Raw genomic sequence first — 288,358 nt, forward strand, 5'->3', positions numbered from 1 at the left:
TTACCCTGATGGATTTTATTCTATGGAAGGAAAGACAGATATTAGACAAATAATTATTTACCATTTTAACCATCTAAAATGTACAATTCAGTAGCATTAAGTATATTTACAATGTTGTACAACCATTACCATTATCTAATTCCAGAACTTACTCATCATGCTAAACAGAAATCCTGTGCCCACCATGCAGTACTTCCGCATTGTTCCCTGGCAACCAGTAATCTGCATTGTCTCTACGGTTTGCCTATTCTGGAGACTTCATATGAATGGAATCACAAAATATGTGGGCTTTGTGTCTGGAGTCTTTCATTTAGCATATGTGTTCAAGGGCTATGCATGTTATACCATGTATCAGTACTTCATTCACATTTGCATGAATAATATTCCATTGTCAGGAAGTACAACATTTTGTTTATCCATTCATCAGGTGTTGGACATTTGGGTTGTTTCCAATTAGAGCTAATATGGATATTCACATACACGTTTTTGCTTGAACACATTTTCAGTTCTTTTGGAATTGAATTGCTGGGTCACATGCTAACTCTGTTTAACTTATTGAGGAACTGCCAAACTGTTTTCCACAGTGGCTGAATCACTTTATATTTCCATCAGCAATATATGAAGGTTCTGATTTCTCCACTTCCTCATTGGTACTTGTTATTGCCATCTTTTCTACTAAAGACATCTTAGTGTGTGAGAGGTGGCATGTTATTATAGCCTTGACCTCCACTACCCAATGGCTAATGACACTGAACATCTTTTCATGTGTTTATTGACAATTATCTTCTTTGGAGAATGTCTATCCAAGTCCTTTACCCATTTTTAAATTGAGTATTTTTTACAATTGGGTTGTAAAAATTCTTTACATATTCTGGATACTATGCCATTACCAGATATATGATTTGCAAATATTTTCTTACATTATTTGGGCTGTCCTTTGCTTTCTTGATTGTGTCCTTTGATGTATAAGTTTTTAATTTTTACTTTATCTATTTTTGTTGTTGCTTGTCATTTAAATCATATTTAAGAAACAATGGTGAAATCCAAGGTCATGAATATCTGTCTCTGTGTTTATTTGAAGAGTTTTATAGTTTTAGCACTTAAATTTAGGCATATGGTCCATTTTGAGTTGATTTTTGTATGTGGTGTTTGCTAAGGGTCCCACTTCATTCTTTTGTATGTGGCTTTCCAGTTGTCCAGCACCACATGTTAAAGAGACTGCTCTTTTCCCCCATTAAATGGTATGGGCACCCTTGTTGAAATTAACTGACCATAGAAGTATAAGTTTATTTCTGGACTCTCAATTCTATTCAATTTATCCCTGTCTATTCTTATGCCAGTACTACACTATTTTGGTTAGTGTAGCTTAGTAGTAAGTTTTTGCAATTGGGAAAAGTGGATCCTCCAACTTTGTTCTATTTCAAGATTGTTTGAGCTATTCTGGGCCCCTTGAAATTTCATATGAATGTTAGGATTGGCTTTTCCATTTTTGTAAAAAAAATAAACTCCACTGGGATTTCAATAAGGATGTATTTAATCTGAAGATAGTTTGGGGGAATATTGACATCTTAACAATATTAGCTTGCCAATCCATGAACACAGGCTGTCTTTCCACTTATTCAGGTCTTCTTTAATTTCTTCAGTATGTAGCAGGAAGTGACATTTAGGTTGACTAAATTGTGCAGTGAGAAGAAGGGAGGGACCTCTGATGACATTTGGGCTAACAGTTCAGGCATCTGACATAGTGGCTGGTGATACTCTATGGTGGGAAACAAGGGCAGAGAATGCAAGGAAGAGGCATTGTTTAATTTAGTTTAGATGTATTGAGATGTTTAATTCAGCTTAGATATATTTAATTTAGAGTGCCTATGAGATATTTAACTCAGTGGATTAGCAATTTTACTTCAAAACCCCCTTACTTCAGCAAGAGTGGATGTTTTGTATTAAACATGATGATTCAAAGATGAGAGCTCTTTTTCAGATTTCTTTGTCATCAAATAAAATGTTTGATACAGTTTTTTTATTGTGTATTTTATTGCATAAGGTGATTTCTGCCATATCAACAGGCTAATATACTCACATATTTACATTAGGTGATTAGAGTATGATTTAAAACCAATGAATTGTTCTTAAATATTACCATAAGAAAAAAATCTTTTCTTTGAGTTTTAACATAGAATACAGTTCAGGTTTCCGTACCTTTGGATAATATTTGCCCCTTTATACTTACCAAATAATTTTGCTTTTAAATATTCTGTAATTAATGGTACAAGTACAGTATACCTTTAATCAAGTACAGAAATATTTGCCTCCATACTTTATTCCTATTTCTTTCATGCCCCTTTCCCAACACACTGCCCTCCACATGCAACATTTGTTAGTGCCTATGACAGGCAACACTCAGCTCCTTGTCAGCTCATGTAGGGGGTGAACAGATTAAAATTAATGTTGTGATGACCTAGTGCTTAGGTCACTGCATCACTAGCAAAGGTTAATTTTGCATATTTATTAATATATTATTGGATATTAGTAAGTAAAATGTTTATAAAAGGACATATTGCAAATCATTCACCAACCTGTAATGAGTGTCTTTAACTACATGAATAAACCTCAAGGTTTTTAAAAAATGAAACTAAAGTGAATATGTAGCATGAACTTATGGCAAAATATCAAAGTGCTAATAATTAAACAAGACCTAAATCAGGGCACTATCCTACATTACTGTAGTCATACTGAATAGTGACTGTATGTTGGGTTGGCCAAAAAGTTTGTTGTGTTTTTTCTGTACAATGGCTCTAGTAGTGCTTAGTTGTCTTTAACTTCATTCAAAACAATTTTGTTAGATTGTATTGTGACAACTGTTGGATCAGTGTTCATTTAAAAAGAAAATTTATCAAAATCGGTGAATTTTTGTACAGCCATTTTAACACTGAAGATGGAAGAACATATGCAACATTTTTGTCATATTATGCTTTATTGTTTCAAGAAAGGCAAAAATGCAACTGAAATGCAAAAAAAAAAAAAAAAGATTTGTGCAGTGTGTGGAGAAGGTGCTGTGACTGATCGAATGTGTCAAAAGTGGTTTGTGAAGTTTTTTGGTACTATTGACATTTTGGCCAAGTAATTTTTTGCTGTGTTGCTGTTTTATGCATTGGAAGATGTTTAGCAGCACCCTTGGCCTCTACCCACCAGAAGCCAATAGTGGGAAGTAGCTGGCATACTGAAAATATCCAAATCAGTGATGTTATTGGTGAAAATGAAAAATGTGTCTTTAGTTTACAGAAAAAACTAAATGGGTTTCTTTGCCAACCCAATAAAATAAGAAATTGTTTATATTATATGCATACTATTAATGACATAACTTTTTTAATTAAATAGCAAGAATACAAATAGGTAATATCAGTAAAACAGAGTAGTGTTCATGTTTTTAATTCAAAGCCAATGAACAGAAAAGGTAAGAGATTTAGATTTTAGGGGAAATAAGGAAATGTCACTGGACTTCTCACTCTACAGAACAAAGAGCTGCAACAGGCAAAAAAATAAATAAATAAAATGGCAATTAAATTGATTGTAGTACTTTAATGTTCTAAAGAAAACTTATTAAAATACAGATTTTTTTTAAAAAAATCTTACATTCTTGACAGATATAGCATCACCTACCTTTCTAAAAATTGTAGCAGTAAACACAATTGTAGAAAATGTATGTTAATTAGTGGTACAATATTGTAGATTTAAAATTCCTGACACACTGCTACTATCTGCTGCTTTGAACTCAGATTGCGGCCTGGAATTTATGTCAGGTTGGCTCCAAAATGAAACATTGGATTCCAGACCAGTATTGGTAAACTGCGCCTGTTTTGGCACAACTTGTCTAGCCAAGAAAGTATAGATCACAAAGAAAAATTTAACCAACCAATTATTTGAGATACCAAGAAAAGAAAGGAAATCAGTTTTTTTAAAAACACTTATCCCTCTTTTTATAAGCTTCTTTATTTACTCCGGATAGTTAACATGACAGTGTTCAATAGTGAAGTAAGCAGATTTTACACTCACTATTACTGTATGGATAGAAGAGCCATATGAATTTTTGGTTTTAAAAGTCATCTCCGACCACTGCAATATGGTACATGAGAACAGAGATTCAGAGGCACAAAGTTAATAAATACATTTAACATTGTCAAGCATTCAAAAGATAAATGCAATCATATAGAAAAAAAAATCAGTTTGTAATTTTGACCTTTCCCAAGGATGTGAAGTATCTTTCATGTGTCAGAAATCTCTATAGCAAAGATTCCTATGAGAGAGAAAAAAATTGTGTAGATTAATATTTTTAACTCACCAATTTTACCAAGTATAAAAAGTATATTCTAAGAAATAATTAAAATTTTATTTTCCCAGCTTCTGTGAAGGAAAACAGATACAATGCATATATTTTTTTTGCTTAGCTTTTACAAACTGTGATGTACCCATATCTTGGAATAATATTCAACAATAAAAGTATTAGGCTATTATTACATACAGCTTAAATGGATCTTATGGACATTGTGCTACATGAGAAAAAGTCATTCTCAGAAAGTTTCATAGTGTTTATGATCCTATCTATATGATGTTCTCAAAATGACAGAATCATAGAGATGGAGAAAAATGAGCATTTGCCAGGGGTGGGGTGGCCTATGACTAAAAGGATTATCACCAGGGAGTGAGTTCCGTGGTGCTGATGGAACAATTCAGTGTCTTGACTGTGGTGGTGAATTACGTGTGGTATGTTAAAAAAAATGCACACATACACAAATGATTGCATGCAAAAACAGAGAAAAATGAATAAGGCCTATAGATTAATTGTATTGCACCAATGTTAATCTTGTGGTTTGTAAAATATTGCCATTGATAAACTGGGGGAAGGATATGTGGAACTCTGTAAGTATTTTTGCAACTACCTGCAAGACTGTTATTCTTTCCAAATAAAACGTAAAATAAAACAAAAAAGGCACACCCATACAATGGAATACTATTCTGTGATTAAAAGGAACATGCAACAACATCTGATGCATACAACCACCCCAGGAAATCTCAAATATATTATGCTGAGTGAAAGTCAGCCATTAGAGGATACATACGATATGATTCCATTTATATGACAACCTGGAAAAGGCAAAACTATAAGGACAGGAAACAGACCAGTGGCTGGAGGAAAGCAAATTAAGTACATTTATTATTTCTAGATAATAGGGGGCAGTCAAAGAATACCATTTAAAACTAACAGCGAAAGTTAAGTGAGGAGATCCAAGACAGCAGTGGAATAGGTGAAAGCTACACTCACCTCCTCCCGGGACCAAGCTGGAATTACAACTAAAATATAGAACAATCAACCTGAATAACCAATGGAAGACTAGCTGAACAGAAGTCTTATAACCAAGGATTTACAGGAGAGGCCACACTGAGAATGGTAAGAAAGGCGGAAACATGAGGAGGGCTGGCACCACTCCCACAGACAGCAGCTGAGATTCTGGGTGGATATCTCACCAGCAAAGGCTCCCCCCTGAGGAGTACGGGGTCTCAAACCCAGGCTCCTCAGCCCAGGCACCAGAACCAAGAAGAGGAGCCCACATAACATCTAGCTGTGAAAATCAACAGGGTTCTATCCTCCAGGGAGAGATGGGAGTCTGTGACAGATCAAGGTGCCCTCTTACATGGCCAATACACAAAATCTTATTCACAGCCACTCACCCTGTGCTCTAGCAGAGGGAGGGCAGAGCAGACTAGAATCCTATGAAAAGAGACTAGGGAGAGAACTGAAGAACCAGACACCAGGACCCACATGCTGAGTACCTTTCACACACCACAAATGTTATCTTTCTTGGGTGGAGCACTTCCCTCTTTATGGCATCAGCAGGGGAAATGAAATAGCACCCATATCTGGATTCCCTGTTGCCCCACCCTGTGGAGCTCTTGCCCTGCTAATAAGTCAGCTTCCTGAGCTGTGGTATAATGTTCCAAGAAGACTCAGGGGATGTCAATGACTGAGTTGTGTGGCTTCAGAGCAAGGCCATTCCACACACTATCCCCATTAATACCCCATTGACATCAATGGATAGATCTTCTGGACAGAAAATCAACAAGGAAACTGTGGCCTTAAATGACACAATGGACCAATAGATTTAATTGATATTTTCAGAGCATTTCACCTGAAAGCACCAGAATATACATTCTTTTGAAGGGCACATGAACATTTTCTAGGATAGAACACATGTTAGGACACACACAAAAAAACCCTCAATAAATTTAAGAATATTAAAATCATATCAAGCATCTATTTCTGACCATACTGCTATACAACTAAAAATCAATCACAAGAAAAAAAAAACTGAAAAAAAACACAAAGACATGGAGGCTAATAAAATGTTACTAAACAATGAATGGGTCAACAATGAATACAAGGAAGAAATCAAAAGATACCTTGAAGCAATGAAAATGAAAACAAAACAACCGAAAATCTATGAAACACAGTGAAGCAGTCCTAAGAGAGAAATTCATAGCATTACAGGCCTACATCAAGAAACAAGAAAAATCTCAAATAATCTAACTTCGCATTAAAAAGAACTTGAAAAAAGAACAATAAATAAAGCCCAAAGTGAGTAAAAGAAAGGAATAAAGATCAGAGCAGAAATAAAGTCCAAAAAAACAAAGAAAAAAATACAAAAGACCAATGATAAACAAGATTGGAAAACCTTTAACAAGACTCATCAAGAAAAAAAAGAAAGAGGACCCAAATAATACAACCAGAAATGAAAGAGAAATAACAACAAACACCAAAGAAATACAAAGGATTGTAAGGAAATATTATGATTCCAAACAAGTTGGATAATCTGGATGAAATAGATAAATTCCTAACAACATACTATCTTCCAAAACTAAATCAGGAAGAATCAGAGAATCTGGATAATGGGTTTACAACTAGTGAAATTGAAGCATTCATCAAAAAACTTCCAATAAAAAATTCTCTAGACAACATGGCTGCTCAGGGGAATTTTACCATTAAAAGAATTAACGGAGAGAACCAAGATGGTGGCGTAGGTAGACACACTGCACCTCCTCGCACAACCAGAACTGACAGAAAATCGAACAGCAAGGAAGTCCGACACCAAGGAAATAAAAAATAAACATTCATCCAGACCAGTAGGAGGGGTGGAGACAGGCAGCCAGGGTGGAGAGGACTCGCGTTGCCGTGGTGGGACCGAGACTGGCGGAGTGTGGGACGGACGGGGCGGGCAGTCGGACCACTGGCAGACCCTGTGGCCCCACATTTGCGCACGATAAACTGAGAGGGCCGAACTCAGAGTGGCGGAGAACGGGGCAGGCAGAGCGGCGGATAGTACCCCGAGGCCCCACACTCGCACACAGATAGACGGGGAAGAACTGCGGGGAGCGAAGCAGACCACGCAACCCAGGGCTCCAGCGCAGGGAAATAAAGCCTCAGACCTCTGATTGAAAGCACCTGTGGGGGTTGGGGCGGCAGCAGGAGAGACTCCCAGCCTCACGGGAGAGGTCTGTTGGAGAGACCGCGGGGGCCTAGAGTGTACACAGGCCCACCCACTTGGAAGCCAGTCCCAGAGGGGCCCAGTTTGATTGTGGGTAGCGGCATGAAAGATTGAAATCCGGAGGAGAGTGAAGCAGCCCCATTGCTCCCTCTCGGCCCCTCCCCGACGTACAGCATCACAGTACAGCCACCGGCATTAACCTGCCCTGGGAACACCTAAGGCTCCGCCCCTTAAAGTAACAGTCTAGCCAAGACAAAAAAAAAAGGTCCAAATGACAGAACACTTCAAAGCTCCAGAAAAAATACGACTAAGTGAGGAAGAGATAGCCAACCTATCGGATGCACAGTTCAAAACACTGGTTATTAAGACGCTCACAGAATTGGTTGAATTGGTTCGAAAACTAGATGAAAAAATGAAGCCTATGCTAAGAGAAACAAAGGAAAATGTACAGGGAACCAATAATGATAGAAAGGAAACTGGGACTCAAATCAACGGTGTGGACCAGAAGGAAGAAAGAAACATCCAACCAGAAAAGAATGAAGAAACCAGAATTCAAAAAAATGAGGAGAGGCTTAGGAACTTCCAGGACAGCTTGAAACGTTCCAACATCCGAATTATAGGGGTGCCAGAAGGAGAAGAGGAAGAACCAAAAATTGAAAACTTATTTGAACAAATAATGAAGGAGAACTTCCCCAGTCTGGCAAAGAAAATAGACTTCCAGGAAGTCCAGGAAGCTCAGAGAGTCCAAAGAAGCTGGACCCAAGGAGGAACACACCAAGGCACATCATCATTACATTAGCCAAGATGAAACAGAAGGAGAGAATCTTAGAAGCAGCAAGAGAAAAGGACACAGTTGCCTACAAAGGAGTTCCCATAAGACTGTCAGCTGATTTCTTAAAAGAGACCTTACAGGCAAGAAGGGGCTGACAAGAAGTATTCCAAGTCATGAAAGGCAAGGACCTACATCCAAGATGACTCTATCCAGCAAAGCTATCATTTAGAATGGAAGGGCAGATAAAGTGCTTGCCAGATAAGGTCAAGTTAAAGGAGTTCATTATCACCAAGCCATTATTATATGAAATGTTAAAGGGAGTTACCTAAGAAAAAGAAGATAAAAAATAGGAACAGTAAAAATGACAGCAAACTCACAGTTATTAACAACCACACCTAAAACCAAAACAAAAGCAAACTAAACAAACAACTAGAACAGGAACAGAACCACAGAAATGGAGATCACATGGAAAGTTATCAATAGGAGATTGGGAGGGGGAGAGAGGGGGGAAAGGTACAGAGAATAAATAGCATAAATGATAGGCGGAAAATAGACAGGGGGAGGGTAAGAATAGTGTAGGAAATGTAGAAGCCAAAGAATTTATATGTATGACCCATGGACATGAACTATAGGGGGGGAATATGGGAGGGAGGGGGTGAGCAGTATGGAGTGGAGTGAAGGTGGGGAAATGGGACAACTGTAATAGCATAATCAATAGATATATTTTTAAATTTTTTTTTAAGAAAAAAATGTCCATACTTTCCAGAGCAATCTATAGATTCAGTGTAATTTCAATCAAGATACCAATGGCATATTTCACAGAACTAGAATAAATATTTCAAATATTTAAATGGAACCACAAAAGACCCTTATTAAGCAAAACAATCTTGAGAAAGAACAACAAAGCTGCAGTTATCACCATACCTAATATCAAACTATACTACAAGGCCATAGTACTCAAATAGCATGGTACTGGCATAAAAACAGATTATAGATCAATGGAAAAGAATAAAAAGACACCTTTATTCCTGGTGAAGAAACAAAGCTGCACCTGTATGGTCAATTAATATTTGACAAAAAAGGCAAGAACATACAATGGGGTAAATACAGTCTATTCAGTAAATGGTTTGGGGAAAATTGGACAGATAAGTTCAAACACCCTCCCAAAAAACTAGACTACCTTCTTACACCACACACAAGAATAAACTCAAAGTGGATTAAAGACAAATGTAAAGACTTGAAATCATAAAAATCCTAGAAGAAAATAGGCAGTAAAACCTCAGACATTTCTTGTAGCAATATTTTTTTCTGATATATCTCTTCCCGGCAGGGGAAACAATAGAAAAAATAAACACATGGGACAATCAAACTAAAAAGTTGTACACAGCAGAGAAAGTCATCAACAAAATGAAAAAATGATGCATTAAATGGGAGAACATTTTCAGCAATGATATATCTGATGAGGGATTAATATACAAAATTTATAAGGAACTCATACAATTCAACATCAAAAATACAGTTGAATTTAAAAATGGACAAAGGATTTGAATAGACACTTCTCCAAAGAGGAAAGCAGACATATTAAAAGATGCTCAATGTCACTAACATCAGAGAAATACAAATTGAAACCACAATGAGATGTTACCTGATACATGTCAGAATGGCTATCATCAATAAATCAACAAACAGCAAATGCTGGTGAGGATGTGGAGAAAAAGGAACCCTCATATACTACTGGTATGAATGCAGATTGGTGCAACCACTGTGGAAGACAGTATGGAGTTTCCTCAAAAAAATTAAAAATGGACCTGTCTTATGACCTAATGATTCCACTTCTAGAAATATATCCAAAGAAACCCGAAATACTAATTCAAAAGAATATATGCACCCCTGTGCCCATTACAGTCTTATTTAAAATATCCTAGATTTGGAAGGAGCCCAAATGTCCATCAGTGGATGAGTGGATAAAAAAGCTGTAGTAAGGAGCTCCAGTTGCGCAATCGGTTAGCGCGCGGGTACTTATAAAAAGCTGTAGTAAATTTACACAATGGAATACTACTACCCTTTATGACAACATGGATAGATCTGGAGAGCATTATGCTAAGTGAAATAAGCCAGTAAGAGAAGGACAAGTACAATGTGCTTTCACTCATATGTGGAATCTAATGAACAAAATGAACTAACAAAATGGAAACAGACTCATAAACAGAGAACAGACTGACAGCTGTCAGAGGGTAAGGGAGTTATCAAGTTGAGTGAAAAAAGTCAAGTGATTAAGCCAGAAAAAAAACTCTCATAGACATAGATAATAGTATGATTATTAAGGGAGGGAAAGGGGGTTGGAGGATGCATAAGAGGGTGTGGGCCGATGAGAAGGAGATGTGGTGATGGAAGGAGACTTGATGTTGGGTGGTGAACACACAAAACAATGTACAGATGATGTATTATAAAATTGTACACCTGAAATCTATATAATTTTATTCCAATGTCATTCCAATAAATTCAATAAAAGAAAAAAAGGATTAAGGGTACCACTGGAAGTATTAGTAGAAAGGTAATGGCTATAATAAAACACACACCTTCCTGAATATAAAGAGAAATGTTTAAAAGCAGAGAAGAATAAACATATTGAGAAAGAAATGCAGTAAATATCACATAATACACACAATTATCATCAGATGATATGACAAAGTTAAGACCAAATTTAATAATCATCTCAATAATGGGAAGGAGCTTAACTTACCTATTATTTCAGAAAAGAATTTCAAATGGCTCAAAAAACAGAACTCAAATCCATACTATATATAAGAGGATACTTAAAATGAAGTGATTAAAAAAAGCTAAAGATGAAGAGTTGGACAAAGATTTACCAAGCAAATGAAGACAATAAAGAAAAAGGAGTTCAAACTATCATGTAAGACAAAGTAGATGCCAAGCCTACCGTCTCCAAAAAATTAAATGTGTTAGAAAGGAACACTTCATAAAAGGAGAACATTCCACAATGAAGATATGACAGTTCAGAATATCTATGCAACCAATAAAGCCACAAAACAGCTATATAAAATAAAACTTATAGAAAACAAGAAGAAACAAAAACATACTAATAATAGATTTTTAAAATATTCCTAGAAGACTTCTGGCCAACATGGAGGCCTAAGTAAATATGCTTTGCTTCCTTGCACAACCAAAAGAACGACAACTAATTTAAAAACAGAAAACAACCAGACCTGCCAGAAAATCAAACAGGAAGCCAGGAAGAGAGGACATGCGGCAAGTCAGCAGCTGGTGGGCCAGGTGGGCAAGATAGCAGCTGGCAATCTGGGAGGTCCCATATTCACCTGTGGATAAGCCAAGAGGAACAACTGGGAAGCAAGACAGACCATACAGCACCAGGAAAATAAGACTCAAAACCTCTGGCGGTAAAATCTCTGGGGTGACTTCCAGCCAAGATGAAAGCATAGGTAGATATACTTTGCCTCCTCACATAAGCAAACAACAAATTTAAAAACAAAAAACAATCAGAACTGCCAGAAAATTGAATTGTAAGAGAATCTAACAACCAAGGAGTTAAAGAAGAAACATTCATTCAGACTGGTAGGAGGGGCAGAATTGGCCAGCCAAGGCAGAGAGGATGCATGGCAAGGCAGTGGTTGGTGGACCGGGCAGTCCCACATTTGCATGCAGATAAACTGGGAGGAACAAATGGGGAGTAAGACAGACCACACAACCCATGGTTCCAGCGCAGGAAAAGAAAGCCTTAAACCCACTGACTGATAAAACCTGTGGGGGTTGTAGCAGCAAGAAAAACTCCCATCCTCACAGGAGAATTCGTTGGAGAGACCAACAGGATCCTAGAATGTATACAAACCCACCCACCTGAGAATCAGCACCAAAGAGCCTAATTAGCTGGTGGGTAATGAGGGGAATGACTGAAAAACGGCTAAGAGCCGAGCAAGAGGCATTGATCCCTCTCTGACCCCTCTACCACGTATAGCACCACAAGGCAGACACTTGGGTTGCTCCACCCTGGTGAATACTTAAGGCTCTGCCCCTTACAACATAACAGGTGCACCAAGACAAAGAAAGATGGCCCAAATGAAAGAACAGATCAAAGCTCCAGAAAAATAACTGAGAGATGAGGTAGCCAACCTATCAGATGCAGAGTGCAAAACACTGGTAATCAGGATGCTCACAGAAATGATTGAGTATGGCCACAAAATAAAGTCAAGAAGGGGCTGGAAAGAAGTATTCAAAGTCATGAAAAGCAAGGACAGGTAGCCAAGATTACTCTAAATGATAGCAAAGCTGTAATTTAGAATGGAAGGGCAGATAAAGTGCTTCCCAGATAAGGTCAAGTTAAAGGAGCTCATCAAAACCAAGTCCTTATTATATGAAATGTTAAAGGGACTTACCTAAGAACAAGAAGATCAAAACTATGAACAATAAAATGACAATAAATTCACAAATATCAACAACTGATCCTAACAAAACAAAAACAAAAATATTCTAAGCAAATGGAACAGGAACAGATTCAGGGAAATGGAGATCACATGGAGGGTTATCAGTGGGGAGGTGGCGTGGGGAGAATGGGGGAAAAGGTAGGTACAAAATAGACATGGGGAGGTTAAGAATGGTATAGGAAATGGAGAAACCAAAGAACTTATATGTATGATCCATGGACATGAACTAAGGGAGTTGGGGGAATTGCTGGTGGGAGGGAGGTGCAGGGAGGAGGGGGATTAAGGGGAGAAAATAATTAGAGAACTGTAATAGCATAATCAATAAAATATATTAAAAAAATTTTCTTAGTAAAACATCAAGTGGACAAAAATTAAGCAACAATATAAAAGAGCTAAATAAAAATTAAAAAGTAAATATTTTGATATATATACTCTATACACTGAGAAGAAAGACTGTATCTTCTTAAGTGCACAGAAATTGATCATGTAATAAACTATGAAGAACATATCAGCAGTTTCCATAAAATAGAAACATTACAAACAATATTCTCTAATCACAATGCAATAATACTAGAAATTTAAAATAAAACCAAAACACAGACTTCTGGCCAAGATGGAGGCATAGATAGATATACTTTGCCTCCTCACACAACCAAAAGAAGGAAAATAACAAATTTAAAAACAAAAAATAACTACGCTGCCAGAAAATTGAACTGTATGGAAGTCTGACAACAAAGGAGTTAAAGAAGAAACATTCATTCAGACTGGTAGGAGGGGCAAAAACAGGCAGCCAGGATCGAGAGGATCGAGGGCCATAAAGGCAGTGGCTGTCATACTGGGTGGTCCCATATTTGCATACAGATAAACCTGGAGGAACAATTGAGGAGTGAGACAGACAGCACAACCCAGGGTTCCAGAGTGGGGAAATAAAGCTTCAAAACATCTGACTGTAAAAACCTGAGAGGATTGTGGCAGCGGGAGAAACTCCCAGCCTCAAAGGAGAGTTCGTTGGAGAGACCCACAGCGTCCTAGAATGTACACAAACCCAGTGACCTGAGAATCAACATCAGAAGGGCCCAATTTGTTTGTGGGTAGCCAGGGAAGCAACTGAATGCCAGCCAAGAAACAAGCATACAGCATCACAACGCGGCCACATGGGTTGCCCTGCCCTGGTGAGTACCTAAGGCTCCACCCCTTACAACATAACATGCACACTGAAATAAAAACAAACATGGCCCAAATGAAAGAACAGATCAAAACTCCAGAAAAAGAACTAAGAGATGAGGAGACAGCCAACCTGTCAGATGAAAAGTTCAAAACACTGGTAATCAGGATGCTCACAGACATGATAGAGTATGGTTGCAAAGTAGAGGAAAAAGTGAAGGCTATGCAATGTGAAATAAAGAAAAATATACGGGGAACCAACAGTGAAGGGAAGGAAACTGGGACTCAAATCAATGGTTTGGACCAGAAGGAAGAAATAAACATTCAACCTGAACAGAATGAAGAAATAGGAATTCGAAAAAATGAGGAGGCTTAGGAACCTCTGGAACAACTTTAAATGTTCCAACATCTGAATCACAGGGGTGTCAGAAGGAGAAGAGGAAGAGCAAGAAATTGAAAACTTAGTTGAAAAACTAATGAAGGAGGACTTCCCCAATCTGGCAAAGGAAATAGACTTTCAGGAACTCCAGGAAGCAGAGTGTCCCAAAGAAATTGGACCCAAGGAAGCACACACCAAGGCAGATCATTGTTACATTACCCAAGATCAAAGATAAGGAGAGAATCTTAAACGCAATAAGAGAAAAGGAGACAGTTACCTACAAAGGAGTTCCCATAAGACTAGCAGCTGATTTCTCAAAACAAATCTTACAGGCAAGAAGGGGCTAGAAAGTATTCCAAGTCATGAAAGGCAAGGACCTACACCCCAGATTACTCTATCCAGCAAAGCTATCATTTAGAATGGAAGGGCAGATAAAGTGCTTGCTAGATAAGGTCAAGTTCAAGGAGTTCATCACCAAGCCCTTAATATATGAAATGTTAAAGGGACTTATCTAAGAAAAAGCTAAAAAATATGAACAGTAAAATAATAACAAACAACTATCAATAACTGAACCTAAAAAAAAGAAAGTAAGCAACTAACTAGAACAGGAACAGAATCACAGAAATGGACATGATATGCAGGTTTATCAGTGGGGAGGGAGAGGAGGGAGAATGGGGGAAAATGTACAGGGAATAAGAAGCATAAATGGTAGGTACAAAATGGACAGGGGGAGGTTAAGAATAGTATAGGAAATGGAGAAGCCAAAGAACTTATATGTATGACCCATGGACATGAACTAAGGGAGTTGGGAGAATTGCTGGTGGGAGGGGGGTGCAGGGAGGAGGGGCATTAAGGGTAGAAAATAATTAGAAAACTTTAATAGCATAATCAATAAAATGTATTAAAAAATAATAAAATGAAACTAAAACACAAATATAGCCCTTTTCAGTGGAGTGGTGGGACAGAAAGTATACAAGAAACAGTGACAATTTGAGTATTTTGTAGAATTTTACAGAATTTTGACTTTTGAAAGCATAATAACTTACATACTCAGTAATTATTAAGTTAAATCAAGGAAAAAACTAGGAATGGAAAAAATGAAAAGTGAAAGCAAATTGAAACAAAAAATCTAATATTATTTCAAATGTATACATACAATAAACACAGAGAAATAAAAAATAGTCCTCATAATTTGTGAACACAATATTTAATTACATACCTACAAGACTTGGGCTTAAGGGCCAACTTTATTTTATATGGGGATAGGAAGGAAAGTTGTAAACCGATCCTGGACCTCTTTAAAAAGTTGGTCTGCTTATTTTAGTGACATAGGTGAGAAATTTTGAAACATTTTTGAGGCGTTTTGGGATTGAGCAAATTAGTAACTATGCTGATGTCAGGTGTATGTATTGATACTGAGTTAGTGTTCCCACTGTAGCAGGTAGGACATACAAATACAGAATGGAAAGAAGAAGGCAAGGAAGAAATCTACAAGGATGGTTTGGACCTGGAATTACTGCCTGTTTGGTAAAAATGTAGAGAGGGAGCATGTGTAAGGTTATGAGCCTGTGAGACAGCACATGTATTGTGCCATAAACACATAAGAAGAAAATGGGGTAAAATTTTCACATAGTGAGTATGGGTAAAAGGTATAAAGATGTCCTTTGTATTACTTTATTTTTATATTTGTTACTTCTTGTAAGTTTGAAATTATTTCCAAAGAAAAATACTTTTATTAAATTTGTAACATATAGGAATATATCTAAAATGTTGCCTCTAAAAAATTAGCTTTCCTAGAGCATAGGTATTTTTGGTTCTATAAAAATTAAGCAATATTTTATTAATCAAAGTTAATAAACTTAAATAATTTATTAATTCAACTTAAAAATGATGTAGAAATAAAAAAATCAGGTTTCAAAAATTTATGTAAACAAAATAGATTTTTCACTTTAGAATATTTATATAAAACTAATTATCAAAATGCTTTATGTGAACATATCTATATATCCAATCATGTTTAAATAGCACTGTTAATGATCCACTGTCACTGAGTTTCCTTACACCCTCAAATATTCACTGTATATATTGCTACATGGTCCCACAGAGGATCCTTAAAACACTCACTCTTCTAGTGATCGATCTAGGCCTCGGTCAGGAGATCGATGGTGAGCACGTTCTGGAGAATGACATTTTGTATTTGGCTTTATTGTAGAGCTCAAATGATAAGCATTACTTGAGTAATTCTGGCGGCGAAGTTCTTGCACAGCCCTCTCCCTAAAGTAAAATAGTTTAAAAGTGACATTTTTAAACTATATCCAGTGACATTATTGACACTGTGGTAAAACCAAAGTTCAATTCCTACTTTAAAACTTAACCATGCACCCCAATGTTCATAGCAGCACAATTTACAATAGCCAAGTATTGGAAGCAACCTAAGTGCCCATCAGCAAATGAGTGGATCAAAAAATTATGGTACAGTTACACAATGGAATTCTACGCAGCAGAGAGAAAGAAAGAGCTTATACCCTTTGCAATGGAATGGATGGAACTGGAGAGCATTATGCTAAGTGAAACAAGCCAGACGGTGAGGGACAAATACCATATGATCTCACCTGTAACTGGAACATAATCAACAAAAGAAAAAAGCAAACAAAATATAACCAGAGACATTGAAATTAAGAACAATGTAACAATAGCCACAGGGGAGTGGGGAGGGGATAGTGGGGAGAGGGGTCTATAGGAGCTACTATAAAGGACACAAGGACAAAATTAAGGGGGAGGGTAGAGGTGGGGGAGGAAGGTGGGACTGGCTGGGGTGGGGTAGAGGGAAGGGGAGAAAATGCAGACAATTGTAACTGAATAAAAATAAATTAATTAATTTAAAAAAAAACCCTTAAACCATCATGAATCAAAATCTGTTGCTATCTGAGAAACAGTGCTTCCCAGGCTAAATACTGCACAGAGATCATCTTACCTTTCAAAGCGCTCTGTCCCTAGTTGTCTTTTGGTAATGTCTAAATCAGCTTCCAGTTGTGTTACGACATTCCTGAACTGGGCTACATCTCTACTCTGGATGGCCCTGTGTAAAAGAATATGAGAGTGACAGTTGATTAAACTTAAAATATGTCTAGGACTCCTGGGATACACTGAACCATGTTGGCAATGTTTTCTCAGCTGGACTCCATCCAAATTCTGATTTTTATGGATGTATATGCCAATTTTAGATGTAGTAAATGTACAAAGCAGCCTACTTGAAAAGCTTAAGCTGTGCCAGTCACATTCAATTACTTAAACCTTCTCTGGGTCAGTTTCCCTGTGTTTACATGAAGTAATATTATCTACTGTCTGTATATATTATACATTTACTGTAAATTATTTTTATAAAAGAACTTTGAAGTATTATATGCAAAGTAATAGTGTAACCAAATAATCAAAACTCACATGCTCTAGCACCATGATTAATATAGTCTGTTATATATATACATTAAGTCAAGCAAGTGCTTTACATATACTTACAATTAAATCTGATATACCTGTACACACTCTCTTCAATTTAACAGGATCTTCTTTAAGGCTAAGTAATGCCACAAAACCCCTGTAGCAATGCATACTATCATAAGGAAGATAATGATTGAGATTAATGCTGCTTGTAGAGAACATTCTATTTTCTTTGTTGGTTTCAGGGACTGCATTATAGGCTGCTGAAATCTAAACTTAAGAGACTAAGAACACAAAAGTTTATCATGTTTACCAGGTCTAAGTGATAGTACTTATTAGCCAGTCTAAACCAGAATGTACCCTTTAAGGTGGGAGTTTTGTTATAATTCACTAAGGCAGATTTCCACCTACCAGCTTGAGAAAGTGATCTTGCAGAATTGGTTAAAGGTATCACAAAAGCCTAGTTGTGGTGACTAAAAAAAATGACTCAGTTGACAGCTGACATAACCTGAAAAAAAGTTTCTGAAGAAACTGGCTTTGGCTTTGCAGACTTTGCTTAGTAAGAGGCTCCTATGAGTGGCTGATTCCTGAGATCATGATTCTTATCCTTCCCAGGTCCCAAGCTCAGACAGGGGGCAGAGTTGAGGCTGGATGAAAAAATGTTATAGATGAAAGAGATAAGAACAGAGGCTAAGGTAAATTTTTTTGTGAGAGGTGACCAAGCTAATAATAGAACATTCACTATCCAGGTGGGCCTTTTTACCTAGTCTTCCGGCTAAGGTCACGTAATAAGCTACTAATGGTGCTAGGGATTCTAAAAGAAGAAGCCCTCATGGACATGAACAATGAACAACAGGGTGGTGATTGCTGGGGGGAGGGGGAGTAGGGGGTGGTGGAGGACAGTATGGAGAGATAAATGGTGATAAATGGAGGCTTGACTTGGGGGGTGAATACACAATTCACCCCCCAAGAATACAGAGTAGAGACAATGTGTTGTAGAAATGTATAACTTTGTTAACCAGTGTCATCCCAATAAATTCAGTAAAAAATAAAGATAACGAATTAATAAATTAAAATAAATACATAAAATGAGAAGCAGCAAAAATCAATGCCCTAAGGGAAGTCTTTAGTATTCTGTGGATGCAGGAGTTCTTCCAGGTACCTAGTATGTACAATTATAGGTACATAAGGAAATACCGTGTGACAAACAGAAAGATTAGGTAGCAATACTACCTGAGTATACAAACAGAAAAATTCTTCTGGTTTCAGAAGTGTTTTATCTAGTGTGGTTATAATATTTCCAAAAGACAATGTTTTAGATCAGCCTAGACATCCAAAGCTCTATGGAAACAATCAACAGAGGTCGTAAAACTTAAATTTAAATCTATTTAGCTAAACAGATAATAGAAATAAATACTAAATCTTAGGCAAATTACAATATTTCTGGTCCTCAGTTTAATTAATGGCACATTATGGATGCTTAAATTATATAAATTCCAGCTTTAAAATTCAACTGCCTTATACAGTACTAAAAATTTAAGAAATATGACTTTCTTATATTGCTAACCAACTCACATTTTATTTTCTGCCAAACAAAGGTGTTCTTTAAGAAGCTGAATTTCAGATTCTTTTTCCTGAAGTGCTATCTGAGACTGATATTCTTTGTCTCGATTGGCCACCAGCAGAGCTTCTAGATTCTGCATGGAGATTCTCTCATTTGTCATCTGACTCCTGAGGAGTTCTATTTCAGAACGAGCAGAATCTAACTCATTCTCCATCTGTACAATAGGAAGATATCTATACTTATTCCCATTCATTCACTTTACTGATAGATCATCAGAAACTCATAAAATTTCTGTATTATGTTATAAACTAACAACCCCTTTTAATTCCTTGATTAGAAACATTATCCTTCCTACCAAATACACACACACAGACACACACACACAATATCACTTTCCCCAACCCTTTGATTACATCAGAAAATTCATCAGTAAGTAATGAGTTATTAATCCCATAATGCAAACAATTTCCAATTACAGCTTTGATATTTATTTATATATTTCTGCAAGATGGATATGGTGATATCTGTGACAATTGCTCTGTAATGAATTAGGCAAATTATAAACACCTAACTACATTGCAATACGTTGTTAAGGAAGATAAGGAAGGAGTCAGTACACATTCCCTCTCTTGCATAAATCCTTGGAAAGCTTCATTTTTTTTACGGTTATCTTGAACCTGGGATACACTTAGTAAGCCAAATGTTCCTTCAAAAGGAAGAAAACCAGACATTACTATTTAGAAAAATTATTCATAAAATTATCTCACGATATATATTATGTATGCATTTTAAAAAGGTAAATGTAAGGAGATAAAACTTTAAGAAAAAAGAATTCAATGAAAACAAAATTATTGGAGGAGAGGTAAGCAGATAGGGAAGACCCTGCTAGACTAGATATAATTAACATATGATGTCTGACCATACAAAAACATATTGATAGTCAATGTAAACTTAAAATTTACAAAAAACAGTTGGAGGAAAATAAACAGTATAAAATAAAGAGTTAATATCTTACTAATATAAGGAATTCATATAAATTGATGAGAAATGTAATCAGAAAATTTACAAAGTATAATTAATTAGTAAACATATAACAAATATACCCTTATGAATAATCAAAGACATATAAATAAAAACTAGATATAATGTCTAGTCCAGAGTGTCTTAACCTTGAAAACATTTACCTTTTGGATTTCTGGCCAAGATGGAGGCATAGACAGACTATGCTTTCCTTCCTCGCAGAACCAAAAGAAGGACAACAAATTTAAAAATAAAAAACAATAAGAACTGCCAGAAAATCCAACTGTTTGGAAGTCTGACAACCAAGGAGTTAAAGAAGAAATATTCATCCAGACTGGTAGGTGGGGCAGAGATGGGCAGCCTGGGGTGGAGAGGATGCATGGCAAGGCAACAAACCCAGTTGGCAAGGTGGACAGGGGATCCCATATTCACGTATGGATAAGCTGGGAGGAACAACTAGGAAGCCAGAAAGACAGCACAACCAACGACTCCAGTGTGAGGAAAATAAAGCCTCCAAACTTCTGGCTGTAAAAACCTATGGGGGTTGCAGTGGTGGGAGAAACTGCCAGCTTCACAGGAGAGTTCATTAGAGAGACCCATGGGGTCCTAGAATGTACACCAACCCATGCACCTGGAAATCAGCACCAGAAGGGCCCAATTTGCTTGTGGGTAGCCAGGGAAGTGACTGAAAGTGGGCAAGAGATGATCAAGCAGCACTACTTCCTATCTGTCTCCTCCTCCACATACAGTTCCACAACGCAGCCACATGTGTTGCCCTGCCCTGGAACACCTAAGGCTCCACCCCTTACAGTATAACAGGTGTACCCAGACAAGGAAAGAAGGCCCAAATGAAAGAACGGATCAAAACTCCAGAAAAAGAACTAAGTGATGAGGAGATAGCCAACCTATCAGAAGCAAAGTTCAAAACACTGGTAATCAGGATGCTCACAGACATGACAGAGTATGGTAGCAAAATAAAGGAAGAAGTGAAGGCTATACGAAGTGAAATAAAGGAAAATGCACAGGGAACCAACAGTGAAAGGAAGAAAACCAGGACTCAAATCAATGGTTTGGAACAGAAGGAAGAAATAAACATTCAACCTGAACAGAATGAAGAAACAAGAATTCAAAAAAATGAGGAAAGGCTTAGGAACCTCTGGGACAACTTTAAACATTCCAACATCCAAATCATAGGGGTGCCAGAAAGAGAAGAGGATGAGCAAGAAATTGAAAACTTATTTGAAAAAATAATGAAGGAGAACTTCCCTAATCTGGCAAAGGAAATAGATTTCCAGGAACTCTAGGAAGCTCAGAGAGTCCTAAAGAAGTTGGACCCAAGGAAGCACACATAAAGGCACATCATCATCACATTACCCAAGATCAAAGATAAGGAGAGAATCTTAAATGCAGCAAGAGAAAAGGAGACAGTTACCTACAAAGGAGTTCCCATAAGACTAGCAGCTGATTTCTCAAAACAAACCTTACAGGCAAGAAGGGGCTAGAAAGAAGTATTTGAGTCATGAAGGGACAAATACCATATGATCTCACCTTTAAGTGGAACATAATCAACAGAAGAAAAAAGCAAACAAAATATAACCAGAGACACTGAAGTTAAGAACAATCTAACAATAGCCAGGGGGGAGTGGGTAGGGGACAATGAGGAGAGGGGATTACAGGAACTACTATAAAGGACACATGGACAAAATCAAGGGGGAGGGTGGAGGTGGGGGAGGGAGGTGGGTTCGGTGGGGTGGAGGGATGGGGAGAAAAGGCATACAACTGTAATTGAATAACAATAAAAATTAAAAAAAAAAGAAAGGCAAGGAACTATATCCCAGATTACTCTATCCAGCAAAGCTATCATTTAGAATGGAAGGGCAGATAAAGTGCTTGCCAGATAAGGTCAAGTTCAAGGAGTTTGTCATCACCAAGCCCTTAATATATGAAATGTTAAAGGGACTTATCTAAGAAAAAGCTAAAAATTATGAACAGTAAAATAACAACAAACTCAAAACTATCAACAACTGAACCTAACAAAACAAAAATGAACTAAGCAAACTAGAACAGGAATAGAATCACAGAAATGGAGATCACATGGAGGGTTATCAGCGGTAAAGTACAGGGGGAGGGGAGAGAATGGGGGAAAAGATACAGGGAATAAGAAACATAATTGGTAGGTAACAAAATAGACAAGGGGAGGTTTGAGTAGTATAGGAAATGAAGAAGCCAAAGAGCTTATATGTATGACCCATGGACATGAACTATAGGGGTGCAATGGTGGTAGGAGGGGGATGCAGGGAAGAAGAAAATAAAGGGGAGAAAAAAAATGGGACAACTATAATAGCATAATCAATAAAATATAGTTAAAGAAATAAAGGACATAACAGAAAATGTTAAAAAAAAAAGGAAAAGAAAACATCAACCTTTTCAGCTGGATAATTATTTGGTGGAGGGAACTACCCTATCCTTTATAGAACGCTTAGCAGCATCCCTGGTCTCTACCCACTATAGGTCAGCAGCATCCCCCCCACCACAGAAGTGACAAAAATGTCTCCAGACATTGCTAAGTGTCCACTGGGGAGCAAAATCTCTTCCAGTTGAACCACTGTTCCAGTTTAACAAACTGGAAATTTTCTTAGTCTGTTTTTATTAACATTAAAATGGGTAATGGTAATTTCATACACTTTGATGGCAGGAATACAAAATGGGGCATCAGTATTTTTGATAAAAGCTTTTTATTGGAATATAATTCACTTTGGAATTATATTGGAATATAAATCAAGTTTCACTTTGATTCTGGAGACCTGGTCAGGCACTGGTGCACAAGGGAGTGTTCATGATGGGGACTGACCACAGGAAAATTTTATTGTGATTACTGAAAAACATGCCACACGTGGTTTCAGGTTTTTAATGGAGCAACTGAAAATATGATTGTGAAATATGTCATATTCATCAACATGCCTTTACTTAATTTATGAATTTTTCCACAGAAATTTTTAAAAACTTGAAAATAACATTTTTGATAATTTTTTTTTTATCACTTTATACCATTCAGTTTGTGACAGCTTTATAACCACAACCTCTCCCCCATCTCCCCACATAAAACTATGGGAAATTTTCTCAGAAAAATATTTAAAGATCCCAACTTAATTTCAGGCCACAAAAAGATAATTTACAGAAGATAGAGTGAGTACAATTAAGTAATCCAGTCGTACCAAGTGAGACTCTAAACTTTGTCTTGCCAGGGGACTTGATATAATTCATGTTAGCATGGAAAAAAACAGAATAAAAATGGAAATTTGGATTCACCTCATAAAAAAAGAAATGTCTCGAATTATTTTGCCTTTTTTTCAGTTGGGTTATTATTAAGTTATAAGAATTCTTTATACATATCCTGGACACAATTCTCTTTTAGAATATGTAATTTAAAAGTGTTTTCTTCCATTCTGTGCAATGCCTTTTTAACTATTTTGATGATATCATTTGCAGTATGAAAGTTTTTTCTTTATTTTGATGAAGTCCATTTTATTTATTTAATCTTTTGTTGCTTGTGCTTTCTATATGTATCTATGAAAGCATTACATGACCCAAAGTCACAAAAATTTACTTGTATGTTTTCTTCTTGAGATTTATAATTTTAGCTCTTACAAACAGGCCTATAATCTATTTAAGTTAATATCTGCATATGGTATGTGATAGGAATTCAACTTCATTCTGTTCCATGTAGATGTTCAGTTGCTCCAATACTGTTTGTTGAAAAAAAAAGTTCTTTACCCATTAAATTGTATTGGCACCAAATTTTTGAAAATCATTTGTCCACAAATATGAGTTTATTTCTAGACTCCCAATTCTGTTCATTCCATTGACCTATATGTCTCTTCTTACGTTAGTACTGTACTGTCTTGAATACTCAGTACCATAGTTTTGTAGTGAGTTTTGAAATTGGAAAGCTTTGGTCCTCTGACTTTGTTCTTCTTTGTCAAGACTGTTTCAAATATTCTACGTCACTGGCACTTCAATATTAACTTTATTTCATCTTGTCAATTTCTACAAAGGAGCCATGAGACTCTGATAGACAGTGTATTGAATTTGTAAATTAATTTGGGGTGGCGTTGCCATTTTAACACTTTAAGTCTTCTGATCAATAAATATGGGATATCTTTCCATTTACTTAGGTCTTCTTTAATTTCTGTTAAGAATGATCTTCAGTTTTGTTAAGTACAAATTTTACACTTCTTTTGTTAAATTTATTCCTAAGTATTTTATCCTCTCTTAATGCTATCTCTTTTTGTGTAATTCCATTTGATGGCTTTGCTTTCTTATTTTCATTTTTGCACTATTCATTGCTAATATAGAAATGTAATTGATTATTGTATATTGATTGATCTTGCATTCTGCAAACCTGATATTTATTACTTTTAATAGTTTTTTAGTAGATTTTAAAATTTTCTATAACCAAGATAATATATTCTGTAAGTAGAGATAGTTTTACTTCTTTACTCATCTGGGTGCCTTTTATTTCTTTTTCTTGCCTTATTTCTCCAGCTACAACCTTCAGTACAATGTTGACTAGAAGATATGAGGAGGGCATTTTTGTCTTGTTACTGACAAGAAACAGGAAAAGCATTTACTTGTCACCATTAAGTATGATGTTAGTTTTAGGTTTTTTGAAGATGTTTTATATCATGTTAAGTTCTCTTCTATTACTAGTTTATATATTTTTTAAATCATAAAATGGTGCTGAATTTAGTCAAATGCTTTCTCTGCATCTATTGAAATGATCATTGGTGTTTGTTCCTTATTGTAATGATATATTTCATTAACTGATTTTCAAGTATTGAACCAACTTTGCATTCCTGGAATAAGTCAACTTGATCATGGTATACAATTCATTTTATATGTTATTGGATTCCATTTTATAGTATTTTCTTGAGATGAAAGCAAGGACCTCCACCCATCAAAGGTATCATTTAAAAATAAAGAAGAAATAAAGAGCTTCCAAGACAAGAAAAAGATAAAGAAGTCCATTGTTCCCTCTCTAGCCTCTCCCCCACAGGCAGCGCATAGAGGAGCAAGAAGGGTTGCCAGGCCCTGGTGAATACCAAAGACCCCCGCCCCCTTACAACTTAGCAGGTGTGCCAAGAGAAAGAAATAGGGCCCAAATGAAAGAACAGAGCAAAACTTCAGAAACAGAGCTAAGCCATGAGGAGATAGCCAACCTATCTGATGGAGAATTTAAAGCCCTGGTAATCAAAATACTCACAGAACTGACTGAACTTGGTCAAGAAATGAAAAAACAAATGAAAGATACTCAAAATGAAATAAAGCAAAATATTCAGGGAACCAACAGTGACAGGAAGGAAACCAGGACTCAAAGCAATGACATGGAATAAAAGGAAGAAATAAACATCCAACCAGAACAGAATGAAGAAACAGGAATCCAAAAATGTGAAGAGAGACTTAGGAACCTCTGGGAAAATTTGAAATGTTCCAATATCCAAATTATAGGGGTGCCAGAAGGAGAAGAGGAAGATCAAGAAATTGAAAACTTATTTTTGAACAAATAATGAAGGAAAACTTCCCCAATCTGGTGAAGGAAATGGACTTCCAGGAAGTCCAGGAAACCCAGGTAGTCCCAAAGAAGTTGGACCCAAAGAGGAACACACCAAGGCACATCATCATCAACTTACCCAAGATTAAAGACAAAGTGAGAATCTTAAAAGCAGCAAGAGAAAAGGAGACAGTTACCTACAAAGGAGTGTTCATAAGGCTATCAGCTGATTTCTCAAAAGATACCTTACAGGCAAGAAGGGGCTGGCAAGAAGTATTCAAAGTCATCAAAGGCAAGGACCTACATCCAAGATTACTCTATCCAGCAAAGCTTTCATTTAAAATGGAAGGGCAGATAAAGTGCTTGCCAGATAAGGTCAAATTAAAGGAGTTCATCATCACCAAGCCATTATTATATGAAATGTTAAAGGAACTTATCTAAGAAAAAGAAGATAAAAATATGAACAGTAAAATGACAACAAACTCACAACTATCAACAAATGAACCTAAAAGAAAAGAAAAACAATGAAAACAAAAACTAAGCAAACAACTAGAACAGGAACAGAATCAGAGAAATGGACATTACACAGAGGGATTTCAGTGGGGAGGGTGAAGGGAGGAATGGGGGGAAGGTACAGGGAAGAAGAAGCATAATTGGTAGGCATAAAAGAGATTGGGAGAGATCAAAAATGGTATAGGAAACAGAGAACTCAGAGAACTTATATGTACAACCCATGGACATGAACTAAGGTGGGGAACGCTGGAGGGTTGGGGGATGCAAGGTGGACAGGGGATAAAGTGGAGAAATTGGAAAACTGTAATATCATAATCAATAAAATATTCTTTAAAATAATTTTAAGAATAATAAAATAAAACTTATATAAAAAAGGAAAAAGACTAGAATACCTAAGACAATTCTGAAGAAGCAGAATAAAGTGCACATAATATATCTACCTGATTTAATGATTTATTATTACCTATAGTAATCAAGACTTTGTGGTACCGGTGGAAAGACAGACAGATAGATCAATGTAAAAGAATAGAAATCCCAGAAAGAGACTTACTCAAATACATCCAACTGATTTTTCACAAAGGCACAAGATCAATTTAATGAAAGAGAGGTAGCTTTTTCAACAAAAGCTATTAGAGCAATTGACACCCTTAGGCATTAAATGAACCTCATGCTAAACCTCACATCATATGCCAAAATTAACTCAAAATGGATCATGAAATTAAATGTGAAACATAAAACTACAAAAATTTAAGAATAAAACCTACCAAAAATCTTTGGGACCTAGAGCTATGTAAAGAATTCTTAGGCTTAAAACCAAAAGGACAATCCATGAAAGGAAAATCGATAAATTGCACTTCATAGAAATTTAAAATTTTTGCTCTGAGAATAACTTTTGCTAAGAGACTGAAAACACAAGCTACTTAGTGAGAGAAAATATTTACAAACCACAAATCTGACAAAGGACTGGAATCTAGAATATATAAAGAACTCTCAATACTCAACATTAAAAAAGCAAACAATCCAATGAGAACATAGACATGAGACATAAAGAGACATTTCACTGAAGAAGATATATAGACAGCAAACAAACACACTAAAATGTTCAACTTCATTAGTCATTTTACTGAAGACGATATATAGATGGCAAACAAACACAAAAGATGCTCAACTTCATTAGTAATTAGAGAAATATGAATAGATGATACAGCGCTACACATCAGAATGGCTAAAATAAAAATTAGTGACACCACCAAATGCTGACAAGTAAGTGGGAAAACTGGATCACTCATATCATTTGTGGGAATGCAAAAGGGTACAGACACTTAGGAAAATAATTTGGCACTTTCCTAAAAAACTAATCACGCAACTATCATATGATATAAAAATTGCATTTCTGGGCATTTACAGAGAAATCAAGACTTATGTTCACACAAAACCCTTACACAAATGTTTACAACAGCTTTACTAATAAGACCCAAAAACTGGAAATGACCTAGATGTCCTTCAATGAATGAATGGTTAAATAAACTGTGTTACACCAATGGCATGCAATGGTACTCAACAATAAAAAGAAATGAATTTAATACAAGCAGCAAACTGTATAATCTCCAGATAATTATGCTGAGTAAAAAAAACCCAATCCAAGAAACTTACATACTATATGATTCTATTTATATACCATTCTTGAAGTGACAAGTTATAGAAATGGAGAACAAGTTTTAAGGAGTGGTTGGGGACAGGAGGAAAGTAGGTAGGACTACAAAAGGGAAATATGATGCATTCTGTGATGGAAAAGTTCCGTACCTTGCCTAAATCAAAGTCAACATCCTGGATGTGAAATTACACTATCGTTTTGCAAGGTGTTACCATTGGGAAGGCCAGGTAAACAATACACAGGATTTCTTTTTATTGTGCCTTATAATTGTATGTGAATCTATAATTACCTCAAAATCAAAAGTTAATTTTAAAAAAAGTAGTGTGGAGAAAAAGAAACCTTCATTCACTGCTGGTGGGAATGTAAACTGGTGCAGCCACTCTGGAAAACTGTATAGAGGTTCCTCAAAAACTAAGAATAGAATTACCATTTGGCCCAGCAATCCCTCTTCTGGGTATCTATCCCAAAATTTTCCAAATATTTATTCACAAAGATATATGCACCCCTATGATCAGTGCAGTATCATTCACGGTGGCCAAGACATGGAAACAACTGAAATGTCCTTAGATAGATAACTGGACAAAGAAGATGTACTATATACAGCAGAATACTACTTAGCCATTAAGAAAAGATGAAATATTGCCATTATGACAATATGGATGAATCTTGAGAATATCATGCTATGTGAAATAAGTCAGAAAAAGTCAAGAACTATATAATTTCACTCATATGTGGGATATAAAACTGAAAATAACAAATGAGCAAATAAGAAAAACAAACAAACAAAAACTCATAAACACAGAAAACAGTATGGTGGCTCCCAGGCGGAAGGGTTTGGGGGGATGGTAAAGAGTAAATGAGGTCAAATACACTGTGACAAGGGAAGGTTTGACTTCGGGTGATGTGCATACACTGCAATATATAAATACTGTATCAGAAGTGTATACTTGAAACCTACTTGATTTTATTAATCAATGTCACCCCAATAATTCTTTTAAGTATTTGTGCCTGTTATATGCATAGGACAGTTCAAGAAATACAAAGTCCTTGCCCTTGAAATCATAGCTTATTATGGGAATAAACATATATACATAACTAAATTTCAAGGCAAAAAATTTATGTCAAGTGTTTTAAAATAAAATGAGAAGTAGCCTGACCACTTAACAGCCATTATGAGAACAGCTATTATAAAAAAAAAAACTAAACTAAAAATTAACAAATGTTTCTGTTATCATAAGATGTATTATGTTTCTAATTTGAACACATTAATTTGAATATATTAAGTAAAAAGTGTTTTTAAAGAAAAAGTTATCAGTTGTAATCTCTCCTCTTTCATTTTTGATTTTCTTTATTTAGGTCCTTTCTCTTTTTTTCTTGATGAGTCTGGTTAAAAGCTTGTCAATTTTGTTTATCTTTTCAAAGAACCAGCTCCTGGATTTATTGATCCTTAGAATTATTCTTTTAGTCTCTATTTCATTTAATTCTGCTCTGATCTTGGTTATTTCCTTCCTTCTACTTGCTCTGGGCTTTGTTGTTATTTCTCCAGTTCTTGTAGATGTAGGGTTAGGTTATTTATTTAAAATGTTTCTATCTTTCTTAGGTAGGCCTTTATCGCTCTGAACTTCCCTCTCAAGACTGCCTTCACTGTGTCCCATAAATTTCGGACTATTGTGAGTTTATTTTCATTTGTTTTCAGAAACTTTTTGATTTCTTCCTTGATCTCATTATTAACCCATTCATTATTTAATATCATGCTTTTGAATCTCCATGAATTTGAGTGTTTTTGAGTTTTTTCCTTGAGATTGGTTTCTAGTTTCAGGCCCCTGTGGTTAGAGAAAATGCTTGATATGATTTCAATTTTCTTGAATTTTTTGAGGCTTGTTTTGTGTCCTCTCATATGGTCTATCTTTGAAAATGTTCCATGTGCATTTGAAAAGAATGTGTATTTTGCATCTGTCATAAATATGTTATTTAAATAAAATATTCTCCATTCTAAAGTATTTTAGTTAATTCACAAAAGTGTAGATTAAATTCCTGTGATGAAGGAATGTGAGGCCTTCCATTTCACATATCCACCAGAACTACTTTTCTATTTAAGGTTTCCAAAATATTGTCACAAGAAATAAATTCCAAAGTTTTGATTTATTTGCCTTTTTTGCCCAAATCTCTCAGAAATGGGGATCCTGAGAGACAGATAAATACTCACTTTTCAACTGTGAGTTTTCAGCCACCAAGGCAATGCAAAGTTGTATTTTTAATAATCATTTTGTCTCATTATTCTCTATATATTTCAATAGCATATGTCTCTGAGGTAAGGACATGGAGAGTAAAGAATGGAAATCCAAAATGAATGGTTCCTTTTGTCCTTTGGAGCATCATTTCACTGCAGCCTGCTCCCTGAGCTGAGCCCCATAGTACCCATATAAATTCACCTTTCAATCATTACTGTGGGTTAATGACACTGGGTAATAGCCAACCAGACATGCCAAACATACAACTGGACAATCACTTCGGATGCATTTTCCATGAACAGAAACTCTGTTCATGCTTATTAACTAACAAATCTGCATAACGCATAGCAAAGAGCATAGAACCTGCCTTGAAAGTAGCAATCTATCTCATTAATGTAATTTACAAGGACATTTGACCCATTCTTTTGTTGTAAAATCTAAAAATAAAAATACACTCCTACAATTTCTTCTGGCCAAGGTGGAGGTGGAGGTAGATACACTTTGCCTCCTGGCACAATGAAAAGAAGGACAACAAATTTAAAAGCAAAAAATAACCAGAACTGCCAGAAAATCAAACTGTATAGAAGCCCGACAACCAAGGAGTTAAAGAAGAATCATTCATTGAGACTGGTAGGAGGGGCAGAGACAGGCAGCTGCAGTGGAGAGGACTCCTGGCAAGGCAGCGCCTGGAGAATCCGGTGAGGTGGTGGCTGGCGGACCGGGTCCCACATTTATGTGTGGATAAACCAGGAAGAACAACTGAGGAGCGAGAGAGACAGCACAACCCATGGTTCCAGTACAGGGAAATAAAGCCTCAAAATCCCTGACTACAAAAACCTGTGGAGATTGCAACAGTGGGACAAACTCCCAGACTCACAGGAGAGCCCATTGGAGAGACCCAATGTACACAAGTGGGCTTGTGTACATTGTGGGAATGTACACAAGCCCACTCACCCAAGGAATCAGCACCAATTTGCTTCTGAGTAGTGGGGGAAGTGACTGAAAGCCAGCCCAGGGCTGAGCAAGTGGCATTGTTCCCTCTCAGGCCCCTCCCTCACAGACAGCACCACAACACAGTGAAGTGGGTTGCCCTGCCCCAGTGTATACCTAAGGCTCTGCCCCTTACTATGTAACAGATGCACCAATACAAAAAATGTGGCCCAAATGAAGGAACAGATCAAACTCCAGAAAAAATACAACTAAGCAATGAAGAGATAGCCAACCTATCAGAAGCAAAGTTCAAAACACTGGTAATCAGGATGTTCACAGAATTTGGTTAAGTATGGTTGCAAAATAAAGGAAGAAATAAAGGCTATACAAAGTGAAATAAAGGAAAATGCACAGGGAACCAACAGTGAAGGGAAGGAAACCAGGACTCAAATCAATAGTTTGGAGCAGAAGGAAGAAATAAACATTCAACCAGAACAGAATGAAGAAACAAGAATTCAAAAAATGAGGAGAGGCTTAGGAACCTCTGGGACAACTCTGAACATTCCAACATTTGAATCATAGGGGTGCCAGAAGGAGAAGGAGAAGAAGAAGAAATTGAAAACTTATTTGAAAAAATAATGGAGAACTTCTCCAATCTGGCAAAGGAAATAGACTTCCAGGAAGTCCAGGAAGCTCAGAGAGTCCTAAAGAAGGTGGACCCAAGGAAGCACGCACCAACCACATCATAATTAAATCACCCAAGATTAAAGATAAGGAGAGAATCTTAAAAGCAGCAAGAGAAAAGGAGCTAGTACAACATATCCTCCTAACAAAGAGTAGACTAACAAAACTAAAATTTCAATAGGATTTGATAATAACAAAAAGGTATATATGACCAAATTTTGGTGATTCTTAAATTATACTATGTAACTTGTATACATATCCTTTTAGGATCTGGGCTCCATCTATCTTTCCAGATGCATCTCCAGCCATGGCACCCATGCATGCTACACTGGCCTTGAAAATTACTTACTCTTCAATCAAGAAATCATTTTTACCTCCATACGTTCCCTGTTATTGTTCCCACTGAATGAACTGGCCTCATCTCTTCTGTGTTCATTGAGAACTCCTTATGAACTCCTCCCTGACAGTCACAGGCTGAATAGAAACTCCCTCTATAAAACCTTGAGTATATCTTATTAGTAAAACATTCATCCTAAATCATTTGTATGTCAGTACCTAAAGGTCCTTAAAAGCAGGAGCCTGTCTCTTTTGAACATTATATTCACAGTGGCAAGCATGATGTCAGGAACATGGCAGATGTAATTAACTAAATTACAGTTTAAAAGAACCCAATTAGTAAATGAATTTAGCTTAAAAGAATGTCATCAAAGTTATAATTTAGCTGGATAAAGCTCAATCCGTGATTCTTTGCTTATTGGTATGTAAATGTGTTTTATCATTCTTCTGGCCAAAGTAAATATAAATTAAATACTCAAAGGAAGATTTCTGTTATGTACTTGAATTGTTGGAACACAGCTGTCAAATTAATCTCTTGGACTTAAAAAGACAAAACTAAAAGTAAAAGACAGGGCTTGATGTAATATTTTATTTTAAAAAAGAATTTGTTTTTCTAAACCTTTAAAAATTTTATAGTAATAGAAATATTAAGAAAAAAACATTTTTAAATGTATTACATACCATTTCAATTTCTTGATCTTTAGCAACCAGCTGTCGATTAAGAAGTTCTTTGCTAGAATCAAGTTTTATACAGAGTTCCCTTGTGGAAGACAAGTCTGCAAGAGCAGACACTTTTTCAAACTGAACCTTCTGAAGCTCCTCTTCCATCTTTACAAGAGATTTATGTAAGGTAGAAATCTGGGACTTGTAAGACCTTTCTGCATTTAAGTGCTGCAAAAACAAAATTATTATTTTTTTTAACTTGGAAAGAAACTATGACATGGAACATAAAATGGGTCAAATCTATAGTTAGCAATACATGTAAAAAACTCTCTGGGAAACAATTTTGGGTTTCAAATGTCTATATATAAAATCCATGAGTAAGGTTGTCAAACAGTCATAGTTGGAAAACAACTTTTCCCACTTAAAACTCTCAGCTCCAAAGCTGGTTGAGATATATATATATACACATTTGGTCTATATCTGTCTATATTTTTCACAGTTACAATTACTCTAAAATATAAATATTATCATTTGCCTTTAACAACAAAGTGACAAACAAAACATAAGCCACTATTTCCCCCACTATACCCATTTTCCAATTCTTGAAAGGCATGTTGACATTGACCATAAAACTGTAAAATGAGGACTGGTGACTCTCTAGCACTTACTAATACCCGAGGGAAAAATACTCTAGGCGAGTATAAATTAATACATCTACTTTTTGAGTAATAAGAGTATGTTTTAAAAATGGTGAGATTCAAGTTATATAAATGCTTTCAAACCTTCAATATAATCACACCTTTTTTTTTCAGGAAAAAGAAAGTCTCATGTAAGTACACTGCCACCTACAGAGAAGTATTTGCTATTATGTGAAGATAATGGAACTGAGAGGCAAATAAGACATTTTCTGCTTTTCAACTTTCACAAGTACAAAGCACAAAAAAATTGCTCCTGGAATAAATTATTTGGCCACAACTCACTCTTAACTTTCTCCTTCCCTTCCTTCCTCACTCTATTTCTCACTCATTCTTTAAATAATCTTTTATCCATACATTTACCCACCCACCCATCTATCCATCTATTTTATATTTATTGACTATATTCTATGTTGCAGTCAATGTACCTAGATGCATACCCAAAGGTATGGAAAGTGGTCTCTGCTCTCATAAAACTTTCAACTATGGGGGAGTCATACATCAATCAAATAATCACACAGATGAATATGTTAATACATATTCAGCAAATACTTCTAGAGAGAAAAAAAAGTATAAAAAAGGAAAGTGACCTAAACTGAGAGTTAGGGAAGTCAGAAGGTTTTCCTGAGCAAATGACAGTTGAGCTGAATAAGATTTGAAAGGTGAATAGATATATACAGTATGTATTGGGGAGAGCATGTTTTCAAGTCAGGAATACCAAGTGCAAAGCTTTGGAGGGGGTGTGTCAGGGGAGAGAAAATGACAATGTCCAAGAAGAGAGAGAAGGTTAGTGTGGATGAAGTTCATATAACAGAGAAGAGTGATAGGGGCTGCAAATGAAAAGGTATACAGATCCATCCAAGCTGTCACAAAGGATAGGAGCTCCTTCTTTATTTCTGCTGCATAGTATTCCATCGTGAATATGTACCACTGTTTTTTGATCCACTCATTTACTGATGGGCACTTAGGTTATTTCTAGCACTTGGCTATTGTAATTGTGTAGCTATGAACACTGGAGTGCATAGGTTCTTTTGAAATGGTGTTTTAGGATTCTTAGAAGAGCATTATGCTAAGTGAAATTAGCCAGGCAGTGAAAGACAAATACCATATGATCACACCCATAAGTGGAACCTAATTAACAAAACAGACAAGCAAGCAAAATATAGCCAGAGACACTAAAATAAAGAACACACTGACAGTAACCAGAGAGGAGGGGGGAGAGGGATAATGGGGGATAATAGGAAAAGGGCCATCAAGGAACACGTATAAAAAACACATGGACAAAGCCAAAGGAGTAGGTTCAAGGGTGGGAGGCAGGGATGAGTGGGGTGAAAATGGGGACAACTGTACTTGAACAACAGTAAAAAAAGAAAAATATACAAATATCTTTATTATTTAAAAAAAGAAAAATTATCACGTGGCAAAAGCAAAGAGAAAACAAAGCCAGAGCAGGGAGCAAATGAACAAGCCTAAAGCTAAAAGTTGAGGGTAGAAAGAGCCACTAACAGTGAATGGCTTATGTTTCTTTTTTTTTTCCCACTGGACCTCCCTACCACTCCAGCCCTCCCCACCTCCTTCCCCTGTTTCCACATACCCACCTTGTGATTATCCATATGTCCTTTATCATTGTTCCTGTAAACCCTTCACCCTTTTCCCCCATTACCTCCTCCCCTCTCCCTCTGGTCACTGTCTCAATTTCAGTGTCTTTGATTATATTTTGCTTGCTTGTTCGTTTTGTTGATTAGGTTCCTGTTAAAAGTGAGATCATATGGTATTTGTCTTTCACTGCCTGGCTTCTTATTTCATAATGCTTATTAGCATAATGCTCTCCAGTTCCATTGATGCTGTCCCAAAGGGAAGGAACTCCTTTCTTTCTGCTGCATAGAATTCCATTGTGTAAATGTACCATAGGTTTTTGATCCATTCATTTACTGATGGGCACTTAGGTTGCTTCCAGCACTTGGCAGTTGTAAATTGTGCTGCTGAGTGTGTCGGCCATACCACCCTGAATGTGCCCAATCTCATCTGATCTCGGAAGCTAAGCAGGGTCAGGCCTGGTTAGTACGTGGCTGGGAAACTTATGTTTCAATATTCAGGCAAGGTTAGGAGACAAGAATTTAGGATTAATGGAGAGTTGGAACTGAGACCTTTATATTCTGGGACCCTTGAGAGAAGGCTCCAGGGAGGAAACAAATTTACTCAACCTCACAGAGATACAAACAAAAATTTATCTTGACCTAGTCTCTGGATAGGGAAAAAAATGTCTTCTGTGAGAAACTGAAACCTTATGTTTGACTTGACTCAATTTTGAAATCAGATTTTCATTACCCATCTTAAATTCTAAACATCAACTAAAGTTTTTCCTTTGTAGAAGCTCACCCATCGCCCTGGCCATGCAAGATTCCATAGGGGAAAAAAGTCCTTCTCATGAGGAACTTACAGTCAACAGAGGAGAAAACAAGCCAGCACAAGTGAGAGTCAGAGTAACATAACACACAGCAGGATCAGACTTCTAGGAGTTCAAATTATTGAACAAAGTATTTTAGGAGGTACAGAAAATATGCTTAAAAGTTTAAAGACATTAAAGAAATATTGAAAAGAATATATATATGAAAAATAATCAAACAGGACTTCTAGAAAGAAAGAAAAAGTATTCACAAAAATGAAAAATTAGTGAATGCATCAAAGAACAGACTAATACAGCTTAAGAGGGAAGAATGAACTAAAAGATCACAGCATAGAGAGATAAACATATGAAAACTATGATAAAAACAGTAATAAACATTTGGGTAGAAGATCCAAAAAGCATATTATAAAAGTTAAAGGAGACAGTAGAGTAAATTTAGAGGCAGTAAGAGTCAAAGAAATAACATCTGAGAATTTTCCAGACCAATAAAAGGCATGGTTACTCTGACTGAAAAAGTACAACAAAACCAAAACCCCACCCTCCAAAAAATAAATCCATACCTAGACATACAATAGTGAGACTACACACAAAGAGTGAACACCTTGAAAGGAACCAATGACAACAGACAGACTTATAAAGAATGAAAATTAGAATGAGAACACACTTCTCAACAACAAAAGAAAGACAATTATTTTAACATTATCAAGGAAAATAAACTCTCAACCTGGAATTCTGTACTCAGCTAAACTAATATACAAGAGTGAGGGTAAAATAAAGCGATTTTCAGACAAATATTGAGGAAATAAACTCACAGATCAAAGAAAGTTTGAAGAAAGGATTATGAATTTAGAAGGAAGAAACAATGGAAGAAGCAATGATGAAGAATTCTGTAAAAATGTGGGTGAATACAAATAAGCATTGACTGAAAAAATAAGAAACATAGCAATTTCTTTTTAAAACAACAGGGTGAAATTAAAATAGCTAAAACAATATCATAAAAGATTGGTGTACGAGTGTATGAGAGAGAGAACAAAAGAGTACACATGCACTAGTATGCAGGGTATCGTACTCAATTTTCAAATATTCCTAGAACCACACACTATTTAGGAGAAGGGTTGAGATACTAACAATAGACTTTGTTAAAAACACATATTTCAATTTTAACTGCTGAAAGATTAGACTGAGAATGTGTAACTTCCAAACCAATGAGCAGTAGGGGTATAAAATGTATAAAGAAAACAAACACATACAAGACATAAAAGAAAAGAAACACAAAAGAATCATGACAAGCACCAAGTAAAAAATAAGTCAGTAATAGTAAACCTAAATGTGCCAGTAATTCAACCAATACAGAGATTAATCTTTTTTTTATTGTTGTTCAAGTACAGTTGTTTCCATTTTCATCCCACCATACCCTTATGCTCCACCTATCCCCACCTCCCACCCTTGAACCTACCCCCTTTGGCTTTGTCCCTTGTACATGTTCCTTGATGACCCTTCCCTATTATCCCCTATTTTCCCTCTCCCCCTTCCTCTATGGTTACTGTCAGTTTGTTCTTTATTTCAATGTCTCTGGTTGTATTTTGCTTGTTTGTTTTGTTGATTAGGATCCACTTATAGGTGCAATCATATGGTATTTGTCTTTCACTGCCTGGCTTATTTCATTTAGCATAATGCTCTCCAGTTCCATCCATGCTGTCTCAAAGGGTAGGAGATGCTCAGCAATGCTAGCCATCAGAGATATGCAAATTAAAACCACAATGAGACACCACTTCACACCAGTCAGAATGGCCATCATAAACAAATCAACAAACAACAAGTGTTGGAGAGGTTGTAGAGAAAAGGGAACCCTAGTACATTGGTGGTGGGATTGCAGACTGGTGCAGCCACTATGAAAAACAGTATGAAATTTCCTGAGAAAACTAAAAATGGAACTGCATTTTGACCCAGCAATACCACTGCTGGAATTATACCCTAAGGATCCTGAAACACCAATTCAAAATAACCTGTGCACCCAAATGTTCATAGCAGCACAATTTACAATAGCCAAATGCTGGAAACAGCCTAAGTGCACATCAGCAAATGAGTGGATCAACAAACTATGGTACATTTACACAGTGGAATTCTATGCAGCAGAAAGAATGAAGAAGCTTCTACCTTTCACAAATAGATTAATCTTATTGGTTAACAGAAAAATATTCTCAGATTGAATTTTTAAAAAATCAAGCTACATAATTTTTATTAGAGACAAATAGTTAAAAAGGATTTTTAAAATTTACTTATTTATTTTTATTCAGTTACAATTGTCTGCATTTTCTCCCCTTCCCTCCACCCCACCCCAGTCAGTCCCACCTCCCTCCCCCACCTCTACCTTCCCCCTTGATTTTGTCCTTGTGTCCTTTATAGTAGCTCCTATAGACTCCTCTCCCCACTATCCCCTCCCCACTCCCCTGTGGCTATTGTTACAATGTTCTTAATTTCAATGTCTCTGGTTATATTTTGTTTGCTTTTTTCCTTTGTTGATTATGTTCCAGTTAAAGGTGAGATCATATAGTATTTGTCCCTCACCGCCTGGCTTATTTCACTTAGCATAATGCTCTCCAGTTCCATCCATGCCATTGCAAAGGGTTTTGAAAAGATATATGGTACTTCTGTTTCTAGCAATGATAGGGCTAACTGGGACTGAATTTATCCTCTTACTGTTAAAAACTAGAAAACTAGGAAAGAAAAAAGAGGAGTTGGGAGGGGGAGGAGGAAGGAGAGGGGGATGATGGGAGAGGAGGAGAAGGAAGAAGGAGGTTGGAGGAAGGAAGGAGGGAAGGAAGGAAGGAAGGGAGGGAGGGAGAGAGAATTGCTTCTAGTCATTGGACAACAGGCAGCAAGAGAAGGAAAACAAGGTGAGCCCTGTAATCATCCCAGCTTTCTGTCTGGAGACACTTTCCAGTCTCTGGTTCAGGCAAGGACCTTCAATGAGAGTATAGTTGTTTTGCAGAATTGCGGAGACAGAAATAACCATCTGAAAAATGTCAGGTAGAATTCCAGAAACAAGGGATCTACATAAAAAGGATACCAGAAATTTGCCTAGAAATCTCCTTGAGACTGTTTTGAATACTGAGCCATGAATACAAAGAGTGAAACTCCAAAGTATGAGAAAAAACAATGCGAGAGCTCTAAAGTAAACAATCCCACAGCTGATACACAGTTGGGGAAATATCAATGCTTGAACCTGTCAAAGTGACGAGTTGCTAATGAACAATCTAAGCTGGGTATTTAATAGAGAACTCTACCACACACCTTAATGGTAGGGCTAAACTAGCCTTATAGAAAAGGCTTCTTTATACTTGCCTTATTAACAAACTGACAGGAACCAGAGGGGAGGGGAGAGAGGGATAATGGGGGGTGAAAGGGGAAGGGTTGTCAAGGAACATATATAAAGGACACATGGACAAAGCCAAAGGGGGTTAGGATCGAGGGTGGGAGGTGAGGATAGGTGGGGTGAGGGGAGTGGTGGAGGACAAATGGAGACAACTGTACTTGAACAACAATAAAAATAAATAAATACTAAATTTTGTTAGATTGAATATTGGTGTAAGACATACATAGATCCATGTCTTAATCTACTATTTTGTAAAACTGGAGTTGAAATATTAAGCAAATTGTTTTTCATGTAAAAAACTTGTAAGCGGTTTGATTTTACCTTGTGAAGAAAATAAAAGTTTCATACCCCACCCCCTAAAAAAAAGCTTAAAAACAACCTTGAAAGTATCAGTTGATCTGGAAGTAATTTAACAGCCTGCCAGAACAAATCCAATACTCCTTTAAAAAAGGCAACAAAATCTAATGTTCAACAAAGTAAAATTCACAATGTCTAGCATCCAATTAAATAAATATCAGACATGTAAAGATGGATGAAAATGTGACCCACAAACAGGACAAAAATAAACTGATGTAAACAGATGCAAAAGTAACAAAAGATGATGGTATTAGCAGACAAAGGCTTTAAAATAGCTATCACCCAGACAAGAGGGAATAACAAGGTCTGAATTACCCTGTTGCCACAAACAGCCAGAAAAAAATGGACAACATATAGGAGGGAAAACCTGTTTTCAGACTTTGGACACCAGGTAGCACAGAACTATGGTCTCTGATGGAATGAAAACAAACAAGTTGAACCCCATGGTTGCCAGAGTATTTTGTTAAAGGTAAATTTAGGACCATAATGCAGGGAAAAGAACCAAAACACAGTCCAGTGATCTCACTGAGTTCAAAATAAAGATCAGAGCTAATGCAAGCTGAGGTGGCTAGACTTCATGAAGCACAACACCAGAGAGAACGGTGCTATTCAGAGGAGTTCCAGAAATCTGGACATGCACAGGTGAAACTCTAAGAGGCCAGGCAAAGACCAAATTTCTAGGAAAGAACAATTACCAGGAAAATTGTGAGCCAAACTATTCCCACCCGTCATACAAGGTCAGGAATCATTCAGATCTCATCAGCCAGAGTGAATATACTTTGACACTTCATTGAGTATACAACACATTCAGTAGAGACACAAAGAGAGTCACACCTTAGCAGGAGGGATAAATTAGCTCTAAAATCAAGACCATTCTTGAGCTATCCTAAAGAGCTTATAAACAATATTCAGGAACATAATGTGAATGTCAAGTAACTTGACAGTTTCACAGAATAAACCCAACACTGTTAAAATCCAGCTTTCCACAATGTCCACAATACAATTAGAATTTAGTAAGTAAACCCAGAAAAAGGAAAATGAGGTCCATAATCAAGGGAAAAGTAAGTCAATAGACACAGAAGCAAATGTGGCAGAAAAGATGGAATTAGCAAACAAGGACATTAAGACAGCTATTATAAATGCACTTGATATGCTCAAGGATTTAAAGGGAAAATAAAAATAAAGAGAAGTGAAAGACAGTCAAAAGAACCAAGTGGAATTTTTGGAGATGAAAATATAATCTATTAAATTAAAATTTCAATAAATGAATTAACAGATTAGGAATACCAAAAGAAAAGATCAGTAGATTTGAAAACACAAAAATAGCAACTATATTAATTAAGCAAAAAGAGAAAAAGCCTGGGGAAAATTTCCAGAGGCTTAATGGTCTATGGAACAATATCAAATAATCTAAAATACTTGGATTGAAATTCTAGAAGGAGAAGAGTGGAGGAGAAACAAAAAAATATTTAAAGAAATAATGACTAAATATTTTCTGGATTTGATGATATATATATTCTCAAGGAATCCTGAGCATTATAAACACAAGAATAACACCACCAATTAAAACTGAGCCAAGTCCAATTGCAGGAAACCAGTGATAAAGAGGAAAATCTTGAAAAGCAACCAGAGTAAAATAAGGAATATTATATTTAGAGAAAAAAAGATAAGCTTGACCTTAAATTTCTCTCCAGAAACTACATATCCAGAATACAATGAAACAATATGGCTAAAATTCTGCAAGACAAAATACCTACTAACTTAGAATCTTATATCTAGCAAAAATGTTGAACTGCAGGTGAAATAAACACTTTCTAAAACAAATTCTCTCCTGAGAAACTATGATGTCAAAAAAAACACTCCACAATAAACCAAATTGCACTAGTAGAAAAACTGTAAATGTCTAAAGGAAAATCTTCTAGGAAAAATATAATGGTAATAGATAAAAACTTGGACCCACTCAAAGGAATGAAGAAAAGCAGAAATAGTAAATATATGGGTGAATAAAAAAATTTCTCATTCACCTTATATTTTAATGTCTTTAATCATTTAAAGTAAAAATAATGCACCATGGGGTTTATGACATATGTAGAAGTAAAATGTAGGAACAGTAAAATGAAGGTGGAGAGAGAAAATAAAAGTGTACTATGAAGTAATTTATTATTTGAAGTAGATTGTAACAATTAAAAGATGCAGGAGAACCAAGATGGCGGTGTAGGTAGACACACTGGGCCTCCTCGCACAACCAGAACTGACAGAGAATCGAACAGCAAGGGGGACCAACACCAAGGAAATAGAAAAAAAACATTCATCCAGACCGGTAGGAGGGGCGGAGACGGGCACCGGGGTGGAGAGGACTCGAGTGGCTGTGGTGGGACTGAGACTGGTGGAGTGTGGGACAAATGGCGCAGGCAGTCCGAGCACTAGCAGACCCTGCGGCCCAACATTTGCACAGATAAACCCAGAGGGCCGGACTCAGAGTGGCGGAGAACGGGGCAGGCAGCGGCACCACATTCACCTACAGATAAACCGGAACGCGGGGAGCGAAGCAGACCTCGCAACCCAGGGCTCCAGCTCCGGGAAATAAAGCCTCAAAACTCTGATTGAAAACGCCCGTGGGGGTTGGGGCGGCAGCAGGAGAGACTCCCAGCCTCACAGGAGAGGTTGTTGGAGAGACCCACAGGGGCCTAGAGTGTGCACAGGCCCACTTACTCGGGAACCAGCACCAGAGGGGCCCAGTTTGATTGTGGGTAGCGGAGCGAAAGATTGAAAGCCGGAGGAGAGTGAGGCGAGCGCCATTGCTCCCGCTCGGCCCCTCCCCCACGTACAGAGTCACAGCTTAGCAACCAGTGCAACCCCGCTCAGGTGAAAGCCTAAGGCTCCGCCCCTTAAAGTAACAGACGCGCAAAGACAAAAAAAAAAAGGCCCAAATGACAGAACACTTCAAAGCTCCAGAAAAAATAAAACTGAGCGACGAAGAGATAGCCAACCTATCGGATGCACAGTTCAAAGCACTGGTTATCAATATGCTCACCAACTTGGTTGAATCTATTCAAAAAACAGATGAAAAAATGAAGCCTATGCTAAGAGAAACAAAGGAAAATGTACAGGGAACCAATAGTGATGAGAAGGAAACTGGGACTCAAATCAATGGTGTGGACCAGAAGGAAGAAACAAACATCCAACCAGAAAAGAATGAAGAAACAAGAACTTGGAAAAATGAGGAGAGGCTTAGGAACCTCCAGGACACCTTGAAACGTTCCAACATCCAAATTATAGGAGTGCCAGAAGGAGAAGAGGAAGAACAAAAAATTGAAAACTTATTTGAACAAATAATGAAGGAGAACTTCCCTAATCTGGCAAAGGAAATAGACTTCCGGGAAGTCCAGGAAGCTCAGAGAGTCCCAAAGAAGCTGGACCCAAGGAGGAACACGCCAAGGCACATCATCATTACATTACCCAAGATTAAATGCAAGGACCTACATCCAAGATTACTGTATCCAGCAAAGCTATCACTTAGAATGGAAGGGAAGATAAAGTGCTTCTCAGATAAGGTCAAGTTAAAGAAGTTCATCATCACCAAGCCCTTATTATATGAAATGTTAAAGGGAGTTACATAAGAAAAAGATCAAAAATAGGAACAGTAAAAATGACAGCAAACTCACAGTTATTAACGGCCACACATAAAACAAAAACGAGAGCAAACTAGGCAAACAACTAGAACATGAGGGTTGTCATTAAGGGAGTAGGAGGGGGAGAGGGGGGGAAAGGTACAGAGAATAAGTAGCATAGATGATAGGTGGAAAATAGACAGGGGGAGGGTAAAAATAGTGTAGGAAATGTAGAAGCCAAAGAACTTATAAGTATGACCTATGGACATGAACTATAGGGGGGTAATGTGGGAGGGAGGGGGGTGGGCAGGATGGAGTGGAGTGGGGGGGGGAAATGGGACAACTGTAATAGCATAATCAATAAATATATTAAAAAAAAGAAAGAGAAAAAAAAGATGCATGGTTTATACTCTAGAGTAATCAGGAAAAATGTATAGCTTATAAAGCCGTAATAGAGATAGAATGGAATACTAAAATTGCTCAATATAAACAAAGGCAGGAAAAGTTAAATATAGTACTACCACATGATCCAGCAATTCTATTTATGGGAATATATCCAAAGGAAATAAAAACTAACTCAAAAAGACATCTGCACACCCATGTTTATAGCAGCAGTATATATAATAGCTAAGACATGGAAACAATCTAAGAGACTATCAAAAGATGAATGGATAAAGAAGACATGGTACACATGGAACTTTTTCAAAGATAGACCACATGATAGGACACAAAGCAAGCCTCAACAAATTCAAGAAAATCGAAATCATATCAAGCATTTTCTCTGACCACAAGGGTCTGAAACTAGAAACCAACCCCAAAGGAAAAAACCCAAAACACTCAAAATCATGGAGACTGAATAGCATGCTATTAAACAATGAATGGGTCAAGAACGAGATTAGGGAAGAAATCAAGAACTTCCTGGAAACAAATGAAAACGAACTCACAACAACCCAAAACCTATGGGACACAGCAAAGGCAGTCCTGAGAGGGAAGTTCATAGCAAGACAGGCCTACCTTAAGAAGTTAGAAACAGTTCAAACAAACAACCTAACCCTATGCCTACAAGAACTGGAGGAACAACAACAAAGACAGCCCAGAGCAAGCAGAAGGGAGGAAATAACAAAGATCAGAGCAGAGTTAAATGACATAGAGACTAAAAGCACAATTGTAAGGATCAATGAATCCAGGAGCTGGTTCTTTGAAAATATAAACAAAATCGACAAGCCTTTAAGTAGGCTCATCAAGAAGAAAAGAGAGAGGATCCAAATAAACAGAATTAGAAATGAAAGAGGAGAGATTACAACTGATACCACAGAAATACAAAGGATTGTAAGAAATTACTACGAAGAACTGTATGCTAATAAATTTGAAAACCTCGATGAAATGGACACATTTCTAGAAAAATATAATCTTCTAAAACTGAATGAAGAAGAAGCAGAAAACCAGAACAGACCAATAACAGCAAAGGAAATTGAAGCAGTCATCAAAAAACTCCCATCACACAAAAGCCCTGGACCAGATGGTTTCACAGGAGATTTCTAAAAGCATTTAAGAAAGAGCTAACCCCTATCCTTCACAGACTATTCGAAAAAATCCAAACTGATGGAAGACTCCCAAACTCTTTTTATGAAGCCAACATCATCCTAATCCCAAAACCAGATAAAGACACAATGAAGAAAGAAAACTTCAGGCCAATATCGCTGATGAACATAGACGCTAAAATTCTCAACAAAATATTAGCAAACCGCATCCAGCAATATATTAAAAAGATCATCCACCATGACCAAGTGGGATTCATCCCAGGGATGCAAGGATGGTACAATATTCGCAAATCAATAAACATAATACATCACATCAACAACAGCAAAGACAAAAATCACATGATCATCTCAATAGATGAGGAAAAAGCGTTCGATAAGATACAGCACCCATTTCTGATAAAAACACTCAGCAAAGTGGGAATAAAGGGAGCCGTCCTCAACATAATAAAGGCCATATATGAGAGACCTACAGCCAACATCACACTCAACGGACAAAAACTTAAGAGCTTTCCCATTAAGATCAGGAACAACACAAGGATGCCCTCTCTCACCACTCCTATTCAACATAGTATTGGAAGTCCTAGCCACAGCAATCAGACAAGATAAAGCAATAAAAGGCATCCAAATTGGTAAGGAGGAAATGAAACTATCACTGTTTGCAGATGACATGATAGTGTACATGGAAAACCCTATAGACTCCACCAAAAAACTACTCGACCTAATAAATGAATTTGGCAAAACAGCTGGATACAGAGTCAATACCCAGAAATCAAAGGCATTCCTGTACACCAGCAACGAAACTGCAGAAACAGAAATCAGGAAAAAAATCCCATTCGATATAGCAACAAGAAAAATAAAGTACCTAGGAATAAACCTAACCAAGGAGGTAAAAGACCTGTACTCAGAAAACTACACAACACTGAAGAAAGAAATTAAGGAAGATACAAACAAATGGAAGCATGTACCATGTTCATGGATTGGAAGAATTAACATCATCAAAATGGCCATACTACCCAAAGCAATTTATAGATTCAATGCAATCCCTATTAGAGTACCCATGACATATTTCACAGATATAGAACAAACATTTCAGAAATTCATATGGAACCATAAACGACCCCAAATAGCTGCAGCAATTTTGAGAAAGAAGAACAAAGCAGGAGGGATCACAATACCTGATATCAAACTGTCTTACAAGGCCACGGTAATCAAAACAGCCTGGTACTGGCATAAAAACAGGCACATAGACCAATGGAACAGAACAGAGAGCCCAGAAATAAACTCAAGTCTATACAGTCAATTAATATTTGACAAAGGAGGCAGGAGCATAAAATGGAGCAAAAACAGCCTCTTCAACAGATGGTGTTGGGGGATCTGGACAGCTACGTGCAAAAAAATGAAACTCGATCACCAACTTACGCCATACACGAGAATAAACTCAAGATGGATAAAAGACTTAAATATAAGCCGTAACACCATAAAAGTCCTTGAGGAAAACACTGGCAGGAAAATCTCAGACATTCCACGCAGCAACATCCTCACAGACACATCCCCTAAAGCAAGGGACATAAAGGAAAGAATAAACAAATGGGACCTCATCAAAATAAAAAGCTTTTGCATGGCTAAAGAAAACAGTACCAAATTACAAAGAGAACCAACAGTATGGGAAAACTTATTTGCTAATGATACCTCAGACAAGGGCCTGATCTCCAAAATATACAAAGAACTCACACGACTCCACTCCAGGAAGACAAACAACACCAATTAAAAAATGGGCAAAGGACTTGAACAGACACTTCTCCAAGGAAGACATACAGAGGGCCCAGAGACATATGAAAAGATGCTCAACATCACTAGCCATCAGACAGATGCAAATCAAAACCACAATGAGGTATCATCTCACACCAGTCAGAGTGGCCAACATAAACAAATCCACAAACAAATGTTGGAGAGGATGCGGAGAAAAGGGAACCCTAGTGCACTGTTGTTGTGAATGCAGACTGGTGAGGCCACTGTGGAAAACACTATGGAATTTCCTCAGAAAACTAAAAATGGAACTGCCCTTTGACCCAGCAATTCTGCTGGGATTATACCCTAAGAACACTGAAACACCAATCCAAAAGAACCTGTGCACCCCAATGTTCATAGCAGCACAATTTACAATAGCCAAGTACTGGAAGCAACCGAAGTGCCCATCAGCAAACGAGTGGATCCAAAAACTATGGCATATTTACACAATGGAATTCTATGCAGCAGAGAGAAAGAAGGAGCTTATACCCTTTGCAACAGCATGGATGAAACTGGAGAGCATTATGCTAAGTGAAATAAGCCAGGAGGTGAGGGACAAATACCATATGATCTCACCTTTAACTGGAACATAATCAATAGAAGAAAAAAGCAAACAAAATATAACCAGAGACATTGAAGTTAAGAACAATCTAACAATAGCCTGGACGGGGGGAGGGGGGGTGGGGGCGGGGACAGTGGGAAGAGGTGATTACAGGAACTACTATAAAGGACACATGGACAAAACCAAGGGGGAGGGTGGAGGTGGGGGAGAGAGGTGGGTTCACCTGGGGTGGGGTGGAGGGATGGGGAGAAAAGGCATACAACTGTAATTGAATAACAATAAAAATTAAAAAAAAAAAAAGACATGGTACATATACATAATGGAATACTATTCAGCCATTAAAAATGAGGGAATCCTCCCTGGCTGGTGTGGCTCAGTGGACTGAGTGCCAGCCTTCAAACCAAAGGGTGGCTGGTTTGATTCCCAATCAAGGCATATGCCTGGGTTGCAGGCCAGCTCCCCAGCAAGGGACGCGCAAGAGGCAACCACAGATTGACGTTTCTCTCCCCCTCTTTCTCCCTTCCTTACCCTATCTCTAAAAATAAGTAAATAAAATCTTTTTAAATAATAAGGAAATCCTATCATTTCCAACAACATGGATGAACTGTGAAGGTACTATCCTAAATGGAATAAGTCAGAGAAAGACAATTACTATATGATTTCACTTATATGTGGAATCTAAAAACAAATATAAAAAACCCCCCAAAACTCACAGAAAAAGAGAACAGAGGCAAAAGGTGGGAGGAGGGGGAAGGTGGTGCAAAGGTACAAACTTACAAACTTCCAGGTATAACAGAAATAAAAACTTCACTTTTTGTTCTCTGTCCTCCACCATCATGGGTCGCATGTATGCTCCCAGGAAGAGCCTATCCTAGTCCCCTCTGCCCTACCACTGGAGCATCCCCAGCTGGCTGACACTGACATCTGACAACGTGAAGGCACAGATCTACAAACTGGCCAACAAGGGCCTGACACCCACACAAATCAGTGTGATCCTGAGAGACTCACATGTTGTTGCACAAGTATGTTTTGTGACAGGCAATAAAATCTTGAGCATGGTCAATTCCAAAGGACTTGCACCTAATCTTCCTGAGGATCTCTACCATTTAATTAAGAAAGCTATTGCTGTTTGAAAACATGTTGAGAGGACCAGAAAGGATAAGGATTCTAAATTCTGTCTGATTCTGATCAAGAGCTGTATTCACTAAACGAATCGTCCCTCTCAATTGGAAATATGAGACATCCACATTCAAATGTCTGTACTCAAGCAATAAACCATCGTTTAACTAGAAAAAAAGAACAGCTGGCCAAGATGGAGGCATAGGTAGATACACTTTGCCTGCTCGCACAACCAGAAGAAGGACAACAAATTTAAAAATGACAAACTGGAACTACCAGAAAAATCTAATTGTATGGAAGTCTGACAACCAAGGAGTTAAAGAAGAAACATTCATCCACACCAGTAGGAGGGGCCAAGAGGACTCACAGCAAGGCAGTGCCTGGAGGACTGAGGAGGGCAGTGCCTGGTGGACACGGCAGTCCCACATTTGCATGCAGATAAACTGAGAGGAATATCTAGGGAGTGAGACAGATGGAGCAACGAAGGGTTCCAGCGTGGGGAAATAAAGCCTCAAAACCTCTAACTGAAAAGACCTGTGGAGGTTGCAGTGGCAAGAGATATTCCCAGATTCCCAGGAGAGTTCATTGGACAGACCCACAGGGTCCTAGAATGTACATAAACCCACCCACCCCAGAATCAGCACCAGAAGGGCCCAATTTGCTTATGGGTACCAGAGGAAGTGACTGATAGCAGGCTGAGAGTTGAGCAAGCGACAGTGTTCCCTCTAAGACCCCTCCCCTACATACAGCACCACAACCACATAATCAAGGTGGGTTGCCCCACCCTGGCAAATACCTAAAGCTCCACCCCTCACTACTCAATAGGCATGCCCAGATTAAAAAAAAAAAAAATGGCCCAAATGAAAGAACAGATCGAAGGTCCAGAAAAAAAAAATCCAACTAAACAATGAAGAGATAGCCAACCTATCAGATGCACAGTTCAAAAGACTGGTAATCAGGATGTTCACAGAGTTGGTTGAGTATGGTGGCTAAATAGAGGAAGAAGAGAAGGTCATAAAAAGTGAAATAAAGGAAAATGCCCAGGGAACCAACAGTGATGGGAAGGAAACCGGGACTCAAATCAACAGTTTGGAGAAGGAAGAAATAAACATTCAACCAGAGCAGGATGAAGAAATAAGAAGTCAAAAAAATGAGAAGAGGCTTAAGAACCTCTGGGACAACTTTAAACATCTGAATCACAGGGGTGCTAGAAGGAGAAGAGGAAGAGCAAGAAATTGAAGATTTATTTGAACAAATAATGACGGAGAACTTCCCCAATCTGGCAAAGGAAATAGACTTCCAGGAAGTCCAGGAAGCTCAGAGAGTCCTAAAGAAGGTGGACCCAAGGAAGCACACACCAACCATATCATAATTAAATTACCCAAGATTAAAGATAAGGAAAGAATCTTAAAAGCAGCAAGACAAAAGGAGACAGTTACCTACAAAGAAGTTCCCGTAAGACTAGCAGCTGATTTCTCAAAACAAACCTTACAGACAAGGAGGGGCTGGAAAGAAGTATTCAAGTCATCAAAGGCAAGGACCTCCATCCAAGATGACTCTATCCAGCAAAGCTCTCATTTAGAATGGAAGGGCAGATAAAGTGCTTGCCAGATAAGGTCAAGTTAAAGGAGTTCATCATCACCAAGTCCTTATTATATGAAATGTTAAAGGGACTTAACTAAGAAAAAGAAGATAAAAAATATGAACAGTAAAATGACAACAAACACAACTATCAACAACCAAACCTAAAAAAACTAAAATGAAGTAAACAAACAACTAGAACAAGAACAGAATCACAGAAATGGAGATCACATGGAGGGTTATTAGCAGGGAGGTGGAGGGGGGAGAATGGATGAAAAGATACAAGGAATAAGAAGCATAAATGGTAGGTACAAAATAGACAAAGGGAGGTTAAGAATAGTATAGGAAATGGCCAAAGAACTTGTATGTACAACCATGGACATGAACCAAGCAAGGGGTTGGGGGATGGTGGTGAAAGTGGAGGGGTACAGGGTGGAGGGCAATAAAGGGGGGTAAATGGGACAACTGTAACAGCATAATTGATAAAAATCTATTTTACAAAAGAAAAAGAGAAAGAAAAACTAGGTATGTAATGTACAACATGATGACTATAGCTGGAGGGCATTGTTGTAAACAATAAAACAAACAGTAAGAAACTAGTGGAGCTTAACAGTGGAGTGAGGTCAGGAAGAAAGTTGCAAAGGCCCTGTCATCCCAGGATAACGGTAAACATTCATAAGGAAATCATCAACAAATGAAAACACAACCTACTGATTGGGAGAAGATATTAACTAATGATACATTGCAACCTCTTATCCCTTATGCAATGTATCATTAGTTAATATTTTCTCCCAATCAGTAGGTTGTATATAAAACTAATTCATACAACTTAACACCAAAAAACAATCCAATTTAAAAAAAGGACAAAGGGCTTGAATAGGCATTTCTCTGAAAAGGACACACAGATGACCAATAGACATATGAATAGATGTTCAATAACACTAATAATCAGAGAAATACAAATTAAAGCCACAATGAGATATCACCTCACACCTGTCAGAGTGGCTATTATTAATAAATCAACAAACAATAAGTGGTAGCAAGGACATGGAGAAAAGGGAACCCTTGTGAACTATTGGTAGAACTGCCAATTGTTTCAGCCGCGATAAAAAGGAGTGTGGATGTTCCTCAAAAAATTAAAAATGTAACTACCATATGACCCAGCAAACCCACTTCTGTGTATTTATCTGAAGAAATCCAAAACATTAATTTAAAAAGATATGTGCACCCCTATATTTATTGCAGCATCATTTACAATAGCCAAGTTATGGAAGCAGCCTAAGTATCCATCAATAGGTGAAAAGATAAAGATGCCATGCATATCTACAATGGAATATTACTCAGCCATAAAAAAGGATGAAATTATGCCATTTGAAAAAACATGGATGGACCCAGTGGGTATTATGCTAAATGAAATAAATCAGAGAGAAAGAAAAATATCATACGATTTCACTTACATGTGAAATCTAAAAATAAATGAACAAAACAGAAACAAACTCATAGATACAGACAAAAAAATGATGGTTGCTAGATGAGCAGGGTGTTGAGGAGATGTGTGAAAAAGGTGAAGGGATTAAGAAGTACAAGAAGTACAAATTGCCAGTTATAAAAATAGTTCAAGGATGTAAAGTTTAACATAAGAAATATAGTCAATAATATTGTAGTAAGTATGTACAACGTCAGAAGGGTACTAGAATTGTGGAGATCACTTTGTAAGGTATATAAATGTCTAATAACTGTGTTGTACATCTGAAACTAATATAATATTGTATGTCAAGTGTAATCAAAAAATAAATTAAAAAATGAACCTTGACCATCTTATATCATTCACAAATATTAATTCAAAATGTATCATAGATCTAAATATGAGAAGTACAATATTTCTAGGAGAAACAGAAGAAAGTCTGTGCACCTTGGTATATGCAAAGATTTATTAGATGGAACAAAGGAATACAAACTATAAAAGAAAACTGATAAAATGAACTTTATCAAAAATTTCAAACTTGTACTCTTAAAAAGACTTCATTAAGAAAACAAAAAGGCCGTGAAGAGGCTTTTCATTTTGATGAAATCCTGTTTGCTTATTCTTTCCTTTATGATCCTTGCTCTAGGGAACACATCAGTGAAAACACAGCTGTGTGGAATATCTGAGATTTTTCTTCTTATGTTCTCCTCTAGAACTTTGATGGCATGAAGATATATAGTTAAGTCTTTTATTCATCCTGAGTTTATTTTTGTATATGGTATAAGTTCGAGATTGAGTTTCATTTTTTTGCATGTAGCTGTCCAGATCTCCTGACACCATTTGTTGAAGAGGCTATTATTACTCCATTTTAAGCTTCTGCCCCCTTTATCAAATATTAATTGACCATAGTCTTGGGTTTATTTCTGGGCTCTCTATTCTGTTCCATTGGTCTATGTGTCTGTTCTTATGTCAATAACAGACTGTTTTGAATACCATGGGCTTTGTAATATAGTTTGATGTCAGGTATTGTGATCTCTCCTGCTTTGTTCTTCTTTCTCAAAACTGCTGCAGCTACTTGGGGTTGTTTATAGTTCTATATAAATTTTTGAAATGCTTTTTCTATATCTGTGAAATATGTCATTGATATTTTAATAGGGATTGCATTGAATCTATAAATTGCTTTGGGCAGTGGACATTTTGCTGATGTAATTCTTCCAACTGATGAACATGGTATCTGCTTCCATTTGTTTGTGTCTTCCTTAATTTTTTTCTTCAGTGTTGTGTAGTTTTCTGAGTACAGGTCTTTGACCTCCTTGGTTAGGTTTATTCCTAGGGACTTTATTTTTCTTGTTGCTATATCAAGTGGGATTTTTTCCCTGACTTCTGTTTCTGATGTTTTATTGTTGGTGTACAAGAATGCCTTTGATTTCTGAGTATTGACTTTGTATCCCACTGGTTTACCAAACTCACTTATTAGGTCGAGTAGTTTGTGGTAGAGTCTATAAGGTTTTCTATGTACACGATCATATCATCTGCAAACAGCAACAATTTTACTTCCTTCTTTTCAATTTGGGTGCCTTTTATTTCTTTTTCTTGTCTGATTGCTGTGGCTAGGACTTCCAACTATGTTGAATAGAAGTGGTGAGAGCGGACATCCTTGCCTTGTTCCTGATTTTAGTGGGAGAGGTTTTAGTTTGAGAGATGGGAAGATGGCGGTGAGATAGGTGGGAGTAGAGTCCACTTCCCCCTGCACACGGATGAAACACTGAAGAACAAAACGAACAGCCAACAGTACCCCAGTGTTTATGAAGAAAGGAGACCAAATAGTATAGAGGAGACTGAAAAAACAGATGGTAAGGGGGTTGCTTCAGGACCTAAAGGTCCCTAGGACCAGTGCAGGGACCAGGGTGAGTGCAGCCGAAGGCCTGGTGCCCGCTCGGCCTGCCGCAGGACTCATGGGAAAGAGCCAGGTTAATGGCTCTCTCTCCTACCAAACAAGGCTTGAGCAGCACCGAGAGAGAAGTGGTTGCTTGATAAGGACAAAGTGGTAAACCCATGGAGACTGTGGGCACTAGCTGGGGAGAGTTGGGCTGTGTTGATCCCTCACTCAGACAGTCCCTGGTATAGGTGGAGAGGTGGGCTGTGTGAGAGAACAGGCCCTTCCCTGTATGAAGTGGCAGGATTGAGCAGGAGGATTTTCTCAAAAAGAAAAAGTGAAAAAAAAAGAGACACTCGGGAGCAGTTTGGGGAATTCTCCTGCAGCAGCAGCTCCAGCCTCCTCTCTACTAGGCCACCTGGTGCTCCTGCAGGAGTGTGGAAGGCATCAAGCCCAAAACTGAGGCACTGGGGAGAGTGCATACCTCAGAGGGATCTAAGACCATATCCAAGGCACCAGAGAGAGTGTGCACCACCAAAGACCCCACGCACACACCCATAGTCCCAAGGAGGGTGCGTGCCTGAACCTGTGGGACTTGTGGGACCAGGGGCTGCTAGAGAGCTGAGCTGGAGGCTGGCTGAGTGCTGGTCAGAATGGAGAAGAGCTAAACTAAGCCCCCTGAGTCTCCTACAGTCAAACAGACTAGCAAAACTGCCTTGGCCAGTTTGAAGCCAGCAGGAAACATTTTTTTTTAGTAATTCCTTATTATTATTATTTTTTACTATTTTTTTCTTTCAACACCTTCTTCCTCTTTCCTTCTTTCTTGTTCTATTCCTTCTTTCTTTCCCTTTGTATCTCTTCTTCCTTCATTCTTCTTCTTTTTTTTTAATTCCCTCAAGTGAGACAACAAAACCTGGAACTGTGAAAATAACAGTTGGACCCAAAGAGGGGGCATCCCAACAGCTGAGACAGTGAAACAAATTTCACTTTGCTACTCCAGAGAACTTGCAAGTTATTGTATACTTGTATTATTATTCTTTTCATTATTCCTACATCACTCATCTTACTAGTATTTTTGTATTTCTCTTCTTTCTGATTAGTCTTCTTTGCTTGACTGGTTAATTTGCAGTTTGCCTGGTTTCCCCTTGTTCTCTCTTTCATAGTGTATAGTTAATTAACTGTCTTTCACTTCACTTGTGTTCCATTAGCACACAACTCTAGGACCTATACTCCCTATTCTAGTTATCCAGATCACATAGATTCTGTCATATGATTGTTGCTCCATTACTATTGTAAATAATAGCTGTTCCATAAATTTGTAAAAACTACACAGAACCCCTCCCAGACCTCAGCCCATTTCACTGTTTCCTGAACTTTATTACTGGTGTGGTTAACTCTATTCTCTCACACATTACACCTATTTTCTACACTTTACTCTTACTTTACCTCATAATCTGACCTCCCACAAGCTCACACCTTTCTAGATCAAACTCACAATCATTCCCCCCACACCCCACCCCCTCAACAAGAGTCTTATCTTCTTTCCACCCTTTCTAAAAAGTGGCTAGGTGAGTGAATTATCACGGCTAACACTATACATATCCAAAGGATCAACTATCTCTTCTCAAAGGGCTGGTACTTTAAATATCATAGAATACACTCCTGCTTTCTTAAACCATTTCGCCTTGCCCTCCAACCTATCACAAAAAAAGAGTAGGTAGAAGTTGTGAACACCAGGATACCTCCTGGAAGAGGAAACCCACCAACAAAGGAACCACCAACAGATAAGAACAGAAGAAGGTGAAGGAGGGAGTGGAAGTCACACTAACTCAACCCAGAACATATCTGGAAATACAATTAAATAGTGGAGAAATTACTCAGAACAAACAACTGAACAAGAGCAAGAGAAAAGCCTCAAAACCTTGTACATACAGAAAAACCACCTCCAACACAACCTGTCCATACCTGCACAACAGAAAACAAAATGTGGTAGAAAAACTGACCATTCAGATAACCAGCTGGTGGGAAGGACCCACCAAAGAAACACCCAACAACAACCAAAAACCAAAGACATACACAGAACCAACATAAACCACACCCCAAATCACTAAGCTCAGCAGATCAAAGAGACTGTACCACTGAATCTCACAGGTATTCTACCACAGAAGTTCAGACCATAAACCCAGGGGGTCAGAACAGAGCAACTTAAGAAGCAGAGGCTAACAGGAAGAGTCTCACAAACAATGGAAAAACAAAGAAACAATCCCCAAATGAAAGGAAAGGAGGAAGTCTCAGAAACAATGATAAATGAAAAAGAGGCAAGTCAACTATCAGATATTTAGTTCAAAGCATTGATTATAAGGAAGCTTAATGAGCTCACAGAGCATTACCAAAAACTACAGGGAAACTACAAAGAACTCACTGCAAATTATATCAACATGAAAAAGGAAATAGAAACTATTGACAAGGGCCAAGAGGAAATGAAGAATACAACTTCTGAACTGAAGAACACAGTAAAAGGAATCAAAAGGAGGCTCAATAAAGCAGAGGATCGGATCAGTGAACTGGAGGACAAGGTAGAAAAAAACACCCAGAAGGAGCAAGAAAAGGAAAGGAGGCTCAGAAAGAATGAAAGGGGTTAAGGGAAATGCAGAACATGAAACGTAATAATATCCGTATAATAGGGATACCAGAAAGAGAAGAGGAGGACCAAGGGATAGAAAACCTGATTGAAAAAGTAATGAGGGAAAATTTCCCTAATTTGAAGAGAAAAAGTCACACAAATACAGGAAACACAAAGAGTCCCAATCAAGAAGAAACCAAAGAGGCCCACTTCAAGACACATCATAATTAAAATGGCAAAATTCCAAGACAAAGAGAGAATCTTAAAAGCAGCAAGGGAGAAACAGGAAGTAACATACAAAGGAGCCCCAATAAGGTTAGCAGCTGACTTCTCAATGGAAACGCTCCAAGCCAGAAGAGAATGGCAAAAAATATTCCAAGTAATGAGAACCAGTGGCCTGCAACCAAGACTACTTTACCCAGCAAGGCTCTCAATCAAGATAGAAGGCCAAATAAGAAGCTCCTCAGACAAAAGAAGTCTAAAAGAATACACCTCCACCAAACCAGCTCTGCAAGACATGCTAAATGAACTGCTTTAAGGAAACAAAGGAAAAGAGAGAGAGAGAGAGAGGAACACAGGTACGAACAAATGGCAATGACTAACCACCTATCAATAATAACCTTAAATGAAAATGGATTAATGTTCCAATCAAAAGACATAGAATAGCTGAATGGATAAGAAAGTATGACCCACACATATACTGCCTACAAGAGACCCACCTCAGGACAAAAGACCTACACAGACTGAAAGTAAAGGGCTTGAAACAAATTTTCCAAGAAAATGGACAGGGAAAAAAAAGCAGGGGTAGCAATACTCATATCAGACAAAATAGACTTCAAAAAAAAAAAAGGGGGCCATAAAGAGAGACCCAGAAGGTCATTTCATAATATGCAAAGGAAGAATCCACCAAGAGGACATAAACATTGTAAATATATATGCACCCAACATAGGAGCACCCAAATACATAAAGAAAGTTTTGAAGGACTTCAAGAAAGATATTGACAGCAACACAGTTATAGTAGGGGATTTGAACAACCCACTGTCAAAGATGGACAGATCTTCCAAACAAAATATCAACAAAGATACTGTGGCACTGAACAATGCCCTAGATGAAATGGACTTAACTAATATATACAGACCCTTTCACCCCAAACAAGCAAAATACACATTCTTTTCAAATGCACATGGAACATTTTCAAAGATAGACCACATGATAGGACACAAAACAAGCCTCAACAAGTTCATGAAAATTGAAATCATATCAAGCATTTTCTCAGACCACAAGGGAGTGACACTAGAAACAAACCTCAAGGAAAAAACTCCAAAACACTAAAAAACATGGAGACTGAATAGCATGCTATTAAACAATGAATGGGTCTAGAAGGAGATCAAAGGGGAAATCAAAAAGTTTCTGGAAACAAACAAAAATAAACTCACAATAACCCAAAACCTATGGGGCATAGCAAAGGCAGTCCTGAGAGGGAGTTCATAGCGATACAGGCCTACCTAAAAAGAACAGAAACATTTCAAATAAACAACCTAACCCTACATCTACCAGAACTCGAGGAATAACAACAAAGACAACCCAGAGCAAGTACAAGGAAGGAAATAATCAAGATCAGAGCAGAATTAAATGACATAGAGACTAAAAGCACAATTGTAAAGATCAACGAATCCAGGAGCTGGTTCTTTGAAAAGATAAACAAAATCGACAAGCCCATAAGCAGGCTCATCAAGAAAAAAAGGAGCATCCAAATAAACACAATCAGAAATGAAAGAGGAGAGACTACAACTGATACCACAGAAACACAAAGGATTGTAAGAAATTACTATGAAGAACTATATGCCAAGAAATGTGAAAACCTAGATGAAATGGACAAATTTCTAGAAAAATATAACCTTCCAAAACTCAATGAGGAAGAAGCAGAAAGACTGAACAGACCAATAACAACTGATGAAATTGAAACAGTAATCAAAAAGCTTCCAACACACAAAAGGGCTGGAGCAGATGGTTTCACAGGAGAATTCTACAGAGCATTTAAGGGAGAACTAACCCCCATCCTCCAAAGATTATTTCAAAAAATTCAAGAAGATGGAAGGCTCCCAAACTCATTTTGTGAGGCCAACATCATCCTAATCCCAAAAACAGATAAAGACATAACAAAGAAAGAAAACTTCGGGCCAATATTGCTGATGAACATAGACACTAAACCCCTCAACAAAATATTGGCAAACCACATCCAGCAATACATTTAAAAGATCATACACCATGACCAAATAGGATTCATCCCAAGGATGCAAGGATGGTACAATATTCACAAATCATTAACATAATACACCACATAAACAAAAGCAAAGACAAAACCACATGATCATATCCATAGAAGAAGAAAAATCATTTGATAAGGTATAGCACCCACTTATGATAAAAACACTCAGCAAAGTGGGAATAGAGGGAGCATTCCTCAACATAATAAAGGCCATATATGAAAGACCTACAGCCAACATCATACTCAATGGACAAAAACTTAGAGCTTTCCCACTAAGATCAGGAACAAGACAAGGATGCCCTCTCTAACCACTCCTATTCAACATAGTATTGGAAGTCCTACCCACAGCAATCAGACAAGAAAAAGAAATAAAAGGCATCCAAACTGGAAAGGAGAGAGCAAAACTGTCACTGTTTGCAGATGACGTGATAGTATAAATAGAAAATCCTATAGACTCCACCAAAAAACTATTCAACCTAATAAGTGAATTTGGCAAAACAGCGGGATACAAAGTTAATATTCAGAAATCAAAGGCATTTTTGCACACCAACAATGAAATATCAGAAACAGAAATCAGGAAAAAAAATCCCATTTGATATAGCAACAAGAAAAATAAAGCACCTAGGAATAAACCTAACCAAGGGGGTTAAAGACCTATACTCAGAAAACTACACAACACTGAAGAAAGAAATCAAGGAAGACACAAACAAATGGAAGCATGTACCATGTTCATGGATTGGAAGAATTAACATCATCAAAACGGTCATACTACCCAAAGCAATTTATAGATTCAATGCAATCCCTATTAGAGTACCCATGACATATTTCACAGATATAGAACAAACATTTCAGAAACTTATGCGGAACCATAAATGACCCCAAATAGCTGCTGCAATTTTGAGAAAGAAGAACAAAGAAGGAGGGATCACAATACCCGATATCAAACTGTATTACAAGGACACTGTAATCAAATTAGCCTGTTACAGGCATAAATATAGACCATTGGGATTGATCAGAGCTTCCAGCCAAGATGGAGGCGTAGGTGGACACACTGTGCCTCCTCCCACAACCAAAAGAAGGACAACAACAATTTAAAAACAAAAAACAACCAGAAATGACAGAAAATCAAACCGTATGGAAGTCCAACAATCAAGGAGATAAAGAAGAAACATTCACCAGACCTGTAGGAGGGCTGGAGATGGGCAGCCAGGGCTGAGAGGACTCACAGCAAGGCCCAGCAAGGTGGCAGATTGTGGAACGGGGCAGGCCTGGCTGCACCTAGCAGAACCCACAAGGTGGAGGCTGACAGACCCTGTGGCCCCACATTCGTAAATAGATAAACCAGGAGGAACAGCAGAGGGAGAGAAGCAGACCTCACAACCCAGGGCTCCAGCTCCAGGAAATAAAGCCTCAAACCTCTGATTGAAAAGCCCTGTGGGGGTTGAAGCAGCAGCAGGAGAAACTCCCAGTCTCACAAGAGAGTGCGTTGGAGAGACCCACAGGGGCCTACAGTGTGCACAAGCCCACCCACTCGGGAATCAGCACCAGAGGGGCCCAATTTGATTGTGGGTAGCAGAGGCAGTGACTGAAATCTGGCAGAGAGTGGAGCAAGCGCCACTGCTCCCTCTCGGCCCCTCCCCCATGACAGCGTCACAGCGCAGCTACACTGGTTACCCTGCCCTTGTGAACACGTAGGGCTCCACCACTTACTACACAACAGGCATGCCAAGACAAAAAAAAAAAAAAAAAAAAATGGCCAAAAATGAAAGAACAGATCAAAGCTCCAGAAATAATACAGCTAAGCAACGAAGAGATAGCCAATCTGTCAGATGTACAGGTCAAAAGACTGGTAATCAGCATGCTCACATTGGTTGAATTGGTTGAATTTGGTCGCAAATTAGATGAAAAAATGAAGGCTATGCTAAGAGAAACAAAGGAAAATGTCCAGGGAACCAATAGTGATGGGAAGAAAACTGGGACTCAAATCAACACTGTGGACCAGAAGGAGGAAAGAAACATTCAACCAGAAAACAATGAAGAAACAAGAACTCAAAACATGAGGAGAGGCTTAGGAACCTCCAGGACATCTTTAAACGTTCCAACAACTGAATCATAGGGGTGCCAGAAGGAGAAGAGGAAGATCAAGAAATTGAAAACTTATTTGAACAAATAATGAAGGAGAACTTCCCCAATCTGGCAAAGGAAATAGACTTCCAAGAAGTCCAGGAGCCCAGGGAGTCCCAAAGAAGTTGGACCCAAGGAAGAACACACCAAGGCACATCATAATTACACTACCCAAGATTAAAAATAAGGAGAGACTCTTAGAAGCGCAAGAGAAAAGGACACAGTTACCTACAAAGGAGTTCCCATAAGACTGTCAGCTGATTTCTCAAAAGAGACCTTACAGGCAAGAAGGGACTGGAGAGAAGTATTCCAAGTCATCAAAGGCAAGGACCTACATCCAAGATTGCTCTATCCAGCAAAGCTCTCATTTAGAATGGAAGGGCAGATAAAGTGCTTGCCAGATAAGGTCAAGTTAAAGGAGTTCATCATCACCAAGCCCTTATTATGTGAAATCTTAAAGGGATTTATCTAAGAAAAAGAAGATAAAAATATGAACAGTAAAAATGACAGCAAACTCACGGTTGTTAACAACCACACCTAAAACAAAAACAAAAGCAAACTAAGCAAACAACTAGAACAGGAACAGAACTACAGAAATGGAGATCACCTGGAGGGTTATCAACAGGGGAGAGAGGGGGAAATGGTACAGGGAATAAGTAGCATAAATGGTAGGTAGAAAATAGACAGGGGGAGGGTAAGAATAGTATAGGAAATGTAGAAGCCAAAGAACTTATAAGTATGACCCATGGACATGAGCTAAAGGGGGGGAATGTGGGTGGGAGGGGGTGGGCAGGAGGGAGTTGAGTGAAGGGGGGGAAATGGGACAACTGTAATAGCATAATCAATAAATATATTTTAAAAAATAATTAAAAAATAGTCCAACTAAACAGAATAGAGAGCCCAGAAATAAACCCAAGTCTCTATGGTGAATTAATATTTGACAAAGGAGGCAGGAGCATAAAAAGGAGTAAAAATAGCCTCTTCCCCAAATGGTGCTGGGAGATCTGGACAGCTACATGCAAAAAAATGAAACTCAATCACCAACTTACACCATACACAAAAATAAGTTCAATGTGGATAAAAGACTTAAATAAAATTTGTGACACCATAAACGTCCTAGAGAAGAACATTGCCAGAAAAATCTCAGACATTCCATGCAGCAACATCCTCCCAGACACATCCCCTAAAGCAAGGGACATAAAGGAAAGAATAAACAAATGGGACCCCATCAAATTAAAAAGCTTCTGCATGGTTAAAGAAAACAGTATAAAATGAAGAGAACCAACAGTATGGGAAAACATATTTGCTAATGATACCTCAGACAAGGGCCTGATCTCCAAAATATATAAAGAACTCACACACCTCCACTCCAGGAAGACAAACAACCCATTTAAAAAATGGGCAAAGGACTTGAACAGACAATTCTCCAAGGAAGATATACAGAGGGCCCAGAGACATATGAAAAGATGCTCAACATCACTAGCCATCAGAGAGATGCAAATCAAAACCACAATGAGGTACCATCTCACATGAGTCAGAGTGGCCAACATAAACAGATCAACAAACAAATGTTGGAGAGGATGCAGAGAAAAGGGAACCCTAGTACAGTGTTGGTGGGAATGCAGACTGGTGTGGCCACTGTGGAAAACAGTATGGAGTTTCCTCAGAAGACTAAAAATGGAACTGCCTTTTGACCCAACAATTCCACTGCTGGGATTAGACTCTAAGAGCACTGAAACACCAATCCAAAAGAACCTATACACCCCAATGTTCACAGCAGCACAATTTACAATAGCCAAGTGCTGGAAGCAACCTAAGTGCCCATCAGCAAATGAGTGGATCAAAAAACTGTGCTACATTACATAATGGAATTCTACGCATCAGAGAGAAAGAAGGAGCTCCTACCCTTGGCAACAGCATGGATGCAACTGGAGAGCATTATGCTAAGTGAAATAAGCCAGGCAGTGAGGGATAAATACCATATGATCTCATCTTTAACTGGAACATAATCAACAAAAGAAAAAAGCAAACAAAATATAACCAAAGACATTGAAGTTAAGAACTATCTGACAATAGCCAGAGGGGACGGGGTAAGGGACAGTGGGGAGAAAGGTTTTCAGGAACTACTATAAAGGACACATGGACAAAACCAAGGGGGAGGGTGGAAGCTAGGGAGGGAGGTCGGTTTGGCTGGAGTGGGGTAGAGGGGTGGGGAGCAAATGCAGACAACTGTAATTGAACAATAAAATAATTTTAAAAATAATAATTGAACAAAAACCTTTTAGTTGGAATAAAAACATTACAAAAAATAAATCATTTATAAAAATCTCAGAAAAGAACAATAAAAAGAAAAGAAAAAGGGAAGTCTATAACTAGAAGAAAATATTTAAAAGTACACATCTGGCAAAGGAACATCTAGAGTAATCAAAAAATTCTCACAATTTAATAAAAAGAACCCTAATAAAAATATAGGCCACAGATGTGGATATTTCACAAAGGAAGATATATTAGTGTTCATACATATAATCACAGAATGTTGAAAGCTGCACAACATCATTAGTCATTAGAGCTATAGCATTAGAAATATACAGGTCGTTTTAGCCACTTAGGGACCATGAGGCACACCAGACCCCTCTTCTACCTGGGCTCTTCCAGAAGACTCTGAGACTCTTGCAGGCATGTTCTTCCCTAAGTATCCCAGTTGATGGGCACCTTGGGTTTCCATTAACCTGTGAAAGGTTAATGGAACCTCACCCATAACTGGGTGTTGAATTGATTTGAATATAAAATATGAGGTCTGTCCAAAGGTATCCAGCCATGTAATATGAAAATAGAGACATTTATTAAAGAAGATACAAGACATAAGAAACATTGTACATTGGACAATGACGCCTCAGTGCCCTTCAAAATAGGTAACTTGGGACCTCTTACAGTTCTCCCAATTGCTATCAGCTCTGTGTCGTATTTTCCTGAATCTCATTGAGAGTCTGAAATCTCTTTCCTTTCAAAGGTGATTTTAGTTTTGGGAAAAGACAGAAGTCTCAGGGCACCAAATCTGGGCTGTAGGGGGTCTGAGTCACCTGGGTGATTTGATATTTCACCAAAAAACTCTCCACGAGATGTGATCCTTGAGCCAGTGTGTTGTGATGAAGCTGTCAATCACCAGTTGCCCATACCTGCAGTTTTCTGAATCTTCTCAATGGTCTCTATAGAGGACTGTTCAAACTTAACACAAAATTTGATGCACATTTGTGGCTCTACTCACTCAGTCATTTTGAATGTAACAGCCACGTAGTACATATTCTCAATCAAAAGTGTCTACTGCTCCCACTGACTAGTACAGTGAAGTTGTCATTGTTCACGCATGCACATTCCAGTCCATTCTCCTTTGCTGCCAGGTTACATTGATGTTGCTCAAACCATTATTTTGTTTGGTTAGTTTTGTTATTTATTTATTTATTTATTTATAAATATATTTTATTGATTATGCTATTACAGTTGTCCCATTTCCCCCCCTTCACTCAACTCCCTCCTGCCCACCCCCTCCCACCCACATTCCCCCCCTTTAGCTCATGTCCATGGGTCATACTTATAAGTTCTTTGGCTTCTACATTTCCTATACTATTCTTACCCTCCCCCTGTCTATTTTCTACCTACCATTTATGCTACTTATTCCCTGTACCATTTCCCCCTCTCTCCCCTGTTGATAACCCTCCAGGTGATCTCCATTTCTGTAGTTCTGTTCCTGTTCTAGTTGTTTGCTTAGTTTGCTTTTGTTTTTGTTTTAGGTGTGGTTGTTAACAACCGTGAGTTTGCTGTCATTTTTACTGTTCATATTTTTATCTTCTTTTTCTTAGATAAATCCCTTTAAGATTTCACATAATAAGGGCTTGGTGATGATGAACTCCTTTAACTTGACCTTATCTGGCAAGCACTTTATCTGCCCTTCCATTCTAAATGAGAGCTTTGCTGGATAGAGCAATCTTGGATGTAGGTCCTTGCCTTTGATGACTTGGAATACTTCTCTCCAGTCCCTTCTTGCCTGTAAGGTCTCTTTTGAGAAATCAGCTGACAGTCTTATGGGAACTCCTTTGTAGGTAACTGTGTCCTTTTCTCTTGCGCTTCTAAGAGTCTCTCCTTATTTTTAATCTTGGGTAGTGTAATTATGATGTGCCTTGGTGTGTTCTTCCTTGGGTCCAACTTCTTTGGGACTCCCTGGGCTCCTGGACTTCTTGGAAGTCTATTTCCTTTGCCAGATTGGGGAAGTTCTCCTTCATTATTTGTTCAAATAAGTTTTCAATTTCTTGATCTTCCTCTTCTCCTTCTGGCACCCCTATGATTCAGTTGTTGGAACGTTTAAAGATGTCCTGGAGGTTCCTAAGCCTCTCCTCATGTTTTGAGTTCTTGTTTCTTCATTGTTTTCTGGTTGAATGTTTCTTTCCTCCTTCTGGTCCACAGTGTTGATTTGAGTCCCAGTTTTCTTCCCATCACTATTGGTTCCCTGGACATTTTCCTTTGTTTCTCTTAGCATAGCCTTCATTTTTTCATCTAATTTGCGACCAAATTCAACCAATTCAACCAATGTGAGCATGCTGATTACCAGTCTTTTGACCTGTACATCTGACAGATTGGCTATCTCTTCGTTGCTTAGCTGTATTATTTCTGGAGCTTTGATCTGTTCTTTCATTTTTGGCCATTTTTTTTTTTTTTGTCTTGGCATGCCTGTTGTGTAGTAAGTGGTGGAGCCCTACGTGTTCACAAGGGCAGGGTAACCAGTGTAGCTGCGCTGTGACGCTGTCATGGGGGAGGGGCCGAGAGGGAGCAGTGGCGCTTGCTCCACTCTCTGCCAGATTTCAGTCACTGCCTCTGCTACCCACAATCAAATTGGGCCCCTCTGGTGCTGATTCCCGAGTGGGTGGGCTTGTGCACACTGTAGGCCCCTGTGGGTCTCTGCAACGCACTCTCCTATGAAGCTGGGAGTTTCTCCTGCTGCTGCTTCAACCCTCACAGGTGTTTTTAATCAGAGGTTTTGAAGCTTTATTTCCCGGATCTGGAGCCCTGGGTTGCACAGTCTGTCTTGCTCCCCAGTTGTTCCTCCTGGTTTATCTGCACACCAATGAGGGACCACCCACTCCACCAGCCCCCACCTTGCTGGGTTCCCCAGCTACAGCCTTGCTGAGAGTCCTCTCTGCACGGCTGCCCATCTCCGCCCCTCTTACTGGTCTGGATGAATGTTTCTTCTTTAACTCCTTGGTTGTCAGACTTCCAAACAGTTCGATTTTCTGTCAGTTCTGGTTGTTTTTTTGTTTTTAAATTGCTGTTGTACTTCTTTTGGTTGTGCGAAGAGGCACAGTGTGTGTACCTATGCCTCTATCTTGGCCAGAAGTCCCTCAAACCATTCTTACATTAACAATGGCTGCTCTTATTCCATACAGACTAATGTACACACACACACACACACACACACACACACATACCCAGCAACAAGTGAATACATAGCTTTTCAAGCTTGTTTGGACTATTATCAAATATTGTGTACCCTGCCACCAACCAAGTCTTTATAGATACCAAAGAATTACTATGTTATTTCATTTGATCATAATATACAACAAAATTAAAATAAAAAATAGAATAATAAGCTCAAGTCTCTTGTACATGAAAAAAATTTTAAATAATTTTAGGGATCAAAACTAAATCATAATTGAATTAGATGATATTTAAAACTGAATGGCAATCACAGGATTACCTCAAAACTTGTAGGATACAGCCAAAGAAATATTTAGAGAGATATTTCCAGTCTTAAACATATATAAAAGAAGAAATGTGTTAAATCATGAAATGCAGTCAATTTATTCTAAAATTCATTTGAGAATTTAATAAGGGCAAAGTATAGTCAAAATAATTCGGGAGGAACATTAATCCTACTAGATATCAAAACTTAATAAAACTATAGAAGCTCCAAAAGTATATTGTTGGGAAGGAGAGAGATAAATTGACCAAAGGAATAGAATGCATGGAAACTTATTTTTATGACAAAATAGACTTACAACTCAGTGAAGAAAGGATGATATCCATCCACAGAAATATAAAATTGTATCTCTATTTTTAACTATATACAAAATCAATCTCAAGTATATGAAAGATCTAAATGTGAAGGGGAAAGTATCATATACTTTTAAAGAAAATATAAGAAAATATTTTTCTGGTCTTGGAATAGTAAAGGATTTCATAAAGAAAACAAAAAGCATAAACTATATGATAAAGGGTGACTAATTCCAACAGCACAAGAATTTAAAACTTCTGTTTATATTAAGCAAGCACAGTGAAAAGACAAGTGACAGATAAGAATATAACTGTTAATATCACTAAAGGACTATTATCAAGAATACATACATAATTCCTTTAAATCAATATGAAAAATATAAACAAAAAGATAGAAAAATAGGAGATTTTAAGAAAATTCATTCCAGAGAAGTTCCAGCCAAGATAGAGGTGTAGGTAGATATGCTTTACCTCCTCCCACAACCAAAGGAAGGAAACAAATTTAAAAACAAAAAACAACCAGAACTGCCAGAAAATCGAACTGTATGGAAGCCCAACAACCAAGGAGTTAATGAAGAAACATTCATCCAGACTGGTATGCCAAGACAAAGGAATACAGCCCAAATAAAAGAACAGATCAAAACTGCAGAAAAATAACTAAACGACAAGTGCTCACTTTGGCAAAACGTATACTAAATTTGGAATGATACAGGGTAGATTAGCATAGCCCCTGTGCAAGGATGACATGCAAACTCATGAAGTGTTCCATATTTTTATGGAACAGAATAGAGAGCCCAGAAATAAACCCAAGACTATGGTCAATTAATATTTGACTAAAGGGGCAGAAACATAAAATGGAGTAAAAAGAGCCTCTTCCACAAATGATGTTGGGAGATCTGGACAACTACATGCAAAAAAATGAAACATGACCACCAACTTACATCATACACAAAAATAAACTCAAGATGGATAAAAGACTTAAATATAAGTCACAACACCACAGAAGTCCTACAGGAGAACATAGGCAGGAAAATCTCAGATATTCCATGCAGCAATAATTTCACTGATATGTCCCCTAGAGCAAGGGACAAAAAGGAAAGAATAAACAAGTGGGGCCTCATCAAATTAAAGGCTTCTGCATGGCTAAAGAAAACAGCATTAAAATGAAAAAGGAACCAACCATATGGGGAAATATATTTGCCAATGATACCTCAGACAAGGGTTTGATCTCCAAAATATATAAAGAACTCACACATTTCCACACCAGGAAGACAAACAATCCAATTAAAAAATGGGCAAAGGACCTGAACAGACACTTCTCCAAGGAGGACATACAGAAGGCCTAGAGGCATATGAAAAGATGCTCAGCATCACTAGTCATCAGAGAGACACAAATTAAAACCACAATGGGATATCACTTCATACCAGTCAGAATGGCCAACATAAACAAATCAACAAACAACAGTGCTGGAGAAGTTGAGGAGAAAAGCTAACCCTAGTACATTGTTGGTGGGAATGCAGACTGTAGCCACTGTGAATAACGGTATGGAATTTCCTCAGAAAACTAAAAATGGAACTGCTATGGGGCAGGGGTGTGTGGTGGGGAATAATGGAGGTAACTATACTTGAACAACAATAAAAATTAAAAATAAACTAAATAAATAAATAAATAAATAAATAAATAAAATGGAACTGCCTTTTGATTTAGTGATTCCATTGGTTGGATTATATCTTAACAATCCTGAATCATCAATCAAAAGAACCTATGCACTCCAATGTTCATAGCAATGCAACTTCCAATAGCCACATGCTGGAAGCAACCTAAGTGCCCATCAGTAAAAAGTAGATCAAAAGACTGTGGTGCATTTACACAATGTAATACTGTGCAGCAGATAGAAAGAAGGAGCTTGTATCCTCACGACAGCATGGATGGAACTGGAGAGCATTATGCTAACTGAAATAAGCCAGGTTGTAAAAGACAAATATCATATGATCGCACCTATAAGTGGAACCTAATCAATAAAACAAACAAGAAAGCAAAATATGACCAGAGACACTGAAATTAAGAACAAAGTGACAGTAACCAGAAGGGAAGAGGAAGAGGAGAGGAGGGGGATAATAGAGGAGAAAAGAGGATGGGTCGTCAGGGAACATATATAAAGGACCTGTGGACAAACACAATAGGGGGCAAAGTAGGACTGAGTGTGGGAGGTGGGGGTGTGTGGGACAGGGAGAGTAATGGGGGGAAATGGGGACAAGCTTAATTGAACAACAATTAAAACAGAAAAGAACTAAGCAATGAGAAGATAGCCAACCTATTAGATGCAGAGTTTTAAACACTGGTAATCAGGATGCTCACAGAAATGACTGAGTACAGTAGCAAAGTAAAGGAAGAAGTGAAAACTATACAAACTGAAATAAAGCAAAATACACAGGGAACGAACAATGAAGGGAAGGAAACTGGGATCAAATCAATGATTTGGAACGAAAGAAAGAAAGAAACATTCAACCAGAACAGAATGAAGAAACAAAAATTCAAAAAAAAAAAAAAATGAAGAGAGGCTTAGGAATCTCTGAGACAACTTTACATACCCCAACATCCAAATCATAGGGGTGCCAGAAGGATAGGAGGAAGAGCAAGACATTAGAAACTTATTTTAAAAAATAATGAAAGAAAACTTCCCCAGTCTGGTGAAGGAAATAGACATACATGCCCAGTAACCCCAAAAAAGTTGGACTGAAAGAGGAACATGCCAAGACAGATCATAATTAAATTACCCAAGATTAAAGGCAAGGAGAGAATCTTAAAACCAGCAGGAGAAAAGGAGACAGTTGCCTACAATGGAGTTCCCATAAGACTATCAGCTGATTTCCCAAAAGAAACCTTGCAGGCAAGAAGGGGCCAGAAAGAAATATTCAAAAGCCATGAAAAAGAAGGACCTATACCCAAGATAACTCTATCATTTAGAATGGAAGATCTGTTAAATTGCTCCTCAGATAAGGTCAAGTTAAAGGAGTTCATTATCTCTAGACCCTTATTATATGAAATGTTATAAGGACTTATCTAAGAAAAAGAAGATCAGAAATATGAAGAGAAAAATGACAACAAAAATTATCAACAACTGAACCTAACAAAACAAAAACAAACTAAGCAAACACCTAGAACGGAAACAGAATCACTGAAATGGAGATCATGTGGAGGGTTATCAGCGAGGAGGGGGGAAATGGGGGAAAAGGTACAGGGAATAAGATGCATAATTGGTAGGTAGAAAATATACAGGGGGAGGTTAAGAATAGTACGGGAAATGGAGAAACCAAAGAACTTATATGTATGACCCATGGACATGAACTAAGTTGGGGGGCAATGCTGGAGGGAAGAGGTGTACTGGGCAGAGGAGGAGAAAGGGGAGAAAAAAGAATGGGACAACTGGAATAGTATGATCAATAAAATGTATTAAAATTTAAAAGAAAATAAAATTATTCACAAATAAATTAATTAATTGTGTGTTTATGTATTTAATTTATGGAAAGCAAACAAAACTCCTGAATATGATACAGATGTACTACAGGCACATTTTCCCAAACTTACCTGCTCCACCTCTCTATTGAGGGCGTCTACCTTTTCTTTTAATCTGTTACCCTCTGCCTCAGCAGTGATAAGTTCTAATTTAAGGGTATTGTTATCTGTCTCTGCTTGCCGGGCCTTATTTTCCCAGTTTTCAGCATCTTCATTAGCTTTTCGGAGTTGGTCCATCATTTGCCGGTTCTCAGATTCCTGAAAAGCAAATCTTAGGTATTACTTTAAAAGATGTAAAGTGTTCAACATATAATTAAACATTATTTGCCAGGTCACTGGGAATTTACTTGCCATGAGGATCATTTGTAACATAGGCTTGAGGAATCCTATCCACACTCTCAGTTTAGAAAAGTGGTGGTCCCATAATTAACAGAAGCGAGTAGGACCAGGATCTGCCCTGATTCCCAAGTCACACTCACCCATATAGTAAAGTGAGTTAGCTTATTCATCTTCAGGACAGGAACGAATATGCTCTTATAATTGCTTTTGTTCAAACAAAATCCTTCATGTCTTCCTTTCTGTATATATCTGCTGACTGACTAGTTGCCCACCTGGTTTCCGAGCTTCTGTTTTGGCCTATTCCTCACCACTTTTCTGAGTTGTACTTGCTGCAGAGCTCTGGCTGCTTGCATCTTAAACATCAACTTTTGATAATTATCTCTACTCGACACATTTCCTGTCTGATTCCTGCTTTTCTTTTTTTTAGAGATTTTATTTATTTATTTTTAGAGGTGGGAAGGGAGGGAGAAAGAAAAGGAGAGAAACATCAACGTGTCGTTGCCTCTCGTGCTCCCCCTACTAGGGACTTGGCTTGCAACCCAGGTATGTGCCCTAGACTGGGAATCAAACCAGCAACCCTTTGATTCACAGGCCAGCACTCAGTCCACTGAGCCACACAAGCCAGGACTGATTCCTGCTTTTCATGCAGAACCCCAGCCTTAATTTTCTCCATCATGGACTATTCTTTGATCTACTTTTGCTCACTATTCTAATAATTTGCCTGAAATGGCTCAGAAGTAAAATATCAAACTTATGCTTATAAACACTATTGATAAATACACACCCATTTATATACCAGGCATATAATGTAGAACCACATTTTTAAAACCTTAAAAGTTCTATCATTAAAAGTGACTAAAGTGGGATCTTATTTTTAGAGGAAATCAATCAGCTCCACAAGTAATATACTACATTGAGTAATCATTTTGAGGCTATATTTATAAACATATCTTGGTAGTATGGTTTGGCCAAGTCATTCTAAAGATAATTCATTATCTTGGTAATTAATTTAAAAGGCACTAAATTTCTTTCTCTCCTCCCTGTTAATAAGCAGTGCACTTCCCTATCAGAAACATTGGGCTAGATAGGAGGAAGATGGTGGAGGAGTGAATGGAAGACACATTGACCTCTTCCCAGGACCTACCTGGAATTACAACTAAATTCTGGAGAAATCACCTGGAACAAACAACTGAACAATGGTGGGAGAGAAGCCTTATAACCTCAGATAGACCAAAGAATCATCATCAGCACTAACTGGTACGAAGTGTAGTGGAGACTCAAGAAGGATGGCTGGGCACCCACAGGCAGCAGGGCCGGAGGAATAATTGAGCAACCGGTTGGATCTGCATGAGAAGTGTAGGATCTAAACTCTAAGTTGGGATCCCCAGCCTAGAGCCCCAGAGCCCAAAAAGTGCACAGACAACAAGCAGTGGAGAATTAGCAGCAGGGTTGCTCTCTGCCAGAGACAGATTGCTGGGGACGCAAAGAGCCATTTAAACGGCCAACACACAAATTTTCATTTGTAGCCACTTACCCTGGGCTCCGGCAAAGGTGGGGGTAGAGGGTACTGGAGACACCTGAGGAGAGACTGGGGACAGAAGCTTTGGGGACAGAACTGAGAGAGTGGATGCTGGGATCCTGGTGCTGAGTCATCCCTCATACAGCAGCAGCCATTGTTGCTCAGGGAGACCACTCCCCTGAGCAGCAGCAGCCTGAGGGAAAACAATAGCCTTGACCCCAGAGGGGACACTGCCCTAGTCCTATGATGCTTAAGCCTAACTGCTGAGTGCAGATTGACTAGATTAACAACTGAAGGAGACAGCCGCAGGCACTAGATCCCTTGACATCTCCAACTGGCTGCCTAAGGTCAGACAGGATCAACATCTGACATAACCAGAGGCGGATCCAGAAAGAAAAAAACAGTGGTAAATAGTAGAGGCCACCAAGAGAAATACACTGTGGCCTTCTCCATGATTTGCCATATTTTCTTTCCTGCATAGCATTTTAATATTCAACTCTTTCCAGCAGGTTTGTGCATATTAAATCACTAGATTATAAATTATACTATAGTTTATTTCAAGTCACATATTTTACCCATCCCTTCTCTTACCCCATTTTTACCTTCTTCTTTCCTGTCATTATTCTCATTTTAAACTTTGTTTTCTCTCTTGATACAACTTGTTTCCATTATACACTCTTACTATTTCTCCCCCATCCAGACACACAAAACCAATTTTCTTGTCAATGGTCTTCTTACATCCTTTTTCCCACTCTTAAAATACCCACGTTCTCTCTCCACCATTAGCTTTCAATTTCTCTCAGTCTTTGCTAGTTGTTTGTGGGTGGGGTAGTTGTTGTTGCATTTTTTTTCAATTTTATCTCTAGATCTTCACCAATTTTATATTTCAAATATCAAATTTTACTGGTCCTCTCTCCTATTCTTTTTTTCATTTCAAATTTCTAAATTTTCCCTGTCTTAGCCTGTTTTCTTTTCTTTCTTCTCCTTATTTTTATTTTTCTTTTCTCTCCTCTTTTCTTTTTCCTCTTCTCTCAAATTTTAATTTTCCATTCTTACCCTAGTTTTTGTTCCTCACTCTTAGTATTTCCTCTCCATCATTTCAAAACTACTTTCCATTCCTCTAGACATCTCTTAAGCTTTCTTTGTTTCTTTTTTCTCTTATACCCATATCATCTATATTAATTTTAGTTCATTTGTTGTTCATAGTGCTGTGGTGATCTTCCTCTCCAATTTGGCTCCTCTATTTTTATTATTTATTTACTTTTTTCCTTCCTTTTTTCTTTCTCTCTCTCACTTTATTTTATTTTAATTTCTGTTTAAACCTAATACTATACACTTCCCTTTTCATATTCCATTCCACATTCTTCATTCCCTTTTTTATTCATGATGTAAATTTTACTTTCTTTCCTCACACTGCTCAGTCTCCCAACTCTTATTAGTGCTCCTCCCTCTACCGTCTCAAAATAATTTTTCTTTCAGTGGGTCACCTCATATTCACTCTCCATTTTTATAATAGTCTTAATCTCTTTGCATCCTATTAATACTGGGTCATTTGCTGTTAATAGTGGGATTGCAGGGTGGGTGGGGAGTTATTTTTGTGGGTGTGGGTTTGTTGCCTGGGTTTTCTGATTTTGTTCTGGCAGTACCTACAAAACAGCTTACAATATGTGGTAGGCAGAGTGAACCTCAGTCAACAAGCTGCAGGGAAGGACCCACCAAAGAAAGACCCAAGAACAATCAAAACCAAATTATATCCAGAGAGCCAACAGAAATGGCAAAAAGAGCATCCCAAGAGCATCAAGTTAAGGAGAACAAGGAGACTGGACCACTGAATCTCACAGGTCTCCTACTATAGAGGTTCACACCACAAAGTCAGGAAGTCAAAACAGATCAATTTAAGAACTCAAAGGAAACAAGAAGGGTCTCACAAATAATGGGAAGACAAAGAAACAACCCCCAATGAAAAGGAAAGGAGGAATCCTCAGAAACAGTGGTAAATGAAATAGAGGCAAGTCAACTATCAGATATGGAGTTCAAAACAAGGAAGCCCAATGAGCTCACTGCGAATTCCCCAAAACTACAGGGAAACTATGAGGAACTGGCTGCAAACTATATTTGCATGAAAAGGGATATAGAAACAATCAAGAAGAGTCAAGAGGAAATGAAGAATACAATTTCAGAATTGAAAAACACAGTAGAAGATATCAAAAGCAGGCTAGATGAAGCAGAGGATTGAATCAGTGAGCTGGAGGACAAGGTAGAAAAAACTCCCAAAAAGAGCAAGAAAAGGAAAAAAGACTCATAAAGAACAAAGAGGGGTTAAGGGAACTGCAGGACTGACTACATGTAATGTAATAATATCTGTATAATACAGATACCAGAAGTAGAAGAAAAGGAGCAAGGAACAGACAACCTGTTTGAAAAAGTAATGGAAAAACTTCCCTAATTTGATGAGAGAAGAAGTCATATAACTCCAGGAGGCATAGAGGGTCCCAATGAAGAGTAACCCAAATAGGCCGACTCCAAGACATATCATAATTAAAATGGCAAAGATGAGGAGAGAACCTTAAAGGCAGCAAGGGAGAAACAGGAAGTAACATACAAGGGAGCCCTGATAAGGCTAGCAGCTGACTTCTCAATGGAAACACTACAAGCCAGAAGGGAATGGCAAGAAATATTCCAAGTAATGAAAAAGCAAAGGCCTACAACCAATGCTACTCTACCCAGCAAGGCTCTCAATTAAAGTAGAAGGTGAAATAAGGAGCTTCCTGGACAAAAGAAGTCTAAAAGAATACACCTCCACCAAACCAGCATTGCAAGAGATGCTAAAGGGACTACTTTAAAAAAAGGAAGAAAAAGATTGAGAGACAGAGGAACACAGGTACAAAGAGGACAAAATAGCAAATAACCTCAAATGCAAATGGCTTAAATGTTCCAATCAAAATACATAGGGTAGCTGAATGGATAAGGAAACATGACCTGCACATATGGTGCCTATAAGAGACCCATCTCAGAACAAAAGACCTACACCGGCTGAAAGTGAAGGGCTAGAAACAAATATTTCAAGCAAACAGACAGGGAAAAAAAGATGGGGTAGCAATACTTATATCTGATAGAATAAACTTCAAAACTAAGGGCATAAAAAGAGACCCAGAAGGACACCTCATAATACTCAAAGGAAGAATCCCTTTATTTCATCATGAAGAAATAAATATTGTAAACATATATACCCAACATAGGAGCACCCAAATATATAAGGAAAATTTGGAGGATTTCAGAAAGATACAGAGAGCAACACAATTATAGCAGAGGATTTTAACACCCCACTGTCAACAATGGATACATCTTCCAAACAAAATATCAACAAGGATATTGTGGAACTTAATGATACATAAAATTAAATGGACTTATATGATATATACAGAAACTTTCATCCCAAAGAAGCAAAATACACACTCTTTTCAAATTCACATGGAACATTTTCAAAGACAGGCCACATGATAGGACACAGAACAAGCCTCACAAATTTAAGAAAATAGAAAACACATCAAGCATTTTCTTGGAACCCAAGGGCTTGAAACTAGAAACTAATCGCAAGGAAAAAATTCAAAAAAATATCCAAACTCATGGAGACTGAATACAATGCTATTAAACAATGAATGCGTGAAGAATGAGATCAAGGAAGAAATCAAAAAGGTTCTGAAGAAAAGTGAAAATGAACACACAACAGTTCAAAACCTACGGGGCACAGCAAAAGCAGTCTTGAGAGGGAAGTTCATAGCAATGCAGCCTACCTAAAAAAAGATAGAAACATTTCAAATAAACAACCTAACCCTACATCTATAAAAACTGGAGGAACAACAACAAACAAAGCCCACAGCCAGTAGAAGGAAGGATATAATCAAGATCACAGCAGAATTAAATGACATAGAAACTAAAAGAACACTTCAAAGGATCAATAAATCCACGAGCTGGAAATTTGAAAAGATCAACAAAATCAACAAGCCTTTAATCAGATTCATCAAGGAAAAAAGAGAAAGGACCCAAATAAATAAAATCGGAAATAAAAGAGAAAATACTGCTACACACTATATGCCAAGAAATTTGAAAACTTGGGTGAAATGGACAAATTTATAAAAAAAAGATAATCTTCCAAATCTGAATCAGGAAAAACCAGAAAGCCTGAACAGACCAATAACTGCTGGTGAAATTGAAACAGTAATCAAAAAACTCCTAATGCACCAAATCCCTGGACTGAATGGTTTAACACTTCTACAAAACATTTAGGAAGAGCCAACCCCTATCTTCACAGACTATTCCAAAAAACCCCAAAAGAGGGCAGACTATCAAACTCTTTTTATCAGGCAACATTATCCTAATCCCAAATCCAGACAAAGACACAATAAAGAAAGAAAACTATAGTCCAATATCGCTGATGAACACAGATGCTAAATTCCTCAACAAAATATTGAAAACCACAACCAGCAACATATCAAAAATATCATACACCATGACCAAGTGAGATTCACCTCAGGGTTGCAAAGATGATATAATATTTGCAAATCGATAGAGGTAACATTTCATATAAACAAAAGGGAAGACAAAAATCACATGATCATATCAATAGATGTGGACAAAGCATTTGATAAAGTACTGCACCCATTATTGATAAAAAACACTCAGCAAAGTGTGAGTAGAGGGAGCATAACTAACATAATAAAGGCGATATATCAAAAACCTACAGCCAACATCGTACTTCACAGGCAAAAACTAAAAGCTTTCCCACTAAGATCAAGAATGACATAAGGATGTCACTATGGTCCGCTTTCACCTCTTCTATTCAACATAGGATGGGAAGTCCTAGCCACAGCAATCAGACAAGAAAAAGAAATAAAAGGCATCCAAACTGGAAAGGAGAAAGCAAAACTGTCACTGTTTGCAGATGACGTGATAGTATAAATAGAAAATCCTATAGACTCCACCAAAAAACTATTCAACCTAATAAGTGAATTTGGCAAAACAGCGGGATACAAAGTCAATATTCAGAAATCAAAGGCATTTTTGCACACCAACAATGAAATATCAGAAACAGAAATCAGGAAGAAAATCCCATTTGATATAGCAAAAAGAAAAATAAAGCACCTAGGAATAAACCTAACCAAGGGGGTTAAAGACCTATACTCAGAAAACTACACAACACTGAAGAAAGAAATCAAGGAAGACACAAATGGAAGCATGTACCATGCTCATGGATTGGAAGAATTAACATCATCAAAACGGTCATACTACCCAAAGCAATTTATAGATTCAATGCAATCCCTATTAGAGTACCCATGACATATTTCACAGATATAGAACAAACATTTCAGAAATTCATATGGAACCATAAATGACCCCGAATAGCTGCAGCATTTTGAGAAAGAAGAACAAAGCAGGAGGGATCACAATACCTGATATCAAACTGTCTTACAAGGCCACTGTAATCAAAACAGCCTGGTACTGGCATAAAAACAGGCACATAGACCAATGGAACAGAACAGAGAGCCCAGAAATAAACTCAAGTCTATACAGTCAATTAATATTTGACAAAGGAGGCAGGAGCATAAAATGGAGCAAAAACAGCCTCTTCAACAGATGGTGTTGGGGGATCTGGACAGCTACGTGCAAAAAAATGAAACTCGATCACCAACTTACGCCATACACGAGAATAAACTCAAGATGGATAAAAGACTTAAATATAAGCCGTAACACCATAAAAGTCCTTGAGGAAAACACTGGCAGGAAAATCTCAGACATTCCACGCAGCAACATCCTCACAGACACATCCCCTAAAGCAAGGGACATAAAGGAAAGAATAAACAAATGGGACCTCATCAAAATAAAAAGCTTTTGCATGGCTAAAGAAAACAGTACCAAATTACAAAGAGAACCAACAGTATGGGAAAACTTATTTGCTAATGATACCTCAGACAAGGGCCTGATCTCCAAAATATATAAAGAACTCACAAGACTCCACTCCAGGAAGACAAACAACACCAATTAAAAAATGGGCAAAGGACTTGAACAGACACTTCTCCAAGGAAGACATACAGAGGGCCCAGAGACATATGAAAAGATGCTCAACATCACTAGCCATCAGACAGATGCAAATCAAAACCACAATGAGGTATCATCTCACACCAGTCAGAGTGGCCAACATAAACAAATCCACAAACAAATGTTGGAGAGGATGCGGAGAAAAGGGAACCCTAGTGCACTGTTGTTGTGAATGCAGACTGGTGAGGCCACTGTGGAAAACACTATGGAATTTCCTCAGAAAACTAAAAATGGAACTGCCCTTTGACCCAGCAATTCTGCTGGGATTATACCCTAAGAACACTGAAACACCAATCCAAAAGAACCTGTGCACCCCAATGTTCATAGCAGCACAATTTACAATAGCCAAGTACTGGAAGCAACCGAAGTGCCCATCAGCAAACGAGTGGATCCAAAAACTATGGCATATTTACACAATGGAATTCTATGCAGCAGAGAGAAAGAAGGAGCTTATACCCTTTGCAACAGCATGGATGAAACTGGAGAGCATTATGCTAAGTGAATAAGCCAGGCGGTAAGGGACAGATACCATATGATCTCACCTTTAACTGGAACATAATCAATAGAAGAAAAAAGCAAACAAAATATAACCAGAGACATTGAAGTTAAGAACAATCTAACAATAGCCGGGGGGGAGGGTGGGGACAGTGGGAAGAGGGGATTACAGGAACTACTATAAAGGAGGCATGGACGGAACCAAGGGGGAGGGTAGAGGTGGGGGAGGGAGGTGGGTTCACCTGGGGTGGGGTGGAGGGATGGGGAGAAAAGGCATACAACTGTAATTGAATAACAATAAAAATTAAAAAAAAAAAAAAAGAAATCAAGGAAGACACAAACAAATGGAAACAGACACCACGTTCATGAGTTGGAAGAATTATGTCAGCAAAATGTCCATACTACCCAAAGCAATTTATAGATTCAATGCAATCCGTATTAAAATATCAATGACATACTTCAATGAGATATAGAGAAACATTTCGAAAATTTGTATGGAACCGTAAATGACCCCAAATAGCTGCAGCAATTTTGAGAAAGAAGAACAAAGCAGTAGAGATCACAATACCTGACATCAAAGTATATTACAAGGCCACAGTAATCAAAACAGTATGGTACTGGCATAAGAAGAGACACATAGAGATATTCTGTTCCAATGAACAGAACAGAGAGCCCAGAAATAAACCCAAGTCTCTGTGGTCAATTAATATTTGACAAAGGGGGCAAAAGCATAAAATGGAGTAGAAAGAGCCTCTTCCACAAATGGTGTTGGGAAGTCTGGACAGCTACATGCAAAAAAATGAAACTCGATCACCAGCTTACACCATACACAAAAATAAGTTCAAGGTGGATAAAAGACTTAAATATAAGCTGTGACACCATAAAAGTCCTAGAGGAAAACATTGGCAGGAAAATCTCAGATATCCCACGCAGCAATATTTTTATGGATATGTCCCCTAGAACAAGGGAAATAACAGACAGAATAAACAAATGGGACCTCATCAGATTAAAAAGCTTCTGCATGGCTAAAGAAAACAGTATTAAAATGAAAAGAGAACCAACTATATGGGAAAACGTATTTGCCAATGACACCTTGGACAAGGGTTTGATCTCCAAAATATATAAAGAACTCACACACCTCCACTCCAGGAAGACAAACAACCCAATTAAAAAATGGGCAAACGACCCAAACAGACACTTCTCCAAGGAGGACATACAGAGGGCCCAGAGGCATATGAAAAGATGCTCAGCATCACTAGCCATCAGAGAGATGCAAATTAAAACTGCAATGAGATACCACTTCACACTGGTGAGAGAGGCCATCATAAACAATTCAACAAACAAGTGTTGGAGAGGATATGGAGAAAAGGGAACCCTAGTGCACCATTGGTGGGAATGCAGACTGGTGCAGCCACTGTGAAAAACGGTATGGAATTTCCTCAGAAAACTAAAAATGAAACTGCCTTTTGACCCAGCAATTCCACTGCTGAGATTATACCCTAAGAGCCCTGAAACACCAATCCAAAAGAACCTATGCACCCCAATGTTCATAGCAGCACAATTTACAATAGCCAAGTGCTGGAAGCAACCTAAGTGCCCATCAGTAAATGAATGGATCAAAAAACTATGGTACATTTGCATAATGGAATACTACACAGCAGAAAGAAAAAGGAGCTCCTACCCTTCATGATAGCATGGATGGAACTGGAGAGCATTATGCTAACTAAAGAAAACCAGGTGGAGAAAGACAGATACATATGATCTCACCTATAAGTGGGACCTAATCAACAAAACAAACAAGCAAAATATAACCAGAGATATTAAAATAAAAGAACAAACTGACAGTAACCAGAGGGGAGAGGGACGGGGCATAATGTGGGAAAGAAGGGAAACAGTTGACAAGGAACATGTTTATAGGACCCATGGACAAAGCCAAAGTGGGGAAAGATTGAGGGTAGGAGGCGTGGGTGGGTGGGACAGGGGAAAGTGATGGTGGGGAATTGCAGCCAACTGTACTTGAACAACAATTTAAAAAAGAGAAACACTGGGCTAAATAAAATGACCAAATTTCAATAAGCAATGTCTCACTCTGTAAGGCTTTCAAATCAGATTTAAATTCACACAAACATAATTAATAATGAGTCTGGTTGAAATTCGGTTAATGTCACCATCTTTTGGCCTGACAGTGCCCTGACTAATGTGAAAACTCTTCGCAAAGCATTAGTTAACAAGTTAACAAGCCAAACTACTGTTCTATCTTTCAAAATTCAGATACTCTGAATGTGCCAGTAGGGATCTGATGTGTGTTTTCCATTATTGTACTAAAAACAGTAGTTGTGTACAGAGTATGTACTTGGGAGGTACCTGTTACAATATACAGAAACTAAATTTTACCCCCATCAATCTTTACCGTCTTCAACTTTCTGTAGCCCTTATTGTCTGTGCCATTCTCTTAAAACTGCCTTACAACTTTATGTAATTAGGTGTGGATATACAGTCTCCCAATAATACATGGATTCCTCAAAGATAGGAACCATTTTTATTCTTTTTTAAAGATTTTATTCATTTATATTCAGAAAGAAGAGAAGGGAAGGAGAAAGAGAGGGAGAGAAACAGTGATGTAACAGAATCATAGATTGGTTGCCTCTTGCTCACCCTCAACTGGGAACCTGGCTGGCAACCCAGGTATGTGCCTTGACAGGGAATCAAACCAGTGACCTTTTAGTTCTCAGGCCGGTACTCAATCCCCTGAGCCATACTATCCAGGGCAGCGACAATTTTTATATTAAATTTAGTTTTCTGACGAAGATAGGACTGTGGGGAACTGTTCCAAGAGCGGGAAATGTGGCTCAGCCCCCACTCGGAAAACCCAGTTGGGAGCAAGGTTGGCAGGCAGGACCCACGTCCATGGATAGGTTCTCCAGTGGGAAATCAGGCTTGCATTGCACCTAGGCTGCTATGAGACTTGCTCTTGCTAAAACTCCCTCACCCTGAATTGAGGCAGCAAATGTTTACTGAGTATCTTCATCTTCCTAAAGTCTGGGCTAAACCACCCAAGTATGGAGTGTGAGCAGCTTCCCCCTTGAGCTGTAACATCCTCCTCTTTGAAGTAATTAGCAGTGTCCTGTCCTTTGTCCTCCTTAAAAGGTAATCACCTGTGGTGAACATGTGCATAGTAAATGAGGATCACCCTGGATGTAATGTGCCCAGAAAAACAATAAAAGCCTGTCCAGGCAGGGGTCAGGGGCCCTCTCTTTAACTTGGAGAGCAGCCACGCAGCCCCTTTTTCTCCACAGGATTTCTGTAGTCCGTGTGTATGTGTATATTGCAACCACAACAACAGATCTTGCTGGCTGGTATCTGCATCATAGGACCAATTTTTAATGTTAAATTTTGTTTTGTGACTAGTAACACAGGTTAAAAGTTCAAGTGGTAAAAAAGAATTGCCATAAAACATCCTTCCTGCCCTCCAGCCACCCAGTGTCCCTTTCTTGTGGCAACCAAGAAACGATATTTTACTCTTTTTTGTATTTGTCAAAAGCAGCCAGAGCAGTGTGGAGCCCAAGATAGGCAACAACATAAAGAAAGTAAAACTGCTCTTCGGAATTCTCCAATTCCTCTTTTATTTTCATTTTTAAATTATTTTATTGTTGTCCAATTACAGTTGTCTACAATTACCCCCCCACTCCCCTCCAACCCAGCCAACCCATTTCCCTCCCTTGCTTCTGCCCCACTCCTTGGTTTTGTCCATGTGTCTTTTATAGTTGTTCCTGAAAACCCTTCTCCCCTTTATCCCCTTCCACCTCCCCTCTGGTTACTGTCAGATTGTTCTTTTATTTTAATATCTCTGGTTATATTTTGCTTGTTTGTTTTGTTGATTAGGTCCCACTTATAGGTGAGATCATATGTATCTGTCTTTCTCCACCTGGTTTTCTTTAGTTAGCATAATGCTCTCCAGTTCCATCCATGCTATCATGAAGGGTAGGAGCTCCTTTTTCTTTCTGCTGTGTAGTATTCCATTATGCAAATGTACCATAGTTTTTTGATCCATTCATTTACTGATGGGCACTTAGGTTGCTTCCAGCACTTGGCTATTGTAAATTGTGCTGCTATGAACATTGGGGTGCATAGGTTCTTTTGGATTGGTGTTTCAGGGCTCTTAGGGTATAATCTCAGCAGTGGAATTGCTGGGTCAAAAGGCAGTTTCATTTTTAGTTTTCTGAGGAAATTCCATACCGTTTTTCACAGTGGCTGCACCAGTCTGCATTCCCACCAATGGTGCACTAGGGTTCCCTTTTCTCCATATCCTCTCCAACACTTGTTTGTTGAATTGTTTATGATGGCCTCTCTCACCAGTGTGAAGTGGTATCTCATTGCAGTTTTAATTTGCATCTCTCTGATGGCTAGTGATGCTGAGCATCTTTTCATATGCCTCTGGGCCCTCTGTATGTCCTCCTTGGAGAAGTGTCTGTTTGGGTCGTTTGCCCATTTTTTAATTGGGTTGTTTGTCTTCCTGGAGTGGAGGTGTGTGAGTTCTTTATATATTTTGGAGATCAAACCCTTGTCCAAGGTGTCATTGGCAAATACGTTTTCCCATATAGTTGGTTCTCTTTTCATTTTAATACTGTTTTCTTTAGCCATGCAGAAGCTTTTTAATCTGATGAGGTCCCATTTGTTTATTCTGTCTGTTATTTCCCTTGTTCTAGGGGACATATCCATAAAAATATTGCTGCGTGGGATATCTGAGATTTTCCTGCCAATGTTTTCCTCTAGGACTTTTATGGTGTCACAGCTTATATTTAAGTCTTTTATCCACCTTGAACTTATTTTTGTGTATGGTGTAAGCTGGTGATCGAGTTTCATTTTTTTGCATGTAGCTGTCCAGACTTCCCAACACCATTTGTGGAAGAGGCTCTTTCTACTCCATTTTATGCTTTTGCCCCCTTTGTCAAATATTAATTGACCACAGAGACTTGGGTTTATTTCTGGGCTCTCTGTTCTGTTCATTGGAACAGAATATCTCTATGTGTCTCTTCTGATGCCAGTACCAGGCAATTTTTATTACAGTGGGATTCATACCAGGGATGCAAGGATGGTACAATATTTGTAAATCAGAAAACATAATACATCACATAAACAAAAGGAAAGACAAAAACCACATTATTATATCAATAGATGTGGAAAAAGCATTTGATAAAGTACAGCACCCATTTATGATAAAAACACTCAGCAAAGTGGGAATAGAGGGAGCATTCCTCAACATAATAAAGGCCATATATGAGAGACCTACAGCCAACATCATACTCAATGGGCAAAAACTTAAGAGCTTTCCCACGAAGATCAGGAACAAGACAAGGATGCCCACTTTTACTACTCCTATTCAACACAGTATTGGAAGTCCTAGCCACAGCAATCAGACAAGAAAAAGAAATAGAAGGCATCCAAATTGGAAAGGAGGAAGCAAAACTGTCACTGTTTGCAGATGACATGATAGTATAAATAGAAAACCCTATAGACTCCACCAAAAAACTACTCAACCTAATAAGTGAATTTGGCAAAACAGCGGGATACAAAGTCAATATTCAGAAATCAAAGGCATTTTTGCACACCAACAATGAAATATCAGAAACAGAAATCAGGAAAAAAATCCCATTTGATGTAGCAACAAGAAAAATAAAGTATCTAGGAATAAACCTAACCAAGGGGGTCAAAGACCTGTACTCAGAAAACTACACAACACTGAAGAAAGAAATTAAGGAAAACACAAACAAACAGAAGCATGTACCTTGCTCAGGGATTAGAAGAATTAACATCAGCAAAATGTCCATACTACCCAAAGCAATCTATAGATTCCATGCAATCTCTATTAAAGTGTCAATGATATATTTCACAGATACAGAACAAACATTTCAGAAATTTATATGGAACCATAAATGACCCCAAATAGCTGCAGCAATTTTGAGAAAGAAGAACAAAGTAGGAGGGATCACAATACCTGACAAACTGTATTACAAGTCCAATTCTCTCTTCAAGGTGTCTTTACTTCTTTCTGGTTCTACCTCCAACTCCTGTACTCTACCGTTCCTTATGGTGGTCTACTGCATTCATTACAACATCACCACCACAAAGCTAGCTGTCTCAGCTGGAATCCTTTGTGCTTCTTGACTGAATTATGAATACTGCCTCTAATTGTTCTCTCTCCTTCTGATTTTCTCAATCTTCTGATTTATTCTTCCAAACATCTCCAGAATAATCTTTCTAAAAGGCAGTTCTTCAAATAACTTCTGTGCTTGTGTTGTAATAAAAGTTTCCTGATAATAGCATTCAAACAAGTCCTGCTTACATCTCTATTATCACCCACCTATATACTCCAGTCTAGCTACAGGACCTACTATTTCCCCATGACATCTTTGCTTAAGTTGTCCCTGCTACCTGGAATGCCATTCTGTTTCCTTTCAGTTTTTTATCTCTGGCGCCTCTGCACCTAGCATAATGCATGTTGAATGGATGAGTGAATAAAGAATAACACTCGACAATTCTTACTGGACTACCAGTAGTTTGTTCTCCCACGGGGAAGGGGTAGTTGGATCCATGCAGCTATGTTGTGAAATGAGATCTTGTGAGAGAACTCATACTAGGCTGCTAAAAGCTAAGAGAAACTCGATGTGTGATTCTGAAAACACAACTCCAAAATCTAAAAGCCCCAATCCTTAATGGTGAAATCTCAGTTAATGCGACAGGTTACAGAGAAAAAGGGAAGTAATACTAATTGAAAGTTTACTGTGTTAAATATTGCTCCAGTATTTACTTACTTTATTCTGCCCTATTGCAGACTAGACTTAAATGGCTCGCTGTGCTAGACCTATCTGACTTACTTGGGTGTTCTTGCTAATTATAGAGGGGACACTGAGATTCAGAGAGGTTGAGTAGCCTACCTAAGTCCATGTCATTAGAAAGAAGAAGAGTCAGACCTATCTGATTCTGGAGCTTCTGTCCATTCATGATATAACATTGCTGGCATCTTAAAATCAAGAAGTGCAGGATAATGCCTACTTTTTCAATGTAAGCTTGCTGCTTTACTCTCTTAAAGCAAGGATTGCAATTAAGGAGTTCTTAGAACCTCTATTTCTCACCATCCTAAACAATCTAATGAATATCATAAATAAATGCTAAAGATATGTTTGTGGACTGATTTTAAATAATATTTTAAGGAAAACAGGTTTTTTTGAGCAGGGAGCTCCTATTAATGATTTCAGTCGTATATAGGTAACACTACAACCTATTATAATTCAACTATACTTTTTAATCAACCCAACTACACTATTTTAGATAATATTTTATTAAATGGACATATCTAATATCCTTGGTCAAGCTCTCTGTTTATTCTAGGATTGCCACACACATACCCAAATTTACTTTAATCATCTGATGTCACACCCATGCACCTGGTCAAATGGTTATTAACAGAAAAGTACAGAGGACAGCTATCTGCCTTCTGGTCCTAAAAAATAGGCTCACAACAGAGTGATCAATTCTGATCTGCTCCACAATCAAGTACAGCCTCATTTGTCAAAGGTTTATACTTGAAACCTCTACCATTTTCAAATATGAATGAGCCCAAATAGATTCTGGCCCCTAGTCCTTTATCCCGTTAGGAGGAGTCTATGTATCTAGAATGGCTGAGCAGGCAAACTAAAAGAGTAATATTCTTGATTACCTTTCTGGACATTGGTGATGTTCTAAATATATAGTTAACACATCATTACCAACACTAAAATACGCTATACATTAAAGGGAGACTTGATTCGGCCTCCCCATAAGTATAAGTGATCAATAACTTTAGTGAAAACACTTAGGTATCATGAGCAAAAATGTATACGTACTTCAGACTTTAATATATTCTTCAGCTTGTTAACCTCCAAATTAGTATCTTGGACCTTCTGTTTTATATCATTTAATTCATTGTGAGTATCATTCAATTGTTTAGACAGTGCCTATAAGAAAAAATAACTAGATTTGACTACAAAAAAAATTCTCTATGTCAAAACCATCATGGAACAACTTAAAAATATTATAACATGATAAGTAAAAGTTAATGTACCTAGTACATAAAGCTCATATAAAAATAGTGAGAAAATATGAGTCCAAACACTAAACTGGCAAAGAACTCAAACAGATAATTCACAAAAAGGAAGCACAAGTGGATAGTACTATAAAAAGTTTAAAGTTTACTAGTAATCAAAGAAATGCTAGTTAAGGCAATGAAATACTATTTTGCCAACCAAATTAGCAAAGATTTAAAGCTATTCTGTTATGATAAGGAATGGGGATTTCCATGTACCACTGGAGTAAACAAAACCTGCAAAAGTAAACCTGTGATCTGCTATCTGTTGATATATCAAGACATTTTTAAAATATTAATAAAAACAAGAAAGTCAAATGTGTTGTTTTTGTTGAAGGCAGGAGATGGATACATGCATATTCACTATATTTGAAAATATCCACCTAATTAAAAAAATTCCATAAGCTTTGATTCAATTTGGAATTAATTCTAACAAAATTTAAGGAAAAAGAATGTTCATTGGGGCATTATTTATTATAGTAACAATATTTATTCACATTAAGTAAATGATACAGTAAATAAAGCAACTACATAGTGGTACAACCACATAGAACATTATGCCTCTATGAGAAATGTTTGGAATTATTTTTAATAACAGAGGAAAATGTCCATCTATAGTGAAAAAAATCAGGATAAAACACTAAAAATACCTCACCCCAATTTGTTAAAAATTGTGGTATTGAGGGTGAAAATATTTTAAGGTTCCTGTCTTCCAAATCTTCTGTGACATAGGTTCTTAATCTGCAGGTCACAGAGGGATCCATCTTCTACCCTTGGGCCTATGACCCAAATGAAGAAAAACACTAGTCTTGAACATATGAAAATTGTTATTATACCATTTCTTCTAGTTATTAAAAATGCTTACAAAATTTAAACACAGCAAGGAAGGGCTTTTAATGCTATAGTAAGCTAACAAGATCATACAAAATATTTATCAAGTGATTATGCTGGACTCTCATAAGTGCTTTCTAGGCATATTATTGTTTATTTCCCATTTTTACAGATGATGAACTGAGGTTCAGAGAAGTTAAGTGATATTATCACACAGCCAAGCAGGGGAATATAACTCATGTGAGTTTTAAACACTCCATTCTACTGCCTTCTCATGTAGAAAAACCAAGATATAAAGGAGTATGTGGTTTTATCCCAGATACATAAAAGGTTCATGAAAAAGAATACATTTTTTAGAACTACATTGAAAATCAGTAAAAAATATGTTAATAGTGGCTAACTCTGGGTGGTAAAAATGAGAGTTTTTAATCTAGTTTTCACAAATGTAAGTTATATTTATCTTTTACCCATTTGCTGTAGCTACAAAGTACACAAAATTATAAATTCACATCTTTTTTACTGCTCTTCATTAACTTTTTAAAAATAAACTTTATTTTAGAATAGTTTTAGGTTTACAGAAAAGTTGTGAAAATAGTACAGAGAGTTCCCATATACCCTATATTCAGTTTCCTCATTTATTAACTTCTTATATTAGTATGGTATACGTATCAAAATTAAAGAACCAATATTTATACATTATTAACTAAGGTCCACATTTTATTTAGATTTCTTTAATTTACAATTTTATTTATTTATCTATTTAGAGAGAAATCAGCTTGTTGTTTCTCTTATGTATGCATTCATTGGTTGCTTCTTGTATGTGCCCTGACCAGAGATCGAACCTGCCACCTTGGTGTACTGGGACGACATTATAAGCAACTGAGCTACCCAGCCAGTTTCTTTCACTTTTATGTACTGTTCCTTTTCTGTTCCAGGATCCCATTACTCATTAACTTTTGAACACAGCACTTAACATCTCAGGCAATTTTGTATAATTAATAAAATGTTGCATCTTTATATCTATTTATATAAATAAATATTTAACATTTAAAGAATACAGGCTTTTATGATGCAAACTAAACATACAGAGAGTGATAGCAAAGTAGAGAAAATCATTTGGACTGAAAATTTTTCAGTGGGGAAGAAAGCTTCCAAATAGAATTCTTTTAATGGTCAAATTAAAATGAGAATTGGTCAATGGTCAAATGGGAAATGAGAACTGTGGAGAAAGTATATTGGCTTAGAGAGGAAGTAATTATAAAAGAAATTTTCCTGAAAAAAAATTACAGTACTTGTCTAAAAACGTAGCATAGTTCATACACTCATATGTAAAACAGAATAATAGTCCATCAAACGAACCTACCATTTTCTTAAGAGTTTCTGAGCTTTTTATCTTTCATTTGTTGAGTACTTCTAAGATCTAATACAAATCTATTATATCCCCTGCTCCCTCTTTTCCTCAATATTTAACAGTTTATGTCTGAAAATTTCATTTAGAAATTACGTGACATATTGTTTAATAAAGGTAAAAAAAAATGGCCGGTTCTAAAGCCTGAGCTTTTCTATAAAATGAAAAGAGAACTGAGCCTCAGAAGAAATACACATTTTCTTGGAGAAAAATATACTAGGAACAAATATACCTGGTTTTCTTGTTTAGCTTTAGAAAACTGTTCTTGGAGACTGTCATTCTCATGAGCCAAGATATCTCTTTCCCTGGCAATTTGAGCCAGCTCATCATTTGTTTCATCCAATTGCCGACGCATTCTGGAAATGTCTTGTTCACACATAATTAGCGCTTCAGTGGACTGTCTATTCCACAAATCAAATAGTACATAAGAAGAGACATTTTACCGAAACAGAATAACAAATTTTCACAAGAAAGATGGACAGTTAGCATAAAAATATTTGAAGTAGTTTAAAACACATTTAAATTTATAGGAATAAAGACTGCAAAGATAGTGCATAGGACTTTCTCTGTTGCTGACATTCCATTATGAAAAAAGGATGCTAAACATACATAATAGTCAATGATTAGCTAAGTATTTCAAAACTTCTGACATTCAAATATAGGAAAGCTTTCATCCTACCTCTAGCTGCCATTGCTTAGTCTCCTTTGCAGGTTCCTCTTCCTCTGCCCTCTCAAACTTAATAGTTCTGAGGGCTCAACTCTTAGCTTCCTGATTCTTCTTTATGCCTCTTTGCTCAGACAAATACTATTCATATCCATGGCTCCCAACCCCAACTCTAGATGACTCTGAAATCATTAATTCCAGCCTCGGCCTCTCCCTTACACTCCAGACTCTTACATTTAACTGCTTATGAGACATATTTACAAGAAGGCCTCTTCCAATTCAGAGGAAAATCATCTTTTTCCATACTTTCTACATGTCTGATATTCATCCCCAGCCAAAAACCTGGCATTTTCCTAGATTTATTTCCTCACAAACATGTCACCCCCTTTCCCCCAACTCCCCAACCCCAATTTATCATCATTCTTCAGCCTGGGTAATCTTTCTAATGCAAAAATCTCCTCAAAATTCTTTAATAATTTTGTATTTCCCAAAGGATAAAATAAAGACTCATTTGTCTATAACACAGGCCTCTGTGTTTAGCCTTTCCTCCCTTCACATCTCCTCTCACCCTTTAGGTTCCACCACTCACCTGCTTTTCATTCAAGAGGCTCTTCAACATTATCTGTGATTCTTTGCTCTCTTTCTACCTTGAATGCCTGTTCCTTTTCCTTCCTTGGCAAACACCACGTCCCCTTTTATTTCCCTACACAGACTTAGGCCTTCCAATATTAGAAAGTTATAACCCTATACATAACAATAAGCCCCTTGTTTCTTACTTTGTACCTAACATAGTACTTTGCCTCTAATAAATACTCAAATTCTTGTTGAATGAATGGTTTACCTTGATGCCTGTTCCATCTCAGCAATGATATTCTTCATGCCTGAAATGGTCTTTTCCTTGAAAATTAATATAAGTATGAAATAAAAAGAATTATCTTAAACTGTTATTTCTGTTAAAACTGAATGAACAAAAAGAAATTTCCCCTACCCTTTCTGATTTCCATTTGAGTTTAAATATTATTTATGCTCTATTCATCTCTTCTATACTTTTGAACTAAAGCCTAATATGTCATGTGAATATTTGTACTAGATTAAAACAATACATTATGCTTGTTAAAGTAAAGGCTACACTTAGGTGTCTTGATATGAGATCAATATATCAAATACTTTATTAAAGTTTTATGCAGCCACCCTGCAACATGAGAACCTCATGAGCACTCTGTATTTAGAGGCCAACCAATGGTTTGCATTAGGGTGTTCTCTATGAGGAATAAGAGTGATTCATTTTCACTCTTCACGTTATTAAACCTAGGAAAGTGAATTATATAGAACTATATTTCTTAAGAGTAATAACTTTGATCAAGTGTATTATTTACATTAGTCATCAACAGCATCTTCAAAAACCTGCTAAAATGGAGTTACTTATAAAAGTATATAATTAAGTTTAGGTGTGGGTTAAATAAAAAGGTAAGAGTTAGGCCTTAGGGGTGTGGTGAGGGAGTAGATTAATGGAGTCAAGGAAGGCTGAAATGGGTGTGATTATCTTCACGCCATCAATACCATTTCCACACCTCCTCCTTTGAAAATTCTTGTTAATGTAAGCTAGTTATATATACTATTTTCAGATACTTAGGCTGACATTAGCCTTAAAAAAGTAGGAAAACTGTTCTTTCACTAAATAACTAGATTTCACTTTGCCTTTGAATTTTGAAATCCTTAGTAACCAAATAAACAAGATAAAAAACTAAAACTATATTTCCCAACCAGGTCTGGTCCTGTTCATTAGAGACACAGTTTAGTTGTGTGTATGCACACATTTGTATGTGTTATCTTCCTTTATTCATGTGCTCCTCTCCAGGGTAGTTTTAGCTCTGCTTTCCCATTCTGCTTCCTGGTAGAATGAATGGAGCAGATTTCACACCTGGCAGTAATGGATATTGGAATATGGTTAACATATCCATTAGCAAAGCACAGCCAATGGAGGAAAACCTCAAAGAGAAAATACTGCTTAAAAATGAATATTAATACATGGTTTTGAAATATAATTTAATAAATTTCTAAATAAATTCTGAAAAATTAATTGAACTTCTAGTGTTTCTGAAAGTCATTACTTGGTTAAGCCTAAATATGGTTTATAAGCCTAAAAAGGACTTCCTTTTATCAATAGAAATTCATCTTGAAAGTAAGATTATCTAAGAACATTGTAAAGTATCCAGGGCAACAAAATTACTGGGTAGAATTCAAAAATATATCCTATTAGCCCTATTTTCTCTTAATATTTCCCTAATATCCACCATTTCTCAAACTGTTGAAATCTATGCCTTCATTATCAATTTAATATTTTTGTACAACCCAGTATGTTTGTCCAACCAGGGACACAGGTTCAAGTTAATTGTTAAAAATTCAATCTGGACAAGATGGTTATAAATCTACTTAGAGAAAAGAAACAAACTAAAATTATTACACAAATAATTCTGGTTTTTATTACTCAAAAGTCTGTGAACTTGCTATCGAAGTTTTCTAACTTTAACTGGTAGTAAATAGTAGGACGTCTTTATTAACTACAATTACCAATAAGGTAAAAAAACAACAATAAAACCTTCACCTATTTATTATATAATAGACTTTTCCATAGAAATTATTTCTCTAATCTCCAGATTAGACTGTAAGACTACTGCTTTTCTCTGTATGGTATTTTTGAGTTAAGCTCTGAAATATAATTATAGAAAATTTTTCTTCTTTTGAATGCTTAACCCTGATTTAAAACACTTTTTCCCTTCAAAGAATGGATATGTTTATGTTCGTGATCTTATACAAAGTTCTTGATTTGAAATGAACTTGCAACTCAATATTCCTTATGAAGGAAAAGATAATGTTGGTATAATTAGCAGAATGCAAAAAATATAAAACATAGATATAGCAGAGGGAAGAGATTCAGAAAGATATGAATAATTTGTTTCTAAGTGTTAGTGTTTTAAAAGAAAATCATGTTTATTGAAAAAGCTTTAAACATGAGAAACAAGACTCTACCCCGAAAAGCCATAAAATGTTCAAAATTATTAAGGTATAACTTGTAAAGTAATGAGTCAGCCTTTTCAACAAGTAAACCAAAATTTACTATCTTATGCACTTTGATAGCTTCAGTTAGGCTCATGATTCCCAAATTTATTAACTTCAATTCAATTTTCTCTCCAAACCTAAAAATCCAAGAGCCTATGAATATTTCAGTTACATGTCCCAAAGACATGTAGATATTCTTCCTCTCTGAGCCCGTTTCCCACTTCATGCACAGCAAATATTCACGTGGTTCCTAAGTGAAAAAGCACATCTTGTCAATCCTACTTCCTTGACAGCTTTGCTTATATGTCATGGATACTGCCACTATCCCAACACAGTTCTTATCATTTCACTCCTAACTAGTGTCCTTGTTACTATTCTCACTTTCCTATAATCCATCTTTTACTTAGAATAACAAGTGTCAGAGTATTTCTTTTAAAATAAAGATGTAATTGTGATATTTTGTTTATATTATTTCATTTGATTCACTATATTGATGATGACAGTCTAAATTCAACATTACATACATTTTTATAATTTGTTGCTTTCTATCCCATTTCATCTTTTGTTCCCTATCCCCACCCCATACTTACCTCTTTGCAATCTGTTCTATGGACATACTAAACTATCAAGAAATCCCATGAAATTCTCTTAATGAAAGCCACTGGGCTTTCATATGAGTTCCTCTGCCTGGATTCCTTTCTGTACGACGTATTCTGTCTGTCTGAATCAGTACTTCTCTCACTATCCCCATCCTCTGTATCTTTTCCTGGCTAACTTCTAGCCAATATTCAGGGCAGTCCAGGCACCATCGCCTCCTGGAATGCTTTCTAGATCTTCCTCCTCACTTAATCCAACCCCCAGGTTAAATCAAGTGTGTTTCTGCCAAACTTCAACCACACATTGTGCATAAATCATTATGCCACTTAGCACATTCTATCACAATAGCATCTTTATATATCTTTCTCCCATTTATACTATAGGCTTTGGAAGGCATGCCCACTCCTCCTCAGTTTCTAGCATAATACCTGGTACCTATAAATAAATGTTTGTTGAATGGGTGATGAATAAACGATTAAATTAGTTCCCTTAGAGAGGGGAAAGGCCTTATTCCAATGATGCTGCCTTTGCTTAAGACATGTGTAAAAAAGTTTTGGAATTGTCTTCAGAATCAGCTTATGAGCCAGGAAAGGGCATCTATATTTCCCTGCCTTTTTGCAACTCCTTTATGTTGCTGTTTGAATAAAAACTGAGGGCTGGAGATTGTCACCCAGCTTTATTTACCAGCCCCACATCATCTAGTTTCAATGGCTAAGGATATGTAAAAATGTGCTCTGAACACAATTACAAAGACAATTTCAACAGAATAAATATATGGCCTCCCAAAGTGGCTAACTGAAAATATAAGTTCTGGTGTGCTTTTAAGAAGTATTCAGTCTCACTGCTACATTGTCATGCTTCACATTTCGATACTTGAATTAGTTATTGTCAGCGAATGTTAATCATAAATTGATGAGAAGAACACATATTTCTTGACTATCCTAAAATATTTCAAAATCATATTTTAAAGTTTCAGCTCTCTAGAACAAAGTTTGAGAGAATCCTAGTATTTTATTCAGATTTAAGTGAAAACATTTCTTTTAAACCACAGTTCTTAGAACATACTTTCATTGCCAAACTCTCTCCAAGGGATGCAATGTTCTCAGATTTTTTATCCAAGCATGCTTGCAGGCACTCCTTTTCTTTAGCCATATCATTGAGGGTCGCACCAAGAATGCTGATTTCTTCTCGCTGGGCAATACTTTGCCTTGTAAAATTATCTAAATATGTAATCATAAGAGAATTTTTAAATGAAGATAATCTTTCTAGTTCAAACAGATCGGAATACTTTTCAAAGTAAGCTGTTCCCTATTATATTTGATGGCTAAAAATAAGTACTGTATCCCAAATAAAAAGATGGCTTTTGTTGTTAGTGATTAAAAACTAAGATGAATCATGAAATTCTAAATAATTCATAAATGTAAAAGCACAATTAACACATATGAATAAGAATAGCAAAGGAAAGCTCTATATTACAAATTACATTTGTGGTGGGGAGGAGAATGTAGGTGGATGAAGTTGGGTAGAATACTAAAATTTCCCCTCCTTCTAAACTAGAATTACTGTTGTATATAAGTTTGCAACTAATAGATCTTAATAAAATATTCAGTTAAATCATCTACAGAATAAAATGTCTTCAAATATTCAAATGTTTCTAAATTTTCTGAATTTTTTCTAAAAATTCCTAGAAAAAAATTATCCCAGGACATCTGATTTGATTTGTAACAACACTGGCAAGCCAAGGTCAATGCTAAAGACCTAAATGAGAGGTATACAATAGTAGTTTTCAAAATGTGGTTTCTCAACCAGTACCATCAGCATCATTTGGGAAGCCCCGCCCTACTGAATTAGAATTTCTGAGTGGGTAGAGCAATCATGTTTTTATAAGCACCCCTCCCATGTGATTCTAATGCACAACAAAGCTTGACAACCACTTGAGAAAACTGATAAAGATACTAAAGCCTTATCTCTATCCTACTCGAGAAGTCTGGCTCCAGTGATCTTTCTTAGCTCTCCAAATCATTCTAACACATGTGGGAGTTTGAGAACCACTGGTAGATCTCTAGGTTAATCCCTGTCAATGGCCACCCAGTGCAGCACTAAGAGAGACAATATCATATGACAAGAGGATGATCTCTATAGGACTTGAGAATACATCAATTCCTGTATCTGGGCAGTACTATCTTTCAGGCAAACCACATATTTTGGGTGTTCTGATATCTGAGTTCATTTCCACTGGCATAAAATAAATAAATAAATGAAAGCTCTAAGAACAGTTCTAGTAGTTCTTAGCTTTAAAAAAAATTCTCAACGTCAAGCTACCACCCATTTTTCTGCTACTCTTAGTAGCTAAACTTCTTAAGAGATTTCTGTTCTCTCCCATCTCTACTTCCTCACTTCCCAGTCATTCTTCAACTTATTCCATCTTCCACATTCAACACTCTATCCAAACTTTGTCGATGTTACCAAAATCTCCAATGTGCCAAATCCAATCAACATTTTTTTCATCCTCATCTTATTTTTGCTTCTTGTAAGTTAGTGCTGTTTTCTTTAGCCATGAAGAAGCTTTTTATTTTGATGAGGTCCCATTTGTTTATTCTTTTCTTTATGTCCCTTGCTTTAGGGGATGTGTCTGTGAGGATGTTGCTGCGTGAATGTCTGAGATTTTCCTGCCAATGTTTTCCTCTAGGACTTTTATGGTGTTACGACTTATATTTAAGTCTTTTATCCATCTTGAGTTTATTTTTGTATCAAGGGGGCGGGTGGAGGTGGGGGAAGGAGGGGGGTTTGGCTGGGGTGGGGTGGAGGGATGGGGAGAAAAGGCACATAACTGTAACTGAATAACAATAAAAAATTAAAATTACTTAAAAAAAAAAGAAAAGAAAGTATCTGGCAACTGATGGTACTCCCCTTCTTTTTAAAACATTTTCTCTCTTGACTCCCAAAGTAACACTCACTTACTTCTTCCTACTTCTTTGGTTTCTTCTTACTCAGCCCTGGATCCTCTCCTCAATATTTGTTTTTTCTCTAGGAGATTTTATGGTTTTAAAATATCATTTATATGTTGATGTATCCCTAGTGTATATCTTTAGCTTAGGTTTCTCTTCTGAGATAAAAACTTATCTATTTAACTGCTTGCCTTACATTTTTGTTTGGACTTAAAATATCTAAAAATGAGTTTTTCAATATTCTCCTTTTATATTTATTTTTTAATTTTCCTATATCAGTGGAAAGCATCTCTACCCACCTAATTTTTATGCCAGACAGTTCTGAACTACATAATAATAAATGTTAAAAATATTTACTCTATGTTAAAATGGGCTCTTTTAGAGTCTTAATCAAAATTTTACTTTACAGTTATAAAAAGATTAAATTATGACCATATTTTCATAGAGATCACTAGTAACATAAATGGGAGACTATAAAAATAATTTTCTCTATAAACCCAAGTAATCTCATAGATATTGTCAAATGTATGTACGCTGCCCACCAAAAATAATATACATGTACTGCTATGGAAAACAGCTATGGAAAACAGCTGTTTTCCAACAGCTGTTCCAACAGCTATGGAAAAGCCACAATATCATAGAACTTGTAAATTCAAACATGATCATCATAAATTATAAAGTGTTGCTGCTTTCTTTAGTTATATTTTCATTGAAAAATATGAAGCCATGTCTAAGTATTTATGGTCCTGAATCTAAGTAAAAAAGTTAACTATGAATGAAAAACATATTTTTTCCATGATTGACTCATAAACTTTTAATTTAAAGGACCCATCTCCAAATTTATCTATATTATAACTGAAGAGAATAAAACATTTTTCTACCAGACTTAAACAAAAAAGTAATATCAGAAAAAAAAAACTCACCAATTTTTTCATCCAAGCACATAATTTTCTCCTGAGTAAGCTGTAGCTCATATTTTTTCTTAGCAAGGTGTCGCTGAGTATCGGAAAGATCTTTTTCTGTATTTTCATATAAAAGTCTGTAAACATTTTAGTAATAAAACTAATTCTGAAATTTTTATTTTTATCAACCTCTTAGTGCATTTAAATCTAAAAACTTTTAAGAACACTAATAAACATTTTTCTTTTTAGTATTTTGTATTTAGTATAAATCTCATTATAGAAAGTTTAGAGAATAAAGGGTAAAAAGGGATCCTCAATCCACCACTCCAACATAAGCTACTATTAGCATTTTGGTGTTCACTATTAAGTGGGTTTTTGTATTTTTCATATTCAGTGTTATGCATATTTTGAAGTTACCATACTATAAATTCAACATTGAGTCCTGGTTTTTTTGACCTATACTTAATATTTAATAATTTTCAGTCTATAATAATATAGCTCTCTAAATCATCATTTTCTGGCTGAAAAATATATGAGCAATAATTATTTACTTCACCCTTATTAGACATTTAGATTCATTTCAGTTTTTCACTATTATAAATAATTCTGTAGTAAACAGCAATTCACTCATTCCATATTTATTATCTATTATGTACCAGGTACCAGGTGTTGAGGAACCTACGATGAACTAGGTGGGCATTGGCTCTGCCATCAGTGAGTTCACAGTCAATAAATAAGTAAACTGACTATAATTTCTGGCATCGTGGAAACTAGGTCATCTGAAAGACCTCTAATGTAAAGAAGCATCCTAGAATATAAAGACGCATCCCTTTGAATGTACAGAAAAACTTGTAAGAATTTGTAAGGGAAGTCCCATGGAGCCAAATTAGAGCAATAACACTCTGAATTGAGGTTATGTTAGATATGGCTGAAGTTTGCTTGTCTCAGTAGTCCAGAGTCTTGTGTCTTATAACTCAGAAACAAAAGATGAGGCCATAGAGATGTCTGCAATGCAAGTATTAGAACTAAGATACCCCACATAAAGCTACTAAGGATGATAACAAGTGAAAAGGTTAGGCTAGACAAAATCAGTTTGTAGCTTGTCTACCAACCATTGCTAGGCTCAAGGTAACTGTAACAACTAAAAGTCTTCCTTGAAAACTCTTAATCTGAAAATAAGAAATCAAAATAAAACCTGGTTTTAGGATGATGATGTATCCTAGAACACTTGGCAGAAATAAACACAAAACTCCGGAAGGACGTACCCTTAACCCAGGCAAAGAAATAAACCTCAGATAAAGGTGTGTTGAAAATTAGCTCACAGTTCAAAATTTAAAAACACTAAGTAATAACCCAAACTTAGCGGTAGTTAAAAGGCACACTAAATTAGACCCCCAAGAATTTCAGATATAGTGTTTTCAAACAGAAACTTAAGAATAGTTGTGTTTAAATATTAACACATAAAATAAGTAATATACCACTTCACACTGGTCACAATGGACATCATTAATAAATCAACAAGTGCCTGAGAGGTTGTGGAGAAAGGGGAACCCTAGTATACTGTTGGTGGGAATGCTGACTGGTGCAGCCACTGTGGAAAACACTATGGAATTTCCTCAAAAAACTAAAAATGGAACTGCTTTGTGATTTAGTGATTCCACTGCTGGGATTATACCCTAAGAATCCTGAAACACCAATTCAAAAGAACCTATGAACCCCCATATTCATAGCAGCATTATTTACAATAGCCAAGTGCTAAAAACAGCCTAAGTGCCCATCAATAGATGAGTGGAACAAACTGTGGTACATTTACACAATGGAATACTACACAGCAGAAAGAAAGAAAAGGAATTCCTACCCTTTGTGACAACATGGATGGAACTGGAGAGTATTATGCTAAGTGAAGTAAGCCAGTTGGTAAAAGACAAATACCATATGTTCTCACCTATAAGAGGAAACTCATCGACAAAACAAACAAACGAGCAGGAAAAAAAGAACCACAGACATGGAAATTAAGAACAAACTGAGACAGACAAGAAGGGTGGAGGGAGGGGATAATACTGGAAAGGGGAAGGGTCAAGGAACATGTACAATGGACCCATGGGATTGTTTTGGGAGCAGGGGTTGGACAGGAAAAGGGAGAGCGATGGGGGGGAGCAGAAATGGGGACAACTGTAACTGAACAACAATGAAAAAAAGAAAAAAGAGCAGATTTTTTAAAAGAACCAAAGAGAATATCAAAAGATTAAACTAAAATAATTGAAATAATTAAAAAATCAATAGACAAGTTTAAGAACACAAAAGACACAGAAGAGACAATCAGTAAGTTAGAAAAAATAGCAGATCAGAAATTCTCTATAATACAGCACAGGAAAAACAAGAGAGGTTAAGAGATATGAAAAAAACAGAATGAAAAGGTCCAATAATCACCTAATCAAAACTCCTGAAGGTGAGAATAAACACAATATTCAAAGAAATAGTAGCTAATATAATATATAAAATCTTAGACTAAACAAACATCAATGAAAAACCTGACCACTAACATTAAGGGAACTTAAGCCCTGGGCAGAACAAATAACAAATCTTATCTATCATGACAATTATAAGTGGGGAGGGTAAAAGACTTGAAGGCATTTTTCTACACTTAAACTGATAAAATGTGATAACAATGGACTGTGAAGAGCTCTGTATGTGTAATACCTAAAGCAACTATTGAAAACATCTATAGAAATACTCAAAAGTAGTACACATAAATCAAAATGGAATTCTAAAAAAAATGTTCAAGTAATCCCAGAAAGGCAAATATCAGACAACAGAGATAGAAAAAACAAGGGGAAAAGACAAGAAATATAACATAGAAGACCGTACATAGCAATAATTACATTAAATGCATAAGGTCTACCTTATTCGTAATAGCCCAAAACTAGAAACAAACAAGAAATATCTCTGTGGGTCCAGAGATATATGAAAAGATGCTCAGTATTGCTAGCTATCAGAGAGATGCAAATAATGAGATACCACCTCACACCATTGAGAATGGCCATCATAAACAAAGCAACAAACAACAAGTGTTGGAGAGGTTGTGGAGAAAAGGGAACCCTAGTGCACTGTTGGTGGGAATGCAGACTGGTGCAGCCACTGTGGAAAACAGTACGGAATTTCCTCAGAAAACTAAAAATGGAACTGCCTTTTGACCCAGCAATTCCAATGGGAGGATTATATCCTAAGAACACTGAAACACCAATCCAAAAGAACCTATGCACTCCAGTGTTCATAGCAGCACAATTTACAATAGCCAAGGGCTGGAAGCAACCTAGGTGCCCATCAGTAAATGAGTGGATCAAAAAACTATGGTACAGGATATATGTGGAAGATGGCGGCGAGATAGGTGGGAGCAGAGTCCACTTCCCCTCAACGCCAGTGAAATACCTAGCTGATCTGAGGAGCAGAGTGAACAGCCAACAGTATTCCAGCATATATGAAGATCGGAGACCAAAGATAGAGGACACTGAAAGATCAGACGGTAAGAAGAGCGCTTAAGGACAATAAGATCCCTGGGACCTGCGGGGGGCCCGGGCGCAGGGTCTGCTGCAGGATTCTTGGGAGAGAGTCAGACTGGGCTGTGTGAGCAGCCAGGTGCTTGTTTGGATGGGGGGGGGGGGGGGCTTGAATAGGAAGAATTTCTCAAAAAGGAAAAGAAAATAGAGGCACGTAGTAGCTACTTAGAGAACTCTCCGCAGCAGCCGCGCGGCCTCTGGCGCCCCTCCCCCCTCAGCCCCTGGACTGTGAATGCGTTAAAGCAGCCCCCGCGCTCACCTGAAGCCCAGCTGGCACGCACTCAAATTAGCGGACTAGGGGCCCACACCTGAAAACCCAGGTGAGCGCGAGCCCTGATAATCGGCCCAGCTGCCTGGGACCAAAGAGCCGGACCAAAGAGCCCCAGTGGGTGCATACCCCAATCAGTGGCCTGGGGCCGACACCTGAAACCCCGGGTGGGTGGGCACCCTGATAAGCGTCCGGCTGCCTGGGAGCACAGACAAAAAGCTCCTGGGTGAGCGCGCAACCGGATCAGTGGCTGGCTGCCCCCCGCGCACAGACCCAAAGCGGGGGATCAGCAACCAACCGAAGTCCAAAGCGGAGATGGACCACACAACCCGATCAACGGCCTGGCTGCCTGCAGGCAACCACAGCCAAAACCACTGGTTCTGAAAAACTCCTACCTAGCCCCTGCGCACAGAACTCTGCAGGGCCTACTGGTTCTCTAGGAGGAAGGCAGAACACCCAGCAGAGGGGAGCTGCAGGACTAGGGGAGACTGCATTCCCCGGAAAGACTCGACCCAGTAGGGGGCTGAACTACCCCAAAGCAGCACCGAGAGCCCCTAGCATCTAAGACAGCAAAGAGCAAGAAGGTGGAATGTGAGTCGCCCCTAATTGCTGCAACTCAAGGACAGCACAGCTAGTGCACTAAAGGCCTAGTGGGGAGCAGAAGGACCCGGAGGAACTAGACTGAAGGATGAACAACAGCGAAGAATGTGGCTCAGGAAGGGAGAAAAGTGAAACCAATCCTTCCAACCACCCCCTCCCGGTCCACAGACAGGACGACCAGCAGAACTAACCTGACCAGTTTAAAGCCAGCAGGAGACCTTTTTTTTTTTTTTTTTCTTTCCTTCTTTCCCCCTGAATTCCTTCTTCCTTTCTATCCTTCTTTCTTTTTTTATTCCTTCTTCCTTCCATCCTTTACCTTTTTTATTCCTTCTTCCTGCCTTCTTTTATTTATTCTGTTGTTTTAATTTTTGTTAAAATTCTTTCTAATCTTGCCTCCGATCTTTCTTTATTCCTACCCCTTTCCTTCCTTTCCTTTTCTATTCCCTTTTTCCCTCCTTCCCTTCTTCTCTCTCTCTCTTTTTTTTTTTTTTTGCCCCCATTCCTCTTTTTCCCACAGGTGAGAAAAGAAAACCTGGGGTGCTGAAAAGACCAGAGTTAGACCGTGTTACACCCATAAACGTCAGCTCAAGACCTGTGAGCACAGGAGATTAAGGAGACAGCACCACTGAATCACATTGGCATTCTACCATAGAAGTTCACACCATAAACCCAGGGAGTCAGAATACATCAATTTAAGAAGCAGAGGCTAACAAGAAGAGTCTCACAAACAATGGGAAGACAAAGAAACAATTCCCAAATGAAAGGAAAGGAGGAAGCCTCAGAAAGAATGGTAACTGAAAAAGAAGCAAGTCAACTATCAGATACTGAGTTCAAAGCAATGGTTATCAGGAAGCTCACTGAGCTCTCTGAGCTCAAAGAGAACTACCAGAAACTACAGGGAAACTACAATGAATTCACTGCAAACTATATCAACATGAAAAAGGAAACAGAAACTATCAACAAGGGCCAAGAGGAAATGAAGAATACAATTTCTGAATTGAAGAACACAGTAGAAGGAATGAAAAGCAGACTTGAAGAAGAGGATCGGATCAGTGAGCTGGAGGACAAAGTAGAAAAAAACACCCAGAAAGAGCAAGAAAAGGAAAACAGGCTCAGAAAGAATGAAGAGGCAATAAGGGAAATGCAGGACAACATGAAATGTAACAATATCCGTATAATAGGAATACCAGAAGGAGAAGAAGAGCAAGGGATAGAAAACCTCTTTGAAAAAGTAATGATGGAAAATTTCCCTAATCTGAGGAGAGAAAAAGTCACCCAAATCCAGGAAACACAGAGAGTCCCAAGCAAGAGGAACCCAAAGAGACCCACTGCAAGACACATCATAATTAAAATGGCAAATTTCCAAGACAAAGAGAGGATCTTAAAGGCAGCAAGGGAGAAACAGGAAGTAACGTACAAGGGAGCCCCAATAAGGTTAGCAACTGACTTCTCAATGGAAACGCTCCAAGCCAGAAGAGAATGGCAAAAAATATTCCAAGTAATGAGAACCAGTGGCCTGCAACCAAGACTACTTTACCCAGCAAGGCTCTCAATCAAGATAGAAGGCCAAATAAAGAGCTTCCCAGACAAAAGAAGTCTGAAAGAATACACTTCCACCAAACTAGCTCGGCAAGAGATGCTAAAGGGACTGCTTTAAGGAAAGGAAGGAAAAGAGAAAGACAGAGGAACACAGGTAGGAAAAAATGGCAATGAATAACTACCTATCGATAATAACCTTAAACGTAAATGGATTAAGTGCTCCAATCAAAAGACATAGAATAGCTGAATGGATAACAAAACATGACCCACACATATGCTGCCTACAAGAGACCCATCTCAGGACAAAAGACTTACACAGACTGAAAGTGAAGGGCTGGAAACAAATTTTCCAAGCAAACGGACAGGAAAGAAAAGCAGGGGTAGCAATACTCATATCAGACAAAATAGACTTCCAAAGAAGGGCCATAAAGAGAGACCCAGAAGGTCACTTCATAATACTCAAAGGAAGAATCCACCAAGAAGACATAAACATTGTAAATATATTTGCACCCAACATAGGAGCACCCAAATACATAAAGAAAATCTTGGAGGATTTCAAGAAATATATTGACAGCAACACAATTATAGTAGGGGACTTTAACACCCCACTATCAAAAATGGACAGGTCTTCCAAACAAAATATCAAGAAGGATATTGTGTCACTTAACAATACCCTAGAGGAAATGGACTTAACTGATATATATAGAGCTTTTCATCCCAAAGAAGCAAAATACACATTCTTTTCAAGTGTACATGGAACTTTTTCAAAGATAGACCACATGATAGGACACAAAGCAAGCCTCAACAAATTCAAGAAAATCGAAATCATATCAAGCATTTTCTCTGACCTCAAGGGACTAAAACTAGAAACCAACCCCAAAGGAAAAAACCCAAAACACTCAAAATCATGGAGACTGAATAGCATGCTATTAAACAATGAATGGGTCAAGAACGAGATTAGGGAAGAAATCAAAAACTTCCTGGAAACAAATGAAAACGAACTCACAACAACCCAAAACCTATGGGACACAGCAAAGGCAGTCCTGAGAGGGAAGTTCATAGCAAGACAGGCCTACCTTAAGAAGTTAGAAACAGTTCAAACAAACAACCTAACCCTATGCCTATAAGAACTGGAGGAACAACAACAAAGACAGCCCAGAGCAAGCAGAAGGGAGGAAATAACAAAGATCAGAGCAGAGTTAAATGACATAGAGACTAAAAGCACAATTGTTTAAGGATCAATGAATCCAGGAGCTGGTTCTTTGAAAAGATAAACAAAATCGACAAGTCTTTAAGTAGGCTCATCAAGATGAAAAGAGAGAGGATCAAAATAAACACAATTAAAAATGAAAGAGGAGAGATTACAACTGATACCACAGAAATACAAAGGATTGTAAGAAATTACTACGAAGAACTGTATGCTAAGAAATTTGAAAACCTCGATGAAATGGACACATTTCTAGAAAAATATAATCTTCCAAAACTGAATGAAGAAGAAGCAGAAAACCTGAACAGACCAATAACAGCAAAGGAAATTGAAGCAGTCATCAAAAAACTCCCAACACAAAAAAGCCCTGGACCAGATGGTTTCACAGGAGATTTCTAAAAGCATTTAAGGAAGAGCTAACCCCTATCCTTCACAGACTATTCGAAAAAATCCAAACTGATGGAAGACTCCCAAACTCTTTTTATGAAGCCAGCATCATCCTAACCCCAAAACCAGATAAAGACACAACGAAGAAAGAAAACTTCAGGCCAATATCGCTGATGAACATACATGCTAAAATTCTCAACAAAATATTAGCAAACCGCATCCAGCAATACATTAAAAAGATCATCCACCATGACCAAGTGGGATTCATCCCAGGGATGCAAGGATGGTACAATATTCACAAATCAATAAACATCATACATCACATCAATAACTGCAAAGACAAAAATCACATGATCATATCAATAGATGAGGAAAAGCATTTGATAAGATACAGCACCCATTTCTGATAAAAAACACTCAGCAAAGTGGGAATAAAGGGAGCATTCCTCAACATAATAAAGGCCATACATGAGAGACCTACAGCCAACATCACACTCAATGGACAAAAACTTAGAGCTTTCCCACTAAGATCAGGAACCAGACAAGGATGCCCTCTTTCACCACTCCTATTCAACATAGCATTGGAAGTCCTAGCCACAGCAATCAGACAAGAAAAAGCAATAAAAGGCATCCAAATAGGAAAGGAGGAAATGAAACTGTCACTGTTTGCAGATGACATGATAGTGTACATGGAAAATCCTATAGACTCCACCAAAAAACTACTCGACCTAATAAATGAATTTGGCAAAACAGCTGGATACAAAGTCAATACTCAGAAATCAAAGGCATTCCTGTACACCAACAATGAAACATCAGAAACAGAAATCAGGAAAAAAATCCCATTTGATATAGCAACAAGAAAAATAAAGTATCTAGGAATAAACCTAACCAAGGAGGTAAAAGACCTGTACTCAGAAAACTACACAACACTGAAGAAAGAAATTAAGGAAGACACAAACAAAAGGAAGCATGTACCATGCTCATGGACTGGAAGAATTAACATTATCAAAATGGCCATACTACCCAAAGCAATTTATAGATTCAATGCAATCCCTATTAGAGTACCCATGACATATTTCACAGATATAGAACAAACATTTCAGAAATTTATATGGAACCATAAATGACCCCGAATAGCTGCAGCATTTTGAGAAAGAAGAACAAAGTAGGAGGGATCACAATACCTGATATCAAACTGTCTTACAAGACCACTGTAATCAAAACAGCCTGGTACTGGCATAAAAACAGGCACATAGACCAATGGAACAGAACAGAGAGCCCAGAAATAAACTCAAGTCTATACGGACAATTAATATTTGACAAAGGAGGCAGGAGCATAAAATGGAGCAAAAACAGCCTCTTCAACAGATGGTGTTGGGAGATCTGGACAGCTACGTGCAAAAAAATGAAACTCGATCACCAACTTACGCCATACACGAGAATAAACTCAAGATGGATAAAAGACTTAAATATAAGCCGTAACACCATAAAAGTCCTTGAGGAAAACACTGGCAGGAAAATCTCAGACATTCCACGCACCAACATCCTCACAGATACATCCCCTAAAGCAAGGGACATAAAGGAAAGAATAAACAAATGGGACCTCATCAAATTAAAAAGCTTATGCGTGGTTAAAGAAAACAGCACCAAATTACAAAGAGAAACAACAGTATGGGAAAACATATTTGCTAATGATACCTCAGACAAGGGCCTGATCTCCAAAATATATAAAGAACTCACACGACTCCACTCCAGGAAGACAAACAACCCAATTAAAAAATGGGCAAAGGACTTGAACAGACACTTCTCCAAGGAAGACATACAGAGGGCTCAGAGACATATGAAAAGATGCTCAGCATCACTAGCCATCAGAGAGATGCAAATTAAAACCACAATGAGGTACCATCTCACACCAGTCAGAGTGGCCAACATAAATCCACAAACAAGTGTTGGAGACGATGCGGAGAAAAGGGAACCCTAGTGCACTGTTGGTGGGAATGCAGACTGGTGAGGCCACTGTGGAAAACACTATGGAATTTCCTCAGAAAACTAAAAATGGAACTGCCTTTTGACCCAGCAATTCCAATGGGAGGATTATATCCTAAGAACACTGAAACACCAATCCAAAAGAACCTATGCACTCCAGTGTTCATAGCAGCACAATTTACAATAGCCAAGTACTGGAAGCAACCTAAGTGCCCATCAGCAAATGAGTGGGTCCATAAACCATGGTATATTTACACAATGGAATTCTACGCAGCAGAGAGAAAGAAGGAGCTTATACCCTTTGCAACAGCATGGATGAAACTGGAGAGCATTATGCTAAGTGAAATAAGCCAGGCAGTGAGGGACAAATACCATATGATCTCACCTTTAACTGGAACATAATCAATAGAAGAAAAAAGCAAACAAAATATAACCAGAGACATTGAAGTTGAGAACAATCTAACAATAGCTGGGGGGGCGGGGGGACAGTGGGAAGAGGGGATTGCAGGAACTACTATGGAGGACACATGGACAGGACCGGTGGGGAGGGTGGAGGTGGTGGAGGGAGGTGGGTTCAGCTGGGGTGGGGTGGAGGGATGGGGAGAGGAGGCATACAGCTGTATTTGAATAACAATAAAAATTAAAAAATAAACTATGCTACATTTACACAATGGAATTCTTTTTTTTTAATTTTTATTGTTATTGAATTAACAGTTGTATGCATTTTCTCCCCATCCCTCCACCCCACCCCAGCCAAACCCACCTCCACCCTTCCCCTTGATTTTGTCCACATGTCCTTTATAGTAGCTCCTGTTACGCCTCTCCTCACTGTCCCCTACCCACTCCCCTCTGGCTATTGTTAGATTGTCCTTAACTACAGTGTCTCTGGTTATATTTTGTTTGCTTTTTTCTTTTGTTGATTATGCTCCAGTTAAAGGTGAGATCATATGGTATTTGTCCCTCACTGCCTGGCTTATTTCACTTAGCAGAATGCTCTCCAGTTCCATCCATGCTGTTGCAAAGGGTAGGAACTCCTTCTTTCTCTCTGCTGCGTAGAATTCCATTGTGTAAGTGCACCATAGTTTTTTGATCTACTGGTTACACAATGGAATTCTATGCAGCAGAAAGAAAGAAGGAGCTCCTACCCTTTGCTACAGCATGGATGGAACTGGAGAGCATTATGCTAAGTGAAATAAGCCAGGAGGTGAAAGACAAATACCATATGATCTCACCTTTAACAGGAACCTTATCAACAAAACAAACAAGCAAGCAAAATATAAACAAAGACACTGAAATTGAGAACAGGCTGACAGAGACCAGAGGGGAGAGGGGAGGGAATTTCAGGGAAAAAAGGTGAAGGGTTTGCGGGAACAATTATAAAGGACATATGGACAATAATGGGGGTGGGGGTGGAAATAGGAGGGAGGGGGGAGGCCTGGGGGTTGGACTGGGGTGGGGGGAAAAGGCAGAAAACTGTACTTGAACAACAATAAATTTTAAATAAATAAATAAAAGAAATATCTCTATGTTGGTGAAATAGTTTTGTATCTTGAATGTGGCAGTGGTTGAGTGAAGCTATATATGTGATAAAATAACAAGCCATACATATAAATTGTAACAATGTCATCACCATACCCAAGGTCATCTAGGTTTTCTTCTATGTTATCTTATAGATGTTTTATTTTTATTTTCTTAGTTTTAATTATATTTTATTGATTATGCTATTACAGTTATCCTAATTTTGCCCCCTTTGTGCCCCTCCACTCAGCAACCCATACTCCCTCAGGTAAGCCCCACACCATTGTCCATACCCATGGGTCATGTATGTAAACCCATTTCTTATACAGTACTTTATATGCCTATGGCTACTCCATAACTACCTATTTGTATTTCTTAACCCCCTCACCTCTTCACCCATTCCCCCATATCTACCTCCCATCTGTCAACCATCAAAATGCTCTCTGTATCTATGATTCCATCTCTGTTCTTCTTGTTTGCTTAGTTTGTTTTTTAGATTCACTTGTTAATAGCTACTTATTACATTTTCTTTTTCATAGTTTTGATCTTCTTTTCCTTAAATAAGACACTTTGACATTTTGTATACTAATGGTTTGGTGATGATGAACTGCTTTAGTTTTTCTTGTCTGGGAAACTCTTTATCAGCCCTTCAATTCTAAATAGTATCTTTGGTGGATAGAGCAACCTTGGCTGTGGGTCCCTGCTTTCTATGACTTTGAATATTTCTTGCCAATCCCTTCTAGCCTGCAAAGTTTCTTTTGAGAAATCAGTTGACAATCTTATGGGAATTCCTCTGTAGATAACTAACTACTTTTCTCTTGCTGATTTTAAGATTCTATCTTTAACCTCTGGCATTTTGATTATGATGTGTCTTAGAGTGGGTCTCTTTGCATCCATCTTGTTTGGGACTCTGTGCTTCCTGGATTTGCATGTCTATTTCCTTCACCAAATTATGGAAGTTTTTTTTCTTTCATTATTTTTTCAAATAGATTTCAATTTCTTGCTCTTTCTCTTCTCCTTTTGGCACACCTATGATGCAACTGTTGAGACACTTGACGTTGTCCCAGAGGCTTCTTACATTATCCTTGTTTTTTTGCATTCTTTTTTCTGTTGTTCTGATAGCTTGTTTTTGCTTTTTAAAAAAAATATATATTTTGTTGATTACACTATTACAATGGTCCCATTTCCCCTTTATTCCTCACCTCCCTTCATACCCCCCCCCCCGACCACATTCCTTCCCCCTTAGTTCATGTACATGGGTGATATATATAAGTTCTTTGGCTTCCACATTTCCTATACTATTCTTAACCTCCCCGTCTATTTTCTACCAACCACTTATGCTACATATTCCCTGTACCTGTTCCCCCATTCCCCTCTTTACCTTCTCTGCTGATAACCCTCCAAGTAATCTCCATTTCTATGAATCTGTTCCTATTCTAGTTGTTTGCTTAGTTTGCTTTTGTTTTTCTTTTTTTTAGGTTTGGTTGTTGATAGTTGTGAGTTTGTTGTCATAATATTTGTATTTTTTATCGTCTTCTTTTTCTTAGATAAGTCCCTTTATCATTTCACATAATAAGGGCCTGGTAATGATGAACTCCTTTAATTTGACCTTCTCTAGGAAGCACTTTATCTGCCCTTCCATTCTAAATGATAGCTTTGCTGGATAGAGTCATCTTGGATGGAGGTCCTTGCCTTTCATGACTTGGAATACTTCTTTCCAGCCCCTTCTTGCCTGTAAGGTTTCTTTGGAGAAGTCAGCTGACAGTCTTATGGGAACTCCTTTGTAGGTAACTGTCTCCTTTCCTCTTGCTGCTTTTAAAATCCTCTCCTTATCTTTAATCTTGGGTAATGTACTTATGATGTGACTTGGTGTGTTCCACCTCGGATCCAATTTCTTTGGGACTCTCTGAGCTTCCTGAACTTCATTGAAGCCTATTTCCTTTGTCAGATTGGAGAAGTTCTTCATTATTTTTTCAAATAAGTGTTCAATTTCTTTCTTTTCCTCTTCTTCTAGCACTCCTATGATTCGCATGTTGGAACGTTTAAAGTTGTACCAGAGATTCCTGGGCCTCTCCTCTTTTTTTTTTTTTTTTTTGAGTTCTTGTTTCTTCATTCTGTTCTGGTTGAATGTCTGTTTCTTCCTTCTGGTCCAAATTGTTGATTTGAGTTCAGGTTTCCTTCCCTTCACTGTTGGTTCCCTGTATATTTTCCTTTATTTCACTTTTCATAGCCTTCACTTTTTCTCCTCTATTTTGTGACCATACTGAACCAATTCTCTAAGCATCCTGATTACCAGTGTTTTGGACTGTGCATCTAATAGTTTGGCTATCTCTTCATCACTTAGTTGTATTTTTTGTGGAGCTTTGATCTGTTCTTTCATTTGGGTCTTTTTTCATCTCAGCATGCCTGTTATGTAGTAAGGGGCAGAGCCTTAGGTATTTGCCAGGGCAGGACAACCCACATCTATGTGTTGTGGCACTATATGTGGGGGAGAGGTCAGAGAGAGAACAGTGCCACTAGTTTAGCTCTCTGCCAGCTTTCAGTCACTTCCATGGCTACCCACAAGCAAATTGGGCCCTTCTGCAGCTGATTTCCTGGTAGATGGGTTTGTGTATGTTCTAAGACCTTGTGGGTCCCTCCAACGAACTCTCCCATTAGGCTAGGAGTTTCTCCAGTTGCCTCAACCCCCACAGGGTTTTTCAGTCAGAGGTTTTGAGCCTTCATTTCCCTGTACTAGAACCGTGGGTTGTGTGGTCTGTCTCACTCCCCAGTTGTTCCTCCCAGTTTATCCACATGTAAATGTGGGGCCACCCAGTCTGCCAGCCACTTTCTTATCCATCCCAGTCCTCCAGCCGCCTCCTTGCCACAAGTCCTCTCTGCCCAGCTGCCCATCTCCACCCTGCTACTGGTGTGAATGAATGTTTCTTCTTTAACTCCTTGGTTGTCAGACTTCCATACAGTCAATTATCTGTTAGTTCTGGTTGTATTTTGTTTTCAAACTTGTTGTTGTCCTTTTGGTTGTGTGAGGAGGCACAGTGTATCTACCTACACCTCCATCTTGGCTGGAAGTCTTCTGTTTTTTTATTCTAATGTTCCAAAACATTGAATTAATTCCTAGCTTCATCCACTCTACTTTTGTTTCCCTGTAAATTGTTCTTAATTTCAATTAGTGTACCCTTCATTTCTGACTGGACCTTTTTTATGCTGTTGAGGTCCTCACTAAGTTCTTTGAGCATCCTTATAACCAGTGTTTCAAACTCTGCATCTAATAGATTGCTTATCTTTGTTTTGTTTAGTTCTTTTTCTGGAGTTTTGATCTGTTCTTTCATTTGGGCCATGTTTCTTTGTCTCCTCATTTTGGCAGCCTCCCTGTATTTGTTTCTGTGTATTAGATATAGCTGCTCTGACTCCCTGTCTTAGGCATAGCCTAATTTAGTAGATGTCCTTTAGGGTCCAGTGGCACAGCCTCCCCTATCACCCAAGTTGGGTACTCAATGTGTCCTCTTTGTGTGGGCTGAGTACACAGTCCTCTGGTTGCTGTTGGCAGACCAATGGGATGAATTTACCTAGGCCAGTCAGCTTCAAGGACTAGCTGTGACCACTGACGACCAACTGCAACCCTCTGTGGAGGATCAGCTATGCAAGGGCAGGGTGGTAGTCCTCTGACATGGTCTGTAGCTGTCCACTGAGTGTATAGACTCTGAGGTTTCCCAGGTGGTGAGGACCAAATTCAGCCCCTACCTATGTTCTGCCTAGGGTCAGCCTGCATGAGCTATAAAGCAATCTGAGGTAGCTGCTAATTATACTGGGCTTGGAGAGTCTCAAGCAAAGCCAACTGTAAGTCTAGGCTGGCTGCTGCTACTGCTGGGCCTGGGGCCACATAGCAAGAGGTACAAGGGACTGAAGCTCACTGAGACCAGCTGTTGCTTATTTGAAAAGATTTAGGAAGTTGTGAAGGTTGAGCCAAGACCAGCCATTCATATGGAAAAGCTACTGTTAACAGCTGTAAGTTGGATGCAAAGGAGCCTCGGGGTATCTATAGTGTCAGCCAGGTTGATGGAGTTTCAGATTTGGCACCCTGCTAGTTTTGTGGCTCTGCCTGCCTTTCTACCTGGGAGACAGCTGTCCTCCAGCTCTCGTCTTGATGTCAGACACTTCAGTTCCTCTCTGTATGCCACTGGTGCCTTTTAAGCTGCTATCCTGGTGCTAAAGCTCAGAGAAAGTGAATCTGAGTCAGTCTGTGTGTGGGTTCTTTAGGGGAACTGCTTGGGACTCTAGAATAAGAAACTTCTAGTTTCTTACACCGACTCAAAACCCTGCTGGTTTTTGCAGCCAGAAGTTATGGAGCCTGGTGTGGGCCTGAGACTCCTTGCTCCCAAGATATCCCTCCTGAATTTTTACCCACCATACATGGATATGGAACCAGCCCATTCTGCATCTCTGCCTCTCCTATCAATCTGGGTGGATGTGGTTTCTTTAATCCTGTAGTTGTTAGACTTCCATTCAACTCAATTTCTGATGGTTCCAAGTGATAGTTGTTCTATATTTTAGCTGTTGCAATGTGGTCTAGTTGTTCCAGCACCATTTGTTGAAAAGACTATCTTTGCTCTATTGTACTGCCTTTGTTAAAGATCAGTAGACTATAAAGATAAGTAGACTGTATTTATTTCTGGGCTCTCTTCTATTTCATTGATTTTTGGGGGGGGGGGGCGATACTACATTTTCTTCATTACTGTAGCTTTACAGTAAGTCCAAAGTTGTATAGTATCAGTCCTCTAATTTTGTTTTCTTCAATATCATGTTGGTGATTCTTTTACCTCTCTGTATAAAGTTTAGAATCCACTTGTTGATATCCACAAAATAACTTGCTGTGATGTTTATTAGCAATGCACTGAATTTGTAGATCAAGTTGGAAAGAACTGACATATTGATAATACTGAGTTTTCCCATTCAAAAACATGCAATATCTTTTAACTAATTTACTTCTTTTTTGATTTCATTCAGTAGAGTTTTGTAATTTTACTCATATAGGTCTTATATATAGTTTCTTGGATTTATACTTAATTATTTCTTTTTGGGGGGGCTAATATAAATGGTATTGTTTTAAATTTCAATTCCACATCTTCAGTCAGTATATAGGAAAACAATTGACTTTGTATATTAACCTTGTATCCTGAAACCATGTTATTACTACTTATTAGCTGCAGATTTTTTGTCATTTCTTTTGGATTTTCTACATAGAACAACATGTCATCTGCAATAGATTTTAATATTGAAATCTGTTTAGCTTCAAATACCCAAACTCAAATTAAACCTGTCTTGGAATCACTGAACACAGAGACCAAAACTAACTTTTTACTAACAGATAGCTCTGTAAGTCATTCAACTGTTGGGGAATTCTATCTTCTTGGACCTCGAGATGTTTGATGCACAAGTGCAGACACACAAACCTTTTCATTTAAAAAAATCTGGTCTAGGAAGTATTATGAAAACACTACAGCTTTTTACAAGTGTTAATTTATCTGACATAGAAACCCAAAAGGAAAAATTCTGCTACTTACATATAAAGAAAGAAAGTTTATATAAGCAGTATAAAAACACAGATAATGAGTATTGGTTTTCAAACTCTGGGGATTTTGTTCTTTACCAGCAGTGAAGACCAAACAGCAGTAGATGCATTTCTTTTGACTGATTTGGCCTGGAACATGATACTCAATTTAGAGATATAGAAATATAGACATGAGTTGAACTATGCTAAGGATTCAACTTCTATTAATTAGAGTTTACACATGAAATAAAACTTACAATTTTCTCATCAACTGACAAAATGAAGGACAGGGACATGGTATTTTAACTATATTAAATGAAGTTGGATTATACAGCTCCTAAGTAGGTTCTTTGTAATTCTTAGTCTTTTGTACATGTAAATGTGAAACCTCTGATAAATAAGAGTGCATTATGACGTACAAGATATTGATCTTTCAAAAATAAATTTGCAGCTAACTTCTCAGCAGAAATAATGAAAGTCAGAAGATAGTGGAAGGATATCATCAAAGTGTTAATTCCTAACCTTTAAAATTATTCCCAGTAATTTTCTTTTTCTCTTTTTTTAAGCCAACAAATGTGAAATTTTATTGCATCCCTATGACAAAATATTTTACAGACATTGTAGTTAAATACTCAAACAATTTTAAGAACGAGAGAATTCTTACACCATGATGTTAAATGAAAAAAGCATGATATATATATTCAACATGACCTCCACTATGTGTGTGTGTGTATATATATATATATATATATATATATATATATATATATATATAAAAATATATAAAACCACTAGACTCTATTATTCATAAAATTGGGGCCTTCAGTTGACCATGGGGAGATACACCCCTTCTTGGGGGCCATATCAAATTATTCTTTCTTCTCAGAGTCCACACAACTTACCAACCAAATAACTACTGTCAAGGGATTGTTGTATATCCCTCTAGTTTTATATATTTTTATGTATATATACACACACAATACCAATAATTTTCTACCTACCAAAATATCCTTCAATATCAGTGAGGTCACAATAGGGGTAAATAGAAATGCTCAGCTTTGAATACACTTTAGGGATAGAATCAACCAGATTGGATATGGGTGTATAAAAATAAAAATCATAGATCACTTCCAGTTTGAGGCCAAGAATTATATAAAGACTTCCCATTTACTGAGATGGGAAGACTGAAGGCATATTTGTATGCATCAGAGAGAAAAGGATAGTGAATAGCAGAAACTAAGGTTTGAAAGTGTTAAGTTTGAGAGCTTCAAAGATGTCTGTAGAGTAGATGGAAGCTGTGTCCACTTGCTACTGCCTTAAACCAGATTTACGACTGAATTGCCAAGCAATCAACCTGTACAATCAACTGAAACCTAGTTGATATGAAATATTATAACCAAGCAGTACAGAAGATGCTACATACAGACTGGTAAGAAAGATAAAGACATGGAGGGAGAAAGCCCCCACGGGCCGGTGCAGCAGTGGCTGAGAAACCAGAGACATAGTGGTTGTGGCACTCCCTACCCCTAGGAGTGAGGGGCCTTAACCCAAGGCACGGATCCCCAACCCATAGCAACAGAGACAGGAAGAGGAGTCTGTGTATCAGGTGGGAATCAGTGGGGATCCACCATGCCTGGGAGACTCAGCGTACAGCCTCCCAGGACAGAGCAATCCTTGTTGCAGCACTGGCCTGGAAAGTTCATGATATGGCCTCTGAGAGCTGGAAAGGGCATGCTGCTGCACCCACGTCCTGAGGAAGTTTCTGCTGGCTACAGCCATAAGTGACTTTAAGGGGCCTTCTATTTGGGGGGGGGGGGGGGGAGGATTTAGGCAGAGACCAGACAGTGACTTAACTGAGTGGTTTGGAAAAGAGGACTGGTCTATTCTATCTCGAGTTCACAGGTAGTGCCTACCACCCCACCAGTTGGGACATTCCTGCTCCTGAGTTCAGAGGCACAGAGGAGCTGTAGAGGGCTGGGAAATTTGGCCCATTCTGCAGTATTTGGAGCTTTGCTGTACCAAGCTGTGATTTTTGGTCCTGCCCTGCTAAGACCAGCTGCATGGAAAGATCAGAGTACAGCACAGGGATAGAAATTTGGGCCCCATTCTGCTTGGTTTTGTGGAGAGACAGGTGCCACACAAAGGTGAGAATTTTGGGCTGTGTCTCCTAGGGAGGCTTCTTTCTGGGAGCAAGGCAAGTGTGTGCTAAAATTCTTGGCTACATTGCGGGCAGGCAAACCCACTCTCAGCCCATGCTACCCTGGGCTCAGCTCTCTGGGAAGGAGAAGAGTACCTGCCCCCTCCTACAGGTTTGCAGGTGCCACCCCCAACAGCCCTGCCAACTCCCGGATACCCCTACTGGGTTCATATCTGCAGGGGAAGGGAAGAGCAGCTCAGAAGAGGGCTTTCAAAGTGTGAGACCCTTGGAGGCTATTTTATAGGAACAGGACAAAAATCTTAGCCACCTCCTGCAGGCTGTGCTGCATCAGCCCCAAAAGGAGACTGTTTTGATCTCTACCCCCCACCCCGTGCCGAGCTTGCTTTTGCAAAGGGGACAGCTGGCTGTACCCATCCTGAATCAGCACCTGAGGAAACAAGTGCTGGAGCCTCTGGCAAAGACTGAGGGGTTTGCCTTTGAGGCAGGGGCTACTTTCCCCTCATTAAGTACCCAACTGACTGTGTGGCCCACAAGTAGGGGACCCACTAGCTCTATCTCAACTAGCTTGGGCTTGCCCTATAGACTCTCATCAGAAGACTCAGTAGAAAGACCAGGCAACTTCATGGGAAGGCAGAGAAGCTGACAGGTGAAGGCAGACCTCAGGGAGCCGTGGTCCTTTTACAGAGCTACCCCCAGCTCAAAGTAAGAAGAAGCTGACTCTTTTAGATAGATTGGCCCCTCATACGTACACCAGACACAAACAGTGAAGAGCATGGTAACTACAGATATAATATGTGATAGCAACTTGCATCTGAATACCAACCAAGTGGACTCAGAACCAACATAACCAGTGGTAAGCTTCAGACCACACCAGAACTCCCCCAACTACCTACATAACCATACACCCAAAGGGGAATTTCTGCAGATACCAGACCCTGCGGGGAAGAATGCCACTTCAAGGGGCAGACCGTGCACAGTGTCTCATACATGGTGGTTGAGGTTTACCTTTATAGTCTCCCAGGCTGAAAAATTAGCTCTACCCACAAAATGGCCAACAGTATTCAAGACTCAGCTGCAACAGGGGGTGCACATATCCCATAAGAAACACTCCTAGAGCACAGAGCTGAGGTGATATGGGAGATGGTACCACTATGACCAACAAGACACTTTCATCATAAAACCATCAAAGCAAGTTTGGAAGACTAGCAAATTTACCCAAGACACAGAGAACAAATGGAGAGACAAAGAACAATGTCCCAAATTAAAAAATAAGTAAATAAAAATAAATAAATAAACAGAAATCCCCAGGAAAAGAATGAAAAGAAATAGATGAAATGGAAGCAACCCAAATACCAGATACAGAGTTTAAAATAATGATTATAAAAATGCTCAAGGACGATGGAGAACCAAGATGGCGGCGTAGGTAGACACACTGCGCCTCCTCGCACAACCAGAACTGACAGAGAATCGAACAGCAAGGGGGACCGACACCAAGGAAATAGAAAATAAACATTCATCCAGACCGGTAGGAGGGGCGGAGATGGGCACCGGGGTGGAGAGGACTCGCGTGGCTGTGGCGGGACTGAGACTGGTGGAGTGTGGGACAAATGGCGCAGGCAGTCCGAGCACTAGCAGACCCTGCGGCCCAACATTTGCACAGATAAACCCAGAGGGCCGGACTCAGAGTGGCGGAGAACGGGGCAGGCAGCGGCACCACATTCACCTACAGATAAACCGGAACGCGGGGAGCGAAGCAGACCGCGCAACCCAGGGCTGCAGCTCCGGGAAATAAAGCCTCAAACCTCTGATTGAAAACGCCCGTGGGGGTTGGGGCGGCAGCAGGAGAGACTCCCAGCCTCACAGGAGAGGTTGTTGGAGAGACCCACAGGGGCCTAGAGTGTGCACAGGCCCACTTACTCGGGAACCAGCACCAGAGTGGCCCAGTTTGATTGTGGGTAGCGGAGTGAAAGATTGAAATCCGGAGGAGAGTGAGGCGGGCGCCATTGCTCCCACTCGGCCCCTCCCCCACGTACAGCGTCACAGCCAAGCGTCACAGCACAGCAACCAGCATTACCCCGCCCCGGTGAATACCCAAGGCTCCGCCCCTTAAAGTAACAGACGCGCAAAGACAAACAAACAACAACAAAAAAATGGCCCAAATGACAGAACACTTCAAAGCTCCAGAAAAAATACAACTAAGCGAGGAAGAGATAGCCAACCTATCGGATGCACAGTTCAAAGCACTGGTTATCAATATGCTCACAGACTTGGTTGAATCTATTCGAAAAACAGATGAAAAAATGAAGCCTATGCTAAGAGAAACAAAGGAAAATGTACAGGGAACCAATAGTAATGAGAAGGAAACTGGGACTCAAATCAATGGTGTGGACCAGAAGGAAGAAAGAAACATCCAACCAGAAAAGAATGAAGAAACAAGAACTTGGAAAAATGAGGAGAGGCTTAGGAACCTCCCGGACGCCTTGAAACGTTCCAACATCCGAATTATAGGGGTGCCAGAAGGAGAAGAGGAAGAACAAAAAATTGAAAACTTATTTGAACAAATAATGAAGGAGAACTTCCCTAATCTGGCAAAGGAAATAGACTTCCGGGAAGTCCAGGAAGCTCAGAGAGTCCCAAAGAAGCTGGACCCAAGGAGGAACACGCCAAGGCACATCATCATTACATTACCCAAGATTAAATGCAAGGACCTACATCCAAGATTACTGTATCCAGCAAAGCTATCACTTAGAATGGAAGGGAAGATAAAGTGCTTCTCAGATAAGGCCAAGTTAAAGAAGTTCATCATCACCAAGCCCTTATTATATGAAATGTTAAAGGGAGTTACCTAAGAAAAAGAAGATCAAAAATAGGAACAGTAAAAATGACAGCAAACTCACAGTTATTAACGGCCACACATAAAACAAAAACGAGAGCAAACTAGGCAAACAACTAGAACATGAGGGTTGTCATTAAGGGAGTGGGAGGGGGAGAGGGGGGGAAAGGTACAGAGAATAAGTAGCATAGATGATAGGTGGAAAATAGACAGGGGGAGGGTAAAAATAGTGTAGGAAATGTAGAAGCCAAAGAACTTATAAGTATGACCCATGGACATGAACTATGGGGGGGAATGTGGGAGTGAGGGGGTGGGCAGGATGGAGTTGAGTGAAGGGGGGAAATGGGACAACTGTAATAGCATAATCAATAAATGTATTAAAAATAAAATAAAATATTGAAAATAAATAAATATATAAAATCTTTAAATAATGAATGGGTTATCAATGAGATAAATGAAGAAATGAAAAATTACCTGAAAACAAAAAAAAATTAACTCACGACACCCACTATGTAAGGGATACTGCAAAAGCAGTCCTGAGAGGGAAGTTCATAGCACTACGCACCTACCACAAGAAACAAGAAAAATCTCAAATAAACAATCCAACCTGCATCTAAAAGAATTAGAAACACAAAAGCTAACAAAGTCCAGAGTAAGTAGAAGGAAGGAAATAATCAAGATCAGAACGGAAATGAATGATGTAGAGACTAAAAAAACAATTCAAAAGATTAATGAAACCAAGAGCTGGTTCTTTGAAAAGAAAAAAAAAAAAAGATTGATGAACCTTTAATGAGACCCATGAAGAAAAATAAAGAGAGCCCTGGCTGGTGTTGCTCAGTGGATAGAGCACCACCTGTGAACCAAAAGGTCACCAGTTCAATTCCCATGCTGCAGTTGCAGGCCAGTACCCAGATAAGAGTGTGAAAGAAGCAACCAATAGATGTTTCTCTCGCACATCGATGATTCTCTCCTTCTCTTTCACCCTGACATCCCCCCTCTCTGAAAGTAAATAAAATCTTTTTTAAAAAAGAGAGGACCTAAATAAATAAAATGAAAGAGAAAGAGAATGAAAGAGAAGCAACAACTGACATCACAGAAATACAGGGACAGTAATAAAATACTATGAACAACTATATACCAAGAAATTGAACGACCTGGGAGAAATGGATAAATTCCTAGAAATGCACAATTTCCCAAAACTGAATCAAGAAGAATCAGAAAGCTTCAGTAGACCAATTACAACTAAGGAAATTGAAGCAGTAATCAAAATACTCCCAGCAAACAAAAGTCCTGGACCAGTTAGCTTCAAAAGTGAGTGTTACTAACCATTCAAGAAGAATTAACACCAATCTTTCTCAAACTATTCCATAAAATTCAAGAGGAGAGATTATTTCCAGCTCTTTTTATGAGGCCAGTAATTTCATAATTCTAAAAACAGATAAAGATACAACAAAGAAAGAATATTATAGGCCAATATCCCTGATGAATATAGATGCTAAAATCCTCAACAAAATATTAGCAAACCAAATCCAGCAAAACATTAAAAAGATCATACACCATGATTAAGTGGGATTTATCCTGGGGATACAAGATTGGTACAATATAAATCAATAAATGTGATACATCACAAAAACAAAATGAAAAATAAAAATCACATGATCATATCAAAAGATGCAGAAAAAGCACTCAATAAAATCCAGCACCCATGATAATAAAAACTCTCAGCAAAGTGGGAATAAAAGAATCATACCTCAACATAATAAAGACCATATATGACAAATCCACAGCCAACATCATATTCAATGGGCACAACTAAAAGCATTGACCTAAAGATCAAGAACAAGAGAGGGATGTCCACTTTCACCACTCTTATTCAACATAGTACTTGAAGTTCTAGCCACCGCAATCAGACAAAAAGAAGAAATAAAAGGCATCCACATTGGAAAGAAGAAAGTAAATCAGTCATCACTCACAGATGACATGCTATTGTATATAGAAAACCGTAAAGACTCCACCAAAAACCTACTAGACCTAATAAATGAATTAAGCAAAGTAACAGGATACAAAATCAATACTCAGAAATTTATGTCATTTTTATACACCAATAATAAACCATCATAAAGAGAAACTAAGAAAGCAATCATATTTACTACTACAATAAAAAAAAAGTAAGGTACTTAGGAATAAATTTAACCAAGGAGGTAAAATACCTGTACTTGAAAAACTATAGAACACTGAAGACAGAAATTGAGGAAGATACAAATAAATGGAAGCACATACCGTGTTCATGGATTGGAAAAATTAACATCATCAAAATGTCCACACTACCCAAAGCAATCTATAGATTCAATGCAATTCCTATTGAAATACCAATGGCATACTTGAGAGATATAGAACAAACATCCCAAAAATTTATATGGAACTAAAAAAACACCCTGAATAGCCTCAGCAATCTTGAGAAACAAGAACAAATTTGGAGGGATCACAATACCTCATATAAAACTATACTACAAGGCCACTGTAATCAAAACAGTCTGGTAGTGGCATACGAAAAGACATATAGAACAATGAAACAGAACAGAGGGCCCAGAAATAAACCCATGTCTTTATGTTCAATTAATATTTGACAAAGGGGGCATGAGCATACAATAGAGTAAAGACAGTCCCTTCAATAAATGGTGTTGGGAGAACTGGACTCGTACATTCAAAAAAATGAAACTAGACCACCAAGTTACACCATACACCAGAATAAACTCAAAATGGATAAAAGACTTAAATATTTAAGTCATGGTACCATAAAAGTCCTAGAGGAAAACATAGGCAGGAAAATTCCAGATACTTCATGTAGCAATATTTTTGCCAATACATCTCCTAGGGCAAGGGAAATAAAGGAAAAAATAAACACATGGGACTACATCAAACTATAAAGCTCCTGCATAGCTAAAGAAACCATCATCAAAATGAAAAGGGAACCCATTTTATGGGAGAACATATATGCCAGTGATACATTGGACAAAGGTTTTGTCTCCAAAATATATAAAGAACTCATATGACTTACCACCAGGAAGACAAACAATCCATTTTAAAAGTTGGCTCTGAATAGACACTTTTCCAAAGAGGATATACAGATGGCCCATAGACATATGTAAAGATGCTCAGCATCACTAGCCATCAGAGAGATGCAAATTAAAACCACAATGAGGAGGGAAGATGGCGGCAACATAGGTGGGAGCGGAGTCCACTTCCCCTCAACGCCAGGGAAATACCTAGCTGATCTGAGGAGCAGAGCGAACAGCCAACAGTATTCCAGCATATACGAAGATCAGAGACCAAAGATAGAGGACACTGAAAGATCTGACGGTAAGAAGAGTGCTCAAGGACAATAAGGTCCACGGGACCCAGGACCGCGCGGTACAAGGGCGGCAGAAGCGCCAGCCCTGGCGCAGGGGCTGCGGCAGGAGTCTTGGGAGAGGGCCAGGCTGCGCTGTGAGCAGCCAGGTGCTTGATTAGACCAGGGGGGCTTGAAAAGGAGGAATTTCTCAAAAAGAAAAAGAAAATAGAGACACTCAGGGGCTAATTAGAGAACTCTCGGTAGTAGCCGAGGCCCCTGGCGCCCCTCCCCCTCAACCCCTGGACTGCTACGCTCACCTGAGGTCCGGTCGCGCGCGCGAGCAGATTAGTGAACGGGACCCACACTTGAAACCCCGGAGGGGCGCCCACACCTGAAACCTCCGAGATAATTTGGAGCAGAGACTAGCTGCTCCACCCACAGGCCCAAAACCTCGGAACCGAGTGCCGCGTGATCCAGTCCCAGGGCGGCCCCGCCCGCCCGAGAGACTCAAGCCCATGGCGGCTGGATCGGGCCCCCAAGCACAGAGCCTGTGGCTCAGCGGGCTGCGCGCGCTCACCAAGCTCAGGGCCGGCTGGGTGCCTGTTTTCCAAATACAAAGCTGCTGGCGAGTGTCCTAACCCCAAGGCGGCTGAATCCGCCACCTGCGCGCCAGCGTTCCAAGCCCTGGCGGCTCGATTGGTCCGCCGGCTGCGCGCTCAGGGCACAAAATAACGTCACAGACCCAAAGCGGCTGGATTCCCCGGCTGCTCGCGCACGCGTCACAAGCCAAAGCGGCTGGATTGGCTGATCAACGGACTGATTGACTGCCAGGGACCACACCTACAAAACAGCGAAGAGTGTGACCCAGGAAGAGAGAAAAGTGAAACCAATCCTTCCAACCACCCCCTCCCGTTTCACAGACAGGACACCAGCAGAAATAACCTGACCGGTTTAAAGCCAACAGAAGATTTTTTTTTTTTTTATCCTTTTTCTTTTTTTTCCTTTCCCCCTGAAATCCTTCTTCCTCTCTCTTTTTTTTCATTCCTTCTTCCTCCCATCCTTTACCATTTTTATGTCTTCTTCCTGCCTTCTTTTATCTATTTCTATGTTTTAATTTTTGCTAAAATTCCTTCTTATCTTGCCTCCGATCTTTCTTTATTCCTTCTTCCCTCCTTCCTTCCTTTCCTCCTTTCCTATTTCCTTTTTCCCTCCTTCCCATCTTTGTTTTGGTTTGTTTTGTGTGTGTGTGTGTGTGTTTTTTTTTCTTTTGCCCCCCCTTTCTCTTTTTCCCACAGGTGAGACAACAAAACCTGGAGTGCTGAAAAGACTAGAGTTAGACCGTGTTAAACACATAAACGTCAGCTCAAGACCAGTGAGCACAGGAGAGTAAGGAGACAGCACCACCGAATCCCATTGGCATTCTACCATAGAAGTTCATATCATAAATCCAGGGAGTCAGAACAAAGCAATTTAAGACGCAGAGGCCAACAAGAAGAGCCTCACAAACAATGGGAAGACAAAGAAACAATTCCCAAATGAAAGGAAAGGAGGAAGTCTCAGAAAGAATACTAACCGAAAAAGAGGCAAGTCAACTATCAGATACTGAGTTCAAAGCAATGGTCATCAGGAAACTCACTGAGCTCTCTGAGCTCAAAGAGAACTACCAGAAACTACAAGGAAACTACAATGAACTCACTGCAAACTATATCAACATGAAAAAGGAAATAGAAAATATCAACAAGAGCCAAGAGGAAATGAAGAATACAATTTCGGAATTGAAGAACACAGTAGAAGGAATTAAAAGCAGACTTGACGAAGCAGAGGATCGGATCAGCGAGCTGGAGGACAAAGTAGAAAAAAACACCCAGAAGGAGCAAGAAAAGGAAAAGAGGCTCAGAAAGAATGAAGAGGCAATAAGGGAAATGCAGGACAACATGAAACGTAACAATATCCGTATAATAGGAATACCAGAAGGAGAAGAAGAAGAGCAAGGGATAGAAAACCTGTTTGAAAAAGTAATGATGGAAAATTTCCCTAATCTGAGAAGAGAAAAAGTCACCCAAATCCAGGAATCACAGAGAGTCCCAAACAAGAGGAACCCAAAGAGACCCACTGCAAGACACATCATAATTAAAATGGCAAATTTCCAAGACAAAGAGAGGATCTTAAAGGCAGCAAGGGAGAAAAAGGAAGTAACATACAAGGGAGCCCCAATAAGGTTAGCAACTGACTTCTCAATGGAAACGCTCCAAGCCAGAAGAGAATGGCAAAAAATATTCCAAGTACTGAGAACCAGAGGCCTGCAACCAAGACTACTTTACCCAGCAAGGCTCTCAATCAAGATAGAAGACCAAATAAAGAGTTTCCCAGACAAAAGAAGTCTAAAAGAATACAGCTCCACCAAACCAGCTCTGCAAGAGATGCTAAAGGGACTGCTTTAAGGAAAGGAAGGAAAAGAGAAAGACAGAGGAACACAGGTAGGAAATAATGGCAATGAATAACTACCTATCGATAATAACCTTAAACGTAAATGGATTAAATGCTCCAATCAAAAGACATAGAACAGCTGAATGGATAAGAAAACATGACCCACACATATGCTGCCTACAAGAAACGCATCTCAGGACAAAAGACTTACACAGACTGAAAGTGAAGGGCTGGAAACAAATCTTCCAAGCAAACGGACAGGAAAAAAAAGCAGGGGTAGCAATACTCATATCTGACAAAATAGACTTCCAAAGAAGGGCCATAAAGAGAGACCCAGAAGGTCACTTCATAATACTCAAAGGAAGAATCCACCAAGAAGACATAAACATTGTAAATATATATGCACCCAACATAGGAGCACCCAAATACATAAAGAAAATCTTGGAGGATTTCAAGAAAGATATTGACAGCAACACAATTATAGTAGGGGATTTTAACACCCCACTATCAAAAATGGACAGGTCTTCCAAACAAAAGATCAACAAAGATATTGTGTCACTTAACAATACCTTAGAGGAAATGGACTTAACTGATATATACAGAGCTTTTCATCCCAAAGAAGCAAAATACACGTTCTTTTCAAGTGTCCATGGAACTTTTTCAAAGATAGACCACATGATAGGACACAAAGCAAGCCTCAACAAATTCAAGAAAATTGAAATCATATCAAGCATCTTCTCTGACCACAAGGGTCTGAAACTAGAAACCAATGCCAAGGGTAAAAACCCAAAACAGTCAAAAGCATGGAGACTGAATAGCATGCTATTAAACAATGAATGGGTCAAGAATGAGATTAGGGAAGAAATCAAAAACTTCCTGGAAACAAATGAAAACGAACTCACAACAACCCAAAACCTATGGGACACAGCAAAGGCAGTCCTGAGAGGGAAGTTCATAGCAATACAGGCCTACCTTAAGAAGTTAGAAACAGTTCAAACAAACAACCTAACCCTACGCCTACAAGAACTGGAGGAACAACAACAAAGACAGCCCAGAGCAAGCAGAAGGAAGGAAATAACCAAGATCAGAGCAGAACTAAATGACATAGAGACTAAAAGCACAATTGTAAGGATCAATGAATCCAGGAGCTGGTTCTTTGAAAAGATAAACAAAATCGACAAGCCTTTAAGTAGGCTCATCAAGAAAAAAAGAGAGAGGATCCAAATAAACAGAATTAGAAATGAAAGTGGAGAGATTACAACTGATACCACAGAAATACAAAGGATCGTAAGAAATTACTATGAAGACCTGTATGCTAAGAAATTTGAAAACCTAGATGAAATGGACACATTTCTAGAAAAATATAATCTTCCAAAACTGAATGAAGAAGAAGCAGAAAACCTGAACAGACCAATATCAGCAAAGGAAATTGAAGCAGTCATCAAGAAACTCCCATCACACAAAAGCCCTGGACCAGATGGTTTCACAGGAGATTTCTACAAAGCATTTAAGGAAGAACTAACCCCTATCCTTCACAGACTATTCGAAAAAATCCAAACTGATGGAAGACTCCCAAACTCTTTTTATGAAGCCAGCATCATCCTAATCCCAAAACCAGATAAAGACACAACGAAGAAAGAAAACTTCAGGCCAATATCGCTGATGAACATAGACGCTAAAATTCTCAACAAAATATTAGCAAACCGCATCCAGCAATATATTAAAAAGATCATCCACCATGACCAAGTGGGATTCATCCCAGGGATGCAAGGATGGTACAATATTCGCAAATCAATAAACATAATACATCACATCAACAACAGCAAAGACAAAAATCACATGATCATATCAATAGATGCGGAAAAAGCATTTGATAAGATACAGCACCCATTTCTGATAAAAACACTCAGCAAAGTGGGAATAAAGGGAGCAGTCCTCAACATAATTAAGGCCATATATGAGAGACCTACAGCCAACATCACACTCAATGGACAAAAACTTAGAGCTTTCCCACTAAGATCAGGAACTAGACAAGGATGCCCTCTCTCACCACTCCTATTCAACATAGTATTGGAAGTCCTAGCCACAGCAATCAGACAAGAAAAAGCAATAAAAGGCATCCAAATTGGAAAGGAGGAAATGAAACTGTCACTGTTTGCAGACGACATGATAGTGTACATGGAAAACCCTATAGACTCCACTCAAAAACTACTCGACCTAATAAATGAATTTGGCAAAACAGCTGGATACAGAGTCAATACCCAGAAATCAAAGGCATTCCTGTACACCAGCAACGAAACTGCAGAAACAGAAATCAGGAAAAAAATCCCATTCGATATAGCAACAAGAAAAATAAAGTACCTAGGAATAAACCTAACCAAGGAGGTAAAAGACCTGTACTCAGAAAACTACACAACACTGAAGAAAGAAATTAAGGAAGATACAAACAAATGGAAGCATGTACCATGTTCATGGATTGGAAGAATCAACATTATCAAAATGGCCATACTACCCAAAGCAATTTATAGATTCAATGCAATCCCTATTAGAGTACCCATGACATATTTCACAGATATAGAACAAACATTGCAGAAATTCATATGGAACCATAAACGACCCCGAATAGCTGCAGCAATTTTGAGAAAGAAGAACAAAGCAGGAGGGATCACAATACCTGATATCAAACTGTATTACAAGGCCACTGTAATCAAAACAGCCTGGTACTGGCATAAAAACAGGCACATAGACCAATGGAACAGAATAGAGAGCCCAGAAATAAACTCAAGTCTATACGATCAATTAATATTTGACAAAGGAGGCAGGAGCATAAAATGGAGCAAAAACAGCCTCTTCAACAGATGGTGTTGGGAGATCTGGACAGCTACGTGCAAAAAAATGAAACTCGATCACCAACTTACGCCATACACGAAAATAAACTCAAGATGGATAAAAGACTTAAATATAAGCCGTAACACCATAAAAGTCCTTGAGGAAAACACTGGCAGGAAAATCTCAGACATTCCACGCAGCAACATCCTCACAGACACATCCCCTAAAGCAAGGGACATAAAGGAAAGAATAAACAAATGGGACCTCATCAAAATAAAAAGCTTCTGCATGGCTAAAGAAAACAGCACCAAATTACAAAGAGTACCAACAGTATGGGAAAACATATTTGCCAACGATACCTCAGACAAGGGCCTGATCTCCAAAATATATAAAGAACTCACTCGACTCCACTCCAGGAAGACAAACAACCCAATTAAAAAATGGGCAAAGGACTTGAACAGACACTTCTCCAAGGAAGACATACAGAGGGCCCAGAGACATATGAAAAGATGCTCAGCATCACTAGCCATCAGAGAGATGCAAATTAAAACCACAATGAGGTATCATCTCACACCAGTCAGAATGGCCAACATAAACAAATCCACAAACAAATGTTGGAGAGGATGCGGAGAAAAGGGAACCCTTGTGCACTGTTGGTGGGAATGCAGACTGGTGAGGCCACTGTGGAAAACAATATGGAATTTCCTCAGAAAACTAAAAATGGAACTGCCCTTTGACCCAGTAATTCCGCTGCTGGGATTATACCCTAAGAACACTGAAACACCAATCCAAAAGAATCTGTGCACCCCAATGTTCATAGCAGCACAATTTACAATAGCCAAGTACTGGAAGCAACCGAAGTGCCCATCAGCAAACGAGTGGATCCAAAAACTATGGTATATTTACACAATGGAATTCTATGCAGCAGAGAGAAAGAAGGAGCTTATACCCTTTGCAACAGCATGGATGAAACTGGAGAGCATTATGCTAAGTGAAATAAGCCAGGAAGTGAGGGACAAGTACCATATGATCTCACCTTTAACTGGAACATAAGCAATAGAAGAAAAAAGCAAACAAAATATAACCAGAGACATTGAAATTAAGAACAATCTAACAATAGCCAGGGCGGGGGTGGGGGGGTGGGGGCGGGGATAGTGGGAAGAGGGTATTACAGGAACTACTATAAAGGACACATGGACAAAACCAAGGGGGAGGGTGGAGAGGGGGGAGGGAGGTGGGTTTACCTGGGGTGGGGTAGAGGGATGGGGAGAAAAGGCATACAACTGTAATTGCATAACAATAAAAAAAAAAAAAAAAAAAAAAAAACCACAATGAGATATCACCTCACATCTGACAGAATGGCCATCATTAATAAAATCAACAAACAACAGGTACTCACAAAGATGTGGAAAAAAGGGACCCCTAGTGCACTGTTGGTGGGAATGCAGACAGGTACAGCCACTGTGGAAAATGGTATGTAATTTCCTTAAAAAAATAAAAATACAACTGCCTTTTGACCCAGCAATTCCACTGCCGGAAATATACCCTAAGAATCCTGAGTCAACAAAACAAAAGAACTTATGCACCCCTATGTTCATAGCAGCATTATTTACAATAGCCAAGTGCTAGAAACAGCCTAAGTACCCATCAGTAGATGAGTGGATCAAAAAACTGTGATACATTTATACAATGGAATACTATGCAGCAGAAAGAAAGAACTCCTACCTTTTGTGACAGCATGGATGGAACTGGAGAGTATTATGCTAAGTGAAATAAGCCAGATGGTAAAAGACAAATATCATATGATCTCACCAATAAGAGGAATCTAATGAACTGAATAAACTAACAAACAAAATGGAACCACAGGCATGGAAACATGGTACACACTGAAAGTGACCAGAGCAGAGGTGGGAGAGGGATAACAGTGGAAAGAAAGGGAAGGGACTAGAAAAAGAACATATATTAATGACCCATGGACAAGGACAACAGTGTAGGAATTGACTATGGGATCAGGGGTTGGAGTTGGCAGAGGAAGGCAAAGAGGGAAACGTTGGGACAACTGTAATAGAATAACAATAAAAAATGATTTAAAAAACAAACAAAAAAAAGCCCTGGCTTGTGTAGCTCAGTGGATTGAGTGCTGGACTGTGAACCAAAAGGTCACCAGTTCAATTCCCAGTCAGGGCACATGCCTAGGTTGCAGGCCAGGCCCCTGGCTGGGGGCATGCAAGAAGTGACTGATTGATGTATCTCTTACACATCAGTGTTTCTCCCTCTCTTTTCCCCTCAATTCCCCTTTCTCTAAAATGAATAAACAAATCTTTAAAAATAAAAATAAAAAACAACTTAATTATCATTACAAAATACACTACAAAAAGCTAAGTTATTAATGACAGACTATTAGTTGTTGAAGGCAGTTTAGTTTACCTCAAAGAATTATTCTCTGCTTTTTGTCTGCCAAGTTCACTTTCAGTATCCATTGCCTTTCTTGCTAGTGATTTCATTTCTTTTTCCACGGTAGTTATGGTTTCCTTCATCAAAGTCATATTTGACATTTGCTCCATACGTTCATCATCAAGCTATATAAGCAGAATGATAAGGTTATTGCCATTGTTAAAAAAGTCTTAGTGATCTTCCTAAAGAGACATCCTCTCTTTGTAAAGACTGGTATATGACAAGATCTATATGATGAGGTGATCATATTACATTTGAACACTGTGGGAGGCAATATGGACAAGGTATTGGGGAACAGGAACAAGAATAGTATATCCATCTACATTTTCAATCTGGTTCAATTTGACTTTAGCATACATATCTTATTTACAAAATATTTCTTATTTGTTGTTCAGCATTAATAAATTATAGCTATAAAGTGAAATTATGAAAAAAATTGTTTTTCCCCATCTATTGTTTGTTTTACTCATTATAATGACATAACACAGATGAATGTATATTCAATTAAATTGGTAACAGATAGTCAAATTCCCTTAATTTTGTTTATATAGTTACATCTCAAATATATATTCATAGCATCTCAAGTCCTTGATTAGTAAAAAAGGTGATGCTTCAGATTTGAATTCGGTTTATATATATTTTTCTCACTAATTTTATTTCATCATGATTTTCTCTACCCTAGTTACTCTTTAGGTAGGATAATCCAATTTATCTGTGTCTTGCAATGTTATCTTTAATGAAATACGGAGATGAAAAATTTGCTAAAATCCATGGAAGTGCATCCCTAGTGTTTTTTTTTTTTGAAAGAACACACTTTGCAACCTAACATAAAGAGGATTTTACCCACGTTTTTAGAAGGAAATAAACAATGAAGAAATGACAATTTACACCACATATACTACCTTTAGTCTTCTAGGATTACAAACCCTAACCTAGAAAATTAAAAGAACTTCTCAGAACACAGAAAAAAAAAAGAAAAGGGTAATAAAGCCACTGACAGTTTATAGCCAAAAGTGCAAAAGTGATTTTTCTTTACATTATGAACTGTACACTCCAGCTCCTCTATCCTTTGTTCCAAGTGCGCCTTCTCATTAAATGCTGTCTCTTGGGCAATCTGGTTAAAAAACAAAATCAAAACAAAGTGCTTTCAATGTCACTGCATTGTGTTTCATAAATGTTCATGTAGATAAAATCCTTTCAAACCTTTAGTCTTTCCCTCAGACTATCTCGTTCTGTTGTCATTCTTCGTAAATCAGTGAAGGCTACATCTCTTTCAGTCTCCACCCGCCGGAGGATGGCATGTGCTGTTGTAGATTTAGGAGACTTACAACTTTTCATCATTTCTCGTCGAAGTCGAGCAATTTCTTCCTGAGCCTATTATTTAAATACATAGATAGACTCCTATTTAACAAGCGTTAGAACAGACATAAATATAGCTATCTTATATCCAGTCAGTTCAAATTCAAACCTATTAGCAATACGCATGCAGTAGGATAATGGTATAATTTTGACTTTAAACAAATAAATTAAAAGATATTCTCAACATACAAATCAACATATAAAAATAGAAGTTTGGTTTACAGTATCTTTGCCAAAAAAATTTTAAATTAATTTGGAGGCAATCAATGCAAGAGAAAATGATATACTAAGAAATATATATGGTATACTCCACGCATTTTGTAATATAAACTTGAATTTAGCACAATTTGTGTAGAATACTGGTTTAATGAATATTATCATAGTGTTCTAGTCTTTTTGTGTGTAAATATATATGCCATAGTCATGCCTTAAGTACCTTTACCCTGACAGAAAGGCCCACCAATTCTTACTCATTCAAAACAGGTAAGTCCTGTGTACAGGAGCTACTATAAAGGACACATGGACAAAATCAAGGCGGAGGGTGGAGGCAGGGGAGGGAGGTGGAGTTGGCTGGGTTGGGGTGGAGGGATGGGGAGAAAATGCAGACAACTGTAATTGAATAACAATAAAATTTTTAAAAAATTAAAAAAAATAAAAACAATAAAAATTTTAAAATATTTTTGAAAAAAGTAAAAAAAACAAAAAACAAAAAACAAGTAAGTCCCTTATCTTTCTTCCTCTTGATTGTAATCACTATCTATTCAGCTCATCTCCAAGTCTCAGAGGAAGATATGTTACTTCCCAATTTCCAAAGCTAAGCCTTCACCAGAATCCTGGACCTCATCTCCTGAAGTGTTTTCTAAGATATCCCTGACTCTTACTATGATTTCCTCACTTTGAATAGCTCTCCACTGTCTACGGCCATAGCACCTTGAACGCACCCGGTCTTGTCTGAATAGCTTTCCACTGACTCTTTCTCCCCTGCCTTCAACCATGCACAGGATTCCCATATCTTGGAAAATTGTCACTTAATCCTGTCATACCCCATTTACCATCCTACAACTCTCTCTCTTTTTTAAGTGTCTGTACCACAGCCTGTTCCTTACTACCCACTTTCTCACCCCAGTGTATTCCACCAATTCCCAGAATTTCAACAAATGACCTCACCAAATCTAATGGTCTTTTCTCAGCTTCTGTTCTTGATATTTTAGCAGCATTTGACATTGTTTTCAACATTCTCCTTGAAATTTCTTCCTTCCTTGGTCTTATAACATTGCTCTGCCTTATTTTTCTATCTTCTTTCTTTCTTTCAAAGGTTCCTCTACTGATCGAATAAAACTTTCCAAGATCCTCGATTTATAACTTTCTCATTCAGAGACCTCATCCACTCTGAAGGGTCAAAATTCACCTCTAAGCAGATGACTTCTAAATCTACCTACTGAGCTCTTGCTTTTCTCCCCATTCCAGTTCCACATTTCTTACTGCCTGATGGAGTATATTCATCTGGTAACAGATGAATATCCTCCAAACACATGTGTTTGAAACCAAACACATCCGTCTGAACACATCTTTTCTATCAAATCACCAATGACTTTCTTATTTCTGTTTCTCTTTTTATTTATATATTTTTATTTTATTTATTTATTTTTAGAGAGGGGAAGGGAGAGAGAGAGAAAGGGAGAGAAACATTTATGTGTGGTTGCCTCTCACACGCCCCCTACTGGGGACCTGGCCCACAACCCAGGCGTGTGCCTTGACTGGGAATGGAACCAGTGACCCTTTGGTTCATAGGCCCACACTCAATCCACTGAGCTACACCAGCCAGGGAAGTCATACAATTTTCTGTTTTTAGATTTTATTTACTTATTTTTAGAGAGAGAAGAGAGGGAAAGAATCACTGATATGAGAGAGAAACATTGACGGGTTGCCTCTTCCATATCCCTAGCTGGGGACCTGGCCCACAACCTAGGCATAATCCCTGGACAGGAATTGAACAGCAACCCCTCAGTTCACAGGCAGGTGCCCAATCTACTGAGTTGTACTAGTCAGGGCCTATTTCTTTTTCAATTACTACAATTCTTCAGTCATTCAAAACAGAAATTCAGACACTTCCATTCACCCCTCTTTTTTGTTCAAATCAAATGCTGTCAAGTTTTTCTTAATAGAATTCTAGCTTAGCCTCTTAAAGCCACATGTATGGACTACTCTAAAAGCCTTCTGAAGAGTCCATGGTTTCTTCCTCCTCCAGTTCTCTTAAAGGAGAAATTGTTATATAAGAAGATAATATATGAAGATTATATGTGAGATAATACAACATTGTTACCAGGTTAAAACTGTAAAAGTGTGGCTTTGTTCATATTTCTTCTGCCTAAAAAAATAGACTGTCCTTTGCTTATAAAGCAAAGTATAAACTCCTTGTAAGGCCGAGTGAACAGCCTCCACCATATAGTCCAGAAGCTGGTAAACTACATATGGCTTATTGGCCAAATCCAGCCTGCCTCCTGTTTTTTGTATATCTATAAGCTTATAATGTTTTTACATTTTTAAACACTTGAAAAAAATCAAAAGAAGAAAAGTATTTTGTAACAGGTACAATAATATGAAATTCAAATTTCAGCATCCATAAATAGTTACATTGTGACACAGCAAACTTACCTAAATGAGTAAGTATTGTCTATGGATGCTTTCACATCACAAAAAAGAGTTGAATAGCTGTGACAGAAATCACATAACCTGAAGAGCCCAGGATATTTATTATCTGGGCCTTCACAGAAAAAGTTTGCAGATTCCTGCTCTAATCCCTTCTACCTCTCAAGCCTTAGCTCGCCCTTCCTCCACTGACACATACCTTGGATTCTAGCCTTTTTCAAGTATATTTTATTGACTATGCATAGCTATTGCTTTGCAGTTGTCCCACTTTTTTTTCTACACTTTATCCCCCCTCCACCCTGCTCATCCCCACTCTCCAGCATTCTCCCCTGCTCCACTTAGTTCATGTCCATGGATTGTACATATAAGTTCTTTGTCTTCTCTAGTTCCTACACCATTCTTAACCTCCCCCTGTCTATTTTGTGACTAACATTATGCTTCTTATTCCCCTTACCCCCCCATTAATCCCCTCCGCCTGCCCACTGATAACCCTCCATGTGATCTCCATTTCTGTGATTCTGTTCCTATTCTAGTTGTTTGCTTAGTTTTTGTTTTTGTTTTTTAGGTTCAGATGTTGATAGTTGTAAGTTTGTTGTCATTTTACTGTTCATAGTTTTGATCTTCTTTTCCTTAGATAAGTCCCTTTAACATTTCATATAATATGGGCCTGGTAATGATGAACTCCTTTAACTTTACTTTATCTAGGAAGCACATTATCTGCCCTCCCATTCTAAATGATAGTTTTGCTGGATACAGGTATCTTGGATGTAGGTCCTTGCCTTTTATGACTTCAAATACTTCTTTCCAGCCCCTTCTTGCCTGTAAGGTTTCTTTTGAGAAATTAGCTGACAGTCTTATGGGAACTCCTTTGTAGGTAACTCTCTCCTTTCTTCTTGATGCTTTTAAGATTCTCTCCTTATCTTTAAACTTGGGTAATTTAATTATGATATGCTTTAGTGTGTTCCTCCTTCGGTCCAATTTTTTGGAACTCTCTGGGCTTCCTGGACTTTTTGGAAGTCTATTTCCTTCACCAGATTGGGAAAGTTCTCCTTCATTATTTGTTCAAATAAGTTTTCCATTTTTTGTTCTTCCTCTTCTCCTTCTGGCACCCCTATGATTCAGATGTTGGAGTGCTTAAAGTTGTCCCAGAATTTCCTAAGCTTCTCCTCATCTTTTTGAATTCTTATTTCTTCATTCTGTTCTAGTTGGATGTTTATTTCTTCTTTTGTTTCAAATCATTGATTTGAGTCCTGGTTTCCTTCCCTTCACTGTTGGTTCCCTGTATATTTTCTTTTATTTCACTTTGTATAGCCTTCACTTCTTCTTTCATTTTTGCAACTGAGATCAATTAATTCTGTGAGCATCCTGATTACCAGTGTTTTGAACTCTGAGTCAGCTAGGTTGTCTATCTCCTCGTTGCTTAGCTGTTTTTCAGGATTTTTGACGTGTTCTTTCATTTTGGCCATCTTTCTTTGTCTTGGTGCATCTATTATGTTGTAAGGGGCAAAGCCTTGGGTATTCCCCAGGGTGGGGCAACCCTCTTTGCTGCATTGTGGCACTGTCTATGTGGGAGGGATCAGAGAGAGAACAATGCTCCTTGCTCTCTCACTCAGCTCTAGACCAACTTTTCCATCACTTCCCTCACTTCCCACAAGTGGATTGTACCCTTTCGGGTGCTGATTCCCAGGTGGGTGCGTTTGTGTATGTTCTAGGACCTTGTGGGTCTCTCCAACAAACTCTCCTGTGAGACTGGGAGTTTCTTCCACCTTCACAATCTCCACAGGATTTTACTGTGCTAGAGGTTTTTTTTAAAAAATTATTTTATTGTTGTTCAATTACAGTCATCTGCATTTTCTCCCCACCCCGCCCCCCCCACCCCATCCAAACCCTCCTCCTTCCCTTGCTTCCACCCTCCCCCTTAGTTTTGTCCATGTGTCCTTTATAGTAGCTCTTGAAAACCCTTCTCCAAATTGTCCCCTCCTCCCTCCCTTCTGGCTATTGTTAGATTGTCCTTAACTTCTTTAGTTTCCTAGTCACCAGCCCCCGCTTTGCCCACACGGTTTACTGCCTTGCCATGTGTCCTCTCCACCCTGGCTGCCCATCTTTGTCCCTCTTATCTGTCTGGATGAATGTTTCTTTAACTCCTTGGTCATCAGAGTTCAATGCAGTTTGATTTTCTGGCACTTCAGGTTGTTTATTGTTTCCAAATTGGTTGTTATCCTTCTTTTGGTTGTGTGAGGAAGCAGTGTTTCTACCTACACCTCCATCTTGGCCAGAACCTCTGATTCTAGTCTTTAACTGATCCACTTATCTGCTGATTTTCCTGCCTTTACCATTTGCCTCACATCACTCCTTTACTCCAGAATGCTCCTTCTTAACCTTTTAAAGATAATAGAAACCCCATGTAAGGTAAGGGGAGGCAGTCTGTCTTCCTCACCCAGGTGTCTGGGTGACTAAGGGAAGCAGTGTTCCCATAGCCTTGAAGATGCCTGATAAGTAGTGTTCTCTCAGCCTTGGGACTGGGTCCGATAAACTCTTCCCATAACATGAATTGGGCTCACATGCACAGAATTAGGCCATGTCATGTAATTTTCTGGCTTTTTGCCAGCTTTGTTTGTTCTAGTGTTTAAAAGGGGCTAGGGTCTCCCTGCTGGATGCCATGCTAAGGAGCAAGGGCCATGACGTGTGCCACACAGAGACATGCAAAGAGACACGCAACTTGCAGAGTGTGTGGCTAGCCCACCCATGAATAAAGGCATGTCTGATATCCCAATGGCTCCATGAATATTTTTCCATCTGCCCGAATACCATGAACCTGTTAGGCCTTGAATCGTCACAACACACCCCATTCACCCATCCCTCAGGACTCAAACTCTACACTGTTTAGCCAAAATTTTCTAGATCACTGTAAATAAAAATACCCACTTATTTTACTTATACAGTATCTTCCAGACTAGTCATTGTAAAGTAACAAAAAAAATAAATACACATTATACTTTATCTCCCCAACTAGATGGCAAACAGAAAAGAATGTCTGCACATGTTTTTAAACTGTGCTCCATGGTACTCCACGGCCCGATGAGGCAGTGGGGTGAATCACAGCAGCTTCTCATGAACTATTCTATACTTCAAATCTCAATATAAAATTGTCTGAAGAAGAGGAGTGTGGTAAAAATTTGAAAATCACTAACTTATACTATATGCAAGCATAGGATTTACAAGGCAGAGGTTTCAGTAAAATACTCTCATACCTTACACTAATGCACACAGGACTTTCCTGCCCCTTAGCAGTTGTGGTCCTATAATCATACACATGTACACTGACTCAGGTTTCATGGCACAGACACAGACACCAGGGGACTCTAATCAAAGCAAACTAATCACCCCACACACTTAGAAGTGGTAGTTGCTATTTAAACTACCCAAATAAAAATAAGAAAGCTAATTATAGAAGAGAGTAACATGTATTATCCATTAAATAGCTAATGTAATGTTTAAAATTTTAAGTGTAATAAAATCACATTATAAGAAGGAGAAGAAATAAATAACACTGAGATTAGAGTGTGAAGAAAACAGTATACTGATTTAACCAGAAGGATTCCATGCTATGATATAGCATACACTGGGCATTTGTCTTATATATTAAGATATATGCCCAGATCGATCCATTTCTACAAGGGCCAATTCATCTTCAATGAGCATTAAGCTCATTAAATAACAAAGAGGAGGCGCAAATAGGAGTCAGAAACTCAAGACTCTGAAACCTGCTGAACTTGGGCAAATGGGTTAACCTTATCAGACCTGCCTTCTAATATATAAAATGAAGCAAATAGGCCATATAATTATGGTATCCAAAGTCACTTTAGTTATTAAAAAACTGATGATTAAGCTTGACTTCAAACTAAAATAAAATCCACTAAGGCGAATTTTAAAACTTAACGAAAAAAAAACCCAGTGTCTGCATCTTATCATTTTTTTCTCTTAGAGTGGGAGGCCCATAACCCTGCACAAAGTTGCTGTAATTCTTATATAAAATTTGATATTTTTAAAATAAATTACGTTGGGAATGTATGCTGTTTAATATTTGTTGAGTAAAGAAATTACTTGGGTAGTGAGAGCTTTAATTTTAAGCTAAAAATAGAGATAAACTACAAACTGATTTTACCCTCTGAAATTAAACAAATTATATGGTAGTTTCTTAGTGATTGATAGTACATCAAAATGACATGTTAGTATTTTTAATCCCCAAACTCAAATATGTTTATCTTCAACTCACTGTACCCTTCCATTTAACATTTTCCCCATTTCTTATTCCAAAAATCATACTATATCTATGCATGTATATGGCCTTTTATGGGAATGGGGATAACATATGTGTGTATATACATACACTGTATTAATATACTTCATTAAAAATACCTTAAGAACAAAGGTAATTCCCAAATGGTATTAAAATTAATTTGGCAGATTTAAGCATACCTAAAGAATAATATATCTCTAAAATTAACTGTTATTACTTACATATTTTCTTTTCTTATAAACAAGTTTACCTGTTCATAAAGAAGAAAGGTCTTGTCTCTCTCAGATGTAAGAACCTTGACATTACCCTGAATTTCTGCCAAATGACGCTCATATTTTTCCAGCATGCATTTAAGTTCTTCACGGTCTCTTGTTGTCTTCAAAAGCTCTACATCACAGTTTGTAACCTAAAATTATAAGAAATTTGAAATTATTTGACATGTAGTATGAATAGAAAAGTGCTACTGATGGCAGTACATGACTACATAAAGAAAATGATGAAAAAAAGTTTAAGAATCACCTCTCATAAATTTTTTTAACTTATTGATTTTAGTTAGAGGAAATGAGAGGGGGAAGTGGGGGAGGGGGAGAGACACAGGAGAGAGAGGAGAGAGGAAAGAGGAGAGAGAAAGAGAGAATGAATTTGTTGTTCCATTTATTAATGCATTCATTGGTTGATTCTTGTATGTGCCCTGACCAGAGATTGAACCTGCAAACTTGACATATCGGGATGACACTCTAACCAACTGAGATACCTAGCCCAGGCCAAAAGCACCTCTCTTGTAAAAAGCTTCACCCCAAATTGCTCCACATATTTCTGACTAACCCCCAACCATAACTAATGCTGGGGATAAAGAACCAATTTCAATGATCCACAGTCTATCAAAGAGAACTCTGTCTCCCAATCTCTTTGATATACCAATTCATGCCAATCAGCTTGAATTGTTTCCAGGTAAACCAAAGAATAAAAGACAGTGTTTGAGCAACAAACTCCAATAATTTATAACTTTCCAAAACGTACCCGGGAAGATGGAGATGGGCGTCTGGGACTTTTAGATCTACTTCTGATCATCTTTCTCAAATTCTGAGCTTCACTCTTGTAGTAATCTCTGTCTGCTTCTAAAGTCTTGACAAAGGAATCAAGTCTGGAAGGAGATTTATTTTGTGCTTTTTCAGTGTCTAAAATTATCTTGCCAGGGAGGAAAAAATTAGGCCATTATTTCAAGCTAAACTACAGCATCATTTTCTACATGAAGTTGAACACAAACAGGATCCTTAAATATAATAAATGTGGTGTTTTAAAAATAACTTTTAAAAATCATACTTTTAAAAAGCTGTTAGATATATTTATTTTCTAGCATTTCTAAATGTTCTCTATTTTTATTTAATTACAAGTATCCCTAAATTTACTCAGTAATTTTGAAGAAAGAATGGTAAAGAAATTTCAGAAGCCAGAAATGTCCACAGATCTAGTTACAAATCCTAGAAATAAATTTAATTTACTTAGAGTAACTTGTATAGCATTTAAGTTTTTTTCAGTAATTCCTCAAGGAATGAATAAATTAAATGAATGCTGGATATTCATCATATGAACTTTCAAGTGCATTCCCATTCACATTAATTTAGAAACATTTCTTTTAAAACACTTATTTTACCAATGTTATACTGAGGAGAAATAACAATTACAGAGAAGATGCTTCAAATATTTCAAATAGTAACATTAAAATGTCTAACTAGAGCAGTTTTCATTTCACATTGTTAGATAAAGAAACCATATTACTTAGAATTAACAAAAATTGACATACAGATATTTGTCACTAAGAAGAATAAAAGTTAATGTGTAGACAAGTGCATCTTATATTTTGAGAATTAAATTATTCATAGTTATCCATTTAAATCAACGAACAACTAAGGGCATTAATAAAACTAAAAGTTCTTCCACCTCTAGGAGAGAAAGAAGTAATGATCAAATGGAGCAAGAATACCATTGCTCTTACATATGGGAGTACCCTTGTGCACAAAACAGGGAGCGCTGATTTTAGAACACAAACATTTTTTATTGTTCACAATGTTCATGAGAGTCAAAACACATGTACAATTTTTATAATTTTAATATACTAACAGAATAAAAATTATTCCTTAACATACATTTATGAAACATGTACTTACAGATCTAAGTCTTTTTATTGTATCTTCCAATACTATTATATTATTTTGCTGGCAAATGAGTTCAATCTGAAAATCAAGCCAGAAAAAAATTATTTGGATTTTAAATGTTTAAACTGATTTAACTGGAAAGAGAGCATCAAAAAAGTAAGCCACTTAAAAATAAAAATACGCAGACAGTGAATATTTTACAAAAGAAAAGATACTCTACCTCTTTATGTTTGCCTACCTTTAATGATAAAAGAACCTAGGGTGAAATGTAACAGTTCCTTTAAATCAAGGGTGTCCAACCTGTGGCCCTCGGGCCACATGCAGACCAGGATGGCTGTGAATGTGGCCCAATGCAAAATCAAAATTTACTTAAAACATTATGAGATTATTTTGTGATTATGTGTTGCAATGTATTTATTGTCTGGCCTAAGACAACTCTTCTTCCAGTGTGGCACAGAGATACCAAAATTTTGGACACCCCTGCTTTAAATTATCTACTATTTTCATTATATTGATTACATTTTACCAAATTACTCCCCACACACTAGAAAAAAATGTTAATAGCAATTATAATCCTGAAGATGATAATAGGGAAGAAATAAAAGAATGATTAGGATTTTAAAAGTTTTACTAAATCATCATAGTCAAAAGTAATTGCCTTTTCCTCTGAATTCTTTCAATAGTTTAGTTCAACCCAGCCCACAAAAACTTTTTGTATCAGATTTATGACGTCAAACACACCAAGACTTATAATATAGCTACCAATAGTTACATATTTAGAATATAACTAAATTGTATGTTCCTAGAGGGCAGTGACTATTTATGCAAAGCTTTAAAGCTCTTGGCTAAAAGTAGGCAAATTAGTTTCATAACTTTATTTCTCAATTCATAAACCTCTCCTTCATTATTCTAAATCAAAAGGTACTAAATTTTAAGTATAGTTTTAAATGTACTATATTTTAAATATATTATGGAATTATTGCACCTCATTTGTTCTTTTGACCAAAGTACTTTTCTAAGATTTCTCAGGCAGTCATATTTTTGTGAAATATTAAAGGGTGCTATGGTATGACACAAAACTTATGTACAGTTTGGATAAGCTTACGTACAGTTATTTGAGTGGACAATTTTCAATGCTTTATACTATTATGCAGATACTTAAAATTGACATATATTGAATTATGTATAAAGATGTCTGCACTAAATTAGTATAATTTTATTTAGTATGATGCATTCTTGTGAAAATAAATTTACACATACATATATCTTAGATGCAGATGGAAGAAACTAATATATAAACTGAGGAAGATGGACTATATCTAGTTATAGCAAGATATGATTATAGTACATGTCATTTTATATAGAATGAAATTTTTAATAATAGATATGTATTACTTCACATATAAAAAAACATAATGCGCCATGGCTGGTGTGGCTCAGTGGACTGAGTGCTGGCCTGCAAACCAAAGGGTCACCAGTTTGATTCCCAGTCAGAGCACATGCCTGGGTTGTGGGCCAGGTCCCCACCAGGGGGCGTGCAAGAGGCAACCACACATTGATGCTTCTTTCCCTCTCTCCCCCTCCCTTCCCCTCTCTAAAAAATAAAAAATAAAAAATATTTTAAAATATAATGCTAATTCCACTCTGAAAAACAAAATTATAACAAGCCCAAAAGAGAGCATGATAACTCAGCATGTTCATTTATTTGACAATTGTTTAATAAGTACCTACTATGTGCCTAACAAAGTCAGGCAATTGTAATATGCTAGGTATAGCAGTGGCTAGAACAGAAAAAAACCTCTACCCTCATGGAGCTGACATTCTAGTTGAAAAGAGAAAAACAAAAGATACTAGGTAAAATACGTTAAATAGTGATTGTGTCATACAAAAAAACATAATGAGCATTCACATCTGTTCTAGGCACTTGACATATCAAAAAAGTAAACAAAATACACCAAGACCCCTGGCTTTGGGGATCTTATATTCCAGCTGGGTAGACAATAAAAAAATAAACTTAACAAATAAATCACATAGCACAACAGAAAAAAAAGAGCAGAGTTAAGGAGACTGGGGATGTTTATGAAGGACAGTTTAGAATTTTAAATAGGGTGATTCAGGAAGTCTTCATTGAAAGGAGCGCTTTGAGTACAGACTTAAAGAGGGAGGGAGTCAACCATGTAAAAAATATGGGAGAGAGATTCCGGCCAAGATGGAGGCATAGGTAGATACACTTTGGTTCCTTGCACAAGCAAAAAGGATAACAACCAATTTAAAAACAAAAACAACCAGAACTGCCAGAAAATCAAACTGTATGGAGTCTGACAACCAAGGAGTTAAAGAAACATTTGTCCAGACTGGTAGGAGGGGCAGAGACAGGGAGCTGGGGTGGAGAGGACACACAGCAAGGTGGCGGCTGGTAGACAGGGACAGGCGAGGCTGAGGCTGGCATACTGGGATATCACACATTTCGGTGCAAATAAGCTGGGAGGAACAACTAGGGAGTGAGACAGACCATGCAACCTAGGGTTCCAGGAAAATAAAGACTCAAAACCTCTCACTGTAAAAACCTGTGGGGGCTGCAGTGGTGGGAGAAACTCCCAGTCTCACAGGAGAGTCTGTTGGAGGGGCCCACAGGATCCTAGAATGTACACTAGACCACCCACCCATGAATCAGCACCTGAAAGGGCACAATCCACTTGTGGGAAGCAAGGGAAGTGACTGAAAGTGGGGCAAGACCCAAGCAAGGGGCATAGTCCCCTCTCTGACCCCTCACCCACATGCAGCACCACAATGCAAAAAGTGGGTTGCTCTGCCCTGGAGAATGCCTAAGCTCCTGCCCTCACAACATAACAGGTGCACCAAGACAAAGAAAGATAGCCCAAATTTAAGAACAGATAAAAAATCCTGAAAAACAACTAAGCAATGAGGAGATAGACAACCTATCAGATGCAGAGTTCAAAACACTGGTAGTCAGGATGCTCACAGAAATGAATGAGTATGGTTGCAAAATAGAGGAAGAATTGAAGTCTATGCAAAGTGAAATAAAGCAAAATATACAGAGAATCAACAGTGAAGGGTAGGAAATGGGGACTCAAATCAATGATTTGGAACAAAAGGAAGAAATAGACATTCAACCAGAACAGAATGAAGAAACAAGGATTCAAATAAATGAGGAGAGGCTTAGGAACCTCCTGGACAACTTTAAATGTTCTAACATCTGAGTCACAGATATGTCAGAAGGAGAAGAGTAAGAGCAAGAAATTGAAAACTTATTTGAAAAAAGAATGAAGGAAAACTTCCCCAGTCTGGCAAAGGAAATAGACTTCCAGGAAGTCCAGGAAGCACAGACAATCCCAAAGAAGTTGGACCCAAGGAAGCACACACGAACCACATTATAATTACATTACCCAAAATTAAAGATAAGGAGAGAATCTTAAAAGCAGCAAGAGGAAAGTAGACAGTTACCTACAAAGGAGTTCCCAAAAGGTTTTGAGAAGGCAGCTGATTTCACAAAAGAAACCTTGCAGGTAAGAAGGGGCTGGAAAGAAGTATTCCAAGTCATGAAGGGCAAGAACTTACATCCAAAATACCTCTATCCAGCAAAGCTATCATTTAGAATGGAAGGGCAGATAAAGTGTTTCCCAGATAAGGTCAAATTAAAGGAGTTCATCATCACCAAGCCCTTATTAAATGAAATGTTAAATGGACTTATCTAAGAAAAAGAAGATGATCAAAAATATGAACAATAAAATGACAACAAACTCACAACTATCAACAACTGAACCTGAAAAAACAAAACAAAGCCAAAAACGAACTAAACAACTAAAACAGGAACAAAATCACAGAAATGGAGATCGATCTCATGGAGGGTTATCAGTGTGGGGGGGGGCGTGGAGAATGGGGGAAAAGGTACAGGGAATAAGAAGCACAAATGGTAGGTACAATATAGACAGGGGAGGTTAAGAATAGTATAGGAAATGGAGAAGCCAAAGAACTTATATGTACGATCATGGACATGAACTAAAGGCAGGGGATACTGGAGGGTGGGCGAGTACCGGGTAGAGGAGAATAAAGGGCAGAAAAAAGTGGGACACCGTAATAGCATAATCAATAAAATATACTTTAAAAAATAGAGAACATTTCAGGCAGAAGATACAGCCTATAGCAAGGCCCTAAGGCTAAATCTCAAGAACTATTAAGGACACTGGTGTGGCTGGAGTAGAGTGAGAAAGGGTTAAATTAGGAAAATGCTACAGAGAAAAATAAAGGAGGGAGAGAAGGGGGGAGTAGTACTGTGTGTGTATGTGTGTGTGTTTGGGAGGGGTTAAAGCTTAAATAAGCTTTATTCTGCCTTCCAAATGGTAGGCTTTGAAATATTTTTGATTGATGTAATCATACATAAAGTTAACAATAATGACAGGAGCTTCCAAGAGATCCAGTCTAATAATGGCTATGTTAATTAAAAATATAAATTGTATAAAGAAAATAGTAATGGTAAAACTGTAATTCTGCTTTTTCACATTTAAAAAAATTGTGTTCGGTTATCTAGGAAACAATGTTTTAAGACATGAATGATAAACATCTCAAAATGAGAAGAGAAAAGGAGGTGTATAGTTGTGGTTTTAAAATGTCCAGAAATTCTGATGATCTCTTCCTTCAAAAAATGGAGCTTAACTGCCCTCCCCTTAAGTGTGGGCTATATACTTAGTGACTCACATCTAATACATAGGATGTGGTGGAAGTGATGGTTAAATCTTTCGAGACTGGATCATTACAGGCGTAATATATTCCTCCTTGCTATCTCTCCTGTATCAGTGGGTTGGAGAGAAGCCTGCTACTGTAAAAAAATATATCAAACAACCCAAGGCAGAGGTCTACCTGGGAAGGAACTGAGGCTTACTGCCAAAAGCCAAGAGCCATCTGAGTAAGTCTTCTTAAAAGCAAATCTTCCAGTACCAGTCAAGCAATTACTGCTTCCTAGCCATTGCCTTCTTACTGCACTTCCTGAGAAACCACGAATCAGAACTGCTTAGCTAAGCTGAAACTGAAACTGCAAGATAAAAAGTTTGTCATTTAAAGTCATTAAAGTTTAGGGGTAATTTGTTACATAGTAATAGATAACACAATAGTAAATACTCAAAACATTTGTATGGAATAAATAATGGAAGAAGTTACTCTTTAAAGAGTTGACCTTTAAAAAATAACTAAAAGTAGATTCCAAGATGGCTCCTGAGTAGGTAAAAGCTACACTCACCTGCTCCTGGCCCCAAACCATATTTACAGCTAAATTATACAACAACCAACCTGAATAACCAACTGAAAGCTAGCAGAACTGAAATATAATAACCAAGGATTTACAGAATAAGCCACATTGAGACTGGTAAGAAGGGTGGAGATATGGAAAGGGCTAGCCTCCACACCCAGGTATGGTAGCCAAGAAGCTGAATGAATAATGCAGCTGCAAAACTCCCTCCCCCCAGGAGCATGGGGTCTCAACCCCATGCAGGGATCCAATCCCAGAGCAACAGAGATGAGAAGAGGAGCTCACATAGCATCCCATGTTGAAAATCAGTGGGGATTCAGTCCACCTGGGAGATCCAGACTCCACCTTCCTTGGGACAAGCACTCCTATTGTTACAGCACCAACCTGGGGAGTACCTACCAGGTCCTCGACTGCTGGTGAAGCTATTCTGCTGTGTTCGAGTGCTGTAGAGGGATCTGCTGGCTGTAACCAGTAGTGACTTTTAGAGCCCTCCTTTTATGGGGAGGCTCTTGCCAGAAACTCAGACAGTGACTACACCATGTGGCCTTAGAAAGAGGGCTTGTCTCTCCCACCTCAAGCGCCCAGCAATGACCCTCTCTCCACATGTTGAATCATATGGCCCTCTCTGACCTGCTGAGTTCAGCCACACAGGAGGACTAGAGTGCCATGTAGGGCTGGAAATTTTGGAGAGTATTTCCCAGGGAAGCTTTTGTCCAGGTGCCAGAGAGGTGGGTGCTGCAATGTGTGGCTACATTGCAGGGGAATAATGGGGGCCACTCCTATCCCCTCTGTGAGTTCAACCCACGCTAACTGGGATAAGGAAGAAGTGTCCACCTCCTACCTACAGGTTTGCAGGCACTACCCTCAATGGGAGACTGTTAGAGACTGTTAGGATCAGCCCTTCCAAGTACCAGATATCCCACCCCAACGGGCTCAGTTCTGCAGAGAAGGGAAAACAGCTCAGAGCTGGGACATTCAAATTGTGAGTCCCTTGGAGGCTATTGTTTTGGATGGGGATAAAGTGCTTAGCCCCCTCCTTGGGGCTGGGCTGGCATCACCCCCAATGGAAGACTCTTTTGATATGGCCCCCTGAGCCCAGGGTGGGTGAGCTTATTCCTGCAGAGGGTACAGATGGCTGTACCCAAAATGAACCTATTGCATGCCCCTCCTGGTGGAAATAGAGTTGGAGACTCTAGAAGAAGCTGAATGGTTTGGCTCTGGAGTAAGAGCCACTTTCCCCTCATTGAGAGCCTGATCATGTGACCCAAAGTAGGGGACCCACTAGACCTGTCCCCCCAACTACATTTATCCTGTCCTACTGAGCTCACATCCTTTGGAAGAGTTTGTGGTCTGTGGCTAGCCAGGGTCCACTACACAATATTTCTTCAGGAGGCTCTGGAAGAAGATCAGGAGCAACCTCAGGAGCAGGCAGAGTAGCTGACAGGTAGACGTGGACCTCAGGGAACATCCGCCTTTTATAGATAAGCTCCTAGCTCTAAGCTGGAGGAAACTGACCCTTATATACAGATTGGCCTCTCCCACACATATCCAGGCCCAGTAGAAACAGCCACAAACAGAGAACAGGATGGTAGCTCCAGATAGGTAGCCCAAGAACAGTTACATACAACGTCTGACCTCAACCTGTACCTGAACCCTGTCCATGTGGAAGCAAAACCAACACAGTGGTGGGCTTCAGACCACACCAGAGTTAGACTCAACTAGCCACCCAAGCGGTACACAGAAAGGGGGATTCCTGCAAGCACCAGGCCCTGCTGGGAACAACTCTCCCTCAGGGAGGATGGCCTTGCACAATGTCTCATACATGGTAATTGAGGTTTACCCTTTTAGTCAGCCAGTCTGAATGGTTAACTCCACCCACAAAAGAACCAATAACATTCAAGATTCGATGACAATAGGAAGGTGTACATAACCCACAATAAACATTCCTGGAGCATGGAGTTCAGATGAACTGGTAGACAACAAGATACTTTCATCAAAAAGTCATCACAATAAATTTGGTAGTCATAGCAGATCTACCTAACACACAGAAACAAAAAGGGGAGATGAGGAAATACTCCCCAAATGAAAAAGAAAAACAAGAGAAATCCCCAGAAAAATAATTAAATGAAATGGAAGCAACCCAAATACCAGATGCAGAGTTTAAAACAATGGTTATAAGGATGTTCAAGGACCTTAGGGGAATATGGATGATCTCAGTGAGAATTCAAACAAAGAGATAGTTAGTATGAAAAAGGACACAGAAACCATAAAAAAAGAACCAGTCAAAAATAAAGAATACAATATCTGAAATGAAGAATACACAGAAGGAATCAATAGCAAATTAGATGAAGCAGAGGATCAAATCAATGATTTAAAGGACAATATAACATTAAGCACCCAAGCAGATCAGAGGGAGAGAGAAATTTTTTGTGTGTGTGGTTCTCATAGTTTCTTTCTTTCTATTTTTTAAAATTATTTTATTGTTGTTCAATTACAGTTGTCTGCATTTTCCCCCCACCCCAGCCAAACCCACCTCCCTCCTTTGCTTCCACCCTTCCCCTTGGTTTTGTTCATGTGTCCTTTATGTAGTTCCTAAAAACCCTTCCCCCCCCACTATCCCCTCCCCTCTCCCCTCTGGCTGAAACCAAAAGAACCTATGCACCCAAATGTTCATAGCAGCACAATTTACAATAGCCAAGAGAGAAAATTGTTTTAAATGAGTAAAGTCTAAGGGACCTCTGGGACAACATCAAGCATAACAACATCTGCACATCTGCATCATAGGGGTACCAAAAGGAGAAGAGAGAGAGTAAGGGACAGAAAACCTGTTTGAAGATATAATGGCAGAAAACTTCCTTAATCTGGTGAAGGAAAAAGTCACACAAGTTCAGAAAGCACAGAGAGTCCCAAACAAGATAACCCAGAGACACCCACACCAAGACGCATAATAATTAAAATGCCAAAAATTAAAAACAGAGAGAATCTAAAAAGCTGCAAAAGAAAAACAACTAGTTACCTGCAAAGGAGCTCCTATAAAGCTGTCAGCTGCTTTCTCAACAGAAACACTTCAAGCCAGAAAGGAATGGCATGAAATATTTAAAGTGATAAAAAGCAAGAACCCACAACCAAAGCTACTCTATCCAACAAGGCTGTCATTTAAAATTGAAGGTGAAATAAAGAGCTTCCAGGAATAAAAAGCTAAAGGAGTTCATTACCACCAAACCAGTATTGCAAGAAATGGTAAAGGGCCTGCTTTAAGAAGAAGAAAGAAAGAAAAGAAATCAAGAGAGAGAGGAACATAGGCACAATATAAAGAATAAAATAGCAATAAATATGTATCAATAATGACCTTAAATGTAAATGGATTAAATGCTCCAATCAAAATATAGGGGAGCTGAATGTATAAGAAAATATGACCCATATATATGCTGTCTACGAGAGACCCACCTCAGAACAAAAGACATACATGGACTGAAAGTGAGGGATGGAAAAAATATTCTATACAAATGGAAAAAACAAAAAAAAAAGCTGTAGTAACAATACTTATATCTGACAAAATAAACATCAAAACAAAGGCCATAAAAAGAGACAAAGAAAATCACTACTAATCCAAAAGAGGATATAACTATTGTAACTATATACATGCACCCAACATAAGAGTACCTAAATATATAAAGAAAATCATAGCGGACATAATGCAGTCACAGTAGGGAATTTTAATACCCTGCTGTTTTAAATACCCCCCTTTTTAATACCCCACTTATTTAAATACCCCATCTATTTAATACCACCAATAGACAGATCTTCCTGACATAAAATCAACAAGGCAACAGTGACCTTAAACAACACATTGGATCAGATGTATTTATTGATATTTACAAAATATTTCATCCCAAAGCAGCAGAAAATACAATTTTCTCAAGTGCACATGGAATATTTCCAAGACAGGCCACATGTTAGGACACAAAAGAAGTTTTAACAAGTCCAAGAAGACTGAAATCATATCAAGCATCTTCTCTGACCACAATGGTATGACACTAGAAATCAACTACAATTAAAAATAAACTGAAAAACATTCAAACACCAGGAGGCTAAGTAGCATGCTATTAAACAAAGAATGGGTTAACAATGAGATCAAGGAAAATTAAAAATCACCAGAAAGCACATGAAAATGAACATACAACAATCCAAAATCTATGGAAAGCAGCAAAAGCAGTCCTGAGAGGGAAGTTCATATCATTACAAGTCTATCTCAAGAAGCAAAGAAAACTCAAATACACAATCTAGCCCTATACCTAAAAGAACTGGAAAAAATAAAAATAAAAAAAATAAAGCCCAGAATACATAGAAGGAAGGAAATGATAAAGATCAGAGTGTAAATAATGGATATGGAGACTAAAAAAAAAAAAATAGTAAAACCAAGAGCTGGTTCTTTGAAAAGATAAATAAGGTTGACAAACCTTTAACCAGACTCATTAAGAAAAAAAAGAGAGAGAACCTAAATATAGAAAATCAGAAATAAAAGAGAAGAAGCAACAACTGATATCACAGAAACACAAGGGATTGTAAGAAAATACTATGAACAGCTATATGCCAAGAATCTAGACAACCTTGGTGAATGGATAAATTCCAAAAAACATACAGTTTTCCAAAACTGAACCAGGAAGAATCAAAAAACTTGAATAGACCAATTACAACTAATGAAATTGAAGCATAATCAAAAAAACTCCCAGCAAACAAAACTCCTGGACCAGGTGGCATCACAGGCAAATTTTACCAAACATTAAAATAAGAACTAACACTTATCTTTAACAAAGTATTCCAAAAAATTCAAGAGAAGGGAAAACTTCAAGCTCTTTTTATGAGGCCAGCATTATTCTAATTCCAAAACCAGGAAAAGACAATATAAAGAAAGGAAAGTACAGGCCAATATCTTTGATGAACATAGATGCTAAAATCCTCAACAAAATATTAGCAAACCAAATCCAGCAAGACATTAAAAATATCATACACCATGATCAAGTGGGATTTATTCCAGGGATGCAGGGTTGGTACAATATTTGCAAATTAATAAACATGATACATCAAGTAAACAAAATGAAAAATAAAAATCACATGATCATATCAAAAGATGCAAAAAAAGAAGCATTTGTTAAAATCCACCCAGCATCCCTTTATGAAAACAACTCTCAGAAAAGTAGGAATAGAGGGATCATACCTCAACATAATAAAGGCCATATATGACAAACCCACAGTCAACATCATACTCAATGGGCAAAAACTAAAAGCGTTGACCTAAGATCAAGAACAAGACCAGATGTCCACTTTAACCACTCTTATTCAACATAGTACTTGAAGTTCCAGCCACCGCAATCAAACAAAAAGAAGAAATAAAAGGCACCCACATTGGAAAGAAGAAAGTAAATCTGTCATTACTCGCAGATGACATGATATTGTACATAGAAAATCCTAAAGACTCCACCAAAAAACTACTAGACCAAATAAATGAATTAGGCAAAGAAGCAGGATACAAAATCAATACTCAGAAATCGATGGCATTTTTATACACTAATAATGAACTATCATAAAGAGAAACTAAGAAAGCAATCACATTTACTACTGCAAAAATAAATAAATAAATAAGGTACCTAGGAATAAATTTAACCAAGGAAGTAAATGACCTATACTTGGAAAACTATAGAACGATGAAGAAAGAAATTGAGGAAGATACAAATAAGTGGAAGCATATACAGTGTTCATGGATTGGAAGAATTAACGTCATTAAAATGTCCACACTACCCAGAGCAATCCATACATTCAATGCAATTCCTATTGAAATACCAATGGCATACTTCAGAGATACAGAACAAATATTCCAAAAATTTATATGGAACCAAAAAAAGACCCCAAATAGCCTCAGCAATCCTGAGAAAGAAGAACAAAGTTGGAGGTGTCACAATACCTGATATCAAACTATACTGTAAGGCCACTGTAATCAAAACAGCCTGTCACGGGCATAAGAACAGACATAGATCAATGCAACAGAACAGAAAGCCCAGAAATAAACTCTTGCCTTTATGGTCCATTAATATTTCACAAAGGAGGGAAAAGCATACGATGGAATAAAGATAGTCTCTCTAACAAATGACGTTGGGAAACTCGACTGGTAGATTAAAAAAAAAAAAGACCTAAATGTAATTTATGAAACCACAAAAATCCTAGAAGAAAACATAGGCAGCAAAATCTTGGATATTTCGTGTAGCAGTATTTTTGCAAATATATCTCCTAGTGGAAGGGAAACAAAAGAAAAACAAATGGGACTGCCTCAAAAAGCTTCCGCACAGCTAAAGAAACCATCATCAAAATGAAGAGGGAACCCACTGTATGGGAGAAGATATTTGCCAATGATACATCTGATAAAGCTTTAATTTCCAAAATATATACACAACTTACACAACTCAACATCAGGAAGACAAACAATCCAGTTAAAAAATGGTCAAGAAACCTGAATAGACACTTCTCCAAGGAGGACACACAGATGGATAATAGACATATGAAAAAATGTTCACTGTGACTAGTCATCAGAGAGATGCAAATTAAAACCATAAAGAGATACCACCTCATACCTGACAGAATGGCTATCATCAATAAATCAACAAACAACAAGTGTTGGTGAGGTCGTGGAGAAAAGGAAACCTTCATTGCACTGTTGGTGGAAATGCAGACTGGTGTAGCCACTGTGAAAACAGTATGGAGGTACCTCAAAAAATTAAAAATGGAACTGCCTTTTGATCCAGTGGTCCCACTGGAGTATCTATTTGGAATATATCCAAAGAATCCCAAAACACTAATTCAAAAGAATATATGCACCCTTATGTTCATTATAGTGTTTTTTATAATAGCTGAGATCTGGAAACAGCCTAATGCCCATCAGTAGATGATTGGATAAAAAAGCTGTGGGATATTTACCCTAAGGAATACTAGCAGCTGAAAAAAAAAAGAGGGAAATCTTACCATATGTGACAGCAGAGATGGACATGGAGATTATTATGCTAAGTGAAATAAGCCAGTCAGAGAAAGACAAATATCATATGATCTCACCTATATATTGAATCTAATGAACAAAAATTGATGAACAGAATAGAAACAGAGACATGGATACATGGAACAGACTGACAGCTGTTAGAGGTTAAGGGGTTGAAAGAAGGTGAAGGGATTACCCACCCCCAAAAAAACATATATCTGTAACACAGAGATTCAGAGAACAGTGTGGTGATGACCAGAGGGAAAAGGGGGTGGGGCTAGGTGGAGGTGGGCAAAGGGGAGAAAAATGGGGATGGAAAGAGACTTTGCTTGGGGTGGAGGGCACATGACACAGTGTGCAGATGATGTTTTATTGAGTTGTACACTTGAAACCTGTATGATTTTATGAACCAACATCACCTCAATAAATTCAACTTAAACATAAGAAAATAGTGCAGGAAAAAAATGTACAATGGGGAAAATCTGACAAAATCCAATTAAATTTAAATGCAGGTACACTCTAATACCAGAATATACCAAACTGTTACTTCTTCCAAGAGTAACTTTAACTTCCAAAGTAGTTTGCATTGTTTTAGGCTGATATCTCATAAAGAAATACTTTTTTTCTAGAAACATTTAATAAAAGCACCTCTTATTTTCACTATGTTCAGCAATGCCTTAACAATAGAAATTCAGCAAGTAAAGATAAATACTTTGTTCTGGGAATAATATTAAAAATTTTTAAATGACTAAAAGTAATCTCTTCTGAGTAAATAAGTTTAATACTCTCTCTCTCAATTCCAGATAAACGAACAGCAGCTTTAGCCTCAGATGCTACCTCCACATTTCCACAGCATAATCTCAAAGAGTGCAAAACAAACATTCTTTCTTAGCTCTCAAATTAGAATCTCTGTTTCAAACCTCATCCCACAAATCAGACAAGGAGTCTGCCTCTCCTGATGCGGATCCTGGCCAGGAGGATCCTGTGTTGTGACTGCAATAGGCAAATACACATGGACCACAGAAATCCTGTGGAGAAAAAGGGATGGCGTGGCCACTCTCTAAGTGAGAGAGGGCAAGAGGGCTAGAGAGAGCCCAAGAGAGAGAGCCGACCCCTGCCTGGACAGGCTTTTATTGCTTTTCTAGGCATGCACAGGTTCACTGTACGTGATTACCTTTTACAGATAACAAAGGATAGAATACTGCTAATTACTTCAAAGAGAAGGATGTTACAGCTCAAGGGGGAAAGTGATGAACTGGTTACACTCCATACTTGGGTGGTTTAGCACAGACTTTAGGAACTTAAAGATACTCAGCAAACATTTGCTGCCTCAATCCAGGGTGAGGGAGTTTTAGCAAGAGCAAGTCTCATAGTGGTCTAGGTACAATGCAGGCCTGATTCCCCACGGGAGAACCTATCTGTGGGCGTGGGTCCTGCCCGCTGAACCTTGCTCCCCATTGGCTTTTCTGAGTGGGGGCTGGGCCACATTTCCCACGTGTGGAACAGTTCCCCATACTCTCCCAGTAATTGGATACCTAAACTGTACACCCAGTGACATAAGGCTCATAATGACCACATGCATTGGTGTACATATTCCCAACATTGGTCATTCTTTTCATTCCCCCTTTACCTGTAACATTCACTACTGAGGTTGGTGACTTCGGGTCAGGGCATTCTACCAACCCAAAGGATCTATTTCCATTTTGTCTTCTCTTTTTAACTTTCTAGTCTTTTCCCTGAATCAGTAATGCTAGCTGTACTCTAAGACTGCTACCCACTTTTTTGTTCCTTGAGTAGCTTTCCAAATGTTCCACCTTATATATGGAATCTACTTCCTAGAAACACTCTTTTTTGAGCCAAGTAGAATTTCCGTATGTGAATTTAACATTTTGTTTTAGGTAAACCCTAGCACTTTTATATTAGATATTTTCCATTCCTGAAATTCTCCCTCTTGATAGCAGAGGATTCACCCTGACAGAGTTCTCTCTCTCTATTTCTAGAACACTGACCCTAAAAACCCTTTAAAGCTGATAACTGCTAAACTGGGCACTCTTTTAATGGAGAATTGGCCAACTAGACTGCCCTAAGTCTGGAAAGAGTGCAGTAAATTTTTAATTTGAAGGAAAAAAAACAGAGTCATAGATATAATAAAACATTAATCACTATTCTTAATTTGATAATTTGTATAACTGAGTCTAAACTCCATTACCGCCCCTTTTGGCTCTCTGAACAGCACCATGGCGGTGGGCAAGAACAAGCGCCTGACAAAAGGTGGCAAAAAGGGAACAAAGAAGAAAGTGGTTGATCCATTTTCTAAGAAAGATTGGTATGATGTGAAAGCACCAGCTATGTTCAACATAAGAAATATTGGAAAAACACTAGTCACAAGAACTCAGGGAACCAAAATTGCATCGGATGGTCTGAAGGGTCGAGTATTTGAAGTGAGCCTAGCTGATCTGCAGAATGATGAGGTTGCATTTAGAAAATTCAAGCTAATTACTGAGGATGTTCAGGGCAAAAACTGTCTGAGTAATTTCCATGGCATGGATCTTACCCGTGACAAAATGTGCTCCATGGTCAAAAAATGGCAGACCATGACTGAAGCTCATGTTGATGTCAAAACTACTGATGGGTATTTGCTTCGTTTATTCTGTGTTGGTTTTACTAAAAAACGCAACAATCAGATTCGGAAGACCTCTTATGCTCAGCAACAACAGGTCCGCCAAATCCGGAAGAAGATGATGGAAATCATGACCTGAGAGGTGCAGACAAATGACTTGAAAGAAGTGGTCAATAAACTGATCCCAGATAGCATTGGGGAAGACATAGAAAAGGCCTGCCCATCTATCTATGTACTTCATGATGTCTTTGTTAGAAAACTCAAAATGCTGAAGAAGCCCAAGTTTGAACTGGGAAAACTCATGGAGCTTCATGGTGAAGGTAGCAGTTCTGGAAAAGCTACTGGGGATGAGACAGGTGCTAAAGTTGAATGAGCTGATGGATATGAGCACCCAGTCCAAGAATCTGTTTAAATTCAGACATTTAATGGTGACAAATAAAAAGGCCTATTTGTGGGGGTCGGGGGGAAACACCATTACCATTTACTATTAAAATGTGAATAAAGAATAACTATTCTTAAACAATACAAAAGAGTTTATTGAGAAATGTTTCAAATATTCAAGCTGCTTTTATTTTTTTTAATTATGTTATTGTTGTTCAAGTACAGTTGTCTTCTAAATGACCTTCAAATACTTTAGTAGTATCCACAACAAGATAAATAATTCACAAGTTAAAACACATCATTTTTAGCTACTCTCTCAAGTAGTTCTCCTAAGAACCTCCTCAAGGCAGCTTTGTTAAAGATTGTGCCCTTACATTAAAGTAATAAGCTTCACATATTTAAATATTCCACTATTCAGACTTTTCACTAATTTAGACTTACTTATCCTTTCTAAATAACTGAGGTTACTGCATATAAACAAACACCATCCTAGAGTTCATTAATTGGGCTCTTATATTTCAAATTACTGTAATAAATAATGCCTTCAATAACACTCAGCCTAATCATTTAATTAAGTGCTTTATCAAATTCTACCAAGAGTACAATAAAAGGGTGTTTAAGAAATAACACGCAACAACAATTAGCTTTGGAAAACTACGTTATTACAGACACAGTTTACTAATTTGGTGCTAGTAAAATCAAGTCAATTAAGCACATTCACACCATATTTAAAAATTCAATAGGCTTGTTTTCAGCTTTCAATTCCACTCTGTGTCTTATTTATAAACCACCAGGCAGCAATAAGAAACATAACTGTCATAATTTTAAAATGGTGTTGAAATTCTCAGTTTCTAAATTTCAGCCCTGGCTAATGTGACTCAGTGGATGGAGTGCTGGCCAGTGAGCCAAAGGGTCACTGGTTTGATTCCCAGTCAGGGCACATGCCTGGGCTTCAGGCCAGGTCCCCAGGAGGGAGTGCACTAGAGGCAACCACACATTGATGTTTCTCTCCATCTCTTTCTCTCTCCCTCCCCCTTCTCTAAAAACAAAAATAAAATACAAAATCTTTAAAAAGAGTATGTTTTTAAAAAATTCCATAGCAGAGTACTAAAACTTAAGAAATAAAATGTTATCAAAATGTCGAAGGGCTACAGTAAATAAAATAATGTGGTAGTGGCACAGAAAACAGCAAATGAATCAATGAAACCAGAGCCTAGAATTTTTAGCCACACACATATGTGAATTCAGTCGCTGCTAAAATGGCACTTCAAATAAGTAACTAAAGAAAGGACTAGGTGACCCTACCTCGTACTAGAACAAAAAGAAATTCCAGAGACATAAAACTTTAAAAAAATATTTAAAATTATTAAAAGAAAACTGCAGAGTGCTGGGAAAATGGAGACAACTGTATTTGAACATTAATAAAAAATGATTTTTAAAAATTTTAAAAAACCTGTAGAAACTATTCTTGTACTTCTTGAGACGTGAAGGCCTTCCTAAACAAGAATCAAAACAAGGCAAAATACAGAGGATTTTCAAGCCATTGAAACTGCTTTGTTTGATAGTATAATGGTGAATAAATGTCATTTTACATATGTTCAAACCCAAAGAATGGACATCAAGAGTGAACCTTAATGTAAACTATGGACCCTGGGTAATAATGATGTATCAACACAGGTCCATCAATTATAACAAATGTTCTCTGGTGGAGGATGTTGATGATGGGGGAGGCTATGTACATGTGCGGGCAGCGAGTATATGGGAATCTCTGTACCTTCTGCTTAGTTTTGCTACGAATTTAAAACTGCTCTAAAAAATAAAGTCTATTCAAAATTGTAATAGCATAATCAATTATTATCGAGAAGGATTAGGAAGAGAAATGTTCTGTATACAGAACATTCTTATTGCTTGAAGTTTTTACCATTACTATACCTTACTTAAAAGTTTTTCTTAGCACCCTGGCTGGCATGGTTCAGTGGATTGAGGACTGGCCTGCGAACCAGAAGTCTGCAGGTTTGATTCCTGGTCAGAGCACATGCCTGGGTTGCAGGCCAGGTCCCCAGTTGGGGGCGTGTGAGAGACAACTTATTGATGTTTCTCTCACCCACACATACACATTGATGTTTCTGTCCCTCTTTCTCCCTTCCTTTCCCTTCCTCTAAAAAATAAATAAAACCTTAAAAAATATTAATTAGACAAATTAATAAAAAAACACAATTAACCCAAATAGGCATAAGAATAAATATAAGACAATAGTCCTAACAGGTATCAAATAAAAAAATTTGTTTTTCTTTGCAAAAAAATTTTAAAAGAGTAAAATACCATATAATTTTATCCATAGAACAGGCAATTAAATATGTCAAATCTAAAAAAGTTTCAAATGATATAAATGTGGATGTCACTTTTTCCATGACATTTAATAATTACATGATTTTTAAAGTAGAACTAAAATCTTGATCAGTAGTCAGATGTTAATTAAAATTATTGTGGTCATTGCAAAATATATATAGGGAGAAAAAGATAGATAGATGTATATACCAAATCATTATGTTGTATGCCTGAAACTAATACCATGTTATACGTCAATTATACATAAGTTTTTAAAATAATTTTATCAGTGATAAATCTAATACCTTTGCTTCTTCGAGTTCCTTGTTGGCAGTATCCACCACAAAGTTTTTCTCTTTTTCTAGTTGCTCTGTTACTTGGTCAATTTTAATCAATTCTTTACAAAGATGCTCATTGTGGCTGGTTAAATCGTCTATCTGACTGCTTACCACTTCCTTACTATCCAAGAGTTTCCTAACATATTCTTCCAAGCAATGATTGGTCTGTTTGAGATCTTCAATCTGTTATAATTAGAAAGAAAATAATCAAATTAAAATATTTCCTTAGCTTCCATTTGAGGAGTACAACTAGGTGAGAAATCAGAAACGCAGGTTTGCCTCCCTGGCAAGGAGACTCAATTGCATATCTTTTTTACTTTATGAATTTTGTGCCATGTGAATATTTTCCCTATCTGAAAAATATACCAAATGAAAATTTAAAGGTTTATAGCTATATCTTTTAAGACAATTTAAAGTTTAATAAAAAAAGAAATGAACTACTATTGATTTTTAACCAAACTATTAGAAAATTGTCAAATATTTATATCTACAAAAAAGAAACCATAGTCTTAAAATTATTTAATTTTAATAATTAGTATCATCAATTAGGCATTCTTTATAATTAAATTTCCATTTATTGTTATCAAAACATGTTAACTCTTTAGGAAAGTCCTCTTGAACATATCAATAACTTACTTGACTAAGCTAAATACCAAATCAATCAAGTATTTGCTGACTAAGGTGGAGGACCACAGCTTTCCTTCCCAGCCCACTAGCAAACCATCAAAAGATGAAGAAAAGGGCCTTTCTATCATGAAGGTATCCAAATGACTTTAAAGGGAAATATATATATATTAGACCCACTGAATGATGATTCTATGCGAGGAACTATGTTAAATTCCAAAGATACAAAGCTAGGTTAGGTACCTGCACTCAGAGAATTTATTTCTTACTTGAGAAAATAAGTACAATATGTTAAATACCATAAAAGAAGTATCTATGAAATAAAGTAGTGGCACAAAGATCCTTTTCCATAGTATTTGTCTCTCATTGTGTATTTAAAATTTATTGAGCACCTACTATATTCAAGGTACTGTTTTAGTGCCTTCTGGAAGATGTACAAAGACAAAATAAAAAAGTCTTGACCTTTAAAGAGCATCTTAAATTGCTAAATCCCTCATCTAATTTTATATTTGGTTTTAACATTATTCTTGCCCTGACCTTGCCCTTTTCAAATAACTATATAGTTCTTTCCAATTCATCAAAATCAAAAAAGCTTTCTTTAAAAACATAAATTTTATCTATAATTTGTCACTATATAATAAAATCCTAAAGGTTATAAACTATATTTATACTACAATAACATTTATTACACTCAATACATACCCAGAAGCTACATAAAAGCCATTATTTTAATCCAACTCTCCCTTTGCCATTTTTAATGATCAAATCCAGGAAAGCAGAAAAAGTCTGAAGAATTTTTTTAAAGAGCCCTGGCTGGTGTGGCTCAGTGGATTGAGCGCCGGCTTGCAAACCAAAGGGTCACTGGTTTGATTCCCAGTCCGGACACATGCCTGGGTTGTGGGCCAGGTCCCCAGTAGAGGGCGCATGAGAGGCAACCACACATCGATGTTTCTCTCCCTCTCTTCCTCCCTCCCTCCCCTCTGTCTAAAAATAAATAGATAAAATCTTCTTTTAAAAAAAGAGTGGGGGAGGGGACGGGGGGTTGCAAATGCACTTAGTTCCTTAGCTGAGTCCTTTATCATGCTGGCCTGAATTTTTAGCAATATCTCGTACTCTCTTCTTCTTTGGCCTTCTCCCATATACAGATAAAAAGTTTTTGAAAACAAAAATGTGAGGTAACTCCTATAACTTGTGGTGCTTCAACACAATGATAATGAGAAAAGAATGCCATTTGTGATCCAGTCTAACTACCCACCATCCCCAAGACAGACCTAAGCTTCAGACATACTGCAGAAAATCTCACTAAATTCATTTTAAAACCTGTATTAAGTTATTGAAAATCTTATATACTATGCCACTGAACCCTTTTTTTTATAAGAATCATCAGAGAACACTTAGTTCTCTGGGACATTTCAGGAATGTAGTTCTTTTGGATAGCCAGTTTGTTCCTATACTATGGACTGTGAATTATTTAAGTAAAATTTCCTTTTTGCCTTTGCCTCTAGGAATTTTGAAGCCAGTCTGCAGCCCATTTCTAGCAACTACTACAGAGGTCTGTGGAATGACTTTGTTTGCTATTCTCATCCCATGCTTTCACCAAGTTTATTTTCCCCTATTCTTACTACCTAAGCTATTTTTATTACTAGTATTTTTTAAACTATAGGATGGGGGTAAACAAACACATAAACTTCAATCTATCTATTCTACATGTTACTTTGTCTTTGTTCACGACTTCTACAGTGCTACATTTCTGAGCAACTAGAATACACTATAAATGTTCGCTAATCTTCCACTGTACTAGGAGAGATTAAAGGCTCTTCCTCTCTGTGCTTCCATAAAACCTTAGTTTTATCTTAGTATTTTATAAGGTGTATTATAATCATTTTTCACTTCCCTGTCACCTCCACTAAATTATAAGCAACTTTAAAGGGATGTTTCTAATTTCTTATTCAGCATAACTCTCATTTTTGTATTATTATATATCTAGTACATAACAGATTATCATTAAATAGATAAATAAAGCAAATAAATTATAAATAAATGCATGAACACTCCCCTCACCTCTGACATCAAGTTCTACTTTCATACATTTCCAAGACACAAATACTTTAGAAGAGGCAGTTTATAGTAGTAGAAGGGATGTGGGCTTTGGACCAAGGCAGGCAGGTTTAAATCCTGCTGCAGTCCTTTACCGGTAATTTAACCTCAGGCAATTTACCATATTTTCTTGATCCTAAGAGGTGCATCTTGACTTCAGAAAAAATAAATGGAAGCCTCTTGAGTCTCATCTGTTAAATGGAGAGAATATCTACAATTTGCAGGGTTGTATATAAAGAGATATTAAAGTTCAAGTAAAATTTCTGGCAGATAATATGTACCCCAAAAGTAGCTTTTCTAAAAATTTTCTGAAAAACTTTTATTTTGAAATAACTTGAGTCACAGGAAGTTGCAAACAGAGAGGTGTCATGTGCCCTTAACTCAGTTTCTCCCAATAGTAGTTACATCTTAATTATAGTACAGTATCAAACCCAGAGATTTAATTTAGGTATGATGTGTATGTATTGTTCTATACCATTTTATCACGTGTATATTTTAACTATCACCTCAATAAAACACAGAACTATTCCATCACCACAAAGACTGCCCTCCTGTTACCCCTTTATAGTTACACCCTCCTCCTCCCAATCTTTAACTTTTTTAGGGGGCAGGAAATTGGATTTATTAGTGGGAGTAAGTAAAGAGGGGGGTGCTAAGGTTCTCAAGAGTAGAGAGAGGGCCCACTGTTTGTCCAGGGGCCATGATTATGGATATATTTGATCCCAGTCATTTGGGACGAGCTGCTTTTCAGCCACCATACCTTCAAATTCATCCACGTTAAACTTAGTAAAGCCCCACTTCTTGGAGATGTGGATCTTCTGGCAGCCAGGTAACTTGAATTTGGTCCTGTGTGGGGGCTCATTCACATGCTCTTTGTTCTGCAACGTGGTGTAGATGGATACAATGACTTGGCCAATATGGACCCTTTTGGAAGGCCCTGGGGCTTTCCAAAAGCACCCGTATAGATTGGGAACAGCATGAGATCAGACATGAATGTTCACTGGAAAGGTCTGTCTCCGAAGTCCTTTAGGGCAACCCATACAAGCAACAGGCTGCATACCCTACTGAGGATGCTGCTGCTGTTTGCAGCCATTGTACACTGGGCTCCCATTGGGGAAAAGAGCATGGTCAGCCTAACTATAGACTATCCTTAACTCTTACCAACCACTAATCTAATTGTGTAATTTGAGAACATTATATAAATTAAAGCATGTATCACAGATCATAGTATGTGATCTTTGGCTATTGGCTTTTTTCCTCAGCCCAATGTTCTTTAGATCTAACCAAGTTAACGACTTGGATCAATAGTTCATTCCTTCTTATTGCTGAGTAATATTCATTCCATGGTATGGATTATCAGTTTGTTTAATCATTTACCAACTATGGGAAACTTTAGTTGGTTCTAGTTTTTGGCTATAACAAATAAAGCTGCTATGAACAACTGTATAGAGGTTCTTGAGTAGACATAAGTTCTTGTATGGTAAATTTACCTTTTACCTTTTTGTACATTTACCTTTGTAAGAACTAAAATATTTTTCCAGAGTGGCTGTACCATTTCTCAGTCCCACCAGGAATGTATGAATGATTCAGTTTCTCCTCATCTTTGCCAGCATTTGGTATTGTTACTATTTTTAATTTAGCTATTTTTATAGGTGTGCATCTCATGATCTTTGCATTTCCCTGATGTTTACAATGACTACACATCTTTTTATGTGTTTGTCAACCATATATCCTTCTGTGAAATACCTTTTCATGTCTTTTGCTCGTATTCTAATTATATTATTTGCTTTTTACTATTCAGTTTTGATGAGTTTTTCATGTGTTCTAGGTGTGATTCCTTTGGCAGAATATGGTTTGTAGTTTGTTTCTTCATTCTATTAACAGGGTCTTTCATAGAGCAAAAAACTTAAATATTACAAAGTCAAAATTAATCATTTTTTGACTCATGCTTTTGGTGTCATTTCTAAGAATTCTTCAGCAAGCCCAAGGTCCTGAATATTTTTTCCTGTTACCTTCTGCTTAGTTTTATAGTTTATACTTAACTCTTATGATTCATTTGGAGTTAATTTTTGCTTAAGGCATGAGGTTTAGAATTAGGCTTATTTTCTTCCCCTAAGAAATATCCAATTGCTCCAGCAGCATTTGTTGAAAAGACTGTCTGTCCTCATCAAACTGCATTTGCACCTGTCAAAAATAATTTGGCTGTGCTTGTGTAGGCTATTTCTGGATTCTCTATTCTGTATTATTGATGTATGTGTCTGTATCTCTTGCAATACCATAATCATTTTTTGGAATCAAGAAGAATGACTCCACTTCATTCTTTTTCAAATTGCTTTTTCTGGGATTTTGATAGGCATCACATTAAATCTGTATATTGATTTGGACAGAATTGGCATCTTTACTATATTGAGGCTTCCAATCCATGATCATGTCTTTCCACTTGTTTAAATCTTTGATTTCATTAGAATTTTGTATTTTCAGAATATGAACTCATACTTATTTCTTTAGATTTATATCTAACAATTCCACTTTCTATTTGAGTAACTGTTGATTACTAATATACAGAAATATAACTACCATGTTTGTCTTGTTGTTTGACCTTGCTGAAGTCATTTATTAGTTCTGGGTTTTGTACTGTAGATTTTATGAGAGTTCCTAAAGAGAAGAACATGTTATCTACAAACAGGGACAGTTACTTCATTTTGGATCTGTGTACCTTACGACCTTTCAACCTGGCTATATCATTATACTCAAAGGGAATTTCCTGTATACAGCATAAAGCCAGGTAATGTTTTTTCAATCCACTCTGCCAGTTCCCATCTTTTAATTGGGTATATTTAAACTATATGTATCTAAAGTAATTACTTTTATGATTCAGGACTGACTTTTTTGTTCACAAAACACATTTGTGTTTTGTATTTGCTGCCTTCCTATGGATTAATTGAACATTTTCTAGAATTCCATTTTGACATTATCTATAGTGTTGTTGAGTGTATCTCTTTGTATGGCTTTTTAGATGATACATTATATATTCATAACTTATTACAGCCTACATTTTACCAGTTCAAATGAAGTGTAGAAACCTTACCTCCCTTTACTCTCCTCAATTAATAAAATGCCCACATGCATGGAGAACTACATTTGACAAACATAATTTAGATAACTAGAAAAAATCTATTGCATTTACCCATATTTTTGCTCTAAATGTTGTTCTTCCTTCCTAGTCTTCCAAGACTCCTTCTCTGAACACTTTCTTCCTAGAGAGATTCCTTTTGCTATTCTTTTAGGGTAGCTTTTCTGGCAACAAATTCTATTAGCTTTCTTCATCTGAGAATGTCTTGATTTTCCCCTCCTTTTTAGAGGATACTTTCATGGATACAGAATACTGGGGTGACATTTTTCTTCCAACACTTGAAACATGTTGTGCCACTTCCTTCTGACCCCATGTTTTCAGATCTGATGTCATTTGAATTGGTGTTCCCGTCTACATAATGAATTATTTCTCTGGTTTCTTCAGGAATTTTATTTTTTTTTTTTGTCTTTAATACTCACAAGTTTAAAGTGTCTTGGCCATGGATATCCTTGGGAGACTCCAGGTAGGCATTCACTTACCTTCTTTAATGTCTTACATCTTTTGCCAAATTTGGGGAATATTTAGCCATTATTCCTTCAAATACCTTTTCAGCTTCACCCTTTCCCACCTATCTTGTTGGGACCACAATGATCCAAATGTTTTATCTTTTGTTATGGTTCCACTTGTTCTGAGCCTCTTTCATTTTTTCAATCTATTTTCTCTCTGTTGTTCAGGTAATTTCTATTTTTCTATTCTCAGGTTCATTGATTCATTCCTCTCTTCTATGTATTTTGTTGCTTGAGAACACTGAGTTTTTAATTTCAGTTACTGTGCTTTTTGTTGTAATGAAACACACATACCACAAAATTTGCAATTATGACCATTTTTATGTATACAATTCAGAGGCATTAGGGATATTCACAACATTGTGCAACCATTCCATACCCACTCCAGAACATTTTCATCATCCTGAAATCGAAAACTCTGTACCCACTAAACAAAACCAATGAGTTTTCTTTTTCTATGTACCTTGTGTAAGTGCAATCATAAAACATTTGTCCTTCTGTGCTTGTCTCATTTCCCTTAGCATGTTCTGAAGGCTCATCCATGTTGCAGCACTGTATCAGAATTTTATTCTTTTTCAAAGCTGAATAATATTCCTTTGTATGTACATACCACCTTTTATTTATCCATTCATCTGTTGATGAACATCTGGATTGTTTCCACGTTTTTGCTATTGTGTAATGCTGCTATGAATGCTGATATGCAAATATTTTTTCTTTTGACAACAGCTCTCTAATGGATATGAAGTGGTTTTAACTTGCATTTCTTTAGTGGTTAGTGATTTCAGCATCTGTGCACATGTTTATTGGCATGTGTATATCTTCTTTGGAGAAATGTCTATTCAAGTCCTTTGCCAAGTTTTGAGTTGGTTTTTTATTGTTGTTGTTGAGTTGTAGTAGTTCTCTATATATTCTGGATATTAATCCCTTATCAGATATATGATTTGGAAACATTTTCTCCTATGCATTTTTTTTAATCCTCACCTGAGGAAATGAATGCTCCACTGATTTTAGAGAAAGAGGGAGGGAATTGAGAAATAGAAAGAGAGACAGACAGACAGACAGATAGACACAGATATAAGGGAGAAACATCAATCAGTTGCCTCCTGCACACACCCCGATCAGGGATCGAACATGCAACCTAGGCATGTGCCCCAACAGGAGATCAAACCCACAAACTTTTGTTGTATAGGAAATGCTCCAACCAACTGAGCCACCTGGCCAGGGCTCCTATGCATTTTTAATAGTCTACTTTTTTAGAGCAGTTTTAGATTTGTAGGAAAGTTGATCAGGGATTACAAAGATTTCCCATGTACTTTTTCTCCCCACCCCCAAACACACACACACACACACACAGTTTCCCCTCTTATTTACATCTTGTAATAGTGCAGTTACAATAGATACACCAACATTGATAAAACATTATTAACTAAAGTCCATAGTTTACTTTGGGGTTCATTTTTTGGATTGTAAATTCTATGGATTCCGACAAATGTATAATGACATGTATCCATCATTATTTTATCTTACAGAATAGCTTCACTGCCCTAAAAATCACATGTGCTCCACTCCACATCACCCCCTCCATCCACATCACTGGCAACCAGTGATTTTCCTAAGGTCTCTATGTTTTGTCTTTTCCAGATGATCATATAGTTGGAATCATAGAGTATGCAACCTCTTCAGATTGGCTTTTTTTTCACTTAGCAATATGCTTTCAAGGTTCCTTCATATTCCTTCATATCTTTTGGGGGCTTGATTAACTCAGTCCTTTTTATAATTCCATTGTACGGATGCTCCACAGTTTATCCATTTATTTACTGAAAAACAACTTGGTTGCTTCTAAAATTTCTACTTGGTTCTTCTTTGTATCTTTTATTTCTTTGCTGAGATTTTCTACGTTCTTTTGTGTGTCTCAGGCAGGCCCAAAATTGCTTGCTGAAGTATTTATAAGATGGCTGATACCTTAATTGTCTTTTCTCATTGAAATTGAGATCTTCCTAATTCTTGGGATGAGGAGTGATATTATTTTTAATCATAACCTGGTATTCTAAGACTCTGGCTCTGGTGCTTTAGTAAGTTTCCTATGACATTGCTCCAACTAGAAAAGAGGGACACTCCCTTGTTCCTACTAAGTGGGATGAAGTCCAATTTCTACCCAAGGTTTCCATGGACACCTGAAAAAGGTAAGGCTCCTTGTTACTGCTAGGCAGGATGGAAGTTCAGGCTCCTCACTAAGCCTCTGCTGACACCACAATAGCTAGGAAGAACAGAGGTGCCTCATTACTACTCCCACATGTCCTCCACTGCCACTGTGGGTGGGTGGACCTGTTAATGCTGGGTCATGGCAAAAGCCCTAACTCTGCATTATGTCTCCTCTGACACTACTCCAGCGAGGAGGAAAGGGGGTACCTCTTACTAGCAGGTGGGGCTAAATGTACAAGCTTCCCATGTGGTTCCTACTGACACTATGGAATTGGGAACTTCCCTTACTACCTTGTGGGCACAGAAGTCTTGGTTTCCAACTCAACCTTCCTCTTTGACACCAACTTGTCAGGATGGGGAACTTAAGAGTGACAGGCAGGGAAGGTGATATGAGGTACAGCTGGGGCTCCTTGTTACAGCCTGGTAAGGGAAGAAGTTTAGGCTCTTTACTTAGCCTTTGCTGGCAGGAACGGGCTATAGTTTTTTCCACTGTGTTGCTTAGAGCAGGCAGTTATCGTCCAAAAGTAGTCTGCCTTCCTAGGCTCTTTCCTACTCCTTTGGTTAGAGAGAGATGGCCTTTCTGAGATCTTTTTTCGTCTGTACCCATTGTTGTTTCTGAGTGCCAGTTTTTCCCACACTGTCTGCAATATATGAAACAAAAAGAAAATCCAGGAACTCACTAACATGTCATTCATTGTGTGTTGAGGTCCCTAGCAAGGCTTCCTTCTTCTTCCCCCCTTGCAGTGTTCTATGTTTGCTTTGTACATAATGTTCAAAGATTTTAACTGTACTTAGTAGGAGGAATAGGGAAAAGTAAGTCTATTCCCTCTTACTAGAAAGGCAGTTTCTTTTAATGGCCTTATTAATCAGCTACACCACATATCAGGCACAAGGAGAAGAGAAACAGTACTGAACTTGACGTTCACAGAATTGGGTTCAAATCCTAGCTAACTTGGGATTTCAGAGAAATCCTAGCTTTGTCACTTGCTAGCCCAGTATCATAATTCTTTAGCCTCTTGGAACTTCAGCTTCCATGTCTATAAAATAGAAGTAACACCACTATTTCACAAGATTGGGATGAAGTAAGATGATGTACTTGAAAGCATCTAACACAAGATCTGGCATATAGTTTGTACTCAATGACTCTGACTCTATGTGTATCAAAATGGTTAAGATGAAAATGAAATGATTTTAGACCCATAAATAAAACCCATAAAATCAGCACTGAATTAATATTTATTCTCCATCTTCTTATTTTTAAATAGGCCCCAGCCCAAATTAATTCAGGGAAATACATAAATTAAATGTAACCTGTAATTTCAGTGTAGAGATGAATTTATCTTGATTTCTCACTTCTTGTTCTAGCTGAAGAGTATTCTGGTATTTTTCAGCTTCAGAAAATGGAGCCCCTAGACCAAATTCATGTTCTTTGGTGGTAACCTAATGGAAAGAATGGGAATAATACCAAGACATTCAGTTTAAAACAGCTTTGTGATTTCTCACAACAATCAATAAATTTGAAAATTATGCCCTGGCCAGGGAGCTCAATCCCTACATGCCAAGGTTGTGGGTTTTGGTCCCCAGTCAGGGCACATACAAGAGGCAACCAATGAATGAATAAATAACTGAAACAACAAAATGATATTTCTTTCTCTCTCTAAAAAAAAAAGAAAATTAACAACATTTTTAGATACATTTTCAATTGTTTTTAACCTTGTCACATTAGCAAAGAGGATTTCAGCAAGATTTACTTTCTTAAAATTTTACTTTTTTTGTGTTTTCCAAATATAAAACTATAATACTGAACATGCTGCTTTTCAAAAAAAGACATACCCCATCCTATCCCCTTGGTAATTACTGTTCTAAGGAAATACTGGATCAACAGCAAATTAAGTAGTCTACCTCTAGGCCTGTATTTTCCAATACAGTACCCACTAGGTACCTTTTTATTGTTGCTTTTATATATTAACAAAAAGGTCTGCTACCCATATCACAAAGGGCTGACCTCCCTAATGCATAATTCCTATAAATAAAAAAGGAAAAAAAACACCCTAGTAGAAAAATTGGCAATGAAGATGGTTATTTTACATACACAGCTTTTAAATAGACTTAAAGACATTCAATCTCACCATTTAGAGGAATACAAATTAAAACAACACTGGATACCATATTTAAACTGTCACATTAGCAAAGATAAAATAGTTGGATATATAACTTCGCATTCTTATATATCACTGGTAGCAGTGTAAATTGACACAGTATTTATGGAGAACAGTTATATAAAATCTAGCGACATTACAAATACACAGAGCTTCTATACAAGTAATTCCATTTCTAGGAATTTTCCCAAGTATTATTTGTACATGTGCAAAATAACAAGATATTTCACTTAAACATACTGTACGTATTACTCCACATTGTGTTTTTATACTTGACAATGTATCTTAGAAATTGTGCAATTTAGGGAACTAAGTGTTCTTTCCCTGAATCAGAGCTGCCTTTACGCTAGGGAAGATAATATGCTAAAGTATCCTCGATCTCTCCTGGCAACGCAACTGTTACTCTCCAAAATCTAAATTATAGGATCAGGGTTCCCCAGTCACTGACCTCGTGTCCCACCCTGTCTAATCCAGCACTTTGCAGTGTGACAGATTATCATCCTTTTTATCTTGCCCTTAACAAGACACAAGTCTGCTTTTCTGTTCTTCATTCCAGCAGTTACTGTTTCACTTGGAACTTAAGCATTAGAGCCCACAGAGTATTTCCAATAATGAATCATGGCCTTTATGGGGTAGGATGAAGTCCTAACTACCATTTCTTACACAGCTTCTGTTGAAAAATATGTTCCTACTTATACACATTTGACTTAGAATAACGAATTCAAATGACTCCTCACTGTAGAAGTAATTTTCAATTTTTTGTGAACATACAAGCCACCTGGGAACCTTGTTAAAATGCAAATTTTTATTCTAAAAAGTTGCTTGGTGATCCTTATTTTGCTGGTACAGAGAGTAAACCCCTAAAAAACCCCATAAAAGCAGCAATGAATTAGTATTTACTCTTCATCTTCTTATTTTAAAATAGGTCCCAGCCCAAATTAATTCAGGGGAATTAAGTAAAGTCTAAATAAACCTGCCTAGCATTCATAATTTGGTCCCTTCCCACATCTCCAAATATATCTCCTACTTAACACCTCCAAGAATCCCTCTATTAAAGACAAACTGTCCCAAACTACTCCACATATTCTTTATACATTCAAAAACATGTTATCTTTTATTCATAAGCCTTGCCCTCACCCTCTTCTCCATTTAACTAAAGACACTTCTAAGGTTCGGGTTAAATTTCATTCTCTAGGAAGTTTTCTCTGTCTTCTCCATTGAATAGTGATCACTTCTTCATTGAGACTTCTATATATATTGGTTACAGTATATCTTCCTCATAAAGTATTAAAATATTAAGAACATGCAAAATCCTAGAGCTCTCTATATTCCCCCCAATCTGCACAGAGTTGTTTCTATAATAGAAGATGTCATAAAAACGTCTAGAGGTTGATAAAGAAGCAGTGTACTAAAGCAGATAAAACTGAATTTTCCTTCTTCTCTTTGGTAAACTCAACAGTCAAGTGGGGATTCTATTAAATTATCTATCAGACTAATCTAGAAATTAAAAGTAGGAAGAGGCCGAGAGATTACTAATTTTGAGTAATCATATTAACGTTGCTACTTTCCCTGCACTAGCTTCGGAGGCAATAAAAAGGGAGAGAATCAATATATCTGAAACACCCATGCCTAGCCTGCCACCTGAATATCTTCCACATTCCCGTGATCTCTAAATGGAACTATGATGGAACTCGTGTTCCTGTACAAATCTCAGAGAATACAAGTAAAAGTACTGTGCAAGCAGTAAACTGTTATCATGAACACCCAAGCTAGAATCACACAATCATTCTCCAGTGGGAAGTAACATAGCAAGCATAGTGGTTAAGAGCATGTTCATTAGCATCAGACAGCTCATGTTCATTGTGCTAGTTCTGCGGCTTCTTAGCCGCATGACTATAGGCAAGTTATGTCTCTGGCCATGGCTTCATCTATAAAATAGCAATAACAACAGTACTTGCCTCAAAGAGCTATTGTGAGGGTTAAATGAGTTAATATACATAAAGCACTTAGAAAAGTGCCTGGCAAAAATAAGTGTACATATATTTTTATTAACAATTACTATTACTCATTCCTCTCACTGACTCAACTTACTAATTGGCCATCAAATCCTACTGATCTTTTCACTAAAAACTCTCTCAAATACACTTCTTCCATCCCTATCACTGTTTCACTTCATACTAGACAGGAAGAGTCAGACTGTTAGTCACATTTATTCAATTATCAAACACATTTATAAACAGCTAGAATAACAATGAACCAATATTAGATTCTGGTGACAGAAAGATGGAAAACAAATAAAAAGCTGTAATTTCAACCCTCAATAAATCTAGGGAAGTCCAGAACAAATAAGTCAGAAATTAGAGTACAGCATAGTTAGTGCCACATCAGAGGAACACACATAGATGCTAAGGGAATACAGAGAAAAGGACTACAAAAAATTATTTCTGAGTTCTACTTCCCTCCAAAAGACTTAGAATATAAAAACTATGAACATACGCCTATTGGAACACTGATAAACACATTATATTGTGTTTATTGGATGTCCACAGCCATTACAACTTTAACATGTCTAAAACAGACCTCTAATTCTCCTACCTGCAGTTCTGCTCTCTATGTCTATGTTCCTTCCCATGTCAAATTGCACTATCATTTGGTCAGTGCCCAAGGTCAAAAAACTAAGGAGTCATCTTTGTTTCGTCTTCCCCTGACCTTTATCAAATCTATCAATAAGCCCTGTTGGTCCCAACTCCAAATCCACCCACTTCTCTGCATTTTTATTACCATCTCCATGTTTCAAGTCACAGTGATCTCCCACATGGATAACCACAACGGTTTCCTAACTGATCTTTCTGCTTCTACTATTGCTCCATAGAACTATTTTCCAAACTGAAATGAAAACAATCGCTTTAAAACAATGATATCCTGCTTAAAAACACTCCGATGGCTTCCCACTGCAATTAGTATAATTTCCAAATGTTTTAAGGTCCTGTGTGACTTGGCCCCTGCCTTCACTTCCCGAAACAGACCTAGTACTTACTCTCTGTTCACTGACGAGCTTTATCGGTTTTCTTTCTGATCCTTCACTGCGCCAATATTATTCTATTTTGAAGCTTCTGCCCTGGCTTTGCCTCTGCCAGGAACACTCTCCCCGAGCCCTTTTTCATTGCTGGCTCCATCCTACCCTCAGCCCAGCTCTTTCACTGAAATGTCAGAGGATCTTCCCTGACCTCTTACTTAAAAGTAGCCTCTCTCCTACTCACTCTCTTATTAGGTTACTTACACTTATGCTATTTGAAATTATATCATTTATTTCTTCACTTGTCTATTCCCCTTCTAGAATGTAAGCTCCAAGAGATCTAGACTCTTATCTAATCACCGTTACATCTTTCTAATGCCTAGAAATGTGCTCAGCACATAATTGATACTCCATCCCTGGCTGGTGTGGCTCAGTGGATTCAGTGCTGGCCTGCAAACCAAAAGGCTGCCGGTTTGATTTCCAGTCAGGGCACGTTCCTGGGTTGTGGGCTAGGTCCCCAGTTGGTGATTGACATGTTTCTTGTACATCAAGGTTTCTCTCCTTCTCTGCCCTACCTCCCCCTCTCTGTAAAAATAAATAAATAAAATCTTTTAAAAAAATGGTACTCAATAAAACATTTTTTAAATAATCAATTTTAATGATTGGAATAAAGTAGTTTTAATGGTAGGGATGGGGTGAAAGTAAGTTTGATGAGGACTAATAAATAAATTAGTAGTAATAAAAAGGAAATAGAAAATGTAGACTTCTTTTAGGACGTGTCATTGTAAGAAGAGAGGTGGAGCGAAAAGTTAGAAGCTGGTAGAGTGAAAGATAGAAGACCGAGGTTGTTGAGGCGTCATCACTAAAGAAGAAAAACTTGTTTCTTAATTCTCTTTACATCAAGGAAGGCTTCCAGAATTAAACAAAAGCCTCAGATCCTCTTCTAACTGCAAACACATACAAAACGTTACAATTTCAGGGGGTTCAAGAACTCCCTAAATTCTCGTACTCCAGGTTAAGACGCCCTATAGAGTAAGCACAATGAAGATTGTAAGACATGGGTTAATGTTAACTAATGGAGAAAGGCCACTGGGTTAACAAAAAGGAAACCCAGGTAAAAAGTGTGCACTGTTCTCTGAGACAAGAAAGAGAAAAGCAAGTGCAGGTGAAGAGTTAGATAAGGGGTAGAAGTCTGTCTCCACAGACAAGAAAGAAAAAAGCGAGGTCGGGGAAGATTAAGATGAGAGGTAGAAATCTGAAGATCTCTCTGCCTGGTAGCATTTTAATTTTTCAGCGAAGATGGAAGTTAAATCATGTGCTAAAAAGTATCATTAGTGTTGAGCAAAATATCAGGTATATAACATGTGCTCGACAAATGTCTACTGAACATTTTGATAGAATAAGTGAAACTACTGGAGTATTTTATATAGGATTCTGAATTCTAGTCCCACAATAGGTCAACTTGTTTTCTTTTTATAAAATTGTCCCCAAATATTTGACTGATAAAAACTTTGAAGTAGGAAGGAATACCCTCACTTACAGAAAGATATAGAGAACCATACAAAACTTTGAATAATTTTGACATAGGTTTTTTTTTGTTTATAATAAATATAAGTGAACAAATGTTTTGGGAATTGAGTTCAAACAAAACAGTAAAGCCACAATGTTTATAACCTTTTTTATGAAAAAGAAGTAATCTCTCCTAGTCATTCCATTTAAACCCCAAGTCCTCATTTCTCTTCAAATCTGATTATACTGTAAAGAAATAACTTGTCTTTTAGAAGAGCATAAATAAACGGCCTTAGGAGAGATACCACTTATCAAGACCTCTTGGAAAGATAAAGGTTTAAACAGCTGTTTCCAAAAGGCTTTTCTGACTTAAAATAATTGAATGATATATAAATAATGTTAGTAACATAACTAAGACATGGAATTGCCTTACTAACTAGTTCATTTCAAAAGATCATCATGGGAAAAAAAGATTAACACAGGGTACATGTATATGAAAGGACATGTATATGAGGTTCATGTATATGAAACATGAGTGTTGTTCACATTTACCAAACACTGTAAAATCCTTAATGTCCACCAAGAGAAGAGTAGATAAATTGTGGTATATACTCTTACAATAGAACACTAAACAACAAACTATAAGCAACAAGGATAAATCTTTAAATCAATGGCAAGTAAAGCAGCAAAATGCAAAGAAATACTTGGTAGAAGTATTTCTTTTCTTCTACCAAGAAGTCCATTTACATAAAGTCCAAAAACAAGCCAAACTAGAATGTGCATGTTCGTTCACATATAAAGATGAAGGAACTATTAAAAAAATAAAAAGCAAGGAAGTAGCTATGGTAGTACCTACAACCGGGTATGTGTTGGGAAAAGGGGATAAATAATAACACCAGCCCTAACTGCCTCTGTATCTGGAGTACTTTAAAAGCAAATTATCCTAAAACAACCTGTACTAAGCAACTAAAAAGGAAGACAGAGAGACCAGAAAATCTCTACACTGATTATACGCTGGGCTAACGCAGTGATTTTTTTCAGAAGATAAACAAAATAGCATATATTTGGGAAGCTGCCACTAATGCCAAAGTTTATTATTTGAAATAAATACTTCATTAATGTACCTTCCTAATTATTTGCCACTAATTTAGATTGATTTAGTTCATTGATTGATTAAAATACAAACAAAAATCAGTTTTATCCTGGAGGCAGATTTAAATGATGTGACACTTTCCTTTTATATTTATAACTAACCTATTTCCTTCTACTTTTTAAAAATCAATTGTTATTCTATTTATGTCCTTATAAGTAAAACAACAAAAATGAAGTGTAGTTGAAACCCCAAGTCCTCACTTCTCTTCAATTCCGATTATACGGTAGAGGAAATTTAAAACACCGAAAATCCTGAGATATAAGGGCATGTAGTGGAAGAGGAAACACTCCGGGACACTATAATCTTTGCAAAGTTTTCCTGAAGCCGCGATTCTTGAATTTATTTAGGAGAAAAACAATGTATTCCTATGTGTATTTAGGTCCATGATCGCCTCAGTTATTCACTTGTCTCAACTATTTTTCCAAATAAAAGTCAGCTTACCCTGACTTTGCTACTGAAATAATTATATGAGATGTTCATGCAAATGCCTATGTAATCTCGGCCTCCCAAAGTCTGTAAAGAGGCTTAGAAGTGAGAGGTTGGGAGTCAGGATGAGCCAGGTTTAACTCCCAAATCTCTGACTTCCAAATTTCTTGGCTCCACTCCAGGGCGTGTCTACACTCTCAGAAACCTGGCGGAGAGCCCCTCAACAACCAAGCGCAGAGCTGCCGCAGGAAGCGAAGCGGTCACCATAGGAACTGGGCTCAAACCTAAGCTCCTAAGAAACGGCACAGAAGCAAAGTCTGCTACTGGAAGGCTTCAGGGACCGCAATTCTGTCTGCTACTGCCGCTCACAGAAGCTCAAGCAGTGAATACCTACCTCGGTGTCACCCAAAGCCTCCAAAGCCCGGCCACACACTCCCTCTTGCAGCTGCCCTCTCAGAGGCCTCCCCGCCCAGAAGCTGCTTTATCCCATCCTGGCGCATCATCGCTGCTTTCTACCTGGAGCTCCGAGTCCCTCCCCGAACTTCTGAGCCCGCACACCTCCTGGGAGTTCATCCCGGCGACTGCCAGGTCTCGGTCTCCGCCAGGGATCCAGGCCCCACCCCATCTCCACCCTCAGCCCCTTACCCCTCCCTTCCCACCTCCAAAACGACCAGGCCCCGCCCCGGTGGAGGTGGATGTGGAGGAAGGCGGGACCCGGCGGGAAGGAAGCTGGGGCGGTTAGCGCCGACTGGCGCCTCCGTCGGCCCCGCCCTCACGCTCTGTACCTGAGGGGGGCTTGTCCTCCACCACCCCGGCGCTTACGCTTCGCTTCCGTCCTGCGCGCCCACAGTCCCTGTGCGCACGCGTACCTGGCTGGACCCTCCCTCTCGCGGGGACCACCAGCCCTGCGCGTGCACACAAGTACGTAGCGACGCGTACGTCCACCCGCCAGCCTAAAGCAGATGCCTAAAAAAAGGCCTCTTTCTGGTCCCTTCGCGCCGCGCAGGCGCACGCCGGCGCAGCGCTTAGACGTCCAGTCCGAGCGTCCTGTCTCCTAGTAACCAGCCGCTACTCATTTTCCGAGACCTACCTAAATCTTTCTCCCTGACACAAGCGGCTGCCAAGGAAATGAACGCGCATGCGCAGGCGTGTGTGCCCTTCTGCTGCCTTCCTGAAGCTTTTGAGCACCTGCTGCTTTGCTGCTACGGCTTTGTACCAGTTTTCTCAAACATTAGGCACCGTTCTGGACCCACGTTCAGTGAACTCTTTATTCCCCAGAGCTGCTCTTGGGCGCTGGGGGATTGGTGCGCTCTCCTGCCGCAGCCGGGTTTCGGGGAGCCTCCGAGCTTGGGTCCTGCCGCAGCACCCAGGGAGAGAGCCAGCATGTTAGGTGAGCGCCGGCGGCCTCGGTCAGCCCTGCACTGCCCAGTCAGGGTTGAATCTGGAAGTGGCAGAATTAACAATGAAAGCGCAGATTCCTGACTGGTATTTCTTCTCCACATGCCATCCCCTTTCCAGAAAAACTGGTGATGGTTAACAAAAAAGGAAGGGGTATACTGCGTCACTGATATTTAATATTGTATCGATTGTTTTCCTGTCCAATACCATTTAAACTTACATCCTCTTAATTAGGGAGCACTGTTTTAACTTAACCAGGTATAATATTTTTGGCCATCCAACTATGTTAAAATTAACCACATTACCTAAAATGGAAAAATGAGCTTTTTAAGTAACAAAGAATGAACATTTTACTCTGCTAAAATTTTGGAGCCCAGCTTGAAAAGAAATGTCTTTAATTTCTTAATGTTTAACACATCTCACCTTTCTTAAATAACCCAGGGGCTTCTAAACTTTAATGGTGACTTTGTCCCCGTCTTTTCCACAGATGAAAATAGATTACAAGGTTTTTAAAGCTGTTCTCTGATGATCTTGATTTAGTATTTGCCTGTGCACTTCAGAAGTAATCTCACAACTCCTGGGTTTGACAGGTACGTACTCATTTTTTACCACAATATATTACTGGCAGGCATAAACAAATTTTATATTAGAACAAATTTCTTCATAAAAAGTACATTAAAATATAAATGCCATGTTTTCATTCTCTGCTCAGTTTTCATCATGTATGCCATTTTCTCATATTTTGTAGCATTTATTTTCAGATATCATACTTTGTAAGTATAACTAGATACTAAAAAATTAGTGTTGCTGCTATTTTAGATAAAGAAGTCAGAGGCCCAAGAGGTACTTTTCCTCTGAAATATAATTATACCTAATTGATAGAATAAGTTACGAAAAAGCATGAGCTCCCAAAGACCAACCTGAAAAATTATTTTAGGGAGAACAATGTATAATCTTATTTTCTCTTCAGATACTAAGATCATTTTGAATAAAATGTTCTCATTATCTAGCATTATTGAAAAGAAAGAGAAAAAATGTAGAAACCTCAAAACTCTCAGAGTTGAAGCCTTGGGGGATGAGAGGATTATTAATAGGAGGTAGGAAAGTACTTCGCTGGGGGGGTGGGGATGGAAATTAAGCATTTTTGTACACCACTTTGATGTTAACTGAAGATTCTTTGGAAATGTGAAGATCTTTTTACAGCCAAACCAGGGCACAGACTTTCCTTTTTTTCACATCATGACCATTGATTTCCTTCACCATCCCAAGACAGTAAAAATTTTCTACCCTCAATGAAAACCCGGTGGCCAGTACTCCTCCTGCCCCAGCTAATGCTCTCATAGTACCTCTGATCTCTCCCTTGTGACACACTCCTGTGCAATTCTGAGGTCTTGGTTTTCTATGCCCTTCATTTTCCCATCGTTATTTCATAAACTTCAGTATGAAAAACGTCTATTTTGTCTTTTTTTTTTTTCAAGTACCTCCCTGTTTCCCTCAAAGAAACCAGACACTCCAGTTGCACATATGTGAAGCTGCTTGATCCTCTTGTTTATTTTTTAATTGGATGGTTTCTATGATGTATCTTCAAGGTCACTATTTTTCCTTTGACTGTGTTAATCCCATCCACAATGGGATTTTTTTCTTGTCAGAACTGTATTTTCATTTCTGGAAGTTTAATTTTTTTAATATCTTCCATTTCTTACCTCATCATACTCATGCTTTGCTCCACCTTCTTGAAAATATAGAATACATATTAAAATTGAAAGGTTTTCTTAAGCTCCACCGAGGAAGAAATGCCAATCAGCCACAAAATTAGGCAGTACAGAGCTTTATTGGGGTTTGCGCATGTGTGCCGAGGAAGTCGCGGCACAAGCAGGGAATATGGTGGGGTTTTATGCACCAAATTCTGGTTGGCTCCCCTCTGGGGCTAGGGATTGGTCTCCTTGAACAAAGCGGCAATCCATCATTGGTGGTTCCCCTCGGGCTCAGGCTGCCAGGCAGATATCCCTGCCCATCCTGACATTCCGACCTCTTTGATAGGATAAGGGGCGCTGTGTTGGGTCTGGCTACTTCCAGCTGGGGGGGGGGGGTGTAGAGGGGAGGGGCTAGAGGTCGGATGTTTTAGATGGATGACAATGTGGGGGGCTGATGGGAAGCTACGGTTGGGGTAGAAGTATCCCATACTTGTGGGTTGACGAGAGAAGGGGAAATAGGCAGAGCTGGAGGAGTAGTTGGATTTTCTAACAGGGGAAGGATAAGGGAGAAGGAAGGGGTAGGGTTACGAGTGACCTGGAGAGTGGCACCTAGTAATTGGAGAACCTCCCTTCCTAGAAGCGGGATAGGGCAGGAGGGTATGACAAGGAATGAATGGGAAAAGGGAAAGCCATCCAGACTGCAATTAAACAGGGGTTCGCCACAGGCGAGATGGGGTCCCGTCAACCGCCATGACCGAGATCTGAGAAGGAGTAAGAGTTCCTGAAAAAGATGGTAAAACAGAGTAGGTAGCCCCCGTGTCCACCAGGAAAGGGATGGACTTACCCGCTACCTGCAGCATTACCCTGGGCTCGGGGAGGGTGATGGGGGTCTTCAAGTCTGGGCTGTTTCAGCCGTCTAGGAGTCCAAGAAGTTCCAGCGCGGCCAGGGAAGAGTCCGCACCTTGATTGGCTGGTCCCCTGCATGGAGACGTCAAGGACAAGCCTCTAAGGGGACAGACATCCCTCCAGTGGCCAAGCTGTCGGCAGTCGGGGCAGGGCTTTGTTAGTGGCCAAGGTTGAGGACACTGGCGGGCCCAGTGTCCTTCTTTGCCGCACTTGAAACAGGCCCCCAGTGGGGCGTTCTTCAGCCTGGACTTAGGCTTCGCCCCTGTGCCGGTGTTTGCCGCCGGCCGCAGGGCCACTACCATGGCTTGGGTCTGCAGGGCCATCTTTTGCTGTAGGCGTGCCTGGCAGGCAGCCTCACCCTCTGCTTCCCAATTATTGAAAACCTTGAATGCCATATTTACCAGATCTCGGATGGGGGTTTGGGGGCCATCCTCAGCCTTTTTAAATTTTCTTCTAATGTCTGGGGCTGACTGAGAGATAAAGTGAGTAGCTAAGACAGTGGCCCCAGCGTTAGAAGCCAGGTCAAGGTGGGTATGGAGCATCATTGCCTCGGTTAGTCTGTTGAGAAATAGGGCCGGATTTTCTCCGGGGCCTTGGGTGACTTCTCTGAGTTTATCATAATTGACTGCCTGAGATGAAGGGCAAGGGGAAGGCAGAGCCCTCCTTTTGGGAATTACAGTTGTTAGAGGTGGAAAGAGCCTAGGTGTTTCTCAACTGAAGAGACGTCAGTTAGTGAGAAGGGGACATGGACCTGAACAACACCTTCTGCTCCTGCCATTTCTTGGAGGGGGCAAATATGGAAATCTTAGGGGCTCTAGATTCAGGCAAGAGCCGGAGTGTGAGCTGACTGGGGAGGAAAGATCTTCAGAGGGAGGGGAAGAATCCGGCTGAGAAGGGAGGGCCGGGGCTGGAGTAGCCGTTGGTGGGAGCTGATAAGGAGGAGGAGGAGGAGAAGTAAGATCTTCAGGGGAATCAGAAAAGGAGGAAGGGGGTTCTGGGGCAGTTGGCTTAGGAGGCCTTAGGGGTCAGAGTTCCCTCGGGCCAGGAGAACCTGAGCTGTGCAGCATTGGGCACATAGATCAGGATGGGAGCGCAAGGCCCAAAAGCCCTGAATGTATGGGACCTCAGACCATTTGCCAGTCCGTCTGCAAAAATTATCCCGGTCAGTAAGGGTAACAAAATCAAAAGTACCTTTAGGAGGCCAGGTTTCGCGATTATCGAGCTGATATAACGGCCAGGCCGTAGTGGATAGAAGAATCAGCCGTTTTCGCTTGAGGCCAGGATCAATAGCTGGCAAATTTTTCAGGAGGCACCCTAGGGGTGACTTAGGGTCTGGTTTGGACTCCTGCCCCCCCATTCCTGGTCCCACGAGGATTAGCAAGTGGGAATCAGTGTTCCTCAACCTAAGTTGCTGATCCAGTCTGGTAAAAATGAGGATCTAGGCTCAGGGATGTCTCCTCCGCTGCCTAGAGCCTCTCAGTGGAGGGAGAGTGGCCTCTCCTGGAAGGGTCACCCCAACGCAGCCCTGCAATTTGGTGTGAGAGCAGTCTCTTCCAGCAGACGGGCCCAGAATCGGTGTTCAGGGACCAGAAATGTAACGGCAATGGCACATACCCTGGTTCTTAGTCTGGACTGGTGGGGTGGCCACAAGGCCTCCTCGGGGAGTAGGGAGAGGAGTGGTCTTCAGCAGACAACAACTCCTCCCGGGTTTTGGCACCAAATGAAAGGTTTTCTTAGGCTCCGCTGAGGAAGAAATGCCAATCAGCCACAAAATTAGGCAGTACAGAGCTTTATTGGGGTTTGCGCACCCGGGTGAGATTCTCCAGTCCGCAGAGCTGGCTAAGGAAATCGCGGGCAAGTGGGGAATATGGTGCGGTTTTATGCACCAAATTCTGGTTGGCTCCCCTCGGGGGCTAGGGATTGGTCTCCTGGAACAAAGCTGTAGTCCATCATTGGTGGTTCCCCTCGGGCTCAGGCTGCCAGGCGGATATCCCCGCCCATCCTGACAAAAATACCTGTTAAGGTGCTTGCATATTAATTCTATCATTTGTGTCATTTCTAGGTATGTTTCTATCAAATGATTTTTTTCCTCCTATTTATGGGTTGGTCATATTTTTATGATTGTTTCTATAGCTCGTAAGTTTTTATCGGCTACCAGACATTGCAGATTTTACATTGTTGGATGCTGTAGATTGTTTTTCTTTAAATATATTCAGACTTTGTTCTGAGATACCATAAGGTTACCTGGAAACAGTTTGATCCTTTAGAACTATCCTGTCAAAAATAGTAACCACTAGCTGCATATGTCTATTTAAATTTGTTGATAAATTTAAATAAAATTTAAATTTTAGTTCCTCACTCCTATGATGTACATTTCAAGTGCACACACGCAGCTACTGGCTACTATATTGGACAATCATTGCAGAAAGTTCTGTTGGACTGTGCTGCTTTAGAAGCTTGCTTTTGAGTTTTAGGTCCACGATAGTTTTTCTTCTAGGGCTAACTTGGCCCCTTTACCAAGCCAATATCTTTGTGAGGACTCTATTCAGTGCTCCCTGTAGTAGGAATTTTTTCCACTCATGCTGGTGGGAACTCTATTCTTGGCCTTGTCCTTTTTGCTGGTTCTTTCCCAGGCCTCAATATGTGCCTTACACATATACACTATAAGTACTCAGCCAAAGGATTGTGGGGAATCTTCCGCAAATTGCTGGGGCTTTCTCTCACTGCCCATCTCTGATCTCCAAATTCTAGCTACCTTGGCCTCCACAAACTCTGAACTCTCTTCTCAACTCCTTGACATAACTGACTCAATTTGGGTTCCCCCTCCTCATGCTGAAGACTGAAATTTCCAGGCAGGGAGCACTTCCACGGCTCACCTTGTTTATTTTATTTCTGTTAGGGATTACTCGCCTGCACTGTCTATTGTCCAATATCTTAAAACTGTGGTTTCATGTGTTTTGTCTGTTTTTTTTTTTTTTAGCATGTTTAGGGCACGAGGATAAATCTGGTCCTTATATCTGTATCATGGCTCTTCCTAGTCTCAGGCCCTATGTCATCAATCATCTCCAACAGAATTGTTTTGCAGTTCAAAAATTGCTTCAGGCTAAGGGCATTGGAAGTGCACAGGCCCTGAGGCAGAAGAAGGTTTGGCATAACATGTGCTTCAGGAACAGCAGTGAGATCATGGGACAGATGCAGATTGAGTGAGAGACAGGAAAGGAGTTTGAGAAGACAGATTTTTGTTTTGTATATCTGCTTCCTACTGCTGCTATAACAATTCACCACAAATTTGGTGACTTTAAGCAACACAAACTTATCTTACAGTTACGGAGGTTAAAATTCCAAAATGCATCTTACTGGGCTTAAATCAAGATGTCAGCAGGGCTGCATTCCTTATGGAGGCTTTTGAGGAGAATCAGTTTTCTCATCTTTCCAGCTTCTACAGGCTTCCCACTTTGTTTGGCATGTGGTCTCCTATCTTCAAAGCCAGCAGTAGCCTGTCAAATCCTTCTGACATTGCATCAGAGTGACATTCCTGCCTCTTTCACTTATGAAGATCCTTGCAGTTACATTGGTAACCACCAATTAGTCCAGGATAATTTCCCTACCTCAGGATCAGTTGGTTAAGCAACTTTTAATTCCATCTGCAACCTTAGACATCTTTGGGGGCCATTATTCTGCCTACGCTGGAGATTTGATATGTAGAGAAAACTTGAGCACACGGAGCAGACAATGATGTGATCTGGCTTATGTTTTAGAAGGCTCATTCCAGATACAGATTCAGAGCATACAGTGGGGAGGAAGGGGCAAGGGTGGAAATGGAAACAGGGTTCATTGAAGGATTGGATGTAGAATATAAAACAGGAGTTAAAAATTACCCCACCAGCCCTGGCTGGTGTGGCTCAATGGATTGAGTGACAACCTGCAAACTGAGAGGTTGCCAGTTCAATCCCTGGTCAGAGTACATGCCTGGGTTGCAGGCCAGGTCCCCTCTTAGGGTGTGCCAGAGACACCTGATAGATATTTCTTTCTCACACAACAGTGTTTCTCTCCCTCTCTTTCTCCTTTCCTTCCCCTCTTTCTAAAAACAAATATTTTTTAAAAATCACTCCACCAGAAAAAATGAACAAGTTTTCCTGTCACCCTACATTCTCTTTATACTCTGTCTCCTCAGTGTCATCCATGTTTCTAATGCCTGCCATTCTGATGGTAGTAAATTTCCATTTGTTTGATTCTTATTAAGTTTAAACATGTATTTATGTACTCAGGATCAATTTAGGATCCCCTAATCTGTGTGTGAATTATGTCTTTCTATCCTTTGCCCAATTTTCTATTGGGTTTCCTTTTTCCTTGTTGATTTTTAAATTCTAGCTAAACCTTTTGTCACCTTTGGAGCACGTCTTCCAATCTCTTCTGCATTGTTTTTTAAGTCTATAGTGTCTTTATTGAAATTATTAATTGTGCATAGTCAGATCCCTGTTGTTTCCTTATTGTTTAATTCTCCACCCCAAGGTTACAAATATATTGTCCTATATTTTAAAATTGTGTTTATAGTTATACATTCACATGTAGGTCTTTATTGCATCTGGAGTTTCCTTTTACATGGAACATAGGATCTTGCTTTATTTTCCTCCACATGGTGAGTCACTGTTCACAGTGCTATCATCATACTAAGCTTAGTTTATTCTATTCCCTTTGCTATATAGTGCCACCTTTATCATACATGAAGTTCCTGCACATATCTAGGTGCAAGTTGGACCTGTAATGTCCTATTGGTCATTTATTTGTTCCTGCACCTACACTGGACAGTTTCTGTTATTTTAGTTTTGTAACATATCTTAACATCTGGTAAGGAAAGTCTGTCTTTGTGTGTGTGTCTGTATGTATCTGTGTCCAAATTTATTTAGCTCTACCTGAAACTTTATTCTTCCTTATGCATTCATGATTTCTTCTTGAATGGCAATCCAGTGGTCAGGCCCAAGAGCCCCAAAATACACTCCTTCTCCCTTCATGTACTCAAGATCCCAGACAAGTCAAGGTGAGACTCCTGAGGCCAAATCTACCCTGTTGTATTTGGTTCTTTCCCTACCTGAATTTCATGTGCTTGTTGATAATTATATGCATTACCATTATTTTACCTTTGTTGATTTCAGATGCAGTATGTTGTTTTATATAGTTTTTAGTTATTTTCTTTTTAATTTTGTATTTTGAGAGTTTTAACCATCCAGAAATTGAACAGGAACACAGTATTTTTTTATCCTTACCCATAGATTCAACAACTGTTAACATGTTATATATTTTACTTTCTCTCTGTAGCTGTTGCTAGATAATTTGAAAATAAGTGGTAAATATGATTCTTTACCCCTAGCCCAGCATATCTTCTAAGACCAAGCATATTCACTTATATAACCACAATATAGTTATCATATTTGGGACATTTAATGTGGATGTGATAGTATTATTATAAACCATCCATATTAAAATTTTACATCCACATTTTCCAAGAAATGTCCTTCTTAATACATTTCCTGCCCCTCACCCCAATTCAGGATCATTCCCTGCATTTGAAAATTATCTCTTCAGTCTCCTTTAATCTGGAACAATTCAACTTTTCTTTGTTTTTCATACATTGACACTTTTGAGTACAGGCTATTTATATGTCTCCCAATTTGCATTTAGCTGATTGTTTCCTCATGACTAGGTTCAAGTGATGCATTTTTGACAGGAGTGTTTCCTTTTTAAATAAAGAGGAGAAACCAAAGAGTATAATAAACCCAATTTTATTAATTTGAATATTGGATATTTATTTGATGAGGGAATAAAATTCATCGTCAAGTTCTAAATCCAAGAAACAGATTTTAGAATACGATCAGAGATATCTTTTTTAAATTTTGCTAAATTGTATATGATGCCTAGAAAGCCAAATTACTATTTTTTTAATTATTACATAAACAACACTTGAGTAACTACTGTGTTTGCGATACTACAGAAGGCCCAGGACTCTGTTCTACTGTAGATCAAACGCTGCCATTCAATCACAAATATTGATAAACAAGTTTTTAAGATGACATCTTTAGAACTGTCAATAAATAATTAGGGCTTGATGGGGATAGAGCTGTAAACTGATAAAAGATTCCACAGTACATAAATATTAAATACATAATACATTCTAAAAAATGTTTTAAGTAGTTTTCATTCACAGCTACTAGAGTATCTTCAGTAGATTATTGTTCTCTACCAAGCACTGGGCTTTTGTGTCTTCACTTTCTTCCTTGTGACAGAAAGCTGTTCCCTTCTGTCATCGTGGTCAACTCTGTTTTCCAAATTCCTGCCCTTCATTCAAAGCCCAAACCTGACCTAGAACCGCTCCCTTCAGAACCTTTCCAAGCCCTCCTACTCTGTTGCATGCTCATCTTTCTTAACAGACTGGACATCTGTAATAAAAAGTACTGAATCTTAATTGGACATCTTTTAAAAATTTTTTGTATTGTGGTAAAATACACATAAAATTTACCATCTTAACCATTATTAAGTATACAGTTCAGTGCATTAAATATATTCATAATGTTGTGTTATCACCACCATCCATCTGATCCAGAACCCTTTTCATCTTGTAAAACTGAAACTCTTACCCATTAAACAGGAATTGCCACCCTGGCTGGTGTGGCTCAGTGGATTGAGCGCCAGCCTGTGAACCCGATTGGTGTGTCTCTCGCACATCGATGTTTCTCTCCCTCCTATCCCCTCGCTAAAAATTAATAAATAAAATCTTTAAAAAAATAACTCCCCATGGCAAGCACCATTCTTCTTTCTGTCTCTAGGATTTTGACTAGTCTAAGTACTTCATATAAGTAGAATCATAAAATACTCGTTTGTGACTGACTCATTTCATTTTGTGTAATGGCAAAGTTCAGCAGATTACAGCATTTCCTCCCTTTAAATGCAGAATAATATTCCCATGTATGAATATACCACATTTTGCTTATCCGTTGATGGATACTTGAGTTGTTTCCACTTTTTAGCTATAATGAATAATGCTACTATGGACATGGTTGTACAAATATCTCTTTGATACCCTGCTTTCAGTTATTTTGGGTCTACACCCAGAAGCTTGTTTCCTGGATTATATGGTAATTTTATTTTTAATTTTTTGAGGAACTGCCAAATTGTTTTCCACAAGAGCAATACCATATTACTTTCCTACCAATAGTGCATAAGAGTTCCAGTTTCTCCACATCCTTACCAACACTTGTTATTTTCTGGGGTTTTTTGACACTAACTATCCTATTGGGTATGAGGCAGTGTCTCATGGTTGTGATTTGCATTTCCCCATTAGTGATGGTGAGCATCTTTTCATGTTCTTATTGGCCATTCATATTTTTTAGATTAACTTACTTGGTAACCATTCCTAAGTATTTTATTATTATATTTATGCTATTATAAGTGATTTTCTTAATTTCCTTTTAAGGTTGTTCATTCTTAGCGTACAGAAATGTGACTAATTTTTGCATGTTGACTTTTTATCTCACTACTTTGCTGAATTCATTTATTAGTTCTAACAATTTTTTTTGGACTCTTTAGAGTTTACATATAAGATCATATCATCTGTGAAGAGATAATTTTATTTCATCCTTTCCAATTTGTATGCCTTTTATTTCTTTTTGCTAGAATAGAAGTGGCAAAACTGGGCATCCTTGCCTTATTTTTCATTATAAAGGAAATGTTTTCTCCATTGCGTATGATCTTCATTATGGATTTTTCATATATGGCTTCTTTTGAGTTTCCTTCTTTTCCCAGTTTCTGAGATTTTTTAATCATGAAAGGGTGTTGAATTTTGTCAAATGCTTTTTCTGCATCAAATGAGACAATTGTGGTTCTTTTCCTGCATTCTGTAATACAGTGTGTTACGTCAATCAATTTTCGTATGTCAAAGTATCCTTTCATTCTAGGAATAAATTCTACTGGGTCATGGTGTATATTTTTAATTTACTGCTGAATTTTGTTATCTACTATTTTGTTAAGGATTTTACATCAATGTCCATATGGGGTATTGGTCTATAGTTTTTTTGTGTGATATGTTTGCCTGGCTTCGGTATCAGGGTAATGCTGGCCTCCTAGAATGAATTAGGGAGTGTTCCCTCCTCTTCAATTTTTTTGAAACAGTTTGAGAAATATTGGTATGAGTTCTTCTTTAAATGTTACAATAGTGTAAATGGAATTTTCACACGAAGCCACTGAGTTTAGGGCTCTTCTTTGTTTAGAGATTTTCTACTACTAATTCAATCTCTTTGGTAGTCATAGGCCTATTTAGATTTTCTTCATTTAGATTTTCTTTGTTTCTTCATAACTTGATCTTGTCAGGTTTTGTGTTTCTAGGAATTTGTTCATTTCAGCTACGATATTCAATTTGTTGGTATAGTTATTAATAGCATTCTCTATAATGCTTACTACTATAGAATCAATAGTAATGTCCCCCACTTTTCATTTGACTTAATTTGAAAACACTTTTGATTTCAGTGATTTTTTTCTCTAGTTTTTCTAGGTTCTATTTCATTTAACTCTGCTCTAATCTTTATTATTTCCTTCCTTCTGTTACTTACGGATTTAGTTTGTTCTTTTTCTTATTCCTTAAGTGGCCAAGTTAGATTGTTGACTTGAGGCCTTTTTTTTTTTTAACGGGTTTATAGCTGTAAATTTCCCCATTAGCACTGATTTTGCAGCATCCCATAAGTTGATGTATTATTGTTTACATTCACCTCTAAGTATTTTCTGATTTCCCTTGTGGTGTATTTGATCCATTGGTTGTTTAAGAGTGTATTGTTTTAAGTTCCACAGATTTTAGGATTTTCCTGTTTTTTCTACTGTTATTGATTTTTAAAATAAATTTTTATATTGACTTTAGATAGCGGGAGAGAAACATCATCTTGTTGTTCCACATATTTATGCGTTCATTAGTTGATTCTCATATGTGCCCTAACCAGAGATCAAACCCGCAACCTTGGTGTTATCAGGACAATGTTCTACCCAAATGAGCTACCTGACCAGGGCCTGTTAGTGATTTGTAACTGCATCCCATTGTGATCAGAGAAGATACAATACTTTGTATGACATCTATCTTTTAAAATCGAGAGTCCATTTGTAGCCTAGGACATGGTTTATCCTAGAAAATGTCTCATGTGTGCTTGAGAAAAATGTGTATGCTGTTGTTGTTGGGTGGAATGTTCTATATATTTTGGTAAGTCTAGTTTTAATTTGTTGGTAAGAGTCTTCTATTTCCTTATCTTCTGTGTAGTTTTTCTATGCATTATTGAGAGCTGAGTATTGAAATCTCCATTAGTGTAGAACTGTCTATTTCTTCCTTCAGTTCTAGCAGTTTTTGCTTCATGTATTTTGATAGTATGTCATTATTTGGTATATGTTTACAAATGTTTGGCCACCTTTATTTTTTGGAGGACACCTAGCAGAGCGTATGGACTTCAGTAATTATTTCCTTTATCCATTAGTAATTACTAATTTTTTAATAGCAATAATGATAGAAAAGGCCAAGTAGAGAAGTTCTGTTCTCTGAAAGGTGATGATACATAAAACCTGGCAAATTTCTTTTTAAAAAGACTTTCAAAGAATCTGTAGAACCTGCAATTTCTCCCACAGAAAAAATGTAAACACTGAGAGGTAGAAGTGTCTTACTTTATATCTTTGGCATCATCACCATGACATTCTATTAAAATGAACATTGCCATGAAGTTGATTGAAATTCCTGCTGTATTCACTTGTTTCCATTTTTTTCCCTCAAGCAATCAAGCTGAAGCAGTGTTTTCACTACTGTATTTATTCAGCTGTTCCAATGGGATTTTCTCTTAGTAAATCTGCTACTCAAGTATCTGCTATATGTATGGATTCAAAAGTGGATGATCACTTAATGCAAGGGACTGAGAAAAGCAAGTTGGAACCAGTGACTCAGTTATTTCAAAACACCAAGAAAATAAAATTAGAAGACACAAACCAAGAAAACTTTACAAGATGTAAAGAGACTGGCACAGGATCTCCTTCAGAGAAAGCCTTGGGTTCAGTGGTTTATGTTAAAGAAAGTGATGGAATAGAAGTGACAGATGTGGAATGAAGTTATTTGTACCTAAAACCAAAGAAACCAAAAATTGCTTTTGACTAAGAGGGCATGTTATATAAGAAGTTGACCTTATTAGGAAAACCTAACAAAATGAAGGAAGATGATTGATTTTTTTCACTGTTTACGAATCACCTGAGATTGCATTTTTTGATGAGGCATACTCAAACTAGATACTTTAGGGAGAAAAGAACTTTCCAAAATTCAAAGCAGATTTCTCTGGTATTACATTCTATCCTTAATAGAATAAAGAACAAACTGACAGTAACCATAGAGGAGTGGGGAGAAGGATAATAGGGGGTAATAGGGAAAGGGCCATCAAGGAGCATGTATAAGGGACACATGGACAAAGCCAAACAGGGATAGGTTCCAGGGTGGAAGGTGGGGATGGGTGGGGTGCGGGGGCATGGTGCGGTGAAAATGGAGACAACTGTACTTGAATAAAAAATAAATAAATAAATAAATAAAAATTTTTAAAAACACACACCGTGGTCATGAATTAGAATCCTCAACACAATAAAGACGTCAGTTAATTTCAAACTGATATACAAGTTTAATGCAATTCCTATCAAAATCCCACCAAGAGTTTTTGAAGGAATTGATATTCTAAAATTTACATGATGCAAAAGCACATTTGGTTCTTCCAGCCAAGGTGGAAGCATAGGTAGAAACCCTTCTCTTCCTCGCACAACCAAAAGGAGGATAACAATCAATCTAAAATCAATAAACAACCAAAAGCGCCAGCAAATCAAACTGCATGGAACTCCAACAACCAAAGAATTAAAGAAAAAAACAGAACCAGTCGCGTAAGGCGGTGGACCAAGTGGGCCAGCTCACAAACACCATGGTGACGCAGCAGCCTTGAGGGCAGGGCTGGGTGCAGAGCTTGGCAGGCTGCACAGGAGGGGTTGACTTAAGAGGACTCAGAGCTGACTGTGGGCTACCGCTGGGGTTGCTGTGGTGGGAGATACACCCAGCCTCACACAAGAGTTGAAAAGTGTGCTGGAGGTGAGCAGGCCAGCCGCACTTTCCCCTCTCTAGCCCATCCCCCACAGGCAGCGCTGCAGCACAGCAAAGAGGGTTGCCCTGCCCTGGTGAATACCTAAGGCCCTGCCCCCTTATAACCTATCAGCTGCACCAAGACAAAGAAATATGGCCCAAATGAAAGAACAGAGCATAACCTCAGAACTAAGTGATGAGGATATTGCCAACCTATCTGATGGACAATTTAAAGCTCTGGTAATAAAAATGCTTACAGAACTGGTTGAGCTGGGTCAAAAAATGAAAAATTGAATGAAGGATACCCAAAGTGAAATAGAGCAAAATATTCAGGGAACCAACAGTGACAGGAAGGAAACCAGGACTCAAAGCAATGATTTGGACCAAAGAAAGAAAGAAAACATCCATCCAGAAGAAAAGGAAGAAATAATCCAATAAAATGAAGATTTAGGAACATCTGGGACAACTTGAAACATTCCAATACCCGAATTATAGGGGTGCCAGAAGGAGAAGAACAACAGCAAGAAATTGAAAACTTATTTGAACAAATAATAAAGGCAAACTTCCCCAATCTGGCAAAGGAAGTAGACTTCCAGGAAGCCCAGAGAGTCCCAAAGACATTGGACCCAAAGAGGAACACAGCAAGGCACATCATTATTAAGTTACCCAAGATGAAACACAAAGTGAGAATCCTAAAAGAAGCAAGGGGAAAGGAGACAGTTACCACAAAGGAGTGCTCATTAGACTATTAGCTGATTTCTCAAAAGAAACCTTGCAGGCAAGAAAGCATTGGAAAGAAGTATTTGAAGTCATGAAAGGCAAGGACCTACATCCAATATTACTCTATCCTGCAAAGCTTTCATTTAAAATGGAAGGGCAGATAAAGTGCTTCCCAGATAAGGTCAAGTTAAAGGAGTTCATCATCACCAAGCCCTTATTACATGAAATGTTAAAGGGACTTATCTAAGAAAAAGATCAAAAATATGAACAGTAAAATGACAACAAACCCACAACTATCAACAAATGAACGTAAAAGAAAAGACAAATAGCGAAAACAAAAACTAAGCAAACATCCAGAACAGGAACAGAATCAGAGAAATGGACATCACACAGAGGGATTTCTGTGGGGAGGGGGAAGGGAGGAATAGGGGGGAAAAGGTTTAGGGAAGAAAAAGTATAATTAGTAAGCATAAAATAAATGGGGAGAGATTAAAAATTGGTATAGGAAACGGAGGACTCAAAGAACTTATATGTACAACCCATGGACATGAAGGTTGGTGGGGGAGGATGGAGGGAGGATGAAAGGGGGAAAATTGGAAAAACTGTAATAGCACAATCAATAAAAAATACTTTAAAAAAGAAACAGTATTGTCTCAAGTAATATTAGATATAATTAAAACCATTTCGTGTCTGGACATATAGTGAGCTGTAACTATATTTTGTATGTTTTAAACATTTTCCTGTATTTTAATATTTAATCACTATTTCTAATGCCCAATTGAGTAATCTCCTTCATATTCATACAAAAGAAAGAGGAAAAGGCATCTTTTTTTTTTTTTTAAGATTTCATTTCTTTATTTTTAGAGAAAGGGGAGGGGAGGAAGAGAGAAGGAGAGAAATATCAATGTGTGGTTGCCTCTCATGTGGCCCCCACTGGGGACCTGGCCTGCAACCTAGGCATGTGCCCTGATTGGGAATCGAACCAGCGACCTTTTGATTTGCAGCCCACACTTTATCCACTGAGCTACACCAGCCAGGGCAAAAAGGAATCTTCTTTTAAGGGAAACAATATTTTGTACATCAAATAGCACTAAACAAATATATTTGTAGGGAATATTGAGCCAAGAGTTTAAAAAGTTGCTGAATGGGGACATAACCAGTAAGATGACGGTTTTTATGATTTACAGAACGTAATTCTTTGGGAGAGAAAAAAATACACAAACCATTCATTTGTTCACCTAGCCTGGAACTGTGCTTGCTGCTGGGGATATGGTGGTAAGTAAAATAGCTGCTGCCTTTATAGTGCTTGCTGTCTGCTTTGTGAGGGAAGATAGAATATCAGATAGTAATTATATAAAATACAAATTGTTATGTGACATGAAGAAAAAGTAAAGTGTTCATGAAGCAGGGTGCAGCCAAGAGGAGGGCCCCAAGAAGGGATTTGTAATGGGGTCCAGGACTCAGGGTGTCCAGGAAATATTAGAAAAATGTATGTAGGATGTCTTCACCCCCACAGGCCTGAGCCAGGGGGGATGGGACACATGGAACAGGGCCATTCAGAGCTGTTTTGGGTAGCAAGAGCTTTGCAGCTAACCCCTGGCACAGTCATTTAACATATCTATAACCTTTAACTGGTTTCATGGATGTGTTAAGTAGCTGTGGCCATGCTTTGAGCCAGGGGGATGGGACCAAATTCCACCCAGGATGGGACTGGGAAGTAACTCCCCCCTGGTTACAGGGCCTGCGTGAGAGCGTGGAGATGATTGGCTCCATGCCATGGGGCCACACCTGCCCAGACTTACTATGGCAGCCCAGTAAAGCTGGAAGAATACAGGGATGCTGGCAGGTGTAGCTGACTGTAGGAGGAGTCAGAAATGGGGCTGCAAAGGAAGATGGGCACTGGGATTTAAAACCTAGGCCCGGCAGCCATAGAAAGGAGAGACCACGGGGCTCCATAGTAGTAGAGGAGGGCCACAAGGTTTTGGGGAAAGGAGAGACCATGCAGCTCTGAAGTAAATGGGAGAACCACGAGGCTCTGAAGCAAGTAGATAGATAGAGGTCCATGTGGTTCTGAAGTGGGGAAAAGGACCACGCGGTTCTGAAGGAGAGTAGAGAGGACCACGAGGTTTTGGAGTGCTTCTTCTTGCCACGCGGCTTAGGCAGCAGGAGAGACTTTGCAGCCATAGAGAAAGGGGAGAAAGGACTCTTGCTGCTGGGCCGTGAGAAGGTGCCACATGGCTTTGGATTAACTGGAGATTGCAGCAGCCACACAGCTGATGGTGCCGGGAGCCTGAATCACGGACTTCTACTTCCTTTCCTGAGACACGGTACCCCGGACTGGGCACAGGGAGAGGGAAGGACTGTGCATCTGTGGGTATTCTAGAGGACTTTAGTATCTTATTGAAGACATTAGGTCATTATTCTAAGTTTGTGTAACTTTTAAATAAACAATTCCTTTCCTTTTCACCAGTCTCTGGCATTGAGAGACGTCTTTCCTCTGGCGGCGGGCATTGTGAACCTAGCAGGTGGACGTGGGGGGAAGGAACCTCCAGAGACAGAAAGGCGGAATCCTTTCTGTAATAATTTATCGTGAAGGAACCACCCCCCCCCCCGTCTTGCTCTGTAACATTCAGAGTGACAGAAGAGGAAATATAATACATATACTTGATTTTTAATAATGGGAACTAGGAACTTTTCTGAGGACATCACATTTATAGCCTTTGCTGTGATGTGGTTGTCCAAGTGAGATGATGGTGATGGTTGAGGTGTGAAGAAGGGGACAGAGTCCAGGTAAGCTTTGGCAGGACACAGTGATGGTCTGAAAGTGGGAAGTGAGGCCAAAGAAAAGGTTTCTAGCAAAAACGGCTAAGTGCATGAAGGTTCCTGGGGGAAAAGGGTGAGCTCTTGAGCATAGTTTTGGGACATACCAGGTTTCCAAGGCAAGTAGACAGTTGTATGTATGGAACTAAAAATATACATTTTGAAGTCATGTACAGAAATGCTATTTAAAGCCAAAGGAATGAATGACATTGCTTAAGGTGTATGTATATTTTGAGATCAAGCCCTGAGAAATTCCAACATTTAGGAGCTAGTCAACACAGCGGGAGCTGGCAAAGGGGACTGAGAGTTGCCAGTGAGGTTGGTGGAAAACCGAGATGGGGTAATGTCAAGACTGCCCACAGGAGTCCTTAAGGTAGAGGTAGTCAACTGAAAGGTGAGATGAGGATCTAAAAACAAGAATGTCACCAGTGACTTTAGCAAAACCATGTATTTAAAAAAAAAATAGGGACTTGGCTCAGATATTTAGACTGGTGTTTCACATATGTCCAACGGGACATTTTATACTTGTGCTGAATGTTGAATTTGGGATGATCCTTTTCATTGTTGACTGGTTAATTTTATAAGATAAAAGTATATTTTAATTAAGAAAAAAAAGTATTCAAGACTCAGACATTCTTAAGGTACTGGGAAGAGGAATTCCTCACTTCTTCCCACTTCCCTGGCATAGTTGTGGAGGCAAGGTGACAAGGTTTTCTGAACTTTGAAGGTATGGGGGTCAGGGACACTTGCCTCTGCCTGAATGTCTCTCCTCAGGTGCTGCCTGTCTGCCACTTGGTTTGCTTCTGTGTGCCTCTCTCACCTACCTTAGACATCCTTGTCCGAGTCCCTTGTGGAATGCAGGGTTGGTGCTGTGCAGGGGGCAACAGGGCACATCAGCTGGCGAAGAGACAGGTGGTGATGGTGGCAGCCATGAGAGGGGGCACAGGAGTGGGCAAGAGAGAAGTGGGGAGGAGGAAGAAGGCAAGAGGGAGAAAGCCAAAGAAGGTGAAGTAGCAGGAGTGGGGGAGTTGGGAGATGGTCTCTACTCTCTGGGTCTCCATCAACTCTTGTCTGGGGGTGGATCTCTGTGCATTTTGTTCTTCATACTGTCTAGGTATTCTTGTTGGGACACTGCCAGCACTGATGCTAGGATTTCATTATCATCCCAGTCATTCAGACCAATGTCTCAGTCATTGAGACAACAAAAAATGCAATCCTTAATTACCTTCATTGAGAACCACTGATGCTAAGACATCAGAAAATTGGGATCCCCAAATCCCATCCAAGGCATAGGTTAGGCAGCACACCTGGAAAGGAAAATTCACATAGACTTTCTGAAAGGGGTGGAATGGAATGAGTTTAATCAGAACAATAGCCTCACTTTGTTTCTTGGGAGAATTCTACAAGTGGAATCTCAAGTTAGCACTTTCAGAGTTCTACTGTTGTTTCTGATAAGTCAATTTTCCATATAAAAATAATGTAGTACAGCAGAAATAAGGATGGTAGGAAACTTTAAATTCAATATATCCATAAAATAAGGGTATCTAGACCTATGGTATATGCACTGTTGTTGTAACTAATGGTGGTGTCATTGATGCTAATAATAATATACATAATTTATTGAGCTGGTATGTGACTGTCTTAGCTGAGATTGCCTAGAAGCTGCCTGAGACAGAGATTCAGATGCACAGGACTTTTGGGAAAAGCTTATAAAGGGGTGAGGGAAGCAGAAGTCTATTAAGGATGAGGACTCAGACAAATTCTTGCCCTGATCCACAGGGTGCTCTGGAAGGTTCACACTGTAAAGTTGTTCCACTGCCCCACTCTGAGGCAAGGGAACTATTGTACCCTCTTCCAGTCGGGCATTGGTTGCCCACCACCACCACCACATCAGAGTGGGGGTGGGGGGGATGAAGGTATCATGAATCACTCAAGTGGGCAGGACAGCTCCTACACTCACACAGCAGCTAGAAAATGAATGCATGGATTAAGGAGAGTAAAGGGTGCCTGGGTAGGAGCACTAACAGTCTTTATTACAATGCCAGACATGTAACATATTATTTTCCCTCTATTTTGAAACAATCTCATTTACAGAAAAGTTGCAAGTATGGTACTAAGACCTTTTTGTCTCCCCACCCCCAACCATTTGAAAGGAAGCAGCTGACTTAATCCTCCATAAATTCTTTCTTAATAATTTAAAGAATTTATTTTTATTTTATTTTTAATTAAGATATAATAGATTTCACATTGTATTAGTTTTAGGTGTCAACATGATTTTATGTGTGTCTATATTACAAAATGATTACAGTAAGTTTAGGTAACATCACCACATATTGTTACCAATTTTTCTTTAATGATGAGACCTTCTAAGATCTACTCTCTTAGCAACTTTCAGATAAACAGTACACAGTATTGTTAACTATAGTCACCATGGTTTACATTACATCCCTGGGACAAAGCTATCTTGTAACTGGAAATTTGTACCTTTTAACCACTTTTACTCATTTCACCACCCCCACCCTCCCACCCCCCCTCCCCCGCCAAAAGCACTTTTGATGGAATAATGATGATAGAAGCCATGTTGGAGTAGGTTAAAAAACGAATGGGAAGTGAGGAAGTGGATACAAGGATGTGTATAGCAACACCATGAATAAGCTCAGCTCTGAAGGGAAGCAGACAGGATAAAAGGTGGAAAGAAAGGTGAGGTCACTGGAGGATTGTGAGTATAAGATGGAATTCATGTTTAGTGTCAGTAAAAGAAGGTTCCAGCAGAAAAGCATAACCAAAGGAGAAAAGTTTCAGAGCAGGGAGGAGCGAATAGGTTTCTTGAAAACCACATCAGTAGGAAAGTAGGGGGAAAAAACTACCATCTCAGATTTCAGAGAAATGGAATTTAGAAAGATTTAATACAAGCAGACTGCAATAGTTCTGTGTAGCTGTTTTTAGTAACTAGGAAAATTCCCACTGGGACCAACTCCCCACAGAATCCATTCCCATCTGTATAATACCAGAAAGACTAACTCAGAGTGACTTCAGTCACAAGGGTAATGAATAAATGAGGAGCCATTGTGTCTTTACTGCAGCTTTATATGGAGCCCTGGTCATGAACAGTATCAGCATCACCAAAGTGTGAACAACTGGATGCTTCTTTTTGCAAGAGGCAAGTCTTGGCGGTTTCTATTCTAACTGAAGAAGAAATTGATTTCCGTTGAAGATTTAAAAAGAGGACCACAAATTTTGGGGCCTCCTTTCACCAAGGCGTGGGGGGGCGGTCCATTACTCCATCCCTTAACTCAGCTCTTGCTTTGGCCAGTAAGATGTGGCCCAAGTGATACTTCCAAGGCCAGGCCTGACCTGAGGTGCCCCAACAGCAGGCCAGCACCAACTGTCAAGGGTGTGAATAGGCCTATATAGACCTCCCCACCCCGCTCAGCCCACCCTTGCTGACTGAAGCCACACGTGTAAGCCCAGATGAAACCAGCAGGGGAATCACCCAACTTGCCCATATAAATGTTAGAAATAATACATAGCTGTTTTAAGCCACCAATGGCTGAGGCACTTCGTTATGCAGCAATAGTTAAGTGAAAATTTGGCTTGCTGGGGTAATTTTCCATCTGGATGAGCCACAAGGATTTTCTTGCCAAATGCAATGAGACACTCCAAAAAGTAACGTTCATTCGTCTCCCTGTGTTTTCTGACCCACCTCTTTGTACCTATTACCATCATTCTATGGGAAATACAAGCATTTATTCCTTTAAATGCAATGTCCTCACCTTCCAAGTGAGTTATCTGCCTTTTGGACTGTGAAGAGGAGATCCGCTGAGGATCCGGAGCAATGCCTGAACGCTCAGCAAAAGAGTACTTAACTCGTTGGCACTCAGGCCTGGCGTGTGGCCAGGGTGCCCGGGTTTCTGGCGGACTCCCTAAGGCTCGCTCCCCTCCAGCCTGATAAGGTCGCCCCTCCTACCTTCGCCCCGGTTGCCGTTAGCTGTCGCTGTCGCGGCGGGAGCGCCCACCTGAACTGGGGGGATCAATGGCTTTAGGTCGTGCACTCCGACCCTGCTTCGAATCTGGTTTGGCGCTGAATCCACCATTCCCAAGCTCCCTCAGAAACCCCGCGGTCTGCCAACCAGGACCCGTCCCGACTACGCGGGGCAGAGCGGGGCCCCGCCTCCTCGTGCTACTTCCGGGGCGGTGCCGGGGTCGTAGCGCGGCGAGCACGTCCTGTAAGGCGGGGATAGCACGGAGTCGGGTGGCTGTGGGCGCCCGCGGAAGCAGCAGGTGGGTTATGCCAGCCGCGTAGCTCTGGGGCGCAGCGGGCCGGGGCGGGCGGGGATCTGGGGCTCCGAGGACGGGCTCTGCGCGTTGGTGCTGGAGGCACCGCAGTTTGCGCTCATCCCTTGGGAGTGGTCAACTCCAGTTGGAAAAGGTTTCTCGCCAATACCGGAGGGTAAAAGAACGTGTTGGGTGCCAGCCGATTCATGTCCACAGACAGCCGAAAAGGCAAAATAAAACGTGCACACACGACCGTCTCTGGGTAAGTGACGAACTGTCAGGATGGCAGAATAACTCGGAAACGTTTTTTGAAGGAGTTGGGCCTGTCTAGGTGGGTAAGTGGGGCTGTAACTTTTTGCTTTTTGGTCGGTGATGAAGCTTGTTTGGCAATGCAGTGTCCCCACAGAACTTGGAAATAAGATTGTCCTCTGAGAAAAAACTATAAAATTCATAATTACAAGGTGAGAATAGAGGTAAGCAGTTAGTTGGAAGAAACAAAACTTTACCAGGCCTTCAAGAATTGACTATATACCACGAAAGAAAGAGTATCATTCTTTGGAGGACCTGTTAACTGAAGCATGGAATACAAGAGAGGTGCTCTTGTCGCAGATGAATTCAAGCCTCCTCTAGGAGAGCGAGGATGTCCTGGTTTTAATAGCAGGATCTCTCCACAGCCCAGGAGTTACGAAGGTGGTTTCCAAAGGGGTCAAATGTTGAAATCATATAACTCAATTTTTCTGTTCGGATTCTGTGTGCACCAAGCAAAACTATAAGTTGGACAGACTTATCTGAATATCCGGCTGACAAGATCCTTGACTGTCTTTCACCCTCATTCAACCAAGTATTATAGATTCTCCATGCTTACATCTCTAGGTGATGTCTCTGACGTATAAATCTGATCTTCCTAGTTTCTTAAAACTCTTCAGCACTTCCTCCGTGGCCCTTAGGATAAAATTAAGCATTTAACTTGGATTTTTAAGTCTCTTCATTATCTGACCTCTATGCCTCCCACCTCATCTCGTGCAACTTCCCATTCTTGTACTGTTAAGTACCAGCGGTTTTTGTGTATCTTAAGTGTCAGTCAATGGAATTAAATTCTTTGAGTGGGTCGCTTTTTTCTGCCAAGCTGTTATACATTATTGTAATACTTTTCCACACCCCTTTTATCTCTGCTTCAATGTCAGTTCCACTAATTTGAGAAATAGATGGCCCTCTAATGTACTTACCCGATTGCACTTACAATACTATTTTAATTATTGCCTTAATTGCTTTTTAATATATCCCCCTATATTGTGAGTTCCTTGAAGACAAGAACCAGTCTATGACCTAAACTGTCTCTCATATCCATCCCCTTCGTTATGTCTGCTACCCTAGCTCAGGCCCTCATCTCTAGCTTGGACAACTGGTCTCCATGCCCTTGCTCTAGCCTTTCTTTATTCCATGCTCAACACTGCTGGCAGTGGTAGCTTTATTTAAAGCCTGGCTTAACACCTTCCTGCTTAAAACACTTCAATAGATCCCAGCTGCTTTTAGAAAAAGTCCAGATGTTTTAGAATTACATGAATTTATCTCCTCCCCCTCTCTATTCCCTTACTACCTTGTACCTTGTAGGCACTCCATAAACATTGGTTGAGTGAATGAGGGACTATATCACACTCAAACAGAACCAAGAACAAAGGGTTTAACCAAAGCAGTGCAGTCTGACCACAGAGACTTCCTTAGGGCAGCATAGCCATAGAAGACTAGTAGTGTAACTTTGTCCCTAAAGAGGGAGCCCCAAAATACGCCTTATTATATTAGATGACTCCTTGTCTTTGCATATGCCTGAAATATGCTACTCCCCTCCATCTGATCAATCTCCATCAGATTTCAAGACAGTTTAAGTATCCCTTCCTGTATTAAACTCTCCTGACCTTTTTGGACAGAGTGTAAATTAGTTCAACTTTACCATCGCATAATTTATGAAAATGTATCAAGAATAATGAAAATGTGAAACTCTTTAACCTGGGAATTGTGCTTCTAGGACATTACTTAACTACAAAAGAATTTGGCCTGGTTATGAACCTTAATAATCCATTCTAACCCTGGCCAGTGGCTCATTGCATTGGAGTGCTGCCCCAAACACCAAAAAGCATTGCAAGTTTGATTCCTGGTTAGGGCACATATCTAGGTTGCGGATTCCGTCCTCAGTCAGGGAACTTCATGGGATGCAACTGATTTCTCTCTTTCTCACATAGATGTTTCTTTCTCTCTCCCCACCCCCCACCCTTCTCTCTCTAAATCAATGAACATACCCTTGTGAGAGGACTTTAAAAAATTACAAAATAATCCATTCTATCCCAGTTCTTAAACCTAAAGAAAAATTATGACCATCCTAAAAAACAGAATTGGGACAGAATGGTTTCCATACAACCATAACTAGTCAAAATACTGCATTAGTGTAACTAGTATTTTCAGCATTTTGCCACTTAATAGTTCATCAGCACTGCTAAAAAGAAAAAAGTGTAATTCATCCAAACGTAATAAAATTGTTCATAGCCTTTCCATATAACCTGCTACTCAGATTGCCTCTCCCCTTGACCTCAGGGTATCTACCATAATCTAATATTGATCTAAATAAGTTATGTTGCCAGTAAATCATATATCTCAAAGTCAAATAGGCACTAATTTGAAATACTACAAGGGCATAATCAAAGCTTTCCACAGAGCCCGGGCCCGTGTGACTCAGTGGACTGAGTGCCGGCCTACAAACCATAGGGTCGCCAATTTAATTCCCACTCTAGGGCATGTTCCTGTGTTGCAAGCCAGGTCCCCAGTGTGGGACATGTGAGAGGCAACCACACATTGATGTTTCTCTCCCTCCCTTCTCCTCTCTAAAATTAAATAATATCTTTTTAAAAAAATTATTTTGACAAAAAAGCTTTCCACTGAGATGTTCATGAATACATTGCTGATAACGTGGCAAAACTAGAAACAACCTAAAATTATTGTGTTGGCTAAAAGGTTCGTTGTTGGGGTTTTTTTTGATATGATGGCTGTAGTAGACCTTAGTTGTCTTTAACTTTATTCGAAACAATTTTGATAGATTGTATTGTCACAGTTATGTCAGTGTGCATTTTTTTTAAAACTTACAAATTGGTGAATTTTTATGTAGCCATGTTAATATTGAAACATTTTCAGCATATTATACTTAATTATTTCAAGAAAAGTAAAAATGCAGCTGAAACACACACAAAAATATTTGTTCAGTTTATGGACAAGGTGCTATGACTAATCAAACGAGTCAAAAGTGGTTTGTGAATTTTTGTACTGGAGATTTTTTTCTTTTTTATTGTTGTGCGATTACAGTTGTCCCCTTTTCTCCCCATTACTCTCCCCCACCCTCCCCACCCCCTACATTCATTCCTCCCCCCTGCCATTGGGGCCCTCCCTACCGCTGTTGTCTTTGTCCATGGGTCCTTTATACATGTTCCTTGATGACCCTTCCCCTGCCTTTCCCTGTTATCCCTTTCCCCCCTCCCCTCTGGTTACTGTCAGTTTGTTCTTTATTTCCATGTTTCTGGTTCTGTTTTGTTTGCTTGTTTGTTTTGTTGATTAGGTTCCACTTATAGGTGAGATCATATGGTATTTGTCTTTCACTGCCTGGCTTATTTCACTCAGCATAATGCTCTCCAGTTCCATCCATGCTGTTGAAAAGAGTAGGAGCTCCTTCTTTCTTTCTGCTGCATTGTATTCCATTGTGTAAATGTACCACAGCTTTTTGATCCACTCATCTACTGATGGGCCCTTAGGCTGTTTTGTGCTGGAGATTTCTCAGTGGACAATGCTCCATAGTCGGTAGACAAGTTGAAATTGATAGCAATCAAATCGAGACATTAATTGAGAATAATCAACGTTATACCAGGAGGGAGATAGTAGACGTACTCAAGATCCCCAAATCAATAAAGTTATTGGTAAAAATGAAAAATGTGTCTCTTATTTTATGGAAGAAAACCATATGGATTTTTTGGCCAACCCAATACAAACTAAAAGATAGTTTGAGTAAACTGTGGTACATCTAATAATGGAATATTAACAACATTAAGGCTAATATAAAGACAGATATAACACTGAATGAAATAATAGTATGACTTCTGTTGGGGGGAAGTGTGTGTGTATTACACATGCTCAGAGAAAAATGGGTACATACCGATTCATTCATTGTGATTACCTCCTGGTGGTGGTATGGAGCCTTTTAATTTCCTCTTTTTGCTTATCTATACTCTCATTTTTCTCTGAACATATGTATTACCTGGTTTGGTTTTGAGATATATTACATAATATATTTGCAGATTTATTATTTGAAAAATCTGTCCCCTTATTCCATTTCAAATGAAATTATTTGAGTTTTGTCTGCATTTATTTCCTTTGAATACTCTGTTGTAGAATTGCTCAAGACAAATGGTAAGCCTAAAGGCAAGAATAGCAGCTGTCCTGGATAGAGAATTAGATAAGTTTGGATTAAATAACCAAGAATTGATAACTAGAAAACAATTTAATTTTTCCCTTTCTCAATCAATTAATTTGTTTGTCTTCCATTTTTAAAAGCATGCTGATCCCATTTTCAAAGAAGAATTGCTTCCAGTTACTTTGTTACCTCAAGGTCCCAGCAACTGGCTTTAAAAACACAGTAAAAAGGGGGCTTATTTTACAGTCAGTTTCCAATGATGTTTACCAAAATCTGGCTGTAGAAGACTGGATCCATGACCATGTGAATCTAGAAGGCAAGCCAGTCCTGTTCTTTTGGAGAAACTCTCCCTCTGTTGTAATTGGTAGGCATCAGAATCCTTGGCAGGAATGTAACCTGAATCTGATGAGAGAAAAAGGTGTAAAACTGGCTCGGAGAAGAAGTGGAGGAGGAACAGTTTACCATGATATGGGTAATATCAATTTGACTTTTTTTACAACCAAAAAAAAGTATGATAGGATGGAAAATCTGAAATTAGTTGTGAGAGCCCTGAATGCAGTTCAGCCCCAGCTGGATGTGCAGCCTACCAAAAGATTTGACCTTTTACTTGATGGACAATTTAAAATCTCAGGAACAGCCTCGAAGATTGGCCGGACTACTGCTTATCACCATTGCACTTTGTTATGTAGTACCAATGGGACCCTCTTGTCGTCTCTGCTCAGAAGCCCTTACCAAGGGATCAGGAGCAATGCTACCACCAGCATACCTTCCTCAGTAAAAAATCTGTTGGAAAAAGACCCCACTCTGACCTGTGAAGTGCTGACAAATGCTATTGCCGCAGAATATGCTGCTTATCATCAGATTGATAATCACATCAACCTAATAAACCCAACAGATGAGACACTGTTTCCTGGAATAAATGGCAAAGCCAAAGAACTACAAACCTGGGAGTGGGTCTATGGCAAAACTCCAAAGTTCAGTGTAAAAACTTCCTTTAATGTGTTACATGAACAGTCATACTTGGAAATTAAAGTATTCATAGATGTAAAGAAGGGAAGAATTGAAATCTGTAACATTGAAGCACCAGATCATTGGTTGCCACTGGAAATATGTGACAAATTAACTTCAAGTTTTATTGGTAGTAAATTTTGCCCAGTTGAAACTACTATGCTAACAAATATATTACATAGAACATGTCCAGACGACAATGAACTATACAATAAATGGAATATTCTCTGTGAAAAAATTAAGGGAATAATGTAAATGCAAGTATATTTCTTAATATTGACGTTTCAGTAAGAAAATAAAAAATTGCAATATACATTATATGTCTCTTAAAATTAAAAGGACCTAGACTCTTTCAGTAACTTCTCCCCATTTGTGTCTATCACCTATCCTTGTCTGTGTTTTCTACTGGCGTCTAGGATGCTCTGTCTGTTTCCTCAGTGATTTTAATACCTAGCATTCATTTATGTTTCAGCTCCTGCTTGTTACCATGTTGAGAATGTTTACCATATAGGACACTCTGACTTTAGTTCTTTTTCTGACCTCTGGGGAACACAAGCCAGGCTTCTTGCCACCTCTGATCCCTTAAATTCCAAAATTCTTCCTTTTAGCTATAATCTTATCCTTCCATCTTCTCCCACTAAATCAAGCCTATTTTAACTTTTATAAGCCCTGAACTCTTCCCTAATCTCTTGCTATATCTCCCTTCCTGTCCTAGCTTGAATTATTTCAAATCCATTGCCCTTTCTTACCAGCATTGTCATTTGCTCTCTTGACCTACCATAGCCACCTTTTTAAAAAAAAATTCCAACAATTGGTTTTTTACTCCTATGCTCAGAGGGCAGGCAACGTGGGAAGAAAATTCACATAATGAATTGGTTCAGATTAAACCAATTCATATTTACAACTTCCAACTTAAATTTTCTTCTTTCTGTTGGTGTCAGATTCAACTCATCTGTTGATTCCTTCACATTTTTCAGAGGCATTATTCCTAAATGTTTCTACTCTTCAACTCAGAATCCCACTATTATTGTCACAAACCTTGACTCATATTTGAGAGCAGAGACCCTTAGAAAGGTCCTAGATTAGCTCCTTTAGCCTCCCATGTTCTGAATTTCAACATACCTCATTTCATCCAATCTCAGAAAAAGAACTCCTTGAAGTTAATCCCTCTTAATTGTACCCTAGTTTTTTTGTTTTGTTTTGTTGTTTTTTTTCCTTTCAAATATACTATGCTATCAAATATTCATCTGGTTGGGGTTTTTTTTGCATTTTCTCTCTACTTTCACTGGGTCCTTACCCATAGTAAATGAACATGCTTATGTCTCCTTTTCCCCAAACTCTCCTGCTCAAGGTTTTATTCTTTCTCTCTATCTGTTCATTGCCAAACTTCTTTAAAGAGTAACATCACTGCCAACCATTTCCTGTCCCTAAAGTTCATTCAGAGACTCCACTTATTCCCAGAGTACGTACTATGCGTTTATTGAGTGCCTGCTAGGTGCCAGGTGCTTTGCTAGTTGGATATTCATGATCGGTGAAAAACACGTGGTCACTGACCTCAGGAAATGACAGTTTCATGTATTGGCTTTCAAACTTTTTAAAAACAAGTAAAAATATATTTTATACTTTGCAGCAGCACACACACATTATGTCTCTAACAAGTTCATAATACAATGTTTATCTTTTTATCTGATATTTTATATTCAACTTTATTTCATTTTTTAAATATGGAATTTATGACCCATTTGATAGGTCAAGATCTGAGTTAAAAAAAACTTAAGCCTAGTGGGGGAAAGAGACAAACAAATCAGAAAATAATTACAAAATGAGAATAGTTTGAAAGAAAAGTCCAGGTGGTTATAATAGACAATTATAGGAGCTACCTAGCTAGACCTATCAAAATGACTTTGAACCTGACACCTGAAGAGTAAGAGGAAAGCAGCCATGCAAAGTGAAGAGTATTCCAGGTCTTACCAGTTACCTATTGCTACAAAACAAAGCACTTCAAAACTTGGTGGCTTAAAACAGCAGTCATTTATCATGGCACACTCTGCCTCTGGCAATGCCTGCTGGTGCTCAAGAGGTTCAAGGTACTCATTCCCTTAGGGATTGGAATATTCTGTCCTGCAGGGAAGGCTGGCCGTGTGGGACCCTGAAATCAATAGAGGAGATACAACAAATGTGTAGGGAGTTAAGAATGAAACAGGTCATCTATATCCCTGTCTGAAGTCCCTGATCGAGCCACAGTCACTACAGGAATGAAAGCCAAGATACTTCAGTCCATCCCCAGCACCATATATGGGCCACTAAGCTCAGTCGTAGGGTGACATCTTTGAGGTTGGGCAGTCCATTGATGATCTGGGGAAAACTGACAAATCCCAGGAACAGGTACAGACTATGGGAAAAGACTAAAGACAAAATTCAAGAAGCCAAATGGTTATCCCAATCTGCTTTAAAGGGTCCAGTAAAAGTAACTTGGAAGCAAATGTGGTTTGACATCATCCCTGTTGGGACCCCACCTGAAAAGACAGACCAGCCTGTGGGAAGCCTTAAAACCTGAACAGACCTGCTATTCAGAACTGCTCCTACCACCCCTGGCTCTACCACCCCTAGTACCCTGCCTGCTCCAGCAGGAGCCTTAGATAGTCCTATTTGGGATGGGTACCTCCATGTCCTGGGTATAGGACACAGGCCAAGATCACCTCCAGGGGCCATTTGGGGCAATCGGGGGCCCCATTTGAACTCACCAGCCCCCCAGAAATAAAAAATGATGGCTCTGGTTGATACTGGAGCCAAATGTACTTTGATACTTAGTAACCCTCAGAAGTTTTCTGGCCCCTTTAATGACATCAGTAGTTATGGAAGGCAAACGCTTATGGCCAGGAGGGTCCCTTTGACACTGCAAATTCCCCCACAAGAATAGGAGTCTTTCTCTCTCCAATACCACATGACATACTGGGCATTGATATTCTACCAAGTCAAACTCTGCAAACCTCTACTGGTGAATTTAGCCTCTGGGTCAGAGTAATCAAACTAGTGCTGAGGGGAAATGCCAGATGGGAACCAGGAAGTCTACTGCTGCCACCAACAATGGTAACTGTCAAACATAAATTGCCGTGGTCAGGGTTAAGGAGACAGGAGAACCTATTTGAGAACTGCACCAAGTGGATATGGTACACTTGCCCAAAGTGCTTCCAACTGCCTAGTATGAGTTTTAAGTGAGGGTTCTAAATACGCCTTGGTTTGTGTGGACACCACATTTAGTTTAACCCAATTTTTCCCTTGTCACCATACAAACCCAACTGCTACCATTAGGGGATTAGAGAAGCTGAGCACCATGTACAGAGATCCTCATAGAACAGACTGTGATTGGGGTCACATTTCAGTGGTCATGATGTGCAAGATTGGACAAAAGAACATGACATTGAGTGGTTTCCTATACCCTATAACCCACAGACAGCAGGGCTGTAGAAGGAAGAGTGGAATATTAAAGCCGCAGATGAAATTACTAATGTAAAACCACCTTGGTCAGGTGGACTGAAGTACTGCCCCAGGCTTTAATGTTTGAATGATTAACCAGTAGGGCCTGTTGCCCCATATGCCAGACTGGAGCCTGAAGTTGAAGTGTGAATGGGTGGTGAAGAAATGGGGAAAAAAACTGTATGGAGAAATCCTTCAAGAAGTTTGTTCATGAGGAGCGGACAGCGTGGTTATCTGCATGGAATATGTGCCTTGCAGGAACAATCCAGCAGAGAGGGGAGACTGCTCCAAGGACAAAATCCTTGGTGAGGCTAAAGGAGGTGAGGTCAAGTTCACTTGCTGAAACTGTGGCTAGCTTTTTTATATATTAGGATTAATAACCCTTTTTCTACATGTTGTTTTTTATGGTTCCTTTACTCGTTTTAAATATTTACAAAATTATCAAACCTTTTTGCCCTTTCCTTGATAATTCCTGGTTTTTGTATTGTGCTTAGTACATTTAGTGGGTTTTTAAAAATTGATTTTTCATTTAATTAGCACTTTAATCCAGTTAGAATAATTTTTCTAGGCAGAGTAGAGATCTAATGTTATTTTTCCATTTATTTATTTCTTACTCTTTCCATTTATTGAACAGTATATTCTTTCTCCACTGATGAAAACCAACTTTATTATATGTTCATTTTCTCAGATGTGTTTCCAGACTCCTTATTCTATTCCACTGATTTCTCCATTCTTACACCCAGATATTTTTTTAAAGTTTTTGTAGCATTATGTCTTTATAGCTTGTCAAATAAGTCTCCTTGTGTAGTCTCTTGACATTTCCCTTATAAACTAACTTAGGGAGAATTGATATCTTACTAACCCTTCCCATTCAGCAACATAATTTGTCTTTCCAGTTATTCTAGTTTTCTTTTTATATCCTTTCATAAAGCTTGTTTTTAAAATATAGTTCTTGCATATTTCTTGATATGTTTAATTGATAAACTTGCATCTGGTACCCTCCTGGCAGTCTAATTGCATCTGGGAATAGAACTACAAATATTTAGAATAATGGATGGCATGTCTGTAGGCTCTCTTCCTTAAATATCATCCTCTTAGGCAGGGTTTCTATGAGAGTTAAAGAAAAGTTAATTTCACAGGGTTGTGGATTGCTGGTTATCCAGTGACAGATCCATCTGCTCTAGAAATCAGAATTGTTATTTTAACATGTCAGTAAGGAGATCTAACACATATTCTCACCTGAATGAAAAGCCACTCTACTTCCACATGACAATGGGCACCTGGCAAATTAAGCCAGGATCTGCTGCGGAAAGGAACTTTGGATCAGGTCCAATATTTGTGCAAGTGCTCTCCTGAGATCCCCAATTTCCATAGTAGACAGATTAAGCCCCTCTTAAATGGATGAAAATGCTCCTTAATTAGTTTTTTTGAGCCTCTCCTGTTGAGAGCTAGGAAAAAGGGCTAGACAATTATAAGCATTGCTAAGCAGAAAACCTCTTGAAGGTCACTAGAATGGATAAGGAAGAGAGACAAGTCGTCATCCGAAATAAGCTTATCAACAGGAGACAGACAGATAGTTCCTCCTGAACCCAGAGCAAAACTCCTCCAGAGGTCAGAGCTATGCAGAGATAACAGCAACTCCCGCTTTTGTAACTTGCTTGCTTGCTTCTCACTGTCTAAAAGAGCTAGCCTGTGAGCGTTTGGCGCGGCTCTCATCGGAGAGTTCGCCCCTGTGCAGGTAAAAACTTTGTTTGGCCAATAAACCATCTATAAATCTCTTAAGAGTCAGAGTCTTTCGGTTCCTAGAGCGAGAACCCTCGATCTCGCATATAACACTCCTACCTAACTTTCCGGTTCAGGTACTCCCCACAGAGCTTCATTCTGCTTATGTGCTGGTGGCTACCAGCCGGTGGCAGTAAACTGGAAAACAACCCTGCTCCTGGGGCAAGAATCAAGCCCTATCAATATAAGCCATACCCCAGCAGCAGTTCAGGGAGCCATATTCTTCATTAGTGTATAGCTTGCTTCTTTGATGCATCGAGCTCCCCTTTCTCCTTTCTTTCCACCTTGTTTTCAGTAAACCTCTTCTTTTGAAGGTTTCATCTCTCGATTTCTATCTTTCTACCTTCACCTGTGGCACATATAATAAAGGTGGGTAAAACTAGTTTGAGTATTTCCAGGTTCAGCATTATCAGCACCTGAACCTTAAAACATCCAAGAAAAACATCAGAAACTTTTCTGGAAGTCCTTCTTGTTTGCCCACAAAGGCAAAACATAAACCTGGTGTCTAAAGCCACCCAGGACTATGCTCAACCTTAGTCCCGTGGCTTCCTTCCACCTGGTTTTGTCTTCTACACTATTTAATCTCCAGTTTAATCATCAGTCTTTCCCTGATGTGTTTATATGTGCACTCTCCAACAGCAGCAGTACCTCTATTGATCTCTACAGACTCTGGCTTAGCTTATTCTTTATGCTTCTGGACTGTTCATTGCCTCTACCTCTACCCACTCTCCCAGTCCAACTCCATGGAACCTAGTCCTCTTCCCCAACCAGTCAACTGGCATCTGGATGGATGAGCTTACCCAAAATAGTTAATTCTAAACTGCGAAGCTTTATGAATGTGCCAGCCAAGTTTGAATGAGCTGCAAAACGCATCTGGATAACTAAATGGGTTGATTTGCCTTTATGGAGTTAGGTAATATTGGATAACAATGTTGGTGTATGTCTGCCAAAGACATTAAATCATAACAAAATTGATACTGTACTTTTTATTCCTGGATATTAGACCCACAAGCCCATCTGTCTCCTAAGACAGGGATCCCCAAGCCCCCTGGACCAGGAACCGGGCCACAAGAAGCGAAGCTTGCAGCCTGAGCTCAGCCTCCTGTCCCATCCCCACCCTCCTTCGTGAACCAGTCCGTGGTGCCAAAAAGGTTGGCCACCACTGTCTTAAGAGTACTCTTATCCTTAATTTTTCTGCCTGGACTCTAAATTCCCAGGGGCAATATTAACATCCAATTCATCTTTATAACAGGTGCTCATTATTGATTCATGTTCCAACAGCCAAGTAAGAGAAAAGCTAGTAAAATGTTTAAGTTTACCATATGACTTAAAACACTGTAAATCTAAGTAATGTATTTATAAAAATATTTGGGTTTGGTCACAACTGAAACAATGGATCCATAAATTAGTAGAAATGTATAAGTTTATTGTTAAAGTCACATAGGAATGATCTGTCCAAAGTAAAAAAAAAAAAAAAAGCAGTATTTACTCAAAATGGAAATATACAATGTAAACTAAACTATTACCCATCATATTTTTTTTGTATGCTTATTATGGAAAATGTCCACTGTTGTTTCATGACATGGTCTTAAATCAAAATCACAATATCCAAGGGAGAAACGACTCTAAGAAGAGAAGAGAAGAGGTTTTTTTTAAACAAAAAGGACCAAAGCCATGTTGTTAAAATGATACAAAGAGTGGTACCCACTCATATGGCTATATCCTACCTGTGGTTTCTTAAAATAATCCAGTCCCCTTCCAATCTTAATCATCCATCCATTGTCGAACCTATTGAAATTAGTATACAGTATTATATTCCAGGCAGTTATGTCAGACAATTATCAAAGCTATAGGGTATGAAGTGACAGCAAATCCTCCCTAAGAAAAATAATTTCCTCCAGTAGCATGAATTGAATCAATCCTGGGGGTAACTCATGGGCTGTGTTTACAATGAAGCAAAATGTCCACGAAACCACAGGTTGATTTAATTAGCTGCTGATAAAATTTAACAATCTCATTAAAACTTACTCTTGAATTTCAGCTTGCTGATAAAACTTTCCTGGTTTGCCAATATGTGGTTTCAAAGTATAGTCAAGCAGCCTACGGTGGTGTTTCAGGGTTTGTCCTAGCTAGCAATCGGCGAAGTAAACAGGAAGGGCTCTGGATCCTGACCTCTGCTTTGACCACAGCAGCTGCATTTTCCTGTGTTTTGCATTTAGGTTGTGCTTAAGTTTTCACTAAAACTGAGGGTGTCCATTGCCAAAAACATAAGAAAGCCACTATGCTAAACAGAGGAAACATACCACTAAAAAAACCGCACATACTATTTTCTCATAGACACAGCATACTGTCATACCTACTAGAATATTTTATAAACTGTAAGTAAAGCCAAATTAAATAAATATCAGTATCACCAGAAAAGGAAATAAATTCTCCCAATACTATAATACAATATGTGTAGCTGAACAGACAGAAAGGAATTTTCTATTTTCCTTTCTGTCATAGAAAATGTAAATTTTATTCCATTAGGAAATATGAAACTCACATACAGGACAAAATAAGCCAGACTATTTTCCTTCAAAAGTGAAAAGATACAATAATTAAGCTTTATTTAAAAACTTCATATTTAGACACTTTGCCTCCTCACACATCCAAAAGGAGGACAACAAAAAAATTTAAAAACAAAAAATAACCAGAACTACCAGAAAATAGAACTGAATGGAAGTCTGACAATTGAGGAGTTAAAGAAGAAACATTCCTCCAGACAATAGGAGGGGCAGAGATGGGCAGCAGGGGTGGAGAGGACTCACAGCAGGGCAGCAGGGGTGGAGAGGACTCACAGCAAGGCAGCAGCTGGAGGACCAGGTGGTTCCACATTCATGTGCAGATAAATCAGGAGGAACAACTGGGGAGCGAGATAGACCAAGCAACCCAGGGTTCCAGCGTGGGGAAATAAAGCTTCAAAACCTCTGACTGTAAAAACCTGTGGGGGGTACAGCAGTGGGAGAACGTCCCAGACTCCCAGGAGAGTTTGTTGGAGAGACCCACAGGGTCCTAGAAGGTACACAAACCCACCCACCCTAGAATCAGCACCAGAAGAGCCCAATTTGCTTTTGGATATTAGGGGAAGTGACTGAAAGCCAGTTGGGAGCTGAGCAAGTGGCATCATTTCTTCTTGGACCCTTCCCCCACATACAGAGCCATTACGCATCCATGTGGATTGCCCCGCCCTGGTGAATGCCTAAGGCTCCACTCCTTACTACATAACAGGCATGCCCAGACAAAAAAATATGGCCCAAATGAAAGAACAGATCCAAGCTCCAGAAAAAAACACAACTAAGCAATAAAGAGATAACCAACCTATCAGATGCACAGTTCAAAACACTGGTCATCACGACATTCACAGAAATGTTTGATGTGTTCACAAAATAGAAGAAAAAATGAAGGCTATGGAAAGTGAAATAAAAGCATACAGGGAATCAACAGTGAAGGGAAGAAAACCTGGACTAAAATCAATGATTTGGAGCAGAAGGAAGAGAAAACATTCAACCAGAACAGAATGAAGAAACAAGAATTCAAAAAAAATGAGAGGCTTAGGAATCTCCAGGCATACTTTAAACATTCCAACATCCGAATCATAGGGGTGCCAGAAGGAGAAGAGGAAGAGCAAGATATGGAAAACTTATTTGAAAACATAATGAAGGAGAACTTTCCCAATCTAGCAAAGGAAATAGATTTCTAGGAAGTCCAGGAAGCTCATAGAATCCCAAAGAAGTTGGACCCAAGGAAGTACACACCAACCACATCATAATTACATTACCCAAAATTAAAGATAAGGAGATAATCTTTAAAAGCAGCAAAAAGAGACAGTTACCTAGAAAGGAGTTCCCATAAGACTGTCACAGCTGATTTCTCAAAAGAGACCTTACAGGCAAGAAGGGGCTGGAAAGAAGTATTCAAAGTCATGAAGGGCAAGGACTTACATCCAAGATTACTCTATCCAGCAAAGCTATCATTTAGAATGGAAGGGCAGATAAAGTGCTTCCCAGAGAAGATCAAGTTAAAGGAATTCATCATCACCAAGCCCTTGTTGTATGAAATGTTAAAGGGGCTTATCTAAGAAAAAGAATATCACAACTATGAACAGTAAAGTGACAACAAACTCAACTATCAATAACTGAACCTAAAAAACAAAAGCAAAAACAAACTAAGCAAATAACTAGAACAGGAACAGATTTGCAGACATGGAGATCACATGGAGGGTTATCAGTGGGGAAGGGGAATGGGGAGAATGGGGGAAAAGGTACAGGGAATAAGAAGCATAAATGGTAGGTACAAAATAGGGGGAGCTTAAGAATACTATGGGAAATGGAGAAATCAAAGAACTTATACGTATGATTCATGGACATGAACTAAGATGGGGGAATGATGGTGGGAGGTGGGTAATAGGACACAGGGGAATAAAGGGAGAAAAAATGGGATAACTGTAATAGTATAATCAATAAAATATATTAAAACAAAAAACAAAAAAAATACATAACCTCAAACATGTCCCAGAATCAAGTAGGAAAGATGGAGGGGCCGAATAACCTTAAAAATCCTATCCAGCCCCAAGATTATATTATATTGTGTATGTTTTTAAAAAATTATCTACAATATTGATTTATTCCAATTCAAGTAAATTGGTTCCATTTCTTAACAATAATGCTTTTATTGATGATGATGATTGATGATGTTAAGCAAACTATCTCAGTTACTGTGATGTAAATATTTAAGATGCAGTAATGATATTTATTAGGTGAAAGCATGAGATTTGAGGGCAGAGGGTCCTGGGTTCAGATACCATCAAACATTAGTCAGCTGTGCAAAGTTATATAATGTATTTCACTTGTCTGAGCTGCAGTCTTCTAGTTTTCAAAGTGAGAATAATAACAGTGCTTACATTACAATTTTTATGACTTAAAAGAGCTCTTGAATATTAAAAAATAAAAAATAAAAATTTAATATTTAAACATTCATGTGCAATTATATAAAACAAGATAAATAAAAATAAGTATATTTCAACTGCATAAAAGTTAAAATATTATTATACACTAACCTAATTTCTCGGTCATGTATTGAAGAAGAGTATTCTAATTCCAACAGCACTCCATGATTCCTGAGTGACTCTTTTATTTCTTTCAGGCCACAAATTTGCTGCTCTTTCCCACTGCCCTGTTAATAAGAAAAAAATGCAATTTTCTGCCTCAGTTGTTATTATTTCAAATTATCCCTGAGCTATGCAATGCGTATTATAGGTGAATTAAAATGGAAAGATTCTAGACTAGTTTCAATGGCCATTAATTTCAAAGAAGCAACCAAAGAATATGAAATGGTTTATGAGCAGCTGTTTTTATCAAAAGATTAACTGTTCTTTCTAATGCAGACATAACACAACTCTGTCCTATCTCCTAAAATGTATTTTAGTAACGCTGTTTAGTTATTCAGATGGAGCTGGCTTGTTCTCAAATTAATCCTAGAAATTTGAATTATTTAGAAGCATTCCTATGTAAGTCAAAATCAAGAGATGCCCACTATTATGTTATGATCCCCCAGAATGCCAATGCAATTAATCAAGAAAAAGAGATACAAATACTAACTGGTAGTAATGAAAATGAGATGAAATTGTCAATAGTGCAGGCAGTGTGACTGCCTCCTAGAACATCCAAGAGACTAAACTGACAAAGTATGAATAAGACAGTTTAGCAAAGTGGCCAAATTCAAGGTATAAGATACTAAAATCAACAGCATTTTCTCACTGTGTTTTATGCCCATTGTTAGATAATGAGTTCACCCTGAGGGAAGAGCTCTAGCTGAAGCATTATGTCCAGTTTCCCATGCTTGAACTGCATCTAATAGCTGAATGAAATGAAGTTAAGGAAGAGTAAATGCCTTCAGATACCTACTTCATCCAGGGAGGTGAGAAGATGAATTGTTCTTACTTTACATGGTCTCTTAATAAGCATCTCACAAAATCGCAGAAAGTTATACAGCTGAAAGATATTTGGATGGGTTACTACAAACTCATACATTTTAAAATAACATTTCATCACGTTTGTTTGTTTCACTTACCTGATGAGTATGTCTAATATAGGGATCTTCTACCCAAACTTCTCTAACTGTCTCATTAAGGTATTCTTGAAAAAGTGACTCGTAACTGAAACCTGTTGCATTCTCCTCTATTTTAATTTGCTTGTGATATTTTCCATCTACAAAACACAAGCTTTAATTAAAAAAATCCAGTGGTGACTTTTATTTATATATATATGTATATGTAGTGATTAATCAGGATCAGATACAAATTAATTTTTTTAACTCCTCCACTCAGTAAACATTTGTGAATGGCTGCTGTATACAGGCACATGGCAAGATGCTACACATAGAGGCAAATAAGGCAAACCATTCCTGAGTGATTTTGCCTTTACAGAGGCCAGGAAAGTAGGAAAGTCCAGAGATTTCTTGGAACAGGTTCTTGAGCTAATTCCTAGAAACCAGGCATTTTATTCAAGAGAGGACTGTATGTATAAAGTTATCTGATATTCCTGTCACCATTGTATTCAGAACTACAAGTTATAACCCAGTGGCTATCTGGTGCTTCTCTCAAGATTTATCTTTTTATGTTCTGCAATTTAATAGCCAAAGTGAGTATTAAATACATAAATGCAGTAAATATGGAGTTTAGAAGTCTTTTTTAGAACTTGCAGGGAATGTTTTAGGCAGAAATTGACAATACTTTTCATTAACCTGAGCCAAAGACTAGGATGCCAGAAGATTAGTAGGATAGTTCCAATGAGTTTGTTCATTCAAAATGAATAACTATTGGAAAGGTTTTCAAAGATCTTTAAGATTTTTTTTAAAAATATGACCTTTAATGGCTAGTTCCTAATCTATATGGTGGCTGCACTGTCAAACTGTTTAAAAACCAATAATTTGGATTCTGTTTCTAATATTTTCAAGATACAATATTAGCAACCATGCATCCATTCTGAAGCCAAGGGTGCCACATAGGTTAATTCAACCCAATGTAGTTAAACACAGTGCTGATGTTACCATATTTCATCAATGTTGTAGAGAGAAATTTCATAGTAGATTTCAGTTTGGAGTTAAGGAAACAATTTTATTCCACTCAACAGAGGAGCTCAGTGGGGCATCCAGGGCTGGTACAGAACACTAGGAAGAGGTGAGGAGAGGGCTGTACTCAGGACAGCAAGAAGGAGCAGCAGCTGGGGAACTGAAGGCACTGGCTTTTTAGGGCTGTAGTTCCTTTGGCTGCAGAAAGCAGCTGCAGTGTGCACTTCAGACAGCTGTGGCAATGGCCACTTATATTTGTCTGTAAACTAGATACTCATAAGGAGAGAGCTAATAATAAACAGGGAACAGTATTACTGCATCTCTAATCATTAGGAATACTTCTGAAATGTTTTGATTCACAACAAATTCCCAAAGAAATCCCAGGAGTTTCTTTAGATACTATAGTATTTTGGTCATTTTATAAACAGGAATACAAGTTAAATACAGGACTCACATTCAGTATTCCTGTGTAGTGTTAACTTAATCTGGGTGTACACATAAGCTTCATGGGGATCTGTGAATTCCTTAAAACAGTAGGCAAAGTCCTGCAGTATTTATAGCTTTCTTCAGATTCTCAAGAGGGTATCTGACTACCACCTCACTCCCCACTGACCACTCCCTGCAAAAAAAAAAAAAAGAAAGAAAGAAAAATAGCTTCTGCACAGGAGAGCAGAAATGCAGAGTAAACCTGTCAGCTGCAGGGATAAATGTTGTAGACCTCACAGAGCTCCAAAGGCAGAGCCAGGAACACTAAGTGAAATCGGCTTTGTCAATAGTGTATGAACACATTCTCTAAAATAGCTGCTTTACCTTCTTTTTCTTGATCCAAGTGTTTCTTTATATTTTCTGCTCTGTCCATGTAGTCAGAAATTTTTTTTCTAAGGTTACATTTCTTTGTATCATCTTTGGTACCTACAAATTAAAAAAATATACTCCCAAGTTTCAAAACAGTTTTTCTACTTAGTATAGGCATTATTTCCAGCTTCCCAAGTCTTCCACACATTTCCTGCCCCTTACTCTGGTTTGCCTTGACCCCAAAACACACAATTTTGACTTGATCATTGGTGCACTAAGCATCTGAAGCAGCTTTATTTAGGAGGGGAACTCTGACACTGTCTCCCTGCTGGATACACGAAGTCTGGTAAGGGTGCTTACTACACGTCAAACCTGAGTCTGCGCACTATTTTGACCTAATCTCCCACAGATTCGAAATCTTATCATAATCAAAAGAGAGCTAACAATGTCTATCTATCTTCCACAAAACCAACTTCTCTTCTAGACTTCTCCATTATAGTTTATGCTCATTTTCCTAGCCACCCCAAAATGTAAGGTAATTTTGAATATACATTATCAATAAAACCTTACCCCAAAGTCCCACCATCCCAAACCCAATCAGTTACCAAATTACTTCTGGTTCCTTCTTTTTTTAAACTCAGTTTTTTAAACACTTTATTTCAAATTAATTTTATATTTATGGAAAGTTGCAAAAATAGTACAGACTCCTTTCACCCATATTCCCCTAATATTAATATATCACATAACCAGCCCTGGCTGGTGTAGCTCAATGGATTGAGCACGGGTCTGCGAACCAAAGGGTCACTGGTTCGATGCCCAGTCAGGGCACACACCTGGGTTGCAGGCCAGGTCCCCAGAAGGAGGCACATGAGACACAACTACACATTGCTGTTTCTCTCCCTCTCTTTCTCCTTCCCTTCCCCTCTCTCTAAAAATGAGTAAGTAAAATCTTTTAAAAAGTTAAACTAAAAAAATATATATTACATAACCATAGTACAATTATCAGAGTTAGGAAATTAAAATTCATACAACACTATTAAATCATCTATAAACCTATTTCCCCAATCTTTTCACTAAAAAAGTTTGTTTTCTGGTCCAGGATCCCACTTAGCATTTATGCCTCTTCCTTTGTGTCCTCCAATTTGTAATAGTTCCTTAGTCTCTTTGCCTTTTATGACCTTGTCCTCTAGGAAGAATAGTGGTTATTTTGTAGAATGTCTCTCATTTTGGGCTATTGATGTTTTCTCATGATTAGGTTGAACTTATGCTTTTTTGGCAAAAAAAAATCATAGAAGTGTCGTGCCCTTCTCAGTGGGTACATGATGTCGATGTGTCTTATTTCTGTTATGTTAATTCTGATCACTTGGTTAAGGTGGAATTCACAACTCTCTGCACTGTAAAATCACTTATTTTCTCCTTTGTAATGAAGTATCTTGTGGGAAGACATCCTGTTTCTCACCACTCTTTTACCCATTAATTTTAGCCTCCATCCATAGTCCTTGCCGAAAAGTATTACTACAGTGTTTGCCAAATGGTGATTTTCTGTTGCCTTCATTCCTATTAATTGGAATTCTACTGTAAGGAAGAACTGTTCCTTCTCCCCATCTATTGATTTATTCAATTATTAACATATCAATATGGATTCATGGGTTTTATTTTATTCTATGGGTTGTAATCCAATACTATCATTATTTTCTTGCTCAAATTTTATCAGCTTTGGCTTTGAGAGTTCTTTAATGTTGGCTTCTGTATTCTTTCAACATGCCCCATCATTTTTTGAGCACTTCCTTACTTCCTGGTACAAAATGTTTTAAATTCTTCTTGTATTTTCCCTGCCCAGCCCTGGAAGGAAGCATTTTTCCAAAGAGCCCTGATTCTTTTTATTGAAGAATGGTATCAAGAAATCAACTTCTGGGTGCTAAGTGTGTTCATTGCTACTAGGAAAGTCCTATCACTACATCTAGACCCTTTCAGTCAACACAACTAGAAAGTATATGTAGGTTTATTAATATACACATACAGGCATACCCCAGAGATATTGCAGCTGCAGTTCTAAACCACTGCAATAAAGGAATTATCGCAATAAAGTGAGTCACATGAGATTTTTGGTCATATGCCAATGTCAGCAATTCAATATCCATACTGTCGTCTCCTTTTCCTAACATTGGCGTCACCTCCCTGATTCATTTAGACCCCTTATCACCTCTCATTTTGATTCCTGCAGGAGCGTCTTAATTGGTCTGCTTGACTTCAGTCTCTTCAGTTTAATGTGTTTCCTACAATCTTGCCATATTCACTGATTACTTGAGAAATAATTCTTGAGAATTTACTACATGCCAGGCATTGTTCTAAGCACTGGGGGTACAGCAGTTAATAAAACAGACACAATTCTCCCCTATCATTCAGGTATGAGGAAAGACTACAATTGAATTGATAAAACACGTATGTTAGATGATGATAAATGGTATTAAAGAAAATAAAGGAAGAAGGATGAGGGAGTCCTGGGGTGGGGTTATAATGTTAGCCTGGACGTCAGGGAAGGCCTCACAAAGGAGGTGATACTTGTGTGAGGACTGAGGAGGTGAAGGAGTAGGCAAATATTTGGGAGAAGAGCATATTCCTAAGAGAGATGAGCCCTGAGATGCAGCTTTAATTACATCATTCCTTGGTTAAAAACTTTAAATGGTTTGTCCTTGTCTATGAAGTGAGTTGATTAATATCTCCTCCAGTCAAGGCCATCCACAGCGTCCTCCAAGACGCAATGTACCTTTAATCTTTACTTCTCACTCTTCTCCTGTAAGACATATGTTGAACTGAAATGAACCACTTATTTGGTTAAACAGCACAGACAGAATTTTAACACGATTAGCTGAATTTCTGATTTCTGAAATTTTAGTTATTCCTCCAAAGGCCCTATATCAAAAAGGCCACATCCACCTTTCCACCCCCAAATGTCTATTGCTCTCTCCTGACACTAATCCCCTGTATTAGAGTTATTTTCCATCATTTACAGGTTATTTACCTTAACCTGTAAAATCATGTCACTGTCTCTGTAACTTCTACAGGATCAGTGGAGCACAGTGGAGCCGCATTCCTGTGATCCTCCTGCTTCAGATTCCTAAAGCCCCAGGACTTGAGCAGTGTTCCACCTGACCGACAGTGTACACCATCTCTCTTTTTGGGAGTCAGTACTCCAGAGTCTTTGACTTCCAATTGTGAGTCTACCAACTGTAGCAGAATTGGAATGCAAACTACTTTTTTTACGTTGTGAGGATAACATCACCTCCTACTTCACAGGGGAACTTAAGTATGAAACGAGATCATGCTTTTAATGTGTTTTGCACAGTGCCTAGCGTCACCACTCATAAATGATGATACTCATTGTTATCATCCTCATAATCATTAAATTGGCCCCACACAAGGCAGTTTTATAGTTGAGGGAAGCACTGAACATTGCAGAGCGCCCTCTGCTGTCTCAAAACTCCTGTAATACTTACATTATAAACAGGCTAAAAGGCAGACAGGAGGGGAGATCTTAAGCCAGTTTGTGAGCTACAGGATGAAGGAAAGAGGCTGGTCTTAATTTAAAACAGTTACTGGGTGTCCACTATGTACCAAAGGTTGTGCTGGTGTTCGGTTTATTTGGGTACTTCACGACACTGAATAATTAAGAAACAGTCTCACCGTCCCCACCCACAATCTAGTTAGCATTTCTCACACCGAATATCAATCAGTAAACCTATTAATCAAGGGAAAAAAAAAAACCTTTTTCTTCTACAACTATGTGATTTTACTTTTGTTTACTTTTAATTAAACTTTAAACAGAAAAGATTAATAGTGTAATGAACATCCTTATTACACAAAACCTAGATTTTAAAATTGTTAGCATTTTTGCCACATTTGCTTACACGCTTCCTCCAGAAGTACTTCGGTCAGCATCTCTAAAAATTAAAAAAGTTTTTGAAGAAACCCGACTGCCTAACAAAGCTAATAATTTTAATGTTACCAAATCCACATTGTAATTTCCCCAATTGATTTAAAAATGTCTTCTAATCTAGGGCCATACTACCCTAGATTAGAACGCGCCCGATCTGGTCCAATCTTGCAAAAATGTCTTCTAGCCCTGGCCAGTGTGGCTCAGTTGGTTGGAGCGCTGACCAGCGACGGAAATGTAGCAGTTTCGATTTCCACTCGGAGCACAAGCCTAAATTGAGGGGATTGGTGCCCCACCCAGGCACTACGATCACGGATGGGGGCGCCCTGGGAGTCTACCAATCTTCTCTTTCTCTCTCTCCTGGATGTTTCTCTCCCTTCCTTTCTCTCTCTAAAACCAATTAAAAATAAGATGTCCTGAGTGAGGACAAAATTTTTTTTTAAACGTCTTCTACACAATGTTAAAACACAAGTCCTACCTAGGCTTATACATTCTATTTGGTTACATCTCTTACAAATCTATTGTATTACCCCCTGTTTCTTAGTGGCATCAATCTATTAAAGACTGTACCTGTAAGATGTGTCACCTTCTGTATTTGCTCCCTCGCGGTGCACAAAAGTCATTAACTCTTACACTGCACCCCCGACACGGCGGGATGCTGCGCCTTTTCCTGTAACCCTCCCTCCACAGCTCATTGCTCACCTTTTAGAACCTGCAAGAGCAGGTCAATCCCTTCCTGGTAACACACCAGAGCCTGCTGGTATCGGGACTCGGAATCTAGCTCCACCGCTCGCTTTAGCACAGTGACCGCAGCTACGTTCTCAGAATCCAGCCCCCGCCCAGATTTTGCCATAATTCTGGAAACCGCTCTCCACCTCAAACCCAGCCACAGCCAGATTTGTCTGCCGCGCTTCCGGGAGTGATCACGTGACACAGCAGGTCTCCTCTAGCAGCGCCGGGCCCTTGAGTGGGAGGGACTCAGCCGGAACGAAAGTGTAGCGTTTTGCGCGTACTGTGACGGCATCTAATGAGTGTAGCACGTGATGGTCTCTCCTCTGTTCAGCTTCCTGTCCACGGTTAAGTTCAGGCCTAACATTTAGCAACTGCTGGTGAGTGGGGAATACGTGGCCCAAAGTACTGCATTCTTGCTAGGAGTACATGCATTTGTGGGAACCATATGTAGGTGTGCGTTGATGTTCCCTATTTGAGTTTGCGGGTCACAGTAATCTAGATGGGCCTGTGTCCGGCACTGTCCCTTTGGCTTCCAGAAAGCCATTGGCCGACCTGATCCCGTTTCCCAGTTGGAGGGATTCCGGACACACGGCTTGTTGAGTGAGCCCGGATGCTCAAAGTTCAAGGGCCGAGCCGCCTAGGCTGGGCAGCCCAGGAAAGGAAACTGAAGTTTGGTTTAGCCTTTCCAATGCCTCTGCTTTATTCATAACGCTAGCTTCCCATTGGGCATCAGCGTAATTTAATTAGTTAATGAAGATTTTTAAAATTGCTTTATTTTTAAGTCGCTGCATTTTAAAGGTGCACCTTCTGAAGTTAGCAGTTAAAATATTTGCTATTATACTGAAAGCTGATTTTTGCAACCATATTTTGGTCGCCACCTACCCAAAACTGCTTGTGCTGCGTATTTTTGCCAAAAGGCACTTAGGCCGCCTAGTTCTTGGAAGGCGTTAGGAGTTGAAAGAAGGGGTGTTTGTTGACTTAAAAGATTTCGGTTTCTCAGAAGGGGGATTTTGTATTTTTCATTTTTATTAATGCCCGTCCCCCTCCTTATAAAATAGATGTCTCTTTAGGAAAGGAAATAGTTGGTTTTTTTTAAGAACAATTGCATGCATGGTCATTGTAAAAAGGACAACAACAACAAAAATACTATCGGACTTTACAGGAGGAAAAGGGAAAAATTGCCCAGGGAGCCTGCTCCCCGCCCAGAGGGTGCGATGGGGGCGGGGGGTGGTTATGTTAACGTTTTTTCCAACAGCCTTCCAGTTTTTCTGTGTACACACATTCACAGACATTGTTTTAAATGGAAATGAAGATTATACTTCTCATATGATGCATGTATTTTCCTATTTTGCATTGGTGCAAAAGTTATTACTTGAGGTGATAAACACAATACAGTGTACTGATGATGTGTTGTGGAATTGTACAGTTGTATAATTTTGTTAACCAGTGTCATCCCAATAAAATCAATTAAAAAAAAACCCTTTTGATTAAAAAAGTTATTGTACAGTAGGTGATAATATAGTTGTTTCAAGGTCCAAGAATTATGTCTAATTATTAAGAATAACCTTTACTAAAACACAGCTTTTAACTGTTACACCTTCTGAAGTCTAAATGAATGAAATTTGTTCAGTAGCAAAAATTAATTGAGCATCTACTACATGGCAGGTGCTGCTTTAGGTAGATGTTTGGGATACATGTGAATAAACAAAACAGACCAAAAACAAACTTTAAAAATCCTTGTTCTAGTGGAACTAACATGTTAATCAACAATAAACAACAATAAACAACAAACTTAACAGTTAAATTATATAAGAAGGTAAGTGCTGTGGAAAGAAAACAAAAGTTCATACTTTGTTCAGATTTTCTTAGTTTTTACCTGATGTCCTTTTACTGTTCCAGAATCCCATTCAAGATACTACATTACTACATTTAGTCATCATGCCTCCTTAGGCTCCTGACTATGACAACTTCTCAGGCTTTTCTGTTTATCATGGCCTGGACAATTTTGAGGCAGTCAGGTATTTTGTACAATGTCCCTTAATTAGAATTTGATGTTTGGCTCTTAAGAGGGATGTTACGGGGTTTTGGGAAGAAGACCACAGAGGTGAAGTACCATTCTCATTCTGTCATATCAAGGGTACAGGCTAGTAACTTGACCTTTATCACAGTTGATGTTAGTCTTTATCACCTGGCTGGCATAGTGTTTGTCAGGTTTCTCTAGTGTTGTGTTATTTTCTCCCCTTGCTAAATTGTCCTGTGGGAGCAGGTCATTGAGCACAGCCCACACTTCAGGGGTGAGTGGTTTTACTCAACCTCTTTGTGGGGGGAATATCTACATAAACTATTTGGAATTCTGTAAGGGACATTTGTTTCTTCTCATTCATTTCATTCACTTAATTATATCAGAGTGTACTCATGGTTATTTTATAGTTTGGATTATAAGCCAGTACCTTGTTGCTTATTTTGTTGCTCATATTATTCCAGCTTTAGCCATTGGGGGCTCCTATGTCCCTTTGGCATCCCCATGTCATTTTTATTTTTTGAGTGAACCTTTCTAACACTACAAGGTGTTCCAGACTCACCTTTATATATCCCTGCTGCAGCCCTTTACTCAACTATTTCTCCAAGGAACCCTGGTTCCTTTTATTAGAAAATTCTATTAGAAACTAAGATGTGGTCACTGGATGTGGTCATTTTTACTGGGATGCCATTCCTATGAGGTTCTCTGAGGTAACAGAATTAGTCCATGTTGCATCCATGTCTATAATTGTGTCTCTCTCCATCGACATCTATACTGAGCTGAAGCTGAGTTCCACCTCTAATCCCATGTCACTGGACCATAGTGATCATTCTAGCCTTCCCTTCTTTGTGTAACCTCCTCCAACAGTGACAAACCTGGCTCTTTGGAAGGTTTTGAGCTGAGGAGTTGACATGATTTAGGGCTTAATGAGATGATTGCTGCTATAGAGAAAAGACCTTATGGAAGTGGGAATGGAAGCAGGTAGGCCAATTAGGAGGCTTTTGTTGAAATCTAAGTGATAAGGGAAAGATTTAACAAAATGTGAAGCTAACTGAGTTGGGTTAGTATTGTAGTAATGCTTAACTTGGGAGGCAGAGAAGTATAGTAGAGAAAATAATTTTGCATTACCTATTTGATTGGAGGGCCAGAGGACTAAGCACCTCTTCTAAGGAAGCCTCAGTACAAATATATATAACAACCAGCCAAGCAAAGAGTGGCTGATTTGAACTAGAAACTGTTATGTTGTATTATATAATGTTTGAGGTCTGAAGTCCTGCACCTTATCTTTCTGCTTTCAGAGTATGTCAGTGTAGTAGGCTATAATTGTTACGTGTCTAATAAACATGACTTTCAAGTCATGGAAGCAATGTGCGATTTGTTAAGAGTAGTTTAAAAAATACAAATAAGCAAAAAAGAGGGCTCTGCTTTACTTTTTTACAGAAAGGGATTATGATTTAGTGAAAATGCACTGAACTAGGTATTAATGGAATTGAGTTCCAGACAATATACTGCCTGGACAGCTGGGTGCCCTTGTGTGAGTGATTGAACTTTCTGGAATTCGTTTTCTCCCTACATAGAGTAAGAGGGCTGTCAGTTCTAATACTAGGAGTAGGGATTTCTTCAGTCCCTTCAGCTCTTTATAAATTTTTTGGTTCTGTGACAAAGCATTCTTTTTTCCCCCCTCATTGTTGAAGATTTTTTAAATGATAGTAACCCTCATTGCTCCATTTTTGTTTAAGCAACAGAGACTCTAACTCATTTGGTGAAAATGGGATATGGTTAATATATAATTACTACCCATGGTTTTGCTGAACTCTGAATACAGTATTTACTGTACCTTAATCCTTTCCCTTATTGTATTAAAATAACCAAGATTTAACTCAAATTTCAATCAAGTTTACAATTAACTTGCTGCGGTTTTAAACAGAGGGGAGATCCGTTCATTTCCAGGACATATTTGACCCACTTCTACTTACAGCCTCTGCAGAGGACAGTCACCATGGTCATGGCTGGGATTTTGCGCTCAATCGTTCAGAGGCCCCCAGGAAAACTGCACGTAAGTGTTTCTTTTTAAGAGTAATCTTTTTTTTTCTATTTCTTTAAAATTTTTCTTTCTCTTTTCTAATGAATACAACATATGAGCAAGTAAAACTTAATTAATTTATATATTAATTTATTTTTAATGTTGAGGGTTAATTTTGCTTATTTATGGCGTATCTGCTCTTATCCCTAAACATTTAAAATCACTAAAGATCTTTTCCTGGAGAAGATGCTGCTAAAAAATGGCCAGCATTGATTCCCCTTGGTCTATCTTAATCTTTTTAAAATTTTAGGGATTTTTTTTCCCTTCAGTTATGAAAAGAGTACATTTAATCTTAGAAAATCAGAAAACTGTAGAAGAGCAGAAAGAAGAAAAACAATCTCCCAGAGACCATTAATGTTCATACTGCCATATCATTCCTTCAAGTCTTTCTTTTAGAAACTGTGGTGGTGCAGCCTAACCTATTCGTGAGGGCCACAGTCTAGATACAGACCTTCTGCTGTAGATAATAGTAATATCAGGCGCTTTACATACGTTACCTTAACCTCAGATTAAACGCATATGGTCAGTATTACTTCCTTTTTATAGCTGAGGAAACTGACCCTCTGAAAGGGTGTTCATTTCTTACAGCTGGTAGGCACAGAAGCCTAGTGTTGGTGGCATGTAAAAACCTGTGTTTTTTCTTTGTCTTCCCCATCTCCTCCTGCTTCTGCTCTTGTTTGTTCATGCCATCTCTGCAGTTTAGGGAGGGCATATGGGAATGATTATTGCCTGTCCAAAAGAGAGTTTCCTGGCTTGAAGGATTGGCCCTGACTCCTTTCTCTTTTGCAGATTGAGAGAAACAAGCCTGGAGGATTGTAGGAAGGGAACAAGAGATAGGAACTAGAAGTGATGGAATTTGGGGGACTAGAAAGAAAACTGGACACTCATTTTGACTTTTACTGTATTGTTGAAGGTGAATTGTCTAGAGCAGGGGTTGGCAAACTACGCCCTGCAGGCCAAATGCAGCCCACTACCTTTTTTGTAAATAAAGTTTTGTTGGAACACAGCCACGCCCATTTGTTTATATATTGCATAGGCTATTTTTGTCCTACAGTGGCAGAGTTGAAACTTGACAGTGGAAAACATATAGCCCCAACCTAGAAATATTTACTATCTAATCCTGTACAGAAAAATATTGCCATTGCCTGGTGTAGAAAGTCTGTAATTATGTGCTTTTGTTTTATATGTTAGTGGTAAGATTCATGTTGGGGGCTGAGATAAACATGTAAAAATTACAGCTTAGGTAAAAACAGACTTCTCGTCACCTCGAAGTTGGTGAGTATGGATTTCTGCACTGGACAGACTTCTCAAAAACTAATGTTTTGTTATATTTTAGACTCTGACAAAAGGTGTGGAGTCTCTTGTTCGTACAGATTGGATTCGTCATAAATTTACCAAGTCAAGAATTCCAGATAAAGTAAGAACAAGGGTTTTTTTTTTATGTTACTATTTTTAAAATGTTATTTTTAAAGGTTCTTATCTTTGTAATATTGAAAATTTTTATGTTAAATCATTTGTGGATATAGGTAGGATTGCAGAATTTAGAATGTAGAAGGATTTATGTAAATGATTATTAAAAATAAACATGTGCCACTTGTCTTCCAAGTAGTGGGTTTTAATCATCTTAGAATCTGTTTATTACTATATGTGTTTTTTTCCCCTTAATATTTTATATTTTCATATCACCTTTGTCCAGAGAAAATAGTCTTCCTCATACTCCCAAGCTCTGTCTTTGTGTCTGCACATTCCTTTTCTATATTGGCTGTTGCCACTTTGCATCTTTGAGTTTATGTGCTTTGAGTGGATCTGCTAGGTTTATGTGCATGTACCATTTTTTCAAAGAACAGTGGTTAGGCCCCCCCATTGATTTTTGTTTTGTATTGTTTTTTAAATAAGTAGACTTTTATTTCCTAGAGCAATTTTAGGTTTATAGAAAAATAGAACAGAAAGTACAGAGAATTCCCATATAGTCCCTCCCCGACGTACACAGTTATCCTACCAATGTCTTATATTAGTAGACATTTATTAGATTGATGAACCAATATTGGCACATGATTATTAACAGGTTTATAACTAACATCAGGGTTCACTCTTTGGGTTGTACACCTATGTGTTTTGACAAATACATAGTGTCCTATATCCACCATTACATATCATACAGAATCGTTTCACTGTAAAAATTCTCTGTGCCACGCCTCTTCATCCCTCCTTCTCATCCCCCAATGCCTGGTAACCTCTGATCACTTCACTGTCTATAGTTTTGCCTTTTCTAGAATGTCATATAAGTCAGATAATACAGTATGTAACCCTTTCAGACTGGCTTTGTTCACTTAGCAATAAGAAGTTAAGGTGCCTTGATGTCTTGCCATGACTTGATAGCTCTTGTCTTTTTCTTTCTTCTTTTTTTAGTTAAATGTATTTTAATCCAAAGAATGATAAATCACAAGTTAACTAGAAAATCTCTGGCTAAAATCAGGAAAAACATGAATTTACAAATATTAAGTTGTTTTCCATTAAAGAAGTGTCTGGGGACTTAAGAAACAAAACAGGTTCTGGAAGTAATGAAAGCTACATTTTTTTTAAAGATTTTCTTTATTTAGCCCCGGCTGGTGTGGCTTAGTGGCTTGAGCACCGACCTGTGAACCAAAAGGTCATTGGTTCGATTCCCAGTCAGGGCACATGCCTGGGTTATGGGCCAGGTCCCCAGTAGGGGGCATGCGACAGGCAACCATACATTGCTATTTCTCTTCCTCTCTTAAAAATTATCTCTGAATTTTAATTGTTTATTTATTTTTAGAGAGGGGGAAGGGAGGGAGAAAGAAAGGGACAGAAACGTGTCTTTGCAACTGTTATACATATGTAAGCATACACACACACACACACACACACACACAGGGGTCTGGCACAAATAACGCCCCTCTTTTATTACAAAATCATAAGCATGTAATTCTGTAACATAACAATATCACGCTCAAGCACACCATATGACATTTTAGGCGAAATGTTCAAATTAAAACTATGAATTATTGCATTCATGTTATTATCCTACCAACCACACTTAAGCAGGCCTTACTTCTGCTGGACCCTGTATATAATTCTTAGAATCAGATGGTATATGTCATATTATATATGGTACAGATGAAACAAATGCAAGACCCTGCTATACCTAGTGGTGTGGAAAGGTTTGGTATTTTTTTTGTTCTTGTGGGGGGTTTTCTTTGTTTTCTCAATAATGCATTATGGTCATCTTAATGTTAGTACCTGCAAGGTAGTGAACCTTACTTGTTTTAGTGTCAGCATTGTATCCAGTAGGATACATTATAATTTGTTTAGTTACATCATATTTTTTTTCGTTTCATTATTAGTTTTATTTAGAATGTATGCATCATAGTTTATTTAGTCTGTTGAGGAACATGGATGTACTTTAAGTTTTTGATGTACTTAGTAGAAATTTCATATATTTAGGAAGTTTTTCTGTGGGATAGCTTCTAGAACCTTTTGATCCTTAGAGAATCAGTTCAAATGTCAGCTCTGTTGAGCTTTTTCTGATCGCTCATAGGCAGTCATTTGTCTGTATTCTCATAGTACTTTGTATATTTTTTTTATCATATTCATGTTTTGTTGTCATTTTAGACTTATATGTTTGTTCCTCCATTTGAGTAGGGGTAGGGGGTGCAGCCCAGTGCCCAGTTCATATAGTGCTAATACATTCTCCTGGCGTCCGAGCTCTTTATTTTTATTTTTATTTTGTTTGTTTGTTTTTAAACCAAGCACTGGCTAGTTTTATTAAAGAAAAATTTTGCACGATGTACTTTTTGCCAATCTGTTCTGGTATTCTTCTAATGATAGCAGAATCACCTGGACCAGTGATAGCCAGTGTGCATACTCTGTAGTATTTTCCACACACTATGCCCAATTCAATATTATTGCTGCTGTAGTGATGGACACCCGCCTTGGCCAACATGGTATAGCACTCTATTTCTGATTTCCTCAAGGCAGGACAGTTGTTCGTGAGGTTGACCGTTTTGCTTTGACTGGTATGATCATCTTCAGAGTCTGCTTGTACCCCAGCACGTACTTTCCACTTTTGATAACAATTTGGAGCCTAGAGTTGATCTACTCTAGTGACTTTTTGTCTTTTTCGTGACTACCATCTCCGTGCCTTAGGTATGGGATGGTGCCAACCAAAAGCAGCTGCCAGGATGGCCAGGGAGCAGGAAAGGAAGGAATTCCCACAATGCCCATCCAAGTTCTTTAGAGTCATCTGGTTGCTCCTGCCTTGCCCTTCAAAAAAATTAAACCCTTGCCTGTGTGATATTTTTCTTAAGAGTATGAAATTCTTAGATTCTATCTATCTAAGTAATTAGACTAGTAGAAATGTTCAATTTGAGATTGAGGATTATAGAAAGATCAGGGATGACATCATTATGTAGTTATTTGGGAGTGTTTTTAGGGGGGGAAAAAGGAGGTACATATAAATTATATAAATTGAAAATTTACCACTTATGATTCTTCCTTTCTAGGTGTTTCAGCCTTCACCTGAAGATCATGAAAAATATGGTGGGGATCCACAGCACCCTCATAAACTGCATATTGTTACCAGAATAAAAAGTGTAAAAAGACGTCCATATTGGGAAAAAGATGTAATAAAGATGCTTGGATTAGAAAAGGTATGCGACTATCTTAGTCATCTTTAGCTTTGTTTAAATTTGCTTTAAATTTGACTTTTTTAAGTTTAAGGTAGACATTTAACTTTTTTTTATTTTAAATGTACTATTTAGTGGAATGCACTTGCAAGTTTGATTTAGGCAGAATGAGCCTTCACCTTAACATTTTACTGAAACATGGGACCATCTGTGTTTTTGAAATTGATCTTTAACGCTGTTTTCCTTTTGTTTGTAGGCTCATACTCCTCAAGTTCACAAGAACATCCCTTCAGTGAATGCTAAACTGAAAGTGGTTAAACATTTGATAAGGTTTGTTGTTTGTTACTTCAGAGAGTTTTAAAAAGTCATTGCCTAGTATAATTCTAAAATCATTTTCTTGTGCCACAGAATCAAGCCTCTGAGGTTGCCACAAGGACTTCCAAAAGAGGAGGACATGGCTCACACCTGCCTCAAGAGCACCGGAGAGTTAGTGCTGCGGTGGCATCTAAGCCCTGTTGACCAGGAAGCAATTAAGTCCTAATGCCAGAGCTGTTCCAGGTTAAAAAGTGCAAATCATTTTCATTTAACGACGGTGAGGAAGTGTTCTCGTTAAAATATATTTTAAATGCTAGTCGTTTTTACTAAGTATGGTGTGATTCTTTCTTACTATAGGCTTGAAGGTTGTAGTGCTGTTATTTGGTTTAGTACTCTCCCCTTTGCCCCTGACAGTGTCACTACAACATGGCTGAGAGTGGCATTGTTTGAACATCTAGGTTCATATGTCACCTTAGCAATCGTCATTAACTTGGGGGAAAAAATTTTGTCTCGTTTAACTGAATTCAACAAACTCTGTGAGTAGCCTTTTGAGTGAGCATTTTGTTAGGTATTGGAGAAATCCAGAGCTGCCCTTCAGGAGCTTACAAGCCTGTTCTGCCAGAGAACAGAGTTTCAGCCAAAGTCATTAAACCTTGGTTGCAGCTAGACCAGACAAAAATAGTATCTATTTGGCCTAAAGTTTACTGATGTTCTTTGAATTCCTAACTAACCTCTGCCAACAGCTGAGGCTGCTTTTTTTTTTAAAGGAAGAAATCTTTTATATGGAATTATTTCATTTCCCTTTTTTCTATTTTAGATACCTAGAAGGGGTGGGGAGAAATAAGAATCTCGGGAGAGGTGCAGTACTGGGAAATTCTGTTGATGATGGTGAAGAATTCAAATTCTAGTTCCCCTTTGTTTTCTTTTCTTTCTTATAAAATTTGTCTCAAGCAACAATAATGTTGGCATATTCATGGTTTGTGATCCCAGTATCCATCCTATCTTCGGTCTTTAGGTTTGGGGGCACCAAGCAGAAGTACTGCCTGAAATAAAGCGAGAACAGATATTCTTTTCTTTTTTTTTTCATTTTATCATCACCAAAGGATATGTTCATTGATTTGAGAGCAAGAGGAATGGGGAAAGAGAGATAGAAATAGATATCAATCGGTTGCCTCCTCTATGAACCCCAACTGGGGCTTAAACCCATAACCTAGGTATGTACCTTGATCAGGAATCAAACGCACAACCATTTGGTATATGGGACAGTGGTCCAACCAACTGAGCCATCTGGCCAGGGCCAGAACAGATATTCTTAATTAATAAAGACAGTTACAATGTCAATTCAGTAATTATTAAATATCCAGTACATGTAAGGCCTGGAGGGGACACTAACTACAAAGAGCTCAGCGTAACTGAAGAGGGACCTGTATGCCAAACAAAGAGTGTCCTTGCTGCAATTGGTTGGGACAATTGTGTACATAAAAGCTGGCACCTGCTAATTTATTGCCATTTCTTTTACTGTGGAAATATTAACATTTAAAACAGGGAAAAAGGACATATTAATTTTTACCCAAAGATTATAATAAAGTTTGTGAAAGTATTTTTAACCTCAGTAGTCCCACAACTGGAGAAAAGATCTAAATGTTAGATTGAATATTTAGAAATAAAATTGTCTTTAGATTTGAAGAAAAGTCTATAGGGAAGATATGGCCATAGGCTACTGCATTAGATTTCTATTGCTGTGTAACAAATTACTATAAACTTTGCTGCTTAAAACAACACATGCTTATTATCTGACCATATCTGGGCTTAGCTGGGCAGTCTACCCAGGGTCTCACAAGGCTGCAGAAAAGGTGTCAGCCTAAGCCAGGTTATTGTCAGAGCTTTGACTGGGAAAGGGTTGGCTTCTAAAGCCTCTCAGATTGGTGGCAGAATTCATTCCTTATGGCTATAAAGATTCATGGAAAGTTGCTTAGTCAAACCCAGCATAGGGAGACAGCAAGATGTATGCTACACTCTTAGGTGATCGTGTGAATGCAGTCATGTACATTCCATTACCATTGTTACATTCCTTTGGTCAGACTCAAGTCTCAGGTGCTCCCCTTAGTCAAGAAAGAGGGGAATTACCCAAAGGTGTGACTACTGGGGGCAGAGATCATGGGGGCTTCCTTAAAGTTTACCTCTCCATCCTCAATCTGGACCCTGGGGGATTCCCCAGATTGGCATTTCTTTGTCTCACATCATCATTTCAAAACTTTGTAAGAACTTCTTCCTTAGTCTTGTCTTGTTTCAGGAGGTTTTCTCTAGCCTGTTATTGGTGACCATTGGCCTTTGGTCAAGCTCAGAGAGGCGAAGTTACCCAACCACTGCCTTTAAGGACCAATCCAATTCTCATAAAGTCTTCTCAATCTGAAATTGCACCTTTTCCAGGCCAAACACCTGTTCCCTTCATCTTTTCTTATTACAATTCTAACTAGTCTGTTATTCTTACTGGCATAATTTCACCAAGGACAATTTGGAATTGCACTGGCCATTTTGGGGAACTTTGAACATGAACATGGATTGTGTATGTGGGAGGTCCCTTAAAACCAGAAGTGAAGAAGCCTCCATGAGGAGATTATTTATCTTTTTTTTTTCTAAAAAAAAATAGATCATTTTGTTGAATACAGGTATATCTTTTCCTTCCCATACTTTGAGAAGTAGAAAGTACTGGGGTTTTGATCACACAGCTTGGTAAGATTTTTAAGTGTCCAAGATACTGTCTAAACCATCTGTAACACTTTGTGTGTGTGTGTGTATATATATCAGAACCTATTCTCCTTTTTTAATATTTCATTGGTTATGCTATTACAGTTGTCCCAATTTCCCCCTTTGCCCCCCATCACCCAGTACCCACCACTCCCACAGGTAATCCCCACACCTATGTTCATGTCCCTGGGTCATACATAGTTCTTTGGCTACTCCATTTCCTATACTGTACTGTACATCCCCGTAGCTGTTCTATAACTGCCTATTTGTACTTCTTAATCCCCTCACCTCTTCACCCATTCCCCCACATGCCCCTCCCATCTGGCAACCATCAAAATGTTCTCCATATCCATGATTCTGTCTCTGTTGTTTGTTTTGTATTTTAGTTTCAATTGTTGATATATATGGATTTATTGCCATTTTATTGTTCATAGCTTTGATCTTTTTTTTTTTAAATAAGTCCCTTTAACATTTCATGTAATAATGGTTTGGTGATGATGAACTCCTTTAGTTTTTTCTTGGCTGTAGGTCCTTGCTTTCATGATTTTGAATATTTCTTGCCAGTCCCTTTGGCCTACAAAGTTTCTTTTGAGCAATCAGCTGACAGTCTTATGGGAACTCCTTTGTACGTAACAGCTTTTCTCTTGCTGCTTTTAAGATTCTCTCTCTATCTTTAACCTTGGGCATTTTAATTATGATGTGTCTTGCAGTAGGCCTCTTTGCATCCATCTTGTTTGGGACTCTTTGCTTCCTGGATTTGCATGTCTATTTCCTTCACAAAATTAGGGAAGTTTTCTTTCATTATTTTTTCAAATAGATCCCCTATTTCTTGTTCATTCCCCTTTTTTTTTTTTTTTTAGCACCCCTATGATGAGAAAGTTGGAACACTTGAAGTTGTCCTGGAGACTTGTTACACTCTCCTCATTTTTTTGGATTCTTTTTTCTTGTTCTGATTCTTTTTTGCTTCCTTATGTTCCAAGTCATTGATTTGGTTCTTGGCTTCATCTATTCTACTGTTGTTTCCCTGTAAACTATTCTTTATTTCATATAGTGTATCCTTAATTTCTGACTGGGTCTTTTTTATGCTGCTGAGGTCCTCACTAAGTTCCTTGAGCATTGTTATAACCAGTGTTTTGAACTCTGCATCTGTTAGACTGTTTATCTCCATTTTGTTTAGTTCTTTCTCTGGAGTTTTGATCCGTTCTTTCATTTAGGCCATTTATCGTTCTCTTGTCATTTTGACCGCCTCCATGCGTTTATTTCTATATAATAGGTAGAGCTGCTCTGACTCCCTGTCTTGGTAGCATGGCCTAATGTAGTAGGTGTCCTGTAGGGTCCAGTGGCACAGCCTCCCCTATCACCCAAGTTGGGTGCTCAAGGTACACCCTCCTCTTGTAGTTAAGAATAGGGAACCATTCCACACATGGGAAATGAGGCCCAGCCCCCACTCAGAAAAGCCAGTGGGGAGCAAGGTTCAGAGGGCAGGACCCACGCCCACAGTTCTCCCGTGGGGAATCAGGCCTGCATTGTACCTAGACCACTATGAGACTTGCTCTTGCTAAAACTCCCTCACCCTGGATTGAGGCAGCAAATGTTTGCTGAGTATCTTTAAGCTCCTAAAGTCTGTGCTAAACCACCCAAGTATGGAGTGTAACCAGTTCGACCACTTTCCCCCTTGAGCTGTAACATCCTTCTCTTTGAAGTAATTAGCAGTATTCTATCCTTTGTTATCTGTAAAAGGTAATCATGTACAGTGAACCTGTGCATGCCCAGAAAAGTAATAAAAGCCTGTCCAGGCAGGGGTCGGCTCTCTCTCTTGGGCTCTCTCTAGCCCTCTTGCCCTCTCTCACTTAGAGAGTGGCCATGCCATCCCTTTTTCTCCACAGGATTTCTGTAGTCCATGTGTATTTATCTACTGCTGGCCAGGATCCACATCAATTGAGCCTTGATTGCTGTTGGCAGATCGATGGGAAGGATTTACCTAGGCCAGTCAACTGCAAAGACTGGCTGTGACCCACTAACCAACAGCCTCCTCCCTCTGTGGAGGATCAGTTGTGCAGGGGTAGGATGGTGGTGCTCTGATGTGGTCTGTAGCTGTCCACTGTGTGCCCAGGCTCTGCAGTTTCCCAGGTGGTGTGGGTCAAGGTCAGCCCCCACCTGTGTTCTACCCAGGGCTACTCTGTATGAGCTGTAAAGCAATAGGGAGTGACTGCTACTTGTGCTGGACACAGAGGTTCCCAGGTGAAGCCAAGCTCTGGGTCTAGGCTGGCTGCTGCTAGTGCTGAGTCTGGGACCACTTAGCAAGAGGTGTCAGGGCTGCAGGCTTACTGAATGGAATCTAGGGAATCTCCAGGGCAGGGCAAACAGTGTTAGCCAGGTTGATGGAATATCAAGAGTATGGCACAGGCCTACAGGCTCTTGGCCCTGTTGGGGGAGGGTTCAGAAAAGGGACAATGGCTTCTGCCCACCTTTCTGTCTGGGAGAAAGCTGTCCCCCAGCTCTTGCCTTGATGCCAGACACTTCAGCTACTCCCTGTATGCCACTGGTGCCTTTCAAGCTGCTACTTCGGTGCTGGAGCTTAGAGGGAGTGACTCGGAGTAAGTGTGTGTGGGTTCTTTAAGGCGAACTACTTGGGACTCCAGAAGGTTCTTCTACTGACTCAATCCCTGTTTGTTTTTGCAGCCAAAATATGGGGACTTATCTTTCTAGCACCTGACCCCTAGTCTGCGGTGCCTGGTGTGGGGCTGGGACTCTTGCTCCCAAGATATCCCTCCTGAATATTTATATACCCTGTGTGGGTGTGGGACCAGCCCTTTCTGTGTCTCCACCCCTCCTACCAGTTCAGATGGATGTGGTTTCTTTAATTCCGTAGTTGTCAGACTTCTACTCACCTTGATTTCTGATGCTTCTGAGTGATGGTTTTTCTATATATTAGTTGTAATTTTGATGTGAATGTGTGAGGAGGCGAGCCACGTCTACTTATGCAGCCATCTTGACGGGAAGTCCCAATATCTGTTTTCTGTATCTAAACTTTATCTCTTAATTTTAAGGTCTTAGGTAAATAAGTTAATTAATAAAGAATCCCTTGAAGTCTGGACAGTTTCTAAATAAATACAAACATTAGTCACTGAATAACCCCAGGGAAACAAAGAAGCTCTCTCTTTCTCTCCCTGTCCCTCCATGACCTGCACTCATTCCCATTTGCTAGCATATTTTCTCTCCATAACCATGTGACCCTAGTGGACTCTAAATGTGGGCTCCCAGTGGGAGCCTGGGTAAAGCAGCATAGCCAGGAACACAAGCCAGATGAGGACTGAGACCACTTAGAAGCCATCTGTGATCTGGACTGGACTAAGCTTTGATATGGCATAGAAACTCTGGACACTGGCCTTCCTGAATACATGGCTGGGCTTTTTCCATGGGAGGGCAGGTGAAGATGGGACATTGAGAACCCAGGAGGGTAACTCCTTTGATTTTGCACCAAACACCCAAATAAACCTTACCACCAGGTCTCATGCTCGCTTGAGAGACCCTGAACATGCTTTTTCTCAAGACACCATAAGGACTCCACTTCCACCAACAGCAACCCTATGAACCAATGTCACCCCCAATAAATTTTTTAAAATAGTAAAAGTGAAAGTCATGAGAAAAAAATGATTTTTAAACTCCAAGAAAACGAGGCCTGGACAAGTGTGGATAGACTCTGTGTGGCTCAGACTTACACAGAACTGCAAACAGCTGAGGGCAGTGTACAGTGCTGGATTCCCACTAGGTGCTTCGTATTAGCAATTGGACTTGAACTGACACCCAGGAGGAAGCATCTTATGACTGAATCTAAATTTCCTGCCAAAGTTAGCACATGCTAGTCATGGTGAGAATCGTGCTAGCCCTGCCTGGACTGGGCCTCAGCATAAGCCCCAAACTAAGATTTAACTGAGGAGGAAGCCATTTTCATGTGAGAGGCACCTACCAAACTGACATTTTAATTTGCAAGTGTGGAATGTGCCAGGGGAGCAGGGGTGAGGGTGTGTGAAGTGGCTCTGTGCTGAAGGCCACAACATTTTCCTGGAAAATGGCTTTTCAGCCACTTTATTCCAGCACATTGCAAGCTCCATTCAACTGGCCAGTTAAGTGTTTGCGGTAACTCTTGGGAAATGAAAGTCTCGCCACTAGCAGTCAACCGTGCACTTCCTGTGAGACTACAAGGAAGAGAGGAAGCCAGGAGAAGACCATTTGTTTCTACTTCTCAGGAACCTTATCACAATCTACCCTTCCATTCATCACCCCCACCACTGAATCCCTGCACAGTGCAGAATGTGAGACCTTGCAGGAAATGTTTCCATTTCTGTATGGCATCTAATAATTCTGCAGCCTATTTTCTATTGTTTATATGAGGTCTGTCCAGAAGGTATCAAGCCTTATATAATATGAAAAATAGAGACATTTATTAAAGAAGATACAAGAGACATCATACGTAGGATAACGAGGCTTCAGTCCCATTCAGAATAGGCACCTTGGGTCCTCACACAGTTCTCCCAGTTGCCATCAGCTGCCCTGTCGTATTTTCCTGAATCTCATCAATGGTCTGAAATCTCTTCCCGTTTAAAAGTGATTTTTGTTTTGAGAAAATCCAAAAGTCGAAGTGCGCTAAATCTGGGCATAGGGGGCCTGAGTCACCTGGGTGATTTTGACGTTTCACCAAAAAACTGCATGAGATGTAATGCATGAGCAGGCGCATTGTCATGATGAAGCTTCCAATCACCAGTTGTCCATAGCTATGGCCTTCTGAATCATTGGAATAGTTTCTGTGGAGGAATGTTCAAGCTTACTGCAAAATTTGATGCAGATTCATTGCTCTACTTGCTTAGTCATTTTGAATGTGACAGCCACACAGTACACATGCTCACTCAATGGCATCTACTGCCCCCACTAATACAGTGAAGTTGTCTTTGTTCATACATGTTCATTCCAGTCCTCTCTCCTTGGCTGCCAGGTTACATTGATGTCATCCAACCATTTTCATTATATTAACAATGGCTGGGCTTTTTCCAGACAGAACTTGTAAGCTGCCCTGAGAAAGTTAAGAAGCCTTGCTGCTTCTACAGCATTCTAAAGTTGTGAGCTACACCGAGGACACAGCTACTATTGGTGTAAATATTGGCTATTTGATCTGTGGCCATTTGACAAGCCCAAGTTAAAACAATTCAGCTTTCTGGGCAGATCTTATTTTAGGTAGATAAGAACTTTCAATTATGTACACCATGGAAGTTATTGCATATCTAGCTTGGTAATGTCCCAGTTCATCTTTCAAAGATCAATTTGTAGACCAAATTAAGTCAGCATTATCAATAGGAGTTTCCTGTAAACCATTCCTAGGAACAAGAAGGTGATCAGTAAGAAAAATGCAATTGTGGATGTCTTCATTCTGCAAAGAAGGTAGCAAAGTTGCTGGATTAAGACTTAACGTCAAGTTAAAGTAATATTAGGTGCAGAACGTAAGAGCCATTTGACTGCAGAGTCAGTGAGTATGATGAGAATTCAGTGGAGATTCAATGGAATGAGGAACACAAACAAAGGAGAGCCCATAATTATCTTCTCTGAGATGGCTGTCATGCAGGGAGCAAGCCCTTTGGCTACTACTGAGTCTAATTGCTGACTTTAATATCCTAGAGGTCTATGGTAATCTATGCCTTTGAATTAAAATTTCTAAAAGCATTTCATTTATATCTATGTATAAAAAGTTAGAAAGTTTATCATTAAGTTGTCCCAGAGCAGGAGGTTGAGATAATTCTTTAGAGATTTTACAGCATGTTTATCTTCTGGGTTATCTACTGAACTGGATCAGGCCAATTTGATTTTAATAAGACATACAGAGGCTAGGCCATTAATAAAAATTTTTGGAATCCAGTTGTGACAGTATCCACTCAGGATCCAGAGTACCCAGGAACTCTAAGCTGTTTTTTTGGTTGGTTTGTTTTTTTAAGAAAAGGAAAGAACATGATTCTTCCACCTCTTTTAGGGTTAATTAGTAGACCCTAAAAGAGGTGGAAGAATCTCTTATGATAGATATTATCATGTTTAGATATTAGATAAACAAGGTATTTTACCTGGGTAAACAGAATCAGAACTTGTCCTTTGAGACCCTATGTCCCTTTATGGCTAGCTGTGGTAATAGGTTAATTGTGTCCTCTTGGGAGTTATGTTCTAGAGCATAAAAGTGAAGCATCTACATATTGGATTAGAGTAGAATCTCTGGGAAATTCAACACCATTCAAATCAGCTTTTAGTATCTAAGACAAATAGTTGGGACTCTCCATATAATCCTGGGGCATAGTTAATGCCTGATCTTCCCAGGTGAAAGCAAAGAGGTCTTTTAACAGACAGGTCAGGCCAAGTGTCTGAGAGAAGTCAGGGGATGGGGAGAAAAACTCCAAGGCAGAATTGAAGATTAAAAACAGCTTGCCCTCCCTTGTGAAGGGAGGGGCCACAGAAGGAGGGAGATTGCCTGATGCAGACAAGCAACTCATGACTCAGGGGAAGGGAGTTTGTTCAGAGCGTGCATGGCTCAAGACTTTGCCCCCTTACACAACGTGGCAGCTGGAAGCGGGGCAAAAGTGAACATGGCCAATATTAGGCCCCACTGATTGAAAAGGTGGACACTCCCACTGGTTCCTGGTGCACATGGCATTTGGGGAGAGGGCTTTTAAACCATAAACAGGTAGAGGCCTCTTTCTTGCTTTGCCACTTACGGGCAGGAGTGGCAGATACAGGGACTGCTTGGGGCTTAGGCCTCACACAGCCAAAAGCCAACTCACAAAGGCGGGGTCCCACACTGGGATGCATGCCTCACAAAGCACCAGTCTTTGGGATGCTATGACCCAATGCAGTCTGGCACATTGGATCCTAGACTGCTTCCTCTCTCTTGCCCTGAGAGCAGTATACAGAAGCATGAGCTGGGAGGTTCCTCATGGGTGGAGCTTCCTGTGCACAACCATCTGGAATGATCTGGCAGTGCACCTCAGACCCTGAGATAGAGAGAGGGAGAGCCACTGCGAGGTGATGATGACTCTGGCACCTGAAAGACAGAGAGTCTGGAGCTGGAGAGACAGATCCATTCAAGAAACAACCTTAGGCTACAAATTAGCAATAATGGGAGAAACTTCTGGACATGGATTTGGACTTTAATCTTCCTGGGGGTGGCTAGTTTTCTTCAAAGAGACCCATCTCGGAACAAAAGACCTACACAGACTAAAGTGAAGGGTTGGAAAATTTTTTCCAAGCAAATGGACAGGAAAAAAAAAGCTAGGGTAGCAATACTTATATCAGACAAAATAGATTTCAAAACAAAGGCCATAAAAAGAGACACAGAAAGTTATTTTGTAATTCTAAAGGGAAGAATCCACCAGGAAGCTATAAACATTGTAAACATATATGCACCCAATATAGGAGCACCCAAATATATAAGGAAAATCTTGGAGAGCTTCAAGAAAGATATAGACAGCAATACACTTATAGTAGGGGGTTTTACACCCCATTGTCAGCAATAAAGAAATCTTTCAAACAATCAACAAGGACACTGTGGCACTGAAAGACACATTAGATCAAATGTGCTTATCTGATATATACATAACCTTTCAACCAAAGAAGCAAAATACACATTCTTTTCAAACATACATGGAACGTTTTCAAAGATAGACCACATGATAGGACACAAAACAAGCCTCAACAAATTCAAGAAAATTGAAATCATATAAAGCATTTTCTTGGACCAGAATGGCTTGAAACTGAAATGAACCTCAAGGGAAAAAACTCAAATACATGGAGACTGAATAACATGTTATTAAACAATGAATGGTTAAAAAAAGAGATCAAGGGAGGAATTTTTAAATTTCTGGAAACAAATGAAAATGAACACGCACAACAACCCAAAACCTATGGGACACAGTGAAGGCACTCCTGAGAGGGAAGTTCTTAGTAATACAGGCCTACATAAAAAAGATATAAAATTTTCAAATAAATGACCTAACCCTACATCTACAAAAACTAGAGGAACAACAACAAACAAAGCCCAGAGTACCTAGAAGGAAGGAAATAAGATCAGAACAGAATTAAATGACATAGAGATTAAAAGAACAATCCAAAGGATCAATAAATCCAGGAGCTGGTTCTTTGAAAAGATAAACAAAATTGACAAGCCTTTAACCAGACTCATCAAGAAAAAAAGAGAAAGGACCCAAATAAATACAATCAGAAATGAAAGAGGAGAGATTACAACTGATACTTCAGAAATACAAAGGATTGTAAGAAGTTACTGTGAACAACTTTATGTCAAAAAAATTTGAAAACCTACATGAAATGGACAAATTTCTACAAACATGTAATCCTCCAAAACTAAGTCAAGAAGAAGCAGAATGCCTGAATAGACTGATATCAGCTAGTGAAATTGAAGCAGTAACCAAAAACACCTGGCACACAAAAGCCCTGGACCAGACAGCTTCCCAGGAGAATCTTACTAAACATTTAGGGAAAAGCTAACCCCTATCCTTCTAAAGCTATTCCAAAAAATTCAAGAAGAGGGAAGACTCCCAAACTCTTTTTATGAGGCCACCATCACCTTAATTCCAAAACCAGATAAAGACACAACAAACAAAACTACAGGCCAATATCGCTGATGAACATAGATGCTAAAATCCTCAACAAAATATTGGCAAACCGGATCCAGCCATACATTAAAAAGGTCATACACCATGATCAAGTGGGATTCACCCCAGGGAAGAAAGGATGGTACAATATTCGCAAATCAATAAACATAATACATCACATAAGCAAAAAGAAAGACAAAAACCACATGATCATATCAATAGATACTGAAATGGCATTTGATAAAGTACAACACCCATTTATGATAAAAACACTCAGCAAAGTAGGAATAGAGGGAACATACCTCAATATAATAAAGGCCATATATGAGAGACCTACAGCCAACATCATACTCAATAGGAAAAAACTAAAAGCTTTCCCACTAAGATCAGGAACAAGACAAGGATGTCTGCTTTCATCACTTCTATTCAACTTCTATCACTTCTATTTGGAAGTACTAGCCACAGAGATCAGACAAAAAAAGAAAGAAAGAAAATGCATCCAAATTGGAAAGGAGGAAGTAAAACTGTCACTGTTTACAAATGACACAGAAGATCCTATAGACTCTACCAAAAAACTACTCGACCTAATAAGTGAATTTGGTAAAACAACAGGATACAAAGTCAACACTCAGAAATCAACGGCATTTTTGTATACCAACAATGAAATATCTGAAACAGAAATTAGGGGGGAAATCCCATTTGCTATAGCAACAAGGAAAATGAAGTACCTAGGAATAAACCTAACTAAGGAGGTAAAAGACCTGTACTCAGAAAACTGCATAACACTGAAGAGAGAAATTAAGGAAGACACACATAAATGGAAGCATATACTGTGTTCATGGATTGGAAGAATTAACATCATTAAAATGTTCATGCTACCCAAAACAATCTATAGATTCCATGCAATCCCTATCAAAATACCAGTGACATATTTCACAGATATAGAACAAATATTTCAAAAATTTGAAAATTTCAAAGCTCTGGCTGCTTTTGACAAATACAAAAAAGAGTAAAATATCGTTTCTTGGTTGCCACAAGAAAGGGACACTGGGTGGCTGGAGGGCAGGAAGGATGTTTTATGGCAATTATTTTTTACCACTTGAACTTTTAACCTGTGTTATCTAGTCACAAAACAAAATTTAACATTAAAAATTGGTCCTATGATGCGGATCCCGGCCAGCAAGATCTGTTGTTGTGGTTGCAATATACACATACACACGGACTACAGAAATCCTGTGGAGAAAAAGGGGCTGCGTGGCTGCTCTCCAAGTTAGAGAGAGGGCCCCTGACCCCCCGCCTGGACAGGCTTTTATTGTTTTTCTGGGCACATTACATCCAGGGCGATCCTCATTTACTATGCACATGTTCACCACAGGTGATTACCTTTTAAGGAGGACAAAGGACAGGACACTGCTAATTACTTCAAAGAGGAGGATGTTACAGCTCAAGGGGGAAGCTGCTCACACTCCATACTTGGGTGGTTTAGCCCAGACTTTAGGAAGATGAAGATACTCAGTAAACATTTGCTGCCTCAATTCAGGGTGAGGGAGTTTCAGCAAGAGCAAGTCTCATAGCAGCCTAGGTACAATGCAGGCCTGATTTCCCACTGGAGAACCTATCCATGGACATGGGTCCTGTCCGCCAACCTCGCTCCCCACTGGCTTTTCTGAGTGGGGGCTGGGCCACATTTCCCACGCTTGGAAGGTTCCCCACAGCTCCTATGTTGGGTGTGTGTACAATGTTTATGTCTTCTCGATGGATTCTTCCCTTGAGTATTATGAAGTGACCTTCTGGGTCTCTTTTTATGGTCCTTTTTTTGAAGTCTATTTTGTCTGGTGTAAGTATCGCTATTCCAGCTTTTTTCTCCTGACGATTTGCTCAGAATATTTGTTTCTAGCCTTCACTTTCAGTCTGTGTAGGTCTTTTGTTCTGAGGTGGGTCTCTTGTAGGCAGCGTATGTGTGGGTCATGCTTTCTTATCCATTCAGCTATTCTATGTCTTTTGACTGGAGCATTTAATCCATTTATGTTTAAGGTTATTGTTGATAGGTACTTATTCACTGCCATTTCCTCATATCTGTGTTCCATTGTTTATGCTCATATCTGTTTTCTCATATTCAGACCAATATAAGGGAATAAAAAAATTATCACGCAGATATGGCCTGAGAAGATATGCCTCAAAAAGACTCACACTGGAAAGTTTTGGATGAAGTACTTAAAAAAAGAAAAACAATATATCCAGGAAAGACTACAAAAAATAAAGAAAACATAAAATACTTCAGTAAAGTTGGTTGTTGTTTTATAAAAAAAAAAAAAAAAAAACAGGAGGGAGTAAAAATAAATCCATAATAACCCAGAACTGAAAATCTAGAAAAATATCAACTTGATAGGGTTGCAACAGGGAGACACCAATGAATGTGAGAGTATGTTAATTTCTTAACTTATTTAGGAAGATATATAAATATCAATTATTTTTAAAGTATGAGAAAGAATTAAAAAGAAATATAAAATGAGTAAGTAAACCAAAATAATAAGGTGATAAAAGTATATCCATTTCATACCTAATTACAATAAATGAGAATAAAGTAAACTTACCATCCATTGAGTTTATTGACAAATTAGACTTTTTAAAAATATCCAAATATATCCTGTTTACAAGAGATATACCTAAAATCTAAGGACATGCAAAGACTGAAGGTAAAAGAGATAGAAACTACGTTTATGGCAAATATTAGCTAAAATAAAACTGGTATGGCTACATTATATCAGATAAAATAGGACTTAAGATAAAGACACATTATTAGAGATGGAAACACTACATAAATGACAAAGATGCACGCTATTTATTCCATTTAAATGAAATTCTAGAACAGGAAAAATTACGGTGTGAAGAATCTGAGCAGTCAGGAATCTTCCTGGTCAGGAGGAGACTGACTGGGAAAGAGCAGAAGACAACATTTGAAGTGATGGCAAGTTCCGTACTTGGACCAGGGTCTGGGGTGTGTAGGAGTATGCACTTTCTGAAACTCATCAAATGCTGCACTTCAACTGTACAGTTCAGTGTGTATAAATTCTACCTGAAAAAAATAACAACAAAAAGAATGTAAACAAATGTTGAACTCCTATTAGTAATATCCATCTTGAAGTCTTTCTGAGGAAGTGTAATGATGTCTGAAAAGTAGTCTGAAATGCACCCAAGAAAATGGGTGAATAGCTATGTGATAAAGCAAGTAGTATAGTAAAGCGATAAAGGTAGAAAGAATCTAGGCGGTGGGTATATGGGTGTTCACTGTAAAAGTTTTACCTTTCCTGATGTTTGAGGATTTCCATAATAAAATGTAGGGGAAGAATGATGATGATCCAAACTTCCATTAGGAAATTAAATAATGGTATGTCCATGTAATGGAATGAAATTCAGTGCAACAATAAAAAAGAATTGTGTTGCCTCAAGGATGTGTGAGGTGGGATGGAGAGGGGACACTTCCACTTTTTATTATTTTCTTTCTATGTGTTTATATTACTTCAATTAAAATGAAAATAATAAAAATAAAAAGTGATGATTACAGAAAATTTTCAAAAGGAAAGATAAGTGGTTTTTCATTTGGGAAGCAATTATATTTCCCTAATCTGTATCTAATTTGGTAATGTACTTGATTCTGCAAACTGATTACTCTTCCAAAATATAATCAGGTTTTGTTTGTTTGGCCATCATTTTGATAGTGGTAGTATTAGTTATCTATTTAAGCCACAAACTCAGTGGCTTAAAACAAACATAGTTATCTCACAGTTTCTGCGGTGAGTCAAGATCCAGGCACAGCCCAGCTGCATTCTCTGCTTCAGTATCTCTCATAAGACTACAACCAAGGTGTCAATCAGGGCTGAGGTCTCATCTGATAGTGTGACAGTGGAAGGACCTACTTCCCAGCTCACTTATATGCTTGGTGGTAGAATTAAGTTCCTTTGGGTTGTTGGGCTAAGGGCCTCAGTTCCTAGCTGGCTGTTGGCCAGAGGCCTCCCTCGGTTCTTTGCCACATGACCCTCCCTAACATGGCGCCTAGCTTCATCAGACCCAGCATGGGAGAGAGCTGGCTAGCACAATAGAAGTTACAGTCTTATCTAATGCCATCACTGAAGTGACATCCCATCATCTTTTCCTTTAGTTTGAAGCAAGTCACAGCCCCCACCCACACTCAAGGGGCTGGCTGGAATTATGCAAAAGTATGAGTACCAGGAGGAGGGCATCGTGGCATCTGTCTGCCACAGTGATCCACATCTGGATCCACATCTAGGTATCATATTAACAGCAGAAGCTAGGAATTCTGGTTGGAAGTTCTTTTTTTCAGAGAAAATCCTAGACTCTCAATAGAATGTTTAAACTTTTCCAAAGTTCACATCAATAGAAAGAAAAGTTCCTTGACTGAAGGTAAAACTTTTTTGCTAAGACCAATTATTTTTGTAGGTAAGAGTTGTCACAACACCCAATTGCCAATATGTCAGTGCTATCTCCCAAGTTTCTTTCACACTCACGTTGTCCTTCCTATTTCCTCTGCCGTTTTCTGTTTTAAGCCCTGTAAACAACAGCCTCTTCACCCATCTTCATGCCTCCAGGCTTGTGTCTGTGCCATCTGCCCTCCCCACAGTTACAGGAGTGACTTTTCCAATCAGCAAACCTGATCATATCTGAGCCTCTAAATCCTTCAATGACTCCGTTTTACCCATGGGACAAGTTCTAGGATTCTTGGCATATCCTGAAGTGCTGGCTCATAATCTAGATCCTGCCTAACTGTCCACTCTAATCTGCCAAATTTTCCTCTGTTTTTTTGCAATTCAGGCTCCAGTACATGCATTCAGCTGCTTTCTTCAGGAAGCACACACCTTTTCAAGCTACCATGCCTTTACTTATATTTTCCCTAACATTCTTATCTTTATTATTTCCTAGCAAACTCCTGTTCATTCTTCAGATTTTACCTAAGATGTCATTACATGGTGGTCAAGAGCCCGGATTCCAAGTAAAGATGCTGGATTGAACACATGCATATAATCTCACTCCCTCTAAAACACCATTATGGGACAATTTGTGTGATGTAGTTCACAATCTCTACAAAGAAATCTCTGGCATCTTGATAAAAAGCTGGTACTTTAAAAAGAAAAAATAAACCTTTGATGTGCTTAAGATTGGACTCCAGTTCCCTACATAACAGCTGTCAGCCAGAATTTAGTGATCTTTAACCAAATGGTCTTTCTTTTCATATTATAAGGAATTAAAACATTAAAAAGAAAGCAGTTTTGCCCTAACTGGAGTGACTCAGTTGGTTGGGTGTTGTTCCACAAAGCAAAAGATCACCAGTTCAATTCCCCGTCACTGCACATGCCTGGGTTGTGGATTTGGTCAGGATGGATAGATGTTTCTCTGTCACATTGATGTTTCTCTCCCTCTCTTTCTCCCTCCCTTCCCCTTTCTCTAAAAATAAATAAATAAAATCTTTCTTTAAAAAAAGGGGGAAAAACAGTTTTTTATTGAATAATCATAAGCCAGAGTACCAGGGACATGGTTGATTACTTGCCAAGAGGTTATAAAGACAGAAAGAAAGTCTACCCTATTTATACATCCAAGAAGGCACAATCCTTTTATACTGCTCTTTTTTTTTTTTTTAAGATTTTATTTACTTCTTTTTAGACAGAGGAGTAGGGAGGAAGAGAGGGAGAGAAACATAAATGTGTGGTTGCCTCTCTTGTGCCTCCTACTGGAGATCTGGCCCTGCAATCCAGGCATATGCCCTGACTGGAAATTGAGCCGGTGACCTTTTGGTGCACAAGTCAACACTCAATCCACTGAGCCACACCAGCCAGGGCTATACTGCTCTATATTTAGTCATTATATTTGTGTGTTCTCAAAATGAACAGTAACCTGTCCTCCTCTGAGAAGATTTAACAGCACCATCTGCCATACTTTGTTTCATAGCTTATGCTAAATTCACTTTATCAGAGGAAAAATAAAAAAATTCTTATATCTAGGAGAAGCAGATGCCCAGAGGCTAAACTCCCACAGTAACAAGGACATGGAGCACTTTCTCCCCAGAGGTTTGTATTTCAAAGGAATGGCTTCCTGGCTTTTGAAAAATTGTATTTCTGGGTTGTAAAGCTGTCAAAAAGCTAACTCAGGAGGAAGTTTATGTGGTGTATGGTATATTAATTAATACATTAAAGTGTCTATATACATATGAATGTCCTTTCATATATATATATGTTCTTCACTAGGTGGGACCAGCCTCCCCAGTACAAACTACAAGATGTTTATCATTCTTTGCCCCATCACAAAATACCAGTAATGTCTACCTTTCACCCTCACCTCAAGCACTGCAGCCATAACAAAAGAAAGAGAGGAAGGGAGAGAAGAAAACTGCCCTCACAGGTTTTAAAGTATCTCCTAGAAGGGATGATGCCCAGTTCAGGTGACCAACTCATCTGGACTTGCTCAGAAAGTTCCCATTTAACTTGCCCAGTTTTAGCCTTGAAAGTTCCCTGTCCCAGAAACCCATCAACTGCAGGCAAACCAGGATAGTTGGTCACCCTAACCCCCCACCACACACACAAAAACACATACCATCATCTAATTATATGCATGTGGCAATGCGTTGGGACTCTGGTTCAGTCCCTTACCAGCTCTGTGACTAAGCAAGTGTCTTAACAGTTTTGGTTGGTAGCTTTTTTGTTTATTCAGTGGAATCGTGCATCGGGGCTGGTGTGAGAATTCAGCACCAAATAAACGCCCTTACCTCTTCTGTGAACTCAGGCCTCAGTTCTTCACCAGAGCTCCCACACAAATTTTCATTTATCCCTTCTTTACAGAAATTAGCTTATTGTGCCCTAAGTGTTACTGTATCTGGATCCCACCTAGAAAAGGAGCCCTTGGGAGCAAGGATATGCCCTTGCAGTTCCTCATACAGTGGCTGGCAGGTGGGAGGTGCTTGATAAGGACTGGTTAGTAGCTGTTTAATGTCTTTATATTTTACCAGCCTCTGTGTCAGTTGTGCCTTTGTTAGAGCTCCCATAGTGATGTCACAGCGCTCCTCATCAGCCTTCCTTGGCTGAATGTTTTCTTAGGATGACAGTCTCCAGCAACACAGACACAAGTGACCCCTCACTTATAGGTACACATGTTCATAGTGGGAGCTACGTGAGCCTGCCCAGGGTTGTGATTTCAAAAGGACTTTATTCACCCAAGTGTTTCCACTGTGGGCTCCTAACCAGCATCTCACAGTCTCTTTTCCTTGTGCCAGTGAATTGTGTTCATGAAGTCTTCTCTGTCATTTTCTCCTTGGTCGGAACCGCTCACCTGGATTCAGCCTCGAGAGAGGGTCTTGGAGGGCAGAGAGTGGAGTGACCAAGAAGAAAGTGGCCCTGGAGAAGGTCAAGGGCATCAGTGGTCATAAGCAGGTTCCACAGGCCTCTGACACAGAAGGTGACATCTTCACATTGTCTCCTGGTACAGGCCTGAGTCTGTTCCTTTTGCACATGTGTAGTTAACTGGCTGCTATTCTCAACTAAATTTTGTGATTTAACAGTTCCTGAGGGCAGGGGCCCTGATATAGTGCTGAGCACATACAAGTTGTTTCAAAAAGTTGTGTTTGAAAGGATAATTGTTCCAGGACAACACTCCGTAGTGATATCATATAGTTGATAGAATGGGATATAGATTACTTTTATAGAATACACCTCCTAGAATTGAATAATTTCCCAGTATAAGACATGGTCAGTGTCCTTGAGGGCAGCTTCAACTGGTGAATCACTGTGGCCTGGCTCTTTTGGTGAGTGCCCCAAACAAGGGAATAGTTTAGCTGAGTTAGGAGAGGTTGGGTGTAGCAGGTTCTGTGGTCCAGAAAAGGAATGGAGGTAAACTTAGATGACACAGGGACTGACTTAGGGTTAAAACAATGCTGCAAAGTTAGTAAGAGTCTCTTCTGAGATTAATCCGCCCAGCAGATGGGGCTGGCCACCATCATGCTCTTTTTCTCATCAAGTTTTTCAATTAAATTTGAAAATTTATTTTTAACAAAGAAATCAATGATACTGTTGCCAGGGAAAATATCATATGCCCAAATGTTTTCCAGATATTGCATGGCACTTACACTAGAAAACTGTTCATTATTTATCTGGGATTCAAATGTAACTGCTTTCTGTGTTTTTATTTGCTAAATCTGGCAATGCTAGTCAATGAGGTATAAGATGCATTTCACAGACATCCACATTACAGCCTGTCTCCATGGAAATACCTTTAAAAAGATGCAACTTTTAACTTATACACACACACATCAGACCACAAAATGCAGAGAATAGTTCTTTTAATGAATTCCATGTTATTTTGACAACTTTCAGGTCAAACTCAGATTCTCAGTTACAAGCCCCATTGGCTAGTTTTATCTGTGGAACAGAAGAGGCCTCATGTATAAGAATGACGTTGGAGTTGATCTAAAGTGTTAGAAGCCATGTCTCTTGAAATATTTGGCTCGTGCAAGGACATCGTTGCAGAAGTCACAGCTCAGGTCCTGGTTGCTTCTGACATAGCCAGGACCTCCGACATAGGCACAGAGTCCACCTGGAATTTGTGAGACAGGTTAATGCTGGCCCCACAGCCCCTCATTGCTACAGGATGCTCAGCAGTTAACTTAGATTCTCTTTCCTCATGCTTATCATAAGCGACTGAGGTTTTGGGGAATCTGGCACAATGTATTACATTTGTCCCTATTATTCCATGCAGTGAAACCACCGACCCAGGGTTTACACCTACCTCTCAGGCACTGGTCAGGTGTCCAGGATGGGAACCTCCTCTGGATTTCTTTGATTCTAACAGTCAGGACCTCAGTCATTTGGGAAAGCTGGGACTCACTGATCCGGGGCGTGGGAACATAGTGGCCCATGTCCTAAAAGGAGGGAGGCAGAGGAAAAGCCCAGTAAGCCAGGTAAGAGGGTGATATGGCTTCATAGTATCAGTGCTTTCTCATTTTTCTTGTCCTTCTCTCCTTCTCCTTTGGTGAAACCAATGCCACCTTCAGTCTTTCTGGGGACAAATAGTAAAGCTAAAAGGTTTAGGCAAAGGAAGGAAGGAGCAGACATTTCACAGGTGCCTCAATGCAATGGTGAGAGGCAGGGTTGAAAGCCAAGGTTGAGAGGTAGCGTAGGTTCCATTCTGATGCCCTCCTTCATCGCTGCAACCAAAAACCCTCCAAAATAGGTCTGAATGGGTTTTTTCTCTCTGTACTTGTAATTATCCTTCTAGATAATCAGGATGTCTAAGGGTACCACTAACTTTTCTTCCATACTGTTGGTTACCATTCCATATATCTTTCACCGTATTAAAAGGGAATATCTGACTCTGGAGAATTCTTTCTTCATCTTCAAAGGAAATGGACCCATCCTTTTCCCCAAAACAAAATTTTTACAAAGGAGGAAGAACAGGGCGGTGGAAATGGTGCTGGCACTAAATCACCAAAGTTGTCCCTGGTCCCATTCTGCATTTTCTAGCTGTCATGTGATTTTTCAGTAATGGCAATCTCCTCGTAAATTTCACTTCCTCATCTGTCTCAGTTCATCACATTATTATGGGTCCCCAAATCAAAATAAGATAAAATGTTTAAAAGTACTTTTAAATTGTAAAGTGTCATACAAAGAACTAATAGGAAGCCAATTTAAAAATCATTGAGGAATACATTTTCCTAAAAGCTTAAAAAAGGACTGCAATACTTACAGACTTCTCAACAACTGCAATAATGTGAAATGTAATAGAGAATTGTGGCCTCAGGTTCTCCCCTGCCACCACTCATTCTCCTCGCACAGAGTTAATTTGACAGTGGGTTAATTAATGACCAGTTCCCTGAAAGTCTCAGGTGAAACTGGGCAGAATTCTTGTGAAATAAAACTTGACCTTCAGAACGAAGAATTGTGTAGAAAGAAGACAGGGAAAATAAAATATATTTATTGTGACTCTACCAGATGCCAAGTACTTTTTCACATTATTTTATCAAATCTTCATAATAGTTCTGAGGATGGTATTTTACAAGTGAGGAGACTGAGGCCCAGGGAGATCAAATGATTTATCCAAGGTCATGTGGTTACGAAACAACAGAGCAAAGATTCAGTCTGTGATATTTCTCCTGCATGACCTGTTTGGAAATCCACAACAGGGTGACAATGATGATATCCTGAAAACACAGCATAATTTACTCTGAAAAGGAACTGTGCCTCAGAATGAAGCAGAGACAGAGCTGCTCATTTCTCAGAGGTAGAGCTTGGATCTCACAGCTCCAGGGAGCCCATTCACTATCCTAGGGGGCTATGCCCCAGGGTTACCGTCCACACAACAAATGTGATGGTGTCCTTTTGGAGCTGTGCCACACACATAGCCCAATGGTCACATGGAGGGTTACCTGTACCACCCTGACTCCATCGCCCACATTGCCCGCATTGACAAGAATGTTGCCTGCAGGAGACTCCCTGGACACAACACCAGCGATCACTGCAGGATCCACACAGTACTTTTGGCCAACGGTACGCATGATGGGTTGAAATCTCAGTAGGTATGGCATATCTATTTCAGCCAGCCTTTCAGAAGCACGAACTCCTACAGCAACACAGAAGGAAAGGTGGGGCTTGGTGTGGCTTATGCTGAAATGGGAGCTCCAAAGGAGAGGGAAAATATACTCTAAGTTTCTAGGAAGCAGTTCAGGACTGAGAAGCCCATGCTTGGGTTTCTTGAAATCTCTTGTGGCCATTCCTACAACTGAGATTATGATTCGCTTCCTTGGAGCTTGGGTTGGCATCCCCTGAGACATGTCCTTTGTAGCTACCAGTGCCCCTGAGCCAAGTAGTTCGCATCCTCCCAGGAAAATTGCATGGGCACAGTCCCCACTGGCCCTATCCTAAGCACCCAAACAGTTACCCAGTAAAATGCATGTCTAGCAGCTACAATAAACACCGGATGTGAAGAAATTCTCCCAAACCCTTCCTGAAGTCCTTGGAGAGCTTCTTTGACAGGTGCGCTCACTCTTGCCCACCTTTCCACCCTACAGTGACACCTAGAAATCATGTGTGCTTAAACCTTTATGAAATAGAAAGAATGCTGGGCAAAGTGAAAATCAACCCTAATGTACCTGGCTAACCCACTTAACCTTCTAAGCACTTTCATGGTTTCAAAAGCATTGTCATTCACATTACTGACCAGAATTTGCAACAACACTGTAAAATAAGTACTATTATCCCCATCTCAGCAGAGTTCAGGGAAGCTAAGTGACTTGAGGAAGCAGAACCAGCACTCAACAAGGTCTTTGGACTCCACATCCAGTGCTCCTTCCACCACTTCATAGCGTGGGACTGTGGGAAACAGTGGAAACCAAAATGGTATGTTGAGGATCACAACCTGTGGGAAATGACTGGGAGACACAGGTGTAGGGTATCAAGGACAGGGACAAAATCCTATTGAAGCCACCCATTCCTAAAAGAGTCACCTTCTGAGAGAAAGGAAGAGGAGGAGGAGGATAAGGTGGACAATGAGATTCTAGGTACCACAGTAGTTCAGGCCTCGGCGTCTTCCAATCCCACAAGATGCCCCGGGAGTATCGAGGGTTCGGATGTTTCCATAGCATCCCCAGCTGCCACTTTCAGATGAGTCTACAAATTGAGAAAATTTCAACCTGAGACATTGAACTAGAGTAGTTCTGATCATCCTTCTGCTCATGAATGAAGTGGCATGAATAAACATAACTATACTAAAATCAATAATAAGAACTTCACTCTGCAATGAAATTCACCCTTTTGAAATTTATAGTGTAGTGACTAAGTAATTACTATAGAACTTCCTATACTAAATTCTCTTTAGATACTAAATTCTCACCTCATATCTTGCAGACACGAGGAACTGTTGGAGCAGTTCTATTCCTTGCAAAGCTCTGGAGATGCCCAATGCTGTTGAAGGGGTGTGTTGGAGTCAAATCAGAGATTGTGTGTTCCCTGTGAGCTAGTTCCGATCTTCCATTTTATGTGATCTCTCAGCACTTCTCGCTCCAATACCCCTAACTCATAGGTCTGATAAGATACTTACATTTGTTCTGGAGAAATACATATAAAGCCTGGGCCTCCCTGGGATCTCAGCCCAGACCCCAAGAACAGGGACTGCTGGTAAACTATGACTTGGAGCTGGCTTCCCCTGCTCTCAGTGCACGTCTGCGTGGGTGTTTAGGATGGCAAAGAGGGGGAGGGTATGTGGTGAGGTACAGGGCCAGGTTTTCAAGTGGGGCTCCCTCTTTCCACTTCTTCCCTTTCTCTCTTTGCTCTTCATTTTCTCTCTCTTTAACTACCACTGTCATTTCCAGCACTGAGGGGAAGGAGAGGTATTACACACTGTTGGGATTGCACAAAGACCACGTAAGAGGACATTCCCGAGTATTTATCACTCACAGCAGAAAGAGGGCATACACACCAGTAACAAGATACTACAGGTGGCAGGAAATTGTCCCTTGAGAGCATCGTCTCACTATTATAAGCCTGTAAGGACTTCTCATCAGATTACTCTTTTTGATTTGTTTTATTCTTTGACAAAAGTAGATTATATCATTAAATCTTAATGATTTGCAGGTCTTTGGAAATATGCCTATTGCTTATCCTCATATGTGTACTGCATGTTTACTAAATGTGTTTTAAAGTTCTCTTTTCTTATGAAGAACTTCATGGGGTTAACATCTGAAAATACTAGTATTTTAGAGTACAGACTTCTACTTTAAAAACTTATGGTGAGTAATCTAAGAGAAACAAGAAAACGAAATTACTTGGTCTTTTATGAGTATACTAAAAGTTAAATGAGCCAACGTGTCCTTTTTAGTTTTTTAATTAGGACACTCTATTTTTAAAATTGGTGACAAATACCCTTAATAGTACCTGGTTGTGTCATTCATTGCTCCCTGCCTTCTATTCGCTCCCAAACCACATTACATGTTCCTCAAAGTTCCTTATATTCCCAAAATTCCTTATAAGAATTTAAAAATATTTGTTGACTGAGTGGGTCAACAAATAAATGAATGAATGTAAGACTGACCCCCATCTGAGAATTTTTAGAATTTAGAGCCAGGGAAAAAAAATTTGCTTCTCTTGAGGAATTATGCTTCCTCCCTTTATTTATCTGAAAACATATACTTTTCCTTTTTTGCTCCAGCTACAAGGAACAGGACCAAGTCTGAAATTCAAGCATTGCAACGATGTCAGTCTCAGTGGTTAGCTTAGTCACATCTCCTTGGTCCCCTCCTTGCTAGTTTTCCACTGAATTACATTAGTCTCATTATGTAAGCTGCCTCCATCCTTCTATGGAAATATATACTCTATTAACAAATTCAACACATACTTTTGATGAAAGACTTTATAGAGAAACAATGAGCAGTTATCAGGCAATTCTGTTTTAAGCCCACCCAGCACTGGGGAGAAGCCCCTCCTGCTGTGGGATACCCAGAAGGGGCTGCTTATGAGCATGTTACTAACTCCAGGATTTGGTAAACAGCTTAGGAAAAAAATAACATTTTGCACTGCACTTTTACATATGAGAAGTACCATTATGGTTTTTGCTTATCCTTCCCAACTCCAAGATCATTTGGGAAAAATGAAATGCACTCACCAGTAAGGACAAGGAGGCCCAGAAGCAGCCACAGCACAGACATACTGATGATCCTACTCTCCGGGTCCTAAAGTGATTTTTAAATGCAAATTAGCTCAAAGTTATGAAAATATCAATTGCCATCGTAACAATATATAATGTTTCTATGGAAAGGTATTAAAAAAAGAGAGAGAACAAGTTTCCCCATGTCTGAACTAAGAAAATTAATGATTTGAATCATCATGAAAAAAGCAAAAGCCGGATGTGTGCTCCATCCATCCTTCTTCCTTCAGGTTAGAGGAAAGGCTATGTTTTCCTAAGTGTCTTGGAACACATTCTTTCCTTTGGTTTTTGGAAGGTGTTGGAAGACACTGCCCACTGCTCTAAGCCCCCAGCCTGAGAGTTTAGACCCCCTTGGCAACCTTGAGCCATGTTCCCCATTCCCCTTCTGTCAAACTCCCCGGCAGGAAAAAACCTGGACCAGAGCCCAAGGTGGGGGGATGGAGAAGCAGGCTACTTCCACCAGCAAAATCAAATCCCCATGAAAGTGGGTCATGGCAGGGGTCCAGGACTGAACTCACAAGGTGCTCACTCTAGGGGAGAACTGACACTGGTCACCATCAAGCACTTGCTCTCACACTTGCTCTTGGGCACTCTCTTTCTTCCCAACCATTCCTCTACTCGTCTTCTATGTGTCCAAAGAGCCCTGGTTCCCCCACCAGCTGGCAAACAGATGCACAAATGCCACCAAGCGTAGTTTACAGCTGACCCCAGGGAATACTGGAGAAACAAGCCATATGCCCCAATCCCCCACCTCCCAGCAGCTCCTCCCACTGCAGGGTGTTCCCATCACCTCCCTTAGTTGGCTAAGCCTGGCTACCTACCATTTTGAATTATAACTGTCATTATAGGTAGGAGTGTGCATTTAAACATGGCATTCATCACTTTCATAATGCTCTTCTCATCTCTTTTGTTTCAAGGTTGTTCTTATGGGTGGTTCTTTCTAAACAACCAGAATTAGATTATATCTCAAGACAAAAAAGAGTTTTTGAGGTGAGTCCTAGACTTATTGGGGAATCACTTCAGAAGTCTAACCACTATATTGTACACCTGAAACTAATATAATATTGAATGTTAACTATAATTGAAAAAAATCTTAAATTAAAAACAAAAACAAAGGTGAAGAAGAGGTGGTAAGGAAGACATTTGAGTGAAGTGTTCTTACACCAAGGGGGCGTGTGCCCTGAGACACAGCCGTTTTGTTTTCCTTCCCCACCACACTGAGATGGTCCACCTGATTTCCCTCGGTTGAGCAGAAATAGTCATGCTGAGTCTCAACACCAAAAATACACAGGAACTTGAAATGTTAGCTGGTTCTGCAGGAACTCTAAGACTCAACCACCCAATCATTTATTTAGCACCCACAGAGGTCCCAGCACTGAATGAGAGAAGACACTTAGTCCTAGGAAAGAGAATGGAGAAGGAGGCATTTAAGCGAGGAAAAACCCAGAGAAAGTTCATCTTTAAGAGGCTTCTCCCTGGCTTTATGGAGAGGACCCTGCAGAAAAAAAGGACTGCTTGTATCCAGATGCTAAATCCAAGGCATTTTGCTGCTTTTCTGTGGGAACAAAAAACTTCCTCTTGGAAACCCAACTGGAAGAATGGGACATGAAAGCTACCTCATTCTCCAAGCATAAGTAAGTATCTGTGGAGCAAGCACTTGAATGAAAAGAGTCTAGGTAAATTCACAATTACTTAGAAACACAGAATTGCTTTCTGTTGTGTTTTCTGGTTACAACAGGAAAGAGCAAGAAGCAACAATGGACATAAACATTGCATGTTGATATAAGCCAAGCTCCATAACACGACTTTACAGGTGCCTAGAAGTATTCTGTGGTAGAAAAGGTTGCCAGGGCATTGCTGGCGTGTGCTCAGGGAGAGTCCATCAGTTACCTATGACTAATCCATTAATACCTCCGTGGCTCTCAGCACTTATTAAGATGTCTGGCCAAGACAGCACAGGGCCCATGATGCCCACCCAGAACCATGTCTATGGTGGCATCTGTCCTCTCCCTTCCTGGAGAGCAAAAGAGGGACAAACAGCGTGCCAGTGTCAACAAGCTGGAAGAGTAGGCCTACTGGGCACCCTGGAAACCGACAACTTGCGTCTCCCACCGGCACAATTTAAGTTCACCTCTCTCCACCTTGTACTTTGCAATTTCTATAGCATCAGTTAGATTTGTAAGACATAATAGACTATTTCTTCCTCCTTTTAATAATTATTTTTGGAAAAAGTGGAAATAAAAGTCTGTTTTTGTAGTTCCCTCACCAAAAGACTCTCATTCTTTTTCTGTGAATATTCTCCCAGATCTTTGCCATAAACCTTGATCCATAGCCACCCTGGTCCTTAGGGTCCTCAAGGCAGCCTGGAATGTGTATTGTATTAACACCCTGTGATGCTGGGAGATGAAGGTGGCTGTGTCCTGTTATGGCCCCCATTTGATCCTGGAATAATTGAGAGCTTCTGTACACACCCCCATTAGGCATGGCCTTTTGCTCTGTGTTGTATTTGTCACCCTGATTTCGTCACTACTTTGTCTTATTGCTGGCTCGCTTGTGGGCGGATAGGCCTTTCCATTATGTCTTAGTCCTATACCCTCTCCTTGTCCCGTCCTTCCCCTCCCTCCTCACACACACACAACACCCCAGCTCATCACCTCACAGATGGCTATGCACCAGCAGGCCTTAAATTAAAATAGTAGCAATGACAGTAACAAATATAAAATGTTTCTGCCACTAGGATCACATACCCTTGAGAAAAATTTAATTGTTTAGAGTAAAATATATGCTCCTTTTAAACTCACTTTTGCAAAGTTGCATTTTCACATGGTCTGTGAAAATATATATCTACTGAATTTGGATTGTTGACAATGATTATCAGCCCAGGAGAGCTCAGAGGATTGGTCGCATGTCTTCTCACTCTGCAGGCAAACCCTTTCCTTGTCCAGGGAGATCTGGAAGGGAGAGCCTTCCATCTGGGCAGTCCCTGGGCCTGCTTTCCTCACTTTGCCATTTGGATTCCCAGAGTTGAGAACACCAGGAAGGCTTCTCTCCTGGTGCTGAGGACTCTCCCAGGAATATCCCATTCTAAACAAAGATTAAATCACAGAGACCTTGACCTCTCTATTCCATCCAGGACTGCTGAAGCTTGTCTATCCTTTTACTCTGTCAAGCTTAATCTGTTAGACATGTTGGCCTTAGTTCTTTCGCAGCTTCCAGAAAAAACAGGACTCTGTTATTGAACCACCACTTAAGGTTTATGGGGTTAAGGTAACCTTGGCAACCTTGGCAGCAGTGAGCTGGAAGGAGGAAAAGAGATTACCACCTGGCAAAATACAAACACCTCTGTTCTTTGGTTTTGATTTGGGTTTTGGGGTTTTTTTTTTATTGTTATTCAATTACAGTTGTCTGCATTTTCTCCCCATCCCTCCACCCCACCCCAGCCAATCCCACTGTTCTTTGGCTTTGAATTAACAAAAAAGACATCCATTTGGTCTGTACAGCTTCTGTTAAATGTACACATGTTTCTGTTCTCCTATTCTTTGTTTTGCAAATGTTCACAAATCCAAAAGTATATACTTACATTAAAATAAAATAGAATTTGTCTACATAATTTAAAGAACAGGAAAAAATTATTCTAGTATGTACATAATCTTTTATAACTTGGGTTTTCCTTGCCAGTTCCTTTATTTTTATCTGAGTTCTACTTCTCTTGTTTCCTGAACAGCAAAGACACAATAATTATCTATCAATCACCATAGACTGGATTTTTCACCCTAGATAAGCCTGAGCATCAATTTCACAGCTCTGTTTACACTCACCTGTCTTCCCTTAGCTCTTGTCCTCAGAGGCAGGCAGGCTACCAATGCTTATATACAGTTCCTGTCCTGCTTTGTCTTTTTAAAAGTGTTGACTTCATCCTATTATGAAAAGATTTATGGCTAAGTCTTACAAATTATAGTAATGATCATAATAATTACAAATACTTTGAACTTATATGAGGTCTTTTATTCAAGAATGTTCTGGCATTTTGCAAACATTAACCAATTAGTTTCTTACCACACCTCAAAGGGCAGATCCTAATTGTAGGTTCACTTTGATACTTCCAGGACCAACAGTTTCTGGGAATGGGTTAGGTAGGAAGGAAAGAAGAAGGAGAGGAAAGAAAGGAAGGAAAGGAAAGGAAAGGAAAGGAAAGGAAAGGAAAGGAAAGGAAAGGAAAGGAAAGGAAAGGAAAGGAAAGGAAAACTTGGAGTGTCAGAAACTCTTGTTCTTGGTCTGTATTTTAGGCAAGTAGAGCCACACCTTAGGCTGGATGAGGCTATTTTGTGCACACCCAATACCCAGAGCTTGTCCTTAAATGGCTGCTTCAATAAATACTTTGGGGGCATTTATATGAAGTTTCCAGGAAGGACTCTGCCTCAGATTTCCCAGGGATGAGTTTCATAACTAAGAGGGAGCCGGTTTATCACCACTCCCTGCTCTCCCAGCTCTACTGAACTGGATTTTCCCCAAACATTGCCCCTTCACTTGCTCTCTGCCTTCCACGGGCTATTCCCTTGGGCTGAAATGCCCTTAGGGACAGGGACTGTGTCTCATTTGTCTTTATAATCCCAGCATCTAACACCCTGCCTGACACATATTAGATACACAATAAAACCCATGAATAAATGACTTTTTTAGTAATGTCTCCCCTACCCCTTGCCCAGATCTGAGCAGTGACCTTGGCTGTGCATTTAGGACCAAGTTCTCAGAGTCTGGCATGTTGTGAGCATTCAGTAAATAATACGTTGAATCAGTCAATGCATGACAAATCTCTACACCTCACCCAGCAGGATTCAGATTTGTTTCCCAGTGCAGGGTCCCAGAGTAGGGTCCAATTCCTCATGTTCCATGCTGCCTTCTAGATATTTCTATCACAGCACTTATGACACACATGTGTGTGCATTTTAAGTTTGAAAACAACTTGAGAACAAGGGCTGAGTCTTTTTCTGTTTCCCCTAATGGGCACATAAGAGGTATTCAATAAATATTTACAGAATGAATGAATGAATGACTGAATGAATGAGTTAAAGGGTATTTATGGCTTTTAGGAAGTCACTGACCTGACATCGCAGCTCAGACTTTGGGGAATAGGAATTCGTTATTCTCTACCTGTGGCTGAGATGCTAAGGCCACAGAAGGCAAGGCACTGTGAGCAGATGCAGACTTGGACACCCAGGCAGTTCCCAAACTTTAAATTTGGGACGAGGGTAATCTCCTCTCTATTATGGGCAGAGTTGAGATAAAATATAGAGAAATAGTGTACCCCAGTACAAGCCATGGAACACTTTCTCTTTATTTTGTCCAGTAAGGTCTAGCCCACACCAATGGCAATAAAATTTATTATAGCATGAAAGAATTTGAGTATGCCCTGGCCCCATCTGCAAACATGCCACATTACGAGGGTTGATCTAACCCTGCACTGAAGGCTCACACAAGCATCTTGGAAGGTTCTCCCCAATCAGATGCCAGCATGTGGCCTGGCAAGAGCTCCACAGAAACGATGCCCAACTAGGCCCTGTGGCTTGTTCAGTTGTTAGCCGACAACATATGGACAACCTTCATTCCCAAGACCTGGTGTATATCCATTGGGGGAGCTGGGGAAAGCATTGAAAAGACAGCTGCTGCCCTTGGACTTTAGTGTGACTAAATAAGAACACCTCACAATATTCCCTGCCATGCACCCAGAGCCAAGTGAATAGTGAATTCCCGCTACAATTCTGACACCAGGTCCAATGTGGTTCACACCAAGCACTTCAGCAAATTGTAGGACAGCTGGGTGTCCTATAATTTAACTCAATTATGACACTATCTACCTGGAGATACCATCAGATCCCATAGGTTGAGGGCTCAATCCTACAAGATTGTTTCCTCCTTCAGATGACAATCACAAGACCAGATGTGTCACCTGTGCTTCTGACCAACTGGCTATAAATCTGAGATTTCAAAGACCCCCTACTTGACATAAAGGAAAGAATAAACAAATGGGACCTCATCAAAATAAAAAGCTTCTGCACAGCTAAAGAAAACAGCACTAAATTACAAAGAGAACCAACAGTATGGGAAAACATATTTGCTAATGATACCTCAGACAAGGGCCTGGTCTCCAGAATATATAAAGAACTCACATGACTCCACTCCAGGAAGACAAACAACCCAATTAAAAAATGGGCAAAGGACTTGAACAGACACTTCTCCAAGGAAGACATACAGAGGGCCCAGAGACATATGAAAAGATGCTCAGCATCACTAGCCATCAGAGAGATGCAAATTAAAACCACAACGAGGTACCATCTCACACCAGTCGGAGTGGCCAACATAAACAAATCCACAAACAAGTGTTGGAGAGGATTCGGAGAAAAGGGAACCCTAGTGCACTGTTGGTGGGAATGCAGACTGGTGAGGCCACTGTGGAAAACAATATGGAATTTCCTCAGAAAACTAAAAATGGAACTGCCCTTTGACCCAGCAATTCCGCTGCTGGGATTATACCCTAAGAACCCTGAAACACCAATCCAAAAGAACCTGTGCACCCCAATGTTCATAGCAGCACAATTTACAATAGCCAAGTACTGGAAGCACCCTAAGTGCCCATCAGCAAATGAGTGGATCCAAAAACTATGGTATATTTACACAATGGAATTCTACGCAGCAGAGAGAAAGAAGGAGCTTATACCCTTTGCAACAGCATGGATGGAACTGGAGAGCATTATGCTAAGTGAAATAAGCCAGGCAGTGAGGGACAAATACCATATGATCTCACCTTTAACTGGAACATAATCAATAGAAGAAAAAAGCAAACAAAATATAACCAGAGACATTGAAGTTAAGAACAATCTAACAATGGTCAGGGGGGAGTGGGGAGGGGACAGTGAGGAGAGGGGATTACAGGAACTACTATAAAGGACACATGGACAAAATCAAGGGGGAGGGTGGAGGTGGGAGAGGAAGGTGGGTTCAGCTGGGGTGGGGTGGAGGGATGGAGAGAAAAGGCACACAACTGTAATTGAATAACAATAAAAAATTAAAATTATAAAAAATAAATAAAAATAAATAAATAAATATTCTCAACCTAAAAAAAAATCAAGTATTGGCCAAAAAAAAAAAAAAAGACCCCCTACTTGAGGTTGATTAATTTGTTAGAGCAGCTCACAGAACTCAGAGAAACATTTTACTTACTAGATTAATGGTTTATTATAAAAGGATGTAACTCAGGAACAGCCAGATTGAAGAGATGCATAGAGGGCAAAACTGGGTAAGGGGTATGGAGCTTCCAACTCTCATTCGTTCAAAATTTTATAGAGTTTATTCTGCTAGCATAACATAGCATACTGTTCTACAATAAATTTTTTATAAGTAGAAAGAATACATTCTAAAATAATGATAAAAATAATAGTATAAATACATAAACTGGTAACATAGTTGTTTATTATCAAGTATGATATACTATACATAATTATATGTGCTATACTTTCCTATGACCAGCAGCACAGGAGGTTTGTTTACACCAGCATCACCACAAACACATGAGTAATGCGCTGTGCTATGACATCACTAGGCAATAGGAATTTTTCAGCTCCATTATAATCTAATGGGACCACCAATGTATCTGCTGTCCATCGTTGACCAAAATGTTGTTATGTGGCTGATGACCACACTTAGTTTTTCTTTTGGTGAAACAAGAGAAAAACATAAAACAAAATCTTCTTCCTACTTAACTCATTGGGATGGGCTCAAACTGTTTTCAGTTAGGAGTGTTTGGAAGTATTGGGAGGTATACTTTTAGTTATCTCAGTTCTAGGATGTGTTACTAGCATTCAGTGCCCACTTGAGAAGTGCTGTTGACTTTGTTCAGTAGGAACTTCAGCTGTGCCAGTCTTTTGAATTCTGTACTATTGTACATGTTGAAGTTAGGAGTGCTCCTGGTGGCATTTTATAAGGGTAGACTGGATGGGGAAGATGCTGTACTATGCTCTCGTAACATTTCCTGGGAAAAACCTTGACAGCTCTTCTTGCCCTCCCCTGAGGCTGGTCCTAGACACAGGTTTGGGGTACAGTGCCACAGCATGTACCCAGTGGATACTGGGTGTGACGTACACTCACTTGGTGAGCAGGCTAAAGAGGGCTTTCCTGTTTCCATATCCTGGAAAGATCTTGTTCATGTTTTTCCATGAACAAAGGAAGAAACTTACCTGATCTGATGTGCCCCTATTGAACCTAAAGGTTCATTTGAAGAGTCCCCACAGTACATAAACCTTATCACCACTCTTCACCACAGCTTAGTTGAAATGCCGGGACACATAAAATAGATGCAATTTCTTTTCATACATCAAACACAGAATTTATGGATTTTTGCTATTTTCACATTGAATGATGCCATCCTCAGAAACAAAAGTCTACACATAGTCAAGTATTCTCATTGCAGAAGGCCACATCTTCCAGTTTTCATTAAGGTCAATGAAGGAAAGATATGAAAAAGTGCCATGTCTAAATATATTGCTGGTTGCTGCAAAGACAATTAGCTCACAATTGTCTGCTTTTCTTGTGAGTGATTGATGGAAGAAGAGAAGATTGATCACTGTCATTCATGAGAAGCTCTGCGTACAGAGGAAGTTGACTTAATAGTCAGAGCCCAGTTCATTGAGAGGTTCTATCATGTTTGGTTTTTTCTGGGAAAGCATCCTCTATTTTGCATTCCTACTTTTTATATTTGGCTAGGCACATTCCTAAATTGTGAGAGACCCTTGTGTGTTAAGAGCAATGATTTAATACCAATTTATAAATGTGAGTACTTATATGAATTTAGACACGTAAACACTTCTTTCATTGGCTTTCCTCATACCAAATAAACCTCCAAGAGAGCCCTGACCAGTATGGCTCAGTTGATTGGGCATCCTTCCACAAAGCAAAAGGCCACAGGTTTGGTTCCTGGTCAGGGCACATGTCTGGGTTGCAGGTGTGGTCCCTGGTCAGAGCACATTTGAGAGGCAACCAATTGATGTTTGTTTTCTTTTTCTCACATCAATGTTTCTCTTCCTCTCTTTCTCCCTCCCTTACCCTCTTTCTAGAAATAAGTAAATAATTTTCTTTAAATCTCCAAGAAAAATACTTTTCAATTTTTAAGAAACTTAAATTACATGAAACAGCTTTTGCCTGAAAGCTTTGGAGAGATCATCTATCAATGAAGGTGGTTATTTAATTTGTTTCAAATTTCTTCTAGTTTTCATGAAGAAAAAGAATGATTGGGCCCATGCTGGTGTGGCTCAATTAGTTTGGAGCATTGTCCTGTAACAGAACATCGTGAGTTCAATTCCCATTCAGGGCATATACCTAGGTTGTGGGTTCAATCCCCATTCCAGGCATGTACAAACCCTGGTCCAGGTGTATATGGGAAGCAACCAATCAATGTTTCTTTCTTGTATCAATGTTTCTATCTTTCCCTTCCTCTCTCTCTTCCCCTCTCTCTAAAAACAGTGAAAAATGTCCTCAGGTGAGGGCAAAAAAATGATTAGGCATTTGAAATATGAACCTAATTTGTGTATTTTGCAATTATATTCATATGATGTCTTTTCTCCATTAAGTGTGAAATAAAAGAATGACCCCGTGTAACCACAAAAATATAATACAGAACAAGGCAAATAATAAATGCCTAGGCTGGCTATGGAGAAACGGAATCTCAGGAAGCTAGTAACAACCTTATTCCTTCTGAAATACTATTTCCTTTTTTTCAACTTCCACTATCATTTATTTTTCCTAGAATCTAGATACAATTAACTGTAGCAAGACAGTGCTCGCTACTCTTTAAGCCTCATTTTAAGTTCTTTAAACTATCTCAGCATTTGTAAACATAAATTCACATTTCAGTAAAAATGGAAACTAAAATTTGACATAACAAAATATTTCTATTCATCCATTAAGTAAGTTTTACTTAGTATCTACAATGTGCCAAATGATGGGCTATGCTAAGAATAAAGCGTTGTATAAGACACAGCCTCTGCCCTCAAGAAGCTCACTTCTGGGTAGTGAATGGGTATTTGCAGACATTTTTCTGATTTCTGTTGGGCTTACGGAGTGCATTGCTGGCTGCTCCAGAGCCAACATCAAGCCTTTCATGTATAGAGCATAAAACTCCATAGACTCCAACAGCCAGCCAGCAATACCCCGATGAGGTAACGCTAAGTAAAATTCTTTATTGTTCACAGGCATAGAAGCATGAGACCAATAAAACTGTCTTATCCAGGAACTAATAAAACTCCTAGATGCTGTGACTCAGGCAGTTTGTCTAAAATATCCCAAATGTGGGAATCTGCCCAAGGGATCACCCAGTCACACCTCACAGTTGTGGATACTTCCCAGGGTACAAAGCGTTTTTTCTTGTGCTATTGTGACACCCCTGTGACATATAGGGAAAACATAATCATTAACCATATTTTACATATGTGGAAACTGATTCTCAATAATGAAATGACTTATCCAGGTGACCAAATCTGCAAGGGGGTCAATGGTCCAGTAAGGTAGACATTTTGCCTTCAATTTTATATATTTAAAAATATTTAATGGGGAAATGATAGTCTTGTCAACAAATGGTGTGGGAAAACTGAATAACCACATGCAGAAAGACACAAATGGGATCACTATCTTACATCACTTACCAAAATAAACACAAATGGATTAAAGACCTAAAAGTAAGTTCTGATACAGTAAGATTCCTAGAAGAAAACATAAGAAAGAAGCTTCTTGATGTTGGCCTTGGCACTGATTTTTTTTATATAACACTAAAAGTATGAGCTACAAAAGGAAAAAAATCAAGTGGGACTACATCAAACTAAAAAGCTTCTGCACAGCAAAAGAAACAATCAGTAAATGAAAAGGCATCCTATGAAATTGCAGAAAATATTTGCAAACCATATATCTGATAAGGAGTTAATATCAAAAATATATAAAGAACTCATATACCTCAATAACAACAAAAAAACCCCAAACAAATTGATTCTAAAAAAAATGAGCAAAGGGCCCTGGCCAGCATGGCTCAGTTTGTTGGGTGTGGTCCTGCAAACCAAAAGATTATGGGTTTCATTCCAGGTCTGGTCACATGTCTGGGTTGCAGTTTCAGTCCCCAGTCGGGGCACATGCAAAAGGCAATCAGTTTGATGTTTTCCTCCCTCTTTTACTCCCTCCCTACCCCTCCTTCTAAAATCAATAAAAGAAAAACAAATTGCCCTGGTTGGTATGGCTCAGTGGATTGAGTGCCAGCCTGCAAACCAAAAGGTCAGGGGTTCAATTCCCAGTCAGGACATATGCCTGGGTTGCAAGCTGCATCCCTGGTTGGGGGCGTGCAAGAGGCAACCAGTGGATGTTTCTCTCACATATCAATGTTTCTCTCCCTTTCTTTCTCCCTCCCTTCCCCTCTCTATAAAAATAAATTAATAACTAATCTTAAAACATATTTTTATTTAAGGCTTTTACCCACCTTGAATTTATTTTTGGGTATGGTATAAGTTGGTGATCAAGTTTCATTTTTTTGCATGTAGCTGTCCAGATCTCCCAACACCATTTGTTGAAGAGGCTATTTTTACTCCATTTCATGCTCCTGTCCACTTTCTCAAATATTAATTGACCATAAAGACTTGGGTTCATTTCTGGGATCTCTCTCTCTCTGTCTGTCTGTCTCTCTCTCTCTTTAGATTTTATTTATTTATTTTTAGAGAAAGGTGAAGGGAAGGAGAAAGAGAGGGAGAGAAACATCAATGTGTGGTTGCCTTTTGCTTGCCCTCTGCTGGGGACCAGGCTCACAACCCAGGCGTGTGCCCTGATGAGCTCTCTCTTCTGTTCTGTTGGTCTATGGGTCTGTTCTTATGCAAGTACTAGACTGTTCTGAATACTCTGGGCTTGTAATATAGTTTGATGTCAGGTATTGTGATCCCTCCAACTTTGTTTTTCTTTCTCAAAATTGCTGCAGCTATTCAGGGTCCTTTCCATATAAATTTTTGAAATGTTTTTTCTATATTGTGAAATATGTCATTGATGTTTTAATAGGGATTGCATTGAATCTATAAATTGCTTTGGGTAGTATGGCCATTTTGATGATGTTAATTCTTCCAATCCATGAACACGATATATGCTTCCATTTATTTGTGTCTTCCTTAATTTCTTTATTCAGTGTTGTGCAGTTTTCTGAGTACAGGTCTTTGATCTCCTTGGTTAGGTTTATTCCTAGGTACTTCATTTTTCTTGTTGCTATAGCGAATGAGATTTTTTTTCTGATTTCTGTTTCTGATATTTCATTGTTGGTGTACAAAAATGCCTTCAATTTCTGAATATTGATGTTGTATCTGCTCTTTTGCCAAATTCACTTATTAGATTGAGTAGTTTTTTGGTGGAGTCTATAGGGTTTTCGATTTATAGTACCATGTCACCTGCAAACAATGACAATTTTGCTTCCTCCTTTCCAATTTGTATGCCTTTTATTTCTTTTTCTTTTCTGATTGATGTGGCTAGGATTTCCAATATTATTTTGAATAGAAGTGGTGAAGGCAGACACCCTTGTCTTGTTGCTGATCTTAGTGGGAAAGCGTTTAGATTTTACCCATTGATATGATGTTGGCTGTAGGTTTCTCATATATGGCCTTTATTATGTTGAGGAATGCTCCCTCTAGTCCCACTTTGCTGAGTGTTTTAATCATAAATGGGTGCTGTACCTTATCAAATGCTTTTTCTGCATCTATTGATATGATCATGTGATTTTTCTCTTTTTGTTTATGCGAGGCATTACGTTTATTGATTTGTGAATACTGTACCATTCTTGTATTCCTGGGATGAATCCCACTTGATCATGGTGTATGATATTTTTAATGTGTTGCTGGATCCAGGTTGCCAATATTTTGTTGAAGATTTTAGGGTGTATGTTCATCAGCAATATTAGCTTGTAGTTTTCTTTCTTTGCTGTGACTTTATCAGGTTTTGGGATTAGGATGATGCAGGCTTCACAAGAATTTGGGAGTCTTCCCTCTTCTTGGATTTTTTGGAATAGTCTAAGAAGGATAGAGTTTAGCTCTTCCTTAAATGTTTTGTAAAATTCTATGAAACTATCCAGTCCAGGGCTTTTGTGTGCCAGGAGTTTTTTGATTACTGCTGCAATTTCATCAGCCGTTATCAGTCTGTTCAGACTTTCTGCTGCTTATTGATTCAGTTTTTGAAGATTATGTTTTTCTAGAAATTTGTCCGTTTCATGTAGGTTTTCAAATTTCTTGGCATACAGTTCTTTATAGTAACTCCTTACAATCCTTTGTATTTCTGTGATATCATTTGTGATCTCTCCTCTTTCATTTCTAATTTTATTTATTTGAGTCCTCTCCCTCTTTTTCTTGATGAGTGTGCTTAAAAGCTTGTTGATTTTATTTATATTGTCAAAGAACCAGCTCCTGGATTTATTGATCCTTAGAATTGTGCTTTTAGTCACTATGTCATTTAATTCTGCTCTGATCTTGGTTATTTCCTTCCTTCTACTTGCTCTGGGCTTTGTTTGTTGTTGTTCCTCACTGTCTTGTACATGCAGGTTTACGTTGTTTATTTGAAATGTTTCTATGTTTTTTAGGTAGGCCTGTATTGCTATGAACTTCCCTCTCAAGACTGCCTTCACTGTGTCCCATAGGTTTTGGGCTGTTGTGTGTTCATTTTCATTTGTTTCCAGAAACTTTTTGATTTCTTCCTTGATCTCTTTGTTTAACCTCTCAAGACTGCCTTCACTGTGTCTCATAGGTTTTGGGCTGTTGTGTGTTCATTTTCATTTGTTTCCAGAAACTTTTTGATTTCTTCCTTGATCTCTTTGTTTAACCATTCATAGTTTGGTAGTATGCTATTCAATCTCCATGAATTTGAATGTTTTTGAGTTTTTTCCTTGAGGTTGGTTTCTAGTTTCAGGCCCTTGTAGTCTGAGAAAATGCTTGATGTGATTTCAATAATATTGAATTTGTTGAGGATTGTTTTGTGTCCTATCATGTGGTCTATCTTTGAAAATGTTCCATGTGCATTTGAAAAGAATGTGTATTTTGCTTCTTTAGGGTGAAAGGTTATATATATATATCAGTTAAGTCCACTTGATCTAGGCATTGTTCAATGCTGCAATATTCTCATTGATATTTTGTTTGAAAGATCTATACCTTGTTGACAGTGGGGTGTTAAAATCTCCTACTATTATTGTGTTGCTGTCAATAGCTTTCTTGAAGTCTTCCAAGAATTTCCTTATATATTTGGGTGTTCCTATGTTGGGTGCATATATGTTTACAATGTTTATGTCTTCTTGTTGGATTCTTCCTTTGAGTATTGCAAAGTGTCCTCCTGGGTCTCTTTTTATAGCCTTCATTTTGCAGTTTATTTTGTCTGATATAAGTATCACTATCCCAGCTTGTTTTTCCTGACCATTTGCCCAGAATATTTGTTTTTACCCCTTCACTTTCGGTCTGTGTAGGTCTTTGTTCTGAGGTGGGTCTCTTGTAGGCAGCACATGTGCAGGTAATGTTTTCTTATCCATTCAGCTACCCTATGTCTTTTGATTGGAGCATTTAAGCCATTAACATTTAAGGTTATAATTGATAGGTACTTATTAATTGCCATTTTACCCCCTTTGTACCTGTGTTCCTCCCCCCCACCCCCGCTCTCTTCCCCCCTCTTCTTTAAGCAGTCCCTTTAGCATATTTTGCAATGCTGGTTTGGCAGAGGTGTATTCTTTCACCCTTCTTTTGTATGGGAAACTCCCTATTTCACCTTCCATTTTAATTGAGAGCCTTGTTGGGTAGAGTAGTCTTGGTTGCAGGCCCCTGCTTTTCATTACTTAGAATATTTCTTGCCATTTCTTCCCGTCTTGTAATGCTTTTGTTGAGAAGTCAGCTGCTAGCCTTATTGGGGCTTACTTGTATATTTCTCACTTCGTGTTTGTCCCTTGCTGCCTTTAAGATTCTCCCTTTGTCTTTAAAATTTGGAATTTTAATTATGATGTGTCTTGGAGTCAGCCCTTTTTGGGTTCATCTTGATTGGAACCCTTTGTGCTTTCTCCTCTCCCTTTTGTGTTTTGCATGGCTTTTCCCCTCTCCAGGTTAGGAAAGTTTTCTGTCATTTTTTTTTTCCCAAAGAGGTTTTCTATCCCTTGCTCCTTTTCTTCTCCTTCTGGTATTATGATTGGAATGTTGTTGCATTTCATGTTGTTCTGCAATTCCCTTAAGCTATCTTCTTTTTTTTTTTTTTTTTTAGTCTTTTTTCATGAAGCTGCTCTACCTGGGTGTTTTTTTCTACTTTGTCTTCCAGCTCACTAGTTCAGTCCTCAGATTCATCCATCCTGCTTGTAATTCCTTCTAATGTTTTTTATTTCAGATATTGTATTCTTCATTTCTTCCTGACTCTTGTTTATAGTTTCTATGTCCCTTTTCATGCTCTTGTAGTTCCCACTCAGTTCCTTGGAGTTGTCACTGAGTTCCTTGCGTATCCTTATAACCATTCTTTTGAATTCTATATCTGATAGTTTGCTTGCCTCCATTTCATTTAGCTCTTTTACTGTGGATTCTTCCATTCCTTTGAACTGTGGATTCTTTCTTTGTCTCCCCATTTAAGATGAATGTTTTCCTTTGTTTCTGTGATTCCAGATGTTCTGCTTTGCCAGCTGACATCATGGGGTGAACTTTTGTGGTAGGGGTTCTGTGCAACTCAGTGGTGTGCTCTCTTTGATCTCCTTGCCTGGATGCTCTAGAGTTGCCCTTCCTTCTGTTTGTGTGGGCTCTCTTGTTGTACTTGGGCTATACCTGTTGGTGGCTTCTTTGTTGGTGGGTTCTCCCATCCACTGGGCTTACTGGTAGTCACAACTCCCATCTTGTCTTGTGTGCTGATGTAAAGGTGTTGGTTAACAAAGCAGTATTATCAGACAATCAAACCTATACCAGCAAAAAGAACCCCACACCACATCAGCAGTATCAACTGCAATTCAACTAAGATTAATAAAGGTAAGAGAGATAGCAAATATTATAAGATATGACAAAGGGAATATTAGATGACTAAAAGAGGGGAAAATGTTATTGAGTGGTGAGAGGAAGGAGAATTGATAAGAGTTGGGATAGAACTGAGATGAAGAAAGGGAGAGAACAAAATTTAAAACATAAGTAAAACATGAAAGGGTGATGGGAACAATGGCGTAAGAAGAGGGAAGTGTATACTATGAGGTTTAAAGTAAAATTGAAAACGTACTGGACCAATGGGAGCAAAATTGCGGAAACCCACAGCAAGGTCAATAGCAACAACAGCTGAATGAAGTTTAATAAAGGTGGAATGGGAATGAAAATATTGTAGAAAAACAAAAAATGAATATGAGATGTCTATAGTAAAGAAAAATGATTTTGAGAGTATGGGAGAAACAAACTAATAAGAGTAAGGAGTAAAGCCAAGGTTCAGAGATGAGGAAAAAAGAGGGAGAGAGAAAACAATGAAATAAAATTCCTCACTCAACTGATCAGGGGCAAGGGGGAGGTGAAATGGAGTAACACTGTGGGAGAGTATTCTATGGGATTTAAAGTACAAGCAAATAGCCCTGGCTGGTGTAACTCTGTGGATTGAGTGTCTGCCTGTGAAGCATAAGGGTTACTGGTTCAATTCCCAGTCAGAGCACAGGCCTGGATTGCAGGCCAGGTCCCTAGTAGAGGTGTGTGAGAGGCAACCACACATTGCTCTTTCTCTCCCTCTCTTTCTCCCTAATTTCCCCTCTCTCTAAAAAAGTTAATAAATAAAATCTTTTTAACAAATTAAAAAATAAAGTACAAACAAATAGTGAACAAAATAGGAGTTCCTTTGGAGAAGTACAGCAATAACCATGGTATTTCACCCAACTGGCCACTGTTTCAAAAAGGTAGAAAAGAAATAAGACTCTTATTAGAGGGGAAAAGAATGTGAGCTAACTTAAGAAAGAAGAGTGCTAATGCAAGGTTAGATGGAGGAAAAATAGAGTAAGGGATAGAAACTTGATGTAGTGTGAGAGAAAATAAAGTTTACAACAACATTAATAAAGCTCAGGAAGATGGCAAAATGGATTGGGACCAGGGAAGGGTGCTGTGTGGGATTTGGAATAACATTAATATGATAAGAAATATATAACCTGAATAAAAAGAATAAAAAGTAAAAGACTAGAAGTAGTGAGCTACTTGGAATATGAATGAAGTGAAAGAAAAAAACTGAAATGCAATATGAAGGGGAGAATAAACAAAACAAAACAAACAAACAAAATAAATAAATGGAAAATAAATGGAAAGAAAAAAGAGAAATTTTTTTAAACATGCAAATTCTGGGACTTTTGTCCCAGATAGAGCTGTAGGTAAATATACTTTGCCTCCTCACACAACCAAAACAAGGACAACAACCAATTTAAAAACAAAAAATAACCAGAACTGCCAGAAAAATGAACTGTATGGAAGTCCAACAACCAAGGAATTAAAGGAGAAACATTCATTCAGACTGGTAGAAAGGGCAGAGACTGGCAGCCAGGGTGGAGGGACAAAGAGGACTTGCCACAAGGCAGCAGCTGGAAGACCAGATGGGCGAGGTGGCAGCTGGCAGACTGAGTGGTCCCACATTTGCATGCAGATAAACCAGGAGGAACAACTGGGAAGCAAGACACACCGTGCAGCCCAGATTTCCAGCGTGGGGAAATAAAGCTGTAAAAACTTGTGGGGGTTGTAGTGGCGGGAGAAACTCCCAGTCTCACAGGAGAGTTCATTGGAGAGACCCACAGGGTCCTAGACCATATACAAACCCACCCATCCAGGAATCAGCACCAGAAGAGACCAATTTGCTTGTGGGTAGTGGGGAAAATGACTAAAGCCACCGAAGAGCCGAGAAAGCATCGTTCCCTCTCAGACCCCTCACCTACAAATAGCGCCAGGATACAGCAAAGTGGGTTGCCCTGCCCTGACAAATACCTAAGGCTCCGCCCCTTACTCGTAACAGGTTGCTGAGACAAAAAAATATGGCCCAAATGAAAGAACAGGTCAAAGATCCAAAAATAGAACTAAGCGAGGAAGAGATAGCCAGCCTATCAAATGCACAGTTCAGAAACTGGTAATCAGGAAGCTCAAAGAAATGGTTGAGTATGGTCACAAGATAGAGAAAGAAGTGAAGGCTATGAAAAGTGAAATAAAGGAAAATGTACAGGGAACCAACAGTGACAAGAAGGAAACTGGGACTCAAATCAATGGTTTGGAGCAGAAGAAAGACATAAACATTCAATCAGAACAGAATGAAGAAATAAGAATTCAAAAAAATGAGGAGAGGCTTAGGAACCTCCAGGACAACTTTAAATGTTCCAACATCCAAATCATAAGGGTGCTAGAAGGAGAAGAGGAAGAGCAAGGAATTGAAAACTTATTTGAAAACATAATGAAGGAAAACTTCCCTAGTCTGGCAAAGGAAATAGACTTCCAGGAAGTCCAGGAAGCTCAGAATCCCAAAGAAGTTGGACCCAAGGAAGCACACACCAAGGCACATCATAATTACATTACCCAAGATTAAAGATAAGGAGAGAATCTTAGAAGCAGCGAGAGTGAAGGAGACCATTAGCTACAAAGGAGTTCCCATAAGACTGTCAGCTGATTTCTCAAAAGAAACCTTACCAGCAAGAATGGGCTGGAAAGAAATATTTCAAGTCATGAAAGGCAAGGACCTGCATCCAAGATGACTCTATACAGCAAAGCTCTCATTTAGAATGGAAGGGCAGATAAAGTGCTTCTCAGATAAGGTCAAGTTAAAGGAGTTCATCATCACCAAGCCATTATTATATGAAATGTTAAAGGGATTTATCTAAGATAAAGAAGAAGATCAAAAATATGAACAGTAAAATGACAACAAACTCACAACTATCAACAACTGAATTTCAGAAACAAAAACAAACTAAGCAAACGACTAGAACAGGAAGAGATTCACAGAATGGAGATCACATGGAGGGTTATTGGGGGGAGGGGGAGAGGGAGAATGGGAGGAAAGGTACAGGGAATAAGAAGCATCAATGGTAGGTACAACATAGACAACAGGCGGATAAGAATAGTATGGGAAATGGAGAAGCCAAAGAACTTATATGTGCGACCCATGGACATGAACTAAGGTGGCAAGGAGTGCTCATGGGAGAGGTGGTGCAGAGTAGAGGGGAATAAAGGGGAGAAAAATAGGACAACTGTAATAGCATAATAAAATATATTTTAAAATATAAAATAGAATTAAAAAAAATATATTTTAAACCATGCAAGTTCTGATGAGGAGCAAAGTGAAATTTGTCTCAGCTGTTGATGTTCGTCTTCTGACTTCCTTCTTGATCCATCTTTGGTTTTCTTACAGCTTCAGGTCTTACTGGAAAAAAAGAAAGGGAGAGAGGAAGGGAGGGAGGGAGGAAGGAAGGACCTCCTGCTGATTGTTAAGCCTGCCCAACCAGTTCTGCAGATCTTCCTGGTTCCTGCAGGCAGAGGTGGGGCTGGGCTCCATTGTTTCCTTTCCTGTGGTTGTATAAAGATCCGGGCTGAGTTTGGGCTACTATAATCATAGGTGCCCAGTTTCCAGCCCACGCCCTCAGAGCACTGTGCGCTTTTGCGCCAGGCTGGCGCCAATAAGCCACCTCGTTTTGCACCCCTTTGATCAGTCCCTGAGGTGTACTGAGTGGGAGCAAATCCAGCCCACACTCCTCCCTCTTTGCTTGCCTAGCCGCTGCGTGGGCGAGGTCCCTGCACGGTGCTCCTCAGTTCCCCTTCTGAAAAGAGCCTCTTTGGGTGCTGCTGCCATTCCGAGCCACCGCCCAGCTTTCCACACAGTCCAACTCTCTGGCAAGTCCAGAATCTATCTGGGTCACGGCCAGTCGTGGCCTACCTGTTCTCCCAGCTGCAGGTGTCACTAGGATCCCCCAAATTCTCTGGCACTGTCTCGGCTGGCGACCACCGCCCCAGCCTGGGTACACCGCTGGCTGTGTGTTGCTGGCTGCCTTTTTTCCTCCCATCGACTTCATGCGTCCAGGTCTCCCCTGGCGTGGGTCTAGGGCTTTCCCACTCTGGGAGGGGAGGGAGCCACTAGGCTGCTGCCACTGACCCTCCAATGTCCCCACAGCAGCCGCGGTCTCAGGTGCCAGACCGGGGGACCTTTTCCGTCAGCCTACAAAACCTCCTTACCACCCATTCTGAAGCGGGTTCTGCACACTTCAGCTTCCAAAGTTCATGTCATCTGAGATCCTGTTGGCTGTTCACTTTTTTTTTTTTTGTTTTAGAAGATCGGCTATATGTCCCAGTTGGGTGCACAGAGCAAGTGGGCTCAGCTCCCGCCTACATCGTCGCCATCTTCTCTCTCTTATTCTACCTTTCATTTGGTCTGTGTGGTAAATGTTTCCTATGGCACTTTTCATCCATTCATTGAGTTGTTCAGTTCCAGAATTTCTGCTTGGTTCTTTCTTATGACTTCTATTTCTTTGTTAAATTTCTCTTTTTCATGTGTTTTCCTGGTTACATTGAGTTATCTTTCTGTATTTTCTTGTAGTTTGTTGAGTTTCCTCAAAAGAGTTATTTTGAGTTTTTTATCAACTAGATCACAAAATTCCATATCATTGAATTCAGTTACTGAAGGATTACCTTTTGGTGATGCCATGTTTCCTTCATTCTTCATGTTCCTTGAAGTTTTGCATTGCTGCCAACTCCTCAAATCTGTACTTGTTGTCTTCGGTTAGAATATAATGTTCATTGGTCCTGTTATATTGGGATTTTTCTCTGACCTTGTATGAATATACCTACTTCACCATTCTTACTCTCCTTGCCGCAGAATTCTGAAGCTTTTATGTGTTTTCTGGTTCTTACAACTCACCAGGTTGGCCATGAGATGGCGTTGCTGCTGAGTTTTTGGTTTTTCTCTGTCCACTGCCCCTGGGCTGATTTTCCGAGACCACTGGAGCTCCCTCTAGCGGCTGCACTCAGCAGTGCACACAGGGAGCAGCTGAGGGGAGGGGGGAGGATTGTGGGTTTAGCACTGAGGCTTTGTGGGGTGCTTGTGGAACCAGTGAGGAGATCCTCTGGTGAGATTCTCCCGGAGGCTCCTGGGCAGACTTCTTGCTGAAGTCCTGAACATAGTTTATGGGAACCATGTCCTTTTACCTCCCTTCGCCATTCTTATCTGCTTCTTTTCTGTTCTCCCACCCCACCCCCTCCAGTCACGGAGGCCCTGCCTTAGTCCTCTAGGTGCTTCTAGAAAGAAATGTATTTCACTCCAGCAATGCCCTGCACAGCTGAGGTATCTGGCACTCACTCACTCTCTCCTTTTGCCCCTGCGGGTGAAGTCATCGTTAGCCAGTTCAGTCCCACCCTTTGTCTCCTCGGAAGACAACACTGATAACGTTCCTCTCACCCCCTCCAAAGCATCCAAATCCATAATTTTTATTATCTCCACTGGTGTATGGGACTCTCCCCTCAGGAAAGCTGGACTTCTGCAAAGTCTCTCTTGCCCATGTGCGTGTCTGCCAAAGTCAGCTCTCTCCAGGTGTTATCCCGACCATGGTTGAGAGGGGTTGTGGCCAGTTTGCTGGCTCCACTACCTGTACCAAGGTCTGGCTGCCTGTTACCAGATGCACAGGTTGGTGAGACTTCTCCCAGGCCCTTGGCATATGGTGCTGGATCCCACAACTCCTGTGGAAGGATGCCTAATTACTCATTTAAAAAGGGAGACAAAGAGAAGGGACATCTTACACCACCACGGTGCTGATGTGAGTCCCCGTTCCCAGTTTCCTGGATCAAGATATTCCCCTTTATTTATGAGATTTAGCCTGCTTTAGTGTTATTTTTGTCTTTAAAAAAGATTAAACTCTTATTTTTCCTATGCAACTTAAAATGTAGACACAGTTGCCCAGGCTAAGTAGCTCAGTTGGTTAGAATGTTGTCCTGATATGCCAAGGTTACGGGTTCCACCCCTGGTCCGGCGCATAGGAGAAGCGACCGATGAATGCATAGATAACAGGAACAACAAATCTATGTTTCTCTCTTTCTTCCTCTCTCTCTAAAACCAGTTTATTAACAAGTTAAAAATAAATAAAACATAGACACAATTTTAAACAATAAAATGTGTTTCTTCACAAGGATGTGCTAATGACTAGCACAAAATTAAGTTAGTTGGTTTGAAAATATACGAGACAAGAATTTATGTCATGGATACACGGGCAACTCCCCACACACTTATGGGAAGAATGATTAGAAAAGTATAAGATAGATTCATGAAGGGGGCACGTATTCACTTGTTTGCTTGGGTGGACCTGAAAAGAGGAGACTAGGGAGTTTGGGGCCACTCAGAGAAGGGGTGGGAAATGGAGAGGAGGGACTCTGGCTGTGATCTCTGAGGGAAGGGAAGCCACCTAACGAGACCAGCACAATCAAAGAAATAGAAAGAGAGTCATCTTTACCTGGAACATAATCAACAGAAGAAAAAAGCAAACAAAACATAACCAGAGACATTCAAATTAAGAGCAATCTAACAATAACCAGAGGGGAGTGGGGAGGGGACAGTAGGGAGAGGGGTTTTCAGGAACTACTATAAAGGACACATGGACAAAACAAAGGGGGAGGGTGGAAGCAGGGGAGGGAGGTGGGTTTGGCTGGGTGGGGTAGAGGGGTGGGGAGAAAATGCAGACAACTGTATTTGAACAACAATAAAATAATTTAAAAATTGAAAAAAAAAAAAAGAAAGAGAGTCACATTGTTCTCTCTTAACTCACCTGCCCCTTCCGATCAAACAAATCCACCCGTTACTCTCTGGGATGCTTTCCCAATTAAATATTTGACTTGGAATATGACACTTAAAACTGGAAATACGGGAGAAATTTCATTCCCAGCCTCCGACTTCTGGTTGGGAATGCTATATCCAGTTATGTTTTTTTTATCATACAATTAAAAAGTGAAGATAGCTCTTAAGGCTGTTTCATAATGTGTAATACGTGCTTTATATTTTATGAACACATAGAACCTGGTACTTGGGTAAAGACTGTTTTTATGAAGAGATCCCAATTAGAAATGTGGCTTCTTTTGTGAAGGAGAAAAAAGAAGAGCATTGCCGAGGCTGCTGGCCCAGAGCAGCTTACATTTTATTTCCTGTGGAGCTGAAGGCACAGGACAAGTCTTTCATAAAATAAGGATTTTGGAGTATGTTAGAAACAACAGGAAGTCCGGAGGCTTTTCTCCTCCACATTTGCCTGGTTAGAAAATAGTTTCTTATGTAACACCTGTACGATAAAATATTTAGCATTCATTAAAGACAGAGGTAGCTCTGTGTATTGACATGGGAAAATGTCCAAGCCATATAGCTAACTGGGGAGGGGGGGTAGTTGCTGAATAGAATGCATCAAATTACCCCGTTTTTATAAAAACGAATGTTAGCATATGTTTAGAAATAAAAAAACTGGTGCAAGGAAGCACCAAATCTTGAAGGTATTGATATTAAAAGAGGTTATCACTGAGAGATGAGATTAAGAGACATTTTTACTTGTCATGTTTTATATACTTTTTGATGATTTTTTATTGTTCTTTAAGTACAGTTGTCTCCATTTTCCCACCAACAGTTTTTCATGCCCACCTTCCACCCTCAATCCTATCCCCTTTAAGCTTTGTCCATGGGTCCTTTATACATGTTTCTTGACATCCCTTCCCCTTCTTTCCTCCGTTACAGGCTTCCTGGTTTCCATGGGAAAGGCAGCAAGGCAAGGCAGTGTAAATGGTTTAGGGCTGACTGGTTTGAATAATTTCTGTGAGCTTTTGGCTACAGGGGTGGTCTCTATTTGCCTGATACCTGGACATAGAATGATTTAGGACTAGAGAAATGTCAGTTTGGTGTGTGGGAGTTAAAGAAGGTGGTCGAGGAATAAAAGCTCAGGATTGGTTGGTTGTGTGTGAAAGGTATGCTCCATGCCCAGCCCTTGGCTAGGCCTGGGAGGAGCAGTCTTCCCCAGGCCAGCAAAGTTTTGAAGATGCCTAAACATCATAAAATTTAAAAAATAAAAAACATGATTAATACACAGTCCACTGCAGACCTGTTGCATTAGCCTCACCCACTGGGGAGCTTGTTAGAAATAACCCTCCTGAATCAGAGCTGCATGTTAATCACAATGCGCAGGTGATTCGTACGAACACTAACATTTTCTCTGCACTCAGATGTTTGAAAAAGAGGTAAGCAAAGAGATTACTGATGCCCAGAGAAGAAGATAATTTGCTCAAAGCCACAGAGCTGGTAATTTGCAGAGCTAGAATTCAAACTGTGGTCTATTTGACTTGAAATCTCATTTTCTCAAGTGACTGCATTAAACTTTCTCCTCTATTATTTATGTATGTGTGTATGAGAATGTTCACATGCGTATGTGTCTATTTTTGGCATATATTATATAGTAAGTATGGAAATGCTACCATGTTAATATCAAGATAAAACGGCAGGAAGTTTTGAAGATGTTTAAAAGGTTATATTGTGGTGAGAATTGATTTCACTTCTCCTAAGTAAGAGCCTCACCTGAATTTTATAGACTGGGAATGTGTTACATTTCCTCAACTTTTGTTTCATTTAGTGGTTGAGCCAGACAGGAAGGTTCAGGCTGGAAACTCAAGCATCTCTGTCATGGCTAGTGATCTTGAGCACTTTTTCATGTGTGTCTGGGCCCTCTGTATGTCCTCCTTGGAGAAGTGTCTGTTCAGGTCCTTTGCCCATTTTTTAATTGGATTGTTTGTCTTCCTGGTATGGAATTGTGTGAGTTATTCATATATTTTGGAGATCAAACCCTTGTCTGAAGTACCATTGACAAATGTATTTTTCCATACAGTTGGTTCCGTATTCATTTTGCTGATGTTTTGTTTAGCCATGCAGAAGCTTTTTAATTTGATATAGTCCCATTTGTTTATTCTTTCCTTTGTGTCCTTTGCTCTAGGGGACATATTGGTGAAAATATTGCTGAGTGGACTATCTGAGATTTTCCTACCTATGTTTTCCTCTAACTTCTGTTTACATTATTATTTTTATAAACAGGACAATAGTTAACAGAATAATTAAAAGTAAAAACTGCCAATCAAGCCTTCCCTACACCCCGACTTCCCTATAGACATTTAGAATGTAGTTAGTGGGTCATACAAATTCATTCATTTTTAATGCTACTCCCAAATGTCTGTGTTGAAAACCGTGTTCTCTCAGATCAGCCTTTGAAATCATTGTTAGCCTGGTGAAATGTGTGTGGGTTGTTATTAGCATAGTCAGTGGAAAAGTCCACGTTAAGTTAGAGGTCGTCCTGACCTCCGCAGGTGCCTCAGATCCCGCCCCTCCCTCATCAGCAAGAACAGTTCCAGCCTGCCACTGACAACCTGAGGAATGGCTTCTCCTGTCCCTTCTAAAGTTTTTAAGTTATTTGTCTCCCTTACCTTTTTCCTTCTTTCATCTCATTTCATCCCTAAAATTCCCTAATATTTGGCTTCTGTCCCAATCTCAATGGTGATAAGAACACATTATGGGTTATTTAGTGTAGTTCTTTATAAATATATATTTTTTCAGTGATGGTGATTCATTAAATAAATGTAATATTTTTGGACCCTTGGAAGATTTCATATAAATAAGTTTATAAATTAATCAAAGTCCATCATCAGACCATGGTTTTCAGTGTTGGGTGATGACCGTCCTGTTCTCGTAGACGGCACTGGATTTGCTGACGATCTTCTCATCACCTCTTCTTAGTCTCCTTTACCTCAACTTCTTTGTAGCTAATCAAGTTTTTCTTTTTCCCCTTTCCATTTTTTAGCTTTTATAAATCTACATTCTCCTTCCTCTGTAAATGGTTAGTTTGTTTTTCTTTTTAATTCCTCCTGGTCTATGTCCACCCAGATGTATTTTCTCCCTCCTATCCCCCTACCACTTCTTTTCTCGGATCACCTAGTTGGTTAAAGACCACCACTCAGGCAAGTTATTTTCCACTACACCCCCCACCTCTCTTTCCACCTTTGGCACCCGAGCATTACATCCAACCAATTCCCATATCCAACCCTATTTCCAAATATCTCACACAACTTTGCTTCCATCTCCCCTGGGACTGCCCTGGCTCAGATCCCCTCCCCTGTGGCTGTGCCTCCAGTCTCCGATCAAAGTCCCCAGTCTGTCTTGCCTACGAGAGTTTTCATTAACTAAAGCGGGGCAGTTGTTTAATCACACTCAGAGAAAGAGCTACCTCTCAGCTAGAAGCTAAACAGAGTAAATAGAAAAGCAATAATCAAATTGACAGGTGAGTTTGCCAGACTCAACAGTGATATAAAGATTCAAGACCTGGGTCAACTGGCAGAACTGGTTTGGGCAGATCAGAATCTTCTCAGGGTGTTAACTAGACAGACTGGCCAGGACATTCTGTCTCAGTGGATATGGCTAAAGCAGTTAGGCTGAGGTCATTATTAGAACTGTCCGCTGGCCTTTGGATAGAGAAATTTCTTTAATCGTCTGTTTCCTGAGAATTTGGTAATGCTCTTATACAACAAATTTGGAAAGTAATTTTTTTATGGCAATACATAGTGTCCCTACAATTGTGGCAAACATGATCCAACTGTTTCCATCAATGTACCCCGGACAGGGCACTTACACAGGTAGGGCTTCAGGAGGGGTGGGGGAAGGGAAGCTATACGAGCATTTCCTCATCTGGTCTGTGAAATGTCCGCTGGTCAGTTGCCTGAGAAAGTAATTTTTAGCAAATTACTTTATTTTATTTTGCCTATTTATTGACCTAGTCTTGAGGGGGTAAGAAATATGGTCAATACCTTACAATGCACCTATGCAATGTGTGTGAGTTATTAGCATAGTCAGTGGAAAAGTCCATGAATTGTTTGGGGTGCATAGGTTCTTTTGAATTGTGTATTACAATCAAATCTTACAATACACAGGACAGCCTCTCTACAACAAAGAATTATCCAGTCCAAAATCTCAGTGGTGCTGAGGTTTAAAAATTTTGATTTAAACAGACTCTTCCTGTAATAAGTTTAATCAGTAAACCTTTTTCTAAAACTATGTTTGAAGACTTTGGCTAAAGTTGCTCTGGCATCAAGTATAATCTGTTCTGCATGGCAGCCTCGAAGATTGGAATGTAATAAAATCCTAACATACTTAAAGGAAAGAAGCTTCTAGATCATATGACCCTCTCAGTACCCGGACCTGTTTACAGATGAGCACCCTAGGACCCAGAAGTAGAATCCTACTGAGAAAATGATTTAACTTAGCATTTCAGCTCCCTCATTTGCAAAATGGGGGTGATAATTCTTGTCCTAATTACCTAACACACTTTTTAAGGCCCAAATGGGGAGATTTATGTGAACACACTTTCTAAAATACAAAGATGTCTACATATATACATATAGGGCTTACCACTGACCGTGACCACGCAGCTATAGTCAAACCAAGATGAAGATCTCTGTTCACATAAGTTTTCTGTTTTTTCTTTTAACTCTAATTCATTGTATATTTGAGCTCTTTTTTACTCTAAATATTGGTCTATACATAAATAAACAATCAAAAACATGAGGAAAATTTAGTTCCTACCCTCAAGGAGTTCACTGTCAAGTTGATTCAAAGTTGATACAAAGTAACCAACTCATTTTATGCAAAATATATACTTAAGTAAGAAAAGATTATCTTCTATATGGTTGTAGAACAAATTTATCATAACAATCTGAAATATGAGGATAGCCTATGTTTGTACTGTAATGCAGGAGCCCCAAACCAGGGAGCTGCTTAAGTGTCTGTGATATTCTGAAAAAACCACCCAGAGGGCCAGCAGAGGTGGACATGCTGTTTATTACATTGCAGGGGAGCGCACCAACGGCGGCAGGTTGGGGTGAGAGAGACCTCCTCCAGTCTGAGTCTCGTTTTAAAGGGTCCCAGACAAAGGCAGCATGGGTCCGGGTTGCACAAACCTGTGTGTGGTCTGGAGTTACATTACATCAGTGTGTATGTGCAGAAGGGAAGGGTCAAGAAGTGACAGGGGACTCAAGAGTTGGAATATTTTAGTTTAAAGTAAATACTTAATAAACCTAGTAGGCAGTGCATATGTTAAAATTATTGTTTCAGAAGCTGCAGATAAGACCCACCACTCCAGGGAGAGACAGCCGACCTCCTGGGGTACCGTTAAAGATTACCGCCTGGGGAACAAGTGGAGACACCCAGGCCATTGTGTTCCAGGGGGAGAAAGACAACCACCTGCCCCTGGGAACAGCTAACTGCCTAGGGCGAGAATACTGCAGGGTTGTGTTTTTTAAATGTAATTTTCCCTGAATTTCAAAACCCCTCACCATACTTTGTTCTTTGTTATAGAAAGGCTGGCTTGGAAGGAAATGTAAGACGGTCTGTTAGGATATGAACCTGCCATCTTCTCAGCTTGCAGCCATCTAAGTAAAGCGGCCATAAAGATTCAATCCTTGTCTCTGCTTACTGGGTTTGGTATGTGACGGGCAGCACTAATGCCAGTGTCTTTCCAGTTTCAAAGGTAACATTGGTCTGTAACATTATATGATTTGGGTGTAAATTATAATCTGACATCCACATACACTACAATGTGCTCACCACCAAAAGTCTAGTTTCCCTTGTCATCATACAGCTGACCCCTGTTATCCACTTTGCCCTCCTACCTTCCCCTTCCCCTCCCATAACCACCAATCTGTTTTCTTTATCTATGAGTTTATTTTTGTTTTGTTTGTTTGTTTTTGTTCCATATATGAATAAAATTATATGGTATTTTTCTTTCTTTGTCTGATGTGTTTCGCTTAGCAAAACACCCTCAAGGTCCATCCTAACAAGGACCTTGTTTAGGTAATATGGATGTTGTAACAATGTTAATTCTTATTTGTGAGCATGGAATATCTTTCCATTTATTTGTGTCCTCTTCAATTTCTTTCAATATATGTCACAAATGGCAAGATTTCATTTTTTAAGGCTAAATAATATTCCAGTGTGTGTGTGTGCGTATCTCATCTTCTTTATCCATTCATCCATCAGCGGACACAGGTTGTTTCCACATCTTGGCTATTATAGATAATGCCAAAATGAACATATATCTTTTCAAATTAGTGTTTTCATGTTCTTCAGATATATACCCAGAAGTGGAATAGCCTAGTAATTAGTGATGTTGAACATCTCATGTGCCTGTTGACCATTTGTGTGCCTTCTTAGGAAGAATGTCCATTCAGATCCTCTGCCCATTTTTAAATTGGGTTGTTTGGTTTTTGTTGTTGTTGTTGAATTGTATATATTCAATATACAATTTATTCTTTACAATATACAATATATTCTTTATATATTTTGGATATCACCCCTTACTGGATGTATGATTTGCAAATATTTTTCCTTATTAGGTGAATTGTTTTTTTGTTTTATTGATGGTTTCCTTTGCTGTGCAGAAGCTTTTTAGTTTGATGTAGTCCCATTTGTTTATCTTTGCTTTTATTCCCCTTGCTATTGGAGTCAAATTAAAAAACATTGCGTCTATGTTTTCTTCTATGTATTTTACGGTTTCAGGTCTTATATTAAAGTCTTTATTCCACTTTGAGTTCATCTTTGTACATAGTATAAGATAGTGGTCCAGTTTTATTTTTTTGCATGTGGCTGTCCAGTTTTTCCAATACCATTGATTGAACAGACTGTCCTTTCTCCATTGTATGTTCTGGACTCCTTTGTCATAAATTTGTTGTCCATGTACATATGTGTGGGCTTATTTCTGGACTGTTTTTTTTCGTTGGTCTCTATGTCTATTTTTCTGCCAGTACCATACTGTTTTTATTACTACAGCTTTGTCAAGTAGTTTGAAGCTGTGGAGTGTACTATGTCTGGCGTTGTTCTCTTTTCTCAGGATTGCATTGACTATCCAGGATCTTTGGTGGTTCCATATACATTTTATGATTTTTTTGTTCTATTTCTGTGAAAAATGCCATTGATATTTTGATAGGCATTGCATTAAATCTGTAGATTGCTTCAGGAAATATGGATGTTGTCACAATGCTACTTCTTATTTGTGAGCATGCAATATCTTTCCATTTATTTGTGTCCTCTTCAATTTCTTTCAACTGTATTTGTTTATTATTTGTAATAGTTTTTTTGGTGGAGTCTTTAGGGCTTTCTATATGTAAAATCATATCATCTGCAAATACTGACAGTTATTACCAGTGCTTTCTGGTGTGTTCACCTCACTTAAGTTCTTCAGCTTCAGAATTTCTGTTTGATTCTTTTTTAGAGTTTTAATCTCTTTAGTAAAATACTCCTTCTGTTCATCAAGTTTGTTCCTGAGCTCACTGAGCTGCCTTTCTTCACTGACTTTCTTCATGGTCCCTACTTTGAATTTCCTATTAGTTAGATCATAATCTTCCCATGGTTTTAAATTTTGTTTCTGGAAAACTGCTTTCTCTTTGTGATACTCTGTTACCATAATTTTTTCATTGTGCTTGATGAGTTGTTCCTCTGCCCTTCCATTTGGACTAGGGAACACTTCTTATTCAGTCAGATAAAGAAAGCTTTGTTTGCTTCGATTCTAACAGTTGAAGTTGGTAATCAGGTGCCTTTCTTTTGTTTTCCAGTAGGTGGCACTATAGTATAAAATTTTGATTCGTCTTACCATTGTTGGGTTTGGGCTACAAGTGAAAGCCAGCATTTTCCACCCGCACCGCCTCTGCCGGAGGTGCCACTGGTGCCCTCCAGGCCTCCGCTGGTGCCCTACAGTCAGTCGCTGGTACTTTACTGCTGCCGGTGTTGCTGTGGTTGTGGGCATTGCTGTCCATGTCAGCGGGGTGTCGGGCGACTGGGTCTTGGGCACCGTCTTCACAGGTGTGGAACCGAAAGGGGAGGTTTGGTGGGGAGCCAGGGTCTCAGGCTCCTCGCTTCCTCTACTGTTGTTGAGTTCAAAGGCGCCACCGCCGCGGGTGAGGGGGCTGGGATCCAGGCGCCACTGAAGCAAAGGGACCTGGGGAATGGGCCTGCCACTGCCACTGCTTGGTTCCCTGTGGCCACAGGCGCGGGGGTAGGGAGCAGTGTCGTGTGTCACCTCTGCTGGTGCTATAGGGTTCCTTGGGGTTGCGGATACAGCCACAGCCAATGGGGACCAGAATCGTGGGCATCCACCTCGCTGCTGTCTTTTAATATTGAGGTGGGGCGTGTTATGGGTGGGTGCCGGGGTTGCGGTTTCGCCGGGACTGTGGGCTCAGCCACCCCGGCTGACCCAGCCATTGGCCCTCTTAGCTGTTCCATTTGCCCTCTTCTCTGTGTGCTCCAATCCACCCACTTTCTGGTGTACAGATCTCCGTCTCTCTCCTGCGTCCTGGTGTACGGGTATGGGCACCTTTTTTGAGTTATAGGTGTCCTACTTGGTGTAGACTGAAGGGGAGAGATTAAAAGGAGCTGCCATAATGCCGATGTAATTCTTGTTAACTTTTGAACAAGTAAGTTTCTCTGGGTAAGTCACTACCCAGAGAAAGGCCCTTTATCAAAGATAAATAATATTTTCAGTAATTAAGCAATTTCTTTTTAAAATTCAATTTGTTTTTCATTCATTAATAAGCAAGTGATTAGCTATATTATGAATTAACATTATTATGACTTTCAGGAAAGCATAAGACTCTATTCATAGGAATTAATTAAGAATCTCAGGTTTACGCCTTGGGGATCTGACACTGATTATCTTTCATAAAGTCACATTTCAGCTTCATACTAACTTTGGCATGAACTTAGAATGTATCACACCACTGAGCACCAGAGGAACTGGGGAAATGCAAACACTAATGGAGATTTTCTTATGTGACCGAGAACTACTAAAAGGGAAGCAAGGTCTTTCTGTGAGCAATGATTTTTAGCAGATAGAGGTGGAGATGCAGGTGAAAATAAGAATCACTACTGTAAGTTCTCCATCTAAATTTCTCAGACTCTGATACAGCCTGCTAAGCAATGGTGCTTAAACTACCAAGCAAGAAGAAATACCTAGGGATTCTGTTAAAGCGGCTGAAGCCCTGGTTTCATCCTACAGATTAATTCAGTAGATTTGAGGTGAGGCCTTGAGCCTTTTAACTATTGAGAACAATACCACCCTAAGGATTGTCTACAATTCTGATGCATGTGGACATTGATGGGAGACACTTGGAGAAACAGTGCACTCGGGATTAAGAATCCCTGTAGCAGTTGGCAAAAGCGTTAACAGATGTGCCACACCCCTCGGGTGTGTGGAGGTTGAGAACTACAGCTGTAAAAGGACAGCAGAGCTTCAAAGTCTAAAAGGACTCAGTATAGCATTAAAATAATGTATTATTTTTTTCAACTGAGCTCAAGTAAATGTCCGGAATAATAATTTGTATTAAGAAGTCAAGTCCATTTCTGGGTTTCACTCATTAATAAGTGTTTCACTGTCCACGGATGACCTGGTACACTTGGCATTAGAATTCAGCCTGGTCGTCATTTAGGTAATCCTGTAGGAAAGGGTGAAGAAGTGTGAAGGTGTAAGCTCTTGTGAAAGTGTAAGGTACTTAAGAAAATCCCACTTGTTCCTCAGCTGAGTGTCCTAGCCAATCTACCTAGTGTGATCACTTTTTTTTTCTTTAAGTCTGAACTAAGAAAAAAACAATTTCCTTCACTTTGGCTCCCTTCGTGGATAGTGCACATAGAATTCATTCTGAAGGGATCCTGATAAATATGGATGATTCAAATAAATGTTTTAAATTTAACATGCATTTTTAAAATTGTTAGTATAAAACGAATGTCTAAGGAATGAGGATTGTGCACCAACTTCTTCCGGGAATGACCCAGAAGCAGAAAGAGAAATTCTTTCTTTGAAAACACCAGATAACATTTCAAATTCTATTATGACGAGGACATGCTAGTTCAGAAGTGTTGAAACCAGGGTACCAGAAAATGCCCAGCAAGGGTGGTAAAGCACACCCTAATAGGAAAAGCCAAACACACAGGTGTCATGAGCTTCCTCAAACTAGTGTATTATCAAAAAGATGTGGAATGAGCAGGGCTGAATGACACATTGACAAGCCCCATGGACTGGAAGCCATCTGCAGACGAAGCCACCTGGAACACAGATTGTGCATCGTGAGCAGCAGGAGAGACACTGGCCTCTTTTGGTTGGGAGAAGTAAAAGCTTACATGTCACTCATACACACAGTTCCTGCGTCAGAAGAGGCCTCCAGCTAGCTGGAACCTAGTACTGGTCTCTGCCACAA

General features: G+C 38.9%; 7 protein-coding genes, 1 long non-coding RNA gene, 2 other non-coding genes and 2 pseudogenes across 24 annotated transcripts; 6 read left to right on the plus strand and 6 right to left on the minus strand.

The window, feature by feature from the left end:
- Positions 1–3,344: 3,344 nt before the first annotated feature.
- TSGA10 (testis specific 10) lies at positions 3,345–175,722 on the minus strand. 8 transcript variants are annotated; one of them, XM_045204802.3, is made up of 20 exons: positions 175,587–175,722; positions 167,766–167,894; positions 157,860–158,075; positions 139,951–140,016; positions 138,803–138,970; positions 138,033–138,188; positions 130,678–130,848; positions 130,511–130,588; positions 129,448–129,599; positions 96,854–96,969; positions 94,048–94,202; positions 90,167–90,222; positions 88,894–89,062; positions 86,184–86,294; positions 69,924–70,109; positions 32,916–33,125; positions 19,327–19,529; positions 17,288–17,392; positions 16,438–16,587; positions 3,345–4,294 (listed from the first exon to the last, which is right to left on the minus strand). In XM_045204802.3, the coding sequence occupies exons 5-20, from the start codon at positions 138,851–138,853 to the stop codon at positions 4,270–4,272; spliced, it is 2,094 nt and encodes a 697-aa protein (XP_045060737.1). In that variant the 5' UTR covers positions 138,854–138,970; positions 139,951–140,016; positions 157,860–158,075; positions 167,766–167,894; positions 175,587–175,722; the 3' UTR covers positions 3,345–4,269. The 8 variants fall into 8 exon arrangements, 7 of the variants coding, with proteins under 7 accessions (XP_045060737.1, XP_045060735.1, XP_045060734.1 ...); XM_045204800.3 differs by having other exon boundaries at positions 175,503–175,718; XM_045204799.2 differs by lacking the exon at positions 175,587–175,722 and adding an exon at positions 175,377–175,487.
- LOC112315161 (small ribosomal subunit protein uS15-like) lies at positions 48,071–48,524 on the plus strand (annotated as a pseudogene).
- On the plus strand, positions 67,003–67,109 carry LOC112315239 (U6 spliceosomal RNA). Its single transcript, XR_002975871.1, has one exon. It is a non-coding gene; the product is annotated as a U6 spliceosomal RNA (small nuclear RNA).
- LOC112315197 (small ribosomal subunit protein eS1-like) lies at positions 154,455–155,299 on the plus strand. The gene has a single exon (XM_053925118.1). The coding sequence runs from the start codon at positions 154,463–154,465 to the stop codon at positions 154,982–154,984; it is 522 nt and encodes a 173-aa protein (XP_053781093.1). The 5' UTR covers positions 154,455–154,462; the 3' UTR covers positions 154,985–155,299.
- On the minus strand, positions 161,622–161,756 carry LOC112315240 (small nucleolar RNA SNORA70). Its single transcript, XR_002975872.1, has one exon. It is a non-coding gene; the product is annotated as a small nucleolar RNA SNORA70 (small nucleolar RNA).
- Positions 175,723–176,073: 351 nt separating the features above from the next.
- LIPT1 (lipoyltransferase 1) lies at positions 176,074–204,396 on the plus strand. Of its 3 annotated transcripts, XM_045204805.2 has the most exons (4): positions 176,074–176,107; positions 176,603–176,705; positions 191,745–191,832; positions 202,240–204,396. In XM_045204805.2, the coding sequence occupies exon 4, from the start codon at positions 202,241–202,243 to the stop codon at positions 203,360–203,362; it is 1,122 nt and encodes a 373-aa protein (XP_045060740.1). In that variant the 5' UTR covers positions 176,074–176,107; positions 176,603–176,705; positions 191,745–191,832; position 202,240; the 3' UTR covers positions 203,363–204,396. The 3 variants fall into 3 exon arrangements, with proteins under 3 accessions (XP_045060740.1, XP_024427628.1, XP_024427627.1); XM_024571860.3 differs by lacking the exons at positions 176,074–176,107; positions 176,603–176,705; positions 191,745–191,832 and adding an exon at positions 197,557–197,658; XM_024571859.3 differs by lacking the exons at positions 176,074–176,107; positions 176,603–176,705; positions 191,745–191,832 and adding an exon at positions 197,687–197,914.
- C5H2orf15 (chromosome 5 C2orf15 homolog) lies at positions 176,601–190,197 on the plus strand. The gene is made up of 2 exons (XM_024571833.4): positions 176,601–176,705; positions 188,510–190,197. Exon 2 carries the CDS (start codon positions 188,560–188,562, stop codon positions 188,833–188,835), a length of 276 nt encoding a protein of 91 aa, XP_024427601.3. The 5' UTR covers positions 176,601–176,705; positions 188,510–188,559; the 3' UTR covers positions 188,836–190,197.
- LOC139440920 (uncharacterized) lies at positions 178,242–197,527 on the minus strand. The gene is made up of 3 exons (XR_011651228.1): positions 197,394–197,527; positions 194,603–194,684; positions 178,242–178,787 (listed from the first exon to the last, which is right to left on the minus strand). It is a non-coding gene; the product is annotated as an uncharacterized lncRNA (long non-coding RNA).
- On the plus strand, positions 197,634–230,317 carry MRPL30 (mitochondrial ribosomal protein L30). Of its 2 annotated transcripts, none has more exons than XM_053925119.2 (6): positions 197,634–197,658; positions 224,936–225,013; positions 226,377–226,457; positions 229,564–229,710; positions 229,943–230,016; positions 230,095–230,317. In XM_053925119.2, exons 2-6 carry the CDS (start codon positions 224,957–224,959, stop codon positions 230,225–230,227), a joined length of 492 nt encoding a protein of 163 aa, XP_053781094.1. In that variant the 5' UTR covers positions 197,634–197,658; positions 224,936–224,956; the 3' UTR covers positions 230,228–230,317. The 2 variants fall into 2 exon arrangements, with proteins under 2 accessions (XP_053781094.1, XP_024427642.2); XM_024571874.3 differs by lacking the exon at positions 197,634–197,658 and adding an exon at positions 221,159–221,314.
- Positions 202,379–221,117, minus strand: MITD1 (microtubule interacting and trafficking domain containing 1). Of its 3 annotated transcripts, none has more exons than XR_006657028.2 (8): positions 220,908–221,117; positions 216,287–216,388; positions 214,478–214,614; positions 214,312–214,398; positions 213,465–213,580; positions 210,094–210,154; positions 205,079–205,256; positions 202,379–202,501 (listed from the first exon to the last, which is right to left on the minus strand). XR_006657028.2 is itself a non-coding variant. In XM_024571861.3 (7 exons), exons 1-7 carry the CDS (start codon positions 221,056–221,058, stop codon positions 209,896–209,898), a joined length of 750 nt encoding a protein of 249 aa, XP_024427629.1. In that variant the 5' UTR covers positions 221,059–221,117; the 3' UTR covers positions 209,772–209,895. The 3 variants fall into 3 exon arrangements, 1 of the variants encoding a protein (XP_024427629.1); XR_006657029.2 differs by having other exon boundaries at positions 202,415–202,501; positions 205,086–205,256; XM_024571861.3 differs by lacking the exons at positions 202,379–202,501; positions 205,079–205,256 and adding an exon at positions 209,772–209,991.
- On the minus strand, positions 228,537–229,285 carry LOC112315162 (large ribosomal subunit protein eL30 pseudogene; annotated as a pseudogene).
- A 19,219-nt stretch (positions 230,318–249,536) lies between the features above and the next one.
- On the minus strand, positions 249,537–277,897 carry LYG1 (lysozyme g1). Of its 3 annotated transcripts, XM_045204667.3 has the most exons (7): positions 274,389–274,552; positions 258,905–259,003; positions 255,045–255,111; positions 252,950–253,054; positions 251,815–252,008; positions 250,179–250,311; positions 249,538–249,986 (listed from the first exon to the last, which is right to left on the minus strand). In XM_045204667.3, exons 3-7 carry the CDS (start codon positions 255,085–255,087, stop codon positions 249,868–249,870), a joined length of 594 nt encoding a protein of 197 aa, XP_045060602.1. In that variant the 5' UTR covers positions 255,088–255,111; positions 258,905–259,003; positions 274,389–274,552; the 3' UTR covers positions 249,538–249,867. The 3 variants fall into 3 exon arrangements, with proteins under 3 accessions (XP_053781840.1, XP_045060601.1, XP_045060602.1); XM_053925865.2 differs by lacking the exons at positions 258,905–259,003; positions 274,389–274,552 and adding an exon at positions 277,879–277,897 and having other exon boundaries at positions 249,537–249,986; XM_045204666.3 differs by lacking the exon at positions 258,905–259,003 and having other exon boundaries at positions 249,537–249,986; positions 274,389–274,499.
- Between the last annotated feature and the right edge of the window lie 10,461 nt (positions 277,898–288,358).

This window comes from Desmodus rotundus, chromosome 5, assembly GCF_022682495.2.
Source record: "Desmodus rotundus isolate HL8 chromosome 5, HLdesRot8A.1, whole genome shotgun sequence".
Lineage (NCBI taxonomy): Eukaryota > Metazoa > Chordata > Mammalia > Chiroptera > Phyllostomidae > Desmodus > Desmodus rotundus.

Excerpts from the sequence above, each read along its gene's own strand:
- LOC112315197 (XM_053925118.1), top strand. The coding sequence starts at position 154,463 with ATGGCGGTGGGCAAGAACAAGCGCCTGACAAAAGGTGGCAAAAAGGGA.
- TSGA10 (XM_024571854.3), bottom strand. The coding sequence starts at position 175,290 with ATGAACTCCCAGGAGGTGTGCGGGCTCAGAAGTTCGGGGAGGGACTCG. Across the intron at positions 167,895-175,233 it reads GGAGGGACTCGGAGCTCCAG|GTTACCACCAAAGAACATGA; the intron begins GTAGAAAGCAGC and ends TCTTTCCATTAG. Across the intron at positions 90,223-94,047 it reads GAGAGAGTTTGGCAATGAAA|GAAAAGACCATTTCAGGCAT; the intron begins GTATGTTCTAAG and ends TTAATTTTCAAG.
- C5H2orf15 (XM_024571833.4), top strand. The coding sequence starts at position 188,560 with ATGGGATTTTCTCTTAGTAAATCTGCTACTCAAGTATCTGCTATATGT.
- LIPT1 (XM_024571859.3), top strand. The coding sequence starts at position 197,859 with ATGTCCACAGACAGCCGAAAAGGCAAAATAAAACGTGCACACACGACC. Across the intron at positions 197,915-202,239 it reads GCACACACGACCGTCTCTGG|CATGCTGATCCCATTTTCAA; the intron begins GTAAGTGACGAA and ends CATTTTTAAAAG.
- MITD1 (XM_024571861.3), bottom strand. The coding sequence starts at position 221,058 with ATGGCAAAATCTGGGCGGGGGCTGGATTCTGAGAACGTAGCTGCGGTC. Across the intron at positions 216,389-220,907 it reads GCTCTTGCAGGTTCTAAAAG|GTACCAAAGATGATACAAAG; the intron begins GTGAGCAATGAG and ends TTTAATTTGTAG. Across the intron at positions 213,581-214,311 it reads TTCTCACCTCCCTGGATGAA|GGCAGTGGGAAAGAGCAGCA; the intron begins GTAGGTATCTGA and ends TCTTATTAACAG.
- MRPL30 (XM_053925119.2), top strand. The coding sequence starts at position 224,957 with ATGGTCATGGCTGGGATTTTGCGCTCAATCGTTCAGAGGCCCCCAGGA. Across the intron at positions 229,711-229,942 it reads AGATGCTTGGATTAGAAAAG|GCTCATACTCCTCAAGTTCA; the intron begins GTATGCGACTAT and ends TTTTGTTTGTAG. Across the intron at positions 230,017-230,094 it reads GTGGTTAAACATTTGATAAG|AATCAAGCCTCTGAGGTTGC; the intron begins GTTTGTTGTTTG and ends CTTGTGCCACAG.
- LYG1 (XM_045204666.3), bottom strand. Across the intron at positions 253,055-255,044 it reads GGGCCTCCTTGTCCTTACTG|ACTCATCTGAAAGTGGCAGC; the intron begins GTGAGTGCATTT and ends CTCAATTTGTAG. Across the intron at positions 250,312-251,814 it reads ATGGAGTCAGGGTGGTACAG|GACATGGGCCACTATGTTCC; the intron begins GTAACCCTCCAT and ends CCCTCCTTTTAG.